The following is a 271,045-nucleotide window of genomic DNA, read 5'->3' on the forward strand; positions in this document are numbered from 1 at the left end:
CTTTCATCTCCTCAGCCTTTCAGAGGATGTATCAGATTAGAAGCTGTAACTTATCTTTGCTGTAAAACCATTGAAGTGGCTCAGGCTTCCTTGGAGATCAGTTTGTTCAGCTACTTGTACTAGCCTTAAGAAAGGGAACAGACTCCTGGAACTAAAAATGTTCTGCATCTTGGAATACACTTATACATAGGTATTTAAAAATGTATGTCTTCATTGTCAGGTAGGACAATGAAGTAACTGTTAAGTTAAAGTCCATTGTTACTGCTTTCTGCTTACTATCATTAATAATAAAATGTCAAATCAACCCTAAAATTCAAAACAGAGGTGCTGGATTTAATGTGAACAACAAGCAAAGAACAAGTCAGACTATTTTGGAGGGCAGCTCAAATCAGAGGTCTTGCTACATGATGAGGAGAAAGGAATTTGTTACTTGACATGACAATGCTTTTATGTTTGTTATGTATACTGACCTACAAGATTTACTGTGAGGCTTGCAGTCTTTAAGTATTAGTTTCCTTGCTTTTAAGTCTTGTTTTGTAAATGCTGTGATAATTATCTGTAGTCATTTCACAAATGTGCCTTTTGTAAAGTTGTCTATTTTCTACATTTTCTGGTTTTTCAGATGTATTTTTCAGATTTTACTTTTCTGATAGCTAGCTAGACAAAATAATAAAATAAACGGAGTCACCAAGGTCACTAGATAATTAAAAAGAGCAAAGGCAGCAGTGGCTGAAACTGGATATTGATGTCCCATTGTAATTATACCTGGAATGCATCAGAATATGAGTTGTCAATATGCTTGGAAAGGCATGGGGCTCCACAGCTGCTGGGTAGGACACTGGGTGCCAGCAGCACCCCAGCCAGGCTCTCCACTTCTCTTGTGAACAGCATGGACCACAAGGACACCCCGTGCTGTGCAATGCATGCTCTGTTTTGCCCTCAGCTCTGCTATGGAGGTGTGCTCCCGGTTCTCAAATAAAGGCTTTTCCATTGTACTGTTTCTCACCTTGAATACTGTGTGATTTAGTATCAAAAGCCTATCTACCTATTGGTATCTCTAAAGCACTTATCTCTATGGTACGATATCTTAGCATTATACACAGAGTGAAATAATTAAGAGTAAGATTACCTATGGGCAGATTGTAACGATGCAAATATTTTCATTTATGCTACTATTTCTATAGGTAGTTTTGAAAGAAACAATGTGTACTTGCTCAGCTTCCTGTGAAACGGTTTGTTACGTTTTTTGCATTTCCATTTTTCTGTTTCTCCTGAGTTTCTTCATTTTTCTCCTCCTGTACTTGGATTTCCTCTCTTACTTCTTTCAGATTGCCCCTAAAAGAGATGAGAATAAAAAAGAGAACATTTTAAAAGAACATTTCCAAAAGGTTTTCTAATGAAAATGATTGTGCTGGCTAAAAGAATATGCATTGCATCTGCTGTTGCTTGACTCGGTATCTACTTTAATTTGTAGCAAAGCATAGGACTGGATAAGGCTAAATAAATACGAGATCTCTTTTGTTGTTTGAGCTTATATTGTCTAAGGTTTAGTTCCATCAGTTAATAAACAAACCTGGTTTTACTGCTGCTATTTCTGGCGACAAGATCAAACAAATGCCCAGATACAATTGGGTCTATTTAAAATAATGATTGGAAAATAGATGGTTATACCTAAATTCTGATATAAACCTGAGAAAACTATGAGTTCTCATCCTTAGACAAATGAGACATAAGACCCCCTCTTTGAGGGACAGCACTCAGAACAGAAAGGAGACTCAGACACAGTTATGCAAAAGGGACAATTCACTAAAATGATAAAAATCTAATTAGAAAAATGCTTAAATTATTTGAATTATTTGCAATGAGTTCCTGTTCTCATGCAGCTTATTTCATAAAAATATGAAGTGTCTTTCCTTCTATTTGTATGCTTTCTATAGACCTTAGGTGGAATTAATTTGCCCCTTAGAATCAGGTATAAATCCATCCTTTTACCATATCATTTAGTAATCCCCCCAAACCTGCCGGGGTTCTTAAAAGACCTTTACAAACCTTCAGCAGATTAATAAGTATCATGTAAATAACAGTTTACATATTGTTATTTACAACTGAGTAACAGCCAAAACTGCCAGCCACTTGCCTTCTCCAAGAAAAAAAATAATCACCAGTGAGACTGGGTGAAAAGAGGAAACTTGTAACTTACTCTGAATTCAACAAGAGCAAAAAAGGATTCTTAACAAATGATTGCACATCTTTATGTACATTGGCAGAAAAGTTTGCTGGGAAGCCTCCTCAGCTTGGGGGCACCAGACAGGGCCACAGGGAGGGCCCTGGGGGACATCAGGGGGCTGGCAGCAGGAAGCAGACCCAGAACTGTGGGGATCCAGGGAGCAGCAGGCTTCCCCAGGAGGCTGGGAGAGCTTCATGGGTTTGCTCAGCCTAAAAAGCCACTGAGAATGACAGGATGTGAAAGCCAGGCTTGAGGGAAAGATGTACCCTGCGGGGAGATGGGGGCAGGGGGGAGGCTGGTTTCCAAACCTTGTGCTCCATTTTTGGCTAGAAAGCTGAGTTTATCCATTGAAAAATGTTATCCTGGTTCAGTTTAATATTATAGCATATAAGTAAGACGAAGGTCTAAGGACTGGACAGTGCTGGTGTCTTTTCACATGCTCACTTCAAAGAAAGAGAGGGATGTGCTGGCTCAGTGTTCCATCATGGTTTCCAGCATTAGTTTCCAACATGCTACTCTGAATGGAGAGGAGAGACTCAGGCTTCTGGTGAACAGAAATGCAAAGCAGACACAACTGGATAAAATTTACTTTTCTTCTTTTTTTCTTCATACTTCATGTTGTTACATTCTTAATGTATGTAGCATTCTGGAACAATTCCGTCTTTAACAGAGGGAAATTTCAGATTCTCAGCCACTGATAAAAACCAAGGACAGGTCTCTGTCTTTGAGCAAGCATTATTCTTTTTGTAATCATGAAAAATGGTAAAGCATTTCCAGGGATCCAGAGATCAGCTCAGTCTATCAGAATTCTGCCCTATGAGTGAGATAAGGTACCACGTGCCACTTCCCAGGGCCCAGTAGCTAGATATGTTTGTAACTGGCAGCATCTTGGCAAATTCTGCTCAATGTCTTACGCAAAAAGTGGGTAGAAGAAGGTTTCTGAATAGCAGGTGCTTTCAGAAAGCTGGGGGCACAGGGGAGAGCAGTCCGTGGGTTTCCATCAGCTCAGCAGCACAACAAACAAGAGCAGCATCGCATCCGCCTCACGTCCATCTGGTTCCAGGGAGCAGTAGAGCACTATCAAGGCAGTCAGACATCTACCTCCTTCACCAAGCACCTCACTTTAAACAGCAAAATTTTCAAAATGCTGAGAAGCCTCAGCTCCCACTGAGATCGTTGAGGGTTGTAGCAGCTTAGCATGTGCAAAAGATTGGGGGATCTTAATCTCCACATTTAAATATCAACTTTGGTATCTAACTTCAGGTGTCCAACGCTTACAATAAGAGCCAAAGCAAATAAGCATGTCTGCTCCTGACTAGTACTTTTTGGAAAACTGAGCACATCAGAAAATAATCCTGGAAATCAAGGCTTCACATAAAGATTACTGGAAAAAAGCAATTTTTTTTTTTTTTTTCATTTAAGTATTTCTTAATGTATTTACTCATACAAATTAACAGTCATTTCTAACATAGGACCATGGGTGCAGAGCAAATAATAGAGTGGACCAGAGCTTTCTCCAGCATGTCTTTTCATAACCTCACTTCTGCTTCTGATTAGGTTGGAAGCACAGTGCTGGGATGGAGTAATGAACATCTACCCAGTAATTTATGTGACAAGAAACTGAGCAACTACTATTTCTGTGAACTTCTCAAGCTGTAAATGCATCAAACAGAAACAGAAAAACATAAATTCTGTTAATCAGAAGGTCTCATTTTTCTAGGTATGTCTACAGGCTTTATGGGAAAAAAACCCCTCCATAATTAACCTGTTGACAGAAAACCTGTAAGACCAAATGTTTACTCACTTGATAATGAATTACCATGGTGGCCTAAATTGTCTGAAAACATTAATGATTTTAGATGCCCTGTAATATGGGATCCTAAAATCTGAAAAAAGATGCCACACCTTCACCCAAACTTCAGACTTTTTACACAATGTTTTAAACTGGGAGTCCAAACTGTTGGACACCGGAAACAGCTCAGTATTTTTACCCAAATGTTAGCTGGTAGACTTGGAAATGGAGAAATGGGAGGTTCTTGGTGAGGAACATTACTCTGACAAGTCCACAACTAGATGCTGAAGTGCCATCTTCCAGATGTCCTACAGATATAGGACTTGATTTTACTTAACCAAAATTAGGATTAATACCACTAGGAGTTTAGGGAATTACTTTTCAAAAACTGGAGATAATGACTAACTTTGTGAACCTGCCAGCCATAAATTTATAAACTGATAAAATATATTTGAAGAAGGAAAACTCTGGTTCCTTAGTAACCAAAACTTCAGTGAAGTATAATTCCTACGTGTGTTTAAATTATCTGAAATATACTACATCAAAACCCTCAGCAGCAGCAAAGAGCAAGGTGCCTGTGCCCATTGAGTAGTACAAGTATAAAATTCAATTCTATTTTTTCACTTTGACTGCCAATTTTATGGCACTTCATTTAAGCCTGAATCTCCAAAGAATCAATTCAAATTAGCTTTATAATTTTCCCCAAAGAATCTGCTTCAAAATAAATTGAATAGGAACATAAGACTTACTAAATGAGAATAAAATTCAAGTGAACTTCTCTGAAGGAAAACCTCTTTTAATCAGAAGACAAATAAAGCTCAGGTGCAATAATATATGACAGCTCTAAAAATAGTTTGTCCTTGCTGGTGGTTTAACATTGGACAAACCACATCATGTAGTTTCATGCCATGTTACTGGGAATATGAGTTGTTATATAAGATTGTGTTTTAAGGCAGACACAAAAATACCTTTTATTCTTTTTTCAAAAACTGTCATTTCATCAAACCTTACTGATGATGTGGCAGAGCACCAGTGTTTTTTGACATGTTTTTGTACAGTTGTGGTTCAGAGGGAAATTCATGCAGTTTTCTACCACTGACAGTGGCATTATTTGTTGTGACTTCGGATGTTTTCTGACACAGGTGTTAAAGTTTATCCTCACTAAGCAGCACATAGGAAGTCAGGAGACTACCTATGACCAGGTAGCTTGACCACTGACAGTGGGCACGGGCTACTGGGGACAGAGCAAGGAGTTGGGAGAGTTGCAGCAGTCATCTGCCAATGTTCAGCCTTCTCCCCAGGGAGGAGGAGAAGAGCATGCCTGGCACTGGGCTGGAAACGAAGGTACAAGCGCATAGCTAGCAGTCAGTGGAGCTGTCAGGGAAAAGCTAAGGGTGCTCACATAACGTGGTATTGACAGATTTTGACCAACAATGGGGTGTTCAGCAGAGCACTGACCCCAGATGTCAACGGCCCTTCTGAGTCCTACCCCCATCATTAATTTTCACTATGGCTCCTTGGCAATTCATTTAGCTTTCCTTTGCAGTTCTGAATAGCAAATACTGAGAAGGTGCTAAGTTTAATTATCATATCACATATGCATAAAAATCACTTTACATTCTACTTATATGCAGCTACGTTCAAGGTGGAAAGCTGAGATTGAGATAATATTAATTCCAGCCACAGCTTCCAGCTGCCCTAGTGTCAGGTGTACCTGGTAATCTACCTAAAGAAGAACAATCAAGAGATGGGGATGTTCTCTTGTGGACTCCTGTGGCTCTTGCCCCATTATAGTCTTCAGAAATTTCACTTGAAATCCAGCTGAGGGAGGTGTTCCTGGTTGCCTCAGCACAGTGGCAGAAATCCAGGTCTCAGCTTGCTCAGCGCTAATCACAAGCATGTTAATAAAGTGTCAAAGGAAAAAAAAATAATCATGCTTTCACTTTGTCTGATGCCACACATTTATAGAGGTACCAATCACTCACTCGTGTGGTCACCTTATTTTCTCTGTAAAAGCAAGTGAAAGCAACAAATCAGATTACTTCCAATTTATTTCTTAAAAAATGCAAGGAAGAGATAAAACAAGCAGTTGTCTGGCAATGGCTGAGGCGTCTCCATGGCTGAACCCAGCACCTCCTGCCCCTCGTTCTGTCCTTAACTGCTGTGTGGACTGTGAGAAGAGCTGTCCTTCAAGCCACTGACATACCAGTGATCTGAACATTTCCTACCACCATCCGCGGCACAATGGTTACATATGGAAGACGGCATCTATATCCAACATGCTGCCAAGCCTTGGGAGCTTTCGGGAGGAGCTGATTCCCTCATTGATTCCCTCAATGGCAGCATTACTTCATGGGTCCTAAAAATGTGAAGATGGGGACTTGAACTTTTCTGCCATGGAGGAGGTCTGACGTTGCTTCAGGTGGCACGGCAGGACCGTGCGGCCACCCAGCGCTGTGCATGGTGACCAGTGCAGGAGACCTCCTCCATCCAGGGGGTGGACAAACCCTTGGGTCTGTCCCCATGGCAAGAAAGCCAAAATACCCCATCTATTCATGGAACTCAGTTTTGTGTCAGGAGAGACCGTACAACACCTCCCATGCATCCCTTCTGAACTCAAAGATGCCAACCCACGCCGTGGTGAGGCAGCAGGGCCGGGGGCTCGTGATGGGCTGCGGGAGCTCCCTGAGTGGTGGGCAGGGTGGGCTGAGGCACAGGGGCAGCCCTAGCCATGGGCATCAGGCACCTCCCTGAGGACAAGGACTGGCCGAGGCTGGGATGGGAGATGGGCCTGCAGGTGAGCCCAGCCTGACGGAGCCCATGGCCAGGCCTGGCTGTGGGGAGCTGGAGACTCGTCCTACTGCCAGGGCAGGGGCTGGTGGCCCCGGGGGGTGACGTGGGGCCCTGGGCCAGGTGGAGAGCCCTGTGGGAAGCCAGGCAGGAGCAGTCCAGCCTGTCAGCATCCTCAGGGACAAATTCTACTATTCTTATGTTCTACCTGCTTGTACAGATACAGTCCTGAAGAGCAAAAGCCCCTCTGCATATCTGATAACCTTCATCAATATTATTTCTGGTTTCTGCTTGAAAAAATACATTGCTAATATCCATATCAGCAATGTGATGCCCAAGATGCCCAACAGACAACAAACAACAGGAGTACAAATATTCCATAGGTGCAGTCAGAGAAGTCTTCATTCAGGACATCTCATTATTCACTTAATTATTAATTTTGTTTATTTACAGTAGAGACATTACACATAATATGGTGTAAATCCCTAGCATCCTCAAACACCAGATGCTGTTTTTTCTCTCCAGTCCCAAAAGGAAAAGCCAAAGCATCACTGTGAGAATTAACAAAAAACTCCAATTAAATTCCTTGCCAGAATGTTAATTTCCCAAAGATTAAAAGCAGCAAATTAATAATAAGCTTCTAGTCACCTCCCTTATCACTTTTGCACACATTTGAAATGACAATAATCTGTGTTTAAAATGGACATTATCAGGTAGACAAGCAAATTTTAAAACCGATTTAAGAAAACCAAATATATAATGCTTCACTGGTTTATCATCTCAAATATGGGTCAAAGGGAAGAACTGCTAAGGGCATTGCTCTTTTGAATGACAAGTTATGTACAAATGTTGGTATAAAGGCATGGGAGATGAGAAGTCTTCACGCAGAACACAGAGGACCACAGCAGGGTCTGGAAGGATCTCAGAGGTCACCCTTTCATCTCTCTGCCCCATAGCAGAATGGACTATACCTAAGCTTTTCTTGGCAGGTGTATGTTCAGCCTGTTCTTAGAGCCTCCCTGTTAATGGGCATTTGACAACTGCTCCAGGCAATAGATCCCTGCCAGTCACTCCCTGATCATTAAAGAGTTTTTCCTTCTTTAAAGTAAATCTTACTTGCTGCAGTTTAATCACATTACTTTTTGTACTATCAATGGACAAGAAGAAAGGGATTATTTTTTTCCTCATATCTGCAAGTTTTTTGCACATTTGAATGATGTTACCACGTCCTTGCTCAGTTTTCACTTCTTCTTGGGATTTTTTCCAATTATTCTGACACCACCCCCTGCTTTGGGGGGACAAGGGCAATGCCATACACACTTAAGTCAAAGGGAGTTTTGCCATTTACTGCAGTGGACACTGGCCTGAGACCCAGTCATCTCTGAACCCCGCTTTTCCCTGCCATTTCCTTTGTGCCAGGGTAGCCCTAGCAGTGTGTGATGAAAAGGGCTGAAGGCTTCACACTGCCACTCCATGCTCATAGTAAAAAATAAATATTTAAATCCCCAAACTGTCAGGTATTTCAGCCATATTTTCATTCCATTTAGAAAAATCATTATCAAATGCACATTTTTTAAAAGGTTTTGACAAGGCATTGCTCTTTTTTTATATCAGGGTCCTACAAAATCATGTGGGCTTATATTAAACACACTTCTACTTCATGTGTGGGACCAAATCAGCACTTTCATTATCAATGAGCAACACATCTTAAGTTGCAACCAGATGGCACTTGAGCAATTATGCACATATATTATCTCACACAGGGAAGAGAAACATCAAACATAGCTTGCCAATCTACTGTTGCCCACGTGTTTTTTATAATACCAGAAACTATTTCACAGAGGTGAAATATTTAGGTTTTCTGTTGATTCAGGAAGGATCATTAATTGGGGGTTGCAAAACATGCAAAAAATGCAGTATTCACATAGCTGAAGATAAGTAAAATCAGTCAGAAAACAGTGGAGTATGGTTGTCATCTCAGCAGGAAGAAAGATGAACTATCATACCCTGTTCTTAGAGGCACAGAGACCTTTAGACATGTTTGTGGAGTACTTTGCCTGCTGGGATCCTGTGCAAGGGTAGATGCTGCTGCAGTAAATATTCCTGAAATAGTGATCAAGGGCAGTTTCCAGCATTGAGGCTTTAAAAGTCATAAAAATACAAAGTTTAAGATAACCATAGCCCTATATTGCAGGTAAGTGAACATCACATGTATTTTGTAATATACAGTAACTTTGTAACTGTAGAGTTAGATTAACTGCTATGCTCTGAAATGTGACTATAAAATGATATCGTGGTGTTTTTTGTTTATTGGGCAGCAATGATTTTTGAATCAAATATAAGTTGCAAGTAAAAAGATGCTTCATGTAGTTGCAAATCTTCCAACAAAACTTTCAAAAGAAGTTGACATGTAACTAGATTACTGTTCTCATGCACTATCATCAGAATTCAAGATTCTGCCAACAAAATAAAGTCTTCACTGACACCTCTGATTCCACTGAGTATGGATGGGATATTAAAAAATGTTCAGGGGTATTTCTCTGCTGTGGAGCACAATATGGAGACATCTGCAGTTATCACTAGCTCAGATATTGGAAACAGCTTAACTTCAGCTACTTTTCACTAACATAAATTAGCTCATGCATATCTTTATGTCCCAAGTCAAGCCCTAAGGTATTCAGCCATGTGTTGTATGTAACCTCAGCGAGGCATACCACTAATTTTCACAGACACTTTTGAAAATCCCTCTTTTACCTCCACTGGTGCCTATGTAGTCCTGTCAGTGTTGGATTTGTGTTGGGTGAACTGGATTACAAACCAGCAGAAACAATTAATATTGCTACTGCAATCATGCCTGTGGAATAACAGTATATCAAAAAAATTACATTAATATAACTGCTTTTGTATGAAAACCACAATTTCATTTGTTTGTGTATCTCCCTCAGTACTTTACATGCATTTCTAGTGTAATTTTCCAAGGTTTTCTCAGTTCTCCTGAGATGCTCTGGTCAGTCTGACGTGACACTGACAGGCTTGATCTAGTTTATTTCTGGACCCTTTTCAGCTCAATTCTTCAAAATGCTGTCCTTAGTAAGTCTCTGTCAGAATTTCTGCTATATAACCATCAGGGCTGTTTGAAGGCAGTATCAAATTTAAACTTTCTCTTTGTGCATAACAATTTTATCAACAAAAGTCTAGATTTTGTTTCGTGTAAACTGAATACACGTTGTTGGAAAGTAAATAGAAAAGAAAGTAGAAAGAAATTTGAAGTCATTCATGTTAGAACATGAAGATTCAGGCTACGTCTGGAAAACATCAAAATACAATCTGTTTAACATTTGTCTTGGCTTCAGATTCTCCTTCAGAAGAATTTTCAGGTAGACTTCCCAGGGATATATGCTCAAAGGGTCTTTGCGTTAATTGAGATTTTATCACCTGGAAATCTCCACTTTTTCATGTAACAACAGTATGTCATGTCCATAACCATTGTGTAACAGAAAGAGTGAAGAAAACCTCTAAAGTGAGAGATGGAAGATAGGTACTTCAATTATAGCCCTTCACTTGGGAAGATGTAATAATTCCTGGAATCCGAGGTACTCTGTACAACCTTTCAGAAAGCTCGCAACTTGAAACACATACAAAGTTACACAAAAATAACCATGCCTATGATCTTCATTTCTTCATTTTATACCATTTTAGGAATATAAATGGATGTTCAAAAGAGTATAAACTACATTTACACTCATTCTAACATCCCTTCACAGTGCGAGAATGACACAAAAAGCCCTATATATAAATAAGAATTGCAGATAATGCATGAGAAAATACAATACCCAGTCAATAAGAAATCACGGGATGGTATTATACCAGTCAACACATTTTTAAAAATCCGATCCTGTTAAATAAACTTGATATGATTTTTCTGTGAAATTACAAGTCTGGTGTATTAATGTTTTTCTGATATGACAGCCTCTCTGAGGCATTTGACTCAGTACTAAACAACATTTGGATTTTTAAATTACCGTATAAAACCAACACAGAATCCATTAAAGGGATTCAAGTTTCCAAAAATGCCCTCATTTATGAGTTTATAAGGAATCTTTTCTGAATTATTTTCTAGAAGACTCATTTTGTGATCTTTCTTTATTAGTGTGTTGTTCTTTAAAGGTTGTGTTAGTTTATAGATTAATGAAGACATGCAAATAATCAAGTGGACAGATAATATTTTACCACATTTAAACACCTGAAGCAGTACACAAACCACATCGGGCACTTCTTTGTGAAATACAGGCATATGCCACCAGGAAAGAATAATTTTCTTCTTTTCAGCCCGAATAGCTAGAGGTTTTGAAGTAAAATATAACTGAAGGATTTTCCACCTCTTCTATGTGCAAGTCCACCTTTGGATCCTTGCATCTTTGATACCAAGGTCTCTGTTAAGAACTATAACTTTGCTGAAAGCACAATAGAAGTCATTCAAGAGAAAGTAGGTGTAACGAAAAGCAAAGCTGCCACTGAAGAATTTCCTCTGTTGTCAGAAGGCTATGGAACACTACTAATTAGCAGTTAAAATCTTACCTCATTTGTATGCTTCCTAGAAAAAAGAAGCATGCTGTAAAAGAGCAGTGAGTAGCTTATCTATATAAAAGATCATAAATGTACTTAGAAAACCTTTGACTGTGTACATTTTCCTATGCCAGAGTCTAGGTTTTGTTTTTTCAATGATGCTTGGAAGGGCCCAAGCCATTTCAAGTTTAGCTTAGCTTGTGTTTAGCAGTTCTTGCAAGAGTAAATTATATTTTTTCCCTCATAAGTCTTTAAGACTAGCAGTGTGCCCTCCAGCTTTCTTAATCTGGTGACTGTGGATGCTGTGGCAGTATGAGGGAACTGAAGCGCAGGTAGCGTCCAAGCTTGTGTGCTCTTTCTAAACAGTATTTCCCATGGGCACAGTTGGATACAGGCTATTGAAAGAGATGGACCATGGACCTGACCCCACAGGGCATTTCTAACATTCTTATGATTTCAGTAGGACAAAGGTGCCTGAACTTCTTTATGTCCCTTGGTCTATGTACACCATTTCTAAATTTTTTTGTTCCATACTATAGTTAAAGAACTGCCACAGAGAACAGAGAACTGCAATGATGAATCACTGCAATGGAGAACCAGTACAAATCAGAAAGCTACAAATATTTTCTTTACAATCCTACTGGTTTTTTTGCCATGACTGGCTCTCAACCAGAGATCTAACATGATTTCTCACCCTTGACTTACAGTCCTCAGTTCTATATGATTAAAAATTGGACTTTTCCTGGTCTAAATTTTCATACATCATACCAACTTGCAGATTGTGACACCCTTCACAATTAGGAGTAAAATATTATAATCATGGCAACAATGTAATCAAAGTTTCTGACCAGTCTTTGACAAAGGCATCTAATAAGTTTCAGTATTTAATGATTTTTCAATAAATCTCTATGTCTCACTATTCTTAAGCTCTATTAAATTTAAGTGATTTTCTAAGTTTAGAAATCCACAGCTGTTCTCGTGCACCCCTGTGAACAGAGAAAATCTCTCTATGAAGTAGTCTCTGTCTGATCATAATACATGAAGGTTGTGGCACCGCATGAAGATTTGAATGCTGCTTGCCTGATAAGGCAGATCAAGCACGGGAGAGCACTGCAGAGGTTCTCAGCAGACGCTGAGGAGCGTGCCACTGTTTGGACCAGCACATCTGTGTCAGCACAGCAAAGTACAGGACCCAAACCTTGCTTCTAGGCAGCATTTTGCATGATACTGCCCTGCAGTGTATAAACACAACAGTGGCCAAGTCTGAATTTGAGGATCTACCTTATGTTTTCAGTGAACTGCAGGAGGGGCTGTCTATGATATGTTTCTGATTTTTAGAAGTCTTCTTTTTCCTATTTTTTCATATGAAATGTCCAATTTTAAAAATCTAAAAAAGCAGGCTGATTGTGTTATAAATTCCTGCAGGATTTTCAAATCTGTGTACTTAGTGCATGAACTACTCGGTTCAGTAGAAGCTAGCCCACAGCTGCCTCAACCATTTTGCAGATTACAAGAGCCATCTCCTTATTTATTTAGGTGCTTAAATATTTCAGATAATCTGTCTTCTAATTTTTATTTCTAATTTTTATATATATATGTACATATATATGCATTTCTATTTGTGGTAGTGAAGTTATATAATGTATGAATGAAGATCATGGCAAAAATAAAGAGAAATCTAACTGCTTCCTAATGCAATTTCTCAGTTAACTATACATCCATTTCACTACTGAATCTTCAGATTATTATTATGAAAGCTATAGAACATAAAATGGGAAACATTATTATGCTGCTATATAAAGCCACAGTTATTTCTACAATTTCAGTAGTGAGCAGAGTTCTAGTCATCTCAAACAGACTGTAGTAGGACTGAAAAACACCCAGAGAAACAAGCAAATGTGATTCAAGACAGAATCACTTCTATAGTATGGGCCACAGTGGAAGGGAGCTATAAACCTCTGGCTGCTGGACACACAGAGCGTGCTAGGGAAGCATCACTTTTCTGTGTCTCTACTGCTATATGGCTAATCACTTCTGCCAACTGCTGGAGACCGGACTTTGGAAGAGGTGGATCTTAGGTCTGTTCCTGTAAAACAGTTACAATTATCTGGCATTTAGCTTAAGTTTCAGGATTCTGCTTTTCATCTTTTATGTTTTGAAATTCTATCTCTGTCCAGACGGGGCTTTTGGGCTCCATCATCTGCCCTATTCTGCAATTGTCCCTGTAGGTCGGACTACATGGCAGTATTAAAATCTCCAGCAAAATATGTTCATTGCACAAAGCTAACTATGAAAAAACCAAACAAAAATCCCCAAAACAATTAAACATATTAATGCAGATCAAGAGCCTCTCAGAAAAAAGAAAGCTTAAAACATGTTGCTAATAAATTTGCTAGCTTATCAGACAGTGACCTGGTTTCCAAATGGGGACTTGGAAAATCTAGGATGCTTGGGGTCCTTCTTCAGGGCTGCTGTCTTTGGGCACAGCATATTGGTTCTTGGAATAGGGCTTTCCTCTTCCAAAATAATACTGTCAAAAGTCTGAATTTCATGTAATTAATCTTCTGAGGCCTTTTGAGACAGTTAAATGTGCCTGTGTGCTGCTTTCCCAACAGAGTGGGTAAGTAGAACTTCAAATGACTTGTTTTTTGCACTCTTTTATCACTGGAATTTCATATTACTGACTCTCAAGATTGCCCTTAGCCAGAAATAGGAACGCTAACAAATATATGACACTTACAAAATTAGTACAATGTTTGACTATGACTTGATTCCATAACATCTGTTACATCTCAATATGTCACTGAATATTTCACAATTATTTAACATCTATCACAGCTTTCTTCTCCAAGAAAGATTAAGTATTTCAAAATTCTTTCTAGCGTAAATGTTCTGCAGCTACTAGGGTTTTCTCAGCAGACCACTCTCAGGTTACAGCAACTCATCCTAAGATGAGATGTACTACTATAGGTGTCTTATTCTTCATAACTAGTTTGTAAGCCATCTTTATCTACATTCTTCAATATTTTCTTGTATTTGGTAAAGTCAATGGTAAAAGAAATAAAATGTTCACATTGCATATTAAATTTATTTAAATTAGAATGACTAACAGAATTATATATCTAAATGCAAACTTGACTAGTGTGCATAGAAATACTCCTCCTTGGTGTCAGTGAGAGATTTCATCCGACTAAGGCTGAGATTTTCACCATAGCATAAGTATCAAAGCAATTCTAAACACCACACTCCATGGATAACTCTACATTAGCAAATACTTCACTGCAAAAGCAGTAGGTATTACGATGCCATTGGTGCTCAGTCACTAGATGAAATATTCTCACCACACATTTTGTTTGAAGTTCTCTGAACAGAAGCTATGCCACAGAACTGTGCCTTTCTGGTCCACAGGATCCTCCACCCTAGGAAACTCCATGCCATCCTTTTGTCTGTCTCATGCAAAGACGGTAGCATGTCACTGCCCTGTCTGCTTATGGTCTCAAATTTAAAAACAGCTTTATTTCTGTTCATGCTTATTTCTGGCTAACACCATGATACTGTTTGCCAAACTCTGTTGCTACTCTAAGTTTGATCAACATCCAAAGGTCTCATTGAAAGGACTAATGAAGGCCTGGAGCCATACAAACAAATCCAAGAGGACACTGCGGTGGCAGTGAGACTGGCTTTTCCTTGAAAAGAAAAATCAGGTGTGGAGAATGGGATGCCTTGCTGCTGTGACAGTTTTGCTGATGGTCAGATAGACTGCTTGGTATATGCTGGAGGACTTTGAGACCTTCATGGTGGTACAAACTAGTCATCATTCAGACACATGTCTCCTTAGGTACTGAAGCACATTTCATGTGTACCCAGAGTGGTCTTCTAGTTTATCTTTCTCCAAATTGATTCTTGATTTGCATGCACCATAATGGCTCTGCAAGCTGAACCAATACACAGAAAGTGAAAAAGATCAGGGGATTCACTTCAGAACCACACTACGTTTTGAGCCAAAATGTTAATGCATGTGCAACCTCCAGGCTTTTTAAAAATTCATCACTGATTTTTTATTTCTTGCAAATAAGAGGCTCAGATCTGGATCCTTTAATAACTATGATGAAAATCCCACTTGTTATTCTTGTTTCTTATAGACAATGGTGCACTGTATTTTCTCAAATTTTTACCGGCAATCTCTACACAAAAAGTTATACCAACAGGTCGGAATCATTTTTACATTTGGGCAGCCTTCCCGAAGAACATGCTAAGGAATCAAAGCAGGGATGCAGCTGTAATTCATCCTAATTTTAAGACTGCATTTCATTGCCAGATGTCCTGGTTTCATCTGGGATAGAGTTGATTTTCTTCTTAGTAGCTGGTGCAGTGCTGTGTTTTGGATTTGGCGTGACAACAATGTTGATAGCACACTGATGGTTTTAGTTGTTGCTAGGCAGTATTTATACTAAGCCAAGGACTTTCGGGTTCCTTGGGCCCTGCCAGCAAGAGGGCTGGGAGGGGCATGGGAAAATGGGAGGGGACACAGCCAGGACAACTGACCTGAACTAGCCAAAAGGATATTCCATACCATATGATGTCATGCCGAGTATATATAAGCTGGGGGAAGAAGGAGGGAGGGACATTCAGCGTTATGTCATTTGTCTTCCCAAGTAACCAGGTACGCATGATGGAGCCCTGCTTTCTGGAGATGGCTGAACACCTGCCTGCCCATGTGAAGAAATGAGTGAACTCTTAGTTTTGATTTGCTTGCATGCGTGGCTTTTGCTTTACTTATTAAATTGTTCTTATCTCAGCCCTCGAGTTTTACATTCCTTTTGGATTCTCCTCCCCATCCCTCTGGGTGAGCAGGGAGTCAGCGAGCGGCTGTGTGGTACTTAGTTACCGGCTGGGGTTAAACCACAACACCAGAGGAATGTAAAAATGGTACATTACAGTAAATGAGAGTCATGCCAAAGCTTTTCTTTGAACTATGACATTTTGTGTGTCAGCTGGTTACTGGGTTTGACTTGTCAGCCACCACCCGCTCAGCTGATTAAAGAAAGAAGACACAGCAACACTGTCACAAACCTAATGTACTATCTTTACATGAAGTTTTAATTTGGGAACCTTTTAAGGATATATTGCATATTCTATGATGTATTGCACGTAATTTTTTTATTATTCTGATTACTGAATAAAGAGATGATATTATTTCCCTCATTATTTGATACATGAGGGAAAAAAGTAAACAAAATATTTCAATGAGGACAATCTTGATATTGGGCTTAGTTGTCTGAAATCTTCTTTAGTCAAAGCTCTCTGAGATTTCAGCATGCTGCACTGTGCAGTCTACCAGGAATATTATGCTTCTCAAAGACCATCGTTCAACAACTGTTCATTCAATGGATAAAACAATAGAATCATAGAATGGTTTGGGTTGGAACAGACCTTTAAAGGTCAACTAGTCCAATCCCCCTGCCATGGGCAGGGACACCTTCCACTAGACCAGGTTGCTCAAAGCCCCATCCAGCCTGGCCTTGAACACTGCCAGGGATGGGGCATCCACAGCTGCTCTGGGCAATTTGTCCAACCTAAATCTACCCTCTTTCTGTTTAAAACCGTTCTCTTGTCCTGTCACTACAGACCTTGGTAAAAATTCTAAATCATCCACATTCTTTGGAAATCACAGATTACTGGCTTTCAACAGCCAAACTGAATTACAGAAGCCCCAGGGGAACAAAACAAATATAGTTTGATAGTAATTATGGTTACATAATCTATCTGTTTGCTATAAAATGGTAGCAATAAGCTTGTGTATAAAGAATCCATTTGCAAATAATTTAGACAGATGATTCCTCACTTGAAAACTTGAGAGAAGTAAATAATCTTTTTATGGATATTTTTAACAAGGAAATCCTACTTGTTAAGTAACTGAGGTATAAGAAAACCACAAATTGTCTACATTATAAGAAAGCAAATGTGCTCATAAACTTGGAAAAGACAGTATGATATTCGGTAAGTAAATTCTGAAGATCCCCCTCTGTGCTGTTCCATAGGTACATGAATAATTATTTGTTAAAGAGCTATGACTTCAGCTACTGTAACTCACTTTTTCCAGTGCTGGAGGTTCAGCCACAATTCATTTCCCAGGGTTGTACCAACAAATGAAACTTATCTGGGCTCTTATCATTCATATAATTGATGTCCTTACAGGCTTCGAAATGTTGCAGATAAGAATGTAACCTGCTAATGAGTGTACAGACTCATTTTATGTCACTCTAGACTTAACATGAGTTGTCAGAGTTGCAGTTTGTAAGCTAAGGCTGATCATAGCTCTTAGCTCTGCTGATCCTTTCATGCTGACCTTTCATGTTGAGCTGTTACATCAGCAATAGAAAACACACAAAAATAAAAAGCATGTGGTCTCTTTCATCTGATAGCTGGGTAGCGATTACTTTTAGTATTTCCCAAGCCATTACTGAGAATAGGCCACCACCTAACCCACCTAATAAATGTCATTCCTAATTTTATCAATTTGTAGTGATAGCTGAAGTGTTTCTGCAGTTTGCTAGCCAAAACCCAGATAAGCACTAGCTAGTAATTAATTTTTATTCAACTACTCAGTAGAAAGAGTGTCACCAGGGCCTACTCAGTTCCACTCCGCTGTGGTCATCTGCAGTTTCTTTCTGTCAGTCCCCACGGGAGGAGAAATGAGAACACTTACAATCCTTTAATACCATTCTGTTCTTTTATAAAAAAAAATTCCAGCATGGTAGAATAATTTCATTGGCCTCTCCTGGAGTTTCTATTCTCAGTAATTCAAGTTCATAGAAACTTTTCAAGTCCTTGAGAAAATTAGGATTGACAGCATATGGAAATAAAGGAGACAGAGAGCACTTTCCTCTCCAGAGTTCCTTGCCATACATACAAGACATACATATTTCTTAAAATGAAAAGCACCCAAAGACATTTCTGTCTGTTATAGTATTTAACAGAAGACTACCCTTGCACAATATAGCAGATATATTGTCAGATGTTTAGTCAACAAACCACAGCTGGACTAGAAATATAAACAAGAGGCCATAGATTTTTCAGTGCTCCTTATTAACTAAATATTTTTTTAAATAGGTAAAATAATACATAATAATAAAATAATATAGTATAATAAAATAATACTGCATAGATTCAGTGTTTAGGAAGGATACAGGGTCTAGGCACCATAAAACCTGAAGTCTACTGACAAAAAAATACAACATAAGTAATACCACAGCAAACTGTCATACATTTTTTCATTAATGTGTCTAGATGTCGTAGCAACTGTCCTTGTGGGATAATAATTCAATGTCCTGCATCTCAGAAGAGGCTGTGATGATATTGCTAATTAACATCCATGGTGATGATTCTCTTATGGAAACATTCATCTATTGGGAATTGGTATTTCTAAGGCAAAACCTCCAATCTACTACCATGTCTTGCCATCACCTTTCAAAGTTAATACCAGTTTGCTCCCACTGATTAGCACATAAAGCATGCTATTTGAGTTAACAGCTCATTTAATCTAATGGATATCTGATTCTTAAATACAGAATCAGATATATCTACTGATATATTCACCGTCTGCAACTCCCTCCCATCATTTATATACATCATCTGTCTTGGAATTAAAAATAAGAAAGATTTCACTTTGCCTGTACCTAGTGAGATACATAGATGATGGGAACAGAAAACATAGACATCATTTTATAAATACATCACCTGTAAACTGTACTCTGGAATGCCTCACTAAAACTTGAAAGAAACTGGAGACTCTCTTGACTTTAGAGTAGAATTGATACTTTCTTCCTCTCACTGATCATTATTATTTGTTACTTTATTTACACCAGTATTAAGTACGTGCTACCATCTGTAAGCTCACTTGAGGAGGGAACTGCTTCTAGACAGTTTCAAAAGAAATATCTAATCTGCGCAATTTAGCAACTGCCAGGTAAACAGAAATGAAGCAATAGAGTGGACCATAGGATCAGAGACAGTGCCCATAATGAAATCTCTATTATCTGTTACTATTAATATGAACACACAAAGGCAGTAGGAAGTAAGTGATCACAGATAAAATAAATTGAATAAGAAAGATTTATCTCACTGTAGCACAGCCTGGATGGATGTATATAAAGTTACAGCAGGCAAGAACACCTCCCAGTTACTGGATAAGAGAGAGAGAGAGAGAAGGGAAGATAGCTTTGCAGACAATGACAGATACTACCTTATACTTCCCCTCAACTCTTGGGTAATTCTCTGATGTTGCTGAAGTATATATATACAAATTCTTCCCTAAAGTCAGCTGAAGGTTTGAATACATAGAATTTTCAGCCTGCAAGACTGAGGTCCATGATGTACACTTCAAAGATTTATTCTTATCTCCATTTATAAAATTGTTTTTTAAAAATAATCTAAGTATTTATGCTTACTTTACTTCCTTACATACACAGTTCTTGATAATTGTTCAGAATTAAATAATGTAGCTAATTAATCAATACATGTGAAATGAAAAATAATGTGTAATATATAAAAAAGAACAATATCTGAAAGCAAAACAATAAAGGAACAACAAACATACTACTGATTTCTAAAAAACAGGCATTATCAGCCATAAATTTAATCAGTTTTATACATGTGAGATATTTTGGTTTGTCAACAAAGGGCTGTTGGAAAAACTGAACAAATACATTTCACAGTAACTGGAAATCAGAGTTGCTCCTTTTTCATACGTTAAGTCAAAAAGGAAAATTAGAGTTGCAGTTCCTAACTAGGGTGATTGGGAATCAATTGAGATTTCAAATATTTTAAGTATTCTACACACACAAACACATGTAAATTAATACACCCAACTTGTCAACAGTAAAGCTTCAAAGGCTGTTCTTCAGAGCTACACTTCTAGCCAAAGTTCTTGAAATGCTGGCTGAAACAAATGAAGTTTCATTGATTTTTAAATATCTTGAGATCTGAAGTTTTCACTTTGTCTTTTCACCAGAGAATATTCTTTAGGCCAAGTACACTGGTGATACTTCATCTTGTCCGTACTACATTGCAGATTCAAACTCTTTGAAGTTGATGCAGCCGTCAGAATCCTGATAGACTCCTTTGTAGGAGAAAAGTGATTTGGTATTTAAAACCCAAAAGACATTGTGTAAAACAGACGTTATACTTAGCTGTAGATATCCAACGCCAATATTGTTTTTGTAAAGCTCAAGAGTCCTATCACTGAAATTCTATACAAAAAATTAATGAACTAAAAAATGCTTTTTGTGTAGTACACCTATATGAGTATCTCAAAACTATTTAAAAAGAAAAACAAGTATTGCTATGTGTATCCAGCAGGAGGTAAAAGTTCATTACAATATAACTTCTGCAAATTTAGCACTTTCAGCACAGATTTAGTTCTTACACCTCATCGAGATCCTCAAAGTTCCATAACATGACATGCAACCCAAGACTTCTAGGTCTGAAGATACTGCAAACTTACATTTAAAATTTCTCAAATTGCTCCATGGCCTTCCACATGCTGAAAGCAACTTATTTTGAAACAAAGACCATGTTAACAGAAGAACTACTCCTTGTGGTTGTAAGGAAAAAAAAGCAAATTTGTATGTTAGTATATGCTAAAGTGGATATTCCAATAGTAAAAAAAAAGTCTCTGAAAAGTAAGAGCTGTTAATATTTATTTCCATGATATAAGCTGATAGAAGATGGCAATTCAATTAATGCCATTAACATACACAGCTAAGTTTTATCAAATACACTTTGCAAAATTATTTGATGCAGTTACAAATTAGGCTGACAAAATAGTATTCTGTAAACTATTTGTCTACTGCCTAGGCTTCTTACTAGAAATATGACACTTATACAAAAGTTAAAAGTAAAAAACCTGCTTAATTGCTGGATCTCAACATTTGCTCATCATCTAGGAAAATCTGTGACTGGTTTACACCAATGCACATTTCACAATTTTATTCATAATCTGGAATAAAATTTATGATTATTACTGATAAAATTTACAGATGACACAAAGATTGCTAGAATTATAGTGCTGCAAACTTTGCCATCACCATTAGTGTTCAATGGTAACATTCCTACCACCTTGCAGCATGCAAAATGGGATGTATTTTCTACATAGATAAAATTGAAAATTCCAAAATAATCAATGCTGTTTAGCAGTGACACATTTTATCATCATTTGAATGGCTTGGACATTTCAAAGAGGTTCTATACCCTTAAAAAATTCAGTTTTAGAGAAAGCCTCACAAAAGGGATAGGATGTCCGGTTTGACACTTATTCTAAACACAGTCTTGAGAAAAGTGTGGTAAAGGTAAAAGAAAATAATTTATTTACAACATCTTCAAATACAGAAACACAGTTACAAAGGTTACAAAGACAAAAGAAAACAGAAAACTGCTTGTATCTGCCTCTCTTTACCTCACGTGCAAGCAGTTTCTCTAGATTATCCAGCTTTCAAGACATCAATGACTATCAAATCATGGGACTAAAGAAAGATTTCTTCTGAAAAACGCACAACATCTTTAATTTTGTCTTCACAGAAGAGGGTCTCAATTTGGAATATATGCTTCCCCTTTCCTTGAAGAAGTACTATTTGGATTAAAATGTTATTAGTCCCCTCTTCAATAAAAATTATTAAACTTTGTCCTTTTCAAGAATCCTTCAAACTACCAACTTCCCACCTCTTTGAAACTTTTAACATCATTTGGTAAGATTCCTCTTATCTCTTGGCAGTAAACAATCTGTACCAGTGCATAAATTTTCTATCGATGAACTATTAACCTCTTGTGAGGAAGGCTTGGTCAGACAGAATTCAAGCCTTGTGGTGCAATGATGAACCTTACAGGGCCATAAATGTATGAAATGATGCTATCGTTATGGAAATATTTAAATGAAATTAATTCCTTCAGCTCATTGTTGGCTCTAGATTAAGACAAAGTCATGACGATATTCTATTGCTTTTCAAATAAGGACAAGTTTGAGATGATGATCACCCTTAATCAAGTCCTTGGGGACAACATGATAGCTGGAGATGGACAAGTCATGCAGTTTCTTTGTGAAAGGAAACCTTTCAAACACCACATGTATAACACAAAGATATGCAAACTTATTCACCAGTGAAGGATGAAAAAATGCAGGTCATAATTACAAAATGGAGATGCTGTCCTGGAAAGCAGTGACTGAAAAGGACTGAGGAGTCATAGAAAGTAATCAAATGAAGATTATCTCCTACTGTGATGCTTTACATAAGAGGGTGAATATGATCCTTGAATGTATAAGCAGGATAATACCTAAAACAAATACAAGACTGATTTTATTTCAGAATGCAGCGTTAGGAAAATTATGAGGGAAATACTGTGTCTACTTTCTGGTGCCCACACTTCAAAAAGGATACTGGGGAACTTACAAGAATTGAGAAAATAGCTACAGTAATTACACGAGTTCTGGAAAACATGCCTCATAACAAGACATTAAAATACTCTGTTCAAAAAAAGCTTGGAGAACTGATCCAATCAAATCAAGACCATATAAGTATATCTCTAGGGAAAATATTTTAGATAGTAAATATCTTTTTAAGATTACAAGGAAAAACATGATGATAGGTTGAAGGTGAAGTCAAAGCTAGAAAAATTTCTAACTTAAGTAAGGTGCGGGGTTTTTTTGGGGGTTTTTTGTTTTTTTTTTTTTAAATAAGGTTGTTGAGCTATTGAGGTGACATATCCAGGGATATGGGAAGTGATACTACCTTGGTTTACCTTCCCTTGGTGTATTCTCTGTATGTTCAGGAGTTTCCTAAACCACACACATATGTCTGCATGTAATTATTCATGATGTATATTTATTACACAGATTTGTCTAACAGCCTTTTGAACCAATGTGAAGTCCATGGCTAAAACACCTGCTCTGTGATTAAGTACCGCCTCTTATTTGTTTTGAACCTGCAAGTCATTTAATACTCCTGATAATTTAAGTACCCTTCTCAGAGACTCTATGTATCAAAGGGTACATAAAAGGGATCTGCATAAAAAGGGTGCATAAAAGGATCAACCACTGAAGCATTTTTAACAAAAAGCCTATTTTAATGACAGTAATAATCATTATAACCTGTGCTACTTGCAAGTAAATTAGTTCATTCAAAGAAAATGCACAGATTTAAGTACCTGAGAGAATGTATAATAATCAAATAGAAAAAAATCTATTTTTTTAATATTATGATGTATTCTCAGAATTTATTTCTGGAAGACCATTTCATGAGTGTTTTAGAAGTCGGTGCTGACAATCTGGCTAAACTGAAGTTAATGGGAGTTTTGCCATTAATTTTCAGGAGGCAAAGATTTCACCCAAAGTAACTGAGTTATGGGCATAAATCATATCTTTAATGTTTATATTCACTACGATTGGAAGCTACTCTTGAAAAATGGCCCTCAACTTTACACAGTGTTTGTTCAACACCCTGAAAGCCACTAAATGACTCTTTGAATTAAGAATCACTTTCTGAACCTTTCAGCAGAGATTAGCAAATTATGTTGGGTGATAAATAAATGACAAATAATCTAGTAAGTAGTTAGCTGTTGTAATCTGAAGAAACACAACATTTATTTAAATGTTATGGATTTTTGGAATTTTGCCAAAAGTAATCTGAAAGTCAGAATCACCTTGGACTGTTAAATTCTCATTTTCATCTAGCTGAAGCAAATGATATATTCATCCTTGTGATTATCAAAATACTATGTCACAGCATATTGATCTCTATTTCACAGGTGACTATTCATTTAACACTCTTAGTAAAATACATATACATATGTATTTCAAGGTATGTAGTGCCTCAAGTAGATTGCCTGATCTTTCACTGAAAATTGAGTAATAATCAGCATCACAAGTTACTGACTGTGAGATATAAATTATTCTCTTATACAATTAGGTAATTGAAGACTCCCAAAACCACCTAAGTGTATTTTCATAGGAAACTGGATTAGATAAATGGTACTTTCTTTCTGACAGGAGTATTTTACCATAAATCTGACTAGAGTAAATGAATAACCTAAAGGACTAATGTTTAATATAAGTTGCCTCTTTAAGTTTCATGTTTATTAATTCACTGAAATGAGTATTATCAAAAAAGTATCCAAATGCAAATACAGCCTAGCCTATTTTTTTATAAATAGCTGTATGTATTAATCAGTCACTTGAGCTTTTTCCCAACTAACCCCACAACAATTTACATACAGTCAGATCTTGTAGTTCCTGAGACAAAAACACAAATACTTTGGTCATATTTCTCTTTTTGTATTGAAAGACTGTTACATAAGCATTTCCTTTTAAAGCAGGCACACAATTTGAAATATACTGTATCTGTCTGATTTATACATCATTTTTCCATTAATCCATCATATCTGTCCAAAACATAAAAAATATAGATCAAAGATTTTGATTCTACCCTGTATTTCTCTAGATAATTCAATATCTGTCCTGAGTGGTAAATCAGAGAATTAAGTAATCATTTCCATTTAAAAAAAAAAAAAAAAAAAAAAAAAAAAGAGTAGTGAATGCACTGCAGAGCCAGCAGAAACTGATGTTGAGTTGGGTTTCAACTGGTTAGCTCAGTAGGACAAACCCTAGAAGTCACATGAGAGCCAGGATAAATTAACCTCTGCTCAGATCTCTGATATCATGGCTGTACATCAGATGTATACAAGTGAACAAGATGGCTTAAAACTAGCTTAGATTTCTCCACTATGTAAATAACTTTAGAGGTCATTAATTATACTGCTAAAGATGAATGGTCCTCAGTTTGACTTTGAGAGAACTGAAGTTAAGCCTTGGGAAGGAAGTTTTCATTTAATCTGTTTTATGCATGCAGAAGTTTTCCTAGAGATTAGTGAGAAGAAAATGCCAGATATATTACATCAGTCAAATGCAGGAAGAGAAATATAAATATGGCATATACCACTGAGAATGAAAACTTCAGGGTTCCTTCTCACAGCATTCTACATAAATAGGGGTTCACTTTGGTCCCTGCCCTCCACCCCCCCCCAAAAAAAAAAAAAAAGAGTATTTCTTTACAGTGATAGAAATGGTTACTTGACTTTTCAAATAATTTATTGTCTAATATATGAATTAAAAACTTTAATGATACATTTAAGTTTGGGTAAAACAGCATTAACAGTTACCATAACTCATAAAATATAAAAAGACTACTTTCTGTTTACAAATAAAGTTAGAAATTTGAGCTATTTTAAATACTTGTTCCCAAACAATTTTAGTTCCCAGTTAACAAAGGCATTATGAGAAACAACAAGTTACAGAGGCCCCAGCCTTCTATACAAAGTTGCAATTTATCAAATGCCTACATGTGGAGGCATAATACATGGCCTTTTATGTATTGCAATCTAACCACGATTTTCTCAGAACAGATGAAACCATAATTTCATTATAGTCCATGAACTAGAGTGATTTTCTTAATTGTCCACATTTTTTCTTCCACATTGAAAGACTTAGCAATATTATATATTAGTCTTCCTGAATCAGAGACAAAAGCATGCCAGGCACACAAGGCTGGGTCTTCAAATCCTGATTTCTCTGCAATTTACATTTCCCTGGTTTTAGGACATACCAAGAACAGCAGTGGGCTTTCCCTGTTTATTCTAGCCATACAAATGAGATTAAGCATTCATACACATTTCTATCATAAATCTCTGAAATCTACATATATCAAGTTCCCTGCTATCTCATTATTCAGGTGTATACTGTGAGTAAAGAGAAGTGCATTTTCTTTAAATGATTTCAGAAAAGTGCTAAGAACTGCAGTTTCCTGAATTGCCATGCTAGATTGTATCCAAACTGCTTTTAAGTACTGTGCGCCATTCAGCTATACTGCCTTGCAACTCTCACAATACATTTACTGTCTCATTAAATATTTTCTACATTTCAATTTCTGTATCTTACCTAGACACCAGAGGCCAGCAGGACTGCTGGCTATGAATGACTCCGGCCTGGAGTCCTTGTTGCAAATATTTCTGGGTGTAGTTTTATGCTTAAGTTCCTGGCACCATTCAGGTCTGACATCTGCCTTACCTTCCCTCTTCCAATCTGGCTGTGTCAATCCAAAGCCCATTTTCTGTTAAAATAAATTTTCTCATGGTATTATTTATGGAAATCTAATATGAACGTCATAGGGAGCCAGCCTATGCTAGAAACTTGTGGTGATTCCATGAGGAGAAGGCATCTAAGAACCCCACTGCTTTTTTCACTAATACAAAATGATAAATTTTGATCTAACTTGTATTTTCAAGGAAGCAGAAGTACTGAAGAAATGCAACTTACCCTGTGATGCAGGGATCTTCCTTTACTGCTCCTTTACTATTTCTGACACTATCTTTCCTCTGCCTCAGTCAGAAAATCGTGATTCAATTTCCAAGGGAACTATCTTTCCTGTTTTTTATCATCCATTGTATGTACCCCAGTGATAAAATTTTCCAAATTATGTTTCTCTACTGTATGCAGATTCTTTTTAACCCTATTACTGACATCTTTTCCTTCCACATTCTTTTGCTTTATAGAGCCACTTGTTACAATGTTCTCCCAACCTTCCTTGACGCACTGAGCTTCAAAGCAATATGGGTAAATGATACTTGGCTCTCAGACCGCTGGCCCTTGTTTTAACTTATTCCTTGTGACTTGAACAATGTCGAAAGATCTGTAGGGTAATATGTTGCCTGCCAGCCATGAGTCAGAGATGACTGCTTTACTGCCTTTTCCCCCAGATTAAATGTTAAGAACATGGGACTCCAAATTTGTTCTTAGGTCTTCCCTATCTGACCAAGACCTTCAATCCTGACTTCTTTCTTTGGGAATTACAGTTCAAATTATAATAACACCACCCCCGCCTCCGCCCCCCCCCCCCAAAAAAAAAAAAAAAAAATTACAAATACCGGTGTGTTTAAGATGTTTTCCTAATATTTGGTCACAGTTTTATAAATTAATATTGGCTCCAATAGGCCAATAGGCAATAATAAAAAAAAATGTAAGCTAGAAAAAGAATGTAAGCTAGAAAAGGAAGTCATATTAACTGGAAAAAGCCCTTTTATTTTCTGCTATGTAAACTGCTTATTGAAACAGCAGTGAAAAGAACAGAACATTTGTTAGAATTTTCAAAGTACCAGTCTGTGAAACAAACACATTCATAAAAATATTCCATATGGTTACAATGTAATTCCAGAGAATAAGCAGCAATATCGCTTGAATATGCATTAAACTTTACAATGATCATACAAACTTGTGGGTCTACAACAGCTGAAATTTCGTATTTCACACTTTGAATTGCTCTGAGCAAGAAACTCACTACTTTATTCAGTATTCACACAATTATTCAGGAAAAAACTACCACCACCAAATAACCTAAAAATAATTGCTACAAACTGCAGAAATTGATCACATGTATATAATCTCAACAGTTTAAGAGTAAAGTTTTCACATACTGAGCTTAAGTTGATTAAATTGATTATATCGAAATTTTATTAATGTTACATTTATTTGATATTTTTAAATAAACCATCGGGGAATAATTTAAATCAGAGACAAGACTTTCCCTGCATTTAGAACCAAAGCTGTCATACTGATTGAGCAGTGAGAGTAAAAATTAGACTTCACGCAATGAGTCCCTGCTGAGGACAAAATGACCCACCAATTGAAGATTCAAGGATGACAGCTTCTTCAACAAGCTGCCTTCTCTTCTGATTAACCAGCTGGTTCTTTTTACTCATCCTGCTTGCTTCCTTGTTGATGGGATTCCTGCAGAGCTCCACAGCTGCTTTGTTACTAATGTGTATATTAATTTCACTTCTTTAGAAACCTATGTGTTGAGAAAAGCCATTCTGATCTTTAGTGAACATGGAAGATTTATGAAGACACTCCTGCTTTTGCTTCCTGAAATAGGACATGCTATTGGAGTACTAGCAGTCAGAAGTTTTGGTCAGGTAGGAGAGCTTAAGGAAGCATTTAAATTGTCACAGAATTGTATTACTACTAAGGTAGAAATGCACTTCACCTTACCTTCAATGCTGTTTAGTTTTTAAAACTTATTTTTAGAAGTAGAAAACAAATTCATTACTGAGGGGAGAACTCCACCAACAATGTACTACCTTCAGCTGTTTCTTCCTTGGGATAAACACTGTCCTTTTTTTCTGAGTTTTTTTGCTGCCTGAGTACTGCTCTCAATAACTGAAATATACTTTCTTCTTGATGCCCAATTTTCTACCTGCAGTATTCCTTATCCACTGATGTATGCTTTCCCTGGTTTTCTCTCTGAACAATGGAAATAGACTTGGACACCCTAGTCCTTTTTGTCCCTTCTTTTTTAACTGGTTCTGTCTTCTGAAGTCTTTATCATTCGTGCCATGGTTGATCACATCAGGTTAGTAGTGGTACTTGGGTAGAGTAACTCTTCAGTTTATTTCTCTGAATGCTTCTCAGTGAGCAAACTGTGCCAGTCCCTCTCCTCTCAATCACTTCTGCCTTTTTCTGTTGATCAGGACAACTCCACAGAAGAACTTCTGAGCCTCTACTTCTCTGAGTATATTTTCTAGCTCATCTTGATTTTTTTTTTGGTGTGCAACTGTCAACTGTCATGTGTCTTCTCACTCTCTTTCACTTAGGAAAAATAACGTACCCTTCAAATATAAATGATCCTTGCTTATGTCAGTGTTTTTTACTGCTTGTTCTTAAGCTTCTGCCTGTTAGAAAAGATCTACCGAAATCTACAAGGATCTCTAGGTTTATAAGTGAGTTAAGAAATGCTTTGCAGAGCTCAAGAAAGAACTGCCATTTGGAATCACTACCAAATGTATGTGTTTCTGGTGGATTTATTTAATGAGCAGTTCTAGGAACAACATCATTAATAAATATTTTCATTCCTGACTTGGAATTAAGTAGAATTTATAATATATTATATGTATCATAATAGTATCTAGTAATATAATTATATATAGCACCTAATATATTATATGTGATATAATACTTAATAGGTAGTATTTAGTAATATAATCATTATATAACTATATAATGTTCTATAATATAATTATAAATAATACATAATGGATGGATGATTCAGAGAATGATGCAACAGCATGTAATGTGGAAGGCATGGTAGTTGGACACAACAGTCTGAATTGTGCATTAAGTTTGCTTGTTCAAACAAAATTGCTTTTTGCAGAGTCAAAACTAGAAGCCTAGGAAAAAGAAATGCAGATTATATCCCAGCCGGGAGGTTTATCATAGAAAGATGATCATGAAGAGCTCTGGATCCTTGGTGGAAAAGCAACCTAGTGTGAGCTTTTAAGGAGCAGTCAAGCCATGTACTGAACCCATCCTTAGTTACACAAATAAGGGAAAAGTGTTATATATGCTGCAGATGCAAAATGCCATGGATAACACCAATACTGGAATACTACATTCAACCTGGGTGTCTGTTTTTTCGAAAAGAAGACTTAAAACATTACGTGATGCAGAAATCTAACCTGCCAAAAAATCTGAGAAACAGAAATTGCCCAAAGGAATTCAGTTACTCCGTTTCCACCAGACACTGTTGACATGACCACAGCATACCTCTACAGAGATGATACTTAATATCAAAGGCTAGTGAACATGAACCGGTGGCAAAGGCTAAGAAGAGGCAAAATGAAGAATAAACCAAAAAAGTTTAGGAAAAAATTAGCCAAATTATACAGCCTGCAATGTACAAATATTCAAGCTAGTATCTTTAAAAAACCTTAATCACTATACTCAAGTAAAAAGTTCAGCTAATTCCTCATTTCTTATTTTACTAAGTGCAACTGCTTTAAAATCATCATCCTAGCTGATGACTAGACACCTAACTTTAGAGTTACTAATTCTGCCTTTAATTACTCAGTAAAAGCACTGAGGTTGACTCAGAGATTATTTTCTCCATAGTACTAACTCATCAGATGAGGAAAAAAGGGAGTTTAAAAATGATTGGGTTTAGATATATCTGATGTCTTCAAAATTTTCATCCTTTTGCCTCCTCTGAATAGACTTATTTGAAAACATGAAATACCTTACCTAGTGGTAAGGTATTCTTGTTATTAATATGCACCTTCTGCTGTTGCCTAAAAGCCCCAGTCAGGCTTGAGGTCTCATTTAACAAGGAACTATAAAGTACAAAAGACAAAACCTGGAAAAAATGAGCTTATACCTAAAAAAGAAGACATGGAAAAAACAAATCAGTGTAGAGGAGTCCTAGTTCATTCAAGTGCTATCTCAACTGGAACTTTGGTTAAAACTTCCTTTAACTCCAAGTGGCAAGCAGTCACCCTGCTTTCCAGAGCTGCCGAATCTTTGAGGTGCCTTGTTAGACATCTCTGCTTAGTTAGACATCTTGCCCGTGTGCCAACTGTTTACCCTCGGTCACTCAGGTTTGGTAGAAACAGAGGAGGGCACATACCCACCTAAAGCTCCAGTCTGAGCAGATGGTCACCTGCACTTTCCCTGTGTTCCCTGGAAAACTTAAAACAATTAAACACCATTAAGCAACTCAATTAAATGTAACTAAATAGTATCCAGGGTTTTTCTCCATTATATTTTAATATTTTTTATTCTAATCCTGAAAAAGAAGAATATTATTCTCTAGCTAACTTGCAGACTTCAGAAAAAAATATATGACATGTTTTTTCTTATTATTTAAAGCTGCACTCTGAAATCTTCCATGGTAGGTAGGATCAGATCTGAAAAGCTTCAAATAAAATTCATATGTTGGAAAAGAATGAAGTAATACTAGTGTTCCAATACTCATTCCCCTAAGTCATTCCTGAAACGATGTTCTAGCATGGACAAAGCAGATGCTCTGTGACATAGGATGCTGTCTTTCTAAAAAGATTTAAAAGTTGAGTATTGAAGGTCATAGGCACATGAATAGGCTGAGAGGTGGTGAGCTGAGCTCTCCTATTTGTCCAAAGCTGCAAACCCACGATGCAAACTTTGAATGAAGTGACAAATGCCCTCCTTGATGAATGATGCAATTTCCTCACACTCTTAATGTCTTAAATCCTTTCATGGACAGCCTGCTTGTTTCTCATGCTTTCAAATGCACATCTGCTCATCCCTTTGCAGCTGCCATGTTGCAGCAAAGTTTATGCTTAGTTTCGCAAGTTAAGACAGCACCTTGACATGGTAGCACTGCAAATACACATCTGAATCCAACGACACATTCAAAAGATATTCCTGCTAGAGCTTGATTATTGTATTCTTGTTGCCTATACTTTCAACTGGATACTACCAATCATCTGTCATGATCTGAATTTATTGCAGGACATGGGATTGAAAGACCATTACTGCCACTGCCAGACAATCCACACTATGAATACCGCAGTCATCCCTGCTCCTTTTTTCCACCCTTTCTACAGCATCTGACATAGCTAATGAACTATGAACTGTATGTAAGAGAGGCCGACTGTTTTGAAACAGTTTATTTCAAGAGAGCCATAACCAGAGAGGAGCAGCAGAAAAATGTACCTCACAGTTCCCTTTTTCTTCAACCTTATTTCAAATACAGACACAGAGGCAGAAAGACCTGGAAAGCTGTCATGAACTCCAGTGAAAACACTATGTAGGCATTACAGAATTCCACCCTTTTATCATATTGTATTGCTAACAGTAACACAATGTCACCAAACTGCCTCAATACTTCAGCCAATGGATAAAAAGCAGAAGGTGGAAGCAGAAACTGAGAAAAAGGTAAGTCACACTTGGTGGCAGGAAGAAACACTTAAAGGAGCTTGTGGCACAGTGAAGTACCTACTGGCTGGTCTTACACAACCCCATTTAGGCAAGTCAGTCTATAATTTAGAACTATGCCAGACTTCTCTCTCTGACAGTAACTCTGAAACAGTCACAAGAATTCATCCTGTCTTTGCTGTGGATGATTTGGCCTCTGTCATACATGCTTTTGTCACCTTTCAGCTGGACTACAGCAATGCAATATCCTGGGCAAGAAGCCATTAGCCCTTAGGAAACTCAATATAGTACAGAACACATTTCCGCAGCAACCCGGGGTACTATAAGCACATCAAACCTGCTTTCATCTTACACACTAGCTCCTCTAAAATACTGAGCCAAGTTTTATGTCTTTGTCATTATCTTTAAGGTATCCAGTAGTCTGGGAACAGAATACCTAAAGGATCAACTGAGAACCTGCAGCTCTGTCCCATTAAGGACAAAGCTTATTATGTACTGTAGATAGAGCTTTGACAGAGAATAGTCTAAAACAGTTGAAAAAATGCTCGTAATGTCTAAAGCATCATCACTTGCTATCGAGTACAAGATGTACTTTTTGGATCTTAATCTCAGTAACTAGTTCTTTTGTAATAACAATACAGCAATTTGAAACAAATTCACCAAAACATCTAACAAGTTTTTGTTTGCTGTAATAGCAGGCAATGAAGGAAAACACAATCACACTTAAGTGCTACCCATATTTATTCTAGAAATGACTCAGCTACAAAGATAATAAAGCACATATAAATATCTGAGTAGAAGAGCATTTTCTGTTTCTTCCAACTGTAGTGACACTACATATCTTACATGAACCAGGATATTCTATGTCAGTGATGATTAATGTAATTGTTAAAAAACAAAATACATCAGAGCAATGTGTTTTAGAAACCTGTTGTGAAATTGCTTGGAGCGGGGAAATACAGATCTAATATTATAATTTAGGAAAAAAGCAAAATATTAAGAGGCTATGTAAAAAATTCAAAAACGCTTAAAAAGTTTGAGGACCAAAGTTTAATTTATTTTCAGTGAGACAGAATTGTAGATGCCTAACAGACCCAGAAAGTAATGTGTCTTGTTAGTCACTTTTAATAATTCCATTTAAATTTTATTAGACAGTACTATATTTAAGGTGATATAAAAAACTGAACTTCTCATGCCTCATCTCAAATGCAAAGATTAAATTAAAAAAAGGACTGGAAATCCAGAAACACTCTATTCAGCAAAGGACAAATATAAATGAAATTTTCTTCAGGGGCATACTAATCTTAGTGTCTCTGTACAAATCATCAAAATGGATGACATACAATATTAACTAAAATATTATAGGTTTATCAACAGAAACTGTTCTATAATCAATTCACCTTAGGAATACTAACAATTATATAATAATGATGCAATAAAAGCTTTTGAAAACTGATGATTACTCAAGTGAAAGATCCTGTCTCCCATTAAGCCTTCTCTAAGGCATCAAGCTCCCATTCTCTACGCCCAGTTCAGGTACAGAAACATTTCTTAATTCCTTAATTGTACTTATTAGTATCAATGTAAATAAGAGAGTTTGAAATCTTACCTTTAGCATATCAGTTCCTGTTAGATTTATGCTCTAAATGTCACTCAGGTCTTCAGGTAAGGGGACAGTTACAAGGAACCATAAATATATTAAAATTAATGGCAAGAAATCCATCTGTCTGAAACACTGTGATACCAAAAAGGAGATCAAATAATTTCTATTTCAAATATATAATTACTTCAACTGAGCTATCCAATACCATCTAGGCATTGATTATAAGATGAAAGAAATGGGACAGAGATGATAATCATTTAATCCCTTAAGAACAGTCATTCTGAAGAGCTTTTCACTTTGTGCTCAACAGTATTCTAGTATGCTATGATCCAGCTAGAAAAGAAACATAATGATGAGGAAAATTATGTTTCCAGTAACAGAGAATTTTCACAGTAACAGGAAGTCCTACAAAAGGAACAATATAGGAAAACTGGCCACTTCAACAGCTGGTGTCATAGACGAGCGTGTCGATGCAGTCTTTGACAGTGACGAGTTCATATCATTAGATGTGGTGAGGATTTGTAACTTCAGAGCTAATGTAGCAGAGATTAATACATATTTGCTAATCCTGGATGCTGAAGATATATGCACATGGGACGGGATGGGATGAGAGACAGCACAGTTCTACTGTACGTTCACTGATACAGTCACATGAAATTTTAGTCGTGACTCCCAAACTGAAGGTGCAGGCAGAATTCCCAAGCAGCTTCAATGTGGACTGTGGGAAAAGGAAGTGCCGTTGCTCAAAAGGGAGTTTCAAGGACCCCTTAAGGATGTCTGACCAAGTACAACCTATCTGCCAAGTTGCTGGAGCTCTTTGCTGCTAACAGACGATATAGCTCGAGAAAGGCATGCCTGCAATGTCCTGAGGTCTACAGGGACTGTTAGTGCTGTTCCCATGGAACATCGCCAGCACCTTCCTCAGGGTGAGCAGCAGAACATCACTTCAGAAACAACTCACTGCAGAGAGCTCCCTTTCTACAATGTATTTAAAAGAGCATGAAAATGACTGTAACCTTCCTATCAGGTAATTTTTGCTAAGACTGCTTTTACCTTTTCAATTCCAATTTTTAAATACTTTGGAGAAGCTTGTCTATTACTGCAAAATGTTTTAACATGTTTTAACCACATGCTACTTAGTGACTGAGTAAACACAGAACTATCATCATGGTGTGATTCAAATCAAACTTGCATACAGTCTAAAGGACTAGTTTGAAGAAGAAAACTAGTAAAAATACCACTAAAGCAACTAGCACAGCAATATGTGATTAAACTTGATTCCCAAGATCTGTTTTGCATACAGGTTACCAAATATTTCTGACTAATTTAAATTCTTCTTATACTATCATATGTGGTCTAGGCAGGACAGCATTCAACATACATTATCCTTTTCAAACCACAACACAATTTCCTCAAAGAACAAAATGAAACAAACCCAATGGAAAACAGGAACTAATTTCACTTATTGTGCTACATGAAGGGAACAGTATACATCATAAAGCTCTGGTTCTTAATATTGCCACAGGTTAACAGCAGCTGGAATTAGTACCTACCATTGACTTACTGAAGCACAGAGATACAGTTATAATAGTCTGCTATTAGTACCTCACTTGGTAGACATAGCACACTGCATCTTCTACCTTCACATTTACAGAATTAATTTCTTAAACTATGCATGAACTATAATATTATTGTAAAGATTCAGTTTTTGAGGTCAACTTCAGATACACAGCTTTTCCATAATATTTTATAGAAAAAGAAAGAATGTGACCATTTTTCACATGCAGTACTGGAAAAAGCAAAATGTCATCAAGACCCCTTTTTAAAACATTGGCATTCCTATGAGATTTTGTAAGCTTTAATAAGAATGTTTTCTAAAACATTTCTACACTTAGTGAAATATTAATATCTCTCAATTCATTTTATTTGCATCAGAAAGTCTCCTTGCAATCAGCTATTGATACTACAAAGTAACCAGAACAGACTTCTTGGTCTTCTATGTACTTTCAGAACTATAGGCACTATGGTTTCTGTGACTAGCATTACCTGAAATATAACCCCCCCATGAGATAAGTAAGAATTACTGAAGCACGCAGTCAACCTTATACCTTTGGTTACTACATTCTGCCTACCTAAACAACTCTCTGTAATTGCATACGGTAGGCCTTACGTATTGATTCCAACTTGATTCTTGCATTACCATACATTTCTGCCACGTGTCTCCTCAGAGGTGCCTTTATTCCAGTGATGGATTAATGAGTTTGCGTATATGATTGTGAAATGTAAAGTAATGCAAAAGTGCAAGTTTCTAAGAGTATTTGTATTCTACTCTGCAAGTCATAAATTTTCTTCCTATGGGCCAGATTATATCATTTGTTTTGAGGCATAAATCTCAAGGAACATCAGTCAGGAAGTAATACTGATTTCTGAAAATTGTATCAGGAATTTACACTTTTCACTGATGCTGTCTGCCCTCTAGTAAGAGCACATTACATGACAGACACCTTAAAATAAAAACTTTTACTCAAAGATTTAATATTTTAGTGTTTCTGTTCTCCCACATATTTCCTATGCACCTTCATCTCAATTTGAGAACCCAGCAAGTAAATTTTTCTAGATATTAATAGAGGGCTTAGGAAATTATTTTAGGAAACTATTTTAAAAAAGAGTGCCTGAAAAAAAATGTAGTTACAATGAATCTGAAATCACTTTTGTGCTTCTTTTTTTTCTACTTACTAAATAATATTGGAAAAAAAAATTGTATAAGAGGTAAAAATAGCATTAACTGTGTGTCAATTTTTTTTACTTCGAGGTTTTCAGATATTTATGACTTCTGATTAATTCTTCTCTTTTTTCTCCCTGCTTATCAACTGAATTCACCATCTGTTTCAGTATGAAGCATCACATAAGGGTAGCATAGAGCTGGATAACGTAAACTGCTTCAAAAGCTGCTTTGATAAAAACAGATGGACTCATACAAACATAATCTTTAAATGCACATACTTTTTCTTTATAAAAAGGAAGTTTTAGTATTTATTTAAAGAAAACCAGGCCAGTTATCTAGACTATTTCATTAATATATATGTTACTATATACTTTAAACACTGAACTAAACTATCATTAAACCTGCATGCTTCATTAGGTGTGCTGCTATATAGCAGTATTGTATTCAACAAGAAATACAGATACACATCAAAGCACAAAAATACAAATGCATGCTAAAAGCAGGTTTAAGGAGAAAACAGCAGAGGTAAACAAATCTCTTTTCAGATTTATAGAAACCATAAATTCAGTAGAAATCCTAGTTTTACTAAACTTACTAAATAAATATATTTTATAGAATCCATTATTCTACACTGGCCAAACCGTATTTTCATTAAACTGACTTTATGTTAAAAAAAGACTTTATAGATGTACTAAATAAGAATAATACTGGTTTTACTAATATCTTATTAAAGTAATTTCAAGATGCACAATAAGAGCATATGCTATGCCTCAGAAAGAGAAGCAATACATCTATATTCACAATTCTTTACAGAAAAAAAGGCTCTTTACCAGTCTATGGAGCTAAAGTATTCTGTTTCTGCAAATCCCCACTACTGGGAAGTGCAGGCTTTCATTGTTGAAAGCAGAGGTCTGTGAACCAGGTGTGTGCTACATCATGAATACAATACTCTATACTGAGTTTCATTAAAAGCTATGTTCCTTGCTGCCATAGGGGATCACACATGAATTAATTTTAAAAAAGCCCTAAAGAAGTGAGAAAATCAGAGAATTTACACTAAAATTCTTCCACCCACTGGTAAAATTCCTTTTTCTTTCATGAACCAGTTCTGTAGTTTTTTCTCTGCTATTGAGATATGACTGCCATAGGTAAGAAAATTAATAGGAAAAAGTAAAAATAACAAAATGATGTTTTCAAAACAAGAATCTGATTAGACTCAGAGAGTATAATTTTTCACCGGCACTTCACATTTTTCCAAAATTCGTACATTCCTACAGCAATCTATAGAAAGCTACTTCACATATTATGGATAAATGCTCTGGTACAAGTGTACCCTCTAACACCATAACAGGATTTAATGCAAAACCTAATCATTTGCATAGCATCTGAAATTAACTAGCTTTACCTTGAAATCTCAAATCTTCACATTAGAAATAAAGACTACAAACACAAAAATTGCCACAGTAGATCAAATAATCGGTTTTATCTTGTACCCAGCCTTTAAGATTTATCAATAGGAGATACTTCAGGAAAATATACTAGTACTTGCCAACAGTCCTAAGTATTGAAACAGGCATTCACAGAGGAATGTTCTTCCCAGTGCTCATTGATATTTGGATGCCTTATACTCTAAGTGTTTGTATTTTCTCACCTAAATAAAAGTCTATTAATGAAACTTTCTGTGGTTTTACTCCTCATAGGAGTAAAAGGATTATTAAGCCTTTTCTGAATACTGTTGAATATTAGGATTTATATAACGTGTTCTGTGTTCATGCAAGCCTCATTGCACTTTTTTGACATGGTGTTTGTACTTCCGTTAAAATAAAAGATAAGTACTAGTTCGGAGTTCCTTGTCTTTTTTAACATCCTTTTTTATGTTTCTTTCAGTCATGCATGTTCTTATTAGTCTCTTATCTAAGCTAACTGATCCCGGTCTTTCCAATTTCTTCTGACATGCAAGTTTGCACTTATCTGTAATACTTTTTGCCATTTCTGGAATTTTTCCAATAGAAACAAAGCCCTCCTCAGCCAGAAGGTAGAATTTATTTGGTCTAACTTGTCATCAAAAAGTTCAGTCTAGTTGAAACTAGTTATCTTGGTTTCATCTGCATGCTGGAGACGGGGAGAGGCACTTTCTGAGAGGAAGGCATCCCATCCTACCACAGGCATCTAAGACAGGTGGGATGAATCATCCCCTGTAAATAATCCTTTAAAGAAGATGAGAGATGAGACTTCCCACTGAATCACATGGAGCAATGAAAGGAAAGGAATAACAGCAGTTTACACCAGTATGTTACAATATTACAATATTGCTTTTTTTTTCTTGTTCCCTTTACTTCCCAAAACCATCCCCATATGTTTTTGATATTGCTGAATACAAGCAGAGATATGCAGTGACATGGCTATGACAGTAGGCAGGCCATTTCCTTGAGCAGTCGCTGAGTTAATTTGGAACTGAGAATGCACATAACTATTGCAAACCATTCCTTTGGCTATATATATCATTAATTCCTTAGGTAATGGTGTTCACCTCCTGTTGGGCTACAGATTTACTTTTCATTGAAGGTTCCATTAGATGTCTTGATAAACTCACACAATCTCAACCAACATAAATAATGAGACACTCTTTATCAACAGTAACTTCAGTATTCACCTCCTTTTTAAAAAAATTCAATTCAATTCAATTTTAAAAAATAAAAAAAAGGTATTTTAAAAAATGATTTAATCAGATGCCACCCCACTTTTCAAGTCTCATGTTCACAGTTTACTCTTTATTTTATGCGTGTACTTTTCTGCTTTTCAGATATAGGCATAGTGCTAATCCTGAAAGTGCCCAAAGCTCTGATCAGCATGGAGGTTTGTATGGAACAAAAAGTGTCCACAGAGGATCTGTAGTCTTTGTGGAAAGAAACACATTTTCCCCCACCCTAAACTCTCTTTCTGCAAGTAAGCATGCTTTTTCTCCTACTTCAACACCTGCCAAGGCTAGGTAAAAAAAGATTTAAATTAAATACATAAAAGCAGTTAAGTACACTGGGTCCCCTGTATCCGTAAGTCCCAAGGAAAGTTAAGAGATGCCATTATTTAGCAGTGTGGATTATGCAAAAAGATCATGTGAAAGAAAGAGACAGCCAACCTGCAATGGTAAATGTTTTAGAAAATGTAGCAAATCTTCTACCACATGATATTATTGATCTACATGTAAATTTACTTACAATTATCTTTATTAGAATTTGGTTTTCTCAATGACATAAAATCTCTGTGTTCAGATGCAACTGTTTATTTTATGCTGAAATACTGCAAACAAACTGTCAACAGCTCTATAAGCAAAACAGAAAAACAAATGGAAGCAGAGTAGCAAGTCATGTCTATTTTACTATTTAGATATAAATACTGTATTGTCTCCCATGAAGGCTTGCAGTTGCTCTGTACATAAGTTACATATCCGTTTCTAAAAGTAAATCATATACAACTGAAAAGGCACTGCATAAACACTGCAATGTGACATTCCACTTAAAAAACTGATATATGAATTTAATAACCAATCACAGACAGAATCATGAAGAAGAAATATGGCTGGCAGACAGATGGTCTAGAACTGGTGGCCTGTGTTCAGTTACTGGTGTTTCTATTCGTTCCATGTGTGACACCAGCCAAGCCGTTTCATCTACTCTGTGCTTCAACATTCCTGTTTACAACGCAGAGAGAATGCAACACTTCATTCCAAAAATCTCTTATTATTCACTTTAAAAGTGGCTGTAAGATACTCAGATCCTAGTCTGAGGACATAAAAGCTCTGAAGTAATTTACTACACTCATCACTAAGGTAATTCATAATATTATTGTGATATCCAGCATAAGACCTTTTTTTCCCCATTTTGTCCAACATATAGATAAAATCACAGCTGCTTAGTAGTTTAACCATGAGCCAGCTACAGTTAAGGGGTTGTTTTCCTCCTTGCATACCTACCAGTGCATCTTTTTCTCTGTTTTAATTCTTTTTTTGCTGGTTTTTCATTGGAGCTATGAAAAAGAGTTGAAGTGAGGAATTTGTATTTTGGTCCTGAAGACAAGACTAGGTCAACTTTTTCTCTTCTTGTAAGAGCTTTAAAGCATCTTCCCTTGCATTGACGAAACTCAGCTTTGTAGTTCATGATGGATTTAAGAGTTGAAAAGTCATCATTGGAATTTGGGAAGCCCTACCTCCAGCACCTTTTATCAAGGCGTCTTTAATACAAACACTAAACCACCAAGTTCAGCTAAGTACAACAGAAAACTTTATTGCTGGGTAGGTAACATCAGACTGAAGGTCTTAAACAGCTTATCTGAGCACAAGGATTGCTACAGCAAAGGCTAACAGATTGGGGTTGCAGTGAATATCTTCATTAGTTCATGAAGGCAAGCATCACTGTAGCACAGACCACCTGCTGCAAGACAGAATGCAGTCTTCTATTTATTTGCATATGTTCAAAACACAAGAGATTTTTGCATATTTATAGCTCACCCAGCAACTCCGTGGATTCTGAAGGGTATCAATTGCAGTCTGTAAGGTGACTTGGCAGCTTGGAGAAAAAGTTCTTCTAATCCACCCTTGAAGTAGAACAAATGTTACTAAGTTAAAGTACTTCTTCCTACTAATACTATTTGTGTACCCTTTCTTTTCAGAGGTGTTTTAGGTTTAGTCTCATCCAGGCAGATGAAGAATTGGAAGGCAGCACTATCTGTGACAAGTGTGAAGGAGATGTAGAGCTAGATGACGACCGCATAGAGCTGACATTAAGGACTGCCGTGTCTCAACAGACAATATTAGCCTAATCTTAGCATTGAAAATGAAAGAAAAACTGACTTTCTGAATTCCATAGGTAATTTTTTTGTGATTACAGAGAAGCTGCTCATCATTATTTTCAATGACAAAAGGAAAGATATTTATAGAAAATTAATGCAGCTTTTCTGTATTCTAATTTTTTCCTTCATTGTTGATCAGTTGCTAAAAAGGCAGAAAATGTAAATAAGGCATGGCCAGACTGCTCAATTCTCTTACTTTGGAAAGTAAAAGGCATGTTATGAAGGGAATTTCATGTCTCTGAATAAGAACAGTTCTCAATGTGTTTCCAAATGAGTAGACAGTTCTTTAATTTGGAACTCAAACATCCAGTTTTTGTAAGACAAAAAGCTTTTAGTTTCAGATTATCAGTTATGATAAAATCAATGTCATGTTGTCACAACTGAGATAGTCTAAGAAATTTGTGGGAAGAAGTAATATATTTCATTAGACAGCTGGATAAATCAGGCAAATTTCAAGCATACAGATTCTTCAGATCTTGTTTCTTTTAAATGAATTGTTGGGGGTTTTTTAACAGAAACAATACATTAAATGCTATACTATAATTTAAATGGAAGTAAGATAAGGGCAGTTTTAAGAAAACCAAGAATTTTTAAAAACAAAACCAGCACATGCTAGATTTTAGCACATTTGGAGGCCACCACTGAAATCTCTTTTATGTATGACATCTAAACTGCTAAGGTACATGAAGTTCTTACTACTCTGAAAAACAATGAGAAATAAAGGTCTAAATATTAAAAGATTGGCTATATCTGATTTATTCAACTCTTACTAGAGTTATTGAAGATATTAATTCTCAATTAAGCTTGAATAAATTACATTTGAAGAAATTACACTTGAATATTTATTTTGTCAATATCTGACAATAGTGGTAGGATTATGGAAGGAAAATATTTGCTGACCATCATTCTCCAAAAGTAATTTTCTTCACTGTGTCTGACCAGCTTCATCCATTTGTGCAGAACATAGTGCATTTAGTGTTTTAGAAATTACACTTTCAACCAATATCAGTCCAATAGAACAAAATATTAAAGTTAAGTGCTGAAAAGTGTATAGCTGTCTATGAATTCTGGTGGGTAATTATGCAAGACAAACACTATACATTTGTAGTAAGTGGTATTTATCTTCCTTCCATCCAACCATTTTTCTGTTATAGAGCAGAGTCATGGTTTTAATTTGTAGCTCCTCACATTTTTACTATGCAAACCAATGAAGCAATAAATTTGTTTGTAATGAAGGAATATTTCTGCCTACTGAAATTTTAATGATAGTGGCATCACAATACAGATTTAACCTCATAACTATGAAAGAGAACAATAAAACCAAATTCATATACACTCTAACATATCCAGAAAGAAAATACATTTCTGAAAGGTACAAAATACTGTGAAACCTTTACTACGCCTTTACCAATTAGAGCATTGTTCACAGGTCATGTTGACCATATTTTCCAATAGATTACTTATTAAATACTTCTGTGTAGACAACATTGTTTTAATACTAACTTTTTTGTATGATCTGTTTTAGAGAAAGAAAAAGAAACTTTCTCACATGTAAATGGGTCAGAAAGCAGAAATGTAAACTAACAAAAAAAAGAAAAAATCGGTGTAATGTCTCAACATAGTTTGAATCTATATGCCATCTGCTTCTCCTCTGTTAACACAGTGGCATTTACAACCTAATTCCCCTGTTATCATTCTTGAATTTTTTCCTTTCTGTAAATTCATATTTCTAAATTCATATTCATGTTTTCAGACTACCTTAGCTTTCCTTGTAGGTCTCAAATCTTCAATACTGTCAAAGAAAATATATTCCCCTTTATTACTCTTTCTTACCAGCTCCTTCCTAAATTCCTAATAAAATGTAAGAGTTGTATTCAGGAGCAGTAGCACCTACATGCACTTTTCCTTGCTACTCCAGCTGAAAACATATTAGAAACTTATGATGTTGTAAAATTTGTCATGTACTGGTTGGAAAATAATTATTGCTAAATGGTCTAAGTCAAATGATTAATATTTTGGATGTATAGCAACAGGTGTTTAATCATTGTCTTCAGAGGGGGTAAGAAATTGCCCAAGTTTAGATGGGTTGATAAGAATACTATTCCAAGTAAAGTGCTATAGGAGCAATCCAAACTAGTGTATCAGAAGATTCTGATGAAGGATATTTTTGTAAGGATTTTAATACTGGGAAAATTAGCAGTTACTAATGCAATTCATAGCAATCATTAATACACACTGAACACTCACTACACAGTATTATGTGTAAGCCTTGGCAAGAACCAGAGAACAATGTTATAATATTTCAGTGTAGGACATGTGCTATGCCAAAACTGGAGGTCCTAACACTCACAGACAGGACCATCAAGCAGATTATAGAGAAACTGACAATAGAACTGAGACTTACAACTAGGAGGCATAAGGAATCATGTATAAGGTTCAGATATGAAACTGAGCAACTAAGTAATCCAGCCTCTCTACTTCCCTACTAAAGAAATTCTCTAAATTCTAGCTGATTTGATATTGAACCTTTCAGCAAGTGGTTTGGTTTCTTTATTTTTCAGCTGTTGCCCTATCTGCTTACCATTGTGGACAGGCCATTTAGAAAGTCCTTACTTTCTAACATCTCATTTTGACACAGTGAAAATTTCTAGAGAGAGAAAGCAAAGTGATAAATATCTAGCATTAAACAATAAAATTATTCACACACAATATCAGACTGAAAAAGAAGGTCCAAAGATGGCTCTGTTGTCTCTCAAAATAGGACCCACTTCTGGAACAGTTTCACTATTTAGATTACCAAGTATTGAAACACATTTTGAAAAGTTAATTAAGAGCATTATTTCATATAGGTATAATGGTTTCCAGGTAGCAAAAAAACAATTTAGTAAATTTAGAGTGTTACCTTAGATATAGCTAAAACTGCTTTGTTTTCAACAGGCTTTGAAGAAATAAGAGCTGCTTTCTATGGGACAGGTATCTATATATTCATTAAATGTTTCAATGAGCTGATTTAGATAAATGGATGAAAGGCAACAGCTTTGATCATAAAATACTGTTTCATACTTGGAAACCATCTCCTTCACTATAACCTTGAATTATATAGTTAAGGGATATCACTTTATAACATTTTATACTGTTAAGTTATAACTGTATCATTTTATATTGTTTATGTCTGAAATATTTGCACAACATCAAAACATTGCATGAAATAAAACATTTAAAAACCTAAATTTTGGTTTAGTAGACTCAATCATTAGAGTGTTTTATGACAAAGATAAAAAATTAGCTTAATTTACAAAAATCCACTCCTGGAGCACATACTGTGATGTGCAGCATTAACATTCTGTGGGAGAGCCTAAATGATACCTCTCATATCTCCTTGGATCTCAGCTGCACTAAGGTCTAATTTTCACCTCTCTGAAGAAACAAGAAATCTGACGCTCCTGTCCATGCACCTCAACTATACCATTTAGGAATGCTTTAATTTTTATGAATATTAGGCCTGGTGAAGGCAGTGGAAAAAAACCTCTGTTTTTTTACATCAGCCTGAACAAACCATAATAGAGTATATAATGTTAGTAAAGGACTTATTAAACATATACTGAATGCTTTCCATCACTCACAGACCTTTGCCCCTTGGATCTAAGGAATCTAAAGTTAACAGAAGGGCTAGCTACAAAAAGTAACATTTTCTTTTCTCATACATTTTTAACATTCCATTTTCATAGATGAAGAGCTGAAGATACAATTGCTATCCAAAATCTTTATGAACCGTGTAGAAATAAAAAAGCCCTAGCATTACATATCAATCTGTGCAGTGCTTGACTACAAAACTTGCGATCTGGAGAAAAGTTAGCAGGAATCATCGGACTAGATTCTGGTTGCATACAAAACATTACATATGAAACAAAATATTTTATTTGACAGGTCCCCTCACCAATCTTACATGCCTATAGCCATGGAAGTGAAGTCTATGACAGAAAGACGCAAATTTTGCTATTGATTTCAGTCAGCATGGAGTGATGCTTCTTGCATTGTATTTCTCATACGATAAATTGAAGTAAAAGTTAAATCTTTTGCCTGATGAACAAAGAAAATGGAATAAACCATAAATACAAGAAAAAGTTTAAATTGCAAAAAAAGTATCACTGAGATTATCAACGATTTGGCATGGTCCCAGATCATCCCAAGAATGGAACTAAATGTGTACAAAGCCAACACATACAAAGCAAACGATTCCTAGAATAGCAGAAACTCACTAATCAAAGGATTTGCATAATAATCATCCATCTGTATGAAGCACCATATGGCAAACAAGACTGTAATTTCACTAAATATGTTTTCTAGGAGAAACATGTTGCTTGTGTTTTCAACTAAGTAAAAAAAAAAAAAAGAAACAACCTAGTCATAAATGGCTGATACACCCAAGTGAGGGGAAACTTTTGATGTAAATATGAGGAAGGCATGGAAAGCAGCATGCTGCAATAACCACACATCTGAAAACTACATTTCATGTGTGTAACAGAATATGAAAAAAAAAGCTGCAAGAGGAAGAAAAGCAGTGGGGTACTGACAATGAATTACACTATCAAACCTTCATAAGATGTTTTAACATAAATAATTTCAAGTCACTGACATATCAAAAAGTGAATTCCAGCTTAGCTTTTAAGAGTTATATCTGTACAAATAAAATGAGCACTTCAATATTACTTTCTTATACACATTTGAAATAACAGAAAAGATAATCAAGATTACACATACAGGGGTAAGATCTAGAGCTTTTGTATCTGTTTATGTAAATTCTGAGGATATTAATATTGACAGGTTCTTCAGGAGCAGAACTAAATTGTAGCATATCTATGTAAACCACATACTAGCCTGTCTCTATTTGGATAGCTGTGCTTCAGCAGGAACATGAGTTCACTGATTTTATAGTAAACAACAATTTTTAGCAAAGCAATACTTTCCATAAGGATTTTAGGAATGCTGCGGAACTGCATGTGCACTGAGAGGTTCCCTGGTTTTAGCCATTGATGAGGCAGCTGTTTAGGAAAAGCATTTAAATAGACTACCCTAGCCATTACAATATATAAATCCGTTGCTTGCCTTTTACAAATTCAGGGGCACAGAGAAATGTCAAATCAAGGAAGAAACAGAACTCAGCAAAGCTGAATGGGCCTGTTTTGTGGATATCTTTTTATAAACGTGTGTTGAGGAATCTCTTGACTTTGAAGAGGAGGATAAGCAAATCTATTTTTGTAGGCGTATGTTCTTAGCTCTTTGGTGCTAGGTTCATTGACAGAAGAGCACTCAGAAGATACAATGACAGGATGAATTTTCAAGGAAGAAACCTGTTAAATCTCAAGCAATCTGTGGGACTAAGTAAATAAAAGTAAGTAATAGAACAGGAAGGAACTAAAAGGTGGCAGAAACTAGACCAACTGATTGGAACTATATAGTAGAAATATGTAAGGTTCTTTTATTAATCCAGACTTACATAATGAAACGTCTAACTAGAACTTGCTCCAAAAGGAAGTACCTTACAAAACGTCATTTTCTTTTTTGGGAAGAGAAAGTCCAAAAACCCCACCTGAGAGGTTCTGTTGAGAATACACTAATTTTGCCTTCACTAAACATGATTTAGCAATTGGAGAAAGTTCTGCCTGCATGAAAGACCCTCTTCTCAGCTGACCTCTGAAGCACTAGAAACTGCCACAGAAATTACAACAAAAATAAACTGGAGAGATCTTTCCAAGTTAATCTAAAGAGATGCTACTGAGAGCACAAGTGACCAAATTAGAACTCCATTTCATCTCTTTGGATGAAATCCTGTCCCACAAAGCCAATAGGAATTCATAACTGGATGGAATTAATTATTTAACTGAGTGTGTATGTAGATGGTGATGATTCAGCCTGCTGGGCAGAAATGCTACAGGCGGGCATCTCCCTGGTATATTTATGTTTGGAGCTGATATTTTTGGTGAACTAAGAGAAGCAATGCTGAACAGCTCCTATTATTTATTCTTACTATTAGCCAAGGTTAGCCAGGAATAGAGATTCTAACAAACACATTAAAGAACTTGGTATCTTAGAGAAAAAAAGAATAAGCCTCAGACTGCTACTAACCTTGTCCAGTAATAATGTTTACTATTTACATAAAATTCAAGATTTTTGATTAATATTATAGGTTACATGAGGAAAGCATTAGTCTGAAAATTGCTGTGGTTTTCTTAAGTTGAAGAACTGAACTGATTCATAGAGTAACCCACCTACTATGTTGATCTCAGTTTCTGTAGATGTTGCTTGGGGTGGGGAGTAGATTAAAAATAGTAAAATATTTTGAATATAATAATGTTTCAAGACAAGTATCCACATATATTCTTAAAAAACAATATTTACAGTCTCCTGAAGTATTCATGTGATTAATTCAAAACGCAAACATTGTGCAACTTCAATCATTTTCTTTACTGTTTTAATTTTGCATTTATTTGTGATAAGGTGAAACAGTATAAAATATAAAACACTTCATTGCAATCACTTCAGAAAACATAATACAAGCTGAAAGAGAACATCCACACATTTCTTCACACGTAACAACTATCACGTGATCATGTTAAAATAGAATCTATTCCAGAAGCAAAAACTTCTCAAATTCCTGTGTACAATAATGCCATTATCCTCAAAAAACTTCAAAAATGCAACGAGGCATGGAATTTCTATCTTTTTTTCCACTCTTCATACTAGTAAGTACTTTGAATAATTGTGTATTTTGTGGAACTGGGCTGACTTGGAAGAGATTTATAACTGGACAGAGAACTCCACCATCAATTTACCAAAACATATCTAAGTTCTTTAAAATTCTTAAAACTGTTAAAACCAATGACTACCCAGTGATAGTGTTAAGTCTAGTTCCCTACAAGCTATTGCCTCTGCCAAACAACTCTGCAACAACTTCGCTGGCAGCCTCAGCAAAGAAACTAGGGGTTGAAAGCTACAAAACCACAGGAATCAAGTGGTAAAACTGGGATATTTTCTTACTGTTACAGTGGGCTCCTCCAGCCTAGGCTTAAAGCACAAGAAATGGGCAGTGTAGAATAGCAGTGGAACTGTACCTATAAATACATCATTCAGTTAAATCAAACATGTTTTCATCTAATTTTATATGCAGTCTTTCTATATGTTCATGTAAGCACGGTCTCGCTATATTCATGCAAAATCTTGAATATCCAAGATAAGGAGATCTCTTGGTTTGAATAATTTGAGATTATGGAATTATTTCAGACTATTTAGTTTGATTACAAAGAAACAAGAGCTGTGAATTATTTTTGCTTCATTTGTATAACACATTAATACAATAAAATATTACTCAATTTAAACTATTACCCAGTAAACTTTTGCATATAACTAGTAAGGAAAAGTATACTGGTAGCATGGTTTTGAAACATTGGTATTCTTTTGATCTTTAACAACATTATGTTTTTAGTTTTCATAACCAGAGCACAGATTTTCAAGTTATTGGAGCCTGCAGATTCCATACAATTTCTTCAGTTTTAACCATGTAAAGATTTCAAATGTAATGCTTCTGGGGAACCTTAACATTCACAGTATTTATTTTACAGAAAAAAAAAAAGCATAAAAGCAAGATATTAATGAGCTTATGTGGACTAGAAATTTCACATATTAAACTTAATATCCGCAGTCATATCCAGCACACATAAAAGAAACTGCTTCAGGCCTCATGTTTTTCTCCAGGTATCTTGCAGAACTGCTACTACTGCTTATATATGTTTATTGAAGAGAAGAGGTGGGTAAGATAATTACTACTGGCTGGTAATCATAAAAAAGTACACATGTAGGGCAGGTAGGGGCTTCTATTTAAAGCAAGTCTCTTTACTGACAGTCTTCCAAACTTCTTATATAGTTGCACATATCTATCATGTTCATTTTAATGAGCTCTACAAAAAGGTCACATTTTTGACCTCTGGAGCTCAAAGATCAAATTATCACAGTTTTACTTCTTGTTAAAAACTCTGGAATCTATTCATATCATGGGCATTATATGACCAATTGTTTTAATGAAAATTGGGCAAATACTGAAGTACAAGTCAAAATTGTGTGTTGCCTACGGCCCCAGTGTCCATAATTGATTCATCTTTAAATAATTACCATATCACCTATAACCCTGCCAAAGCATGTTTTAAGACTCAAGACTCCCTGGAGAGAACCATGTTTTATTACTAATTGGTGTTGAGAAGAGAAGATGGAAGGAGAAGGAGGCTAGTTTCAACTGTACTTCAATATTAGCATAACAAGCAGGTAATTATTTCTTTTTATGCTGGTCTTTGGTGTTTCTATGTTTGTTCAGTGCTCACCTTTTTGTAACCAGGTAGCAAGACTAACTGCAGGCAAGTATCAGGACTCCAATGACAAAACTGCAAACTTTGCCTAGTTTTAGCAACTATGGTGCAGTAATTTTGGTTGGCACTTTACTCTGCTTTCTGAGCAGAGTTAATGAAGGTGAGGCACACACAAAACCTGAGGCAAAATATAAAACCCAGGTAATTATTTCAGAAAGATGGCAGTAGCCATGCAGTAGCTCTGAATTTGTCTTTTGCTAAAGTACATAGACCCATGCACATTCAGTAACAGTACTATGATATTGAATGTCTTCTTTACAGCATTAGACAATGGAAGTTGAAATGGTTGGTAAAATAGTTGCAACACGGAAGAGTGGGGGAAAAGAGACCTGTCCAAGGAAAGGAGAATGACTTTGGGGTCACTGTATCTCCCTACACTCATAAATTCTGTGTTTAGTTTCTGTTTCACCTACAGATTTAGTGTGTTATCTTCTGTATGTCTCATTTCTATGACTCATTTTTTTATCTGTTAAATAAGAATTAAACCCCATATCTATTTAACTTCCCATTTCCCTCAGCTCTGGCATAATTCCATTTGAGAATATAGCAGTGTGAAGAGCCTGGATATATTGTCTGATAGTTCAGATTGCCTCTAAATGGTAGCTGCAAAAAGTAGACTCTTTACTGTAACTTACAAAGAAACCCTAATAGCACTTTGTAATGTTTTAGAAAGCTCAGTTCTGAGCCAAACAAAAATACCAGACACTTCAGAAACTCATTAACCAAACAATATTATTAAAACTATAATTAAATTTCACTCCTTTTGTCCAGGCTAGATGAGATGTGAACTCTCTGGCAGTTACGCCTCATTGTTGGTATGGGACCTTGAATTTAAAGCAGGTGGTTGGTTTTGACCCAGATCTAGAAATGATACATTCTGCATCTCACTAGACTGACTCGCTAACATCATTTACGGTGCTGCTGCTAGTAGATGGCTTGGCTATGTCTGTCTACATCATCCTGTGCACCTGCAACAGTGGCCTTAGGAGTAGCCTGAAGACATTCTCTGAGAATGGTGGTCCATGCATATGGATGTACTTAGTAGCTGGGTACATTATTATGCATACCCATATAGGCTGTCTGAGTGTTATCACAGAGATTAATATGCTAATCTGACTGATCACAACTGTTCCTAAAAGCAATACAAACAGAATTATTTGTCTCCTGATACTAGAACAGGCAATATGACTACTGGCTATTAAGACAGTTTTTCACAGATTAATAAATTTTAAATTTAAAAGGAATCATTAGCAAATCTAGTGTGACTTCTGGTACTGCAATGCCTCAGTTTCTTTTGTTAACAGGCTGCATTCAGTCAACTTCTATGTAGATAAAGTAACCAACATTTATTTTAAAATAACAGTTCACTATTTCTCCTAATAATTTGTTCCAATGGTCACTCTCAAACTGCCTTTTCACCATTGTTCTTTGCTATGTTGCCTATCTTAGTGTCATTGACATACTCTACCAGCACTGACAAATCACGAAAATATTTAATAAAATTAAGCCTTCTATTAATAACTGAAAAACCAAAAAGCAAACACCTCTATTCAATGATAATTTTCCAATGACTTTCTGAAATCTATTCAATCAATTCTTGTTCCATATATCATTTAGGTTGGAAAAAACCCTTAAGATTTCCTTACGTCTTCTGAAAATTGAAATTGGCCTAATTCTTCTTACTTTTTTATTCTCATTCACTGATGTACAGAAAAACATCTTAACTGATAGCTAACACTGCTTAAGTTTCTCCAAAAGGTTATTCTAAAAAGCCTTCAAACATCGGTTAATGTTCTTTGGAACCATAATCTTTCTTGAGAAAAGACATACCTACCTTTTAATTCAATGCCACCACAGAATTACTAAGGTTGGAAGGGACCTCTTGAGATCATCTAGTCCAACCCCCTTGCCAGCTAGGTTGTCCAGGATTGTCGCAAGTTGGTTCTTTAATATCTCTGCAGTTGGAGACTCCACAAACTTTCTTGGCAACCCACTCCAGTGTTTGATTGAAAGTATTATGGAACCTACTGGATCTAATTCTTCTGTTTTCTAAGCATTCTCATCCAGTTACTCTACGAGCTTGAGCTGTCTCCTCTGGGAGACTTATTGTTGCTATGTTTGTATACAGAGCTCATTGTATCAAGTGCTCTGCAAGTCAGATTAATTAAAGTATTCTTTTTTTTAATTATTATTTCACTGCTGCTGAATCAAGGCAGACCTACATCTTATAAGAATATAAGTACTTTTATTTTAGAGCATGTTCCACACAAAGCAGTTGATTTTCCTCATAGGGACCAATTATATAATATGAAGGGAACTGTCATTTACTGATAGTGCACCTTTAAAAAGGCCAGCACAAACAGTAACAGAGGAAGGGTACTTACTGCTTTTTTTTGGCTCCTTGCATAAGTTGATAATGATATACATATTCATGACGGTTTTGTTAGAACACCGATACACCTTGGAGAACTTCAGTAAGCTTTAAACATTCATTTAAATCTCTTTCTTTTCTCTCTGTAAACTACCTGTGAACTGTGAACAGAGAGTCTTAGATCTTTTTCAGCTGGTTGGTTTTCCATTCTTTACTCTCTTGCCTTCATGGCTCAAAAGAGGAACAATGGCCCTTCTGTTGCTGAGCTGCTCCTGTTTCTGATTTAGGCTTAGGAACAGTGTTCCATGGGCAAAGAGGTAGCAAAGAGATTTGCAGGTATTTACAAACAGGATTGCTGGAACTGCCCTTAATCACAGAACTGGAATCAGCAATAGCTATGCAAACGTATCAAGGCTGAGGAAGGAAAGCCAGCACTATTACAACCGACAAAGGATTTTCTTTTGGGTTTAGGTAATGTTGTGTTCTCGAGAACAGGAATAATTTGGTTTTTTTCATTGATGTTTTGGGGATATTCATTTTTACAGAGAGTACTTGAAGACCAGTGGCCAACTTAGTTTGGCACTGTATTACATAGTTTATCACTGATTTTAAAGCAGATTTCTGTTGCAGTGCTATTAACACAGAACATTGTTATATCCAATAAAATAAAAAAAATAATATAACTGTTCTGCTTAAATAAATGCCATCTTCACACTTAAATTTGTGATATCCTAACAGTCCTGAGACTTGCTTGTACCTCAGTACTCTGGAAAACTGTATTTAGGTTGCTCACTGTGTCCCAGCTAAGTGGAAGACAGACAATGAGGCAAACACTGGAATGAAGAAACCACTGGAACAGCCACCCGAATCTATCAAGTAAATAAATTCTATATGCAACCTGGGACTAAGCTTTTAAAGGGCCTAGTTAACAACGGGATTTTCTTGCAAATTTAGTCCTGAATACTGTTCTTTTACAAACCTTCAAAGATAGATATTAATCCTCCTATCTTGTCACAAAGAAGCTTCTGTCACCTAACTGGGTTTTTTTAGAGAAGGTTACTCTTTCAAGAATGACAGTCTGTGACTCTGGAAGTCTCAATATTTACTGGTGGTGCAGTACCCAGGGATACAGTAACATGAAAATGGCTTTACAGTTTGATTAATCACACGTGAATTAACCTTGCAGAGTTTGAATGGTATGGATTAAACTAGGCACAAGGCCACGCACTCAGCAATAACATTGAGCAGATGCTCATTAATTGAACAATTTCACTTGATGACTCCGAGTGAAACAATTAAACGAGAACTCTTTCTTTAGAAAAGACAGCATTATGTAGTCACATAACTGAAGACCCTTATAAAATGCATAATCTCCAAATAGCTCAAATAAAACCATGCAGCAAATCCATCCTTGATTGCTTGATTCTGCAAGTTTAATATCCTTTTAAAACAAACTTTTAAAACACAGTTTTTCCAGGTTTTCAAAAAATCAGACACGGGTAGAATAGTATCCAGAGAGTTTATGATTAGAGTTGGAATCTATCCTACAATTGAGCCAACCGAATATACATATATATATATATATTTATATATATTAGCAACATTTATCCTTGTATGTGGAGTTGAAACACTGTAATGATGTCACAAATACCTGCTGAGTAGGGGAATACAGAATCTCAAGAGTCTGGGGATTCCAGATTGTCTCATATTTTTGGGTGCAAATTTCCAAATGCCTACTGTAGAGTCCTTCCTACCAATTTTAGATTTCAGCCCCTTGTTACAACATGGCTTTATTCAAATCCCCATTCAAATTATTGTAGCCATAACTTATATTAAAAAACTACATCTGAACAACAGAGTAGAATTTAATTTAGATTGACCTCTATTGTTAAGTAGCCTGGTTTTCAGTCATTCTTACTGATCATGTACATTATGAAAGTAAGTTTCTTGTAATAACAGGCATACCTTACAATAATATTATGCAGTCCTCGATTATGACGTGATCACTGTATGAACAGTCAAACAGTCAAAGCGTTTATGTTTATGATATTAATGTGTTCACTGTGGCTGGTGAGTAACATCATTTTGTGATGAGGAAACTGAGGCACAAACAGTACAGCAACTCACAGAAGAGTATGTAATAACTTTTGGCAGATATAGAAACCACAGATCTTCTCACTCCTCTTACAAGACAATAATTCTAAACACATTCATTGATCTGTGTATGTTAGGTGCCCCTTCTGTAATCTTCTAATTCAACGGTGCAGAAAAAAAAGCCCAATATGCATTTTGGTAGAATTTTATAAAAAAAATATTTTATATATAAATTTATTTTTATAATAAATTCCAACCCATATCTTAAGACAGTTAAATGAAAGACTCCACTATAAGGATTTTTATTTAAGCATTAGAAAATGAAGCTGTAAAAGGAACCTCACAAACATACTCTTTCAAGAAGTGATTCAGAGGCTGAAACTGTGAGCAAATTGGATTCTTGCTAAAAGAGAACAGTATTATTTCAAATGCTGATTAGTTAACTGAAATAATTAAAAATCTGTGTTAATTTTCTGTTGCAAAATAAACTTTTATCATATTTAAAATTTATTACTTTGTGGAGGTTTAAAATATTTTTCTTTATAGTCAGTTCACGTTTTAAAATTCTTGTTTCCTTAGGGTAAGCTGTATTATATTAAGGCATTATTATAGAGGAAGTTGCTGCCTATTTTTTTCTAGCTAATGGTACAGGGAAAAAATCAGTCTACAAAGAATAAAAAGAGTTTCAATATTTCTCTTAACATTCTTTCAAGCTGTTTTTTCTCCATTTTGACTTTTCTCATCTTTTTTGTATTCCTGGTTATTATACTGTACCATGTCATGCACATGCCTCTTTCCTTTAATTACTTTCTGTACTTACTGGTTCATCCACACTTTTACTGCCTGTTGCTAAGCAACATGCATAACATTAGGAGATACATTCATTTATCTTTGAACACATTCTACTTCCTATTTGTGTCATTCTTTTCCAATACTTTATCCCATTCAACATTGCTGTTGATTTCCAGATTTTTTACACCTTGTTCAAAGTTGCTTATCTATACAATTTTTAAAATAATTCCTCAACAGCCGATACAGTTTTAACACTCAATGTTGATGCTCTTTTTTCATTTCTGTTTCTATTCTATTAACAACAAAAAAGATGATACAGAAAATATTCTGTATGAAGAAATGCATCTGTTTATTTGGGCAGAGCGATGAAGTCAAGAATAAAAGAGAGAAAAAGGCTACCAAAAATGGACCTGCAGGAAGGGCAAAAGACAACATGAGTTAGCATCTGGAGATGGACCTTGTTTCATAAATATGGTGGGGTCTTGGTGGTAAAGAAAAGTGTAAACTTGATGTCATGAAGACACAGGAGCAAATGTAGGATTTAAACTCAGAATTTCTTGGATAAACTGATTACTTCAGCAATTAGGAAATCGAAAGCTTTGGTCCTGTATGTTTCCTGAAAGCTACACAGAATAGCAAACAGGTTAACTTTAGTAAGCTTTCTCTGAACCATTTTTAAGACTTACTATATAGGCATCACAGGTGTCTACTTTTAAGGGTCCATATTAACACTAAAAATTGAAAATGCTTGGTTATAAACTATTGTAGAAAATGAAGAAAATTGAAAACCACCCCCGCCATCCTTCAGCCTCCCTTAACTCTATTCAATTTTGTTCTCTTACATTCTTTCGGAGTCATGGAATATTTCAATAAATTCTCTTCAAAAAGCCACACAGAGTTATGACAGGGTAGAAAGGGGTTAATAACGTCCTGAGGAATTAGCCTTGCCAAATAGCAGATGCTGTCAGCATCAATCCAATTTTCTCTTTCAGAAAAAAAAAATTACTTAGAGGAGCAGAAACAAGACATTTAATCAGTAGAGAAATAATGAATCTAGCCTTGTACAGATTTCCTTCATCTACCTACCACAATAACCTGATTCCTCAGTGACTTCTCACTTTACAATACTCTTCATGCTTCTCACCTTTTTCCTTTCCCTTGTTGTTTGGGTGAGTAAGAGGCAGTATATGTCTCAACTGACTGAATCTTTATATATGTAAAAACTGCAAAGCTGACCCTGCATATACTGGCCAACAAACTCTTCCCAGACCATCAGGAACCATTGGCAGCATCAGCCTCAGCAAACAAACCAACCAGACCAGAGACCCCGTATTTCTCTAGTCACCGAAGACAAATCATGGTTGTTGCTGGTTGTGGCTGGACATCTGCCACCATGCTGGATTTTCCCGAAGTTTAAGAAGATTAAACCAATTTAACCTGAATGACCATAAAGACTATCAAGAATGCTTAATGATTCCCCATTAAAGCTGCAGTAGTAGATAATACTCCTTTAACATGTAAAAGGCCTCCTACTATCAAGACACAGGACCATGAAAGAATTCATGAGACCAGGAGGCTATACATGGTACCTTATTACATTGCAAGGTCATGAAGATTTTAAAATGGAATAACATCATATGCACTAAATATGAAGCCAATGTATATATGTTCCTCTTCACTATACATTCAGTTCGGCAAGACAGGATCATTCCAATTCATGCCAGTGAAAAAAGCCTTACCATGTTTCATAAACAGATTTAAAACTTTTTATAGATTTTTATGAGATTGTCAACAGATTTCTTGACATTATTAATTGAGCTCTGGACTTAAATTAGCAATTGCCTCTACCAAAAACTGTATTAAGTAAAGAACAGAAAGAAGTTATTTCCAATTTCTGTGTCAGTACTTAGGTTTTCCACCCCTAAAAGTGAACGTATAAAACAATACAAAAGACCAAAATGTCCGAACTATTACAAGCCGTTACTATGGAGAACAGTTAATGTGTAAGAACAGTATTTTCCAAATCCATTAAATTTTAACTACTGACACTGCATGGGGGAAATCAATGATCTCTGAACACCAGTAATATTTGTCACTTGACTTCAGAAGCTATAGTCACTAAAATTCATACCCTCCTCAGTTATCTTTAGGCATATGTGAGGCATGACCATTGTTTACTTTGTTCTAAATGATGGATATCAGCAAATGCAAAAGGAAATTCACTAAGGAGCCAGCTATTAAAAGCTCCCAGTCCTGAACAGTCAGGATTTTAAAAGTATGAAAAGCAGAAGAATGAGTCTGTAAAAGAGAATGGCTGTGCTATATACATACATGAAAATAAGCATAACACACATTTACTAAAATCAATCTTCAGAAAAAAGAATGACATTAAGGTGAGGGCCAGAGAACAAGTTAGTTAATTACAGTCTTGTTAATTAAATGCATCAGTGACTCCTTACTGACCTTTTTCACTAGATGACTCCAGACAAAACTCCATTTGAAATGCTTATGAAGCACGTTTGTCAGCACAAAAAAGTTCGGCTGAAGAACTTATAAACCTTCCAGCACAGGAAGCCAAGAGGAAAAGACTAAACAGTTGACATAATTCTTTCAAATAAAACTTGATATGCCCTTTAAAATTACACAAAAATGTTTAATTTTTTTCAGAATTATTACTTTTCACTCTAGAATTAATATAAGGAAAAAACTATTAGGTCCTTAAATTGGAGTAACACTCATGCTCAAAAATTCTACTCACAGAATATTATGTATATCTATAAGCAGAAGACAATGTCACTATGTATTTATATTCACTAACTTAAGTAAAGGATTAACATTGCATTTGGCATTGTAGTCCCTACACCATATTAATGTTACTCATGGGAGAAAAACACAGCAGATAAAGACCAATAGAGGAAGAAGAGAATTTTCTGCCAACTTTGCAATTTCAACGTATAAGATACTACAGTTTAGTATTTATTAGGTGAAGGACAAGACACTGTCGTTACAGTACACAAGATGAATCAAAATTATCTGTCAAGAAAACAAGGGTTGTTCATTCACTCATTTCCTAAAATTATTTCATTCTGAAAGAGATTAACAGTACAGAAGTTTATAATTAGAGGACAAAGACACACACGTAATATACAGTAGACAGGCTGACTAGGAATATACTAAAAAAACCCCACAACAAATCAACCAAAAAACGCAGCTCCTTAATACAAGATAGTTTTAAAAGGATCATTATTTTTGCTTTGCTAAATATACTTAGCAGTTAAATTACAGAGATGATTGATCAATTTCTCAACAGTAAACCTGCATTTTAATTATGGAATTTGGCTTACTTTCAGCAAAGACCCACAACTACCTTGGAGAATAAAACTTCAAATCATTAGAGACTTGAAACCATTTCTTTACCTGTTTCTGCAGGCTGTTTGGCTATATGGATCAATGGGTTACCTTGATAGAAAGATCCAAACTTGTTTCCCTGTGCTTTTGTTGAGTGTAAAAAATATGACCTCTGCATGTGTCTGAGCAACCCCAGGAATGTACTCTAGTGTTTGTAAAGTGAACATGTATACTGATGCCTTCTACTTAACATAATTCCAACAATAATTTCAATAGGCAGTCGATCAAGTAATTGATTGAAACATCATAATCCAGCAAAAGTTTGGTTTTGTTCAAATTGCTTTGCAGTTCCCAAACCAATTCTTTCATAATTCCTTTAAGATTCAAATATTTAATCAAACTCAGTAAAGAAAACACTTTAACTGGTATAAGAGACTCCACAGTGGGGAAAAACCACAACCCTGTCTGGCTAGGAAGTCTTGGTGAATTCTAGATTATTAGCAGAAATTTGGAATTGGGGAAGGAAAAGAGGAGGGGAACCCCTGCTTTGAGCTAAGCAACAGTCTGGACATCAGCAATGTGCTTTAAAGCTCTAAAGCCTATCAGTACTTGATCATTAACTTGGAGGAAAACATCCTGAAAGAGAAGAAACCATGATCCAAATTGCTGAACAAATTTCTTAGACCTTTAGTGTCTGTTAAACACATGTAAGAATTGGAAGTAGATTGAATACATCTGCCATACTCATACAGCATATACATGGCATTTCCCATATCAAGATAGAAAGATGATGTCCTGCCAAGTAGCCCTAATAGAGGACATAGAGCATTGGTAGTACATCAGCTTTTGGCAAAAGGCTCCTCAGCTCATTTTGCCTTGTTGATTTCCGTCTGGATCACAATATAAGTAATATTGAGAAGAGGTCACATCAGGTTACTCAGATGCCATATCACATGATAGAATTGTTAACTTAAACCTTCAACAACTTTGGCTGTGAAAATAAACACATAAAAAGTATTTAGAATGGTCTATGTTCAAGGCAGAGATTGAAATTACAGCTGTTGCACAATTCTAGGATACAGCACCTAGACACGGACAGTTCCTGGTTGAAATGGAACTACAAGTTTCATATGGGAAAGTAACAGTTTGAATTATTTAAAAGTTTTTGAAAAGTATGACATGCTTGCTAGGAAAAAGAATGTTGTTCTACAGAAATACGGGAATAACAACAGAGTATCTGACAAATGAACAGCTTCCTCACCCATTACCTGTCTACCACAGTGGGCATCATCAGATGTTCCAAATTAAGAATAATTACTGAGCACTTCACTCACTAACAAGTTTTTTTCCTATTCCTAGTTAATAACCAACATAGACAAAGAAAGAAAATTAGGGGGAAAAAAAGCTGTGAATTCATAGGGATGGGGTGGGACAGGATGAAAGGATTTGAAATTGTAAGCCTTTAAGAGTCTAAAAAACAAAGACAAATGGAGTGAGAAATTTTGATGAAGGATCTTTTTTTCAAAGGAAAAGATAATTTAGTGTGAATCAATTACCTTTCCTACAACTGCTACAGTACACAAACACAAAGTGAAGAAATCTGAAGCCATAATTTCTGGTCATGTCTGAGAGAAGCAAGCCTAGAGTGGGGCAATTAAGGCCTTTCACGGAAAGCTCTTTTCAAACAAAATAATAACACAGGAGGGTATATTTCTCCAGAATATGTAGCAGTTAAGTACTGCAAGTGCTCAAGGATGATATTAACAAAGGATCCTAAATGGCCAGCATTTTATTTGGAATATCTGAAAACTGTTCACAATGACAGGAAATGGAATCCTCTTGACTCCCCTGAATCAGTGATTGAATAGAGCTTTCTCTGTACTAGCTGAAGTTCTGTGAGAAAGCCACATATGTTCTTTCTTACATTAGAATTTGTAAAAGAAAAAAGCAAGCAAAGGCATACCGACCACAAATCCACAGTTTGTTAAAAGAACTCCTTATGAAGTTAAAAAAATCCGTTGACTCAAATTACCAACAATTCAACACTGAAATTTTATCCAGAGCACATCAGTGAAGCACTCTTAATCACTCTTTTATCTATAATATCTATCACCAAACGCTCATACTAGACAATCTTTTTGGGAATAAAAACCCACCATTTATTGCTATCTTTTTGGCAGAAGACACATCTTACCTAACATAGCTTCAGGCCCGATGCAGACTACTGACCCACGTAATGACAGTAATTCAACTCTATCTAATGCAGGAGAATCTTTTGCTTTGGCACACTGACTTCTCTTTTACCATTCCAGTTTGTGTTCTGTGACAGGTGCATATGTTTCTGAGTCTTAAGATCATTTTCCAAAAACATTAAGGATAATCAGTCTGTCTAACTGAGCTATATGGAACAGGTCAAAACTGTGGAGGTACTGCATTTGCAAAATGTCCTCAGCTCCCAGAGAACCATAGCTCATTTCTCTAAGAAGAAGAGAAGAACTTGGGTTCTGGAATCTACTGCCTCTCATATGTATTACCACATGTTGAGTGGTAAGTCACAAGATCTTTGGGAAAGAAATGGTATTTTGCTGAGTATTTTTCTATTGCCTAGTGTAATGTGTGACCCTAGTCCTTAGTTAAGTTTCTCAAGTGCTACTGAATATACTTTAACTTCTGAGGTTCTTGTGCTGCAACAGAAATCACAGAAGCACAGAATCATACAATTGGGTTGGAAGGGATCTCTGGGCATGACCTGGTTATATTGAAAGAAGGGCCTCAGATTAGCTTACACAGGGTCCTGTCTATTCCAGGAAGGAGATTCCACCACTTCTTTGGGTAACCTATTGCAATGATAATTCCCCTCAACAATGAAGACTTTTTTCGCATATGCAGATAGAATTTCCCATGCCAGAACTTGTATACATTGCCTCTTGCCATGGTACATCATTGTGCTGTGCGGGGGCCTTTTTCATGATCATGTGAATTTGTGTACTGATGACTCCTCTTCTGTAGTATTGTTGTGGTTTAACCCTGGCCAGCAACTTACACACCACAGAACCACTCACTCACTCCCCCCGTGTCAGGATGGGGGACAGAACTGGGAGACTAAAAGTGAGAAAACTCCTGGGTTGAGATTAAGACAGTTTAATGGGTAAAGCAAAATTTGGGCACACAAGCACAAGGAATTTATTCACCACTTCCCATTGGCAGGCAGGTGTTCAGCCATCTCCAGGGAAGCAGGTGAATGGTTACTTGGCAAGACAAATGCCATTACCCCAAACGTCCTCCCCTTCCTTCTTTGTCCCCCAACGTTATATACTGAGCATGACAGTCTATGGTATGGAATATCTCTTTGGCTAGTTCAGGTCAGCTGTCCCAGTCATGTTGCCTCCCAGCTTCTGGTGCACGTGCTCACTGGCAGAGCAGAATAAGCACTACTTAGCAACAACTAAAACATCAGTGTATTAACAACATTATTCTCATACCAAATCCAAAACACAGCAGTGTACCAGCTACTGAGAAGAAAATTAACTCTGTCCCAGCCGAAACCAGGACAAGTATCATCAATGTACCATAACACAAGATCCAGCATATGCTCAAGGGTATCTGTAAACTTATTTTTTTAGGATTCCATGATTAAAAATGAATCTTCTCACCATTAAATTCATTTTAAGAAAATTTGCACAATTTACAAAATTTGGAGGAAAAATTCAATGGATACATTTTAAAAATTCAGAAATCATCTTAGATTATTATCTTTCAGGATTTATGGCATTGTACTTCTCAAACTTCTAAGGGAAATATTACAACAGAAGAATACATCAGTTATAAATCATATGAAACAAATAATTCTGTGAATAGTTGAGCTAACAATGCCTGATTTCCTGTAGATTTCCACCCTATGATTGACTGACTTCAGAGTCTACGATAAAATCTTTGTCTGAAGCTTCTCTGCAGTTGGGCCTTTATGAGGTCTTGCTTCCATGTAGACTCTGTGATGACTGTTAAGATTCATTAACTCACATAACAGCCTTTTCCTCTGTTGGAGGTACTTACAGCATCTCTCTCTTCTTCTTTGTTCACCTATTTTTAGGAAATTTCCAGAAATTCAATTATTTATTTGATCTCAGCTCTTTGTGATATTTCGCTGAAACCAGTCTCTAAGTTCCAAAGGTATCAGCGAGGGGACACCCATTATCTTACAAGCCTTATAAGAAGTCAGTTAAAAAACTCACAGAAATTCCTGTAAAGCTGAAACATGAACACTTTTATAAACTTCGTCCAATTAAGGAATATAAGTATTGGTAAGAGCACATACATAATTTAAATGCTATCAATAATATTTCATCCTTAATTCAAACAAAATACTAAAGATGAAGTAAATGGACACTGTGCAGCTATGTAATAAACAGTACATGCTGCCAATTAACTCAAAAGCATTTATTAAATCAAGTAATAACTTAGTCTGTCATGTTAAAAACAAGTGCTGTCATCAGGTATTTCTTTAAACTAGCTATTAATTTTTGTTAGGATGTAATATGACAATATCTCTTTTTCAATTGTGTTGCAATTCTGATGATGATTAGTTTTCTCAAAATGCAGCAGAAATTGTAAGAAAAAAAGAACAAAATCTAAACCCAAAGAAAACTGGCTAACAATTTGACAGAAGCCTTTTCTTTTATTATGCTGTAAACTGGCTCTTTTTTATTTTGTCACGGTTTTATTCTACTATAAAGGGACCCTAGGCTTTGCAAACCTCCTTTGCTCTTGCAAAGAGTTATTGCTATTTATATTATCTACTACTCATACTATATTATTCTACTATATTCAATGCATTTTTTTGCCTCAGTCTTTAATAGTAATGATAGACTTTGGGCTGCCCAGTTCCCTAAGCTAGAGGACCACTACTGTGGGAACAGCGATTTTCCCTTTGCAGACACTGAAATTGTAAGGGATCAGCTGTTTCACCTTAATGTTCACAAGTCCATGGGGCCTGATGTGATTCACCCCAGACTACTGAAGGAACTAGCAGATGTTATATCAGGACCCCTCTCTATCATCTACCAAAGGTCTTGAGAGTCTGGGGAGGTCCCTGCTGACTGGAAGCCAGCCAGTGTTATTCCACTTCCACAAAAAGGGTGTGAGGGAAGACCCAGGGAACTACAGACCTGTTTGTCTAACCTCAGTTCCTAGAAAAATTATGTAGTATTGAATGGCATTTAAATAGTGCAATCATCAGGTAGTCAACATGGGTTCAAAAAGGGAAAGTCCTGTTTAACTGCTTTGATATACTTCTATGGTATGATATGGATGAAAGGAAGGTGGTGGATGTAGTTCTTCTGGATTTTAGAAAGGCTTTTTATACTGTCCCTCACATCTTCCTTCTGGAAAAATTATCCAGCTGTGGGATGAGTGGGTTTATGGTGTGCTGGGTGAAGAACTGGCTGAAGGGCAGAGCTCAAAGTGTTGTAGTGAAAGCTACGTGTGGCTGGTGACCAGTCACCAGTGGCATTCCTCAGGGTTCAGTTCTAGGGCCAGTTGTGTTCAATAGATTTTTCAATGACCTGGATGCCAGAGTTGAATGCACCATTAACAAGCTTGCTGATGGCACCAAACTGGGAGGTGCTGTTGACTCTTGAGGGACAGGAAGCCTTGCAGAAGGATCTAGATAGATTGGAGCATTGGCCAATGATTAATATGATTGAACTATTTAGAAGGAATGGGCATATAAATGTGCATGTACTGTATAACACTTGCGTGCTAGGTTTTGCTCTCAAACATGCAAAAATTCATATGTGTACTTATATCAATTATTTTAGCAGTCCCTTTCTCTTCAGATAAAGTGATACACAAAAAACTTCAACATTTTAAATTAATTTTCTGTAGGTTTGGAAAAACAAAAAGACCAGGGTCATATCTGCTAGAAATTCTATTTAAAATTTTTGTTGGGATGATTTGGTGTCAGATTTTTTTTTAATATGAAAGCTCTGTGCTTTCACTAGATATGAAATAGATGTATAACAGCTTACTGATCCATAGGAACAGTATGCCCAGTTCCTGCAGTATTTAGCTAGCGATGGTTTTTATTAGACGAGTGTTAGAACGAATTAATAATTTGAATTTACAGTAGTATACTAGGCCTGGCTGGGATGGAGTTAATTTTGCTTACAGTAGCACCAATGGTGCTGTGTTTTGGATCTGTGAGTAGAACCATGTTGACCACACACCAATGTTTTGGCTATTGCTGAGCAGTGCTTGCACAACCTCCAGGCTTTCTTTTTCCCCACTCTGTTCCCCTAGTGAGTAGGCTGGAGGAGGGCAAGAAGTTAGGAGGGGACACAGCTAGGACAGCTTACCTAAACTGACAAAACAAATGTTCCATACTATATGAAATTTGTTGCTCATGCTGTAAAGAGACCTACATCACCTATTGTTGCAATAAAAGAAAGGCTGAAAGAGTTGAGGCTGTTCAGCCTGGAGAAGTCTCTCCAGGGAGACCCTTTTGCAGCCTTGCAATATATAAAGGGGGCTTATAAGTAAACCATAGAAAGACTTTTCACCAAGGCCTGTATTGACAGGACAGAGGCAATAGCTTTAAAATGAAAGAGGGTAGATTTGGATTGGCTATCAGGAAGAAACTTTTTACAGTGATGATGATGAGACACTGCAACATATTGCCCAGAGAAGCTGTGGATGCCCCATCACTGGGAAGTATTGAAGGTCAGGTTGAATGAGGCTTTGAGCAGCCTGGTCTACTGAAAGATGTTCCTGCCTGTGGCAGAGGCGGTGGACTAAATGATCTTTAAAGGTCCCTTCCAACCCAAAACATTCTATGACTCTATGACATGCTCATTAATAAAAGCTTGGGGAAAGGATGAGGAAGGAGGGCACATTTGTTGTTACGGTGTTTATCTTCTCAAGTAACTATTAGGCATGCTGCTTCCAGGAAGCAGCTGAATCTCTGCCTGCCAATGAGAAGTAGTGAATAAATTCTATATTCGGGTTTTTTTGCAGGTACAACTTTGCTTCACTTGTTGAAGTGTCCTTATCTCAACCCACGAGTTTTCTTGCTCTTACTCTTCTGATTCTCTCCTCCATCCCACTGTGGGGGCAGTTAGTGAGTGACTGGGCGGGTGCTTAATTGCTGCCCAGGGTCAACCCACCATCAGTAGCAAAGTACGTCGTTAAGTAATTGGATTACAAAATTGGTTACAGGGTTCTAGATACAAAAAAACAACGCAGACCTCATTATTAGTATTACCCAAAAGATACATCTATCTTTAGGTGTTAACTCAGAATTCTCTAGAAAATGTTTTCAACCATGTGTGTTTTCTCTCCAAGTATCGCCCCACTTAGGCAGTACCTGGGATACATACAGCCTTAATTGTGTATTGGTTCCCTGTGCAATGCATCATGAAATAGGTACTGCCTTGAAAAAGAACTTGTGTTAGGGTACAGCTTCTCAATATAAAAACCATTCAGTTTGACTCTTTTCCTCCTGAACACTTAGTACTTTCTTAGATTAATTTGTGATCTCCTTTTCCCCTTTCCAGTTCCTCTCATCTCACAAGCATGAAACACAGTGGGTATTATAAGAAAGCTGTTGGATTTTTGTCCAACTCACAAATGCCAGCTAAGGAGAGCTAGGAGCTGTTGGATTATTTGTACTTGTTGTCTTCCTGGAGTGAGATACCAGTTACAGAAAGACATTCTCAACTCCAGTCCCTGATAGGAGAGAGTAAATAAAGATGCTGAGCCACGTCCTTTACACTTTGATGTTCAGACTGGTTTACCATCTTCTTTTACCAGTTTTAGGGCAATGGTATATTATTTGTGGGCACAGGACAAGCTTTTAACCCATGATTTGAAAAAAGAAAAGGTACATACACTTAGCTGCATGAGTAGACAAAAAAAATGGATCTTTTCTATTAGAGATGGTTCTCAAGAGATAAGGAAAAGGACTTGTATAGGTGATGAAGTGTGATAACATGAAAGGCTGCAAGACAGTTGCTTAAGAAACAAGAATAACAAAGGAATAAACTACTGCAGGCATCACTAGAGCTGGAATGACATTGTACTGTGTACTATGTTTCCATGGCAACTAGCCATAGGAAGAATAATGTCTCATATTCACTGTGCTCTGCAGTACATGTCTATAAATCAAACTTGCATAAAGGAGCATAAGATTTCTTCCATGGGGTGGCTCTGAAAAACAGGTTATTTTCTCATTACTAGATAATTACATGAAAGAAATACGAGACAATTAGGTCATCTTTTTGTATGGAAAGTACCAATACATACAAAAGTACTAATATACCTCTTGTGTGTGATCCTATCAATCTAAAGGCACAGCAGCATAAAATGCAGATCATGAACGTCTTCTTTTCTTCCTTAAGATCTGATTTATGCTTGCTAGCTTTAAAAACTGTATGAGACTTTTCTGTCTACTTTTGGTTTGTAAGACATTTTTCATCATTTATAGGTTCACTCACATTCATATGTGATTGGTTTTCAGCTTACTTCTGTCACTATTTCCATTATCATGGTCTCAGGATTTAGCATACAAATAACCTATTTTTTCTAAACAAATGGTACAGCTAAGACAAATATTTTCTCAGCAGCAGTAATTAATAATATTGTATAATTCAAATATGACATTCATATTCTCAACAAAAAAGGAAAACAGTACTTGAAATATTTTTTTTAAGAATTTGAATCCCACTTTAAAAGACATCATGTTCACTTACAGACAGCCATTTATCACAAATTATTACTGCAGAGGACTTGTCACATTTCATATCCATGTAGCTACAAGCAGAACAGCAGCATTATAGAAATTCTTGTGTGTGTTACCCATTACAAAGGGCCCCACCATGAAAGAACATATCACATCATTTACCTTAGCAGGTATTTCTGCAACTCCTGTGAGAAGAATGTTGACTTTTTACGGTATGACGGCATTTTAATCAGGTGCATGATAAGTACTTGAGCATTTTGTTCAATATAACTGCAATATTAGCTCAGAAATAATAAATGTTACGCTATGGTTCAGGCAAGATTATGGACAGTTGATACAATCAAATATAAACTGAAAACTTACCCACATTTTGCAAAATTTAGCGACAGCTCAGTGCAGTATATTACTGACATTTTTAAGAAAACAATCCCTCAGGAGAAAGAATGTCTACATTAAATATCATTTTGTCAATATAAGATGAAAATATGTTTGTGTTTGGTCCTATTCCCATGGAATTTAAAAAAAAAACACAAAACAAAACACACCAAAACCTAAATCACTCACTCACTACACTTAGAAACACTACTGAATGAGGTATCTTTTTTCTCTCATAAAACTGAGCATTTAACACAACCACTCCATCCTGAAGCTCTATTACCAATTCAGATTAACTCACTACATCTTTACTCATTTATAATGGAATATACAATGTTAATGTACAGTAGAGATAGTAACTGTATGTTTCATAGCCCTGTATTCCAGTAAATACAGTACAGCCATTGCTAATAATAGACCACAAACTCTGTACTGAGTTTGCAAGGTCTGAGGACTGAGGCTGGTCAGACTTTGTCTGAACTTGCTTGACCTGCCTGGAGATTTTACTCGCTTTACCTTTAACAGCAGTTCTTTTAAGGACCAGGTGGCTATGCCTAATTTGTTCTTCTTACCTTTATACAGTATAAACACCTTTATACAAACAGTAGTAACAAGAATTTTTTCTATGTAAAATGAAATATTTATGAGTTTAAGATAATGATGTAGAGAAATATGGACCGGGCATGATAGCAGCGGCCTTCAGAAGTAAAGACACGGCATATAGAGTAAAGGAGTACAGGGACAGGATGTTAAGATACAGGGCACAGGCTGACATTGGAGGACCAAGACTATAAACAACTCGCCAATTGTCAGTTAAAGAAATGCAGACACAGGAGCTGGACAGAAGTAGTTTTATGGATAACAAAGAGAGCAAAGAACAAGTTATCTAAAATACATAAAATGATGCAATGTGGGCTTGTAGTCCAACAAAAAAGAGGAAGGTGTAAATTGTGTTGGAAAACATATAATAGTGACCCAAAGCAGATGCTAGAGTGAGAGAGAAGAAAACATCAATATGAATATCATACTCCTTCTGGTGAAGAACTCAGGATAATGGCAATTCACCCTACCATGCCTGTCTTGAACTTGTCAGCCTCAGGACTGAGGGACAGTGGAAAGCTGAGAATAACCACAGGAAGAGGGGTATATGATAGGAGATGTATAATATTTTTAACCACATTGAGACTTTTTTTAGCATAGTATCCTTTTATTAGTATGTTATTTTCCTTCTTTTTTTTTTCAATTATTAAATCTGTACTAACAATAATTCTTTGACTAGACTTCTAAGATTTCACTATATAGTAAAAACAAATACTGGCTTTATGTATCAGTTGTGTCTCCTTTGTAGTCACAAAAAGGTTTTGAGCATAACAGCTGTTTACCGGTAGGTTAGAAAAATAATCTGTTATTCTTTAGCTTCTTACTATATTATATTAAATATTTTAAGACTATTTTAATATTAATAAAATACATGAATGAAAGATGCAATTCCATTACCAAGGCTCAAGTTTCTTAAAATCAGTTCAACATGTATGGATGCCTTATTATGAGCATTTTGAACACCTACAAATCAAGCCTGTTTTATCTGAAAGCCGAATTACTTTGGTGGGGCCCTTCATTCTTAAGTAAATCAATTACTGATATTTCTACAAGTGTAGAATTACACTTTTTTTCATTTTTACGTGTAAGAATATGTTGAGAATTACACTCTGTAGCAGAAAATAATTCTCTGCTCTCTATGGTAAGTAGAGAAGCTAAGTATTATGTACTTGCCTTTAACTTTTTTCCTACTTCCCTTTCCTTTCGATTCCTTCTAGTCTTTCTGGCACTAACCAGAGACCTAGCTTGCGCTGTAACATTTTTATTCATTCTAAGTATAAGAAAATAATACATGCAAACTTCCAAATTAAAGGATCCCACCAATACCTGACTTGGTTTGGAGAAAGCATTTCCACCAAAGTGAAAATTTTATAAACATTAAAAACCCTTTTCATATAACAATTTCAAAAAGCTCTGAAATACACCAATTAAGCTTTCTTGTTTTCTTCATCTCCATATGTCACTATGTTTTACTTAAGATTTGGAATGCTCTTTTTGAACATTGAAGACTCCCAGTCTTCCCCACTGATTGTACTACGGTTAACATCACAGTGATCACAGTATATAAACTGCACCCCTTCCAGATGAAATTACACTGAAAGACGTGCTCCCGGCATGCATCCGAAGCACTCAAACTTCTAGTGATCATTCAGTCTGTTGACCAGGCTAGAATTAGTCCAAGTAACTCCCTCAACAAATGTCATACAGATACTGGGTCCCCAGCATAAACTTCTTGCTCAACAGACATGATCTCTGTGTGCTCTATATGCAGTTTTATAACTCACACTTGATCAGAGTCATCACACCTAAAGATGCTAAACATCTCAAATGTATATGAATTGCAAATTATTTCACTTAATGCAAAAATATATTTCAAAACTATGTTCAGTTGCAAAACTTAATTTTGATCTCTGTACTAAAAAGAGGGAAGAACAAGAAACATAGCTATAAATATGAAATTATATATCTTCTGTTTGTTTTAGTAATCCATTGTGATGTGGATTTTGTGCTACAAATACATTGAAGCTTCTGACAAATACCTAATATCCAAAGTATTTCCTCTGGCTTTCTTTTCATACAGTTTTAATCATATAATTCAATTTAGGACAAAAGTCTTCACTCTGTTTCCCTACATAAATTTCAACATATACACCAACAGTTAAAAGAACTGTCCAAAAAGGGTGTGTACCTAAAAGAGTATTGAGGACTCTAATTTCAAATTACAATTCTGAAGAGATCCATGCAGATTTGGCCTGTTCAGTCATAAAGAGATCTGTATTACACCACACTATTGTGAAATTTTTTTCAAGAGTAGCTGAAAAAACATGCAAAGTTCTTGAAAAAGAATTTTTTGTGTGTTTCTCTTCAGGTTCCATACCTTGTTCATAAATATGCAATCACAAGTTTCATTTGCTGGACTGGGTTATTTACAGACTAATATGCTAGCATTAAGAGCTATTGTTGATCATGGGATGTCATCTTTAATAGATACATAGTATACCATAATATTTGATTGAACTTTCCTTAATTTATTAAATTTATCATGATTAGGATTTAAAATTGAAATTGGGGAGTTTCATTGACAGAAAAATGGGCCACAAATTTTCAGAACTATTTGACAATATGAAGCTAAGTCTGAATTTATTTGACAATTTTTCAAATGAGAAAGCTAATGAAAAAATATATGTAAAAATGCAAAATAAAACAATACGAATAGCAACTACATATGCTTTTCTGACCTAAAAAGCATTAATATTCAAGAAAAACATTTTACTCACAGGGCAGAAAAATTGGACATTAGGGTCTTCATAGAAGTCCTTAAAATAAAGTATTTTTAAAAGGTAAAACCTACAGCTATTCTGTCTACATTTTCCTGCTTATTTATTGACAATATACCAAAAAGTGATAGTAAAATCTCTTGGACATCAAGAAAAACACACCATACAACTTTGCAAACTTTCTTAAAATAATTACTTTCCCCAAAATGTGTTACATCTTTAGTGCAAAACCGCAAGATTACCATCTAAGACATTCATGAGTCATGCTACACTTTGATTTTATGACTGTATGTCAGTGGCTTGACATATGTACAGACCAATTCTTGTCCTGCTACAATGCTTTGTACCATGGCTCCAGATACTGCAAAATGAAGAACAACCTAAAATCTAACCCCGCCTTCTAAAGATGGTTCTGAGCAAGCTATCTGACACCATGTCTACAAAAGTGAAGGACTTCTTTCAATAACTCAGTTACTTCCAAACAAACCATTGACATCACAAAAAGAAATTTCTACCCTTTGCAATACAGTGTTTTCCAAAACATTTTTAAAATAATGTTTACTAGCAACTGCAGAAGATCAATTTTTTATGAGCTGCAAATTAGCCTCAAAATTTTATCCTTTCACTTGGAGCCAATCTCACCTTGCAAGAAATCTCATCACTACTGTCTTGCAATATGCACTACAGTTTAACTGAATTTTTCAAGAGACAGCTCTTGAATGCTGATTTCCTGATTACAGGAGGAAAATGTAAAATCAAATAATTTTAGGCTTCTTAGGAAACAGTACAGGCAACAAATTACTTTATGTATCAGGTAATATTTATTATTTTAATTATAGCTATTATTTTTATTATTTCTATTTATATAATTTATATTAATTATTTACACATTACTTAAATTTATAGTATTTATCATTAAAGGCATTGAAACAGTAAAGTGGTGAAGCTTATATCTTCAGCTGCATGATAGAATCAAATAATTTCAATTAACTGAAACGCATACAACAAAAAGCCTGCTATCCAGGAATAAGGATCTCTCTGTTAATCTTACCTGAAGGCTTCAACTATGATTTTTTCAGACAGCTTAGGAGAAAAAGAATTGCAGGCTCTCTTGAAGTCCTCAAAAGTAGAAAATCCTCCATCTTTTAAATCAAAATTAGAGAAGAGAAAAATAATATAAATTAAGTTTTTTTAAAAAAAATACTTAATACAATTATGTTTGCACGTGAGCTATCGATTCACATTTCTGAAATGGTTATATACTTTTTAAGTTACTGTAGTCACAAAATATTTTAGGATAGCTACATTATATAGACGAACAGTCTAAGGAAGATTAATCCTTTTTGCCACTGTGAACCCGTTTCAGAAGTACTGTGCCTACAACATCTACAACTCTCTTATTTTAACTTTAGAAGCAGACATTTTGATTTGCAAAGTTCAGATTTGTAAAACTTTGAAAATACAGACTCTAAAATATGCAAAATTACATTTCAAGTCTATCATTTTTACTGACATAATTACTCTGAGCAAAATGTGTGTCAAATTTTTTCTGTCATAAAAAATGTCTTATTCAGTTTAATCCTGCTGCAGACTTAAGATCCTGAATACATTGTATTGTATCAGAATAATACCAACTGATCAATCACTTAGGTTATGAATTCACTTCCAGATACAACTGGAAAATAAAGCATCTCAAACAGGGCTATCACAGATTGTGTACAGCAGAGAGTGAGACAAACAAAAGCACAGTGCTTGAAGCACTCAGGTCCTTTGAAATAATTCACTAAAAATAACACTTCAAAAGTCACTTTTAGCTCATGCAAAAAGCTCAGTTCATGCTTATCTGATCATCCCAACATCAGATCTGCCGTATGTTTCGCTTTCCCTCTTTTCAAGGACCATAGACCTATCCTCAGGTCAGGAAGCAAAATTAAAAGGATCATCTGAATGTCCATCAGTTCACAGGCTCCTGATGAACTTTTCCATTTTTCAGTTTGTGATGGGAGATCCTCTGCTGCCTAGCAGGCATGAATAAGAATCACCACATATGCTTCCCAACAAGAACAAGAGAAAAAAATCCTTGTTGCTTTGCTTTCCCTTCCTTGGTCTATCATAAGAAGTAAGATATATCTGTAGCCATCACCAGGGACCGAAATCTGTAAAATATGTAGCCCAAATAAGCAAGTGGAGATGTATGAGTAATAGAGAAACAATGAGAGATAGTAACAGCAAGTAGATAGAGTGAATGGCTAGATATTTCTTTCTTTCCACAGCTGGAGGAGCTCACAGAACAAAAGACAATCCAGTGCTACCATCAAATGCTGCAGCCTACTAACCCTGACTTTATTTATAGCAATATCATCATGATTTTTTGTTAGTCTGGTACTATTATACTTAACTTTGTAGCATCCAGGACATCTCATCTTAATGTCTCTTTCATTTCCTTCATATGTTCTGTTTTGCCTAATTGTTTTAGAATTAAATTAATACTCAAAATAGGAGAAAAAACTTACCTTGCACATCAAAAGCTATAAAACTTTGTCTTGTTTCATTACTGTATAACTGTGCATCCTTCTTCTCACTCATGAGATTTAAAAACTTTCCAAATAATAGACCTAGAAAAATTTAAAATATAAATAAATCTCCCTTCAATAAAGTCAGATTTATTTTTCTCCTTAAAAATATGTATAACTGTGGTCTACTAATTATGAATTCTAACTATATAAATAAACAGAAAACCAAAACTGAAATAATAGCCTTCAAAGTTAGCTCATGATCATGCAAACAATATCATTTAAATTTTCTCACATATTTTCTATACTTAAATATAATGCTTCTGTTTACTACTACTACTACTTGTTACCTGTCATCTCATGTTTCTTTACACTGGAGAGAAACATGGACTTTTTTATGTCAATAGCACTTGCATGCTATGGATAAAGATTCATGCTGCATAAACAATCTATCTGACATCATTCCCAGCAGTGAGAGAACTCTGATATAATCTATAACCTCAGATATAGATTCCTATGAAATTCATAATAAAACTGAATGTAAAACTGGATTGTTTTTTTTCCCCTGCATACTATATGAAAGTCTTTACTTGAACATTTACCTTATGCTTTTAATTAATTAAAAATGAAAAAAATTGAAATGCAAACATAGTTTGTAAGTTCTTCATTGACCATTTCTTCTAAATCAAAGTAAATCATAAAAATTAAGAAACAAAAATCTGCCCCACAGATCTTCAGACCTCCCCATGAAACATGCAAAGGTCTTGAAATAAAAATTCTGCAGGGGCATTTTTTTTTTTTTTTGAGGGGGGTGGGTGGGTGGGAATCCTACTTCAGCTTGGTATTTAAACACAGACAAATACTCTTTTCCCATAACTTTCTAATATATGCTTTACGCTTATTTTAAACAATTTAATTTCCTTTAGAAGGCAACATGACTGTATCCTGCTGGAATTTTCCTTTATCAAATACATTAACAAAAGCTCTGCACTTCTATTTCTTGTGATTCATTCACATCTTATTCTTTCTGCAGTGGTTCAAAAGCACAACTCCTCCAGCTCCACCTGCTGTCTCAATGTAAGTGTTAAACGACAAGCTTACGGATTTCTGGGGTTATTTTCTTCATTTCTTCTTGAAAAATCATGTATTAAGAACTGTTATAGTCTCGGTTTCCAGGATTATGAAGTCTTGCTGCTTTCAACTGCTAGGTTCTGTACATGCACAATTTCTTTAATAACAGAGGTTGCCTAAACATACTGAACTTGCCTGCATGAACAGCTTTCCATTGAATTGGATAACTATGGAACTGAAACCATAAAAAGCAATATAAGCTGTCCATCCATTTATTTTTTCTTTCAGAGTAACATACGAGCCCAGAAAATTATAGTATACATTTTTTCTTTTACAAAATGACTCCTATAATAAAGTGCCGCCTATTCATTGATCTGGAGAGTTGGCAATTCATGTTCTACTAGAACAGGCTGTAAAGCTATCTCAACACACAAAAAGGTCATCTTAAAAAACTGTTCAAGCCAATTAGGTATTAATAAGCCCATAATCTATCTCTACATCTTAGTTCGCTATTTTTGGTTCAGGCATTCATAGGTGGCTGTTCTCTGAAAAAAAAAAATCTGAGTAAATTCTTTGTTCTGTATTTCTTGCCTAAATTAAAGATTTAAAAGTGAGGGTGTGGTTTAATAAACATGGGGTTGGGCATCAATGCTAGATCAAACAGTACCAACCTCCACAATACCCTTCAAATGTATTGATACAGGTACTTGTGGGGCCACATGGCAAAAGGGATGAGGGAATTTATTGATAAAAGCAACTATATTTTTTGCCACTTCATTGTTTTTATATGAATCGTTTTTTCAATAAGACTTGCCACATGACCCCAAAAACAGATGTATGGGCATAATTGATAAGGTCAAGGACAAGAAGGAAAAAAAAGGCAGCGCTACATAAATGGGAGGGTAGTTACAAAAAGAGATTTATTGAACTGGGGTGTAAGACTCCGCTATTTGCACAAGTAAACAGTGGAACAGGATAAAAAAAACCTGACAGAACCTTTTTCATCACTTCCAACCTGAACACTAAAAATTACTAATTCTTTTTCTCAATCCCTAATCTATATAATGTTGCTATTAAGAAATATCACTTTGAGAAGCAAGAGTAAGTTCAACCTAAATGTAACATATGAGCACTAAAAACATTACAAAACTAAATGAAATCATATGATCCTCTTTAATAGCCATGGTCAACTCATTTACAGAATCACAGAATAGAATCATGGAATCATTTATGTTGGAAAAGACCCTTAAGATCATCGAGTCCAACTGTTAACCTAACACTGCTGAATCTACCACTAAGCTATGTCCCTAAGCATCACATCTATATGCCTTTTAAACACCTCATGAAGACTCAACCACCTCCCCGGGCAGCCCGTTCCAATGACTGACAACCCTTTTGCAGTGAAGAAATTTTTCATAATCTCCAATCTAAACCACCCTTGGTGCAACTTGAGGCCATTTCCTCTTGTCCTGTTGCTTGTTACTTGGGAGAAAAGATCAACACCCACTTCACTACAAACTCCTTGCAGGGAGTTGTAAACAGTGATAAACTCTCCCCTCAGTCTCCTTTTCTCCAGGCTAAACAGCCCCAGGTCCCTCAGCTGCTCCTCATAGGACTTGTGCTCCAGACCCTTCACCAGCCTCATTACCTTTCTCTGGAAACACTCCAGCACCTCTACATCCCTCTTGCAGTGAGAGGCCAAAACTGGACACAGTGTTCAAGGTACGGCCTCACCAGTGCCAAGTACAGGGGGACCATCACTTCCCTAGTCCTGCTGGCCACACAGTTTTGGACACAAGCCAGGATGCTGTTCGCCTCCTTGGCCACCTGGGCACACTGCTGGCTCATGTTCAGCCACCCATCAACCAGCACCCCCAGGCCCTTTTCCACCAGGCAGCTTTCCAGCAGGTCTTCCCACAGCCCGTAGCGCTGTGTGGGGCTGGTGTGACCCAAGGGCAGGACCCAGCACTGAGCCTTGTTGAACCTCATACAATTGGATACGTTATCATCAATATACATCGGGTTCTTGAGAATTATTGAGTCTAAGCTTTAAAATTTTAAAATTTATGAATGAAAATGAATAGAAATCATTGATAGCTGTTTGCATATTAACTGAATTTTGCAGTATCACAGAAGACATCACCAAATCCACCTCTACCTGGAACACAGAAGATATGCCACAGTAGTTTTCTACAGAAATGATAAATCTGAATTCCTGTAGGATTTCCATTTGATATCAATAGTATGCAATTTCACAAAATACTGATCTCATAATAATACATATTACATAACAGTGTCACCTATGGCATTTAAGTAAGAAAAAAATTTGTTCTAATTAAAACCACCTCTCTTGCATCCAGTTAACTAAGTATATATGTAGTCCTAACAGAATCTTAGTCAATCCAAATCTTAAACTAGGTACGCTTAAACAAACATGTTTAACTTTACACAGATTAGAGTTCAGATACACACACAGGAACACACAGCCTCCAAATTTATTTCCTTTAAACAATGAAAGAAATTTCTCTTTCAATATATAAATTGGAGACCAAGTATTTCCTGAAACCTACTTTGATCAAAATTCATTTGGTAAATCTGTCTAAAATAAAAACTTTAACAAAAAGGCAGAGAATAAGCAACTGAGAAGAAAATCAGAAGGAAAAAAAATCTGTTTGCATCATCCAGCTCCTACAATTACCCTGAAAACTATATCATTTTATGTACTACGTATCTCCTTTACTGTCCTTCAATAGCATCTTAACTCACAATTTTATTTAATAGGAACATGAGTGACACTTGCATGTTGATTAGTGCATTACCAAGATTCACTAAAACTCACTAATATTAGTGTGTTACCAAGATTCATTAGTAGTACGAAAGCAAAAAACTAAATGACATGATGAAAAAAAAAAAATTGACTATTCAGAACTGAATTAGGAGGTGACCAAGAGATCACCGGAAAAGATAGTTGAACGATATAAGAACAGAAAGGGAGCGTATAGCCAAGAAAGCACAGAGGTCTGCTTTGGGTAATATTTAATCTGCTTTTTATCATGACTGAGCGCTCATGAGTCCAAACTCTCACATCTGTGCTATTAGAATATAAGACTGCACATAGCTGCAGCACTGAGACAACTCACAGGGGAGGAGATGACACATTAGCAGCTTCGAGTGCAACCGAAGTGTACTCCATTCTGGGGAATGGACAAGCCAAACATAACTGTGACTGGTTAACCGACGACTGCGCATTCCATTTGGCCTGCAACACTTTTCACATAGACTGTGTCAGGCATACAAATAGATTAGGGAGTCCTTTTCAGAAAGTTTTGATAAGATGTGCCAGGAGAGCAGCTGGAAGTTGCAAGCAGCTCTGAGCTCAGACAGCCCGTCGGTACTCTGGATGACAGGATGCCCTGCTGCTGGCATCTTGTTCAGCAGCACATGCCAACCTACCAGTGTCCTGATGTGACAGGGTCAGGGAAAACACTGGACATTTTGGGGGACTTGGCCTCCTAGGCAATGTAGAATGCTTTTAGTTAGATCTAAATGTAACAGTACTGGAAATGAAACTTCAGCTGGGGAAACTACATATTTTCATGACTACTATTCCTGCAGTACCCTTTTCATTTGAAACACATAACACCTGAATGTGCAGTTAGCCAGCTGAATGGTTGTTGACTTATGAGAGCATTTTGGATAAGTTCAAATAATTCTGGGGAAAAGAGGATCATTGAACCAAACTTTCAGAGAAAAAAAAAAAGGATAAATCTCAGACATTATTCCCACAATATTGCTAGTTCCCAGAAATGATGATTTTTATATGCTGATAAATACATCAAATATACATACAGATCAGTGCAACAATCAGGTTAATCTCTTTCTACTTTCATGTTTCCCCAAGTACTTGTCTCAGAAGGCTTAATTTTAAACAGTAGTAAGTTCAGAATCTCTATGAATAACCACATAAAAACAATATTTTATGAAAAATAACATAGAAGTGTTTTAACAAATTATTTTGAAAAAACAGTAGAAATGAGATTCAAATTATTGTCGCTTCTCCAGTAAAAGAGTTCGTTAGTGCCATCTAGTGGGTAAGTTAGTATTACTTTTAATTTACAGAATAAATGAAAACATGACCAAAAAACAGATGCAGCAACAATTTACTAAAAATGCAGTTGCTTGATTGCAGTTGATGATGCTAAGTAATTGCCATTTCTACTAAAAAATTTATGTTAGTGTGTAGTGTAGCTGAGGAAACGGTTTCACCTTAACTAAGTAGTAACGTGTGCACACCATTCTCTATTTCTTGGGAAAGCTCTTGAAAGTACTCTCCTTCCCAGGGCTGTTCTTAGTGACTTCTGAAGAAATAAAATTATCTGATTGTAATAATTTTGACAACAAAGTAAAATGCACAGTAATATGCTCAAGAACAGGATCCTAAAAAGCAGCTTTTAGGACTGTAACTACCACTTTTCGTTCCTATCTGGTGCACAGAGAAAGGTGTGTTTCTCAGAACCAGATTAAAAAGTACCCAGATGTTGAAAGGAACACTTACAAAGCCTAGCCATCAGCAAAAGGAAAAGGTGTGGCTGTGCCACAAGCCATCCTTAATGCACATTAGCAAAAGCCACAAAGAAAAATTGTGCCTACTTAAGGAGCTAGCAAAACTACTAGACATCGGAATCAGCCCTGGAACAACCGTTTTTAATTAATTTTTGTGCAGCTGCACAGACAAAATGGTCTACAGCCAGGTGGTCGTGGCACTGCCTAGAGACACAGCACGTGTGACTTGGCACCTTCTCAGGAAGAAATAACTAAACCTGCACCTCCTTTATTCACAGGAGTCCTTCATTTCTAGTCTCTTTCCAAGAAGGAGGCATCAGTGACTTACACACAGAACCTGCTCTTGTTTGAATGCCTTAAGCATGTTTTGAGTACTCTTACTGGAAGAAACATTCGTGGAATTTAACAAAATAGCTAATTTTTGCATGAAGGTAAAAATAGACAGTAGATATATAAGGGAGAAACTGAGCATTTTCAGATTCATAATTCTGCAGTTAAGACTTGCTTTAGAAGTCTAAATTGTTTTTAGATCTGACCCTAGTTTACTGAGAAAATGTTTACCAGCTGGAGTGTAGAGATGACTATTTTCACAGTTTAATAAAAAAATTCTGTGGTTTTTACTTTAAACGATCATAGACAAAATTTTATTTATGACCTTGTTAAGACTATTTTCCTAGAAGATGTATTTAAGTAAAAAAAAATAAAAATTAAATTAGTCACAAGTGGTCCTTGAGGAAGAAGATTGCTCAGACTGCAGAAGAAAGATGAATCATAATTTCTATGCTAAATATACTTTATAGCATATTGGTCAAGCTTGTATCAACATGCCATGAGAAAGACAAACTCACAGACAAACAAATGTGTATTTATTCTGAAATCTTGCATGTGTCTTCTTCATACTCCTTTTGCAGTTGCTTGCAGCACTACAGTAGGAACAACTTTCAGACCTACATTAAGCCATACAATTTATTCTGTATCTTCCTGTGAGCATGCAACACAGGATTTCTCTCAGTAGACCTTTCTTTTGTTAAGATTTTTGTACAGCTGTAGATTTATATTAGAAAAGTCAAGACTAAAAATGCCCAGCTATTACTTGAAACCAGAAATAGCTATATTTTTGAGAACACATGTTTATTATTAGGACATGCAGTAGTTTCACATCTACCGAAACCACTGAGTAAAGAAATGGAGTGTACCACTAATAAAACCCAGTAACTGATCCATAACAAGCTCAGTAAGTCACTTTTCATAACCTCGTACACATTTGAAATACCACACGCATCCTTCTGCTCATCATAGTCTGTAATAGGAAAGGTAGAGGTTTGATTATTTTCTTTTGAAATAAATACCCCCAGATAAGAAAATTACTTTAAGAATTGGTAGGTATTTTTGTTTACCAAACATACAGTAATCCAATTAGTGCAGACCAGTCAATACAGAGATACATCAATAGTGAGACATCTACATAAGCTGGATCTTCAGAATATAAATCAAAAAATAAATACCTTTGAGGGTTTATAACCAAACATCACTACAGCAACTTTCAAGTCTTCTCTGCTTAAACAGCCTTTGTTATCTTCATCACATGCTTCAAAAACCTACAGAAAGTGATTTGCATTAAAAACCAATAAACCTGACCTAATATTTCTTACTTTGAATAACTGTTATGGGAAGAATAAAATAGACACTTGCTGAAGAAACTGTGCTAGTTATAAACTGCTGAAGTTTAGTCGCATCTCTGGCAGAGCCCTGTTCATCTACTCTGTTACAGTAGCTGAAAATGGACTGAGTCCATTTAATTTTGAATTTTTGTTGGGTTAAACTAAAGATTTCCTACTTCTACATTTCACGTGCTTATTACTAGAAAGCTGTTTGCAAACTATATATAGTACAGACTTCTAGAAACTGAACTTGTTTCTGCAAGACCTTGAATTTTTTTCCTGAAAAATACCAGGCATCTCTAATTCTCAGTTAAGTCGCTATATAGACAGGAACTACAAGGAGAGACTGCCATGCGAGCATCATCACAAGCCATCAGATTTTCCTGAAGTACTTTTAGAAAACAAATACTCTTTCCAGAGCTATACTTAGACAAGAGATTACACACATAACATACAAAACCATGCAGCTTTCCTAACAGCTTTTTACCCACAGACCACCTTCAGCAAGGGCTGATAATAAAACGTTTAACCCCGTAGTACTGAAGAGTATATCCCCAGGCTGCTTCAGGAGGCACCACACGCAACTCTGCAGAAAAGTACTAATAAAATTACACCACCAAGCTGAAATTTTATTAACGTATTTCTTGGCATAGCTTGCTGATTTTATCACATGCTGATATAAGACACTCACGTTATTTGTTAACTGCAGTCACAAGCTTGAGGTGAATCAGGAGTAACAAGCCCCAAACCTGAGGCAGTTCGTGTTGGCAGAGGGAGGAAGCTTTGATGTCCCCTGTGCTCTTACCCTGATTAATTTTACACCTGTTTTCCTCCCGCTCCCTTCTTGTAGCCGTCAGGCAGTTACCTCATTAGCGGGACACTTCAGACACAGTCATTAACACCGAGCTCAATGAGCGATTATGCAAATACCGCACTTTCCCTAAACTAATATTAAGGTCAAGTACAAATTTATTAGATTAATTCGGGTCACTAAGGCGGGGCTGTTTCTGCCGGTTTAGCAGCCTTAGAGATACCAGAGCTGCCCGAGTGCCCCCTGACGCCCGTGCGCCCCCGGGAGGGCGGGAAACCCCTCAGGCATCACCGGGCGCCCCACAGCTCCTCTCCCACGCCGCCGCGCCAGGGGGCGCCCCGCGGCATCGGGGGCGCGCAGCGTGCGCGTGCCCGCGCCCGCGCCCGCGCCCGGGCCCGGGCCCCGCGCCTCACCGCTGGGCCGCCACCACCTCCCGCGTGGCAGGCGCCGCGCCGGTGCCGATTGGCTGAAATGAGCCGCGTGCCATTGGCTCGGGAGTAGGGGCGGGGCGGGGCAGGCCGAAGGCGGGCTCTGGCCTTCCGCGGCTCTCGGCGGGCGTGGGGCGCGCTGCCGGGCGCCGCGCCGGGCGGTAAGGCGCGCTCCTCCCGTGGCGGGGCGGGTGGCGGGGTCCCGGGGCGGGGGGAGCTGCCCCTGGCGCCGCGGCCTGCGCGCTGGTTCGCCCTCTCTCAGCCGGCGGCAGCTGGAGGCGGGCGGGATGGCGGCCGCCGTTCGCCCCGCTGCGGTGCCTCCCTCGGCCGCGGGCTCCGCCTCCCCCGCGGGGCGGTGTCGCAGCCGGCGGGAGCAGCGGTGCCGTCCACATGGGCGGCGGCGGACGGCGTTCCTGCCGCACTCGGCCGAAGGGGGGAAGCGCGGCTGTGGGCCTGGCAGGGGCGGGGGGGCGGCGGCGGGGGTCTGTGGCTCCAGGCCGTGGTCCCGGAGAGAGCGGCGCTGGCTCGGCTCCGTGCTCCCGTGTCCTCCGCGCGCCGGAGCCCGGAGCGGTGGGGTCGCTGTGAGAAAGATCTGCGTCGGGCAAACTATTCATTTGACTTTCGAAGTTCTTTCTTGTACGTGCCCCTCTCCTAGCCCGTTTTCCATGTGCAGATTTCCACTTTAGCTGCTTCCCGCTTGATGGTTGCTCCCATGGCGCGTGTTTCTTTGTTTCCTGGGCACTGACACAAATAACCCTTGAACACTATGAAATATTCCCGAGTCAGAAGTTGCATGGAGATTCTGCTAAATATAAGATTCCATGGTAATCAGCAAATGGAAACTGCGAAGGGAAATAGGCTTAAGCGTAGGAAAAATGCACAACTTTTGTTCGGGGTTTTCTTTTTGTAATCCCTAGGAACATGCTTCAGGAAGGTGCACATGGAAAGTGGACAGTATCTAGCAGTGATGAAAGTACTGAGGAGAATTCAGACAGTGAAAAACCATCTACATCTTCACTGTTGGGTGCCGCATGTGGCAATGCAAGTGGGCCGCAATATCCATGCTCCGAAGCTCGGAAGGCTGCTCATAAGAGAAAAGCTTCTCCCCTGAAGCCCAGTGATAAAAGTTTTTCTACAGAAATACCTCCAGCAGGAAAACAGAGAATTAGCCAAGAAGGCTTAGGTTGGTGTCTTTCTAGTAGTGATGAAGAGCCTGAAGATCGAGAAAACCATGCCCACAAAGAAACAGTGAAAGAAGAAAAATGTGATGCACCCAAAGAGCATCCTCAGAATCTTTGCAAAGATGATGAACTCTTAGAGGATGAGAAAGCAGAGGAGTATAATGAAACACCCGATGAAGCCCAAGATACCTGGGATTTGTTGAATGGAGGGAACCCTTTCAGGTTTTTTCTCACGAAAGTCAAAGGAATTGAACAGAGCTATAATTCTGGAGCCCTGCACATAAAAGGTGAACAAGTGGCTTCTACTGAAGTGGGCTTTTGGGAGACTTGTTTGCAAGAGAGTGCTTATTTTTAGCTTGTGGCTATTTTTAGGTGCATGTATTCCTTGTTGTAGCTGAAGCTTCATATTCTAAATGTCCAAGTTGTAGGAACTGGTTCCGTTATCTTTGTCTGTCTCTTTTAGATGTATAATGTATAAAGCATTAATTTGCTGATACAGAGTCTGTTGTGAGTTCGGAACTGTGCTCTAGAAATCTCTTGTGCGCTTAGCAAAGGCAAATCATATGGTGCTGCTTATTGCTGCTTTCTCTGTCAGTTAATCTGGGGAAGACCATATGCCTTTGGTTCTTAAAGGGGTGCTTTTCTTGGGTGCCTAACCATCTCTGAGTAGTTGTACTTGTCTTTATGCTGCTGAGTGGTTTGGACCTAGTAGTTCACTATTATATGGTGCAGTACAAGACAGTACAGCTGAAGTTCTGTGGCTTGGATTCGTAGGCCCATTTCAATGTAATTAGAAGTGAGCACAAGTCAAGATGAAGTCTTTGGTGTACAGTACTGATGCTTCAGGAATGCTGTGTAGTTGTAGTAAAAAAAAAGTAGTTCTCTGAAGGAGAACAAATGACTGAAGACCTATACAAGTAGGTTATAACTCTTCCTTGACCTCATGTGCTCCCTATGAGCATTGATTATTGATGGCAGCCTTGTGTCAGAGACCTCAGTTGCTTTACTACTGTGTGTATCCGCTTTGTGAATTCATTGTGGCTTTTGACTTGTTCTATCTTAGCAGTAGTTGTCCCACTAGGTGATTAATTGAGCTGGTGAAGGGGCTGAGAAGTTTAACCTGCAAAACCTGATTTCTGTAGAGATAGGGTATGAGATATTTTGTCTATCCTAGAACATATTTGTAATTTGTTCTCAACTTGCTGTTGTGCTTCTGTTACTGGGGTTATAAATCCTCAGTTGGATTAGTTTTCTGTGTTACCATGATTGAGCTAATGATACACATATCCTAAGAATAGTCTGCAACAAGTCTTTTAAGTATTACCTGTGCCCCTATTGCTCTACTCTGCCACAGTTGTACAAGCTCTCTCTATAGGGGAGAGAGTAGTTTGATGTCCTTTTTTCCATATGATCTTGGTCTCCATCTTCTTAAAATTTGTTTTCTACTTTGAGAGGATTAATACTTTTTATAAACATAAGACCATAAGAGTTTCACAGGAGAATTCTGTGTGTTCAGAATAGTGAACTTAAGTGTGAATGTCTCTGTTAGACCAAGTCTGTGAACCGTCTGGCACTTGTGGTAGTTATCAAATTGTTTGAGATGTGAAGTTTACTTGAACTTTTTTTTTTTGACTCAATTATGTTTTAATGTTTTTAATAGATATTTTGTCTCCTCTTTTTGGGACTCTGGTATCTTCTGCCCAGGTGAGTTTTCTGTTTGCCAAATTGATCTCACTTTCTTACTTCACTTTAAACTTCATAATCCATGTTCACACAAGATACCCAGGATTGTTAAATTGAGGGAATGTTTTCATGTCTTCTCACTTGTTTGTAACTGGTATTAGCAGGGAACCTGGTTAAAATACAGAGGAAACTATAAATCTTTTCAGCTGTACAATTTATTGAAATACAAAAATCATTCCATGTTCTACTTAAAATTAAGGCAATTGTAAGATGGCATTCTCCCCTTTATTGGGGGAGTGTGCAACTGAAAAATGCATATTTAAATGCACGTAAATATGTTTTCTAAAGAGAATAACCTTGTGATCTAGGAGTGATGTTTTTGTTATTGCATAGAAGCTTTTGCTATCATTCATGATATAAGTATGTGGCAAAGAGATGGTTCTTCTGCAAGTTAAATAATATATATTTTTTAATAACTTAAATTTATTCCTGAATTAAGAGACATGAAAGAAAGCATGTCAAATTCAAAAATACACCTGTTCTGAAAACATGCTATGTATGATACGTAATATTGACTGATGACTCTGTGTAGGAAGCTTTTTTTGCTGTAGTTCATTGTTCTGGCAAAGTCTGCTTTTTCTTTTTTAATAAGTCTGCTTTCTTTTCCTTATGTACAAGTTTAACTACTGTATAGATGTGGGATGGCTTGTGAGACAGTATCCGCAGGAATTCAGGTATTTTTATGAAGATGAAATGATACAGTTTCCAAATCATTCTGTTCATGCAAGTTCCTGTTATAAGTGAATGATAAACACTTGTTTGCATTTGCAAATTGTTACTAGCTGTGTATGTGTAGACTCTTGGTTTTCCTTGAAAGTTTATTCCACAGTTGTAGTTCTCTATTGATTTCTTGACTCTTTTCAAGACTGTTAAATCAGAAACTAGCCATATTGAACTCTGACCATTTTATTAATTAACACCTAGGAGTTCCCATTGTGGGCCATGATAACAATGCAGTAGATGACCAATAAAGACAGAATAACAAACTTTTTTGCCATACGGTTTACTGAGCCAAGAGCAAGGTAATGCAGGAGAAAGGAGGGAATGTGGGAAGGGCACAAGAAAACTGTGAAAGTGATCGGAGTAATATATCACGGGTATGATATTGTTGTGAACGCAGGTTTTATGTTTGCTTGAAATTCCTTTCTGGTATTTGCAACCTACTGCAGATGAAGTAAGTGTATGATGTACAGTTTTCTCTCTATCTTTTTTTTTTTTACTGGAAATGCAGTATAATGGAGCATTAGGAAGTGAACATGAAACTATTGCCGCAGTAGACCTAGCCCTTTCCTTTTCCCTCTTCCTTCCCACCTTCTCTGTAAGATAACAATTACTACATTGTCTTAGATCCACAGTGTGTGTATCAGTACTTCTGAGAACTTTAATTTGTTTGTTTCCCTCCATATAGGCAGGAGTTCCTTACAAGATCTTGTATTATTAGTTTCTTTTGTGATGTTTAATTTACTGTGTTCCCTGTTTTCCTTTTTTTCCCCATTAAAGTTTTCTAGTATCTTTCTCTTACAGGTTCTATTGTAGTTAACTGCCCTTTTGAGTTAGTTAATAAGGCATATAGATTTTTAGTGCTATCTTCCTGCTGGGCTATCAGATTTAGGGGCCACAAATCATAGCTACATTAAGGAGTGGTTTAGACTGATTACTAATTCACTTATGTTTTAACAGTAATCTCCTTTTATTTAAGGAAGAAGCCATTGTTGATAGTTCATGGTGAAAAGAGAGAATCCAAAGCTGAACTGCTTGCACAGGCTCGCCCTTATGAGAACATTAGCTTTTGTCAGGTAATTGAAATTTGTATCATCCTTTAGCTGAAATTAAGCCATCTGTTGCACTCAGTCTTATTAAGGAAGAAGGGGGAAATGGCATTTGTGATGGTATTCTCAGACAGGAAAACTCCTTCAGATTCTTCTGGTAGACTTACATGTGTTCCTTCATGCTAGTACCCCAAAACGAACAATGTTGAAGCTGTCACTGGCTAAAAGTACTTTCTTAACATCTGTAACTCATGTTTTGTTCTCTCCCTAGAAATTGTGCTGTAAATACTCTTTAATAAGAGCAAAGCACTAATAAAAAAGCATTTCTGTCTGGCTTCTATGCTTTTCTTTGTAATGTTAGCCATTAAGCTGCTTGTAACAGCCATCGTATACTTCAGAATCACAGAATGCTTGAGGGTGGAAGGGACCTCTGGAGGTCATCTGGTTAACCTCTCTTGCTCAAGCAGGGTCACTCAGATCCATTTGTCCAGATAGGTCTGGAATATGAACAAGGATGGGGATTCCACAACCTCCCTGTGCAACCTGTGCCAGTGGTCAGTCACCCTCACAGTAAAAAAGTGTTTCCTGATGTTTAGGGGGAGCCTCCTGTGTTTCAGTTTGTGCCCCGTGTCTCTGGTTCTGATACTGGGCACAACTGAAAAGAGCCTGGCTCCTTCCTTGCACGCTCCCTTCAGGTATTACACACACTGGTCAGATCCTCTCTGAGCCTTCTGCAGGCTGAATAGGCCCAGCTCTCTTAAGCTCTCTTCATTGGAGACATGCTCCAGTCCCTTAATTACCTTGGTGGCCCTTCATTGGACCCTGCAGTGTGCCCATGTCTTCCCTGTACTGAGGAGCCCAGAAGTGGACGCAGCACTGAATGTATGGCCTCACCAGTGCTGAACAGTGGGGAAGGATCACCTGCCGTGACCTGCTGGCAATGATCCTCCTGATGCAGCCCAGGACATTGTTAGTCATCTTTGCTGTAAGAGCACCTTGCTGGCTTCTGTCAGCTTGGCATCCAGCAGGAACCTCAGGTCCTTCTCTGCAAAGCTGACTGTTTCTGAAAATACTGCTGGTAAGAGACCAGAAATTCTGCTGGAGCAGTTCCAGCAAAGAGTTGCGTGGCTGTTTAAAGTCTAACTTCTAGAAATTAGGGAATATGTTTAAAGGTGTTGGGGGGGCGGGGGGGGGGGAAGAAATGTATTTTGTGATCTGTCCGCTAGAGAGCAGTGAAGTGAAACAAAATGAAGAAACGCCTCTCCTTTAACATTCTTGCATATAGGAATGCACAATAGGAATTTTTAATGATCAACTTCTTAATTTTATAGGCGAAGCTGGATATAGCATTTGGAACTCATCATACGTAAGTAACAGCTATGAAGCAGAAAACTGGCCATCTTTAGAAGTGGAGCTGGTACATGCAGTTACTGTGATTAAGACGCTAGACTAATTAGTAGTCCACAGTATTTATAGCATAGCAAGATAGATTATTGTTTGTGAAAACATAATTCTGAAAGCCTGATATATATTAATGAAACTTAAAAGTAGTACCTTTCATGTTCTATATGTATCAGTTTCATTTATCTGCAAATTACTGTAAAGCCATAAAACTGGCCTTCATAGAAATTGCTGAGTCTTGAAGAAAAATTTCCATAATTATTTTGTATTTATAAATTATAGGTTTGCTCTAGTTTGAGAAAGCAAATCAGTTTATTTGGTATATATGAGATGTACAAGTTAGAAAATTGAAGTCAGTGAAGTGCAGGTCCTGGCTCTTAACTCGTGCCTTAATACCAAAACGGTAATGCAGAGTTGATCAGTCATTGGCAGGTCAGACATAACACTGATTTACTCAGTTTTTGCAATTAATGTGGAGGATCTGGGAAGAGTGAATTCTGAGGTCTTCTCAAAAAAACTTAAATTTGGTATTGTAGAAGTGTCACAAAGGGGATTTTGTAGATTGCAAGCTATCGATAAGAACAAATTTAATCTTACAGCAAAGATCTTTGGATTCAGGACACTGCAGTATTTTTTTAATCAATCCTTTCATAAACTCACTTTATAAAACATAATATTATGCTAAAACATTGATCTTAAAGAGCCATTTGTGGTGTGTTTCTGGTAGAAAGCAAACTGACCTCATTGCCTACTTGGAGAAGAATATGCAAATAAGGGAAAAATCAGCATTTGAAAAATGAATGTTGCTTCTCGGGTTTAGTGAGGTATATGGATGGAATTGAGGTGGTTTTTCAAATTGATTGTTTTTAAAGCTTTAGGTTATTTTCACTTAAGCAGTTTAAGCAGCAGCTCTCATTCTTGTATGCCCAACTTTAAACTTTTTCTTCTACCACGCTTTGGGATAAGTAATGGATAGTGATGTGTAATGCTACAGTTCTTTAGCTCTATATTTTAAAGGGTTGTTCTGGGTAGTATTTCTGAATGCATGTTCTACTGCAGGTGGAAAACATCAGGTGTGTAGCAGACCAGTAAATCTGGATATTGTTGGGTAATGAAACAATTTTGTTTGAAGAGAAGCTTGACAGTTTCCACCCCATCAAATATAAAGACTTAAATTCACATCATTCCTGTTGTATGATGTAAAACTTAAATTACAAGTTGGTGACCTTTTTGAGGTAGTGATGTTTTAATCAGTTATCACTTATATACCTTAATCTTTATTTTGCTGTAAAATACTTATTTTACTGTCAACTCTATTTGTGCTTAGATCAAGGCATAACACGTGGGGAACTACTTTATAGTTAGGAAGTCTTGCATATTGCATAAACTATGCAGGAAGCACAGGAAAAATGTGCAGGTACTTGAATACTAGTTTGCTGAGCTCTTAACATCAAAAGCAGAAATTACTGAATAAATCATTGTCTAAACTTGAGCCTGATATGATTTGCATAGCATTATCTTGCTATGGGACAGCAATGAAAATAAGTGTGTTTCCTTACAGCTTTCATTTTTGAGCATTGGTTTCTATGAAAACCATCTCATCCTTCAGGGTCACATGGATATGCTGTATTTACACAACTATTGAAAACTTGTATGTGAAAATTTGAACATTTATGTTACCAAAACTACAGATGTTTATTTTTAACTCTATTACTAATTTTAAAATGCCTTTGTGCTGTAGCTTGAGTTTAGATTTACGATAGATAGCCTTTTTTGCTATCCCAATGGTTAGTTACCTATATACCTTCTTTTATTTTGAAAGTTCTCAGTTTGAGAAAAGAACTAGGTTTTAATTCAGCTATAAGCACAGGCCATTTAGTGTTCCTTAATTTTTTAACTATCTGCAAAGGAATAATTTTATCTAAAGAACATAGCAAATATAGAAAGTGTTCTGCAAGTATTAATTTTTTGTTTGGGGAAATCAGTTGCATGAGATATTAAGCTGTACTCCAGAATATATTGTAAGATGCTGCTGACAAAAGTACTTGGGGGTGGTCTAATAATTGCCATGAGTTTGGCATGCACGTGGATTGAAGTCTTACTGTTTTCACTGTGCAGAACAAGGTTTTGATAATAACTAACTTGGAGCATTTTAATGAATTGTTAATTTATCTCCTACACTCAATACACTTGAAATAGACTGAGTATTATGTATCCTTTTCTTTTAAAAGGAAAATGATGTTGTTGTTATATGAAGAAGGTCTTCGAGTTGTGATACATACATCCAATCTTATTGCTGAAGACTGGCACCAGAAAACTCAGGGGTAAGCAACAATCTCTAGCAGGTGTATGTTTACTTGAATACTTTCAGTAGGTATCTGCTACTGCTGGAGACAAGATGCTAGGTTGGATTATCCAGTGCTACAAGTCTTACACTCCTAAGATACAGCTATCTTGGAAAACCAAAAATCAAGCCTAAAATTGTGGTAGGTGTCTAAGCCTGAACTCTACTTGCTTTCTACTGTAAACAAAGTTATGTCCTGAGCTGGCTGTTACCTTAAACTTGTTCTGGCTGATTTAAGATCTTCTATTATGCCATGCTGTCCCTTTGTGAAAAAATTGCCTAGCTATGAAGTACTCTTCATACAAATCTGAAGCAGCTATTTAGACTCTATGCTGGGTTAAAAGCTGCCTGGATGGCCAAGCCCAGCTAGTGGTAGTAAGTGGAGTGACACCTGGCTGGTGGCCAGTCACAAGTGGTGCTCCCCAGGGCTCAGTGTTGGGGCCAGTCCTCTTTGATGTGTTTGTTGATGATCTGGAGGAGGGGATCTAATGCACCCTCAGTAAGTTTGCAGGCAACACCAAGTTGGTAGGGAGTGTTGATCTGCTGGAGGGCAGGAAGGCTCTGCAGAGGGATCTGGACAGGTGGATTGACTGGCTGAGGCCAAGTTGTATGAGGTTCAGCAAGGCTATGTGCCAGGTCACAACCCCACGCAATGCCACAGGCTTAGGGAAGAGTGGCTGGAGATCTGCCTGGCGGAAAAGGACCTGGGGTTGTTGGTCAACAGCCAGCTGGATATGAGCCAGCAGTGTGCCCAGGCAGCCAAGGCAGCCAACAGCATCCTGGCTTGTATCAGACACAGTGTGGCTGGCAGGACTAGGACAGTGATCGTCCCCCTGTACTGGGCACTGGTGAGGCTGCACCTCAAATCCTGTTTTGGTCCCTCACTGCAAGACAGACCCTGAGGTGCTGGAGCGTGTCCAGGGAAGGGCAATGAGGCTGGTGAAGGGTCTGGAGCACAAGTCCCATGAGGTGCAGCTGAGGGACCTGGGGCTGTTTAGCCTGGAGAACAGGAGACTTGGGGGGACCTTATCACTCTACTAACACCTGAAAAGAGGATGTAGGCAGGTGGGGGTCGGTCTTTTCTCCCAGATTACAAGCAACAGGCCAAGAGGAAATGGCCTCAAGTTATGCCAAGGGAGGTTTAGATTGAGTACTAGGAAAAAAGTTTCTTACTGAGAAGAGGTGGTCAAGCATTGGAACCGGCTGCCCAGGGAAGTGGTTGGATGGCCATCCTTGGAGGCGTTTAAAAAAACATGTAGATGAGGTGCTTAGAGACATGGTTTAGTGATGGACTTGTCAGTCCTGGGTTAACAGGTGGACTTGATGATCCAAAGGTCTTTTCCAGCCTAAATGAATCTGTGATTGAAAATGGCTTTTCAGAAACTACTCTCACCTTGACTTCCATTTTGCTGCCATTAAATGTGGCAAGGTTTTGATGCTTCTCACTTGTCTGGGGGAAGGTCTCAAGGGTTTTGAGTGGCAAAATAAAACCACTGATTTTTTTGCCTTCAGATCTTTTACTTAAGGATGGCTTTAGTATCTTTTGGTAGTTAGCTTTTCAGAAAGTGAAGAAGGCATGAAAATACCTACTTGGGATGATTAAGAAGTTGCCCTACTTGTCAAAAATGAAAACCATTTTTCTTTTTAGCTTTTGCACCCTGCAATAATATGCAGTATCACGAATGTGATGGTTCATTGGCTTCTTATTTTTATAGGCTTCTGAATTACAGAGGATAATATCAATGTGTTGTAAAGTTGATAATGCAGAACCTTTGGTTTCCATGGCTACAATAATGTGTGACTAGAAAGAAATGCTAGATGTTTTCCCTGCATAATGCCCACCCTATTTTATTCTGTTGGAAGTTCTGGAGAAGCGAGTTATCACTGTGGGTTACTCTTCAAACTGTGCAGAACTTTGAAATGCTGTAATTGGTCATTTTTTCTATATCATTATGGAAGCCAATACCTCGGAAGAATTCATTACAGTGTTCTAATCGTACAGAAAATCTTTGAAAGGACTGTTCGTTGGTAAGTCTGAGCCTGGCCTGTTTAACAGTGGTGAAAGCTGTAAACAGGTGCATGGATAAGTGTGAGATTGTCTTCATTTGGAAGTATTAGCTCTATGGTATTGAGTATAAGACCTGGTGATTCTGTAATTGTAAAATAAAGGCAAGTCACTTTGTAGTTAGTATCACAATAGATCTGTCTAGTACTCATTTGGGACCTTCAGGTGTGCTTTGATCACTTACTAAAGCCATGTGTTAATGTGTGGTGTCCTTATTTTTGTGGCTTTGTTTTTAGAATATGGCTAAGCCCTTTATATCCAAGGCTACCTCAGGGAACAACTGGTTCTGCTGGTGAATCTGAAACTAATTTTAAATCCGACCTAATAAGTTACTTGATGGCTTACAATTCTCCTACGCTCAAGGAATGGATAGATCTGATTCAAGAACATGATTTATCAGAAACAAGGTATAAGTTATCTTGTGTTTATAATAACTTGCACGCTGCTTTTCCAAAAAATTTAAACATCTCTGTTAGGATCTATTAGACCATGGGTTTGGTTTGTAAGCTTACCTTTTTACAGACTTAAGTCTTCAAACATGAGTCTAACTTTAGGCAGTTTTTTAAATCTTATGTAAGTTATGTTGAACTGACCAGCTTTTAGTTTTATAAACATATGTTTTAAAGGAATGAAAAAAGGTGCATCAGCAATAACTTGACACAAGGTAGATATACGTAATAGATACTCGGTTTCATTTAAGTCAGTCTAGCTTAAATATTTGCTCCAATAAAATTATCAGTAGACAAAACTGCATTGTATTTAGTTTGTTGTGCAAGAGGGATCATACAAGCCAAGGTTACTGTAATGGGGATTTTATTAAGAATAGGTTTCTGAACTTTACCATATAAGTACAGTCTGTATACATATGTATAGATATTTGTCCATTACAGGCATGGATTTGTCTGGTAGGCAATGTTATGTTAAATAATAACTCTGTCTTGAAATGGTCTTCTCTAATATTGCATTGCTGATATAACTTAAAATAATTCAGGATGCTTAATTTACTTCTAATAGATACATCCCACATTTCTACTGAAATGTGGCATTTGCTTCAGAGAGTGTAAATCTCCTTGGCTGCTTAATAGTAGTTTTATAAGCTGGCAAAAAATTTGGTGGAAATAGAGACTGAAATCCTGTCTAGTTTAATACATAAAAAAAAGTCCTTTTTTCTTTATGTGGATTCTTAGAAGATTGGAAGGGGTAAAAAATAAAAATAATTGTCTTAATCAAGTGAGCTAACACCCTGAGCTGCTGTTCTTATTCACTTTGTCATCTACATGAGCTTGGAGAGGTTGGTAGAGCCCTAACTGATGTGCGTTTATGCATGGGTTAGGGAAGAGTCAGTTGTTAAGATAAGGATCAGTTCCTTGCCATATAAAATATGTAGGGGACATTCATTTATGGATAAAACTAGGCATGAGTACAGTAAAGAACAGCTGCTTAAAGCATTGTTTTGAATCTGAGCAGGTCTGTTCTCAGGGTAAAGTCAAACAGGATACTAAACCATTACTAGGAAGACAGTTGAAGAAGGTGTACTTTGCATCTGAACTATTAGGTGACCAAATGAAATCTCATACTGAATGAATCTTCCAATTTAGATGTAGCAATAGATTGGCTTTACTCAAAATTACATATTTATTTCTTTGCCAAATAAGAGCTCTTTGCATTTATGCTAACATGATCTGTCTTCTGCATTTTTGTACACAGGAATAGATGCAGTTCTTGTGTAGGCTATAGAATAGCCTGGTGGTGCATGACAGCTGTATAGGATGCTAATAATAAATTACACAGCTGAAAATCCACTTTATATTATAAAGCTTAAATGTGAAAGATTAACTATTTCTAGTTGTACTTCTATGTTCAGCCTTGCTGATAGGTTTTACATAAATACCCTAATACTTTGCAAACCAAAACACTTCAGAGTTGCAAATAACTTTGCGTTGTGTTTTTCCTTTCTGTAGAGTATATCTGCTTGGTTCTACCCCTGGACGATATCAAGGTAGTGACAAAGAGAAGTGGGGTCATCTTAGGCTCAGGAAGGTACTAAAACTATAATCTTTTTTGTTAATATAATTTTAACTGTAAATATAATTTTGGGGAGCATTCTTTAGTTCAATTTTTCCAGCTATGATCAGCAATCTTTTAATACATTGGTACGGTTTGCTAGCAATAACGTAAGCTTCCAACTTATCACAGCGTAGACTTTGCACGTAATATTCCTGGGAATTACTACCATGCTCAGCTTGTGGTCTGAATGTACTAACGGATATCTGAGGCGTCACCATGACTCAAATGTCTTTGTCTGCTGTTGGTTTTTCTAACAGGTATGACACCATAAAAACTTTGTGACTGGGAAACAAATACAGCCTTTTTCAAAGGCACTCACTGAGTGAAGATGTGTTGATACGGACTTGCTTGCACATAGGGAACAGGCTTATTTTGTTTACTGAAATGCAGAGGGCTATTACAATTTCTTCTTTCCTATTGACCTGACAAAAAATCACATTAACACCAAATTTGCATGTAGGTGATGCCATCAGTTCAGTCAGGTCTTTAGTTTTGTTCTGTTATCTTTCTAAGATCTTGATTTTTTAAATTATTTTTTTTAAATCAACTGAATAATTAGGAACATAGATTTATTTGTTTTTTTTAAACACCACCATCCCCCCCATTTGTTTTTTTGGAAGAATTTTGGGTATTTTGATCATGAATCAGTTCACATGATAGCAGGTCTGTTGGCAACAGATGGGGTACACCTGTCTCAAAGTGGTAAAAGGATCTAGGATCACTAGGGCAGTGATCGTCCCCCTGTACTGGGCACTGGTGAGGCTGCACCTCAAATCCTGTTTTGGCCCCTCACTGCAAGACAGACCCTGAGGTGCTGGAGCGTGTCCAGGGAAGGGCAATGAGGCTGGTGAAGGGTCTGGAGCACAGGTCCCATGAGGAGCAGCTGAGGGACCTGGGGCTGCTTAGCCTGGAGAACAGGAGACTCAGGGGAGAGCTTGGTGTGCTCTATAACTTCCTGCAAGGAGGTTGTAGCGAGGTGGGTGTGGGTTTCTTCTCCCAAGTAACAAGCGATAGAGCCTGAACTGGTGCCAGGAGAGATTTAGTTCAGCTATTAAGTGAAATTTCTTTACTGAGAAAAGGTGGTCAAGCATTGGAACAGGCTGCCCAGGGAAGTGGTTGAGTTACTATCCCTGGAGGTGTTTAAAAGACTTATAGATGGGGTGCATATAGGGGTGCGATTTAGTGTTAGACTTGGCAGTCCTAGGTTAATGTTTGGACTTGATAATTTTAAAGGCATTTTCCCAACCTAAACAATTGTATGTTTATTTAGGCAAGCCATAATGCTTAATTTTCATACAAGACTGTATTTCTCAGGTTTATGGGGCTCCTTTTCTGTATTTGTTTAGAATGAGGTAAGGTATTTCATATCATCTGTTAAGTGCCTCAGAACTGGGGAAATTTCAACCTCCACCTCCTGCTGAAGTGGCATTATTTGAAATTCCCTCATGAATTTTATGTGACATTCTAATTCTGTCCATGCCAAATTTCAGTGACAAAAAATACCTATATATCGTAGTGCTTTCCAAAACAAGTCTACTCTTTTAGACCTCCCCTTGCTCATAAAGTGCTTGCCCATTCTCATGTGTTGTTGGCATGGGTTTTTTTGCCTAGCAAGACACTAAATGATAGCAAAATAAACCAGAAAAATCCTGTAAAGGATAAAGATGGTCTTGTGGCAGATGCTTAAGTGATTGAAAAGATTGTGTTTTTAGTGACTGAGGTCACTCAATTTTGTATCCTCTCTGCAGAGGGAAAAGGTAGCCACTGTATCCAATTTAATATATGCCTATATCCATCTGGTTTTAATGTGACTTTAAATTTCATTCACAGCTAAAGAACTCCTCTAAAAGGATTATTTCAGTTTTCTCTCCAACTGTTCTTTTTCCCATCTTATTGTAGGCTTCTATTGTAGTTGGGGCTTTAGGATATGAGAGGAATTTTATGGCCTGCAACCACCAAATATAAAAAGTTTTAGTTGTTTAATTTACTGTGATTCCAAAGCTAATGTTTCATGTTTTTAGGAAGAGCTGCTAGTATTCTTTTTACTCATTATTTAATGGTGGGCTTCAGTGCTTTTGGATAAAACTTCCAATGTTTGACCTTCTCTTGAAGGAAAAGTGGGTTTATTTGGAGAGCCTTATGACTTCTCTGTTGCAAAGTTAGATAGTTTGAATGTTAATTTTTTTGTTGTCAGAAGTGAGTTATAGGGGCTTTATTATATCAGAAGCAATGTCAAACCACTAATTAAGGTTTTCTTTGCCTGTTGAAGTCTAACAATGTTTTGATTTCCCTCACTAGCTTTTGAAAGAGCATGCTTTGTCAATACCAGCACAAGAATCCTGGCCTGTCGTTGGACAGTTCTCAAGCATTGGTTCAATGGGAGCCGATGGGTCCAAATGGCTGTGCTCAGAGTTCCAGGAGAGCCTGGTGGCTGCAGGCAGCAGTATGACAGCTCTCCTTAAATGTGATGTTCCACTCCGTTTGGTATGTCTTTTAGATGCTAGTGACCTTTACTTAACACTTGTTCATTTGTTGTTTAAATCTTGGTCATTGGTTTGCTTTTACCTTTTGGAAGGCATTGATGTACTTTCCATTGTGAAGTCATAAGGATGCCACTTCAGTGTTTTAGTTTACATACTAACTTGTATATGGAATACTATAGAAACGTACTGTAATTTCCATCTCTATGACATTAGAGTGTTACATTATCATTATATTATCTTTGTCTTCCGTTGAGTCTTGTATCTGCTACTGAGATGTAACTGAAGCCTGAGTGATTAATACCTAAGCCAAATTATTTTCTAACCTGGTTATTTGGTTATTAGCACAATTAAGGGCATGTGCAGAAACAAGTTTGTAGCAGGAGCCTGTTAAATCAAGGAGAAAATGTTGTCAAACTACGACCTTACCATACGCTAATTGCCCCTGCATACTGATATTTAAGAGATGAGTCTAAAATCTCATAAAATAATGTTAAGGGCTTACTTTGACACTGTGGAAGTGGTTGAAGCAGGATTGTTTGAGTCTTGCTAGCTAATTTTGGTAAGCTGTGCAAAAGCAGTAAAGATATTACAGACTTCCTGTGTTACTGGCACACAACTTCTTTTAGGCTGCATTGTCATTTTATTCTGAAAAATGAAGCTTTTAATGTTTTCCTCAAGGTATTTTTTTTGTTTGAAAATTGAGAGCTGTGTCATCAAAACTATTCTTTCTCACCCCCCCCCCCCCCACCCCCCCCCCCACCCCTCTCCAAGGTTTATCCTACCGTGAACAATGTGAGGCAAAGTCTGGAAGGCTATCCCGGTAAGCAGATGAACCCCCATTTATTAGCATTTTGTGGTCATAATGTCCTGCAAAATCACTTCAGTGGTTGATTTTGAATGAACCTGAAGTTGTCATCTTGCTGAGAAGCTGGTAGAATAGGTGGCAGTAGAATCATTTTATTACTGTTGCTGGAGCTCTGGCTCTAGCTCTCCTATTGTGATTGAATAGAAAAAGCTTTATGGGCATTGTTGTAAAATGTTTGTCTGTATAACCATGTTCATATGTCACTGTAAGGAAAAAATCAGCTCTTGCCTACTGTTCTAACTTAATCATACTTTCATTTTGACAGAAAATTCAGGTTTGAGTGTGCCAAGTTCTCCTTGTGATGTCTTTGCAGTGCCATCCCGCACATCAGATACAATAGAGAATAAGATGTTTCACTACTCATTAGTAATTTTTTTAATATTGCAGTATGCAGTTGTTCAGTCCTCTCATGTTTGTGTTAATAAAGTCAATAGTTTGTATAGAAAGCATAGCCCCAGCCAGCCTGAAAGAGGAAGAAGTACTGTAGTATTCTGATGCAGCAAAGCTTTTGTTTCTCAAAAGCAAGCACCCTTGCATCCTAAGGGACCTGGCTGATGTCAGTGCGAAGCTGTCTTTGATTAGTCTGCAAAAGGTCAAAGCAATTGGAAGAGGTTCATGAGGATTAGTGATTGGGATTAGTCAGCATGCGTTTATATAGGAGAAATCATGCTTGATTAACCTGATGTCCTTCTATGACAAGGTGACTGGCTTGATGAATGACAGGAGTGTCCAGTATGTTGTTTGTCTTAACTTTAAGGCTTTTGACACAGTCTCCTAACACATTACAGACAACCTGATGAAGTACAGGCTGGATGAGTAGATGGTGAGGTGGTTTGGAAACTGGCTGAACTGCCAGGCCTCAATGGTTGTGATCAGTGGCACAAAGGCTAGCTAGCTGGAGGCCAGCCAGTAGTGGTGGTGTGTGCTAGGCATTGATATTGGGGCATTTAATATCTTCATTAATGACCTGGATGGTGGGGCAGAGTATACACTGTAGTTTGCAAATGATAGAAACTCAGGAGGAGCGGTTGATGTATCAGATGACTGTGCTGCCATTCAGAGGGGCTGTACATGCTAGAGAAATGGGCCAACAAGAATGTTGAGCAGTTCAAAGAGAGCAATGCAAAGTACTGTGTTGGGGCAAGAATAACTCCAGGTACACGCTGAGGGGTGACTGGGGAAAGACCTGAGAGCGCTGCTGGTCACATAGCTGAAGATGAGCCAGCAATTCTCTCCTGTGGCAAGAAGGCCAACAGCATCCTGGGCTGCGTTAGGAAGCACTTTGCTGTGGGGTGACCCATCCCCTCTATTTAGTACTGGTGAGGTCACATCTGGAGTGCTGTGTCCAGTTGTTGCCTTCCCAGTACAAGACAGACATGGACATACTGAACCAAACCCAACAAAAGGCCACGAAGATGAATAAGGGATTGGAGCATCAAGGGAAGGCTGAGAGAGCTGGGTAATTCTTCAGCCTGGAGAAAAGAACTTTCCTGGGAGATCTGATAATGTGTATAAATACCTGATAGGAAGATGCAAAGTAGAGGCAGATTCTTCACATGCTGACTGGTGAAAGAACAAGAGGCAGTAGACATCAATTGAGATAAAGGAGATTCCAGTGTAATCTTATAGCAAAAATGTTTTCTGATGTTTAAAGTTGCTGGGAGAGAGAGGTTGTAGAGTCTCCATTCTCGGAGATATTCAAAACCTGACAAGACACTGTACTGAGCAATATGCTCTGTTTGACCCTGCTTTGAGCAGGGAGTTAATCTAGGTGATCTCCAGCGGGTGCTTCCAGCTTCAACAATTCAGTGATTCTTTGGCATTGGTGAATTCATAAACACGTGCTCCTGTTCCAAGCTGAATACCTGTACTCCTGTGTAGTATGAAGTAGAGTAGGTGTTGAACTCTTCTAACAATTGGTAGAATTTGAACACAGGGCTAGCAGGCATGCTTTCAGCTCTCTTTTTCATCTGAATTGAGTGGTGGTTGGACAAATGTAGAAACTGCAGCCAGTGCATTTATAGGTTAGTTAGGGTCTTTTGAAATACTTTTGCTTGTCTCAGCATCTGTTTAGCAAACTTTTAGGAAAAAAAAATGGTAAGAAGTGCAATGACTTCTTACTGTAATTTCTTTCACATTGTGAAATAACTTGGTGAGTTACTTAACTCTGTATTTGTACACATGAACAGCTCCATGGACTCGTGCAGTTAGTGCATTCCTGAGAGTCGTAAAGCTTTTGTAACAGGTCTCAATGGTATCTTCTAGGACAGGTTGAATGCAGTAGGTTTTGCATCATGTTTGTAATAAACAATACTAATATAACTCAGTATGCCATGGCTGACTTTTCTTTAAATCCATTTGGAGAAATCACAACGTGCCTTAGCCAAAGACCAAATCAATACAAATATAATTTCATCAGAGAAGTTCTTGCTTTTTAAAATGTTTTTTGGTGGTCTACTTTGTTTTGGGGTTTTTCTGAAAGTTGCCTGTTTTATTCCCTCTAGCTTGTATGAGTAATGATTCTGATTTGTTGATATCAAGTGGTATTGTAACAAAAAATTACCCATAAATATCTGTCTTATAAAAGTACTTAATTCTATAGCTTGTATATTGTTTTTCTTAGTGTAAATCTGCTGTGTAGTGTTTAGAAACTTCTTAAACTACAAGAATGAGGAAAAAATCCCCATCCAACTACATACTAGTTTATATTACTTGAGCATTTAACCATTTTCTGAAAATAAGCAATGAAGATAATATAGATAGCAAGCATCTGGAGGAATAAGCTGCTTCTAGTATGTCTTTCAAAAAACAAATGTACATGTTCTATTTCTTCCTTAAGCTGGTGGCTCGCTTCCATACAGTATACAGACAGCACAGAAACAGCTGTGGCTACATTCCTATTTTCAGTAAGTAGAGCTCAATGCTTTGTTGTTTGTTTTTCTTTTTTTCCTTAGACTGTATGTTTAAACTTACAATGCTGTAATGTTTGAGTTTCAAAAGCAAATTAAGGGGAAGCATTCAGGAGTATGATATTCTTCAACTCCTTAAAAGAAAAGCTGTTAGTTTTTTATCTGCTGGTTTTATCTCTAAAACAGTCAAAACATGCTATTTACCTGTTGCTAATGGAGACCACTACCAGACTTTGGATTCTGTATTTAAGCTTTCCTTCTCTGAACTGGAATAATGTTACTCTTCTTTCTTTCTTTTTTTTTTTTTTTTTACAGTTGTATTTCACTTTCCCACTTATGCATCAGTATTAACAGGATTTCAAGTGAGCCACGACAGGGTTAGGAAGGCTTTTGTGTTTGGGTTCTTTTTAAGTGCAAAAATTCTCAGTCTCTCATGGTAATATCTTCTCTTAAAGGTGCCTGACGTTTTCCATTAAGAATTCTGTTTTCACATGCTACTAATTTTGCCAAATTCTAAATCTAGCACATTCCATGCCAGATGTCTCCCTGAGGCTGAATTTTTAAAAACTTAAGCATGTTTTGAGAACAATGGGAAAAGTTGTTTTGCACAGATCAAAAAAAAATAATAATTTGGTAACCTCTTATAAGACCACAGCTCCCCATTCCTTTCAGCAGAAACTTTTAATTTTTCCAGGTGGGAGTTGCTCTGGTAAGATACTTTCCCCATATCTAAGTAATAGCATGTAAAGTTGTGTATATATTCAGAGGGCTGAGAATACAATTGCTAGTGGCAGAGAGCATTCTCCATTCTGGACTGAACGTGATTGCTGCTGTGAGCCTTGCTGATCCATGTCCAAGGAATGGAACTGGAACAGAAAGCATGTGAGGCTTTGTTTCTCCTGCCTTTGAAGTGTGCTCTATGAGCACATTCGGCAAGGAAGAAAGCTACAAAGATGTTCAAGACTTCAAGATTGTTCAGTTACGATTAAAAAAGTGAGGAGACAGTAAAACTGGGGGTGTTCATACAGTTTTAATTCAGTTTCTATATATACTTCATGAGAATCTTGTTGGAAGAAAAATACAGCTTTTTTCAGTTAGTCTCTTATTTAGTGTACAGAATGTTACTTGATGAGATCATTCATTGATTTATTCCTGTTTAATGAGAAAACACCCACATACCTGTCTCATTGGGCATACTAGGGTCCTGCTCTGGCAACAAAAGGGCTGTTTTAAATAGAAGGAATAGCTCCTTGTTACAAGCAGGGAGAGAGTAATGGAGTTGGAAAGTGGTGTCCTGTAGTCTCACCCAAAGAGGTAGAACCTCTGCCCCAGGCAAACAGTTTTTGTAATGTGTGTGGGCTGCTTGTCTGTCTCTTCTGCTGGCTGAGTCTATTTAACCTATAATGCAGCTCTGAACTGTAATTTCTCAGAAGAATTAGGTAACTAAACATAATGTTGATTTTACTTTTCTGATTGTAGCAAATGATTACTAGATCGCTTTGTTAGATTAGCTACTGTGTAAATGGTGCAATTTGTTCAGTTTTCTCTCTGATAGGGTTGCTGTTTTTTCCTTTCAGTATTGCTAATTGATAAGGAGAGATTTGCAGTGCGTAATGATTTGTTAATTGCTGCTTTTGTTAGTTCCTTTTCCTTACCCCACACTTGAGCTTTTAGTTTACATGGTACCATGACCTCTAACTGTCAAAAAAACCCTAAACCAACAAACCAACATACCTCAAGCTGTAGTTTTGCTCCGTAAGATTTGTCAAAGCTAGTTTCATTTAATTAACGGTATTTATCTTGAGACTGAACATGCCTGAGGTTTACTGCAACATGAGATCAGTCCTGTGTACATCATCTGCCAGCTGCATTCTGATGAAAAGTTTACTGCTTAAAATGTGTTAAGTCAGTTTGGCTAGAAGTAGCCTGAAATTGTTATATTGACATATGCTCTGCAACTTCTTGAATTTTACTTTAGGGTTTTTGTAATCTGTTTTGGCTTTTTTTTTTTTTCCTAAAATATGCCAGGAAAGCTCCATGGTGAAATTGAAATTTAGCTGTATTAAGAATAAATCAAATGTGATATTGTACCCATCTGAAACCCCTTCCAGTTCTTTTGGTTTATAATGTCATTATGTAGTCTGGAGATAAGCTTTTAGGCTGAAGAGAAAACATTTCTTAAATACTTCTTTGTTAATAATGCTTTTACTAAAAGCATCTGAGTTTCTCAATGGGGTAATGACTTAAAAAAAAAAACCAACTAACCAAATGAAAAAATAAACCCAAACACAGTTGGAGAACATAGTCACTTTCTTTTCCCTTCTTGTCTTTATGTATTTGTGCTGTCCTACAAAGAAAATATGGCCGAAATAGATGCTCCCTTTTCTGATTTTAACTTTCTGGAATACCAGTTTCAATCAGTTTATAATTGAAACTAACTGCAATTAGATTACTGTAGCTAGTAAATGGAAGAGAAGTGGTGGTACTCTTGCTAAAACACAGTACTTAATTGTATCTGTCAAAGATAAGGAGGCAGAAAGGCAGTAGACAGGGACAGTAGCTCAAAATTATTGCAGTTAATAGTGGGAGGAGTTTTATCCCTCAGTAAGGCAGCAAGATAGATCTAAAGAAAGTCTGTGTTCGGTTCCCAATTCTACTGTTTTTCCTGGCTTTCATTTTTACAATGTTGCTGGAGTTACCCAGGGGTTTTTGTGCTTTAAACTCGTAGATAACGTTTGCCTCAAATGTCAGTTGTGAGATAAAAGCTGTTAACAAGAATTCTTGAGTTATGGTATAGCCCTATACTCTGTATGTATGGGAAGTGTGGAGTTCTGTAGGGGAACACAAGTTTAGTTTACAGGTTTCTGTATCATGTATATCTTAGTCTGTTCTTCAGAAACAGACTTCAGTGTGGCTTGCAACAAAATATAAAAATGTCTTGTTTGCTCCAAACATGCATACAGTGTTTCCTCTCTTGCCATTTAGGAATACAGGACCAGTTCTCAGCAACAGTTTTCTTTCCTTCATCACAGGATGGGGTTCTTGAAGTAGGTCTTGACCCCTGAACGGCAAAGCTTCTTGGCTTAGCTATGTGCAAGTTAGTCCTGAAAGTCAACTTAGGTAAATAATTCCAGCCCTTCCACTTCAGTCATCTTAAGCTTTTAAATGAACGCAGTTCACTTAGGAGGGCTTTTCAGAGCTGATTGATTCTTTTTTGATTTGCTTTTTAGAGGAGAACGCTGAATTAGAGAAACGCAGAACCAGAGCCTATTATATTCCAAACTGAGGAAAGAAGTCTCTAGGTGGAGGAAGGTGTATTTAAAAGCCTCCTTCCTGACTGAGTCAGACCTAAGAGCTGCGAATGGAAAATGCTTCTAAATACTACCATGATTATGTACCCTTCAGTTATGTGCATATATTTACTGCTTGCTTACAGTTTAGATCTGTAACACTGATGCTGAACTACCCCAGCAATGGCTTGCTGTTTTAAACTAGTTTTATATATACATATAGATACAAGCTCTATTCTCTTAAGCCCCCAAATTTCTCAGTGGCTTAGGGGCATAGAAAAGGGAAGAAGGGCAGTATCAAGAATTCATTCGTTGCTCCCTGCCTTTACTTCATGTGTAACAAATTTTAATAAGCTTGAGGAGTTTTGTGAGATTTAATTTGTTCCTAAGCTCTTTTGTTTAAATGCATAACCATTGGTAGTCTTCAAAGAAGAAATACTGGCTGGAAGTTTGGACTCAGTTTCTTGAGTACTAGCTGGAGTGGAGGAGTGGAAAACCTTGTTAGGAGAGCTGGTACCCTGAGGAAAATGGTTGCTTTGTCAAGAAAAAATAAATCCTGCCCTGTGACTACTATTGAGATCAGATTTCAGGATAAAAATTCAGTTAAAGCATTTTCAGCCTTTCTGTAGGGGAAATGAGACTAAATGCAACAAGTGTAGGGTAATATCACTGAAAACATGGCACTGTAGTATGGTAATTTTAAGGCCTTAAAATAAAACTATATATGAAAACAATTCCTTTTCTTTTTCTAGTAAATGGTCAGCAGAAGTCTCGGGTCGAAGTCATGCTATGCCTCACATTAAGACATACATGAGACTCTCTCCTGACTTCCAGAAGATTGCATGGTTCTTAGTTACAAGGTAAACAACTAACCATACACCTCTCACAAAAAAAAAAAGTCATATATAAGGTTCTTGTCAATTGCAGGTCCAGGTGAATTACTGCCATAATCCTCATAATATTATTACAAGTAGTGACAAGAATTTTTGTCCATATTTAATGTTTCTTCATTTTATTGCCCCTTTGAGGGCTGCAGGTTGAAATGATTAAGTCAGGAACTGTTGGCAGTAGTCACCAAAATCTTGTCTGGGCTGGTTCAGCGTCAACTGAAGTGATAAGTATTTTTAAACCTTGGGTTAAATTTCTTTAACACATGCTGCACTTGAATGTGCTAGTTTGTACGAAACAGATGCGTATTAAGCCAAAGTTTATACTTGTGCTGCCTTATTATGAAACATGTAGATACCTAGTATTTGGAATATGACCTTTTGTTAGACTGAGCTGTTCAGCTGTCTAGCTTGAAGTCTAGCTTTGTACTTCTGTTGTTGTTTTTTAAAGCCAAAAGAGGGAGCAAGAAATTTCTTGACATGAGGGGAGAATGTCTTACTGTGAATGAAAAATACAGATGTTTCAGTTCTGCCAAAACTGATTTTTGTGCAAACCTGTATGCTATAGGTGATGGTCTTGCATCCTTACTCTTATATTCTGTCTTTCCGAATTTCATTGCTGATCAATACAGTTGCCTGCAATGATAGTAGTGATTAAGGTGCTTTTAAAGGTTTTAAGTTATTCAGATGCGATGCTGAGTCCACCTAATTCAGAAATTCACTTTTATTTTTTTCTCATGTTTCTTCTATTCCATCATTTGATACTATCAAAGAAGCATGCAGTATTTCTCTCAGTTTAAATGTAGTGTTTAAGCTTTGTGCTTTGCTGTAGAAGTAGGTCTTGACAACAGAATTGCAGGGGTTTTTTGACTCCCAAATTGATACACTTCATAGCAGATACTGATGAAGGATTATCTACAACATGGTACTGAATAACACATTAAAACGAGAATACCTCTAATATTTGTTTTCATAAATATCTCAAAGAACAAAATGCCAGGAGCAAAAGATACTGTTTAACCCTTGCAAAAATGCTTTGTACTAAATGTATTATAATGTAGGTAGTCGTAATTGAGCTAGCCTTTAATCTTCCAAAGTCATCAAACAAGCTATTTACCAGTATCAACCTCCTTTTTTGAAATGTGCAGGGAAGATTCAAAAGGCTGAATTTGTCTTGTAGATCTGTATGGCATAGACTTCTATAATTATCCATGTGGTGTACGAATACCCTTCTACATATTGTCTCTGCTGTTCCCACTGTGCTATAAAAATAGCAATAAGGAATAACACCCAGATCACTTTTCATGAAAAAACTGTTCTAGCAGTAAAGCTTCACTTCAATCAGAAGTGCATTGGTACAACTGCGGTATTTAAACATATTATGCCTCACTGAAATGCTTTGTTTCTCTTTGCAGTGCCAATCTATCTAAGGCAGCTTGGGGAGCGCTGGAGAAAAACGGCACTCAGTTGATGATCCGTTCTTACGAACTCGGAGTCCTTTTCTTGCCTTCAGCATTTGTGAGTTCATAGTTGAAGTATAAATCCTGGAGTGTACTGAGAATATGCAAATATTGATGAGTACAAATATGACTGAATAATCTAATTATTAGGTTCTGTATTTCTGGGTTAGAAAGCTGATAGCAAGTGGAGTTTATACAAGGTTTTCTTTAAAATAGAAGCAGTCTTTTTTCCTACGCAGCAAATATGGATTTGGTATTGATCTGACTCTGTGTTACTGAAATTACAAAAATATTTTGAAATTGTAACATATACTAAACGTTGCTGAAAAGGATGATCAAATCTCTTCTGTGCTTCTTAAAACTAGGCTGAGTGCATATTCATATTGAAGTGATGTGTCTGGGTTGTAATTTGAAAAACAATTCTTAATGTTGCACTGATTGCTGTTCTTGCTCTTTCCCTGAAATGCATTTGCAAAGCCATGTGACTTTTCTCAAACTTTTTGCTTTGAGTTCTCAAATGTGTCTTCTAAAACCTCTGATACAACTCCAAGAACATCTTCATAAAAGGCTATTTAAAAGCTGAAGGACTGTATCTTCCAGGCCTATGACAGCAGTCTCAGTATGTAGAAGACAAGTATGACCCAAAGTAACTATTATTCTAGTGTGAAGCAGAGGACTGGGAGACGTGAAAGGTTTTCATGGTAACTAAGGTCCATCTACCTTGTAGTCTAGTCTTAGTGCAGTTGTGGCAGGTGCCATGGGGTTTGGTATAACAGTATGTATGTAATATCTCTTAGTATATGTTCCCTATGATTTACTTTAAAGGCTTTCTAGGATAAAAATTATATCCAGACCATGATGGCTAGTACCTACAACACTGTTTATTCTCTTAACACATCAAGTTCCTTATTAAACTACTCTTGCTGGTTTTTAGCCCTCTACAGAATCCTGTGCTAGTGAGTCCTGTGACTTAATTGTGCATTGTATTGAAAACAAAAAGCTTCCTTCTCTTGTTTAGATTGTTTTTGTCGTACTTGGATCTACTGCCCGATAGTGGGGATGTGAGCTTCTTGTTCCTGTTGTTGATACCTCCTTCTCTCTGGTGAACCTGTTAGTACCAAAATGTTACCAACAGCAGTTAATCTATGATGACAAACCATTCAAACTCGTTCCTGTGGAATTTCTTCTTTTCCAGAGGAGAAATTGGAAGTTTCTCTGAAATGTTAGTATGCTATAAGTCCTTAAAAATATTTTTTATGAATACATCTTTCCTAGATAATATTCATAGATATTCACATAACGTTTCGCTTCTGTTGACTAGTGATGTACTCCCAAATGAAAATTTACTAATATTATGATATTAAAAGTTACCTACCGTAACTGTATAACTGTAGTCTCCTAAGATCACGATATTATGATTGATGGTTTCTGGCTGTATCTAAAAGAACTCATTACTTCTGTAAACAACTCCTTTAACATTTATTAAGGAGTTGATGTAGTAGTGTGGTCTCTGATGCTCTGAACATTAGAGACAATTTCAGACATTGTTCTCCAGCATGGTTTTTATGCGGAAGAAAACTTAGAGAAAATGCATTGATCAGAGACTGAAACAAGAAAAAAATCCAACAACTTCCTATAGTAGAAAGCATTGGTTTTGATATCGCTGTGCTCTGAAAAAAAGCAAACATCACTTGTGTAAACAGCTATTAATAACAGAATAATGAAGCACTGAGGAAAAAATTTGTGCAAAAAGACTTTACTTTTAACAGCAGCTGACATCAAGGGGTAAAATAATGCTCTAAGCTGGCTACTGTTATTTCTGGATGCTGTCAAGCAAAGATTTTACATACAGTACTGATGTGATTGTGCTTAATGAATGAAGTTTTTTGTATTAACATAACTGATCACCAGATTGTACAGTAATTTTAAATAATTTCAATATTCCTGTTTTGACCCTGGACTTCCCATGCATTGCTAGTTCTGGAAAACACATGTCAAATAGACAGAAAATCAGGAATAATTGAGTTAGTCTTTTTGCCAAGAGTTGACCGTATGTGTTTCAGATCTGAGCAATCTGCCAAACTTTCGCTTTAAGGAAAAAAAAAACCCACCAAACAGGAAAAAAGGCCGCCCCTCAAAAAAACCCCAACAAACCCGAACTGAAACCTTGTGAGAATGTTTGGCTTGCATTCCACTCTGAATCTTGCTTGCATTCTACACAAGATTTCTTGCACGTGGAGCAGGGGAGGGGGCATCACCAGAATAATTTTCAGAGGGCCAAAACCTATGTAAAAAGATCTTGATTTTTCTTCCCTGTGCCTAAAACTGTAAGTCTTAATGCCTTTGATCTCATTGTTGTGAGTTTTTCTATAACTCAGTTTCATTCTAATATCATTTTGATGAACAGAATTATTTGTTCAGGAGCATTTAACTTATCAGAAATATAAAAGATTCTGAAACACTTGAACCTTAGAAAATTTCAGCAATCTGAAGCCTTTACCCTATTTGCAAACTAGTTAACCTTTCTGCTCTTAATGACTTTTTTATCATTCTAGGTGTGTTAGACCAAAATTGTTTCTGCTTGTAGTTCAGTCTTAGCAGTTGGAGTAAAATCCACCTAGTCATTTAAGAGATAGAGAATTATTAAAAATAGAAGTGTATTTTTATTCTTGTTGCATCAAAATAACCAAAACTTAAATGCAGTGTCTAAGCTAAGTTTACTGATGATTGAGAACACATTGGATACTTATTAAGCATCTGCTCCAGCTTTTAGCAGAAGTCTGCAGGCTGGTTTATGCAAGAAAATTTAGAGATACGTTCTGCTATAAGTCCAATACGAGTACTCTAATAGTAATGAGAACTGTAAGAACGGTTTGGTAAATACTTTTGGGTAAACAGTTCCTAATGAAGCTTATGCCTTGTGGTCATCAGGGTGAGAGGCAAAAAAGACATTGGCTGGGTCTGCTGTAACAAGAGAAAAAGTTCCACTGAAACACTGCAAAATTTTAACCTCTTTTCTCCCTCCTTTGCCAAACCTCTGTTTAGGGACTAGAGATAATTCTTGGTGTGGGAGGGTGGTTGCATTGCTTTGAATCTTAAAGGCTTTTCAGCAGTTTTTACTGCATTCTAGTCATACGCTCACTCTAAATCTGTTCATGAAATGAACCACAGAGAACGTGGGTTTTAAATGTGTGAGAATCCTCGACTTCTGACATTCTGGTTTTTCCTTTTAATCAGTGTTTTGGCAAAGATAGTCAGGGGTGGTCCTGTTCTAATCCCTGCTATGTTCAGGTAAAGATCAAATTAACCTATCACTATATAGCTTTATATTATTTAGTTGAAACAGCAAGTAGTGTGAAAACTTCCTGCAGTGTGAAGGGCCGCTGCTGAAAACTTGACTATTAAGTAAGCAGATGAAAAAATGTTTATTTTGGCTTTATTGTTTGTAGTAGCGAAAAGGAGGAAGAATTAATAATTTCATACACTGGGAGCAGGAACTGTAATCTTGTACAGTGTGCCTGTAAGGTAGAATCGTATTAATTACAGGAGTAGGATTTGTCTGTTCTCAGTTTATTCCACTGCTCCCTACTGTCTGATTGTTGTGATTTTCCCATAGAAAAAGATTTCAGGCTTTAAGACTCTTTAATAGTGTTATTGTGCTCTTATGTAACACTTGTGTAGCCGTCAACCTTACAGCAATAATGAAGTTCTAGTTTTCATCTTGAGAGTGTCCACCTTTTTCATGACAATTTTCTTCTTGAGAAAATACAGTTTCTGTGCTGCTTTGTAATTTCTTTTTAAAGTTGAAAATAAACACAACATATTAAATATAGTCAGTGTCAAATGCAAAAGCTAGGGGCCGCTATTCTCAAAACTGAACTTCCACTTGTACCCTTAACATAGTTACAGAAGTGTAAATAAGCAGCATTGGAGGGGGTAGAGTGGGGCTGTTTGGGACCCAAACAGCTTTTCAGAGTGCAAGAAACATACATATTGGCAAGATCAATCACCAGCACCAAGTGATTTAAGTACTGCTGGAAACAAATTAACTGTTGGCATCAAGAATTTGAATGGCTGGTGTTTTATTGCACTGTAAACTTACCTTTATGATGCATGCATAACAATCTTTTATCTGAAAACCAGAAATAGCTTAATGCACCCAAGATATTTCTTTCTTGAGAATTGCCAGTTGATTGTTATAGCAATGGAGTTCAGAAAAAAATTGGCAAAACTGTCCAAGAAATGGAGCTACTAGAGAGCCAAGGTAAGTATTATGTTATGTACTAGTGGTGTGCCCATGGTAGATAAGAGTTCCTGAGGTATATCTATACAAACCGCTGTCATTAGTGACATGCCTTCCATTAATTAAATACATTTGTAATGTTTTAGTAGACACCAATACCTCTGGCAGTTTTTCCTTTATGCAGCTTTAGGAGCCAGCATTTAAAGAAGGTGGTTCCAAATATCTTTAGGTGACAGTTAATTTAGCTTCCATAACTTGAGATAACCTGTTCTAAGGCTGTGTTTCAGTCTAATGATACTCTGCATTAGACTTTATAGTGATAGGATCTGACCTTTGAGAAGTCTAACTGTCAAAAATCATTCTTTCAAAGGTGTCATTAACTGCTAGAGATGAAGATTTTGTCTACTGGGCCATCCTTTGTCATCAAAGGCTGTGGAAATTTTGTAACAATATCCAGTACAGAAGGAGCCTTCAGCAGGATTGTAGTTAGTTACTCATAAGAGTAAAATAATCTCATTTCTATACGTACAGCAGATCAAAACACAAAAGTTACTCATACAAACCTAGCCAAGATCTTGATCTTGCTGAGTAGTTGTAGGGCAAGTTCAGATTTGCAGAAAGGATGCTGACAAGACTGGGATTGTGGCAATCATTTTTGTTTGTTCGAGGCCTCTCTTAAACCTACAACTGCTGCAGGCTTAGACTCTCAGCCTAGGAAGAATACATATATAGTGAAGCTTTGCTGCAACTCAAGATCACATTCTGGTGACAGGTAGGTTGCTGTACCTGTTTCACTCAGCAGATCAGTCTGTTAGAGAATTAAACGCCTAAGCTAGTCTGTTCCTTTGAGACGTTTGAGAAGCCAGATTCCAACCTACCTTATCACATGGAACTGCATCAACAGTTGGCTGTACCATGACACCAGCCTGTGCATGGCTGTCTTCATTGCCTTAGTTGTACTGGCACTGGTGCTTATTGGCATTTCTTGTGCTTTAAACCAGCTTGGATTGGACTGGCCAAAACCAAATGGCACAAGTTTTCAGGTGTTGTTCCATGAACCAGCACAAAATGATGAGTTGATTGCTAATGCAAGGAAGCAATAGGAAGGGCAGGTTCAAGGGGGCAGAGAGCAGGGAGGTGAGTGTAGGATCACATTGAGATAGCATGCATTTGGCCAGGTTATGGAACCAGAGCCTATGGAGACGGCCAGTCGGTGAAGTTTTGAATTAAAATGGGCATAAATGGCTAGGACCTGGCTGAGGAAAATACATTGCGCATTATAAATGGTAGAGCCAAGCCCCCAGATCTTTCCCTTTTTGTCACAGTGGTTACTTTAAAATATCCATTGTTGGGGAAGAAGAAAGCTTAACTTTGTCATATCAAAGGAACATCTCAAAACTCTGACCAAAAGCAGATGCTTATAGAAAAGTACAGTGGTCAGCCATGTATGCAGTAGTTTATCCCTGAAGACTTCCTGACTTAGAAGCCTCCTTTGCAAGCATCTCGTCTATTCTCTTAAATGCCTGTAAGCTTTTAGCATTCGCAACGTGTGGAACTCGGCTAGAACAACTTAATGTCACATGAAGCAGAGTGTTGTGAGAATTGGTTTCATTTGATGGTTTTTCCTTTTCGCATTGAAAGACAGTAACAATGTGGTCTGTGATCACCTTTTCCACACCACTCTTTCTGCAGACTTTAGCTGTTTCTAGGCTGAAGAGTCCTTAGCCTGTTGCTCCTAGGGTAGAGATTGTTTGATCATTCTTACTGCTGTTCTCTATTTTTCTTCTGTATCATTTGGGTTGAGAGGGTAGTGAGTGGAGGGACAAAAGCACACATGAGATGCAAGTATAAATATGGAGAAACAGATCCAGATGTAAACCTGTGACAAATGATGTTCTCACCTACTGAGTCTGGCGTGCTGGTTTGGTGGTTTTGTTTTTTGGGTTTTTTTAACAAAGCGGTACGTAATAGGTTAGGTTGTTTTTCAACAAGTGAATGAGGAAGTTGTTCATTCAGAATTGACAGAAGTGTATAGCATGAGAAACAATTCTAATGTTGCAAGTTGTGATAATTTAGTTTGATTTTTGTCAAATGGCATAATGACAATGTATGCAATATAAAGATACTTTCTGTAAGTACAGTGCTTTCTCTACAGACCTCACAACTTTTGTCTTATGTAAATTTATAGAAAGCATGTAAATACGTGCTCATATACAGGTGGGTGTAGTAAAATATGCCAGTGTGTATGAGACAGTCTTATGTTTGAGCTTCAGACCTCTTGGAACACAACTTAATTGAAGCTCATCTAAAACTTGCATGAATAATGTGTAGCAATACATATTTTTGAAGAGAGTACTCAGTTCTTTTCCTCTCTGTTTCCTTAATATTGATGCTTAATTGTACAGGCTGGCAACCAGAAAAAAAAAGTCACCTGTCAGTAGTCACATGATATGGTGTATATAGGAGCAAAGTGGGGAAAGGGACTGTGTCTGTCTTTCATTACACTGCAAAGTGACTGCAGGGACACCTGATAACTAGGTGGTAGTCAGAGACACAAATATTAGTACTTATATGCACGCAGTCATCTGATATTTTGCAGTGCTTATCTTGTGTATATGCCCTGCAGTTAATTCTGCGTTAAAATTACTTTTTTGATAACTTGGTCCAGTTGTCAGGGGTTTTGTTGGTTCAGTGTGGTTTTAACATCCTATGTGGCATATTAGTCTTACATGAAAATAATGGAGGACTGGGAATAGACTTAACATTTTTAGAAACCGAATTTTCTGAAGTTTGTTTGCAATTAAAAATAGACTACAAACTAGATAGTGCTTTGAAACATAACTGAGCATTCTTAGACTTCGAGAGACAGCATGCTCTAGCTATTGGCCGGACAATTTAATGCTGCCAATTTCTTATAGTTCTGTTTCTTCAGGTTGTTTCATACATTTTGATCACAAAGTTAATGACACTCTGGTAGAAGTTAAGGCTTTGAATCATAGGATCGTTCAGGTTGGAAAAGACCTTGAATAGAGTTGGACAGTGAAAACATTTCTGGCAGCGGTGGGATTCGAACCCACGCCCCCGGAGAGACTGGAGCCTTAATCCAGCGCCTTAGACCGCTCGGCCACGCTACCCTGTTGCACTGCTATTGCACACACTTAATATTCCTAAACTTAAAAATGCCACTAGCTCTGCAGTTTGTGCATTCTGTTTTCTGTGGAATACAAATTCAGGAGTTAATTGTTCTTCACTTGCCATCTGTTGACTGCCAAGTTTTTTGTCTGGTTTTTAAAATGCTTCCAGTACTTGTGCTTTGTGGTTGGGTCTTGGCCTGATGTGCTGATGCAGACTCTCAGGAATGTGTTGAATGGTTGTTCTCAACATAGCAGCAGCTGTTATCATTTACAGTTTTAGTGTTTAGGGAGAAATTAGCTGATGCTGACAGATCACAAGCTTCCCTTGATTAAAAAATAATGTTTATAAAAAAAATTGTGTCCTGTGTTTGAACTGCATTTCCCTTTCTATCTCCAGTTCTATTTCTCACCTCCTACATCTTCACTCTTACTCATGTTCAGCTTGTTCAGCTGCTGGGGATTCCTTTCCAGAGGCTGAAATAAGTTACATCTTTAACATGTAAAACACCTAACATAATGAACTTCTGGGAAGCATGTTGCAGTAATTACTTTGAAAAAGCCTGGGAGTGTTTAATGAAAAGATTTTTAAACAAATAGTTCCTCCTCACAGCCCTTGTCTGATGAAGCTGTAACAAACTCAACTTGACCTGTAAAACAACATAAAAGCTTGTGGAATTCTTAAATCTTTTTAAAGATCTGTTGAAGAATACGGTACTAGCCAGTCACCTTTTGGTAACATAAACTCAGAGAAATACAGTAGCTGCTATTAAACTGAGAACTTACCCATGCTTGCCTACCTAGTGCTATCAGTGCTACAATTATATCTAGATAATCAGTCACAGACAACTAATAGTATTTAAAGTTCTGAAATGCTGTATTTGATGGTGTATACTCACTGGTAATGAGTAAAATACTCATGTACTTGCCTGTGGGGGTGGTGTATGGGCTGAATCTTGTTCAGAGAACAGCTAGCTGTAATGTATATGTGTGTGATCATTAGAACTGAACTGCTTAATTTTTTGCTGAGTTCAAACAACTGAACTGAGTACCTTCAGTCATAGCTCAACTCTGACCAGAACCGAAATAAATAGGTTAAGCTCTTTGTAACATTAATTTTTTTCTTTGTACCACTTTCTTCAGTTTCTCTGGTTTCAGGTGAAGTCTTCTATCCTGTATGAGATGGAGTGTGGGTGGGAAAATAAATACAGTGTAGGCAAACCAAGAGTTTATGTATGGACTTTAGGACGTTAAACCTTGCTTTTAGTGTTCACAGAACGGCCACAAGGTTTCCAAACTCCAGTGGTAGAGACACCCAGAGACACATTTTCCATGCCAAGGAACTTCGGCTTTAGATACCTGAATTTGGCACTGTGGGCTGCTTGCAGAAAAAAATTTTTAAAAAATGCTCTGATAAAATTGAGTAAAACTGTTCTGAATAAATGCGCCTCAATGTTGAGGAAGGATTTCATTGTATACTCTCCTGGCCAGAAGAGCATGGTCACTGCAAAGTTTGTGTGCATCCTTAATTCTTTACTGCCTAAACTACTAAGTTTTTAAATAGTTTTGCTGAAGAGCAGGCTTTTTTATGTTTACTAGCATGGGAAAGGATAGTCCCATAATCATCCAGTGGAATTATTGGCTGCTTCCTATAGGAGTTACTTCAGTAGTAACAAAATACTGTAGTGATATCAGTATTAATTCCCACTGATGTAGGGATAGCCATTCTTGCCTCTCTTGTGTGATGCTTTCCTATAGTCTGCAGTGTGCCTTGGTTTGGGGCAAAAATGGTTGGAAAGCAGAATTTTAAAAGCTGTTCTACTTTTTCTATTCATCCTCCCAGTGCCTGCTTTTACAATGTGTGATGCTAAGGCACTAATAGAACCCACAACAGCATCTGAAGTTTCATAAGTACAAAAAAAAATATACTTTCCCAACTGAGAAATTTGTATCGACATTTCAAAACGTATTGCTGTGAGCAGCAGTTAAAGAACAAAATATAGCTGCAGAGGGAAAAATTCTGAAAGAATAGAATAAGGCTGAGGAAAATTTGAGGCAGGCAGAATTTTTTTTTTTTTTTTTTTTTTTTTTTTTAGGCAAGAGCCTGCTGGTTTGCTTTTGGAAACAGCAATGAGAGCTGTGAACACTTAGGAAATGCTCAAAACAGGCAAAATGTGTGACTTGTAATTTCTGTGTGCAGATAGAGACATGAGTTATTTTTAAAAGCATGTGAATCTCCTTGGAGGGCCTTATTAAAGAACGTATTTCATAACCTAGACTCTCACTCCAGGATGTTTTAAGGAAAACTAAGTATCTTAGAATAGCATTTCCTGAATGGAAGATCTCTACAGGTTAAATTCTGACAGACAAATAAAACAGTTTAGGGATCAATTGATGAGACAAGTGGGGTTGGAGGACAGCATCAGAAAAGAAATAATATGCTCAGAGAAGAGGAAAATATAACTAGTGGCTACTGAGGAAGAACAAGGAAGAGGAAGGCAAGAGAAGGAAGCAAAATGCCTGCAAAGAAATACACTGAAGTAGTAACAGGGGACAGAAGAAGTGAAGCAGAAATGAAAACATCATGGATCTGGAAAAAAGATGGATAACAGGGAGGAAAATAAGATGGAAAATGTCTACAAGTGGTGGGGATTTTCTTTTTGTCTTGTGTGGAAAATCAGCCACTGCCATGAACTTCAGAACGGCATGCATGTTCTTGATACTTAAACTGAGATTACTATGTATGTATGTAGAGGCCTGAGTAGGTGGTGTTCTACACTATGTGTTTTGATAGCAATGATTATACAAATTTCACTCAGATTGTGCCAGGTAACAGCTGTGTAGCTTTGGTGGTCTTGATCAGGCATGCATATGAAGTTCATAATGGAATAAGAACCAACTCAATACAGCAGAGAAGCCTTCTTTACCATTCCACATTTCTCTCATAGCAGCATGTGGAAAACAAGGGAAAAGCTCACAGGTGCTTGGGGCTATCAAACCTCATACAAGCCACTTTATCTGCAACATAAAAATGACCTTATGAGTAGTATCTAGGACTGCACACCACCCAGATGTTCCACCAGCTGAAACCTGACTACTATGAGTTGCAAAGAAAGTTCTTACCACCACTTACACAGTTTCAGTTCTTTCTGAGCTGTAGTATCCTTGGCATATTTCATGTTCTTTCCACTACAGACATAAGTGTGGTTATTTGCATTTTTACATGAAATTTCTATCAGTGGTTCAAATTAATTGGAAGTAAAGCTGTACAACTAGATTGTTCCATTTTTCCCTGAAGTTATTAATTTTTTATCTTTCTATTCAGTCAATTTCAAACCCATAGATATTTATGAGCTTTTAAAAATAATCTTATCTTTGCATTGGTTTGTTTTGAAGATGTTGCTTGTTACTTAAAGGCTAAGCTCTACAGAAGATTGTAGCCTGATTTGATTTTAATAAATTAATCAAAATTCCACTGACTTTAATGGCATAAGAAGGGGAAGTTTAAAATGGCTTTTAATTCATACAGTCCTTTAGCATGGACCTTGTTTGTTTCCCCTATTCTTTCATTTAAAAGGCAGTGGCTTTTACCTAGTCTTTGATATAATACACATTTTTTCGTAGATCATAACCAGTAGCTTCCCATTACTTTGGGTCATGAGACAAAAGAAGCATCTATATTCTAAAGGAGTTTCTTGAACTGACTTGCTAGTACTGCTGTAATACAGCTTGATGTTGTCTTTGGCAGCTCTGCCTATTTTCTGTTACTGTGCTTCTTGGGCATGAAAGAAGAGGGTGTAAGTGTAAGGCTGCTTTGTAACCTGTGCTTTTTGTGGTCATATGAATGTTGCTTCCTCTAGCTTACAGTGTTAGCATTTGATGAAGTAAAACTTCAATAAAGAAGAATTTACAGTATGGTAAAAGTACCATATATAGATGTGACTATCAATTCAGCCAGTGTGTATCCCGTTTTATTCAAATGGGATTATTTAGTGGTGAATAAGAAGCTTGCTTGTGCTACAGTAATCCAGTAAAATTTGGACTGATGGATCGTACAGCTGGGATAAAGTATAAGTTAATATTTGGGTATGAGCCAGCAATGTGCGCTCACAGCCCAGAAGGCCAAAAGAAGTGTGGCCAGCAGGCTGACAGAGGTGATTCTGCCCCTCTGCTCTGGTGAGACCCCATCTGGACTACTGTGTCCAGCTCTGGGGACCTCAGTACGACAAAGACGCGGAGCTGTTGGAGTGGGTCCAGAGCAGGGCTGCAAAAAATGATTGGAGGGCTGGAGCACCGCTTCTATGAGGACAGGCTGAGAGAGGTGGGGTTGTTCAGCCTGGGGAAGAGAGGGTTCCAGGGAGACCTTAGAGCAGCCTTTCAAGACTTCAGGGGGCCTTACAAAAAAGATGGGAACAAGACTTCTTAGCAGAGCCTGTTACCAACAGGACAAGGGGTCATGGCCTTAAACTAAAAGAGGTAGACTCAGACTAGATATAAGGAAGAATTTTTTTATGATGAGGGTGGTGAAACACTGCCACAGGTTGTCCAGAGAGGTGGCAGCTGCTCCATCCCTGGAGAGGTTCAAGGTCAGGTTGGATGGGGCTCTGAGCAACCTGATGTAGTTGAAGATGTCCCTGCTCATTGCAGGGGGTTTGTACTAGATGACCTTTAAGGGTCCCTTCCAACCCAAACTATTGTATGATTCTATGAATTTAGAAAGAAAAGTATGGTTGTTCAGTAATGTCTTAGAAATAAATAATAAAAGCTTGATAGCCTTTAAACTTTCAGTTTATTCTAATCTAATTGTACTTGATTGACAATAGGCCATTGGAAATCTCAGTGTTAGAGATTTGCTTTTATATAGCTCATTACAACTGATGAATGGGATCCAATTTCTCTGGAGAAGTGGCTAAGCAATATCGTCTGCCAAAGTTATTTTAATAGCTTTAAGTCTATCTTCCCTTGTATTGCCTTGCATTACAGCTTTTTTTTGGTAGTTCTTAACCTTGTTTGAAGTTCACTGTCATTCCAATATGAGCGTAGTCTTTGAAACCTTTACTCAAGCAGTGTCAAATCCTCATTAAATTTTTTTAGTGTACATGGATGGTGTTGTCCAAGTTATCTAAAAAGCTTAAGTCTGAAGTCATGTGTCTGTATCACAAGTTGAGTTTTAATTCAGTTCATGAAAGATGCAGAATATCTAACTAATATGGTCAGGATGAAACTGAACAACAAAGAGAATTTTTTTAAAGCTTTTCCCTTTAGTGAAATATTAAACACCAAAGGTATTAATGTTTTGTTTAATAATTAAAATTTGATTCCAACATCCATAAGAGTTTATGCAAAAGAAGCAACATCTTGTTGTATCGAGATATGCTGCCCATACTGTACTAGCAAAGACTTGTGCAGCTTATATAGAATTGCTTACACAAAGTCACAAGTGTGTTTACCTATTGAACATGTAAATAGATAGATATATGCGTAAGGGACAGAGAAAACGAAGTATATCCAGTGGGACTGTGGGGCCACACACATGAATGTAAAAGAAAGAGAAGAGCCTAAAATAGTAGCACTAATAGAAGCTGAGTTCTTAGGACAGGAAGATGCTAAAGTATCTAATCTAAGTAACAGAGCCAAAACATTTTGTTTACTAAAGTAAGTCTTACTGAGAAAGAATCTATTGTGGATTAAGTTTGTCTTTTTCCTCAAAAACTAATAAGTCTGTCTTCTGTATGTTTCACTTCCTTCATAGGGATTGGACAAAGGTTACTTTCATGTGAGAGGGAAAATGCATTCAGAAAGTAATGATTCAGCAAAATATTTTCCTGTACCTTATGACCTGCCACCAGAACAGTATGGAAGCAAAGGTAAGGCATGACTTCAGAAGAAAAGTAGGTGTGTTATATATGGAGTAAAGTAATTTGAGTAACTCTTGAGTCATTTGAACACTGTGATGTTCCAAAGCTTTAACATTTTTGTGGCATGACTCCATTTGAGATTATATCAGTCCCACGTTCTGCTTGTGACTTCAAAGCAAGCAACTACAGAGTCTTGTGGTTCAAATTTTTTCTGTATTGTTGTTTAAGGTTTGAGTCAGCAACCTAAATATTTTTTCATTCCTCTTCTGGGATTCTTGTATGCATTAGGAAAATAGATATTCTTTATGGAATCAAAATATTCTTCAGCAGAACTAATGGGGGAAGGAGTGTTGAAAGAGGAATGTTTAGAAAAGAGCAGGTGTCAGGAAAAAATGGGGTGTGAAAGAAATACTGTAGAGCAAATGTAAAAGAATTGCTGCAAATCAGAAGAAAGAAGAGTTCTATTTGTTCTATTCTGTATTTCATAGTTTCAGACTTCCATTTTCTTGAAGATCTGTGTTAGAATCCTCCTTGGAGGGCCAGAGGGGATATATTTCATAACACTTGCTGAGATGGTAAAAATTTCAACCTTCTCAGCTTCTGAGACTCTAGAACATTCAGATCAGGAAAGTGATAAGTAAGTGCTGCTATGAGGTAATGAAAACCTAAGGCTTGAAAACCTAAAAATACACTGAGTAATGCTAAAAGATTGTAACTAACTTCTTCGAGAAGCCATGATCTAGAAAAGTTGTCATCTGCAGCAGAGTTTGAAATAATAGAGAGTAACAAAGAGTTCAGGAAAGATGGTGTTTATTGCAATTTAAATCTTTCTGTAGATTTTTGAACTAACGAATGATGTGGGGAGAAAGAATTTTTAAAAGCTGTGAAGTAAATAGACTATTTATAGAGTCTTATATAGTAAATAAAAGTAAAGACACATCATTTCAGGGTGACTGAAGTCCCCCAGCACGATCAGAGTCTGCAAGCATGGTGCTTCCTGTAGTTGAAGTAAGAATGTTTCAGTAGCATCCTCTTTAGTCAGGCGACCTGTAGTAAATAATGATGTGTTTTTCTTTGTTGGCTTGTCCTATGATTTTTTTACCCATAAGCTGTCAACCCAGCGCTGTTTTTCAAACACAGCTCTGTGCAGTCAGTTTACTTTTTTCTACACTGAGAGCAAGCCCCCTCCCTTTCTTCCTTGCCTGTCCCTTCTGAACAGTTTATAGCCATTGATTGCAGTGCTCCAGTCATGTGATTCATCCCACCAAGTTTCAGTGATATTGATTACATTGCAGCTTTCTAGCTGCACAGTGGCTTCCAGCTCCTGTTCGTTATCCATGCTGTGGCATTCATATAGAGGCCCTTCAGCTGGGCTGTTGACTGTGTCACCCTTTTAGAGGAACAAGCCATAATCCCTTTGCAGCATTTCACAGGTGTTTCCCTGTTGTTTCCTAAGGCATCAGCAGTCCCCTGGCCCTTCTGTGTTGCTTAAAACTCCATCCCCTTCCACCACTGAGGAGTCTAGATTAAACCTTTACTTACAAGTCTGACCAGCTTGTTGGCAAAGAGGCTCTTGCCCCAGTTGGTGTCAGGTGAATCCCACCAGCTCCCAAGAAACCTGGCTTGTCACAGGTAGATCCATGATTATAGAAGCCAGACCTTGAGTATAGCACCGGCTGCATACAGACATTCACTTGTTCAATATGTTAAATGTTACTTTTGTAACTTGCAAAGATGATTTTTCTGCTTTAAGACCTTGCTACTTACCTAAAGAATTCTTAACTGCTATTTCAGTTTTCCCAGAGAAAAAATACTGGCTCAATATAGGAATGATAATACAATCAAATGTATCGTATGGTTGGATGGGGCTTTGAGCAACAGCATCTAGTGAAACACGTTCCTGCCCATGGCGGGGGGTTGGGAGTAGATGATCTTTAAGGTCCCTTCCAACCCAAAACATTCTATGATTCTGTGATCTATTAAACTGTTTTATTTAGTATAAAACACACTGCCCATTGAAGTACTGTTTATGTTTGGGGGAGTGGTGGCAGGGGTTGTGCCAGGGTTGCTAGCTAACTAAAGGGGAAGGATACATTGCAACTAACAATTGTGCTCTGGGACACGTATGCACTGTCTGCTTGTTAACTAATGTTGACTGATGATTTTTGGAAGGCTCTTCTAAAAGTTCATACGTAAATTTGTTGAAAATTTAAAACAATGATTAAAAAGTAGAATCCATGTGCACTCTCAAATGTGTTACATACGTTGTCTTCCATTTAACCTACTGTGGCAGTGAGTTTTATGCATGTTTCAACTAAATGTTAAGATTTTTTTCCAAATAAGTTTTTTCACTATTTGCATGGAAAACTTACTTCTGTAGAGAACTCATTTGTCTGTAGTTCAGCTTTTGGATCTCAGCTTTCTCCCATGATAGGAACAAATGTCAGAATTCAAGTTGTTTAGGCTTTGGCAATGGAAGCAAAGACAGCTGCCCTGTGCCTTTTCACATCTCGTTCCTGAATATTCTGCTTCAGTTCCTCAGTCTCCTGGTGGAAAAGCTGTTTAAAGAATTTCCATGTTATGGGATGGACTCATAAAATAATCTGTAATCTGTCTTTATTAAAATAAACCTATTTATATCACTCCAGAGACTTTGGTAGTTGATAACTGTATTTTTAAAGTCTTGAGAAGCAGAAATGCAAGTAATTATCTTTTCCCTAAAGAAACCATATTGACTGATCCCTATAATTGAAGGAGAAAAGGCTCGGGGGGATTTTCCATGAACTTAGATCCTCTAACCATGGGAAAACAAAGTACACATCACTTTCATATAATCAGAAAAATCCTATTAGGAGCAGGAGGGAAGAGAAGCAAGTGGAACGGTGAATAGATGGTCAGGTGCAGGGCCATATATTTGCCATGTTGAAGTTCTAAGTAGAACTGAGGTATACCAAAATACGCTGTTTTTTCCTGTACACATGCAAATTCAAATCTTGGACCAGACACACTTAATGTTACAGAATTGTATAATGTAACAAAGTGAAAGAAAAACAGTTCCTTAGTGTGTGGAAATAATTTAATTGCAAAGATCAAAAACCTGATCCTCTCATGAAAGCACAGTATTTTTTTTAGAGTGTTTGGAGAACTGATTCCCCCTATCATTTTTGTTTCAACCTATTGAGAAGTTTCTTAGAACAGACTTACATTACACAAAGAGATACAGCCCCAGGGTTTTGGGTTTTTTTTGCACCTTTGCATAGGAAGAGGTGCAAGCTGCTTGCTGTAGTCATGGATTATCACTTAAATTGTGGTTTAAATATTACACAGTTTACTGACTGTAAAGGAAATCATCTGCTTTGTACGCTCCCATACAGAAGTCATCTATATGGGAGGAACTTGAAACTTAAAAAATCCCTTTGATGTACTAATGTATTATAGAACAGCTTGAGAAAGGCATCAGAAAAGTGCAAAGGTCTTTGTGTGTGTGTGTGTGTGTTTGTCATCATATCAACGCTTTGAGAAACAAAGCAAATGCTGCTTTTAAATTGTAGTACTGGGTTTTGTTTTCTTTTTTTTTTTTCCCCAATAAGTGGTCGTTGTCCTGACCTTGTTTGTGAATATTATTATAGACCCTACATTTACACCCTGTCTGCCTTTCCCCTTTCTTTGAGATCTTTCAAGTATGATTTTTGCATTGAGAGGAACAAGATGAGTTCCTTTCTATATGCCATGCTTATCCAAAGGGAGGGGAGAAAAGAGACTGAAGTATGGTGTGCACCTTCTGCAAGTGCTGAAAGGGAGAGCTTTCCAGCCTCATGCAGCAGGCAGCAAGTTTGCTGCATTACAATGTATATGTAGAATGACTTGAAGAACTCCAGTTATTCATGAGTAACCTTTCTATATAGGTGAACACTTTTTACTTCAAAGCTGTTTTTCATTTGGGAGACTCATGAAATATTGTGAAAGATGATGTAAGACTCCAGTGTCCGTGTTTAGAAATCAGCCAGGAATAGCTCTCATCCAGATCTCCACTCACAATGCAAAAGACACTTGCATTTTAAACTGTAGGAAGAGGATCACGGAGATGCTTTAATTGTGTTTTATACTTTACTATTCAGTGGCATGTTCCTGTAATTCATAGCCTTTTCAGGTTTTGGCTGTACATACCATACTGCCATCTGTCATACTTACGAGAACATGAAATTTTGAGATAGCTTGCTAGGGTGTTTTTGACCTACACAATATACTGCATTTATAAAATACTATTGTTAAAATTTGCAAAATAACCTTCTTGTACCATTGTCAGCTCATGATTTCATATTCTGTAACATGATCTCCAAATGTGGGGCATTCTTTGAGTGATTAATCAGGTGTACTTGAAAAATAACTTGTCTTGTTCTTCAGGGCTTCTTTATCTTTATATGAAATGTGATAGTCTATTCGGTTGTGGAAGAATCTTCAAAAGTCTGCCAGAGTATAACTGAAACAGTGCTTTGTCTGAGATTTCAGATAAACTTAAAGTAGCAATGGGGTAGGAATGGCCCCGTTCATTTTACTGTGTGCTAACTAGTGCTAGAGTTCTGCTGCTTATGAGGCAAGAAGGAAGCAGTGGTACTGGGTCACTAGATACCCACATTTTGTCTCAACTGCATCTTCTTGGCATTAGCATTATCAGAAATGAGGAGCTGAATTTGAAATGTGTAGAGGATAGGTACATTGAGGATGCTTTACAAATACATATAGCAGGGTTCTAAATAGGGAAGTTACCCCCCCCCCCCCCAAGGATTTAATTTTCAAATGTTTGGCTATCATTTTAGTGTGCAACAGTAAGTAGCTGTGCTCATACAGTATTTTTACACAGTCATTGTCTTTCTTTTGCTGATATAGCTCCTATTAAAAGTGATAAATAATTTTTAAATGCATCTGACACTTTAAAAATGACTGAATTATAATTTGTTTCAGCAATAGTTTTACACATCTTATTAAAATAATATCCACTGTTTCACAAAAACAATAGCATTTCCATTAATAGAACAAAGTTCCAAGTATGTTAATAGCTACCTTAAAAAATTTTATTAAGATAGCCACAATAAAAAAGAACTAAAGTAAGTATTGAAGCCTCTCAGAGTGCTTTAAGGGTTGACTGAAATAATTCCTGTACATCCAAGTCTTCCTCTGCCTGTATGTATGTTTTGCTGAATTAAACGGTTACTGCAGATGGTAACAAAGATGGATAGGTCCAAGCTGCATAATGTACTCCAAGCGACAGATTCCAGTGCTTCAGTGGGACTGGATTTATTCAGATGTCATAGATGGAGGTCAATGATCAAATCTCAATGTGTGCTCGAAATCCTCAATGCTTTTTCCAGCACTTGCTCTATTCTTTACCCATTCTTATAACTGTTAATGTTTACTATGCAGTAAGGTATCCACCTAAAATAAAAAAAAACCCCACATGGCTGTCAAGCAGGAGACTGATAGGAGCAGCTTAGGAAAATAATGGTGCTACTCATTTTTTTGTTTTGGTTTGGGTTTTAAGAGATCATTCATGCAATTGACCCAGAAACCTAGAGACTTTTTTTGGCAGTACACTGAGTTAAGTGCTATAGTTTCTTCCAGTTTCTGATGCCTTTTATTGTTTTGCGCTTGGAGGTCACCAATTCACTGTAACCAAAGGCTAGCCAACTACTTGTTCCACCTAGAAGCTGATGATTTTAGATCAGGGGAAAGCACAGATGTTTATTTTTATTGTCCTCTTACAATAACATTATATGAAAGATGGCATTTGTGGCACAGGCTGTTCTTTCTCTGGTGATCACATTCCTGTGACTTGTAAAATCCCTATCAGCCTTCATAAACTCTAAACTGAAAGTCTTTCTTCAAGTCAAGCAGATTCACTTTTGTTGTAATTTAAAGCATTTTCCTATTACCCTCTTACTACTGTGAACAGACACTTTTGTACAACTTTTGCATAGTTGGGATATGTTTCAGTACAACATATGGAACTACAGTACTAGAATTAAACGTACTCTGTTAGCAAGTTAATAGGACTTGGTAGGAATGCTTTCCCTGCCCCATGTTTAATTGGCGGTACTTGTAGTGCGCTGTTGTGTAATTTGTGTGTACATCCCTTCACTACTGCTTCTGTCACTTTCTTACTCTCCTCTTCTTGCTACAGTAATTCTCACTTCATATACTGTGAGAGCTGGCATTGGATCCTGTAAACTTAAAATTGGACAACAGTAATCATCAGTAGCTTATCTAAAATTTCGATTGACAAGCATGTAGCAAATCTTCTTTAGCAAGTGTATCATGTATACATAGTGTCATGTATACATGTATACATGTATCATGTAGATGAGTAGCTTGGTTTTGATAAATGAACAACTCATCATCCTCAGTACATTCGGTTTAATCTCTGCATCGTACAGATTAATGTCACTGTCTTCCTTCAGGGCTCATTTTGTAGATGGAGAAAAGAAGCAAGGCTAGATTTATATAAACTTATTGGAGAAAAATCACTGAAAGAATTTAAGGAGTTTTCTCTGTATTCCAGTAGGAATAGCCTGAGAGAATCACAGAATCATAGAATGTTTGGGTTGGAAGAATAATAGTTTGGCTTCATAGACCAGCTGCTTTTCTGCAAGATGTACATGGTAGGAAGAGCCTAGAGCAGGTTGCAGAGCAAGCAGTTGTCTCGTGCTGCATTGCCTTTTCTCCTTCCCAAAAGTGGGAATAGTTTCTGTATTCTGAGAAGTGGAGGGAGGGAAATGTCAGCTGCAAACGTGTTATTCATCTAAAGATGTAATGTTTGAAGAAGTGAGGTGTGAATTTGAACATTTCAGAGTTCAGACAATGTCATTCTTAGATACTGAATTCTTGCTGTCCGTGTGAGAAATATTAATACGTTACAGCACTTATTTATAATTGCATTTGGTTAAGAGATACGTAGTCAAAACTTGCTGCCTGTGGGCCAAACCAAATGTGGCTGCATTACTGTTCTTTGTATACCGTCTGAAATACCGTTCTTTTATAGCTGGTATGTGGCTGCATTACTGTTCTTTGTATACCGTCTGAAATACCATTCTTTTATAGCTGGTGGGGGAGTATGTTGGGTTATGAAAATTATATTTAAAATAATACTTGGGGGGGAAGCAAAGCCCTCTGAAAACTGTAACCTTTTAAAAAATAGCTGAATAAGAATTTCAGTAAACTGAAATTGCACGTGGGGTTATGTGAAAATCACTGGGAATTTTGACCTTCCTCTTCCTCCAAAGGGAGTGGGGGAGGAAGAGGATCAAAATTTTACATTTAATAACTGAATTTATCGTGAGCATGTTTTTGTTTTGGTTTACAGATCAGCCATGGATTTGGAATATTCCTTACACTAATGCCCCTGATACGCATGGAAATATGTGGGTTCCATCATGAATGTTTCCAGTATTCTGTGACATTTCACTTACTGACACTGACCCTGCCAAGCTACTTGCAAGACTGCTTATTTCTGTTTTTTAAGCTATATTGTCTGCTATAATGGGTAATTTGTAGTTGAAAGAAGCATAAAAATGTTGATAATGGGAGGATTTTTGGAGAATCTGTAACCACATTATTACAGATGAGCCCATGTTTTAAAATACCTTTTTATATGCTTCTACCTTACTGTGGTTCCTAATACACTTTTCAAGGTTAACAGGTGTAGACTGTTCTCAGAGATTCTCTCTGCATTTTTAGCTGTAATGAATTAAAAATGTTCTGTTCTGCAAGACTTATTTGGCCCCAGTAGCTGGAATAGAAGCTATTGTATGTAAAATTTAAATAAAAATAAAGTCAATCTTGTTTATATATCCTTTGTTCCATCTTCTTCTAAGTGTGTGCATTTCAAATTGGATTGAAACTTTGCTTTGTAATTATCACTTCTAATGCAAACTCTGATATTTGTTTTTTTGGCTTTTTGCAGCATTTGGCTTCTTGTCAGTTATTTCCTAATCTCTTTTTTTCCCCCCCGACGCCACTTTGCAGACATCCAAGTACTGTCAAAAACACTAATTTGCAGTGGATGGGCTTGGGTACTGAAGAGTAGTCTTAAGTAGTGCTGTGGAATGTATGAACAACTGGTCCTGCAGCCTGGAAATCTTGTAATATAGTGTGATGCTTTGTTCAGAATTCCCTCTGGATCCCAAATAATCTGACAGGGAAGCTGTTCCCGTACTATCTCATTCATTTTGCAGTGTCATTCCCCAGGATGGTTTAGAGTACGCTGGGAGTGCGCTACTTCCTAATGTTTATCTAGTGTTTATCCCTGTTTCATTCAAAAATCACCATAGAAATGGTGTGTGTTTAGGAATGGTCATGGCATCTGTCTGCCTACCAAGGAGAAGTTCTCTTTTTCCTACACTGTCACAGAACAATCCATAGAGAAACTCCAAGTTCTGCTACTTTTCCATCTTTCATATCCTTTCCCTGTTTTCTACCCTCTAGTTACATTCAAGTTCTCTGGTGCAGTTAGCAGATGGTCTTTCAAATCGGAAAGGTTACAGCTTTGAGTTATTTTTGGGGAATTTATTGTACAGTCTCTTACTCAAAGAGTAAATGGAACTACAGAGCGAAATAGCCTTGCGTATAACACAGAGAAATTTTACACTTGCTCCTCACAGCAAATACCAGGAACTTAGGTATTTAGGTCGCTCATTTCTTAGTTCATGTTGGCAATTTAGAAGGCCAGTAGTCCTTGTTATTGCTTCACCTGGTTTTGAGAACTTTGCAAGTAATGTTAGCTGAGTGTGGGTCAGAGTGCTGCTGGGATGTCCACGGAACAGACAGGAAGATTGCTTCCTGTTTTCACCTTCCCTTGATTCTGTATGCAGAATCTGTACTGTTTGTGCTACACACAAAAACTTTTTGATTCTGCCCCTGATGAGCCTGAAGAGACAGGGATCAGGGAAGGTAACATGAAAATGGAGCAGTGAGCTCTAAAAACTGAGTTACCAACTTCACAGCCATTGTTGTACTTTCTTGTTAACAGAGTATTATCACTTTAATTATTTTGACTCTATGAGAATTAGAAGTTCTAAGTAGTAAAATATCTTCATAGGAGGAAAGCTTTAAGAGTCCCAGAAGGTGAGCTAACAATTAATGGACATGTATCTTTAAATTATGAAGAATGTGATTTATTAGTGTTCCATATATGAGTGTTTCTGATTTTGCCACAGAGTGGTTTGACTAGCTCTGAGGCATTACTGCTTAAATTCCAGCTGGAATTTTTCAGTTTCCAGGAACTTGGCATGATTTAACTTCAGCTTTCCAGGGCTCAGATGAATGTAGTGTCAGAAGGTCCTTCCAAAGCCCATTGGTGGGAACCAATAAACCAAGTGATCAGTTCTGCTAGGAAAATTCAGGAAATCTTTCCGACACAGCTATGACCCAAGGCAACTCGGACTGTGGTATAAGCGTGGAAGTGGAGCACTGCTGGTGGCAGAGGTGGAGGTAAGAGTGAAGGGTGGGGGTTTGGTTTGCCGGACAATATGTGGTGTTGGGCAAACTAATGGTTCAAATCAAGGTCGAGTTTGGTTGAAACAGATAACGTGTGTAGTTCTAACTGTCTAAGCAATGCTCTTCCAGAACTGCAAGGAAAACTTGTTTTGAAGAAACTGAAGACAACTAAAACTCCAGGGTGGCAACAGTCTTTTGCAGTCAGTCCTGTGCAACCCAAACACAGCTGGGCTTCATGACATACTTGAGCTGGACAGAAGGGTCTTGAAAAACCTTTGGCCAGGAAATGCTATTTAATAACAATTTTCTAGATGTGCAGCCTCTTGGGTGCCAGGACAGACCTAAGAATACTTCTTAACTGTCCAAATAAAATTTTAAATTTTTTCTTGTGCAGAATATTTTGAAATTCCATTTTTCATGCCACCCTAATATTTATTTTTTATTATTTCATGTCAGGGTCCCTAGCATTTAGAAGTGAAACTGAATAAAGAGAAGGAGAAAACAGAGTAGTCCAAGCCACAGCAGAATGTCTGACATGTAACTGAATTTGACTCTGGGATCTTTGGTTAAAGTGATATTTAGGTGTGAGACCTGTGTGCTTCTTTATTTTTAAAAGGTAGTTAAAATTTAAAAAAAATAGGAAAAAAGCAATAGCATTATACAAGTAATTGTTATTCAGTACAACATCTTTTTTACTCAATAAATTGCTGATTAATTTTTCTTGTTGTTGCTGAGAATGAATCTGTTCTGGTTCCCCTTCAAAAATAAGTGCTTTTCAGAATTTATTGTTAATATATATTAGTATGTGCTGGTGCAAACAATGTGCATGCATTTCTGCAGTGCTGCTAATTAGGTTGTAAAGAAGGAAGTTGTGCATTTTTCTGTGCCTAAATCGTTCAAACAATTTGATCAAGCCCTAGCCAATTTTAAGGGCTAATATAATTGCTTACGTTTTGTAAAAGCTCAGCTGACTCCTAAGCCCCAGCTGTACAAGGTCCCATACTGGGGTTATAAACCATGCGTCACAAACATCACAACCTGGAAGGGAAGTGAACTCTGCAGAGCTGCCATACACCCTGTAGGAGAGATCAAGGTGGACGACTAGAAATGTGGTTACACAATGGCACTTCAATATTGGACTGCTTTGCTGTAGCCATTAACATAATAGGATAATAAAAGTTTACTCCCTCCTGGAAAAAGGAAGGAAACTTGGTTGTTGCTTATGATTCTGAAAAGGTTAAATCTTCTGTCAAGGGCAGTGTAGCATTTGCAGTTTCTTATTGGAGTCACATAGTAAAACAATGATCTCATTTTGGTTTGCTCAAGACCATGATACAGTGATCTATTTAGAGTCTTTTCACCATACTTGAGATTAAATCCAGCATCACAGAAGGTAAAAAGGCATAGAAGGTACCATGCATTTTGTTCCATGTTAGGTGTGCAAATGTGCTACGATATTATAACTGTGTCATTTGGTGACCTTCCCAAACGTTTCAACATGCTTTTTTCAGCAGTTACTGATATGTTAATTCCTTGTACTTTCTTCTGCTAAGGCTTACTATGGTTTTGATATTCCAGACTGTCTTCCAGTAAACAAATATGAATACAGTAACAGAAATAATTGCACAAAAAATCCAGGTAAATTATAATTACTAGAGAGATGTGATACCAAGAACTGAATATTGAAATCGGTAGATCAATGTCATATATAGATATTCAGTGTGACATGCTCTGGCTACCCAACGTGTGTATTTGAAAAAGCTAGAATGGAGATGTAATGTTCTTTATAATGCTAGATGCTACCTAATCCCATAGGTATTTTTACTGACATCGGTAAAGTTGCTGACATTTTACAGCTGCAGAATTAATCACTGTGACCCAGGATGTCAGAAATTTAGCAGAACACTGACAGTAGTCACACCATTCCCTTTCTCTTACCTCCGAGCTTCTTTTAATCTGAGCAACTGTAACTGGCATCCTAAAGGGCAAAAGAAAGAAACACAGCAAAAAGCACTGGAGACTGAAGGGAGATGTGAAAGTTCAGACAAATAAGTTCCTATGTTAATCAACAGTCTCTATATCCTTGGCTTTTTTTCTTTTTGTAATATACTCTTTTCTGCTTCTCCACTTATCAAGATTTTATCTCTGTTCAGACTATTTCCCAGTACTGCTTTCTAAATGTTGCTGCAGTGCTTTCAAGGTATTGTGACCCCATTGTATTAATCAGAATAAAAAGTTCATCCTTTAGTTGAAAGTATTTTCCATTGCTTAGAACGGAGGACTGCAAGCGGGCTCCTGGATTCTTTTACTAACTCTGTTCTGACTTCACACTAGTTGATTCGTGTGTCTCTGATTCTCGCTTAACATGCAAATCACTACCGGACACAGTTCTAGCATGAATAAACAACTTTGCTCTGAATTGTGGTTGGTTGGTATGCAGTCTGGAAAACTAAGCTATCAACTCGACCAGGTTTTTCTTACCTGCTGAAATGCTGAAAGATAAACAGCATGCAAATGCAAAGTGGCTTCCAAAAGTGGAAGTTGTTCTTAAGGACAGCTCTCGAGCAGTCCCTTGTAGGGGCTTTTAAGCCCTGTCTATCTGCCTCACTCTCCCAATTGTAAAATTTAATTTCCAAATATATTTTAAAAAAACCCCACCTATAGGGTATTCTCTAAGTATAAATGAAATATTGTCTTCCTCAGGTAGACTGGAATACAATTATCTTTATCAGCCACGCTTTAGTAACTGATGTGAAAGATATGGAAAAAGTTTTCACATTTCTCATTCCTGAGAATCTCTTTTATACAGCAAGGCTCAGTTGTCTTTACTGCTAAGTGTCTTCTGCTTTGGGAGGGATGTGCACACTAGATAAAGGCAAGAAGCAACATTCTGGCTGAACATGAGCCAGCGGTGTGCCCATGTGGCCAAGAAGGCCAACAGCGTCCTGGCTTGTGTCCGAAACAGTGTGGCCAGCAGGACTAGGGAAGTGATGGTCCCCCTGTGCTCGGCACTGGCGAGGCCGCACCTTGAGTCCTGTGTCCAGGTTTGGCCCCTCACTGCAGGAGGATGTAGAGGTGCTGGAGCGTGTCCAGGGAAGGGCAATGAGGCTGGTGAAGGGTCTGGAGCACAAGTCCCATGAGGAGCAGCTGAGGGACCTGGGGCTGTTTAGCCTGGAGAAAAGGAAACTCAGGGGAGACTTTATCGCTCTCTACAGCTCCCTGCAAGGAGGTTGCAGCGAGGTGGGTGTGGGTCTCTTCTCCCAAGTAGCAAGTGATAGGACAAGATGAAATGGCCTCAATTTGCACCAGGGGAGATATTAGGAAATATTTCTTCAGTGAAAGGGTTGTCAAGCATTGGAACAGGCTGCCCAGGGGCACGGTGGAATCGCCATGCCTAGAGGCATTTAAAAAAAAATAAATGTGTAGATGTGGCACTTAGGGACATGTTTAGTGGTGGACTTGGCAGTGTTATGTGAACAGTTGGACTCGATGATCTTAAAGGTCTTTTCCAACCTAGATGATTCTATGATTTTTTACTTCACATTCAGTAGGACTCCCCCAGAGATACAATCTCTTTGAAACTCCTAGCAAAGCAATGGGGATGTTGAAAAGTTTAGCGTATTCTAGATGCCCCAAGTGTTACACATTCATGAGGTTTTGGAATTTTTTTCCAAATTAGTTTGTTAACATCAAGGTTATTAAGTTCCAGAAGAAGATTTGTTCAGCATCAAAGGTAACAGAAAGCTGCTTCCTTTGCCTCTCTAGCAATATGTTTTATTATGTATAAAATTTGCTCAGGAGTAAATTGCAGCTCTCCTATAGCAGCTCATAGATAAGCAGTGTATTTTATTTAAGTGTACCACCTTATCACTTCCAAAGGAGATGTTTAATCAAAAAGTACCAACACTATCAACAAACGAGAGTAAATCTCTGTGTGATGCTTCCAAGTAATTTGCTGATGCATTAATAATAACTCTGTTCTGACCAGACATTTGTTGGTAATCGTTACTAGGGTGCTCAGTGACTGTAGTTTTGTTACAGAATCCCAGAATCATGGAATTGTGAGGGTTGCAAGGGACCTCTGGAGATCATCTAGTCCAGCCCCCTGCTAAAGCAGGTTGTCCTAGAGCAGGCTGCACATAGTTGCATCCAGGTGGGTTTTGAATGCCTCCAGAGAAGGAGGCTCCACAGACTCTCTGGGCAGCCTCAGAGTAAAGTTCTTCTGCACACTGAGATGGAACTTCTTGTGTGGCAGTTTGTGCCCGTTGCCCCTTGTCCTGTCACTGGGCACCACTGAAATGAGACTGGCCCCATGCTCTTGGCACCCGCCCTTAAGATATTTGTAAATATGTTAATTACAGGGTTCTCATTTACCATTATCAACAGAACTAGTAAAGACACTGATTTTTTTTCCTATTATTTACAATCACGCTAAGCCTCACCACCACCAGTCTCTTTGTCACGAAATACCTGCACACATAGACACTAGGGAGCTGTGTGCTGCTGGTGCTGAGGGGTAGGTAGGGCACATGTAGCAGGTTTCGTGATAACGATGCCACCAGGGACTGTACTGAGGTTAATGGCAATGCAGTGTTTGTGCTCACAAGGTGTTAACTTTGGTTTGGAGTTAAACATCAGCAACAGGTTTAACCATTTTTTTTTACCTGAAATGAAAAGCTATTTTTTTTTCCTAATGCCAGTGAATACATTGCTTTTCTTTATTCAGCCTTGCTTAAATGCTCTTAATGGGTGACTGCATCATTACACTGTCTGTGCTTTCCACACACTCCAGTTTTTCCAGCTACCTACCCAACAACAATGGAATTAATGACCTTTTATACAAGAAAGTATTCTTTAGAATAAGTACCTTAATTAAAACAGAGGAAGTAAAGGAAGAAAAGGAGCTTAAAACAATAAAAGGTGCCACACCTGTGATATTTGACAGCCACCTTCTCATTTTCCACTTCAGGATTCCAGTCAATATCAGCTCACACTTTCTTGATCCCTTAACAGTAAGCATGTCCTTAAAAAGCTGCTTTCTCAAGAGGTTAAATCACAGCACATCCTTCAGTGTTTTAGTTTGGTGAAGATCAGGTTTGACAAATTAAGGGAAGTTGCCATTTTTGATATCCAGTGACACTAGTACACTTCATTGTCATTCAAAACCATGCCAGATGTTCTTATCTGCATTAATTCTTACCTGCTCCCCCTACACCCAAGACCAACACAAGAATAACTTTTCCTCACTAACAAAATAGTATGTAAATAATAGGAGGAGCTCAATAGCCTTGAATAATTTTCCCGGGAAAATTCTTGGGATAATGTGATCGTTGTTCACATTCCTTTGGGCAATCACATTGATGTCATGGTTTTTAAATGATAGAAGTAGACTGCCAACCTTTTTGATGTATCCTTCTCCAAAACAGGCATCCAACACTAGCCAAAGATGATACACCTCAGATACACCTCAAACACACCTCAAAAAGCAGATCAATAATCACATGTTGTAATGGCAGTTAAAGTTCCTGTTCCCACCGCGCTATTCCAAGCCACCCAAGGACAACTTTGATGGATGAAGACCTCAGTGTGGACTGAGGGTGCTCAGTCAGTTCTGCCTCTGCTGGCTGCGAGAGCACTCACTGAGAGCCATCTTTCTGGCAAAGCAGGGAAATACAGGGGTGTGGTTTTTTTCCTCTAATAGTAACTATCAATAGTTTTTAAGATACACCAGCATTTTTTATGGAAGCATGTGGTTACCTTTAGCACTTGGCACAGAGTGTGGTTAGTTTGACTGGCATCTTGTCTTCCTCTTTTTTTTTTGGCTGTGTAATGTCTTCCAGTGTTGCTGCTAATTTTAATTGCCATATGTCAGTCTATGCTGCAGACTAATGAAAAAGGAATAAAATCCTGCAACATGATGTGTTCTGTATTACCTACGAATAAAACAAATAAAACCAATGGGAATAAACAAAGGGGAAGCGTGAGTCTCATTCATCCTCGGCTGTTGCTTTGCTGTGCGATGTGAGGAAGTGACTTAGCTTTCCTCTGTGCCTGGTGCCCAAGCAGATGCGCTGCCACGCAGCTGGTGATCCTCCCTCGAGCACTGGCACAGAGTTGCCCGCAGCCCCCTCCCAGGGCTCTGACCCGATACCTGAATACGCCTCAGGCTGAGAGACCACCAGTGACTCTTACACTGAGCGTGTATGATTGTGCACCGCAAAGGGAGATTTCTAACTGCTAAGACCTTAGTGTTAGCTCCCATTGCTTTTTAACTGCATTTAACTGGGGGGGAAGAAAAAAAAAAAAAGGTAGTTGTTGTAGTAATACCTCATTAACCTGCTTTCTAAAATTAAAAGTTGTCTTTCACTAGAAAGAAAGAGTGTTTATATACTGATATGTTTTACAGAGCTGAATTCTAGCTCTGAATGATTTTAAAGTAGAATTCATCACTGTAGTAATTGCCAGATATTGCAGAGTTTAGCTTTTTTTCCTTATAGTAACACGGATTTTTCCAGAAGGTTTGGATCGCGAGCTCTTTGCCCCTGAGAACGATGCGTTTTGAAGCCACACCGCAGCTGGAGAGCTGCCTCTGCCTTCCGCGGCCCTCCGACTGCCCGATTCTGGAGGACGGAGACGCCACAACCTGTCGCGACAGCAAGCGGTGGCCAGCCCTGCCGAGCGAGAGGTGCCCTCTTTTGGCAGAGGGGGGGTCATTTGTGTAGCTTCGATAGCAGGGGCACCTCATCGGCCGCAGGTGTTTACTCCGGGGTCTGTGAGAGGCCCCGTGCCCGCGGCGACCCCAGCGGACGGGGCGGACGGCAGCCCCGACGGGCGGGAAGGCGGCGGCCGCTGGCGGGGCACCCCCCGCCCCTCGGAGAGGCGGAGGCCGCGGGGCAGCCGTCCTCCGTGGGCCCGCCCCGCCAGGTGCCGGCCCGGCCCGCCCTGCCCGCAGCGCCGGCGAGACCCTCGAGGCGGCGGCCGCGCCTCTGCTGAGGGGAGCGTCCCTCCGGGGCGCGGCGCGGCGCGGCCACGGCGCGGCCAGCCCGGAGCTGGGGGCCGCCGCCTCCGTCGGACCGGGGCGGAGGAGCCCCGCGCCGGCGAGGGAGGGCGGCGGGGCGAGCTGCCCCCCGGCGACCTGCCGCCGGTCCCGCCTCGCCCCCCCCCGCGGCAGGCAGGAGGCGCCTGGCGGTGCCTGTCCCTGCGCCCCGCTCCGACGTGCTTGGGGCGGGGAAGGAAGGGGATATGAAACCGGCGGGGCCGGGAGCCCGGCGCGGGGCGCGGCGGGGCTGAGGGGCTCTGCGCGACGCGACGGGACGGGACGGGACGGGGCGGGACGGGACGGGACGGGCGGCTCCCTCGCCCGCAGGATGCGCCGCAGCCCGCAGCCCGTCCGCCGCGGGGCCGTGCCGTGCGCGGTGGGGCAGTGCCCTGCCCCCGGGGCGGAGGTGCCGGACGGCTCCCGGGAGCGCCACTCGCCGCCGCCGCCGCCGGGCACCGCGGCACCCTGAGCTTGCGGCCGCGGCCCTGCGCACGCCTGGCGGGCGGCGCCGTGATGCCCGGCGGCGGCGGCGGCAGCGGCGGCGGCGGCGGGAGGGCCCCGACGTAGCGTGGCGGCGAGGCAGCCCGGTCCCGCGGGGCGGAGGATGGCGTGTCGCGGCGGCTGCTGCTCCAGCGCGGGTCGCCTGAACGCGGACAACGCGCGGTTCCTCCTGCTGGCGGTGCTGATCGTGCTGTACATGCTGTGCGGCGCCGCCGTCTTCTCGGCCATCGAGCTGCCCACGGAGCGGGAGGCCAAGGAGCGCTGGGAGGAGCGGCTGGAGAACTTCACCCGGCGCCACAACCTCAGCCGCGCCGAGCTCCGGCACTTCCTTCGGGAGTACGAGGAGGCCAGCGTGGCCGGCATCCGCGTCGATGACATCCGGCCCCGGTGGGATTTCACCGGCGCTTTCTACTTCGTGGGTACCGTCGTTTCCACTATCGGTGAGCGGCGGCGGGGCGAGGGCGGGCGGGGATGCGCAGCCCCCTCTCCCCTTCCCCGGGCTTCAGCGGGCTTCGTGCCCGTGCCGGGCAGGGTCCTGTCCCCTCGCTGCTCCTTTGTTCCCTCCGCCCACCGAAGAGACGCTGCGGGGGGAAGCACCGCGCCGCGGAGATGAGACGCGCCCCGGGCAACGGCCCCCGGAGCGTGCGGCGGCCGGCTGCCCTCCCCGCTCCCCGGCCAGCTGCCCCCCACCCCGGCCGGCTGTCCCCCCTCCCCTGCCGGCTGTACCCTCGCTCCCCGGCCAGCTGTCCCCCACCCCGGCTGGCTGTCCCCCCCCCGCTCCGGCCGGTTGTCCGCCCTCCCCTCCCGGCTGCACCCCCGCTCCCCGGCCGGCAGCCCCCCTCCCCGGGGCTCGCTTGCCTAGCAGAGCAACTTGGCCTTGGCATGCGGTGGCAGATTTTGTGGGAGAACAGTCGCGCCCAGAGCCGAAAGCTTTAAACAAATGCTGTATGTCTTTAAATGCTGGGAAATCTTATTATAGCGAATCTCAGATCGGGAGGTAGGTGGCTTCGTAGGTTGTGAGCTCGGAAGGGACCTTTCTGAGGATCTAGTTAGTTCTTAATGAGAACCATAAAATAGGGTTTGTAGCGTCCAGCTACAAAGCATGCAACTTGGAAATGTTGGGTTCCAAACCACTCGGCTTTTTGCTCTTCTGGCTTTCAGAGACAAAATCAACCAGTGGGTGGGCGCTGCTTATTTCGTTTGGGAATAAACCCGAGTTTATTCAGGTTGAAGGAGCCTTCGGGAGGAAGGCGATACTGAATAGAAATTCCGAGGGGGCTTACGAGAGTACATCAAGATGCAGAGGGACAGCACCAGGCACTGACATACGCACCCCAGGGAGTCCATGGGTGTCAACAGAAAGGCTTCCTTCGGGCAGCTGCGGGCAGCTGAAAGCCTGGAGAAACAGACCTTTAGCTAAAGACAGGCGATGTTGTGTGTGTTTACCACTAGGGCAAATGGAGTCACTGAATCTTGGTAATGCTATCTCCAATGCACATCAGTCTTCCTCCACGTTTGAAATGCACACTGAGGAATGGTTGGTTAATTACCGACAGCAATTCTTCAGGAAATCTCCGTTAACACTCGTTCCCTGACAGAGTTTTGAGATGCCTTGCTTTATGCAGGACATGTGAGAGTTTGTGCTGCAGGTTGTAGAATACCTGATGCTTTCCGGTGGTTCTGCTCAGCCTGTCCCTAACACTGAGTTTCTTAGGTCTGCAGTTAATTTTATCGTGAAAGATGCCATCACACTAGTTTTATATTTCCTCGGGGCATCAAGATTTGGGTGTTTGTGTCCTTAGACCTTGTCTGTAAGGCCAAGAACTATGCTTGAATGTTCTGCTGAACTGGTAATTTAAAATAACTTCTAACGTTGTTAAACCCATTTTTGCAAACTGTTGTAGCCGTTTGGCATTGTAACATCTCCTGTAAGGTGTGCTTCTTGTATGAGCAAAATACATGTTGATACTAACCTTTGCTACAGTCACAGAATCGTAGTAAAGAGAACTGGGACCAGGTCTCCAAAGTGCACCTGGTCCACCTCTGTTACCAGAGGAGGACAATTATATGTGACTTCTTTTTACCTAATAGAAGTTTGGCCAAGCTGCCATTTTGAACCTGCACTGTTGGAGATCCCACAACTTCCACAAGGAATCCAGCCTTGTGCATTATTATCCTCACTAGAAAAAAAGGTTTTCCTGATGCCTACCTTACTGCAGTTCAGTGACTTGCATTTCTGTCTTACCATCCTTCATACCCAGAGAATGGCCTCTTAGGTACTCAAAGATCATTGTCATGTGTCCTTTCAGTCTTCTCATTCAGAAAACCCCAATGTTGTAACCCCGCTTTGCAGTGATACAGTTACTTCTCATATATTAACTGATGCCGGTAGTTCTTAACATTCATATTTATCATATATAAATGAGATTGTAGAGGAGAGAGGGGTATCTGTGGTCTTACTAACTGTAGCTGCTTGCAAACACAAGCATCCACTTACCCACTCACACTTTCTGGTAGTTTCTCAGGCTTGCTGATTTCCATAGCCCACAATTTAGAGCTCCATCAATGTTTCTGAAGAAAATATCCTTGAGACCCCTTTTGCTTCAGATTGTGTCTGCTCTATAGACGTTGGCAATTTACATCCTGTCCCTTCTTTTGAACTGGCATGGCTTTTTCTCAGTCTTATCAATGGTGTCACTTTCTGGGTGTGTTTTATCAATTGCATCATTTTTTCTTAATCCCGTCAGTGGCATTGCACTCTTTCAGTCATATCAGTGGCATCCCTCTTTCTTAATCTTCTCAGTAGCATTGCTACTTTGTGAGACTGTGGGTTTCAGCTCTTGATCTTAGCTTGTGCTGCAGGCTGGGCTCTCCAGACGTACACAAGACTTGTGCTTTGGCCAGATCCCCTCAGCTGTGCCATGCAGGAGGGTTCTCCTGCAGGCTCTGCAACCACACGCTCATTTTTATGAACTGTATTGGGGTCCTAACAATAGGGTTTGTTTTATGCATCTCAAATCAAGATTTTTGCTGTCTTGTCAGCCCTTCCCAAATGGTCCACATCTTTCATGCCCCAGTATAGTGCCCCAAAGTTTATGTATTACTCCATCTTGTGACCTTGCTAGTTCTGAGGAAAGTGGAAGGATTATTCCATGTGGTTTTCAGTCTATACTTCTGGTGGCTTTTCTACATTTCTACAGCTAAATAGAATTTTGTGACTTCAGCTAAAAGCACTTTTTCAGGAATGGGTGCTTTTATGGCATATTACTAGTATCAGCTAACTTTCTACACTCAGCACTATGTGCTGGTATAGGAGCTTTTGATTTAGCAGGTAAATTATTGTAAAAGCAGTCATCTTTTATTTCTTTCGTAAATTTCTTTTTTTCTCTTTGGCATAGAGGAAATTATTTTGCTACTCCACCAGCATAAATATATTTTTTCTGCAGTCAATAATGCAAACCTAGACACTTTGATATACCGCTAAAGAATCACTCAAAAGTTACCTGTAGCATCTACTGCTTCCTGTACTTTAGCTAGAAATACCATCATGTATTTTTGCGTTTCAGAGGAAAGAAGAGAGTTTTGCGATATCCAAGGGAATAACACTGTCTTTTTAATTAAGATTCACATGAAATGTTTTTCACATAGGTATCAGAGCATGGTGTCAGTGCTTCAAGTCAAGAGGTCAAAACTAAATATAACCAGCCTAATTTTATTTGTCAAGAAAATAACAAAGCTAAACAGAGCTGAACTAATAAGAAATAAATAGTTTGTCTTTTCTTAGTTTACTAATTTAGAGTTCATTCCATAAAAGGGTTTATTCCTATCAGTACTCAGCCTGTAACTCCAAATTTTAATATGTCTTTTGGACTCTGTGTAAGCCATTATGGAATAAACGCCACATGTTTGTCATGGTCAGACCAGGCTGGATGGGGCTTTGAGCAGCCTTGTCTAGAGGAGGGTGTTGGAACTAGATGATCTTTAAGGTCCCTTCCAACCCAAAACATTCTATGATCCTGTGATCTATTATTCTGTTTTATTTAGTATAAAACACACTGCCCATGTAATTACTATTAATGTTGTTTTGAGGAGTGGTGGCAGGGGTTGTGCCAGGGTTGCTAGCTAACTAAAGGGGAAGAATACATTGCAACTAACGATTGTGCTCTGGGACACGTATGCACTGTCTGCTTATTAACTAATGCTCAAATTGATGATTTTTGGAAGGTGTGACCCAGCACTAATGCTACTATTAGAAATGTAGGAAGGTAGCGACAAATACCTGCCCTACTGGGACACTGTAGACCAGCCAGGAGGTGATCCCAAGGAAAAAGATGGGGTTGAAGCCTCTCCATCCCATGAAGGCAGATGCCTAAGTCTAACCTGCAGAAGGAGACCACAGGTGTGTATTGGGCTCCTCCATAAGCCCACTTTGGTTTCTGATCAGCCCTTTGTCACATAGTGTAGTGTCCCTTTTGCTTAGAAATTGGGTGGTAGTAGTGCTGTCTCAGGACGCGAGAGATCAAAGCAACTTCTTTCTCAGCAAGGACTTGAAGCAACATCCTCGTGTCTCAGCAGAGTGCCCTTACCACCGGTCTGGGGAATATTTTTAAGCCAGGATTCTCGGTGTTTTCTGTTGAAACTCATTTACTTTGCAGAGACTGATAAAATATTCTGCAGACTAGAAAGTACAAGCTAAGTCCCGATTTGCACTTCAGTGAATGTTTATTTGGTTTATAGAGGCGGGTACAGCATTTGGTAGGCTCTGGGTGTTCAGCAGCATTAGACTGTAGGGTTGCAGTCATCAGCAGGCACTCTTGATACTGAAGGACCTCTGTGGTACCTTGTGACAGTAGTGCCTCCAAGAGGTAGGGAGCTGCTGCCCAGGTGTCTGAAGATCAGTGCATTGGATCGCTGCCTACCTTTTGTGACAGACACCTGGGCACCCTCAGTTCCACTGGAAATAGGTGGACACTGGGATATTTGCAGCATCTAGATCCTCCTCTGCTCTTTGAAACCATTGGAAAAAACCTGTTACTGACTTCAGTTGCGTCAAATGAATGATTTGTCAATGCCTCAAGACACCCTTATCTCATGAGCAGCTATTTTTCTTTGAATAACTTAAGAACGTTGAAAGGACTGTGTTTCCTTTTTCTTTTAAAAAAACCCCACCTATGCTCACCCCAGCCCATATTATGATCTTGATTAAAACCTGTTTATTTTAACTGTAAATGGCACAAAATGTATCTTGTCATAAAGGCACAGCCTGAAGCAACTCCTCAAACTGGCGTATGATACAGCTGCCCTTTTCACGGGGTGATGGAGGTTGGAGAGGGTCTCTGCAGATCCTCTGCAGATGCTCTAGTCCAGCCTGCGCTCCAGGCGGGGTCAGCTGCAGCCAGCTGTGCAGGGATGTGTCCTCCTGGGGTCTGGGTATCTCCATGGACAGTCCATAAGCTCTCAGGACAACCTGTGCCGGTGTTCAACCACCCTCGCAGTAAAAGAGGGGTTTTTTCTCCTGTTAAATGGAATTGCCTGTATTTTCAATTTGTGCCTGTTGCCTCTTGTGTTTTTTCTGTGTGAACTGTTCACGAGCAGTGAGGTGAAGGAGGAAGTTGCATCATCCTCACAAAACAAGGCACATTTTCTGGAGAAATTGTCAAAATTTGCATCCTTCTTCTCTGCAAGAAGCTGCAGCATGTTGGGCCAGAGGTGTAAAGTCTTCTTGCAAGGTGAGAAAAGAGATTTCTCCACTGATGCATTACCTGAGGCCAAAGAGGTAAAATCTCCTGGAGTGACAGGTGAGGTGTTTACCACAGAGTGACAAGCAACAACAGAGCCTATTGTACAGAAGGGGTAGAAGGAGTCACAGCATCTTCTTCAAGCAGCTTAGAGAGGGTTGCTGACAAGAGCATTGTTTGCTGACAGGGATATCTGCATGGTGTGAGGCAGCTGCACTGGCCCTGTTAGAGCAGTCTGTAATGGCATGAAGGAGGGAGTGCTGACCAATGTCGGAGTAAGTACCTGTTTCCTCATTTTCACCTGCGTAACTGCAGTACTTACTACTGAGTGGAGTTACAGCTGTGCAAGAGAAAAGTGTGCATGGGGATAATGCCCAGCAAACCACCAAGGTCATTAAAACCAGAGAGCTGGGCTACTGCTTGTAGCCTTGAGATTACCCTGTCTTTACCATGTGTAGAGTGAACACAACTGCACTGAACGATCCACCTGAGGCCAAGGACCAGGCTTGCTCCTGGAGTCACAGAGACCAAAGGATGTGCCATTGCCTAACCATACTGAGCTATTTGAACTTGTACAGCACAAGGTACTTTGTTCTCCTAGCTAACGTTTTTCTTCTTTAAGTATTGTTTACGCGCAAGCAGACCTAATGATTCCAAGTGACCTGCTTCAGCCACTGAGCCATAACCACAGCTCCGTAATCCCAGGTGGGACAAAGAGATAAGCTTACAGGAGCTAGTGTTCCCTTTTTTGTAGATTCATTCAGTTTCTGGGTTTTTCTAATCATAGACTCTGGTCTTCTCTTGCTTCTTGGTGAGCTGATGCTTCAAGGAAGTTGTGCATGTGCAGAAAGCGTGTCCTGCCATTTAGAGGAAAGCAATACAAGTAGAATCTTTTAGTTGTGCTTGAAGCTGTACCCCTCATTCATTAATAAAGTGTGTCATCTCGCTGCTTCACTTTATCCAGGCCAGCAGTGAGAACAGAACTATTCTTTGACTGAGAGAGGCTAAGCTCATTGTTACGCCCATAAAGTCTATTGTCATTCTTGTCCTTGAATGTCAGTTGCCTAGCTGCGAACTTTGGAAGACAGCATCAGACCCTGAATCCTGTCCTGAATGCAACCCCCTATAGATTTGATTTTAAAGAGATCCATCTTTTCCTTAAAAACAGTGGCATGCAGCTGTTGAATAAAAGCATAGTGATTAAAGTTCTGCCACAAGAAGGGGAGTTTGGGTTTCAGGTCCCTGCTTTGACCACAGCTCTCACATTCTGCCTATTCTTGATAGAGGCTACATTTAGTGGAGGGCAATGTGTACATAATTTTAAGTTTTATGGATCCTTTACTGATTCCAGGATGCTTTTCACCAAGGCTGCTGTCGGTGATGGAGACATTCCTATGAGGAAGAACTTGTTCATCATGGGGGCTGTTTCAGACACCCTGCTGAGCTGCCTGCCTTTCCCTGGTACCACGTACAGTACCAGAGCATGCAAGGACTGGATTACATTCCTCGAGCCACTAAGCCTCTGAGTCCTTTCCTGGATATAAAGTAGTTTCTGTCATCTTGCCATACTCACCAGCAGAAGTGCAAAGATTGCACCACGCTGTTCAGATTCTCTTTAAGATAACCACTTACAAATAAAAGATTTAGTTCCAACGAGCTCTGATGAAGGTAATGTATTGATGGTTTCCCTGCTTTCTCCTATTGTGGAGTGACCAGGAGGATAGGAATACTCCAAATATCAGTGCAGGTCATGATTGCTTAAGTTAGTGTGACACATATTCTCTTTTTTCCTTTGAATCTACCACATCCTGCAGTCTCTGACTTGACAGGCGTGGTCCACTTACACCCTGAAAAGATGGGGTACAGGTTACCGAATGTCACGTCTGCTGTCCTTTCCTTTTTGGCATACTTTAAAAATGATAATTTTTTTCCAGGATGAAAAAATATTCAAAGATCTCATAGTTTCAGTGCAGAAAACTAGAAACTCTGATGAGCATAAACATTATGCAAGAAACAGCTTCTTAAAAACGTAATTGTGCTAATTAATGTATCAACAACTTCATTGTGATAATTTAAAAGTGAAAAGTGCATTTGGCTGAGTAACTAACATTGAACAAGGAGATGAAGTTTAGAAGAGAAGATCTTGCTTTGAAATATTTCAGAGATGTATGAGAAACAAAATGAAAAATAGTTACACTGATTGCTTTGGAGGCTGTTTTTTTCAGAAGGTATTGAAACAATCCTGCTGGCCTACATTGAGTAAACAGGGTTTGGGTTTTTTTTCAAAATAGTGTAGCATTTGCATTAAGAGGACTGCAAAGGGGATTTTAATTAAAGATAAAAAGTGTCTCACCCAATATATGTCTTAAAATTGGAGCTACAAAAGAAAGAGGAACAACAAGACTTGCCTGATGCCAACAAGAGGACACAGCAGCCATAAACAATGAAATTAGAGGCAGCGAAGAACAAAATTTATTTGACATGCAGGGAGCTGGCAGTGAAGAAAAAAACCCCACCAAACAAATTGGGCAAAAATGTTCCTCTCTCGTTTTGATATTTGGAGAAGAAAGTTTTGTCTAGTGTATATTAAAAAGTCTTTCATTAATTATAGGTCATCTTTAAAATGCATTCTAATACTCCTGCATTGACAGCCCTGAGAGCCTGAAAGATATATATGCTGTGGGAGGAGGATGGGACTGTTTCCCTTCCCTTGGCTTGGGAGGGTGCCTCAGCAGAGGCTTCTCTAGAGCAGAAGGCGCCTCACTTCTGATTCCCATCCTTCATCGCCACCCCCTGCCCTGCTTTGTTCTGTGTTTGCCAATAAAGGCTGCTTAGGCTGATGCTTGAGGGAAGTTGCAGGTAAACTGAGGCCATTTACTTGCTTTACAGAGACTACCAAGTAGTTGTCAACTCACTTTAACTTGTAATTGCTACCAACCTAGGACTGCATCTGTTAATAAACTAGAACATTCCCCACCTTTGAAAGACTTACATGCTCAAGTAAATGGGTCACTGTAACTTTTACTGAAAGCTTTCTGTAATATATGACAGATCTGTATAAAGCAAAGATGTAGGAAAAAATGTGAAAAGGATGACAGTGGTTATAATGACAGGATGGCCACCAGCCTCTGCTATCTGCAGAACAAAGTTGAAATATTCAAAGAAAGCAAACCATGTCATAGAAAGGAAGTATAAAATTAAATCAGCCTGGAACTTCTTTTACAAGCAAGATCTAAAAAGGTACAAGTGTGATAGCCTAGCATGTTCTGTCTTGGATACTGGTTAAAACACAAGGAAAACCATGTGGCTGTAACACACAAGGTTAGGGGAAGGGCCAGGTCAGTTCTCCTCCGTAAATTTTCTTGTTAGTGCCAGAGTCTTCAAGTTATCCAATTTTACAGAAGATAACTAATACAGGTCAGATAAATTAATATGCCCTAACGTGTCTGTTCCTCTTCCCTGCCTGGAAAAAAAACAGCTGAGATGCTGAGTGCAAAGGTAGATACTAATACTATTGGAGTTGAAATTTAGGTCTTCTAAATCCCACCCTAGCAATCTAAAGATGGGAACCCAGGCAGTAGCAGAACCAAATCAGCACACCAGATTTGATTTTAGCCTAGTTTCAATGAAAGTGTAGAAGACAACTGTGACTGCAGAGTGGCAGAGCTCATTATTCTTTAAAGGAGAATGAGGAAGAACAGAAAACCAGGGGATTTCAAGAGCAAAACTTGTAATAAACTCAGAGATCTGCAGTGTGCAATCTCAGAGGAACCAAAACTAAAGAAAAAATTACTTAAGGCAGGCTAGCAGTTTCTCGGACAAAAGGTATGAGTGATACTGACTTAAGTGATCCAAATGTAGGAGGAGGACAGGTACTGTAATAAAAGACCAGTATGTCCAAAATTTAAGTTAGTTACTGGTTTCAGTCGCAAGAATGAAGACAAATAAAAGGAATAATGTGGAAATTCAAGAATAGAAAGGAAGTCCAGCTCTCAAAACATGATGCTATTAGCAAGGGGTGTCAAGGGTGATGTGAACTCATTCATCAGCGCAATACTGTTGAGAAAACGACGTGTCTGCCTTGAAAAGAGGAAGAGATCTCAACAAATGATGCAAGAGGGCTGATGTTTTTTGCCTTTTTCTGCATCAGTCTCCTGAAAAGGTCAACTCTGAACTGATGTGTGGTACAACTAATACTTGTAGTAAAGGGGAAAGTATAAGAATGGGTTAGAATCCCTAAAATTGTCAAATCTTTTCAAATCATTTAGCCAACTCAACTGCATTCTATAGTCAAATTACTAAAGCTATAAGGAGCCCTTCGGCAATTCATGGAAGGGGCTGAAATTCCAGGCAACTTAAAATAGCAAATATTTTGCTAGTCTTTAAAAAAGATGATGACAGGAAGGAATTAAAAAACAAAATTATAGCCCAAACAACCTTAATTCACTGAACATTGCTTGAGTAGGTAATCAGATCAACTATTTGTAAACATTAAAATGGAAACAAGGAGTCAAGTAATGATCAACATGAAATTGCCAAATGTAGATCCCATAAAAGTCAGTCTATTTTGTTGTATGATAAGGTAGCTAACCCTGTGGATAAGAAACAAGCAACCGATATCAGATAGCTTGACTTTAGCATGATTTTTGACATTGCCTCACGTTGGATAAGCAACCTGAGGAAATGTGGTTCCAATGAATTAGCAATGGGACCAGCTGGAAATTGTATTTATTGACCAGTTTTCACCAGATCATTGTCGGAACAGAAGGGTGTCTCAGATGGGGTTCTGCAGGGGCCTGCCACCTGTCTCCGGTCCAGAACTGTTGCTATGCCTTTGTAAAAAAAATTCTTTTAAGATCACATTTAAATATAGGAGGAAGACTGCAGCGTAATATTTCCGCTGTGTGCTGCACTGGGAAGCATTGCCTGGAATACAGTTTTCAGATCTTGGCTGCTTCGCCTCTGGAAGCAGAGTCTAGAAGGAACTGATTGGTATGATGAGGCATTTAGAAAACAGAACTTGCGCAAAAATTTGAAAAAATTAAGGAAGTTGCACAGCTGAAAGAACGGAATTAGTGAAGGAGAGTATGATGTATGAAAATACAATGCAGGAAGGATTAAACACACTGTTCTTTAAGTGCATGGCAGCTAGGATCAATGATCAATGGGCTTAAATTGCAACAAAGAAGATTCAGGTCGTACATGAGAAAAAGTTTCCTAACACTGAGTAAAGTGAAGCAGTTGTGCAGCCTCCCTAGGAATGCCATAGACACTTCATCACCTTTACACTCAGCTTAACCAGACATCCCGGAAGAATGACGCTGGAATCTTTAATTCCATCATTGGGCAGTGAATGGACTAGATGACCTTTTGATGCCTCTGCCAGAGCTTTTTTCCCCAGGTTCTCTCATAGTATGTATTCATTATCCCTGTTATCCTTAAATAAATAAATAAAAAAAAAAGGCAAGTTGTTCAGCACACTGCATATAGAATCTTGTTCTTTGGTAATTTTTCACTTGTATTTTTCAAGTATCGATAAAAAGAATTTTGTGACAAGTTTACGTGGGACTTCATAGATTTTTTTTTTAAACCTTCAGGAAATGAAAGCAACATTTTAGTATTAGGATGAAGCTTTAACATGTGCACTTATGTTACCCTGCTTAGTATAAATCTCAAATTAAATAAACTTTAAAAAAACCCTAAAATAGAACTGATCACGGACTAAGAAGCACTTAATTAAAACCAGTGAAATCAGACATAACAATGTCTTTACTGCTGCTGGAATAAAAAAAAAAAACCTGAATGGAAAAAGACTCATCAAAAGACAGCTAAAAATAAACAGACCCTTTACTTTCAAGAACTTGGTCCTGTAAGGAGCCAAGTACTTTGCTGGAAGTCTCTGTTTTGGCAGCTGTAATTAATTGTTACATGTACTGGTGTGACTTCGAGACAAAAGAGCATGAGGAAAGCAGTTACCCATATTCAACAGGGGAAGAATGAAGGCAATGAAATTCCATTTAAACTGAGTGGTGGATGTTCTCCACTGTGCCCTCCACTGCTCTCTTCATCTCCCACATGTTGAAAAGAGAGACCTAGCAAAAGAAACCATTGCTCATTTTTGGGGCAATATGGTTTTGTTGTTTTCCTGCAGACACCAGGGGATGAGTGGAAATGAAGGGTGGCTGGGCATGCCCAGACCTTGCTGACACGTACAGGCATGGCTGGGGCCACTGTGTGGGATGCCACTTTTCAATCACAGGCAGATAAGTCCTAGAATATGACATTGTTGGAAGGCCTAAATGATTTGGATGGCCAGATCCTATATTCAGGAGTTATTTAACACAATTAAAGCTTCTAGAAGTCCGTATACTCCCAAGCTAAGGCATTTTTTGCACAAAACACTGCTGAAAATGGAACGTAGTCCTTCAGGTGACGTGCAGCAGGACCTTCGCAGGAGGTCTGTGTGTCTGAAGGGAACTCTGCGCGTTCGCGAGGTGAAGGTGGAGGGAACGCTGCAGGCAGAGCCGGAGTGTCCCCCGCTTACGCTGCAGCCCGTTGCAGAAAGGTGAGCAGGTTGGGAAAGGCACCGTGGTCACGGCTGCTTTAGCATCTCCCTGGCAAAGGCTGAGCATACAAGTACCAGCCAAGGAAAGCTCAGGTAGATGTTGGCTTTCTCCAGATGGGCCAGCTGAAGGATAGCTCCGTTCTCCAGACAGGCCGCTCTCCAGCCTACTCACCTTGTGAAAAGATCTCCCCGCTATCGTTCTACCACTTCTGCCTAATACTTACTTCTAAGGCACCTATAATTTTCCAAGCCAGACGTTTCCTGAGGAGCATGGTGCAGGCTGAGCTAGAGGTTAATTCAATGTACTGGAGCACACAGCAAATGAGAGTTTTCTGACTGGAGTGGTAACATGCAGTACTAAGTTCTCCTGTTTCCTGGAGGGAAAATTACTTTTTTAATTGAAAGCAAAAGCCTAATCAGGGCTGAGAACATTAGACATGCCACAAAGTGGGATAAATTGGACAAAGCAAAGAAAAATACTAATTTAAACAAATTAATCGCTGGTTGTGGGAGCAGTCTGAATTTGTCCAGTGAATGACTTCTAGGAATGAAGGGGGCTGATCCCAAATAGTGGGATCATTAAAAAAAAAAAAGACTATATTGACTTAAGTGATTAAAAACTAGTCAGTTCAAATAATGATTTATATTTTAGCTATTAATATAAAATAATTATTTTGACTTGGATTAGCCCACATATAAAACAAATGGGAAAGTTGTGCTAATTAAATCATAAATGCAGGGGGGAAGGGTTGCAAACTTAAATCCCAATATTAGCTGACTGTCTTAACTGAATGTTAGAATAGTTTAGTCAAGATATAAAGTACTGAAAATAAAGGCTTTGGTTACCATTTATGTTTATTTACATGGCTAGAACTGTTTATTCACTGTAATTATTTCAGCTGTTAAGATGAAGCATTTGTTCAGGTGATTGATGCACCAACAGTTAATACATTAAACCTTTTTTTAGCACAGTAAAAAATACTTCAGAATTGTTTCAATATTGAAAATGAAAAAAAATGGGTTTATACATGAATGGTATTCTTTGTAATATTCTTATATAATTCAGATGCCAAGAAAAATATTTAGGGTTATAATATTGGGATTTTTATAGCATTCATGTGGCTAAAGAGTTCCATTGATTTCACACTTCCATCCCTGAAGGAAGAATATAGCTTGTGGAAGTGTTTCAGTCTTCTTGACATGTGAAAATTCAATATATCAGAAGTTTCTGTTGATTGCAAATATAGCCTAGGCTTTTTGTAGCCTCAAACCAATTTTGAGTTCGAGGTGGTTTTGTTCTCATAGTAAGAATGTTAGTAAGACACTAAATGTGATTTTATTCACACGGAAGAAACGGCAAGTATTTTAAGCATAACACTTTTTAATAGGAAGCAGTTCTGCTGAAAATCTGGTAGTCTTCAGTTACCAAAAAAACTAAAAAAGTGGAAAGTGCATATTACTTCAGTGTAAAACTGTAACATTGTAAAAAAAGAAGTAGCAAAAGTGATTTTAAATGTACTGAGGATGCAGACTAAAAGAAGTTTTCTATTTTAAGCATGTATTTGTATCCATTTTGTACTTTTCTGCAATGGTATTTTGCAGTAATTAGAACTTCACAGCAACAGCTGTCCAGCCTTCTTGCTAAAATAGACTGTTCCTTGTGTACGTCTGTTTTTCTGATTCTCTTATTCATGCCAGTGTTGTAGATGTAGCCTGTACAGACAGATGAGCTTTGCTGGTTCTGTCTGGTAGAGGATAATGCTTACCAAATAGGCATGGTACTGAATTCCGTGTTCTTACGCACACGCATAAAGTTGTTTATGTAGTCGAGCTCAAAAATCTTAAAGGTAGTTACCAAAACCACCATGGTCCATTAATTATTTTGAGAATAAGGAAATGTTATAGTCCAGTTAGAAGCAGAAACTGGATTTTTTCTGAAGTTATTTCTATAAAAATATAAATAGGATAATGCTGTTACAGTAGAAACTTCTCTTTAAATGCAACTTTTCTTTCATATTGCAGATTAATTCCTTTTTTTTTTTAATTCCTTCCGTTTGTCTTCTTCCTACATCACACCTTTTTTCCATTCCCTGTGCTCTGCACTGGTGCTGTGGTGCTGTTTATTGTAAGAAAAAGATTTTGTACTGGACAGTTTCTCTCGTTTTTCTAAGTAGGAGTTAATTTTGTTATACAGGCTGCCCTTCTTCCTTTCATCTTTTATGTGTAATGCTTTAAATGGGAATTTTCATCTGCCCAAAGAACTGGAGTCTGCACTGTCCGTCTCAGGATGCAATATTCCTAGTTCACTGAGTAAGCAGGTGCAAGCTGGGTTTGTGGTTTAATGAGAAAATTCTTAAGACTGTCCTACATGCTTTAGGGAGCAGTACTGACTATTCCTTTCTCTGAAGTGCTACTTCACCAGAAATTTAAACATCCTAGTGCTGAAAGAGACACTGCCTTTCAGATGAGCTGTAAACCAAAGCCCCTTATCATTACAACTGTCTTGGCACTCTCTGTAAGAGTAAGACTTTAGCTTTGCCCGTATTTTAATTGGGATGTTCCTGGTACAGGTACATAAAAGGAATTCTGCCCACATTTTCAGCTGGACAGTGTATTCTGACACCATTCTCTGATACCTCGTGGGGTTATGTTCCCTGTTACATTACAGCCTTGTTTCCTGGCAGGACTGCTATAGTTCAGTGCCAGTGACAAGACACCCCTATACAGTCCTAAAAATATAATTTTGGAAGGAAATGTGTTTCACAAGTTGCTAGTATTGAAGTATTGCAAAGAAATAAAACATTTACTCTTGAGCACCCTCATTTACTCTTGAAGGCCATTAGTGACAATTTCAAGGTTCTCTACATTTGTTCCTTCTAAATTTTTTTTGTCTGGAATTGGCAAGAGGAGAGCAATAGAAGGTAGCAAGTAACAGGCTTGTCACAACTAGGTGCTAAATATTTTGTGATTTATGCAGCAAGAGCTGGTTACTGCTTTGCAAATTGTCCTTTTATAAGGAGAAATCCTCCTGTTAGCAATGTTTTTCCTCAGACACTCCCCCAGAATGAATTATGTCCTGCTTCAAGGTCTGGTTCAGGAGGGTGCTGGAAAAGAAATGAACTGAATGAGATTTTATTGCAGAAACTTTGGAATTGTTTTCTGAGGTATTTAAAGTTGAGCATGTAAATAACAAGGTATGTGAGTTTGCAATTAGTTTAAAAGCCATCTTTTGTAGTGTACTTCTACACAGATTGTAAAGTGTTTTGCTACTCAAATCAAGGACAAAATACTTCTTTTTGAAATACCATTTTATTTAGTCTAAAAGTTTGTGTTGTATCTTGGAGAGGCTGTTGCACTGAAGGGCAGATAATTTTAAGATTAATTTTTTATCTTACCAGCATTCAAGGGGCTAAATTCAATGTCTTATACAACCTGTCTGCAGGTTGTCTTATACAACCTTCTAAAGAAAACAGTGGCATGACTCAAAATGACAATCTCACTCTATGCATTGCATCCCTCTGTCTCAGATTCAGCCTGGCAGTCCTGCTCAGAACCCTCTCACATGCTGTCCCAGCGTGCTGGGAACCTTCCTAAGGATTTAAAAAAAAAATTACTCAAAAAAAAGTACACAGGTACTCACTACCGCTTGCTCAAACTGAACTGATACAGCTGTCTTTGGTGCCACTGAATATTATCCAGGCTAAATGCCTTTGTCCCTCACTCACAGGTATTCCAGATGTTTTGAAGACACAGATCCAGCAAAAGAACATTATAAATATAGGCAGTTGCCTTTCAACAGCAAAGCTATGCTCAAAATCTTTTGACTTGTGTATTCTGGACTGCTTACTTTAATGAATCCTAAGAGAGATTTCATCCCTTACACATGATAATTACAGCATTGTACGGGTGCTTGTTCCTACAACATTTCATTTCTTCGTTAAGGACTTAGAGCTTGAGGCTTTGCTGCTAACTGGCATATCTGTAATTCCTGAAGAGGAAAGACCTTTAACATAATGAAAGGGTCCGTTCATTAATGGTGCCTGTCCATTTATTTCACACAGGGAATGCCTGTTTTTCTTCTCACCACTTCAGTGGGAAGCATTTTAATCATTTAGAGCATTTGTAGAAAATATAGTTACTTGGGGTGGGTATGTTGGTGTGTTCTTTTATTTGTGGGAAAGGTTAAAAATTTGCACAATCTCATCCTAATCAAGAGCACAGAAGTTTAAACTTCATCTATGTGTATGGATAGGGATGGGATCTAGCCTGTGACCATTGTAAGAATTTCCTGAATAAGGAAGTAACATGAACCAGGAACCTAATTAGAGTAAAAACAATCTCACTCTATGCATTGCATCCCTCTATCTCAGATTCAGCCTGGCAGTTCTGCTCAGAACCCTCTCACATGCTGTCCCAGTGTGCTGGGAACCTTCCTAAGGATTTAAAGACTTGTGCAGATTTCTGCACATTCCTTGCTGCAGAGAGCTAGATCATACTGCTATAGATGCTCCATGAGTGCTGCTGACAGACACTGCCTTGGTGGCAGAAAATTCTCCTGCAGCACAAGGAGTCATGTTGCTCTGATGCAGTCAGATTGGTATTTAAGCAGTCGCTGAAGCTGATGAGGAAAGGGCACAAGTGTGTCAACTGCCACTGATTCTGCATACTTTCAGGGCATCCTTTCTCAGAGTCTATTGTGCAATCCTAGCTGAAATTCAAGACTACTCCAATTCAGTGGGGTCCCTGGAGTGATCCTGCAAGGGTAAATCAAGTGCTGACTAGAAAAAATGACTTAAAGTTGTGTTTCTTCATCTATTTTTTTTCCCTTAGAGCAGTGCATTATATCAGCAGCACTTTCAATTGCAAACAGATCATTATTTTCCATGACAGAACAAGTTGCGCAAGAAGGAAGTAATAGGGAATAGCCCAGATCTAGCATGAAAATGAGCAGCTCGTAAGAATACAAAAATACCAGCTCAGTTTCCGATGTGTTTATTTGCTGCTAGAGCTGTGAGATACAACAGTCTCATACCCAGAATTGCCTCCCTGACAGATTAAAGGGGGAGCATTGGCAAGTGTTTGCAATCCTGACAAAATCATGTCAACTCCTGACATAATGAGTAATCGGGGAAAAAAAAAGTGTGAAACACATTTAAGTATTAGTTTAAGATATTTTAGAGTTGACAGAGAATCCGCACCTGATCAGCATAGAGAAAAATCAAAGCAAGAAGTACGGGTGAGAAGAAGCACTGCTCTGACTTCCACAAGCACTTCCCAGCACTTGCTCCCAGCGCAGGCCGGCACTCCGAGGTGCAGCTGTCTGCAGCAAGAAGGCTGCGGGCATCTAGAAGCCGGCTTTTGCCTTGCTGTGATATCAGAAATGTCGAGTGACTAAGCTCTAAGTTCAGACAGCTGTGGAAGAAAGGAATAAGTGTAAAAGGCTATGAATTTACGGGAAAACAGTTAAGCATCCACAGCAGGGGAGACTTGTCTGATTGCGCTGAAACATTCTAATCACATCATTTATTTACATTTCATCTTAAATAGTGTCTTGGTTGCAAATGCAGTCTGCTTTTCTCCCCCCCATGCTGTTTTGGCTGTTTTTCTATCTATTCACTGGAGCCATGCCCAAATTATGGAACTGGAAAAACTGGACCCTGGTGCTTTGATTGATGCCCGTGATTTGTGAGAAGGAAGGTGCTCCCAGCAAAGCAGTGTGTAGAAGCGTTTATCCAGTGCTGGCTGCTGTAGGAGTCTCCTGTAACCAGGGATGCGGGATGTGTCTTACTGGCCCACAGTATCCAGCCCACTATTCCCCAGCTGCCGGGGGATTATGCTTCTTGTAGCTGAGGAAGGACTTGCTTTCGGCAAAAATATTTTCATCCTCATTCTTCCATTCTGTTCTGCAAGTCTTATTTTCTGTGTAATGTCTAGTGGGCCCTGGCCCTGTATTCTGCTGTAAGGTGAAAGTCATGATGTGCAGATAACCAGCTACCAAGAGATGGGTATTAAGGGGGCAGTCTCCTCCTGACTGTGTCTGAATTTCATGGTATGACCTGGAATAATGAGTATTCCTCTTTCTGAGCTGTTGTAAATCCAAACAGTTCGTCATCATTTTATATACCCTTTAATGGTAAGTTGGGCTGCAGAGTATCTGTGATTCCATTTCTGCGGCGCTACCGCATAATTCAGAATTACAGACCAAGTTATAAAATGAAAACGTGTTTCTTAGCAGAACTGTTTTACAAAACAGCTGCTCAGCTTTATTAAGAAAGGAGATAGGTAGTAACTGGCCCACCGAACCCTTGACCTCTGGAACTGTCCCAGGACACAGGTTAGTGCTCAGTCTGGCTGCTAGAGGACAGCTTGCAACAGCAGCACGCTCAGGGGAGTGAGTGAGTTAGGGGAAGCAGGTGACCTGGTGGACCTAGTTCAGGCTCAAGATACCATTTGGACAGAGACTCCAAAAGTTTCTACAGATCATACACAAAAAGTTGTCTGCAGGAATACTTTTTTTTTTCTCCTTCAAAGCTATGTGGAGCAGCCAGATATGTAATGTCAAGGATTCTGCAGGCTGCCAAGTGCGCCAAGGACTCCACTTGCTGAATATAAAAAGGAGAGTGGTTTCTGGAAAGTTTCTGGTATTGGGACAGTTGGAGATCTTTTCCTGGAATAATGGTAGTTTCTCCCATGCTGAAGGGAGCCTGAGGAGCGCTGTGCATCCGAGAGCCGCCAGTGTGGCTGGGCTGTCATGAACCTTTGGCTCTGCGACAGGCTGTTTTGGGGTTACTAGTTACTTGCCACTGGGCAAGCCACAGAGTGGAGCTGTCTCTCAGCCACATGCAAGGAAGCCGGGCCTCTAAGCAGACCACTGAGGAAGAGGCTTCTTAATTGTCAGAATCTTGTTTCTGTTTTGGGAAAAATATGTCAAAACCAAAATGTTTCAGTGAACCACTTGGGTTTGATGCTTTGTTATTTCCCCATGAAAAAATGTTTTGTTAGAAAATTCCTACTTAATTCCACTACACAGAAACAATTAGAATATAAGTAACTTTCTTTCTTTGTTCCCTTTACTTTTAATTTAATTGGCTTTAATTTTTTAAAAAAATATATTCTATTTTTAAAATTAGAAATGAATCAAACATCTGGCACCATGGGCTTTTCTTCACGTCAAGTAACTATTATGGGACTTGGTAAGAAGCCAGTTTGTTCTACCCAGTGAAGAATCATCTATGGTGGCCAACAGAGTTTTACTTGAATCCAAAGAAAACAAACAAACATTTTTGTTCCATAGAGGATGTCAGAAACCTCTGCCTTAGCCACAGAGACAAATTCAAATTCTCCTTTACAAAAAACCCAACGGTGCTTATGGATGTGAACATTAGAAAGTGAAGTTGGCCTTCCCCACCTATTCTGAGGCTCGTGCTCTTGCAAGGCTCTGACTCAGAGAACAGATAACTCAGATCAGTGATAAAACTTAGATTTAGCCCTGCAGAGAGGTGTGTAGCTCCCTTTCATGGCTTTAATGAGGCTTTGTCCATAGCAAAACAACAACATCCTAATGCATTTTAAGTCTTTTGTAGGCTTTGCTTGGAAGAAGCATCCTGAGAGACGAGTTACGCAGACATTTGAGCTCTTTGCATTTAATTGCCACTTAATTAAAATGTTAAAATGGAATAACTTTACTGAGTAATGCTCCCAGCAGCAGTAAGGCAGAAAGACAGAAAATGTTAAGGTTACAACATAGTGTCAGCATGCAAGAAAGGAATGTGAAGTGGGTATGACAAACTTTAACGATATGTTTTGTGTTAGATGTAAATATCATTGGTTGTTATTACTTCATTAATTAGGAGGTGATCAAAAACCTGTAGATAGAAGCAAAAGCCTCAATTACAACAAATACAACTTTAAAGTACTTAGAATAACAGCCATTTCAAAAGAAAGGGCAAAGATTTTTTAACAATACGAATACTGATTTTCTAGCAATGTACTTTCTTTAGCACTTGCCCTTTCAGGACATCCAAAGAAGTAAATCTATGCAAGATCCCACAAAACTAAGCAATGTAGAAGAAAAAGATGCTCAGCAGAGTAGATGCATAATTAAACACTGCACAATTAGTGCTACAAGATGGGTCAGACCCTGAAATACCATGAACTGGTTAGGTTTTGTTTTCTAAAATCATGAATTCAGTTTGGTTAAATAGAAGTGCTAGCAGTAGGACTTTTAATTTCAGAAGTTTATTTCTAAAATGTAGAATGTAGTGTTTACAACTGGTCCATTCAGTGAAGTATATCCCCCTCAGAGCCTCTCTGGGTCTTGTTTTTTGTTTCAGGACTCTGTAAAGCTGTGGGGTATGATGACAGCAGAGGTCCAACAGACACTGCTATGAATGGTTTCATTCAGATGTTTTTTCCACTCTATATAAATCTTTTTCAACAACCACAGGCTTTGCACCTGATTTTTCTTTTTTCCCTCCCTCTTTTCCTTATTGTCTACTTGTTCATTTGTTCCTGACCGTTGCCTTGCCCCTGATGACAACACAGGCGTGACTGAGGCTTTCAGGCTGTGTTGGACTGGATCTTGTCTTTCTTGAAGAGTTGTCTTCTAGGACACAGCTCTGGAGAAGCCCCTGGGGCCCTTAACCTGAGCCAGCTGCCAGGTGTGATAAGCTAAGGGGCTGCCAGGAGCAGTTTTTCCGGCTGCAGATTCCTCTGAAGAATCTTATTTCCTAGGGCAAGGATGAAAGATGACCTCTTAACAGCATCTGTAAGAGGTGACAGTCAGTGTCAGGACTTTGCTATACTGGTAAAATAAAAAAGCAGAGGTAACATGGTCATTATCTTCCCTAGCAGCATTACATCCCTGCTCCATTTCTCCTCCTGTTATCGTTGGCACTGTGGCACAGGTTCCCTAAGAAGGGACAGAAGAGGCTCTGTCCCAGCCTTGTGTTCAAGTTGGTGGTTTAGATACTGCTCCAGGGGAGCGAGAGCAATGCTTGAAACCTCCCTGTGGCCAAGTAGGACTTAGATTTGAAGCTGCTGACTTCCCAGATGATTGGTTACTTCAGTCATTGCCCGCTCATTATATGCAATACAATTAGGCACCACCACTAGTGACTTTGGACAGAATTCATAATTGCCAGTGCCTAGGAAAGTTAACAAATGTAAGTCAAGAGATGCAGAGTTTAGACATCTCTTTGCCTGACTCCTCAAGCGCAAGGTTTGGATAGTCAGGCTCTGTAGAGTATTCATGGCACTTTGGGAGGAAACTTTGGGTACTTTGTGGAGGAACAATGAGGCTCTAGGAATTTTGCAAGTCAGGTATCTGCAGAGGGGAAATATTCTGAATAGTACTCAAATTTCTGTGTTGAAAATGTGCCTAAAATAGATGGTACTGTAGACAGTATCTGAAAAACAACCCAGATTTGTGTGGCTGCTTAATCTTACACATCCTCAGTAATCACCCTGAAGTGATGAAACTACTTACTTTCTTATTCTGGGCAAGTAATATGTATAAGCAGGTCTCTGCAGAAATGAGTTTAAAATTTTCCTTCTGCAATTACATTAAAAACATATAATTAATGTAGCTGAAATTTCTTTTTTTGCTTTTTTTCCTCCATTTGTTTCATCACAGGACAGTGAAATACAGCTAGTTTTCTTCATACTGGCATTTCTTACAGCAAGGTGAAACAGAAGAGCACGTGAAGTCTTCTGTAAAGCCACAAACAATCTCAGAAAGATAAAAAGATAGCTATTTTTTAGATCAATTAGTTTTCAAGTTTTTAGTATTCATTTAATTTTACATTTACAATTATCTTTTTAAGGTATTATGATGAAAATATGTAGGCTTGAAGCTCTGATGTGTGAAGTAAAAGAATAAACCCAATACTTGCTATTGAATAAATCCTCCTGCTGTTGATCTGAGGACTGCAGAATCTGCCAAAACTTCTACCAGCAGCACCATGGGAACCTCTGGAAACATCAAGGGGTTCAGTGATTACTGTCAAAACACGCACAAATTACCAATAAAAAATAACAACCCTGCAGTACCTGAGAGATGCTTATCTCCTTTGAACCTTTCTGGATTGTAATTGATACCAGTTTAGTTTCACTAAATTAAGAGCATTTTGTTGGAAAAACAGTTACTGTCCCCTTAGACATAACATAGTGAACCATGGCGATAAAAGTTTTGTGGCCGTTAGTCAACTGGATGCATGAAGGGTGAAGCCTAAACTGCGTGGCTTGCTTTCTGCCCTGATGTCACTGGGTCTGGGCATGAGCTGCTGCGCTGCCAAGAACTGCCTTGATGTGCCACCAGGAGCCTGACTGCCAGGGCCATCGTGCTGATGAACTGTGCTAATCTGTGAGTGCAGGGCTCCGATATTAGCTTAGGCTTGGGTAGAAATTACTTTTTTTCAGTGCATCAGCACTTAGATGTGAAGATTTCTAATCTTGCAGAATCTTCCTTGCAGAAGTTACAGAGTAAGGCTGCCCAGGCTGTTGGGACACCTCTGTGTGAAGGTGTATTTGATACATGCCACACCACAGAAGACCTGTATTCATTTACACACCTAGACACAAACAAGTGAAGTAGTAAATAGAAATGAAACAAACCTGCAAAGTTCTCCTGAAATTTATCAGCGTTTGATATGGGATTTTCCTGTTTTCAGAAAGCATGTTTTCATATAGAAACCATATATATCTTTAGGCTGACTTCTGTATTTGGCAAGCAATTGGAATGCAGGAGTAATACTGCTGTACTGAACACCAAGATGTGTGTATCTGATCGAAGTCATGGGGAGACCAGTGGTGATTGTGAAATCCACACAGAGGAACTGAGCTTAGGGATGGTTTTGGAGATGGTTCTGTCTGTACCTGATGCACTCACACATCTGGACATCTGATAATAACCTCAGAAACAAAGCTGAGGTTATAACTTAGGTTTCAGCTGAACTGGGAGTGTATAGCATCCCAAGTGGCCCAGATGCTTGTGAGGATATATTGAAACTTAATTTGATTTTTTTTAATTTTAAATTTTTACTTGAACTCAGTTTCCTTCAATTTATTCCTTTTATTCCCTCAGGCAACCCACTCTACAGTAACTGTTAAATGTCTTCTGTTCTTCTTAAAGCACATGCACATACTATGTCTTATCAAGAGCTACACTGCTAAATGCTGGGCAATGCAGATATGCTAGTTGCTGTCAAAGAGAATATGTAGAAGGTTTTTCAGACTGCTTTTCTTTTAGAATAACATGAATTAGCATCTCTGTCTGTTATCCAAACTCTTGTCAGAAAACCTGTAGGATTGTAATTATCTTGGAGACTTCTAGCCCTGTTTCAGATTTGACAGAGACTTGTCAATGGCTCCAAAAATCACTCAAGCAGAATATCACTCACAGGTAATCAGAGATGGGCAGGTGGGTATGTAAGCTCCATTTTATTGCAAAGCCCTAAACTAGCCCTAAAACGATATATATGCTTATTTTTACTGTTGCTATCACTACTGGACTGTCCTATGCCAAGCTTTTCTTCAGATTTCTAAAAGGTTTGAGCTTCACAACATATCTGTGGGTGTAAGTGCTTTTTTGTTAATTCCTGGCTAGGCACAGTAAGAATGTTTTTGCATGTACATGTTTTATGTGTACATAACATAGGTTCAACACAGGTATGGCGGGCTTCTCATAGCAGAATTAGGCAGGGAACCTGTGAGTTCTAATCTTTACAAAGTAATGTAATCTTTGCCTAAGAGTATTTTTGCTTTGTAAATAATCTCTAAATAAACTAGAATGTAAAGGATAAGCAGGAAAGACATGGATTGTGGACGTTCACACACACTTGGATTAAAACTTCAGAAACTCCTGAGCAGCATATGAAAATATGTAAGACAAAACTTTAATCTTTCAGACAGTATCATCTGCCATCATTACTGTTACCTCCACCTTTTTTTCTGCTGAAAAATTCCATTTCTCCTCATTGCTATGGGACTATGAAAGAATTTGCTGGGTAAAAATGTAACAGCTGTGATTTCCCTGCCTAAAATCCAGTGAATCATTTTTGACTCTTACACATTGCTCATGATTGCATTTAATGAAAATCAAGATCACGATGGATCTTCTTCAGCAGCCATAAGAAAAGAGTTACTGGAGAAAGCAGCCTTTGAGTCAGTTGAGGAAAATTCTGCAGGGGAGATTTTCACTCTTCCATCCGCCAGTATAATCCTGGGGCTCATAAATTATCAGACTTCTCAGCACCCAATAGGCAAAATCCAGGACAAATAATCAGCCTTGAAATGTAAAGAATGGAAACAATTCAGTGATTCACCCAGGTATTTAAAACTTTTAAAATAGGATACCATCATTTAGAACCAACGTACAGTGCCAGCTAGAAAGAATAGTATTGCAGGCATAGGCAAGAAAGCCTGTTGTTCTTATAATGTTTGTTAGTTTCTAGGAAAATGCCACTGCTAGTGCAGTCCTGTACCCATGGAAATATGAGTTTATGAGGCTGGCTCTCAAGTTCTTCTGTGTTCCATATTGAAATGCAAATCATCCTAAGACTTCTGTCCTCACTTCAGGAGCAATACAGCAAGGAAATGAGTAGCTCTGCCATTAGGAAAAAAATGGTGATTGCACATTTTACAATGCTAATGTTCTTGCTTAGGACACTAGGATATGAAACTCACTGTTAATGGTTATTTTAGTTTCTCACTGATAGAGGCAGTGCCACTGATTATTGCTGGGAACTGAATGTGCTTTGAGCCACAGGTCTACTGTTTTAGATTAGAGCCTAGAGATTAGAGGTAATTGCCTAAGTCTAGAAAGTCCTGAATTTGCAAAGTCAGCATCACTTTTATTTCTTGGTAGTCAATTCATAATAAAGAAGGAAGAAAAGGAAATTATATCAATTTCTCACCTATGCAAGTTTGGTTTACATATTTTTTTCTTTATTGTAAACTCTATATTACTGGATATATTCCTTGAGAGGTGGTGCTTTGTTCTTAAAAATAAGTATGTCATCTGGAAGGAAAGAAATGTCTTTAAGGAATGGATAATTTCATGTTTTCATGGTGATGCATCCAGTTGTGTTAGTTGCAGTGATTTGTATTTAATCCTGGATTATTGTAAGATTGGCTGAGTGCTTTGGAATGGGACATGTGCCAACAAATCCACAAGCTATGCTTGCCAGGTAGTGCTCAAAGGTATGAACTGACAGAGATCTTTACGATACTGTAAGCAGTGTCATCTTGCAAAGGTGCCTCCCTTGACAAGGTATTTTAAGTAGAAAATTAGAATAAAATTGTCCTTTTGGACCATATGGTCTTGGTTATCTCAGTGGAAGAAACTAGACCCTGAAATCAGTTTTCACACTTGGACAGATGTGGCAGCCAAGGTGTTGCTGTCAATCTGTTACTGATGGTCTTGAACATTAAAATTAAGGTGGACTATGCTATGATCTCAATTTCCGATACCTTTATGTATAAAAAAAAAAGAGTTCCCCTTTATATAAAGTCAGGTGTGATTTGCAAGGTGTTGAAAGTTAGTGTTTAGTTAGCTCTAAGTGATGTTTTCCAGCAGATCTTTCTGTCTTTCCAAATTTGATCTCATACCGTGGTGATATTCAGGGCTTCCCCTTTTCAGAGTGAAAGTGATCGGTGCCTCAGCAGATGGAAAGACGGGCGTGTGGTTGGGGCTGCAGGACTTCCCCATGCTTTTTAAATACTGTAGGATCTTCACACCCCACCTCCACAGCAACCACACATGAATAGAAGAAACATTGGCTTAATATCTCAGCTCGAGGAGAAGTATTTGTTGCCTTCTGGCCTTACATAAGTGCTGCTCATCTTTCCTTGCAGGAATATTTCGAAATAGAAACAGAAATAGAGGCTGACTGACTTCACCGGAAGACCACATCTTGTTTGCCTAAAGATTTCTTTGCAAAGAACCAAGCCCTGTGTATACCTACATCACATAGGAAAGTTGTGCTAGTGCTTCTCCAAACCAAGATTTTCTGATGTCTTTCTCTTCCTATATGTCAGCTGAACAGCAGTTAAATTCTGCAAGAGAAACTTGTACTCACTGTCACAGACATCGCACTACACTGTACTTTGCATTGCTGCCTCATTTAAAGCTTGCTAGAGTATGTCCTTGTTAATAAGAGTATATGTATTTGGTGTTATTTCAACAGTATGTTGTTAACTGTATCACCTACAAAGGAGAGCCTGTCACATGGTGCAGCTCAGAAATTGCTGTCCTTGCTACTATATAATGTCAACTGGCCATACCATACCATCTTGCATGCTGCACCATACGATCAGTCCTCACATATGTGAGCAGGAGAAGGGAAGAAAATTGAATTTGTGCCATGCAATATTATAATTGAAAAGAAAAGGGCTAAGCTTAGCTCATATTTTGTGGGCTGATGTGCAACTGAACAAATCTGAGTTTAATATCAAAACAATCCTTCAATTATAAATTTTGAGAGTACCAAAATATTCAGTAATTATATCCTGTTTATACTGCCAAAACGAAATTTTCAATGTAAAATTTGGCTACCGTGGGATTCCAAAGGGTTAAATAGACTAAGGAGAAGAAAGTGCTGAAGTCCACTGTCAGTGGGAGGCAAATATGAGTATGACAAAGAAAATGCTATAGAAATTTAAGCAGGCATCGCAGGGTGTTTTGCTAGAAGTGAGAAGCAGGAACTATTCTCAGATTGGTTTGTTCCCTGCATCCCCCTTGCCCCATATCTCTGCTAAAAATGAAGAGAGTACCTGCCTTTATGGTCTTGATGCGGCCCATCATCACCACAGTACTGCAGTGGCCACCTGAACCGGGGGACTGTGTCAGTCTCCCAGAGGAGATGGGACAGCTGTGGCTGGGCTGCGCACCAGGCGGAGATTCCCGTTCATGGCTCTGGGTCTGGCTCTGCACTGGGGAAAAACCTGAGTGCACCTGAGATGGTACTCCAAACATTCAGGGATTGTCAGAGAATATATTTTATGAATCAGCCAGGTACATAATGCAAATAAAAAGAAAAAATGCTTACATGCTTTTAAGGCATGATATATGTATATGTTTATCATACGAGATACATAAGATATGTGTACATATATATTTTTGCTGGAGGTCTTTTCATGAAAAAGGAGATAATTTACTTATTGAAATCACAGCTGTCGTAATGGTAGAATGGGTGCAAGCCTTTTGAATGGCAGGATGAGAACACAAATGAGAGGTAAGATGTGCAAGAATGGGGTGAGATCTGATAACATGGGACTGCAAAATCCTGCACTGGAGAATGACCAAGTGTGCAAGTATGGGAGCTGGACAACAGGTCATGTAGAAATTTTTCAGTAAAAACACCTGGGTGTTACAGAGGATCATGAACTGAACATGAAAAGGTATCTTGCTGGAAAAAAAGGAAGGTCTCCCTCTGTGGTATGTGAGCAAGAACATTGCTTGTGAGGTGTGCAAAGCAAGTGCTGCCGTCTGTTTGGACCCTGTTTGCTGTTGCTGGAGTATTCCTCAGGTCTGGGCGCTGCACCCTCAGAAAGAAGTGGAACTAAGTTGGAGAGAGTCCTGAGGAGATGGCTGAGAATGATCAGAGCCTTGAAACGTCATCTGTTAGCAAAAAGTGAAGATTTAAGACTGTGCTGAAGAAAGGAGGAAGGAAAATGGGGTAAGAATCTCCCACTACATGAAAGGAGCCTGCAAAGGCAGAGGGAGCAGTCTGCTCTCTGTCCAGTGAGCAGGACCAGGTGGGCTAGGGGGACTGAGAAGAATTCAGGCTAGGTGTCCGCAGAAATATATTTCAGTGCCTTTTTGGATCTTACTAAGCAATTAGACAACCTTACTTAGGCTTGCTCTGGATGGGGTAATAGATGAGATGACCTTTTGGGTTTATTCATATTTCAATTGCAGTAGTACATAGAGTTCTCATACCCACTTCTGGGCTGCTTTCTGCAAGTGTGTGGTAAAGTCCAACCCCTGTCTCTGGTGATTTGTATAATGTGAAAATATTTTCTCTTCTTCAGCAGTATTGGTATTTAAAGAAACAACCTCTTGTTCTTGGATTAGAAAACATAAGCAAGTATGTTTCATTTTCCTTACACCATGAAGTATCTTAATGTTTGTCTTAGTATATCTTCTCTTCACATTTAACAGCCAGAGCCTTTTCAATCTCTTTTCGTTCAGCAGTTTTCCTGTGCTTTTCATCATTATTGTTAATACCCCGAATCCTCTTTCTCCTACGCTGAGAGAAGTCCACAGCTTGAAAGTAGTAACCATGATGAGATCGCTCCAGTGATGTGGACTAGTGCTTTGCAGTGCTGCACGCTCGTGACACCCAACTCTAGCAATTTACATTAAGTGCTTAACTTTAATTATATATATGGTACCTTAGCCTGTACTGTATTTTAAATTAATCTCCTGTTCTTTATGTTCTAGCATTTGTTAGCTATTTTGATTGTTACTCGGCTCTACATCTTTTTAATTATAAAAGTTGGTGTGGCAAATCAGCATCTCTTTTCATTGTGGAAGGCTGTGTCCTCTCATCATTCATTCCAGAGGCGTGTGTTTGACTAGTATTAGACAGGTTTGTATTAGACTGATTTAGTTCATTAACCATTCTTTTTTTCTATTTTAGTTTATGCCTCTTCTTCCGTATATATTTTCCTATTTTTTCCACAGTCTGATGATGTTTTCTGTTTCTTTGGGGGGGTTCTTTACTGAGCTACTCCCTCAGCAAAATTCAAGGCCCAGTTGAGGTCATTCTGGCTGAGGATGAAATCAGAAGGAGAGCCAGTAATGCACAGAGTTTTAGACAGGATCAGATCCAGATGCTGTGTTGAAGCTGTCATGAAAGCCTCAGAGGTGCAACCGACATATGAGGACATGGGCTGGCAATGTTTTTCCACAAGGGAAAAGCCAGAGGTAGATGTAGAAGTGATTCATATATGAAAAAGGGGTTTAAGTATCTCTGGGATGGTTTGTTCTTACAGAACTGGGAGGATAACAGCATGAGGACTTACAGCACTGCAAAATCCTGCCTTAAATAACGGGAATGCTTTCACACTTACCATAGTAACAGCGAAATTGCTAGTGGTAAAATTAACTTAGCCTCTATATACTTTGTAATATTGCTATTTTAGCACTTAGGATGTCTTCTAACTTTGCTTGTGGCCAGGCTATGTGATGAAATCAGAAAGTCTGCAATCTATTAAAGTAGCCCTTAATAGTGGTTGTAGTGCATACCTGTCAATGGTGGTTTTAAATCAATGCTTGGAAATAAAGATTTTATTCAGAGCCTGTCTTCTTCAGAGAAAAACTGAAAAAATGCCACTTAATCTAAAGCACAGGACACCTGGAGGGATAAATTTACTGCTGAATGTACATTTTATCACTGATGCTGTGTTTGCATTTTGAAGTCACCACAGGCTTTAACAGGGACCTACGTACAGACTTTTCTCCTATGTGGTAGTTAGAGCTGCCCTGAATTACTTTGCTAGTGGATCATTGTTCAGAACACGAACATCAGTGGAAACTGAGTTTTAGAGCAAACGATGGTATTAGGCTGCAGACAGCATGAATTTTCTAGTAAATATATTCATGCAATTGTTGTAGGTATGAATATTTCACACATTTCAGTAATTCTGAAAGAGCTTTGAGGAATCTGACTTTTACAGAATTTTTAAAATAAACCCTCCCTGTACTAAGAAAGTATTCCAGGAAGTATTTTCTTTAAAAAACAACCCAAGTTCCCTTCCCTGTCTGAGTCACCAACACTAAAATCAGTAATACCACGTCCTCATGATAAATGCTTTTAATGGCAAGGAAAATACAATTGTTTTTTGCAACTTTTTTCCATTGTACTTCTAGAAACTAGAAAACTCAGTTACTGCTTGGTCAATTCATTGGGTTTTGTGGACGTGACAAGGAGCTAGAGGAAAGATGTCCTTCATGCTCTGCAGATGCCTGCAGCCGGGAGCTCTGCCTAGAGCACCTCTTACCCTCCGTTATTTCAGTAGCAAGGTAGTGCCAGCTCTCGTACTGTCTGTCTAGCGCTGAGCCTCTCTAGAAAACCCTCAGGCCGATGCCTCTTGATGCCTCCCAGAAACTCATTTTGGTGTTGGTGGGCTGCACACCTGCCACCATCCTTGTCCATGGCCAGGCAGTGGAGAGGCAAACAGCGCTGGATGGTGGACACCGAGCTGTGGCAGCTCCTCAACTGAACCAGTCCCCCCACATGCCTGGCCAAAGCGGAGGAGGCTTTCGGGGCTCCAAAGTGTTTACTCACAACTTTGTCTGGGTAAACATACATAGCTTTTTTGACCTTTGAGATAATTTTTTTTTTTTTCTACTTTGAGCAAAATTTTTACAGAACAAAGGGAGTCTAGGGGAGAGCCACACAGATTTCCAGCAGGTCAAGGTGTGGATAGATGAGAGAGGATTTTAAAAAGCAAATATTAATTGCACAGTAAGAGGCAGTTACGTAACATCCTGTAAATATTTGACAGTACAGGATAAACTGATGGCAATTAAAATATTTAGAAATGTAAACATATGTTTTTTGGTACTATGGGAGGAGTACATTTACTTAGCATGAAAAATAATATGATTAATAGTAATGGGCTAAAATTAAGCAAGAAAAAGTTTAAGATGAATATTAGGGAAAAATTGGAAGTTTTATTTGGCATTATCTCTCAGGTTGTGGTTTTGAATCAGCAGTGGTCTAGAAGATGCTTGCTGTTAGATGTTCTAGTTATTTCATTTGTTGTGTTTGAAGCAATTGTCTTGCGAATCTTTTCTTATTCTTTCCTTCTAAGTTTGCAATTGTGCCAAGCTGGGCATGGGGATAGACCATGACTGCAAACGCTGAGGGAAAGGACATGTTCAGTCACAGGTAGAAGAGGCAGCTATGAAACATCTCTTCTAGTAAGATGTGGTTCTTGTACAGGAAAAGATTTTCAAACATGTTATGAGCTGATGAGGAACATTTTATTAGAAGTTATGCAGGTCCTACTACAAGATATATTTTAGCTCATTTAATAATTTCAGTGGGCTGGAGGTTTTGATTTAATAAGGATCCCACTTTAAACTTGGGAATACCATGTAACTTTATTTTAATGGAAAAGCTATGCCCAACAAGTAGCTTTCAGAATCCTAAATCTTTTCAGTTTTTTTCTGTGTAACAGAAAAGTAATGTAGCTGAAATATTATGTAACTTATTACTCAACTAGGCTATTAAAATTATTTAGGGGTTTTGATGGCTTTTCCCCCCAGTCTTTGTCATCCCTATCAGATAGTATTTATTTTGTTTGCTAGATACTGAGTCATTTGTGCAAAGTTTTACATCTGCTGTTCACACCACATTTATATGTCACTGAATTTGCTATCTTGGTGTCTGACTCATCATTGTGTTTCCCCAGTGTAAACAGATTTTTTTTCTAATGGAGTTACAAAGGCATAAGAAAGGAGTAACATAGCACTAGACAAAAAGCTTTGGCTAGTGTAAAATTTTTCTATGTGAATATCTGTGCATGGCTAATGAGAATATACACACATAGCAACAATTTTTCAGGGCTGTGTTTTTTTTTTTATGAGCTGTGTACATAGGTATGCTTTGAGGTGTTAACTGCTTTCTATCTGACATAGACAGAAGGAAACCTTCTGTGACTGATTTGTTTTATAGTCATACAGTAAGAGTCTTACAGTCCTTCCGTTTCTGAAGACTAACTACCTGGTTATTTTCAGAGGCAGGATACACTGTTTTGGGCATGCAGACACCATGATGCCATATCTATATTCCTCAGGAAACCGAACAGTAGTACAGGAGTGGTGAAGCAAATGCAATTTTAAAAACATGCTCTTGCCTTTATTTAATGCCATTTGCAATCTTTTCCAGCTTGTGATGACCCAGTGCAGGGCTCCCATGCTAAGCATATTGCCTCGCACTGTGTAACTGGCAGAGTATCTTAACATCGATGTCTGAGTCTCTTTGAAAACTGCAGGTGTAATTGGGTGATGCCAGCATGGGGGAACAGCACACAAGGGTGAAGGCAGCTGCTAAGACTGGTCTCCACACCTGGACAGGACAGGTAGAAATCTGGACTGTGCTGCAGAGTTAACACGCTGCCTTGTTGGGGAGCAGATGTATGAATACAGACCAGAAAGATGTGAGGCTGTTGCTGTTTGTGGCCTTTTGCAGTTCATCCTTTATGCCACAGCAGCCATGTACTGAAGTTTTAACAATGGAAGTGTACATGGAGTCAAATGCAGAATAACTTGTCCATGGGAAGTCAGAGGTCAGCTGTGCACTACCGTGAGATGCCTTGCACTACTGTGATTAATCTGTTAGATGAAATTAGTTGTGCAGTCTTTTTGTTTCATTCAGTACCTTATTATGTTTTCTTGATAAGCATTCATTTTACACTCATGGGGAAGCTGCTTAGTGCTGCAAGTTCTACAAAGAAATAGAAGTCAAAAGGTTTTAGCATCTATTTGAAGTTTTGCCACTAACTAATAGACAGGCTTTGCCTCTCCTCTGCCTCAGTTTAAACATCTGCCAAATTAGGCAAAAATGCTTTATTATCTAACACAACTTCAGCGAGATTCAGTTTAATCACATACATAACGGAATGTAATATTTGAGTTTATGAGTTACAAAAAGTACAAATAAATGCCAGTGTTAAAGCCTTGTTAATCATAATTTTCAGTAGCTTCTTCAGTTTTCAAGGTGATGCTTTGCCATTGACTTCAGCCAAGCCGAGATTTTACACTGTGCAGGAGTTTTTTGTACATTTAACGCAACAGAAGGATTCCTTTAACTTACCCCATACACGTTTACAATTATAGAGAAATATTTTGCAAATTCTGTGCCTATTGCCTCACCTTATTTGAGACTAAGTAATGTTGAGGCACTGATAGTCATTTATTATGACAGACTCTTTTTAATATCCTGCTTCGGTGCTTGGGGTTTTGAACTTATTTTTTGTCCACAGGACACCTGAGATATATTAGTAAATTCTTCTCCAGGTTTCTGTCCTTTGGTCAAGGCTATGCTTTATCTTTCTTGCTTCAAACTACATACAAAGACTCGGGAGAGAAGATATTAGGAAAGAGTCGCGGGAACAGTGGAGTATGAAGAGACTTGTTTTCTAAAGAAAGTCTTGACTTCATTCTAATTTATGACAAAGGAAGGGGTGTGTGTGGTGCTTTTGTGACCACATGAGGAACAGAAAACCTATTTTAGAAATAGCCAATCCAGCAGGTTGGTTTGTAAGGTTTGGCCAGCCCAGGCTTTCAGTGTTTGATTTTAGCTACTGGAGTTATGGCAGAATTCATCCATCAGCATTTACAGTTAGGGGTTCTTTCATTCAGAATTTATGAAGAAGGATTTTTTTGCTTGTTGAAGATTTTATTACCTTCCCATGTCAATAAGAATTGCCAGCAAGAATATTGATATAACTGAAAGTAAATGACTATGTGTTATTTTTCTTAATCTAAATAATTTTATTGTCTTAAACATAATCTTCAATCTTACATAATATGTTCCCTTTGAGGCAGGAACAGTTTTTCCTTTTTTTATTTGGCATGTTTTCCAAACTTTGTGTCATACATGGGAAAAAAAGTGACTCCCCCATATTTCTCTGCATTCTATCAAAATACAAGAGAAGACGTTCTATGGAAGGTATTTGTCTCCAGGGACAGTCTAAATCCTAGAAAGAAAGCTAATTTAATGTTTTCTTCTAGCCTTTAATCCCCATATGCTGATGAATACTTTATTGTGGCAGGCATGGTGATTATTTAATAGAAATTTTTTAAAAATAATAATTTTCTGTAGTGTCTGCAGCCAAAATATTATGGCATTGTATATTGCTGCCTGAGAATCTGCCCAGATATAAAAGCAGAACTCATACCTGTTTTCACTAACTGCAAAATCACTGAAAAACCCCTCAGAAGGGCCACAGAGGACAATTACTGAAATGCTTTGTTGCTGTTGTTGTTGTTCTCACTTTCAGTAGTCTATGGCTGTCTTACATTGAAGAAGAAAAAGAAATACTTGACTTTTGAGTTGGTTTTGATTTGAATTGTAGAAACAAAATTTATCTCTGGGAGAACAAATAATGATTTTATCAGGATCAGCTTAAACCATTAAAAAAAAAAAGAAGCACAGACCATCAGATTTCTGTATCACTGAAAGAAAATTGCAGACCCATTCATTGTAACTGAAAGCACACTAAAAAATCTTCAGTGGGATTGAATGGCCATCTATCAGTTTATTCGTCTGTCTTTCAAAGACAGACCCCTGCACTTCAAGTTTTTGAAAGCAGTGACAATATTTTCAGTCATTCACCCTTCGGTGAGGAACTCAAGGAGAGGTCTGTGTGTTTGAGACTCAGCGTCACTGCACACGTTGCATGCTCACTTAATCTGCATGTGACATCAACAACTGTTTTTCTTTTTGAAAGAGTTGAAGTTCCTGTTTCCTGTCACCAATTCACTTTTTTCAAGTCATAAGCCCCATGCCATCTGTGCACATTTCATTGCAAGGCTCTAATTTCTATCTGTCAAGCTAAAAGGAAGCATCCTTTCATAGCAGTTCAATATTGCTCATTGACATTCAGTAGGATTCATCCTGGAAGGCAAGAAAAGACTTTGTCAGAAAAAGAGAAGTTTTAGCATATGGGAACAAGACTCGAAAGTGTCCATCACCCATGGAGATATGCTTAACTTCCCAGTAAAAGCAAATATGGCAGTTTTCTGCATCTTGTTACTTTAAATTGGCAAGACTCAGTTTGTATTAATGGAATTGTTCACTTGTCCTACAGTGGGAAACATTAGAAATTACTTGTTAATTATTGGTGTCAACAATTGCATCTTATCTAGTGTGCTAAAACACAGTGCTTCATCTGTGGATGCGCATGTGCTGTACATCTCCTTTAAAGTGAAATCTTGTCCTCATCTGTATTTCCTATATGAAGCTCTAATTCTCTTTTGCAATGTTCCAGTTAGTTTACAAGTACATAAATAGCAGGGAAGGTGAGCTTGAAAAGAATGTGAGATTGTTCATTTCTAGCAGACTATGCCTGTATCAAATGTGAGATGAGAGGAAAAACAGGGTCAGGAAAGCTGGAGGTTGTGTTCAGGTAGAATCACACCTAATTAGAAGAAGTCTCATTTTTGTCCATGAGGTTCTAGCAGACTTCTTAACATACCTGTTTAATGATGCTCGAAAATAATTGTAGATGTGAAGATGTGACAGTTCCTGATATGATTTATTTCATTTTATTAAAGTTGGGCTTGGATAAAATCATTGTTCATTGGAAAAAATGGCAATGAAATATAATCTGGCAATGGCTATTTCACTATCACTTCTTCACAGAGGTTACTTTTATCCTCTTGGAAATAGAAGACTAAAATAAATTATATGAAATTAAAAAGCTGCTTGCAAATTTCAGGATAAGTTCTTGTATATCTGCAATTGATTTCTTGCCTTAGAAACAAATGTCATAATGTGTGAAACTCAAAGCTGGGCATGAATAATGTTTGGCTGAATGAGAGCCGAGGAGACTTTAGTTTTACTTGGCCTGTGTTAAAAAGTGAGTAATTTGCTGTGTTTGAAAAAAAGGTTGATTTAGCCGAACCGCTTTCATATAAAACAGAGTTCGATGGAGTCTAATCTGGATGAGTGTCCCCCAAAGGAGCCTAGTTGTGTGTGTCATGGTGCAGCCCCCTCCTCTGAGCCGGATGGACCTCCATCAGCGAAGCGCCTAAGGAAAAGTAAAACAGGCAGGCAAGGTAATACTTTATCTTGGATCTGGGAAGAGAAAGGCAACAGCAACAGGATGCACTATTAAATTAAGCAAAATCAATTACTTGATTGTCCAGGTGGCCTTTGAGATGGCAGCTGCAGTACTGCACTCCTGGCTCCCCTGGGCTGGTATCTGAGGATGAGACCAGGGAAGCAGAGAACGGTGAACTGGAGGATGCAGAGGAAAAAAAGTTCTGTTGCTGGTTTCCAGTAGTAGCACTGACGTACCTGATAGCCTGTTTCCACAGTGCTTTCTGGCCTCGTGCTATACAGTTATATGGGAAAGTTACCAAAGCTGTAGCACACATGGAGTTGTCCACCTTAGACCCGGAAATGCAATGGCAAAGCAACTGAAGGTGAAAGTCAGCTTTAAAACTAAGGTGTATCATAGCTGTTTCTGCTCCTTTCTGTGTTAATGGAAGGAACTAATGTTTTTCTTCAGCGGAGGGTTGCACAGAAGGTTATCTGCTCTTTTCCTGGGCAGCTAAACTGCTCACTTCAAACTGACTTGTACAAGTGACTGTCAGATGCTCTGTAAGTGTCTTTAGAGAAACTAAACACTAGTTTTCCTAATGGATCCAAAATAATACTAAGAAAACCCCACAGCTGTGCCCAGCTAGATGTGAGGAAGGTAGTAAATTGATCACGATGGACAACACTCCCTACACAGATGTCAGCTCCTCCTCATCGTTCGTGAGAGGAGGGAAGACAGCAGAGGAAGGCGCAGGGCTTGCTGCTCTGCAGAGCCTCTGCACCGCTCCATCTGCTCCCCATCCCCAGAGGAACAGGCACCTCTGCACCCTCATTTTAGGAAGCACAAAAACTCACATCTGCTGCCAGCAGGGATGACTTTCAGCCTGCTGGTGCATTGGTGGTGATTTTTTGCAATGGCTGGCAGACTGCTTGAGTTGCCATTTTATCAGCATTTATACCCACTCTGAGAACTGATCCTGCTGGGCTGTTGTTTCTGCTGCATCCCCCTAGCTTTCTCTGCCTCTGCCTACGTTCTCCTATATACAGTTGCCCGTAGCAACATCCATTTGAAAAGGCCCCCAGTGCTATCTCTCCAGTCCTCTGGAGGAGCAGCACTGGAAGAGCTTAGCTTTCTGAGCCTCCCCTGGTGAGCAGGGATCAAAGGAAACATACCTCCAGAAAACAACGGTTTCCAGGAATGAAAGGACAGCATGTCCAAACCCAAAAGCATTTGATGAATCGCTCACTCACTAGGAGCTGGTCTGGTGAAAAGACCATATTCCTAATGCTGCGCATCTTGCTTCAGAGGCAGTGCTGCACCCCGTAGCCCTGGAGCCCTTCCACACCCAACACCCAGAACCACGTCCTCTCTCCCACCTACCTGCTTCTCATGGGGCTGTGCAATTAGCTGGGTCAAAGAACTCATCGGGTTAAAAGTACTCTGACAAAAGTGTTATTTTTTACCTTCTCCTCTGGATCAATGTGCAGCCACAGACAATTGCACTGGCATGACAGGAAAGCCAACGCCAGGGCTAAGTGGGCAAGAGCTGCCTCTGCTGCTGTTGCCACTGACATAAATGCTTATCAAACTTCAGTGTAAATTGAGAAAGCTACGTTTTTTCAGTATAGCTGACAACCGTATTTATGCTGCCAATGTTGGTGTAACTGCAGCAACAGGGCTCAGACAGAACTTGGCAGGTGGGACTCACTTCTCCTGGAGTCCTGCACCCAAATTTGCCATCACCTGAGAATATAAAGGATTTGGTAAAAGGTGCCCAATGCTGATAAGGAGCCAGCATCTGTCAAGTCTGTGTTTCTGGACATCCAAGTCCCAGACTTTTTCAACCTTAAAGTTGGGATGTTTGGACCCAGATCTAAGCTCTCAACAGGTCATTCATCCTTACGCCAAGGTCCTTCTGCATCCTTTTTCTTTATTGCTTCCCCAACATATGCCACCACCTGCCAGTTACGTGAAACCATGGATCTGTACCTTTTAATCCATCAGATTAAACACGTTCCATTTACTGAAATAGCAAAACTGCAGCAGCATTTAACAAGGCCAGATGCAGTGAGGTCTCTGAGTAAGAACTGCTGAAGTTAGTATGTTGTAACTCAGAATAGTGGTACAGCTCAGAACTGGGCACTGGGGCTCCAAAGTCCTTGAGCCTGCCTCTCATCAATGCTAATGATGCCTTCATTTTCTTATTTGGTGTGCATTACACTGAAATTATCTTAATAGGAGGGAGTTTATTATTTCTGTTCTTGCAGATATGGCTCTTCTTATGTCCAAATACAAATACAAAATGAAGTCTATGTAGCAGATCTCCAATAAACATGGCAAAATAGAAGCGTATTATAGTTTTTTCAGACTGAAAGTGAATTTCTATTTGTTATGTAAAGCATGTCTTTTAGAGACACTTAGAAAATACGCAGTAGGTGTGTACATTCTGGAGGAGAAGCTTATGGCAGTGGGAACCTAGATTTTCCTTAGCCAGTGCAGTGGGTAGAAAAGCTCAGATACTTACAGATACCTTCCTACTCAAAGTAGTCAACTCATGTTTTAAGTGTTTAAATTAGTTCAGCCTGCAAAATTGTTTGTATGCCTGATGCAGCTCTCGGGGGATCAGTACAGGCAGTGCTGTATGCCTTGTCTCATTCCAGAGAGACCATTGCTGCAAAAAAAGGCTGTGTAAAATGGGGAATTCAGAGGTTTTTAAATTATATACTAGCATCTTACAAGCCAAAGCGGTAAATGATGTGTCATTTTTAAGATGTCCATACCCTGTCGGTCAGTATCGTTATACTGTGGAAGACCTGATCCTCGAGCAGGCTGCTCTAGCATGCGCCTACTCATACAGCGCTGGAATAACTCCATAATTTCCTCACACCTGCTCACATCACTAAGTTGTGACTATGCTGAATTACTGCTCTCAGACTGCTGAGTTTAAAAACAGTCACTTCAGCCTATTTAAAATAGCATTACTTGGAGGATGCTATAATAGAGACTCAGAATTTACTAATCTGAGTAGAAAAGTAAAGCAATACTTATTTGTAGTATAAGACCTATAACTCTACAGTCTCCTTAAAAGGATGAACTCAGATTTTTATCATTAGCTTTTCATGGGGATATATAAAACATGGCAGTTTGGGGTTTTTAATTTGCTTTTTGTCATGTACCAAAGTAAGAGAGTATCATATGCATCAATGCCTTCAATAAACCTGCAGTGGGCAAAGTCCTTGAAAAAAGAAAGTAGTTACCATTCCTCATGCTGAATGGGCTGCAAAGCAAATGGTGTCTTTGCCTGAATCATCAGAGATCTCCTCAGATTCAATTGTTCCAAGGTGAAACTAGCAAAGTTTTCAACTGAAGCTGTGAACATTCTGTGGAAAGACAGAGTGCAAGAACTGCACATCCTCTTCCTCACAAGCATCAAAGCCTCAGATGTGGCAAGAGACGTAGGAGGTAATCTGCACAGCACTGTGTACTTTCATAACTGAGTTGTGAACAGAACTGAAATATGTGTAGTCATGATTATTCTGTGTTGAAGGGAAATACGTACCTTAATAATGTATGGAGATGCTACAGTGATTTACAGTTCAAACTATATGTCTTTAGCCATAGAATCTTGTACTCAAATTTAAATTGACATGCAGTAAAGTAATCCTGGTTTGCTAATATCCCTTAATAATTTTGTGAAAACAGATTAGTTCTCACATCAAAACCTGCTTGGGAGGAGGTACCCAAAATTTAATCATGTGCATGATGTCAGTCACCCAGCCTCTCTTGTCTCAGTGTTGGGTTTTATTGTGTCAGTCAGTATATCATGTTTGATCTCTATGAATTGCTGGAAGCTGGTTAATTAGGTGTTTTTAAGGTGTTTTCATAGTATCTATTTTCTAAGATATGTGCTTTATTAAGTAATGACAAAAGATAAAAAGGATTTCCTGAACCTGAGTTAATACTTTTGCCAAGGAACACTGTAAGGGCCCTTGCTGAAAAAAGGCTTTGTTCATTGTCTGGGTGCCAGGCTACAGTGATTATGCCTTACAATGTAGTGAGGAAACAGCTAACACTAAATCTGGCTTTCTGAACTCACCTGTAAATGAATTCTGTGCACACCTGTCTGCAATGAGGGGGTGCCCAAAGCCTCCCATGGCTTAAGTTCGGGGAAGAAGAGACCTCCTCAGATGAGCATGGAGGGAGTGTGGACTAGTTGCAAAAGTGTTTTGCTGCATGTAGGCATATTCCAGGGCAGAACTTGAGTGGATAAGCAATTGTTTATAACCAGCACTTATGTCTTCAATAAAGGATCTCACCTGGGGTCTGTGCCTTCATATGCCACAAATGATGCCTGAACAGGGACTTCAGGAAAAAGGGGAAAAAAAAACCCAACAAAAAACCCCAACAAAATGGTGGCATAGCCCAGCTGAGCCAGGGAAGATGGATATGTGAAGATGGACATGTGAACACTCTCATCACCACTGCAGGATGGTAGGTGAGCAGCTGGGAGCCATGGGACAATCATTAATATTGGAATAGAAAAATTGAACAGAAAAATCATAAGGATGTTTTGGACCAAAACAGCTGAAATCACCCCCACCCACAGATTCTGCATTTTGGGCAAAGCCAACTGGGTTATCACATTCTGGTGAGTTGTCTGAGATTAGTCTTTTGAAACAAACATTCCCTTGGTAATCATGTTTACCCTCTTGCAACAGTAAGATATCATGTCCAGTAGAGGCTGTATGAATTTCATTCATGTGTTTGCAGCAAGGAGTAAGAGAAAAACCTGAATCTTTTCTGTGTTGTTTTGCAAGTGTGACTAGATCTGTAGATTTAAATTGTACTATGAGTTTTATTGACAAAGACCTGAAGAGAGACTTGAGCTGAAGCAGTTCTGAAAGCAAGAGAGAGTATACTACAGTGCCTTAGATCAGTGCAGAAAGGAGGCTATGCAAAAGGGAGATGTGGAGTTATTCAGTGCATTCCCTGTCTGATACCAGGCAGTGACCAGCTGTGTGAGAACAGCTCCCATATGAAGCTGTAAAAGAACTCAGATGCTGAGTTAAAGATTTTCTGGACTCAAATCAGCATTTACCATGAGCTTGTACACTGCCATTGCAGAAGGATATGTAATGACCCAATATGACTGCAAAGGGCTGTGTCATATGACTCAACTTTATGCAGTGTACAGTTTGGATAATGGTGTACTGGGACTGAGCTACTGTGCAGACAATGGATAATTTAATGAACATGAAAGATCTAGATCGAGGGCTTTGGTGGATCCCTGTTCAGCTTGTTTGACTAGCTGGTCATAGACCTCTTACCAACGATGAGCCAAAGAACAAGTCAGAATAATGTGGATTTTCCTGTTTCTTTCCTTGCACTTGACATCACTGACAAGCTTTAACCATGTTGAATAAGTTAGGATGTGATACAAAAAATATTGATGTGTGGGTTTGTTATATTGCTAGGGGGTTTGGCCACTGTTATGTCTACTGTGTTTGATGAACCTGGTATGAGCCGTGATACAGAGGGCTATCCATCAAGCTATGATGGTTCAAATTCACACAGTCTTAATTTATTCAATTTAACAAACAGAAAGGGGGGAATTGTAAGGGCCCTTTCTGAGAAAAGGCTCTGTTTATTGTATGGGTGCCAGGCTGCACTGCAGAGTGGTTATGCCTTAAAATGTAGTGAGGAAACAACTAACTAAATCTGGTTCTCTGAGCTCACCTGCAAATCCATTCTGTGCACACCTGTCTGCAATGAGGGGGGTGCCCAAAGTACCAGGGAAGAAGAGAAATCCTCAGATGAGCATGGAGGGAGAAAACAGTTTGGTGGAGTGTGAACTGGCTGCAAAGGTGCTTTGCTGCACATAGGCATATTCCAGGGCAGAACCTGGGTGGATAAGTGATTGTATGTAACCAGCACTTGTGTGCAATAAAGGATCTCACTTGGGGTCCATGTCTTCATATGCCACAGAACACAATAGAAATGTGACAACTAATCCAAAACTAAAGGACAAGGTGGGAGGAAGGACAGAAGGAACCTTCCTCTCAAATTTTCAGCAGAGTTGGAGTAACATGCAATCCCTGACTGGGCAAGCAGGGAAGCAAGGCTCCTGTAAAACCACAAGAAATTCCCAACAAAGCGAGACCAACGGTCCCTTTAGTCCTGTGTCATGTTCTGACACCAACAGGACGTGATGCCATTTGGGGATGTGAGCCTGGCCAGTCACAGGTCTGTTCCCCTTGTACTCCCTCAGCATCTATAATCATTGGATGTGGATGTTAGAATATATGTTCTGACCCTATCCAATTACTCTCTCCTCACGGACCCTTCCCCTATGAATTTGTCAAATTCCTTTCTGAGTTTGCTCACGCTGTCTGCCTGTATGGTCTCCATTGGAGGCAAATTCCAGACATTCAGAACTCTTTGTGTAAAAAAGAACTTTAAGATTTAAAGCCGTTTCTTATTTGTTCCATTAAATGGTGTGCTAGTTCTGGTATTTCAGAATCTGGAAAATACCATACCCCGACCCAGCTTAGAATTTTGCAACCCTTAATCATACCCAGCCTCAGCTCATTAGTCTCTAAATGGAGAAGTTCTTTCCTCGTAAAAAAAGCTATCCATTCCCTTAATCACTTTAGTCATCCTTCTTTATATCTTCTTTAACTCCACTCTCCTTCTTGAGACCAGAACTGAATGCAGTTCAAGATGTTTACAGCAAGATTCTTCTATAGCAGCCAAATGATGCACTATTTTTAGTGCTTTTTCCTGAGTTTTTTTCCTCTGAGTGCTGCTGCACATTGAGCCGGTAATTTCACAGAAATGGCAATGGTGACTCCAAGATCATCTTCCCATGGTGAAATGTCCAGGTGTGTGTTCAGCACTGTATAGGCATGGTTTAGGTTATTTTTCCCTTGCTAAGTTTCCCTACATTACTACACTGAAGTTCATCTGCTACCTTTCTGCAGACTCACTGTGTTCTGTGAAATCCTTCCTTGCTATCAGTGGCATTTGATTACCCAAACAAACTTAGTGTCACCCGCAAACCTGGGGAATCTCGGAGTGCACTGTCTTCTCCCGGTCATTGGTGAAGATGGTAAATAGAACTGGCTCCAATACCGATCCCTGGGGAATCGGTGCATTCAGAAGGTCTCCTGTCTATATCAGTGTACAGAATCTCTCTTTTATATTTTTGCTGACACTGATGTAATGATAAAAATAAAAATAAAGAACTAAGCCAGCTTCACTTTGAAAGTTCAGGTGGACTCACTGATATCTAGTAAAGAAGGAATATAGGAAGAAAAAATGTTACTCTTAGAGAAGGATGTTTATGAGGCTCTGTCCATAGTCCTGACACCTAAAGTGAAAACTTGAGTCTGAGCAGAGACATTTCCAAGTAAATATTTGATGATTGATTTTTTTTTTTTTTGGTAATATTTTTCTGGTCCTCTAATCAGGTGTGCAACCTCATACTTTGTTAAAACAATTGTGATTTATTCCTTTCCCTATTCTTGGTTTGTGCTAAAGTCCCTGGAGATACCTGGCATGCTACTCTTCACGAAAGCTATCTAGTTGGTGTGTAGGTATATCTGATGGCACCTTCTACTCAAGACATGTTCAGAGGATGTCGGGAGCCTGACACATTTCATATAGTGCTGTAAAGGTCAGTTTAAATGTGGGTAACACGAGGGGCCAAGTTCCTCTAAAGAAGTCTCCGCTGCCAGCATTCACTCACCAGCAACACCCGTGGAATTTGATTACCGGTTGCTGGCAACACACAGGAGGAATGTTCCGGTTTGCCTGCAGCAGCTACTCCACAAATCCTTTTCTGAGCATCATGAGTAGGGGTTCCCTGTATGTGTGTGCTCTGAGATGACATGCAGGCAGAGGAAGAAGTTGCTGCAGCTGTGCATCAGCTGCTTTGGCTGTGAGGTGCTAAAAGTAGCTGTGTTGGGAAGCAGCTGGACTGGGACGCCGTGCCTCCTAACACTGGCTTCACTCCTCCCAGCATAGTGGGGCATCCCGTTCCATGTTTTACACAAGGTCCGTGTACACTGCTTCCACCCTGGTGCTTTGCACGAGCAAACAATGTCAAGAGGACTGAATCCAAATCTCAAGCTTCTGTAACAGGCAGACATCGCCAGCCAGGTTTTTAAGTGGAAGTGGCAATAGCTGTTGTGTGTTGTGCTAAAACCAGTCCTGCCGCTGCACATTAGCCATGGTTAGTACAGCCAGTGGTTTAAGCACTGCAGGGTGCTTAACAGGACGACTACCTCGCCTGTGCATCCAGGAATGCTCAGGCTAGTGGAGGCAGCAGCATCTATAGTCACATGGCAAAACGAAGCATCTAGAGAAGTTTTGAGGAAGGGAGGATAATTACCTGCAGACTTTCAATACCTGGAGTTCTGTGCATCTCTTTCTTAAACTTTGTCACCTAGATTTTTCATGAAGCACACTTTAGGTGCTGATGTACTATTTTTGCTTTGGTCTTCAGTAAGTATTTAAAGATGCACTTTACAGTCAATATATCCTCTTGTCTTCTGCCAATAGTTCTTCGACATACATCCAACTGCAAGGTGCTCTTCACGGTGCAGGAGTATTTACTTCAGCAAGTAAATTTCCAGCTGTGTTTATTTCCAGAGAATGTTAATGAAAAAGTTGTGTGCTTTTTTTTATTTGGTTTTGGGTTTGATGGTTTTTTAATCAAGAAAAATCATCAGTTTGTACAGTCTATCTTTATGTGACCTCCTTTGCATTCTCACCAAATCTCTTTGATTGCACCCAACTTCCTGGGCATTCCCGAGTTTGAATTTAAAACCTTTTTGGCCTGTCTAGCATGTTTTGAGGAGAGGACTCATTTTTTTCTGTTTCATGGATCTCAGTGTATGGCTTCCAGGGCTGACACTGATCCTATAAGACAACCTGTCAGCGTGAGCGCACGCCCTTCCCAGAGCTCTGGCCCCAGGGAGCTCTGATACGTGGTTTACCTCTCCAGGACCACACAGTGAAGCACATCCCACATAAATTCTTCAAATGTTCAAAATCAACCACAGCCTTCTCTGAAGAGAGGAAGAAATACTCAAACTGAGATAAAGTATCTGTTTGCTAAGATGAACTGGCCCACAATCTTTCCAGTATCCCCCCCCCCCCTTTTGATTTAGACTTTTCTTCCTTGTGGAGTCTCCTCTAGAGAAACATGTCTCCTTCTGCTCCCCAGAAATTCCTGCTCTCTGGGGACTTAAAGACCTTTCTTCTGCTGACAGCCTTTGACTTTTTTTCTTTAAAAAAGTTCTGTTTGTTCCTTTGCAAGATGTGCGATAATATATTGTTCTTTCCCTGAGAAGGAAAGGAATTAAATAATTATTTTCTGGCTTTAGACTCTTCTTGGCATCTTCATCAGCTACCCAGAATTTGGTTATTGAAGTCAAGTTCTTCTTTGTTTTATTCTGTTTCTTTATTTACTCCAGAGAGGAGGTTGGTATCGGTCAGCCGTGAGCTGAGTTGCTACATACTGAGACAGATAATTTTATACAATTGGAAATTTACCCTTGAACTTACTTAACCTTGCTTTATGCAGAGTCCTTGAATCATCATTGGATGTCATGTAGGTTTTTTGTTGACTCCTCAGAATCAGCTGTCAGGTTTTAAGAAGCTGAATGATCTTGGGCAAGCTTATATAAACCTAGGGAAAGGCAAGAACAGCAAGCACACAACATCAGTATATATGGTTCTTGCTGTGCATTATTCCTTCGCTTTCCAGTTTGTTTTTGCAATATACTTGCTCGCATCACAAAAATTAATGGCAAAACTTCACTTTGTAAGATGTGAGTAGCAAATTCCAGGAATTTCACATCAATAGCAGCAGGCAACCCCCCAAATTCTAGACAAGATAAAATGCTGCCCGAAGTAACCATTCTATTTTTAGCATTTATGCTTCTATCTGCAAAGATATTTTTATTATAAATAGGTAGCTCCCAACAAATCCCAGGGCTGTGGATCAAATTTTACCTCACTTATTGCTGCAAAACTACTGTAATTACATTAATCTTAATAGATTTATGTCTAATTTGTAGAATATGGTTTGTATCAAGGCCAAAATCTGATTGCCCAGTGAATTTATCTGATACTGTGTCATGTGCTAAGGGTACGGAAATCTGACTAGAACTACTCTGTAATTACTGCTTTGTCAACTGGATTTTCCTGCCTACTGGAAATAAAAGCAATAAGCAACAAAATTCAAGCATTTAACATGATTTTAAGAAACATTTTCAGCCTCAACTGATTATATCCATTTTGATTAACTCCCTCTGAATTTCATCCTACTGAAACGGAAGGGTGTTTCTTGCAAGGTTGGGATGGAGATGGCAAGGACAATTTATATGGAAGTGCTTTACTAAGGAAGGTGCTGCAAATGTGAAAATAATGACTAGTAGTTCAGAATTCTCCTTGATGTTTGGATTAACACAGGGCAAATATTTGCTAATGCCAAAGCTTCTTGTTGAAATGAAAGACTTAACTAGCTTCTCTTACTGCCAGTTAGTTTTTGGGGAAGGGTTTGCATATGCATATAGTTGTATTGACCCATGCTCTGTCTTCCTATTTAATTCATTTATCTTTCCCATCACACTGATGTTTCTGTTACATTAAATCTGGGAAGCATGTACCTATCACATTGTTCTTTATCTAGAATATAAGAACTCTTTGGGTGTGAGACCTTACAAGCAGTGATAAGAAATGATGTAGGAATACAAAGTGTGTTGTTCTGTCTTCGTACAGTCTTTTAGCTAAGAATAAGGACTAGGAATAAGGATGAGGAAATGCATTTTTGTAAGTTGTGGAAAAGAACATAAACATTTTGCAATTGGCAAACTTTCCCTTCCTTCTGTGGTCACTTGGAACAGAAAGTGGCAATGAGCTGCTCGGGCTGGGGCTGTGCTCCAAAGCAACAGTTTTCAAACAGAAGGACAGATTTTCCTCCCCAGGAGTTGGAATGGGATATGGAAATATGGATGTCTATAAAGCAGCTCTTAAAAAAAATAATAATTCATCACTTTACCTCCAATGATCAGTGACAGCATTCCAGGCAGCAAGGGGAAAGACCACTCTTGGCCTGAACTTTTGTTGGAGAAATGTTTCAGTGAATCCATATAATGGTTTGAACCAAGGAGCAAATTTGCATGGGCAAATAGATAACAAACAGCAAAAGGGGCTAGAAATGAAAGGCAGCGTGCAGTCAGGAGAGCCACTGATCAGCTACACCAAATGCAGAAGCTGTGATGAATTGTTGTTTCTTCTCTTCGTTCTTAATAGCTGGATGATGACTTTTAAAGCCTTTCACAAATAACACGCTGGCAGTCCTGCAGAAGTCGACATATTGTTCACCCTCCATGGCTGGTCATGCCTGACAGAGTATGAAATAAATGATGTGAAAATAATCTCAAACACCATATTAAAATAGTTTGGGAAAGAGTAGCTTTTATCAAACAGCTGTAAACCACTATATAGTATCACCTCATTAAAGATTTTTTTTGTATTTAATATTTTTGTAATCTATGTAATCAATATGTCTTCACTAGTCAACAACATTTCAGATCCAGATACATTTATACAGAAAGCATTTTTAAAGATAATGTATCATTCCTCAGATGGAGTAGGAATTTTGAAGTAGTGAATGTTTTTTACAAGCAGCCAAAAAGCACTTACTAAAACAGCAGGCAGATAACAGCTTGGTTTCCAAGCCAGGAGGTAACCACCAGCTTAAACACACTTAAAAAGAGAAGCGTTTCAGGCAAGGAGGTTCAGTGACAAGCATCTGTGGTGGCAGGTCATCAAGCACAGTTTGAAATTTTGAGTGAAATTTTAAATGTTTTCTCTAAGTAACTCAGTCCTTAGGTCTGAAAGATAAGCGTTGCTGAAGAACCCCAGTTCTTCAGAGCCTTTTCAGAAGATGATACAGGTCAAAAATTTTAAACAGAGAGGGGATATTTTTCATAACTTGTGAAGCAATTTGTTAAAAGCTTTTGCATCATCAATCACAGAAACAAAACAAAGATTAATATCTAGGATGTAGAAGCATTTCCTGATCCACAGCAGCATTTGTGAAGAAGAGTTTTGTTGGAGTTTCAAGATTTTTAACACAATATTTGTCCAATGTCTGTCACAGATGTACTGACATTTTCCTACACATTTTCTGAGCATGGAAAGGGCCTATGGGGACAGTTTGCCCTGTCTATAACCCCCCATTTGTGAAAGCAGATCATTTGAGCCCGCTTCCATAATCAAAGGTGGCTTTGAAAGGGTTGTGAACAGGTGTTTACTGCTGAACTGTTCATCATGAATGGTGTCTTAAGCAAGAGATTGAGACTTGAATACAGGTATAAATATTGTAAAACAGTTCTTGTTTCTGACTAAAGGATTACTTAGCCCCCAAATAGGCAGGGATTAAAATGTTCCAGCTGAGAAGAAAAGGCCATTTAAAAGTGCATCTTCATTAATTACTTTGGATGATTAATTATTTTGGATGATCCAATAGATGCAACAGTTGTGGGGAAGCCTTTCAACACTGCATTATTATATATAAAAGGAAGCCCAGGGATTATAAAGTTAGATGCCAATCCTGTGATGATTCCTATAAAGTGGATTATTAGCTAATAGTTTAGTATTATCTGTAGATTTTATCCATTGGGATTATCCAGCATCTTCAGTAAAAATTACTACAGATTTAAACTGTTGTTTCTGTACACAATCAAGTAACAACCACTTATAGAGGATTTTTTTGTATATATATCCTACTGCATTGCCTACCCTCTAAAGAACAAATAATAAATACATTACCAGGCTGCATGCAGACTCTTATGGCAAACTGCATTGCATCTGTAAATAAATGTGACCCTGACCTGATGATCATTCAGAAAAGAGCAGAAGTGACACATCCCCATTTGCTTTAGCAAAGTTGCTGCAGTGTGCTAGGACTTCAAAACCTCGACTCCAGATCCTAGAAATGAAGAGCTAATGCAAAGCAAAGGCTGAGCACATCCTCCATCTGTGCTGCCTGAAATCAGTGTGTTTGGTGGGAATATCCAATGCCTCCTGCCAGCGTTATAGCTCTTTTGAAAGTGGCAGCCATGTAAAAATCAGCATCTCCAAAATAGCTGAGGATTTAGTGCATCACTTTGCCCAGGTTTTTTTTTTTTGACTGGGAAGGATGAAGGATCTGGGCTGAGAGGATGCTGACACCCCTGATTTTCTCAATTCTTTAAGCTGTCATACCTGCCATTAAGGAAAGTCTAAGAGGATGCCTGGGCAAAAGAGGGAACTTCCTGGATGAAAGAAAAACCTTTAGCACCTGTGTAGTTTTGCCCCGTGACTCTATGGGTTGTGCCAGTTTGCTGCCTGGCAGGCCAGCATCAAGTATAAGTAGATAATTTCCCTTCTAACACTACAGATGTTCATCAGGAATCCTTTTTGACATTTTTATTCCTGGGAATTACATAAATTATATGGTTTTAAATAGAATATTGCTATTCCATTTCTGAAATTTTCTGTGGCCTCTACTGCTCATGCCAAGACTGATGCTTAACTTCAGCATCAGCATTTCACCTAACAATTTTCTGTTTGTCTATTTTATAAATATATCTGGTGACACATAACAGCAGAAGTGGACAATAGGAAACAGGACTTAAGAAATACATAAAACTCATTGCCAGAGTGGGAAAAATAGTTTTCAAGTTACCTGAGCCACCAGGTCTTTTTCAAGAAAAGTTTACTAATAACATAGAAGGGGAAATTATTATGACTTTCAATAAACTCATCTGCTTGCTTAGTGAGGATCTAACCAAACATGGTAAATTACAGACTGCACCCACACCAGGATTTGGGAAGGAGGTGAAAGTATTGCTAGGCCTCCTCACTAGTAAATATTGCATGGGTTGTACAGTAAAGATGCGCAGATGTTCGAGCAGCTGGACCAGTTACCAGCAATACAAATCTTGAGGTAGTTGTCTAAGCTAGGTGTCAGTTTTTTTGGAAGTTATGTCTTCAGCAGAAAGTCTGCTAAGACATCTTCAGCTTTAAATGTTACTCTGTCAGTTGTGAGACTGATAAGTGGGTGTTGAAAAGATCCTGATATTCAAAACCATAATATGAGGTCAGAAGATACAAGGACGAGAACATGAATCAGCTATAACATGCATATGAAGCAGCTGCCATTGCTAGCCAATGGTTACATGAATGTATCAAATCTTCTGCGTGATGACACCTTACCATTGCTGGTGCATGGGCAACTACCGGATCTTACACAAACGAAAATTTCTTTGGGGTGGCAGGGTGTCTTAAACTTCATCCGTCAATGCACATTCACAGAGATGGATGGAGTTTAGTTTGCTGTTTACTTGTCAGGATGTCTTCATTCCTCTTTCCCTGAACTGTATATACTGTCCCAGAATAGTCATTAAATCTTCAAGTAAGAGTGCATTTTATGTTATATTTTGCTCTGGATACTTAAAACACCTCTTAGTCATGGACAGCATTGGATGCTTTTTTTCTTACCTCAACCAGGAGGATTTATCATTTGAATATACTTAAAGCTTGTTATTCCAGTGCTTCTGTAAAGAGGACTTCTAGTGGTGCATTTTGTAAAAGATAAATCATAAAGCCATGAGCATGTTAAGATTATCTAAAAACATGTTTTAGCAAGCCCAGACATGCATCTGGTAAAGAACGTCACTGTCATGCCTCTAAGTAAAACATTGCTCTTGGGACTGCAGCAATACTCAGTGCACAGCAAAATGCAGCATCACTAGGTCAGCCATAGTTTTCCTTAAAGCATCCGCACCCCAGGACCTCTAATAGTTTCAGTGAAGCAGAGTGCACTGGAATAATTACTAATTTTTGGTCTACAGCTCCCTTTTGTTAGTTCACAAAATATTTTTGTACTGGACCAGCCAATTTTGTCGTTCAGCATTTTAATGTTATTACATACTCAAATCATACTATACTCCTAGCAACATCCTGTTGTAGTTTTGGGATTTTTTTGCCTTGTTTTGCACTTGTGGGATTTCAGCAGTTATGGTCTGCCTATTCTGTTGCAACACGGTTAATTTTTCTGTCTACATCATTCTGCATCATATGTGTTGAGACTTTTGAAAACACAAAAACGTAAAAGCTTAATTTTTTCCCATTCATCTGAAACTGTCCTTTGGAGAGCATCACTTATTTTTCTACCTGTCAAGAAAGTTGCTGTGACTTTGAAACCATTAATTTCTTCAGCTCCTGTCTGGGTGGAAAAAAGGTATTATTTTTTTTCTCCTATGCAGTTCACAAGCCTTGTTTTCAGAAGAAAATGATCCTCTAATGGAAGTCTGATAAAGTCCCTCTCTCCAACTACTCCACTGACAGGCTTCCTATTTTAAAAGACATTCCTTTGTGACACAGGCTTTTGCACCTATTTTTCAGCATGTACATTATATGCTGTATCAAAGCACTATTTCCTTTTCATGGCAAACGGGTTTGGACATGGCTTCCAGGAAGCCATTATAGAGAGACAAAAGACTGCAGAATCCTTTTATTGCAGAAAGGACTTGGTAAATGGCCTCTAAAACTTTCAGATTTATTTTCACACAGTTAGCCATGGCATTGGTCACTTAGAGTCCTGAGAAATGCTGTCATTTAATTATTTGCTTCTTTTTCCAAAGTAGAACTTGCTGTTCAGCTGGGGAATCAGCTCTGTGAGTGATGTGGTTAGAAGCATTTAAACCAATTACCAGCACAGGTGACATCTTCAAAACTTCTAGAAAGATTCAGGACTTGACTTTGTCATTTTTTCAAGGGTTTTTAAATGAACCAGGTATATTGTATTTCAAGTTATTCATGTATTTCTTCTTCCCCTGGCAGAATGCTTTATGAACTAAATAGGTGACACCAGTTCCTGGGATAAACATATGTAGCAAAAGTTTTCTCAGCTTCACGGTTTTCATAAGCAGAATGTGAAAAATAATTTTCATTAAACATAGTTATCTAACTGATCAGCACGAACAGGATCATCTGTGAAAAAGGTATTTACAAAGCAGGGTGCTGTACACAAACTGCCAACAGCCAAACCTCTCTGCTTCCAGGCTTAACCGCTTCCAGAAGACTAGGAAAAGCTATCTTCCAAAATAACCTGAAATCTCTAGGATGATTCTCTGTGCCTTTTAAAATGTCTTTCCTTTATTTAACACTGTTTGAAATGATGGGCATTTCTTAAGTGACTGTTTCTTAGCACGAAGGCCAGGACATAGCCCTAGGTTAGATCTTTCAGGCTTCGAGAAAGTGAGTTGGTATGTTGCACTGCAAATTCCATGGAATGTCTTGTAAGTTCAGCCAGGCGTTCCCCCCCTCAAGTTTTTATTCTTATATTTTTCGGCATTATGATTTCAACTCAGTGATTGTCGTTCTTCAAGTAATGGCTCAGAGAAGAGCTTCCCTCTCCTGGAGGCTCACAGGTACTGAATTCGGGTAGGAATCTCCTTTGCTGAGCCAGGTAGCTGGTGCTACCTGTGGGCAGAGGTCAGAGCCCCCTGGAACAGGTTGCATGTCCAACAGAAGCGCGTTTTTTGCTCACAAACAACAGCTGTTGATTCAGTTAACAAACTTGCAGACGGAAGCCTCGCAAAGCAGAGGGAAAGCAAATAAAGAATCTGTGGGTCTCTCAAAGGCTGCTCTTGGGCTTTAATCCTTTTATCAAAAGTGTTTCAGAAAGTTTCACAATTTTACTCCTGAAAGGACTCACTACAGTTTTATCTTTGCATATATGAGTGTCTCTGTTTCCAGGCATCATTACAGTATGATTTTATTTTCACAAATTTATAAATAACTGACTGGAAAGCCTGGCATCCCTTTTATCCTCGAAGTGAATTCCGATCTGACTGGACACCTGCTGTGCATGGGAGCCCCCCCGCCCCGCCCCCCCCCCCAAAAAAAAAAAAAAAAAGTTAAAAAAATCTTTGAGCAGGAGGCTGCTCTGGCTATCTCCAGAGGCCCCTTCCAGTCTCAGCCATCCTCTGATTTGGGGATGACCTTAGTACATTGCTTGTCCAGTTATATTGGAAAATGCCCAGCTTTGTAGCTTTTGACCACTCTTTAACATATTGTTACAATCTCATTCAGTTCTACCCTGCTCTGCATGCTTGTCGTCTTCTTGTTGAATTGTTTGTGTGGGTAAGGCATCTGATGCTGAGATTTTGAGTATGCCTGATGCACAGAGAGCAGGAATGGTCATGATCCAGATAGTCAAGAAGGGTTATCAGTCCTTGCAGTAGGTATTCTGTTGTGGGTTAGTTTAGTATTTGCAATGGCACAATACTTTGACAACAAGCCAAACTTGCTATGGAAGATTTGGAGTAGTGCAGTGTGAACCTTCCCGTCCTATTTTTACATATAGATCATTTCTACATAAATGTTTGGAGCTGTAAAATCATTTGAGTAGGCTGGGTCACTGAACTTAGGTTTTTCTTACAGACATGCCACTTAGACCTGTCACTAAAGGAGCATCTCTGGCTTCACAAGGAAGGGACACATGCATTACAGTTAGGACATCCATGAGCAAGGGACTTAGCAAGTCCTCGCCTTTTGAAAAAGCCAGGCATTTTGAAAACAAAGTTATACATCTTGTCATTGTGCACATAGAAGCCAGCACACTGTTTAAGCAAAACTTATTCTTTCCTCCAAACCCAAAATCACTGTGCTTTCTATTGCTTTTATATTTTTTGATTTGTTTGGTTTTTTTTTTTTAGTTCTCTATGATGTTCTAAGTTTTTCTTGACATTTTTGCACCTGGTGGCAATAATATTTCTTTTGTAAGTGATGTGTTCTTTGGAGTAGCCTGACATGATTCAGGCTGAGCAACCTGATCAAGTGAAAGATGTCCCTGTCCATGGCAGGGGAGCTGGACAAGATGATCTTTAAAGGTTCCTTCCAACCCCAACTGTTCAGTGATTCCATGATTACTTCACAAACTCAGGTTTTATTCCCAAGTGTCCATCTATAATTGCCCCCAGCATAAATTTTTGCTTTCAAAATATCAAAAAAGGGTGAGAAGTAGCTTTTTTCCCCTTCATGAGACACAGATTAATGGGTAATAAATTCAAAGTTGATAAAACAGGTCTTAAGGTCGTCATCATGTGCTCGTTGCAAGTGCTCCCAGAATTTTCAGTTCTGTCACCAGTTCTCCAGTGATAAATATTCACTGAAATCTCTCATAATGTTTGCTGTCAGCATTGTCTGCCAGTTTTTATTTTAATCACAATATTAATTTCTGCTTTTATACAGAATATTTACATGTACCATGCCAGCAGCCTTTTCTATATGGTGTGAGCTCACGGCCCTTGCTTTACATTTGCAGTCCCTGCAGCACCTGCTTGGGAACTGTGGATTTTTCGTCTTTATTCTTAGCTTTTGGGGGCTCTCTGTCAGTCTCTAAGGAACTAAAGCAGTGTTTTTATGTTATGCTCCTTTGATCTGTCCTTTAGTTTGATGTATCCAAGCATCAGGCTAACCTACTTTTCTAGGTGATGTTTGCTTCTCCTTGGAGCCAATGCTGAGGCACTGGCACGTGGTGGTTCTGGTAGCAATGGCTCCCAACCTCCCTCTCCATCATCAAGATAAGGCTTGAAAGGTTAGGAAAATGTAATCACACACAAGCACACACGCACATATACTCTTCCTTCATGTTACCAAAAGTTAGTTTTCCATATCTGTGTCCAGATTCCTTCCAGACTCTAATGCTGGAGATTTTTTTTCTTCTCCTTACTTTTTTTCAGCTTAACGCTCACAGCCAAGGTCTTTCTGCTTTAGTTGAACTAAAAGTGATGCAGTTGCATAAAATTGCTCTGATTGTGTTGGTATTTAAAGCCAAGGAAGAGCTTTAATTTTACCAAATCTCCTTCAGCAGTATGCCACTAACAGTGTTTCCCCAGGGTCATGTTGCCAAAAGGATTCAAATAGACATCACAGTTGCTCACATTTTTCCATTGGGGGAAACCAAAAAACCTGCCTTAGTTCCCATAGTTTTACCCCTAAATGAGAAGAAACACTAAAGCTTTACTCCAGAGCAAAGTTGTGTATGCCAAGAATAAAATTCACAATAAGCAATTTTAAGCTAACCTTTGAAAACTTAAAATACAGACAGATTTGTACTATTTAAAAGGAAAGATTTAGTGTAGATGAACCTATAGCTTAATTAGTACACAACATTATGTTCGTGTTCCTTAATAGCTGAAGTTACTATGTTTACACTGACTGAAAACAAAACCTCGAAACAGTGTTAATTACATTCACAATTCAAAGTATTATCCTGCCAAAATGAATTATGACTTGAAGTTACTGCATATCGTTAGTAAGATAAATTATTAAACAGAAAAGAGGTTTCTATACATGTATATGTATTCATCACATAGAAACATGCTTCTCTGAGACTTACATATATTTTTGAGTTTTGCGTATATATAAATATATTTGTGTTAAGTTCCTTTTGCTGTAAAGAACTGAGAGAAAGAAATATTTTTTTATTCTTGTTTCAGTCACACTTTAAGATCTTTAGGTCTGGTTTTGATTCTTCAACACATCACAGACACCTCATATATACAGAGTAAATAATATATATACTTGTCTTCTGAACATAGTCTTCTGGGATCAGTAAGAGAAGGCCAATATTTTAAAGCATTTTCTCCTATTAAAGCATTTACAGGGACTTCTTTTAGTGCTAAATGTTAACCAAACATACATCTCAAATCAGACTGCTAATGCATTTCTCAATGACCTTCAATCCAAAAGTGTATGCCTTTGGCTTTCAAATTGAATATATTTCTGTTGTGATTAAAATTTTATTTGCTTTTATTCTTACGGTGTTTTTTAACAGGAATGGAACTGGTGATACTGCTGGTTTTTGCTGTACTATATAAACTGCCTGGTCAGCCATGACATTTTTTAACCAGGGAAAGTATTGGTTCATTCTGTCATATTTCCTTATTGTTCCTTCCATAAATTTGTGCGTAATTTTGAGTTTAGGATATTGTGGCTATTATAATTTTAAGGAAAACCAGTTAGTGTTAAACAATCTGCTGACCCACTGCGGGGGGTCTAACACTTTGCTATAGTTTGAATTTGAGACACTTATTTACTGCAGGTTTGCCAAACTCTGTGAGGTGTGTTGGCACCCACCCCGGGGAGAGGACTTCTAGGATGCATTGGTGTAGTGACAGGGTCAGATGAGTCCCCTGGGTTTGGTGCAGTCGGGCTGGACAAACAGGCACATTCTCCCCTCAAGGCACAGGCTGAGCATCCTTCCAGCACATAGCAATCTAATTATTTTTAATTTATTTATTTTGAATGAGAGAAATGCTACTGCTTTAGCATCCTGCTTTTATGGAGGCATCAAACAGAACTTTTTTTTTTTTTTTTCATTGTAAAACGCAGGGCTTTCATTTCTCCAAAAAGAAGTAGCAAAACACTGGTTCCCAATAGACTCCGCCAGCAGCCTTAGGGCTGCAGCCTCTGCCAGGGGCTGAGACGGGGCAGGAGTGCTAAAGAGCTCCACTCGCTGAATTGTAGTTGATGCTACTTGTCCCCAGAACTAACCCTTGTCGTTATTACCCATACCAAGGGAACAGCTGCTGCGCACATTTCAGCACAGTTTCCCACCATCTTGGGGTCACGCAGGTGCAGGTTTGTACCCAAAGAGGTGTCTGAGCCCTGCTGCACTGGGCTTGGTGTCACCTTTGGGGCAGGTTGCTTTTGTGGAGGAGAGAGGTGGAAGCTGGTGTCTGCAGTGCATTTGCAAACAGCTGTGGGCACTGAACCTTTACTGCCTTCCCAGGGGCTGGGAAGTGGTGCTATAGATGTGATAGAGTGCTCGAACGCTCCTGCAGCCCTGGCAGGGTTACCGATATTATTCTGCCTTTTCAAGCCTGCTGAACTATTGATGGCTGCCTTTGAGGGGTGTGCAGGCTGGACCAGAAATGGTGTTGCACCTATATGTAGGGCTTAAGGACCTTTTCAGATGACATAATAAAATTAGTATTAAATATTAAATACAAACTTGTTAATGAAATTTAGAATATTTCATTAGATAAATGTTCCTATGTTTTAAGACTAAACAAAACGCACACAAATGTTTAAATGACTGTTCAATTCACAAAGCAGAATATATTTCCAAATCTAAGCCCTGTTTTCTATCCCTATAGTAATACAGAAGGTGTATAGACTTACAATTCTGTCTAGGGTTGATGGAAAGGCACTGGGCATAGCACCTCAGGTTTCAAAAACTATGTAAAAATTGTAAAGGGAAACCAGAAGATAGGTGTAAAATATTTGTACATGGAATATTAATACAAGGAGCTGTATCAAGGCTGTGTACATTTCTCACACAAGACCTGGAATGAACCTTAAATAAAATATAACCTTAATTATACAAAGCATAATGGCAAGGTTTCCATAAATTATCTTACCTGAAAAACTTTTAATAATGAAAATTACAGAGGCTCTCTCTCCCGAAGAGTCATGTATTATTTAAAGACTAGGTAGATATTATAACAGAGGTATATCTCTATGGACCCATATCTCTATGGGTCCATAGAGATGTCTATTAAAATTGAATTTTTGTTATATTTTTCATCAAACGTTGTCCCTTTAGCATTCTTTTTACTTATGTCTTTTAGATTTCTTAACATTGGAAGCTTTTCTTATGCTAGGTTTCTGCTCAAGGCAGAATGTGTGGTTTATATATGTGAAATGAGAGAGACAGGTTTTAACAGTGACTCACTGTGAGCTGAACTTTGCTGTGTTAAATACAGACATTGCCTTACATACGTTAACAAAAAACCCCCATTTTTTTATTATGCTATAAAAAAAAATAATCTGTGAAAGCCCAGGATTTTGCTATTTCTACCCTCAAAGTCCCATTCAGGCACTTGGTGTGACACTAACCTACATCCGCATTATGAGATCAGGTTTTCAGAAGGCTTTTCTCAGAGGCAAAGAAGCATTATGCACAATCACTTACACAGTCTTTTATATTCCCATGGTGGCACAGACTGAGCAGGGGACTCGTGCAGTCCTTGAAGCAGTATCTCCCTCCTGTCTTTAAGCATCATTGAAACAGTGGTGAGAGTGCTGTCTGCCAACGCTCCGAGCAAGTCAGAGGAAAAATATCTCAATATATGTGGGGATGTATAGATTGTACGTGGGTACCTGTTATTATTATCATGATTATTTTTTATTTATGTATTTACTTATTTATTTTATTATTTATACTTATTAACTTAATCAAAGCATCTTATACCAGCAATTTCAACATCAATAGTGCCCTTTAGGGATGGACTTAACCCCGCTAGGAGCTCTGCAGATAGTTGCATCTCTCTCAGCCTGCCTAAGCGTAACATTGCAGGTGCAGACGGGCACAGAAGGAAGCAGGAGCAATGGCACTCCAGGCAGGGTCCCAGGTCATCAAGGAGCCATCACTTGGCATAGCAGTATATCTGTAGATATGACTCAGCTCTTAATAGCCCTGGAGACATTTCCAGCTTTTACAGCTCCAGAATGCTCAGCATGCCCAGGTGGGAGGCACAGAGCTCACTCAGGCAGGAAGATCTGGAAACAGAAGAGCATATAGCATGAAGGAATGCTGTTACAGCTGTATATCCTTGCCTTCCTGGGCAGGCTAAGCCCTTCACCACATAGCCATCTGCACAAGCAAATAGCATTGCCGATGGAATAAATGCTACCACACACCAGGCTGTCCCCGATAAAATATTATTTGTCAAATAATTGTTGCAGTAGAGGAGAGTTTGAGGACATGGATGGCTCATTTTCCCCTCCTCGTCAGAGAGAAGGTCAAGATGTTGAAATGAATGGTCGTGACAACATGTACAGACACACCTCGCCAGCCAGCCACACAGTTCAGATGCCGAGCTTCCACTGATGGGAAATCAGAGATGTGTACATGCATGTGTGTGTGATTTTCTGCACACACTTAGCAACGTGAACCATGCTAGACATTTTTTTTCATCAGAAATCAGATCCAAGTCCAAGTTTACTGCTGTCAGGTAGCTGTGACAGCACCGTGTCTGCTTCCATAGATGTGTCCGCTCACACAGTGAAAGTCTTCACAGAAATGTCATCTTTTTCTCTTCCTGGGATGAAGCACTTAATGCCCTCATTCCTTTCTAGAACAGGACTCTGTTACAAGCTTGCTGACCTCGGAGTCCTAATGGGACTGATGTGACATGATTTGAGAGTGCCTTAGCTGTTCCAACAAGAGTTCCTACAGGTGACAATCACTCCAGCAGAACTAGAGGTTTTCTAGAACTACTTATTCTGCTCGGAGAGCAAAAATATCGCGGCAGAATTGAATTTTGCCCAATTATTGGTGTCTGCACACCGTAGGAACAGTGCGCAGCACAGGACATTTTCTCAATAAAGTCTCTGAAGTACAGCTTCTCTTATAGTTGTTTCTTGTGCCTCTTTTTAGAAGCACAAATTATCTTTATGTAGACAGTTTGGAATGTGTCTGAGGGAAGCAGGATCAGAATCTTTGCAGGTATCTAAGACTTTCTATATTCCTCTTTCCTAATTACTATTTTACTGATGATCTTTTCACTGCAGTTGGAAGTCTTCACCCTGTTTAGCTTGATTCACACCTGTCATGATATCCTCAATCATTTTCCAGTGACTGTTCCACTGATGAAATTCATAATTTCCCCAGTGAGTCATGACCAAAGTAGAACTGATAGAGAAAAACAAGGAAAAGAGTTAATCAAATAAATAGAAAATGCATTAGGAGTACAACCACAATATCACAGACAAAGAGCACTGATCGTAGGCTAAACTGGAAAGCTGTTACATGATGATATTTATATTTCTAACATCACAATGATTCATTGTTGTTGCTACAGTGTTACCCCCTCTTTCTACCCACTTCCTCTTTGTGGGAAAGGCAGGAGCAGCGAACTGCACACGTTCAAAAAGGAAATGAAACCTCTCAGAAAAGAGACCCCATCTCGCGATCCAAAATTAACTGTAAAATCAATATGTCTGTCCTAGTCTTCCTACACACACATTATATTCAGCGCTCCAGGCTTCATTCATGAGGGATTAGGACTGATGTACTGTTTCTCATATACTTTCACAGCATCAATCATACCAGGAAATGAAAACTGAAGGTTTAATTAATGTAACCTGTGAATGTCAGGACATCCAGAATTAAAACACATGCCAAACCATGTATCACCAGGCAGAGGGAGATAAGCGTGGGTAATGATCCAGGAGAAACACCTATAGCAACTGGTAGTGCTGGAGTAGTTTACAACAGAAAAGATGAAATGACCTAGTGCTGGCCTGGAGCAAGCAGCTGGATTCCCTGAGGCTGTGTGTCATGTGTGACATGCCAGGACATGGGTGGCGGAGTCCCCTGGGCTGTGCCCATTTGACTGTCTGAGGAACAGGGTGTGATCAGGCTGGGGGACCTGGGCAGAGCAAGAACAGCTGGGCAGGACTGATGCACAGCCTTGTCCCAGGGGTCTGGCTTTTGGAGGCTGGCACGTTTTAATTCAGCTTTTCTAGATTTTCAGAGGTTGATAAATCAAGGTATTGAGGAAAGAAAATAAACTAGACTGTTTTTGTAGAGGTTATTAGTTATAGAAAGTTGATGCCTGTTTCCACTTCTTAGATTTCAATATAAGCATGCTACTGTTAGACTGAGATCGTTATTTGCTTAATTTCATTCAATATTTACCTTCTGTCAGAGGATTCTGCTTTAGGATAACTTCTTGTTGGACCTCAGTCATTCTTATCAAACTGACTATTGATAAGAATTACAGGTGCTTGCTTTTCTTTGGTTATACCCAGTACTTGCTTCAGGAAATCTTGAAGGACTATTATAATATGCTATCAATGTGTTTACACTTTTGAATTGTTCTTTTTTATAAGAAACCTTTATCTTCTTGGAATATGCACACTATACAGCCTGAACACACAGGTGGCTTTTAGACCACTTTGCATTAACAGTCTTCATAACAGAAGTTTTGCTGCCAAGACAAAATCTGCAAAATTGCTTTGCGTAGGAGGTGTGCAGTGCTTTAGAAAACTTTTACTGACTTAACTTAGAGTTTAAATTCCTTCCAACTTCTGAAAATATAGCTTTTCCACAGATAAATTCAGAATTAGTATGAATAGTCAGCAAACAAATCTGAATTCTTGCTTAAGCACTATGTGAAAGAAACCAAACCACAATAGTTGAACGAAAATTGAAGCTACAAATAGTAACTACAAGTAGTACAATGTAGTTGCTCAGTTCAGCTGAACATTAGAAAAGGTAACACGAGTTTACAGTAGTCAATGGATCATGGGACACAGGCAAGTCGGTATCATACACATCTCGGAACAGAAATCTGAAATTTTTACTAAGAAGTCCTTCAGTGCTGGGCTGGCAAAGTTAGGATTTTTCATGCATATCTATCAGTGGTGACAATATAGTGCCATATCTGCAGACATATCTAACAAATCAATTGAAACACTTTTCAGTACCTTAAAAACATTCAATTTTCCCAACTCAGAAATTTCCACTTGATTAACTATAATCTCTATTTCTTGAAGTAACTATTTTTCAAGAAATGTCACCCAACTTGTAACATAAAGTTCACTAAATTTCATCAGCGTTCTCTCATACTGTAAAAAAAAAAAATCACTAGCATTGTTTTTCTGCAGTTTCCTGGTTTTGCTTCTTCATCACAAGAAGCTATCTTGTATTTTCAAATAATCTCAGTGTCAGCAACTGCTTTTATTTCCTCTTTCATGTGATTTCATAATTTCATTCTGTATTTGCTTGCCGGTCTGCAATTTAACTTCTTGCTCTTTCAGAGTTATGCTGTATGGATCATACTGCTGCTCTAATTGCTCGCTAAGTCATTTCCCTTCTATATATTAGACTGTTGGTTTATCCCCTGTTTCTCATATTTGACAAATCTCTTTCAAACTGCCAGGATTGAAGTTTTCCACGCAGGACTTACAAAAGAGCTCAAACATGAGACTGCTGCTTAACTAAGTGTGGTTTATAGCCTAAAATCAGGTTTGCTGCAAGGAGAAGAAAAAACAGCAAATTTAATGATTTGTAGAAAAGGCTGCAGAGATATTCCTGGAAACCATAGGCCAGTAAGTCTGTCTTCCATAGAGGCATATTAGTAAAGTGTAAACAGGAGTACAATTAGTCAGGACTTAAAAAAAGGCAATAGAGCTTTTGCAGAGGAAAGTAATGTCTCACAAAAATTACAGTGTATCTTGACATTCCAAAGGCTTTTTCACAAACATCTTCACCAAAGCCTCTAAAGAAATAAAACTCTAATGGGCTGAACAGTGGAGTCTTACCATTGATAAATAACTGTTTAAAAATAACAGAAAAAAAAAAGTCTAGGTATCAATATTCAGTTTTAAAGATGGAAGCAGGTTAATAACAGGGTCTCTGAGGGTCTTTGCTGACACCTGCACATTTCAACCGTCATAAACAATGTAAGAAAAGAGATAAATAAAAAGATAATAACATTTCTTAGGACAGAGGAGCATTCAGCATAGTCAACTATAAACTTGACTGTAATGAACTGTAGACTAATCTCATATTACTGAATAACTAAGTAAAAAATTTAGATGAGATTCAGTGGTGACAAATGCAAAGTAATGCATAGCTCCTGCCAGACACTGAAGAGCTCCAAGACAGCCATCACTTGTTGAGCAAGGGAGCTAAGATCCGCTGTGGATAGGTTGCTGAAAATATCAGTTCAGTGGTCAATAGCAACTAAAAAGACAAATAGGAATTCCTTTGAAAAAGAGAGCAAAGCCCAACACATAAGTATGTCCTGCATGAATTCAAAGTACTTTTGTATTGCAAGTGTTGTATATAGTTCTGGTCCTGCTCCTTTACCTCTGAAAGACTGTACTACGGTAGAAAAGAAACAAGAAAGACAACAGGGCTGGTCAGGAGTATGTCTTGGCAGACTGAAAACTAGATACTAAATGCTATAGATCTCCTTATACTGGGGAAGAAATTAGAAAGAAGGAAATAATAGAGGTCTATAAAATTCAGAAGAGGGAAGGTGAAGTAAGAAAGTGCATAGAGAATGATGAGTGCTACAGCTATCTGCAAAAAGTGGGAAGCCTGAAATGAATTGTCAGGCAGCAGGTTAGACTAAGACTTTTCCACAAATTATAATTACATTGTGCAACTTACTGCCTCAGGTTTAATGGAAACCAACAGTATAAATGATTTGAAAAATTATTTGACGAGACTGATGATAGAGTTATTAAATATGATGTCCTCAAAGCCTCTAAAATGCCGATTTCCACAAGCTGGGAGGATGTCCCAGGGAAAGACCACTCTGTTCATATTTTCTTCACGCTTTCTTGTATTCTTTCACTGTCAAGGGCAGCAGTCTGACCCACTATGGTGATACTGTGTCCTTGCAGCTTGGTCCTGCTGAAGTCTCTAATCCCAGGGCAGCTGACACCCCTCAGCTGGCACACAGAACATGGATGCCTACCTCCTGCAGTAGGTGGCAAGCAAAAATATGGCAATTTCTTCTAAACCCATTATTCTTTGTTGTAATAAAAGCCAAGCACCTGGGAAGGCTTAGTTGCACAACTCTAGTATGTATTTGGATGGTTGATTTGACAATGACAATACCAATAGCTACATTTTCAGATAAACATGCAGCTATAAAAGATACGTAGATCCAGTTTGTGAATAAACCTGATCTTGTAATTATGGTGGAGAAATACTTGCATGTGACACTGTCAGCTACCTCAAGGTGACAGCAAAAATGAACCAGTACATCTGTATGCACACTCTTTCTCTAGCGTCTCCAGGAATCATTGAAGTTATAAGGACTTTGCCTTTGGTTAACATTTTAAGGGATTGGAAAGAAAGCGTCTGCTGGTTTTAAGGCTGTACTCAGTTACGAAGAGAGGATGGTTCAGGGGCAGTTCTGCTTGTACAGGTCATGGGCATGGAAATGGGGACTGCTGGCCCAGTTCTAGGGTATCCCACCAGGAAACAGGGGAAGTGTAATTCTCCTGGGATGCTGCAAGGACTGGAGAGAGACACCAGGCTGAGCAACAGGTGTCCTACCATTCTGCCAAGACTTGAAACTGACATCTTTCAGCTGCAAAATTAAGTATTTTGGATTAAAAATTCTGCCTTAATCAAACACATCAATAGTAATTCAGATACACTCCATCCTGTTCGTCTCTGGTTCAGTTTGTCAGGTAGGTAGCATCTCATGTGGCATGTCAGAGAAAGCCTCAGCTGCTATGCAGAGACCTGCTAGGCATTTGTTCATATTATATTTTTGCAAAAAAAATAAATAATCTGCAATCTTTCAGGGTTTAAATCCTGTAGTGGCACCCCAGAGTCCATTTTCCTTTTCTATAATGGAAGGAAAAAAAGGCATTTTACAAGCAAAGGAGGAAATCCACATTTTTTAGTCCCTTGCCTGCTAGAGTACCTGAAGCAGAAGAGAAGGGATAAATACTGCTTTTGCTTGTGAGCCATAACTGTATTTCTCGTGTCAGGGCATTTGCTTTATGCCATGAGTGATGCATGCCAGTCTCTCATGCCATTCACCCAGTGCCAGAGGCTCCTCACCTTTCCATCTCTGCCCAGCCTGCAGCTGCTTCTCTTCTTCAATGAGCAAGGTGGGCCAGGGATGTGGCAGCCCCCCGTCTCCCACCCCACCAGCTGCTTTGGGCAGATCCCACAAGCTGCAAAGGTTCCTCTTGTCCATGGGTCTTTATGTGTCTGTCCACAGGGTGGAAGTCATGACTTGCATATAAGCCAGCCTGCACAGAAAATGAGCATCAAAACTAGGATTATGGGGGGATCAGGTCATGGAGCAGAAGGGGAAGGAAGAAAGCAAGTGGAAATATTTGTGTGCCAAGGGGCACAACAGCAAAACAATTCTTGTCACAAAGAACGTTTGTCTCTTGTCATGCTGTTCCCCACAACACAGGGCTGCAGCCCAGCTCTCTCTATCACAGAAATGTCATGGGGAGGCTTGAGCCTCCTGTAGGTCCCCTAGACACCGCGGTTTGGCTCTGGCTGCAGGCACAGATGCAGTGACCCGCGAGAGCCCGTTCTTGGGTCTGCAGTTCAGAGTGGGTTGTGCCGGCAGGGTGAGGGCGAGGGCTGTCACTGAGCTGTGTGAGGCAGGAGCAGTCTTAGGGAGGAACCTGCACTGGTAGCAGGTTACCGGGGAAGGGATGAGTGTGGTTCAGGCTGTTGGAAACGTGGTCTCTTCACACTGCAGTTGTGTGTGTCCCAAGCACAAGTGTATCATGCTGAATAGGATTCCTTTATCTCCCAGAGCCTAATGTCTTGATTTCATAATTAGCATCTCACAGTTACAAAGAGAAGGAAACAAATAACTGTGTCTCTTGTCCAACATGATTTTTCTGTCCTCTCAGCCAGTGTTTTGGCTTAATTGATCGTTTATGTAATCCCTTATTAATCCTAATAAAACAGTGGCAAAGTCATTTATCTGTATGTATGTATGAGTATTAATTACTCCGGTTTCCTCAATGATGTTCTGGACACGCTTTTTATTCTTTAGTAATATCTTATTAAAGCAAGATTGTCTTATGAGTAGTTTTAACCAAAACAAAATTACTATTTGCCGGCTTTAGGAAGGGAGGGACTTGAGACAAGACTGAAGCACCTCTGGCCTGAGAAATCCCATGATAGGAAATGAGACCAGAGGAGACTTTTGTTAAGACTCACATACAGTCTTGAGCTGTGGAGTGGGACACAGAGAAATTGGAAAACTTCAACAATGCTGATTTTAAAAGGCCTGATAATGTGTGACAGACACCAGGGTCAGATGCTGGGCAGCTCAAATGCCTGCTGGGGACCCTTGTAAGGGGCTGCTGACCTTGCCAGGGGCTGTACCCTCTAGTGTGCGCTCCCAGACTGGGCTTCCCTGGCTGGGCTGGGGTGGGTGTTGGTGCTGGCTGATATGCCACCTGCACTTACAGCAGGAGCTAAGTGATGGTCAGAAAAATTTCACCTTGCATTAAAAAAACATGGTGGGAATGGACCCCTGCAAGGCCAGGGCCACCTCTGGGTCAGACCCATGGTGCAGAACAGCACCAGAGAGAAGGAAGTGGATGTGATAACATCAAAGCCTGGATGTGATCCAAGGCACAAAGAGGGATGCAGTAAGCCTAGCAATCAGACCAAAATTCAGACCTCCACTAAATGTTTTCTTTGAAAACACTTTTCTGTGTTTTCTTCTGCTTTTTGTTTCATTCTGATTCTGGAGGAGATGCTGACATGAATTTCCTTCCCCTTAGTGCTGGGACATAGTCAAGCACAAGTGGGTAACAGCTGTGGAGAGTGTCTGCTTTTTCCCAGAGCTGAGCTGTACTACAGGGATTTGCTGCCAGTTCGTTGGTCTTGCATGTGACAAAACTCCTGACACGATAACTACAGGTTTATTTTTTTCAACTGTTCTGTTTTGTCTTCCAGGGTTTGGCATGACCACCCCAGCCACCGTTGGAGGCAAAATTTTTCTGATATTTTACGGCCTTATAGGATGTGCAGGGACCATTTTGTTCTTTAACCTGTTCCTGGAGCGCTTGATCACTGTCATAGCCTATGTCATGAAGTCCTGCCATGAAAGACAGCTGAGGAGGAAAGGGGTTCTCCCTCACAACAGCCGGCGGGGCTCAGGGACATCTGAGGTGGACAGCCTGGCAGGCTGGAAGCCCTCCGTGTACTATGTCATGCTGATTTTATGTGTAGCATCACTCATCATTTCCTGCTGTGCCTCTGCAATGTACACACCGATAGAAGGGTGGAGTTACTTTGACTCACTTTACTTCTGCTTCGTGGCCTTCAGCACCATCGGTTTCGGTGATCTGGTCAGTAGCCAGAACATCAACTATGAGAGCCAAGGTCTTTATCGCTTTGGCAATTTTGTCTTCATACTCATGGGGGTGTGCTGCATCTATTCCTTATTTAATGTGATCTCTATTGTCATCAAACAATCCATAAACTGGATATTAAAGAAGCTGGACTGCAGGTGCTGCCACAGATGCCAAAGAAAATTATTTCGTTCACGGAGGAATGTGGTAATGCCGGGAAATGTGCGCAGCCGGAGAAACATCTCTATCGAGACTGATGTTGTCAATGAGAGTGACACAGACGGACGCCGGCTGTCAGGCGAGATGATCTCCATGAAAGACTTCCTGGCCTCCAATAAAGTCTCACTGGCCATCATGCAGAAACAGCTGTCGGAAACTGCTAATGGCTATCCGAGGCAAATGAGCTCTAATTCAAAGCAAAATGGATTCTCTGGTGGGGTTGGAGCCCTAGCAATTATGAATAACAGACTGGCAGAGACAAGTGTGGATAGGTAAAAGAATTACAGTGATAGTGAAACAGTGTGAACCATTTCAACAAGCATAGAAACAACATGAATCAAGTGGAATTAGCTAGGGAAAGAGTGTCACAAGAGGGTGGGATGGATATGAATGGCATACCTCCTGCTGGAAGACCTCTGACACTTTTTTGGGGCTGTCAATGTCTTTTTGAATTGCACAGTCTCAGCCCTCCTTCTTCTCCTTCCTTCTGTTCCTCAAGCAGATCATTGCAAAAGAAATCTAATTTAGCCTTCAGATCAATTTTCCATGTCCTGTTCTCCCCAATTTATGTGAAATACAGATTTCAGGATAAGAAATCTGTGCTATGGGAAGAAACCAAGTGTGTCTACTGAACACATTCTTAATTCAAAGATTGTTCTGAGCTTTCTGTCTTATTCTCGTCATACCTGTTTTCTGAAAGTAGCTTACCTGAGACCAAAAGAGGAATCAGCCTTTCTCTGTGATATTGTAGATCTAATTTAATGGAAAATAATATGAAAGTTGGTAGGACTATTCTGGAGCTATTGTGATGTGAGTGAGAAGAGGCCTTGGCCTTTAGAATTTAATGTAGTCTTCATTTTCCCTGTCACAATTTATCCTACTTTTGTTTTCTTCTCTGCATTTGCAAAACAAATGATTTTTTTTCTAGGCTACTTTTTCTTCTAGAACTAAATCACTGTGGCTTTCTGTTTCAAAAATATTAAATGACATTGAAAACTGCCACACTGATGAGTTGTATGAATTGTTCCACAAGAATAATCAGAAACTTCCAAATTCCAGTTCATATTTTGCTCAATTGTGACTGAAGCAATTGAAAATCAGCATTATGAAATGCAAGTAGTAACTGAGTTTACACAACAATCTTTAGTACGCAATTAGATTGCCATGCCAACATTCAATGTATTATTATAAGTTACTGTGATCACAAAATCACTTTGGCAGTGTCCTTTTTACCTTTTATGTAATTCTGTCCTTCTTCAGCTGCTTTTCTGGTTTTCAGTGATGGTAATGGCAGGGTCTTGATTAGGGACATAGAAAATATTTAACTCCTCATTTTTCTCAATGAAATGCTCCAAGCGTTCATTATGACTAGAAAGGAGATTTCAATGAGAAGAATAATAACAAGAGCATGAAAACAGGAAAAGAGCTGATCTTTAATGACCATGAGATCATCCGTTCTATTAGGTAACTGGAGAAATGAGGGATTAAATTAACAAAGTCTGGCAAGAATTTAAGGAAGACTGGACTGGATTCCTGATTCTTCTTTAACCATGCAATTCATTAAAGCTAAACAGTATATGAGGGTGTAAATAAGCAGAACTGGTCATGAAAGACCTGACCCAGTTCCCCCTGAAAAGAATACTGCGTGCCTCAGGACCAAGTGTTTTCTCACAGCTAGAAAATATTGCAGAATACTACAGGTTTAGGGAATTTAAAACACCATTATGCAGTTCTTAATTTCTCTCATATGGAACGATGGAGACAGCCTCTTCAGCTTAATTGTATTAGGAACTAATATCATATCCTTGTTCTTCATTCTGGCCAAAAAGTTATTTTATTTAGGTTCCAAATGCTTTAGAATAACATTTTAGTACTTATTTTAAGCAATATATGAATTTGAAAACAAAAACATACCTCTTGGAATCCTTTCATATGATAAAGTAAAACCAGATATTACTTAACTAGTGAAAAGAATTGCAAGCTCTTTTGACATATTACAGCTAAAATGTCCTGATTAAAAGTCTAATCCTGCTGTCCGTCCTTACAAGGAGAGCTTCAAGCTGAAGCCATTAGTCCAGATTTTGATATCAACTCAGCTGTGTAGCAGTGGAATACCCCTAAGAGCATCCCTTCACATTTGCATCCGTGTAAAATCTGAATTGGCTCCCAAACCCCAACTTTGGTGAGAAAAGCAGTCTGACTTGTTTTTTTGAGGAGGGGGGTTATGTATTAGCAAAAATTGCCACTAAGTTATTTTAGGTGATATTATAGTACCCAAGATCTATTCTATTGTTACACCTTTTTTCTTCTCCCAAGACCTTGTCTCAACCTCACTGAATAAAAATACTTGGATATAAAAAAAGTACCGCTCTGAAGCCTTCTTTCCAAATTCATTCAGCAATACCTTTGTTCACTGCCTGCAAACCTAAGATACCTTTGTTACAGAAGTATTCCTCATGCTGCCAACTAGCAGAAATTGTTTAGTACTTTACCTGTTGCTTAAGCAGGGCTCTCATCCCAGGCAGAACAGCCACAGTCTTGAAAAGTGCAACTTCTCCATTTATGCCGATCATTAACTCTTAAGTTATAATCATCAGATTCTGCTGACCACTAAAGGCAGAAGTTACTCAACACTGCTACCTTTTCCAGATGATTGAGGCAATACACATTTTCATTTTAGACAAACAAAACATGCAAGTTTCTTTATTATATAGTTCTGTATCATTGTTAATGAAGGATTTGGCTTCCATATAGGATTTTCACTCAAATCCTTCCATATGTAATTAGCTTTCAAAATTTGGTTCTGGAAGTCTAAACACAGAGCAAAATTCATAGCAAAAAGGTGAGAAAGCAAATAGAAGGAGAGAAAATCGTATACATTGAGGGAAAGAGATAAACATCCTGTATAGTCAATTCAACAGGGATTATTTAACTTATAGAATATGACACATTCTAGTAGCAAATCATTAGGACAGTCTTCAGACGATTTCAGCTGCTCCCAAGACATAAGGAAGTTACGTTGCTCCTTTCCATTCTTTGTGATACCAAGCCTCAGTTATTCGTCACCACAGAGGAATCTTTTATCACCTATTTTCAACAGATCTGAAAACATCTGTGGTTATGAAATCAAGGGACTAATATGTAGTCTTGATCAAATAGATTGGGCAAGGCTGTATGAGACCTTTGGTGTTTGCTAGCTCTGCCTTCATTGATCAGTCCTGATCTCAAGCACTGGCTTCCCCATGACCCGAGTCTGCCAGTTGTAAATCTCTCTGCAGTGGTCTGATTTCATGTCCACTGAAGATAAAGAGGGAATAAGTGCACTAATTTCATCTCATCGTCTCTATTCAGATGTGAATTGCTATTCCAGAGATGGACCAGTACATTCTGTGACTGTGCCATCTTGTATTATGGTGTCATCCTGTCCCCAGAAGACCTCTGACTTTGTCATTGAGTTCCCTCTGTAGCAGCCACACTGAATGCTGAGTGAGGTGGCTTTACCTAGGAGACCATTAGAATTCGTAGAGAACATCTGGAGATAAATAAGAAGACATTTAAGATTGGAAAGAGACATTCTGACTCCAGTCCAATGGTGCTACTACAGTGGGTTTTGTTAAAGGCATTGGACAGAGAAATCCCAAAAAGCTCACTTCATAATTTAGCATCATGTTAGTTACAATAAAAATACAGACAACATCACATTTCTTGCATTACTTTTTAAAGTAGTGATCAGGAATTAAAGGAAATGGTGTCAAATAGCCAGGGATCTATTTTCAAAGCTGTGCAATCTAAATTTTAATGCTGTATTGCTTAGCACTAAAATCTCACTCAACAAGACAGAAGCCTGCTTTCAAAAGTACTGAGTTTCCCTATTGCCTGCTATGAATTTGCATGATGGCTAATGAGATATGGGTATGGGGTTTTTATTGAAAAAATGTTTTAAGGAAAACCCTGGATGTACTGATGCTCTGAATCTGCACTTAACAGGTCAGGAGTACCACTAAAATCAGTGGGTTAAACTGCAAGTTGCAGCCTGGCAGACTGAAACTGAAAGTCCTTAATGGAGTAATCTGGAAGTTGGGCTTATAGTTATGCCACACCTTAATAATATTATTATTGTACAAAACAATTATTGCACATTGAAAGGAAATATTTAGTGCTAACCAAAATACCATCAAATGAGTAAAGGTAGTCCTTAGGGTTTTCTGGCTAGTCAGGTTTTGCAGATGCTTTGCTGGCTATGTAGCTGTAAAGAAAGCTACATTCATCTCCATGAAGGACACGGTCCTCTCTTTACAAGGACACAAACAGGCTTTTTGAAGGCATCTAATTCCTGCTGAAATTCAATTCACCTTGACTTTCAGTAGAAACCAAGTACCTAATTCCCTTAGGCAATTTCAGAGTCCCGACTGTGTATTAGGTTTTGAATTTAAGCTGACCTGACAGTGTCCCTGAAAAGTTCAAACACTTGCAGCAAGGTTTCAGTGCTGCTGGACAGTAATAGCTGAATTCATTTATTTAAAAGCCTTTTATGGTAAACTCTTTGCATCAACCAAATAGCACAAGCAATGTTTACAGTTTGTTTGACTTAATCTTGGCCTCTGCCAGTTTTAATTATATTTGACACATTTACAAATTGAATAAAAAAGAGAAGGTTGGGCTGGACATGAAAACCAAACTAGCTTCATTTCTCAGATGGAATTAATCAAGAGAAAGAGATCAGGTTGGGGAAAGAGCTTTCTGATTAACATTATATTTGAATAAAGTTCCTCAGGAGGTGGAGGGTATTAAGTGGTTTGGATGACTCCTCTCCCAACAGCTGCGGAAATGGAGCCATTTGATATGACCCACTGATGTCCCCACTCTGGGAACAGCAGCTCAGCAAGCCTTAGCTGAGAGAAGGGTCAGCATTTCAATCAATAAAGTTTGCATCTTTTGTTGTTTTGATTTCAGTTGCTAACATTTGGATAATACCATAATTTCTTGCGCTCTTTAAGAACTAGCAAAGTTATTTTGTTCCAATTTAATTTACAAGCTGTGGAACCAAGTGTTGTCTTTGCCCTGGGCAGAAAATACTGCCAAATATACGAGTACAATCTGTCTATTTGAGAACTTTCACAGCAGTTTTTTGCTTAACCTAGGAAGTAAGAATACAATCCCTTCCCTCTTCCCTATCTTCCAAACATATCTTGGCAACAATGCCCACACAGTACTCTGTGCTTACCGTTTAAAAGGTCACATTTCACTAGGAAAATTAAAGCCATTTCTTATCAAGGTGGACTAACACAATCCTATTCTTTATTAGATTTAAGAGAAACACAGTGTGAACACAAAGAATGACGCTTCAGGTCCAAGTAGTCAGAAGCTTTTTGATATGGCCCATGTTTATAAAGCTGTTTCATGTCAGACCAGAGAAAAACTCCAACACTGCAGCTTTTTAAAGTCATTAGTAAATGTAAGGACAACCTTTTGGGATGGATACATTAATGTATATTTTGGTTTTCTACAGTTCCACTCTAATATTTGCCTTCCGTTTTCATTATTTGAAATTATTTGTGATAATAGAATAAAGAATATAAATTTGCAAAGATTTTGAGAGCACAATTGTGAGACTTGTTTAAAATTAAATATCCTTTTCCTCAGGTCACTTAGCTTTTTAGAAAGGGAAAGTTTAAATAAAAGTAGAATCAACGAGCTTCCTTTCCAAGCAAGTGTGCCAGTTTCTGGATTCCAAATGGGTTTTCTATTAGGTGTTCACGCAGAAGCTCCCAGAGAGAGGAAAGATGGCCTAATTTTCAATTATCTTTTTAAATATCTTTCAGATCTATTTCCCCTTTCAAAGCATTAGAACACTGTCAGTGTTTTCTGTTTGTGGTCTTACCTGAGAAAACATAACCTTGCTTTTTGATACCTTTAGAAGAAAAAGATGCACATGAATAAAAATGAAAATAACCTTACATAACCTTTACATGTACTGCTTGAGGCTGCAGAAATCCTCCTTTTTTTGCTAACTAGGTTTGCATCCAGCTCACTGAAGTGGTTTGGTCTTATTAGTGAATAGTCACAGTTCAAATTGCAGAATCATAAAATCATTTAATTAGAAAAGACCTTTAAAATCATCAAGTCCAACCGTTAGAATCACAGAATGGCTGGGGTTGGAAGGGACCTCTGGAGATCATCTAGTTCAACCTCCTGCTAAAGCAGGTTCACCCAGAGCTGGTTGCACAGGATCACATCCAGGTGGGTTTGTAAAGTCTCCAGAGAAGGAGGCTCCACAACTGCTCTGGGCAGCCTGTTGCGGTGCTCTGGCACCCTCAGAGTAAAGTTCTTCCTCACACTGAGATGAAACTTCTTGTGTTGCAGTTTGTGCCCATTGCCCCTTGTCCTGTCACTGGGCACCACTGAAAAGAGCCTGGCCCCATCCTCTTGGCACCCACCCTTAAGATGTTTGTAGACACTGATAAGATCCCTCTCAGTGTTCTCTTCTCCAGGCTAAAGAGGCCCAGCTCTCTCAGCCTTTCCTCACAAGGGACATGCTCCAGTCCCCAAGTCATCTTCATAGCCCTCCACTGGACCCTCCCCAGTACTTTGCCATCTCTCTGGAACTGGGGAGCCCAGCACTGGACACAGCACTCCAGGTGTGGCCTCACCAGGGCAGAATAGAGGGGGGAGGATCACCTCCCTCGACCTGCTGGCCACGCTCCTCCTAATGCCCCCCAGGATCCCACTGGCCTTCTTGGCCACCAGGGCACACTGCTGGCTCATGGACAACTTGCTGTCCACCAGCACTTCCAGGTCCTTCTCTGCAGAGCTGCCTTCCAGCAGGCCAGCCCCCAGCCTGTACTGGTGCGTGGGGTTGTTCCTCCCTTGGTGCAGGACCCTGCACTCGCCTTTCCTGAACTTCATTGGGTTCCTCTCTGCCCAGCTCTCCAGCCTGCCCAGGTCTCGCTGAATGGCAGCGCAGCCTGCTGGTGAATCAGCCACTCTTCCCAGTTTGTGTCATCAGCAAACTGGCTGAGGGTACCCTCAGTCCCTTCATCCAGGTCACTGATGAACAAATACAATCAAAGAACCTTAAAGTTGCATTTGTTCATCTGTTCTACATGCTAGAAATGAGCTGATGGTCTGAATAGTGGGTATTGTGCTAAGTCTGTTAGACTTAAAAAGGCTGGAATCACCATTGCTGTCATCTCTGCAATGGTCAGGGAGATGCTGTGTGACCAGTAAAGTCCATACTGCTGCTGCAGCAGCAATTGCTGGCTATTAACCTCTGGGCGTCGTATTGTCTGCATCTAGTGTACTGGGCCAGAAGTAAACAAGAGATAATGCTTTCCAGAACCACCAGTTCAGAAATTCACAGAATAATTTACTCTGGAAGAGGCCTCTGGATGCCATCTAGTCTCCAAACCATTTTCCAAAGCAGGTCCAGCTAGTTCCTGCCCATGAGTGCAAATATCTGTAATTTGCTGGGTGCTGCTGCTGCTGTGTGTAGCACTCTTGCGGTGTGCTGGGAGTGCCCTTCTCTCATGAAATACTGGCCAGCCCCCCATACCAAGAGAAAATGCCTTTCCTCTGCAGCTATTGCATTTGGGCAAATACTTAGCTTACACATTTCTTTGTAAATAGCATCTAGGCAGCTGCTTTTCTCAGCCTAATACATAGCAGATGGGTATTTTGATCCTTAGATATCATTATGGTTGGTGGTGTTATTACAGATGGCACTATATGAAAAGGCCAGTTAGTCTATCAGCCCCAGGCTTCTAGGCAGGGTATTACCCTTTGGCAAGAAAGCCATGGCATCTTGGCTTAGCTCTGCATGTTGGATTTTGCTCCGTTCTTGGCTCAGGAACTGATTCTTCTCCACTGAAATCAATGGAGACTTTGCTACTGGGCTCTTTATCTGACATTTTTCACAAGAATTAATTTCACTTTACAAAATAATCCAAAGAAATGTTGATTAGCCTTTAGCTTTGCTTTTACCTCCAGCTGTGCAAATACTATTTCTACTCATGCAATACTGAGTTCTGCACCAGCTTATTACCCAGGGACCATTATTTGGTCTACAAAATAATAATCTACTTATAAGGAAGACTTACTTATAATTGAAAGTATCCAGATTATTATATCTAAGAATTGTTTAGTAGTCACTCATTTCCTCAGCTGGAGAACTCTGACAAATTTCTCATTTTCCCTGAAACTTCCTTCAGTTCTGCAAGGACAGGTCTCGCTCTGTGCTTACTGCCTGTATCACCTTGTTCTTTCCCTCAGCTTTCTTCCCTCAGTCCACACCTGCAAGAACCTCTTGCCTTCTCCCCCCCCCCCCCCCCTTCATCTTTCTGTCAGTTCATCAAATCCTTCTCCCAGCCAAATATACGATGGGGTTTGCCTCTGTTGAACATTGCACTTGGAAGTGGACTCATTGTCAAAAAAAGATTGTCATAAAACAAACACCTCTTTATTCAATGTAGATTCAGAGCCCTACCTCATCCATTAAATGTAATCATAAAGATGTGTTTTTATTATTTTTCATTCCTGCTTTCACTGAGAGTAGTAAGACAGTTTTTAGGGAGTTGGAATACAAGTATCACATGCAGGTACTTGGGATGGAGAGGAGCAGAAGTCACTTTGATGCCATGGCAGCTGGAAGGGATATTCTGCTTCTTTTTGTACATCCATTTGGCCTGCAATTTGCACACACTTATATACTATCGAATGATGCCTTCAGTAGAGGCTGAGTTGATTGGTAGAGTCATTATTACTTTCGGCTTACCACATTTTAATAAACGAATGGGTCTGTGTTGCTCATTGAGCACAGCAACAATCAGTAACACTCCAGACTTCCCCACGTATTAGGGAAGCAATAGTCTTGACTTTAACTTTCTTCCCTGAGGACTAATCTTCATGGCTGCTATAAAACACAACCATGGCATAGAGGCTAAAGACTTTCATCTCATCATCTTCTCAGCCATGACTTCACTGGCATTTGAGTGCAATTTCTTGCACCAGTACCAGAGGCAGTAATAAGATGTTCTTAAAGCATTTTTGCGTGAAACCTCATGGAAACAAATTGCATGTGATCAGACTGTGCATATGTGTCTGTGTGCCTCCGCTCTGTTTTAAACATGGACCAATTTAAAAAAAAAAAATGCCAAAGGGGGAGAAGTCTCACACAGAATTGACATCCTGGAAGTTTTCATAAATGTTAGCACCTCACCTGAGAAAAAGTCTGAGAAGCAGGCTCGCAACCTGTCAGATACAAGAAAAGCCACACAAAACAGGTCAGGAGGGAAAAACAGTGAGATGCACAAAGAGAATGATGTTCTGAATATCCTGTCAGCCGAGAAGGTGTCAAAGAGAGCTTACACCTCCTCAGACATGCAGCACAGATCCCAAGGGAGAACAGTGAGTGTTGCGATACTTTAGCATCACTAAAAAAAAGATCTCTTTAATCTGCCAAGATTTTAACTTTTTTATTTATAGCTCAGTCCCTACCCTGAGCTCTGTTACCTTCCTTGGATGCCCTGTGCTTAAACCACTGAAACTACAGAAATGTGTCACCTTATCTGCAAAAGATTTGGTCCATGTTTGACACCATGCACGGATCTGTGCAACAGCAAGTAGTATCCACAGACCACAGTTCATGACAACAAGAAATCAGAGAACTTTGTTGTGCTTTTCATGCATTTCCAGTGTTAGAGATTCTACAGTTGTCCCAGGCAACCTATTGCAAATTTTTAAAAAAAAAAAATTTCTAAATGCTTAATTTCACTTTCCCTAGCTACAGCCAAAGTGCATCGGTTGCATTCTAGCCATGCTGAATACGGAGATTAGAATATTCCCTTCCTTTTCCAAAAGAAGTGATTTTTCACAATATCTCCATTCAGTCTTCACTATCTCTGACTAGAAAAATCCCCTTCCACGTGTGACATCTCCTATAGTTGCTCTACTGTACTCCAGACTATCTGCTAGATCCACTTTTTTCCCCTTTGACATATGGTGCTCAAAATCAGATACAGTGACTCAGAAAATATTTTATTAACGGAACATGGAGCAGCATGATTATTTTCCACATCTTTCTTACAACAACCTGTTCATTTAGGTTCTGGGCTGTTGCTTGCTATTTTAAAGTACTGTTGATTGATCTTCAATTTGTCATATGCTATTAGCATCAAATTATTTTTGGCAAAACTGTTACCTACACTGTAGTGCCTCTAGTCTACATAGGTGATTATTCCTGTGTACCATCTTACATTATTGTTGAATTGCTTCTAGTTTTTCAGATCACTTTTCCATAGCCATTTGGGTTCGAATTCTAGTCCTCAGCATCTTTGACAGCCCTGACTGTCACAGCACTCTCAAAGCTAGCCAGCTGCAATAAGGTCTTTTACCATCTCATACCAGCATACTCTTTATGCCAGCCCCTCTGCTGCCTTCTCCTAGTCTCTTCTCATCCAGGGTACATGTTCTTTCTCTTCTCTCTGCTTCTTCCTCCTCTCTCTTCCTCAGCTTCTCTCTCTTCATTGGCTGCCCCACCACTGAACAGAACCAGCCACAGCAGCACCTTATCTACATCAGCCAACCCACCACCCCTGAAGCCAGCCCACAGCTTTATGTTATCAATATTAATAAACCCAGCTTCATTCCTCTATATATGACTGTCTGAGATCATCTTCAGACTTAAAAATTGTGTTCTCTATTCCATCATCCAAGTTATTAATAAAAATATTGACCCAGGGAAAGTTTTGCAAAACCCAGCAGATACCTTCCTCCAGTTTGAAACTAAACTATCACTCTGCAAATGCTGCTGTTCAAATAATGTTTCCCAATCAATTTTGCACTCATCTCATGCTAGTTTCATCAAACGTAAATGACAGTAAGCTGCAGTTGCAATATTTTTATTCCAGGTTGTGAAATATGAGCCAGAAATAGCTTTCAGATCCCTGAATGAATTTGCACAAGTGTTTAGTAGGGGAATGAATAGTTAAAATTTAAAATCAAACAAAAGTAAATATTGATTTGCCAAGCCTCCAGCATAAACCCCTGCTCTGTCCTTTTACAGTCACATCTTATAAAAAAATTGTGTTCCCAGAGCTACAGAAGTGGGTGAAACTACTTGAAAGACTACCTGGAAGAATTCAGTCTGAAAAATACAAAAGTACTTTGGCAATAACACAGTAGGACTTGGGTTGGGTTTTTCCCTCCATGTCATGTATTTCTGTTTTACTGATTAAAATCCATTTAAAAAATCAAACATCACCACGGAATATTATTCTATAAATATGAGTTCAATTTTAATTTAAGTTTGTACATCAAATCCTATTTTAGGTGATATTATGCTAGAAATATTCATCCTGAGTGGCTAAAAGTGAAAGGTTTTTCAAGAACAATTTTCCCTTGATGTGTGAGGCTGTTGATTATCTTTTTGAAACAGCAGGAGGAGAGCAGGAATAGAGCTGTGTGACCAGCATATCACAGAAACTTTCTTGCTTCAATCCCCAAAACAAACCTTGTGGATTGATAATGAATAGGCTGAATGTGAGGGAGTTAATTATTTGTTTGCCTAAGGCATCTTGGCTTATGGTCCACTGGCAATGCTTGTCTGACAGCAAAAAAACCAAAAAAGGTGTAAAATGTACTTTGTGTTCCCATCAGATACTCATTGTAAGGAAATCTTCCTTGCAGGGAAGCTGGTCTGAGCTAAGGTTTGCTGGAGAGAAGTCATGCTGCTCCCTTTCTGAACTCTGGAGAGTTATATATTAAATATACAAAATCCGCTTTGTGGGAAGTAGGTCAATACAGTAAAGACATCACTCTCTTGATTTTGATAAACTTTGAATGGGCTCATGAGAGGAGTTGTATCACAACTGTTTGGCAACATGAGAGGAGTTGTATCACAATTGTTTGGCAACAGTCATAACTGCAATTTCCAGCACAGAACAGCACAGGGCCTCTGGGAGCAAATATAAGTTAATAGTATTAGTAAACAACAGAGACAGTGTAGAACAGCACCACAGAGAAGAAAGTGAGGAGAACTCACTAAAAGTGACATTGGATGTTGATGAGGACTAGATGTAAGCTGGGACTTTTAAACAGGAAGCACTGGTCTCCTTTCAGGTGGACGGTAGTGTGGGAGATTTTTAGGGCTGCTTTTTCCAGAAGTTGTCCTTAAGTGTGTAAGCAAATGAGCCTGCTGCATGCAGTATCCTGATAATTCTGGTGCTGTAGTAAGCTGCAGCAGGAGGATACGTGATAATCAAAGCATGTCTGAGTTGTTATTACAGGAACAGAGTATTCTTCCGAAGGACTGAAGTATCTTCATAGACTGGGTTCCTCCCAAATAAAATCTCCAAAAGATCTAAATTATTTAGGTGCCTGAACCTGAAATTAGAGTTATTTTCAGTCACGTTCTAAGGGCGACTTTAAAACAGTGTCTATGTTTCCAACACCAGCCTGCTGCACAGTGTGGTCATGTCACCCCAAACACCTTTGACATGAACACAGCCACCACCTGCTTCCCACTCACTGTGCTGGGGACCCTCTGCGACTTGCAGGGGTGAAGGTACACACAGCCCCATACCACAAAGGCTGCTGTGATTGCAGTAGCAAGGGATTTCCCCACTCTTGCTGTTTGTTTTCACAGTTATCCAGCGGTGATTTTCCCAGGGAGCGGGCTTGCCAGCCAGGTAACCTCCCAGGCACCACGTTCCAGGGCACCCACCTGCAGCCCTGCGTCCATGCACTGCTGTGGCAGAAAATGCTGCACCTCAGCTGGCTGCCCGGCCTCCGATGGAGGTTTCGCTGCCCAGCCAGCAGGTCAAGTGCCCTGACCCCCTGCACATTGCTGGGGCAGGTGCTCACAGGGATGGGCAGTTTTGGAAGAGCTTAAGGATGAAATTGTAAGATTCTGCTCAGGTGTTCCTTTACTTTAAAAGCCTCTCCACTAATATAGCTATTAAAGATCACCATAAACAAGTTTTTTAAGTGAGCAGCAGAACTAATAATGCCTGTGTCATACAAATTTATGTCACCCATACTTGTTCCCTGTAAAGACTGTAACATCCTCGTATTCCCTATATCATCAGCAAACAAATCCAGCCCCTTTCCTTCTATTCCCAATGACACCCTAATCCAATACTCCACTGGATATCAAATATTCAGATAGTCTCAGCTCCCTCCTGTAGCCATAGCAAGCCCACCATGTTATCCTGTTTTCCACATGTTTAATACCCGTCTCCTGTGTTGCCCCCTGCTCCCTGGCCAGCTCATCCTAAGCTGGCAGTGCCTGGGCAGGCTGCTAACAGGCCAGGTAGCAGCTTGCCCTGCCCTTCCCTCAGGCACACTTCTCTTCTAGGCATTACCTTCACAAAATTTGTAGAAATTTAATATATTTCATATTTCTACCCCTGTATCAAATGTGGTCAAAAATAACCGAGAGGTTCAAATGCTTTCAAAGAGTCCCAACAGTTGCGTTACCAGCTCATTACCATCAAAAACTGTGAGCAGGAGGCTGTAGCCATGACACAGCTCTAATATTAAATAGGTATTGTGATGGGGGAAAGGAATCTGCATCTGACTTAGTCCAACTGCCAGCACAAATGCTCTAATAACTAATTAGAACTAGGGTATTCCAGGAACAATATCAGAATATTTCAGGGACAGTGGAAAACCTGAAGAATAATACTTCACATTCATAGAGCTAGAAATAACTCGGAGGCACTCCAGCAACATTGTGTTATTACCAGATGTAATACCACAAAGTACTTGAGTATATTCTGTTTTAAAGAGAAAACATTAAAGTGCACGAGATGGGTTCTAAGCAATATTTATAGAAGCAAGTAAAAAAGCTACTGCCTGTATCTCCAAAGGCAGCTCAATGATGACATCTGCTCAAGGTACAAAGCAACTGAAAAAGAAGTAGCATGTTAAACCGTATTAAGATGTGTTATTGTACTATATAGATTAGATGTCCTCATCCTGGTTTTATTGTAATAGCTTGACAACAAGATGATTAGTAAAAGTAAAAAATAAAAAAAAAAGCTCAAGGAAAAGCAATTAAAAAAATCCAAATTAGAGGTCCCCAAATGCTTACTTCTGAGGCACACACATAGGAAAACAAAAAGTCAGGACTAGTTGCAGATGAATCATGAAATAATTGTGAGTCTTGCTTACACCGTGGCTGGAGAGAAGAGGGAACCCAAGGGGCACAGGGCGTGACTGAGAAAAGCCAGTCCTTCAGCATGAGCTTCACCAGGTGCTCAGGAGGGCAACTGTTCCCTTGTGTGCAGGTACAACAGGAGCAAGGCTCACACGTCTAACTCAAGTCCCAGGGTGGCCAGCAGAATGACCACTTGCAGAATAAAAGGAACAGAACAGATAAATATTGGGACCCTTCTGGTTATCTTCACTGAAAGCATTAAAAAGGATTGAATTGGAATAAAATGCCAAAAAAGGGCAAGTAAAAGGGAAAAAAGTGCACTTTTAAGATTGTGTTTAGTTAAAGCAGAACAATAATAATGTAAAAATGCAGTAGAATTTAAAAAATGGATGTCTACATAAATAATAATTGTGCTATCTGATATAAAGTAATGCTTCAGAATTATCATCCTTCCAGGCAGATAATGTTAAGAAAAAATTTCCCTCTCCTGGAAAACATAAATTTTTCTAAGAAGTGTAGGTGAAAGTTTTCTCTTTAGCAGTTTGCATTAAGGACTGGTAACCAGACCAATAAGCCTCTGCAGTTCCCATGTAACTAAACTGCTCAGGAAGTACTTGAACAAAGTGAATTTACTTTGAAAATATATCCGTGCTAATAGCAGCATGGATCCCATAAAAAAATAATTATTGAAAAAGCAAAATGTATGTTTTTATACACTGCAACCATATCATAACATTTAAAGATTTTCTTCTCCACTGCCAAATGCTCAGGAAATCAACAAGTTTGTTACAAATTGATGTAAACTACCAAGTTCCTTTCCAGCTTTGGTAAATGCTGAGGACTGTTTAAGGGCAAAGCAGTTATACAAACAGATTTTCAGGTGGGGGTAAACTGATGGATTTACACCAAAGAAGGATTTAGCCTTCGGTACTGTGGGGCCTAAATATTCACCCAGCTCCTTCCCACTAAAATAATGGACTGCTCTGTTCAAAGCCTTCTGGAGTGCCCACATTTCTGATTTTTGCAGCAATTAGATATTAGAATAATTTACATTAAAAGACCTGTAAGGAAATGACTACTAGTGTGGCTAATATATGTAGCTGTATGAATCTTTTAGCTTGTATTTTAAGTGTTGTATTTCATCATCTTATTCTACTTTAACAGCTATTTGCTTTTTGCATATATTGGTACATAAGCTTAGCATCAGGGATTAGGGTAATGTTCCATGAAGATAGGCAACAGTGATAATGTATCATTCAAAACTCACATTTTATGAGATTCAAGTCTTTCAAAGTGATTTTCCCACTATTTTTTTAATTAGGTATTCATTTGTTGACACTTTCTCATTGAGAGATATTCAATTATTGACCAGCTATTATGAAGATTGGTAGAGCCTGCTGAAAGCAATAAGTAGAAAATCCGTCCCTAAAAAAGCACTGTCGTCACCAAGTTTGGCTCCTGCAAATGAGAAGCTATGAGAATATTAATAGCATGCAATCCATTTATTTTCATGTCCAGAAATGGTTTGCAAGTTATTTGAAAATTAAGATACTGGTATTTTTCTATTCAATAAAAGACAGCAATGTTACCATATGTGCGTGGATTAATTTTTTTTCAGGTAGCATTGACCAAAATGACTACTTGCTTAACACTACAAAGCAGCAGACATCAGGAAACATGCTGGGTTTTTTCCAAACACTTGTTCAGAGTGTGTAAGGGCAGGATGAGCGGCCCTGCTACAAGGCACAGAAATGTACGGCTGGTGGTTTGTGGCGAGAGTAGGATTTGGCACCACACAAAAAGTGTTTGCACAAGTCAGAAAGCTGCTGTATGAGCACAGATTACAAGATGTCCAAGTGAGAGGCCTTTTTGTTGCTCCCACCCTATGATGGGGATGCAGCCTGGCCCCCACAGCAGCCCCCAAAGCAGGCCCTGGTGTGTCCCCCAGCTTCCAGGTGCTTTGGGGTGGCACCAGGCAACCCCCTGATGCTCTGGAGCAAAGCCAGCGGTTAGTCAGTCCCTCAGGGGAACAGTATGCCTTGGCCTGTCCCCCACAGGGCTACGCTCAGTGAGGAGGGCTGGGGAGAAGCACAAGTGCGAGGCACTGCGACAGACCTGCCCGAGACCTGCCGAGGGTGAGGTGGGTCTGGGTGAGACCCTGCTGAAGGGAGCCGGGATCAGACACGGCCCTGGGATGGCTGGGCAGTGCTGTGGGGATGGGGACAGGCCAAGGCGAGGCCGGGATGTGGGCAGGGCAGGGGGAGCCGGCGACCAGCCCGCTGCAGGCCTCTGGGCCATGGGCAGGGTGCGAGAGGCCGGGCAGGGCCGGCGGGGCCCTCAGCGCCCTGACTCATGCGCGGTTTGCTCTGGTGAGGGTGAGAGCTCCAGCTCAGGTGGCCATGGCTGCCCCCAAGCATGGGTCTGTCAGCTGGCAGAGGTAAGAAGCAGCCATTTTAGGCAGGAACTTCTCAAAGGGCAGCAAGATCATGACAGGGTTTGTGGTTTGCTTCAGCTCAGTTTCGGTTCCCCAGATAAACCCTACCAGTGATCCCCCAGACCGCAGCAGCCATTTGCTTGGCAGGAGCTGGCTGCTGCCTTGCAGCGCTGTGAGGCCCCGCCATGTCCCGTGACAGGAGAAACAGTCAGCGCTCACTGCCGAGGCGAGAGTCTGTCAGTTAAATGCTCTCTAATTTAATTTGCCCGTCACGGACTTGGGCCATTTTGTGCAAAAGTGTCTCGAACCCAGTCTATTAGTATGTTAGCACAGCTTGTCAAAATGCTCTCATGGTCTCAGCAAACAGCTAAATTAGACACTTGTCCCTCCTAATGTGATGTATCAAATCAGCGCCGACAGCTCCTGGGCATGCTGTCTGCCAAAAGGCAGATGTTTCTGTTCATTGAAACTCAGTTGCTATAATTAAGATGATTTTTATGTCTTCAATTCTATTTTTTCTGAAAGCTATTCTTGTGGCTGAGTTTGTGCTCTGTCAAATACAGTATCAGTGGTGAGTGAGAACTCAGTTCTCATATGGGAAGTAAATGATGTTATTCTCAGAGCATAACCTAGGGTTTGTGTTTTACAGATTCCTGAAGGCCTCTCCTCCTGCTTTGCTTGGTATAAGATAACAAATGCTGCAGGAAGATGCATTGGCTTTGTCTAAGTGGAGGAAAAACATTCATGTTGAAATCCCTGCTGGAAATAAATGAACAGACCTGATTTTTATTCTTCTAAAGACCAGACTCCTATATCTCAGGTTAGTGTCTCAGTCACAGGATCATGGATTACTTTCTTTGGGTTATATCTGTTCTAGCAAAATGTTACTGCAAGCCTGAAAAGTTCTCCAATTAGTAAGTGACAAAAATTTTAAAATTATTTCAAAGGAGAATTAGGCAAACTGGTGAGGAAAAGGTCTGTGAAGGAAGGGTGCTTCCAGGTACTTATGTGAAAACTAACCTCTGTGATACTGCTGTGATCCTTGTTGAGGCTGAGTCTACATGGTGGGACAAGAGCTCTCCCTAGTATGTCCCACTGTTCAGGTTGCCCTTTCCTCCACACCAAGCTTTGCTGGAGGCTTGTTGGAGAGCAGCTCAAATCACCCCCTTCACTTGTGCCACTGCTTCCTTTTAAAGGAAACTTGGAGGTAAGTGTAGGACTCAAACCCAGTCTCTGGATGTGAAACAGATGCACAGCCAGGGAAAGCTAGGGGCCCAGAGCTACCAGAGCTGCAGCACAGGTTTTGGGAGAACTCAGTCCTGTAGACTGTGGTTGGCATGTTTCACATCCTCAATTTCTCTATCTTCCTAGCACAATTATAGAGAGGAAAGGCAATAACTAATGTCACAGTAGACATTACTCCACTGTCTTTTTTTTTTTTTTTTTTTTTTTTTTTTACCAAGACAGAGTTTGTCCTAAGGCATAAAATTCTGTGTGATCTATTTTAGTGAATAGCTGGGGTGGTGAAGGACTCTGCTATGCTAGCTGAGAAAAAAAAAACAACCCACCATTTTCATCTTGACTGTAGCACATTGTCTATGGCACAATGGACTGGTGATGGAGCAGGCCTGATAAGTACTTCCCAAGCTGAGACAGGACAAACACATATAAATGTCGGTGTGAATCTGGTTGTTCTTTATTCATTGGCTGTCACTACCTTTGAACTTAATATTATTTTCATTTCCTCTCCCTGTTTCTCATTTCCAGTGCAATTGATACCAACCAACAAGTACTCTGTTAGAAATGCGTTGTGCTTTACACTGTGAACAGCAGACTTGTTTGATGTTAATAGCTTTGAGTACGTGACACCAGCTTGTCATTACCTGATATAACCCTTCCTTCATATCAGTGCTAATGAGATGAGGAACTTCTGGGAAGCTAAGCTATTGAAGATTCCTGCTCTGCCCCTTTAATCTTTTTGGTACGTTCAAATCCCAAGTGTAGGATCCTGCCTTCCAGGCACTGAATCTTCATCAATTCCAGTGAACTTTAGAGTCGGTATTGAAAGCCTGTCCAAAAGATTAGATCTTTGGACAGGGCCAGTGAACTAGCATGATAATGGAAGATAATAGAAGAGGCTATGAAATGGGGTTTGTACTCTTTGTTTGCATTCTAACTTGTATTCCTTTAGTGAGTAACCTCTTTTGTTGTTTGGGTTTTTTTCCCAGTTTTTGAGTTCTAAGAATCTCAGTCTTCAGATGAAATAAACACAGGTTCTGCCATTTGTTTCCAATTAAAAGTGTTACTTCTGACATTTATTGGGTGACTGGTTTCTCTTAGTGCTTATTAGTATAGTCCTAATGAAGTAGTAAGGCAGATTTTGGATTGCTTTTTTCACTTTGTATGTCTTCTGCTCTGTCTCATCATGTCTGAAAGCCTTGTTCTTACTCTAAGAGGTCTAAGGGGTAGCCAGGTAGATTAACTTTTGACAATGCATTTGTCCTTACCAATACTGAGCACAGCTGAGGGGACAGTTGTCCTTCATGTCAAGTTTCATGGACTTTCCTGCTAAACTTGTCCTCTTTTTTACTTTTAAGACTCCCACAATTTACTGATTACTTCCTGTTACTTCCTGATTGACTCAGAAGTTTTCATACCATGCCAGTGTCACTGTGATAATTTAAAACCACTTGATGCTGATGAAAATAAATGTAAGAGGTCTCATTTACCTCTCTTGACTTATTTTTTATCTGAATGTCAGAAGCTGTGTGCAGAGGAAGTCTACATATGCAGATTGATAGAAATCTGTGGACACTCATGGAAATTTGCTACTTAGTACGCTGGCAGTTTACTCTGCATTTATGCCACTCCCTCTTCCCCCCGCATATAGCAGATGTAGCAGCCTTATGAATTAATTATCTGATATGCCAGAGCAGAACGAGTTTCCATATCTTCCTGCACTGCAGTCTTCTGCTTCTAAATTAAAATGTTTGATTGAAAAGGAGATGATTGAAGGTTCCATTTCTCCCTGATTATTATACCAGGGTTCTTGTAGCCTGTTTAAATAGAATTTGTGATAGGACAGATAACCTCAAAAGAACAAGGAAACATGTTTCTCTTTTCCATTCTTTATTTGCAGAAAATACAGAATACTTCATTCTGTCTTCTCCAGGAACAGCCACAGGAAAAAATTATATTGAGTCATGTCATTTTACCTAAAGTCTTTTGCCTTAGACAAAAGTCTAGTATTTTTCTCCAGAGTTGCCAGTTTTATGAGTGAGGATGTCTATGCAGTTCTGGAGCGCACATCTTTGCAAGTCTATAAGCACACAGTTCAAAACCATGGATATTTTTCCTATGGCAGTTTTATAGTGACTTCCAAGAGGAAGTCACTGTAAAAGTAACAACACTGAGGAGATCTCAAGTGTGTTCAGATAAGAAGTTTCAGGCATGACTGCAGTAGGGAAAACAACAGAGTAAAGATCTGGCAGTCTGGGGTTTATTGTGAGCTGAGAACTAGAGCACAATGCACCCAGGGATTCTGCCAATGCAATTGCCGTATGCACAGGCAATCTGCTAATGTGTTTAAGGGTTAATGTGTTTTCATTGCCATTGTTGTCCAGATAGATGATTTAATTAAAAACTAGCAGTGGATTTATTTGCACATGCTACTGTCATACCTACAGTAAAAAATCAGCTTGTTCCTAATGTTAAAGTTGCTTGAATTTATGGAAGTGGATTTTCTAAGATTCCTGCAGAAAAAAATACAGTTTCGCTTTTTGAATTAAGTCCTCCAAGGTTTCTCCTTCATTTTGCAAATGTTTCCCTTATCTATGTGCTTTTTCTGGGATGTTAGCCAAATGTTAAGAGAATGATAATACTAAATATATTAAACAGCAGTGCTATGCGAGGTAATGCTTTTTCATATCATATCTGTAGCAGTTTAAGAAATGAGGCTGAACTGAAATTCCTGTATAAGATCATAGCTCAGACTGTGCAAGAGGAATGACTGAGATGCATCAATGATCTTAAAGATGTTTTCCAACCTAAATGATTCTATGATCCCAGAGGCATATTCAGCCAAACTTCTTCTGAAAATTGCATGATTCTTCTCTTGTATGTATGTTTGTGCCTTATATTAGCTCTAAACAAATCTTCATATGTTCACATTGCATAATCCTTTTTCACGTGTTCACTGTTCTTACTGCTCTGCAGCTCTCCTCTCAACTTTCAGAATTGTTTGCCTCTTAACAATTTGGTAGCCAACAAGTTTTATGGTAAAAATACTTAAAGTTACTTAGTCTACCATTTCATCTCCTGGAGATAGAAGTAACAGAACTATCTGTAGTAGGAAAAGGGATGACAATTTCATTTAACTGTAAGCCTTTTAACAAATCTAAGTCCACCTAGCACTTTGTGGTTATCACCATGCAGCATGTCACGGTCATCTGAAATTTCTCAGTGACAGCAAACAAAAATCTGATCATCCTATTTCGAAAGTGGTTACATTTTGTTCAAGCAATAGGAGTATAACTTTGCTCCAGCTTTAGCAATATAGCACAAAGTTGAGCAATTCCACTTGCAGCAAAAATGTAAAAGCAAGCCAAATACGCTTTCCAATATTAAAAGAATACCTGTATCTGGCCATTAAGTATATAACCGGACACTTATTGTACTTGCACAATTAACCCTAAAGTAGCACTACTTTAAGCACACATTTTGTTAAAATAGCCTTGATCTATAATAGCTCTAAGATTCTGAGAATATATCACAAAGCTGCAAGGTAATTTATAGATATTCTGCCTCTTGATGAGTTGGTTTAGACACCTTATTAGCACTTGCTTTAATAAAGTACCACAGTGCAGGTGGTTCCCTGCTGTATTTAAGAAACCTCTCTTTTGTTGTCACTAGCGATTATCTTGATGAATCTATTCAGAGAACATTGGCTTCCAGTGCACTTTTCCTCACTCATCTCAGGAAGGAGAATTAAATTTAGCCATGCACAGTAATGGGTTACATCCATACACAAATAAAGTATATTAAGTGTTTTGCATTTACATCATACTTATTGGTGTTTCTCTGGAGTGGCCTGTGCTTGTATTTGGTAGGGAGTCATTCAAGACAACAAACTGGTCCTTCTGAAGAGAAGTTAGATCAAACTCAGGTCTAACAGACATACTGAACATAGACTATAGGTAGGGATGCTAGACAAGTTTCTAGATGTTGGGTTGTGGAGAAGAAAGAGGAATATCCTAACACATTAAATGTAAAGGTCATGTCATCAAGGATCAGAACTTGAAACAGTCAAGTGGCTCTGTGCTAATCATTACACCAGTGCAAATGTTGTTGCAAAGACAGGAGCTGGTTAAACATCCTCAGGCCTTGCCAAGCCATCTCTTCTGTATGTGAAACAAGTTACATTCAAAACTGTATTTATTAATGAAGTGTTGTGAAGCCAATGAGATGGAAGTTACATTTTTTTCCCCAGAAGCCTGGACCATCTTTGTTTATCAAAGTAAGACCCTGCAATTTCTGTTCACCAAGTATAGCAGGTACATCTCTTCCTGACAAGACTCAGAAATCTCATCAATCTCAAGTGACTCAGCTGAATATTTTCTTGGCTAGAATTATTTGAGTCTAGCGAGAAAGACACAATGGTACATTCAGCCTTCAGAGAGCAGTTTGGCTGTGATGATTATAAAATGGGGCCTATAAGGGGAGAAGGTACTTCCATCTCTTACAAAATCATTCATTTGCTTCTCAGATAAACATTTTAGAAGGAGAGTGTTGCTTCTCTCTTCCTCTTGCTTATGGATATCCATTAATTAATTGGACTCTTCAAATGTGCATTCATATAGAGGCAGCTGAAGTATGGTGGTGAGTGCTACACTGCCTATGGTTAACACAGGCTACTTGGAACTGTGAGTTTGAAAATCTCTTTCACTGCGCAACAACATTTCTTCTGTGATGTCACTTGGAGACACCTTTTTCTGCTAACTGTGGTGAAACAGCAGCAGCTGTCTGCTTCGGTGCCATTTTGCTCCAATTGATGGATGTGCCAACACCTTCTCTCCTTCAAATTCTCTACATTTGTGCCTACATTTCATAACGGATGTGGAAACCCTTCCACAACATTTGGACTTACTGAGATAGGGATTATGCAAAACTACTAAAGAAACCTTCCCTGGCCTTGCCAACTACAGACTAGATCTGCAACAGCCCTTTTGCACAGCTCTGTTCTCACCATCTAACTTCCAAACCTTTCTCTATCCCTCCCTGTATGGACTAGGAAGATGCTATGCCAGACTTAAATGTTATGTTTCCATCTGTAAATTATACTGCAATGCCGCCATCTGCCATATGCAGCCTCCAGCCCCACCAGCTTCATTGCCCATTTGGGCACTTCTGCAGCTGCATTTGTCTTCTCCCTGCACAGCTCCGTCTGGGTGGGAATGCTCTTCCTGAGCCTGTCTTTTCTCAGCCAGCTCCTGGTATCATGGTGATCTGTTGCTTGGTACTTCACTTTTTTCCTTAATTATCTTCCCAGGTAATGGGAATTTAACAGAGCAGTACATTGACAAGAAAAAAATACCCATTTTAATTGTCTTAGTCATAAAATTCAGGTGTTGGCCAAATGGTCACAGCTGAGCAATAAAAAAGCCCTCTCTTATGGCTAGCCTTGATAGTAATCTTATAGTTTCTATGGTTGCAGTATATGCTTAGCTTTAAAGAGTCTGCTACCAATGCTGTCATTGCAGTCACTGTAGTGACCCCCTTTCCCCTCAGTCCACTGAGTCTGAATAACAATTTTGATATAAACATTGTGGTATGCCCTAGATGTAGGAGTTAACATCAAAGTTTTCTGGCAGGCTTGTGCAGCTAGTGCTGGTGCCTGTCATAGCTCTGGCTCTGTTGCAACTCAATTAAGCCGTATAAAGGCATCCTGGGTGTGATGATCCCATCCAATTCCAACATAAGTGTGTCTGGATCCAAAATCTGTTGTCATGTCAGACTCTCTTTTAAAATAATGCCTTTCAGAATCCATATTTTAAAGTATGTCAAGACTTGCGTAGGGAAAATGTTATCACAATGTAATAATTTTCTTTTCTTTTGCTGTACCTAAATTCCAAATTCCAATACTTTTAAGGGTGGAAATGCTTTGGACTTGCTGATTATTTTCTCTTTTTTTTCCCCTGCAGTGCAGTTAAACTATTTCTATTATAAATGTAATGCATTTGAAGTTAAGAGGTGGTATGGAGCATCTTGAGGTAAAATCTTCAAAACCATAAATCCTCCAACTCCTTGTCTCATTCCACACACCCACCCTCCAAAAAAATCCCAGAATATACAACTAGGATTTTCATTTGTCTTTATGGGGAGAAAAGAAGATAATGCTGGACCAGATGAATGATGTATTCAGATCTGTATCTGGGAGCAACTGGTGCAAGATGGCTTAGAGAAGACTGCCTGAATAACTGAAATAATCTGCTTATGTTGGAAACTTCTCTTTCAAGTCTTTCACTTAGAATGCAGCTTATGTCCAGAAACAGTACAGTTTATATTGCTTAGAAAGTTGTCACGTCTTATATTGAATTGCCCTGTTCAGATGGATGTTCCTGTCTTACTTTGTTCTGTGTAAAAGAAATGCACTGGAGTTTCATGGGTGGACTGTAACATTTTAAACATCTACACAAAGTGCATAAAGAGAAAAGCAATGGAGAACAAGGCCAGTGCTACTAAAACTGGGATGTTTTCATGGAAAATGTTCCTGATAAAGATATCCAAGACCTTAAGCCCTGGACCATCTTCACCATCTTCACTCTAATCATAGAATATTCTAGCAGGCCTAGAAAGATCTCACTCATTTTCCTGTTTCCCTGTCTTTCCAAATTCACAGGGAAAACAGATTTTTAATTATAATAAATTATTTTCTATTACACCTATGTAAACACCTGTATATCTTTCGGCTACACGCTTTGCAAAGCTGGTGTCAAAGCACTCATTTTTCTTATAAGGCAAGATGACATATGATACTACTTCAATAAGGTGATAACAGGAGTATTAAAAAGAACAAAGATATTTTATTGTCTTCTGATAAATCATCCTTCATATGAAAAAACACCTAAGTTTTATGAACTCACTAAATTACCAGTCATTTCATTTTAAAGTGTCTGACTGTACTGTGGATTTCTGGTTTTGCTTTCTGATTTCTCGTAGTATAATAGATGCACATCCTTCATCTGAAGGCTAGTTTTATTGCTTTGAAACAGTAATTTGTGCATGTTTGCATTCTGTCCCAGCTCAGCTCATTTAGAGCTGCTAGCAGGACTAAAGTTAATAATATGGTGGGCATGAAACCATTAGATTCAAGTGTAAGAGGAAGCAGTAATATACTGATTTATGTAGACTTGCAAGTGACTAGGGAGAGCTGGAACTTCATTTTGATGTTTATACACTTTCCCTCTGGTTTGTTTTTTGGTGACAGTTGCCACCATAGCATTTCAGAGGGGAAAGAAGCATCTTCCCCTATGGCTGTGAACAGGGCCTTCAGCACACTGATGAGCTGCCCAGAGTGACATCAGTCTGAGGCTATTGGAACTTGAACCCACAAAATGTTGAACTTAAAAACTGTTCTTTGCATTGCAAAGCTGTATGGCAAAGCCACACGTTAAGTAGCAGTAGGACATTGCTCCACACATAGGGAAAGGGAGCAGGTGGCCCATTCGGAGGGATGTGAAAGTATCTATTGCTCCCAGAGGAACCCATACATAACCTGCTACAGAACAAAATCCAAGGTCTTTTTGTCCTCCCCAGTGTTACCCTGGTGTAGTAAAAACACAAAATAGGTAGCTTCTGAGCACTGCCAAGAAGTACAGAAATGTGTACACACGTGAACATTGTATGGATAATTTTGGGGCTGAAAGGCTGACGCTGTTGTGTGAGACACTCCAAGGCAGTACAATATTGCTGGCACAGACACTCGCAATGTTGATGTGCTCATCAGTCTGCCGTCAGTACTTGGTTTCAAGCGAGTTTTCTCAGCTTTGGCTCTTGTTCTAAAAAGTTCTTGGTAAAAATACTTGTAGTTCAATACTGCATTATTTGTTCTGTGCTATAAAATCTCCTTATATTACTGCTCTAGCTGCAAGCACAATTCCAGGTTTTGCTTATGGGTAATGAAATCAGCAGATGACTAATGTTAAGTCAAACAAGGAGAATTTAAGCTCATGTGACAGTCCCTGGGAAAGACATACTGTTATCTATTTCCCTGAGCTCCAGCAGCTATACACTCATTGCTTACCACTTCAGCTTTCCAGTTTTAACATGTGGGAAGGGGGAGGTTTTGGCACTTGTTCATTAAAATTTAATCCCCTGTTCGCAGTATGTCATAGTTTACTGTAGGCAAAATGATGAGTGAGAAGTGTTAATGAGCATTGTTAGTGTTACAGGCTGTTACTCTGGACTTCTACTCCTTAATTTTACACCAGGGGTTCCCAAACTGTCTTTGCTATGTACTATCACAAACAGGAGCTCTGCAATGTAGGGCAAGCTATGTACCAACGTGAAGTGTTCTGCACACTATTTATGTTACATGCACAGCTCTTTGTGCAGTATAAACTTGGCACTCCAAAACCGTACTAGGATACTGTTAGATAATCTCATCTAATTTAAAGATATTTGGCTAGGTTCCAAACCCCTAAGTTTAAGGAATTTAGTTACATAAAATATTGGCTATGTTTTTGAAGCTGAAGGGAGGAAAATTAGGTTGAAACTTTATTCCATTTAATGAGAAAGCTTCTGTGAGGCTTTGCAATCATTGATCTGACCTAATCATTCATCTAATTACCATAATCACTCCTGACATCTGATGCACACATTTTCTTGTATTCAAGGAAAAGTATAAAATAACCACCTTAGAGTTATTTCTGCAGTGCAGGTCCGTCCTGTTTGAGTAACTGCTGCCTTTACTCTCAACAAGACAGTATGCCTCATGATGCTGCTTCCAGAGAACTTGGGGTGAGGGAGCCACAGTCTGACCCCTCTCAATGCTTCTGCCCTCAGCTCCTCACTGCTTCTGCCATGTGCTATTCAGAAAAATCCCAAGACATCTGTAGTGCTCATCCCAGAAAAGGGAGTATTAACTCTGATCTCTTCACTGGTGAAAATGTGGAATTATAGCAAGCCCGTTTTCGTGCATTTTGATGGTGAACTATATCTCTGACAGTTTGCAGTTAGTTCTGATTCACCTTTAAGCAGTCTCACTTGGGCCATATTTCCCCAGATTGCTTATGAAAATATTGTGGAAAGGTGGCATCAGAGACCTGTGAAGATGTATGGTCTCTGCCTCTTCTCCCTCAGCTAGAATGTCCTCTCTTGCAGAAAGGAATTACACTGATTTTCCATGATTTGTTGTTGCCCTACCCATGTAGGTATGCCTCATCTGCTTGGGGCTGAGGAGCAGGCCTGCTCTTTGCTTGTTTTCATAAGCACCTGTAGACAGTTTGGATGTTTCTTTGCGGAGACAGGACTCTGACTGGGGCTACTGAACTCTTCCAAAACTGATATAAAATAAAAAATTGTAGCCTAATGCACCTGAATAAGGAGAGGAAATCATGATCAGATAACCTAGCATTTCTAACAGTTCTGTGCTGGTTTAGCAGCTTCAGTAGGTATTCAGTTAGGTATTGTAAAATGGAACTTGCATTAGACATTATCCTTTAAAAGATACTCCAAGGCACAAAAACTGGGAAAATTTTCTTAGAATTTACAGTGTGATGCCCCTTCTGTGATTTTTTTTTAATTTGCCTCAAGAAAATTATAAGAATATTAGGACAAAGGTATGTTCTCTTCTCCAAGTTCTTTCATAGGTTGCCTAATAAAAATAATTTCAAGTTCTATTAAAAGTGTTATTTTCTCTGAACGGGGTATTAGCCCAGACTTTCCTATTTACAATTAAACCAAGCAGCCTATGTGAGATGAAGCTTATGCTAGTAAAAGCATTAACAAATCAAGCCAAAATGAGACTGACTACTGACACAAGTGTTTTATAAACTGAGCTTACAGTGAAGAATGTGAAAGTAGAATCTTCTGTTGACACTTCATATCCAGATCTTTACCAGTGAGGTAGCTTAGTACAGAGCTTTGAAAGACTGTCTTAAAGTGAGTGCTGTTAAGATTAGTTGGAAAATTAGTTAAATCTCTGTTATCTTTGTGGTTATGAGCAACTCTTCAGATTTTGGTGGGCTCAGTTTTAGGGCCAATGCTCTTTAATATTTTTATAAATGATCTAGAAACAGGAATTGAACGTACATTAAGTAAGTATGCTGATGATGCTAATCTAGGGGGAGCCGTGGACTCCCTTGAGGATGGAGAGGCCTTACAGAGAGATCTGGACAGGCTGGAGAACAGGGCTATTACCAGCCATACAAAATCTAGCTGGATTCTGCAACTGGGATGGGGTAATCCTGTTTATGCATACAAACTGGGGGATGGGAGGCTGAAGAGCAGTCTTGCAGAAAGAGACCTAGGGGCTTGGGTTGACAACAAGTTAAATACGAGTCAACAGTGTGCCCTGGCAGCCAAAAGGGCCAACCACGTCCTAAACTGCATCTAGCACAGCATAGCTAGCTGGTCAAGGGAGGTGACTGTCCCACTCTACACTGCGCTGGTGCAGCCCCACCTCAGGTACTGTGGGCACCTCAATATAAGAATGACATCAAACGATTAGAGTGTGTCCAGAGGAGGACAACCAAGATGGTGAAAGATCTTGAGGGCAACACTTATGAGGAGAGGCTGAGGTCACTGGGTGTGTTCATCTTGCAGAAGAGAAGGCTGAGGGGTGACCTCATGGTACTCTACAACTTCATCAGGGGGGGCAGAAGAATGAGAGGCACTGATCTCCTCTCTAGTGACCAGTGATAGGACACAAGGAAATGGAATGAAGCTGCTTCAAGGGAAGTTCAGATTGTACATTAGGAAAAGGTTCTTCATTGGGAAGGTGGCCAGCCACTGAAGCAGGCTCCCCAGGGAAATGGTCATGGCACCAAGCCTGTCAGATTTCAAGGAGCATCTGGATGACACTCAGTCATATGGTTTAGTTTTAGGTAACCTTGTGAGGAACAGGGAGTTGGACTTGATGATCCTTATGGGTCTCTTCCAACTTGAGATATTCTGATTCTGTGATTTTCCCTGTGTGTAAAGGGACCTGGCTCCTGCTCCAGAACAAGGCTTCTTCTCTCCTGATTCTTGGCAGACAGATGTCCCTCCTGCCCCCTTTGATATATTTTTCTTATGATTTGTACTTTTGGTTTGGAAAGAGAAAAGCGTTTTGGAAGAAAACAGTAAAGGAAAACCATGATGCAAACAATGTTACACTGAGTGCTACCCATTTCTGTCCTGTAGGCTAAGAAATTCTGAATTGTTCAGATGACCATCCTAGCCTTTAGGGGATATTGAAAGCTGTCCCCAGCCTCACTTCATAAGATAGTGTTTGGTTTGTGAACACCTCCAAGAGATGGAATGGACGCTGCCAGCTCTGACAAGTAAGACAAACCTGTTCCTCTGCTCCATGGCTTCAGGAAGGATCCTTTCTCATTCTGCTGCATCCAGCCCCTGCTGCACCAACACCCTGTCCCAGCAGCAGACAACCCATGGAGGAGGTAGGGCAAAAAGTATCTTGGCTGGGGCCATACAACAGGCAAATTACTGCAAGCAGCACCTGACTCTCCTGGCTCATGGACCACAGCTCTGTCTGCTGTGCCCCTGCCAGAAACCCTTCAGCTGTCTTGGCCATGCTGTGACTCAGAAAAACATAGACAGGGAAGACTTTCAGAGAGCCCTGGGGCAGCTTTGTCCAGCTGCAGATGATGCTTACAATGATTTCCTTTAGAGTCCAGTGAGTGACCTATTCACCCTGTTAGTTGTGAATAAACAGGACAGGTGGTTTTTACACTGGGAAGTATTTTGATTGGAGATGAGAAGCGGTTAATTTAAGGAAGGCAAGTTCCAGAAGCAGAAAATCACTTTACTTGTTTGTTGGATAGTTATCCAATAAAATTATTTCTCCTTGTGGTAACTTTAACATCCTTGAACTAGGACTTAATAAATAAATCAATAAATACTTCTACCCTAGGGATAACTGTGAAAGAACCATATTTAAGAAAGAGCACACCATTCCCCTGCAGCCCAATAATACCTGCCCTTCCTGGGAGGGGGGCCAGAAAACAGATTTTCACCTTTTGCTAGCAATCATCAGGCTCCTATGGTGGCTGCTTGCCTGGATATAGCTGTGGTTGAATTGGATTTTGAATAAAACACTATCAAACAATGTAGAACAGAAAAAATCCCTAACTGAAGGTGTTAAAAAAATAATTTATCCAAATTCAGGGTTACTTTCTGCTCTGTTTCATCATCCTGCACAAATTTGATATTAATTATGATTCAATTAGTAATGTAAACAGTTTTAAAGCATCTTCTTCCTATGTATTTCAAATACAATAATGAAATTTAAGAAAAGGTGCAGGAAAGAAGTCAGAGTCTGTGGCAAGCAAGCCACTAAACAGGCAATTGGTGGCCAAATCCTCTAAAAAATGTATGCAGGTGTTTATACAACTCAGCAGCTGTGTACATCAGTGGTCACTTGTGCCATAAAACTTATGTGACTCTCAGGATGCACATCCTGCTATTTAGTCATCCTATTGACTTTTTTGTCCTCTGTGACATTGACTCTTGAGGATGAAATTGTGTGTGTTGCCCTCTGAGCAAAGGACAGCCTCATGCCTGGGTTCTCATAGGTGATTTGGGCAGGCACAGATGCGAATAGCAGCTTGCCAGTTCCCCCTGGCACACCCAGCCCTAACACATATTTGTCAGCCATGCTTTAAAAGTTAGATTTGGTGGGGTCAGAAAGCTGTGCAGGAGCAGCCCCAAGTTCAGAGCATGGCCCTATGTGGGGCTGACACTTTTGTGCAGCTGGTGAGGAGAGCAGGAATGACCAGAAACACCACACAATGCCTCAGGAGTGCTCAACAGTTTTGGTGCTGATGTTCCTGTATGCTTTATAGCTTGTGTTAACTACACTTTCATAGGATGTTGAAAAACTTCATGGAGACTGCTGTAAGTATTGGCCAAAAAGGATGGCATTACCTTTTCCCAAATGTGTGGTGTTTTGACATTGTAACACTCTTAGCTTGTTGGATGAAGGTTCTGCAAGCAGTGTGGGTTGGGGAACACTCAGTGTACCATCAGTTTGTAGGCTTGAAGGGGCTGGATGCCACTCAGATCTTGGTTGTTGTCCACATGCCCATAGGCTGTATGTTTACTGGATCTGGTTTGTGTATCCTCAAGAGCTGCTTAGTAGCAGGAGATTAATTTTGAGAATCTAAATTTTTTTATATAGTTATCTAAAACTAACAATAACTACTTTGTGAATCTACTCTGAAGTCCATAATTTGATTTTGCAATTCTTTTTAATGGTTCTGAGGCTTTCTAAGGATAACTTTAAAAAATACCCCAATTTTGGAAATCTCAGTTACTCATTGTATCTGACAATGTTTGTAACTACTAAACTAACTTCATTGCTCACACACAATGTGTCATAAATCTTGTCTGCTGTTCAAGCATTTTACAGTCTAGTGAAATGATTCTGCCTCTTAACAACACTGTTTGGAGAGTAGGCTGCCATCGGGATAATTATAAATCAACTACAGGGTCTCCCACAATCTACTCACTGATTTAGTGTCTCTGAGGCTGTAAGGAATGTACCATGCATGGCCCTCCATGAAGCTCCCAGCCATACTACTTTATTACAAGATGCCTCACAGCGGTGATACCATGGGTGAAGAAAATGACCCACACAGACCCCTCTGCTCCTTTCTCACTGACATCAAGGGCTATCAGTGGCACTAGAGTACATAGCCTTCATTATATTACCAATAAACATGGACTGGCCCTTCTGCATCAGGGATCAGCTAGTTTAGACGTTATCTCTTCATGTCACATAAAATGGCTAAGACCAGCTGAGACATTTGTGCTGTCAATACAGAGAACTAAACCTCCCAGTATCAGCTGCTGGAAGTTGTCAACTGAAAGATTAATCACCACCTGTAAAATCTGGCCCAGTCTCTCAGGATTTGGGTCTTGTCAGTCTGCTGACTTTTAAACTGGTGATGAGGTGCTTGGGTGCCTTGGCAATGGGCAGCCTGCCATACAAGCAACTGAAGCAGCTAAATAAGTGGTGAGTCAAAGATTCTCAATAAAAATGAAACATAATGGCTTAAATAAAATTTAACATCCAAATGCTTCCTGCAAACTGAGACAATTGAAGCATGGCGTAGAAACAGGAATGGCCTTGTCAGATGTGGGATCTATCAGGTTCTGAAACACCACAGACTGGATTGTAGGAAGCTAATTATGCAATACAGGTGACAGCTATGTGTGCTTGTCAAGAAGCAAGCCGCCTCCTCAATAAAGCCTCCAAAACCCCTTGGTTTGTGTAGGCAATTAGTTCTATGGCAATTTGAAAATGGGTAAGTCTTGTCCTCAGACAAACAGACCAAACTGCCCTACACTGGTGACAGCAGTGACCCCATTCCCTTCAGTGAGGTGTTTTGACCAGTACCTCTAATACCTGCAGGTCCTTTAGTTTGCCATATGTGCACCTGTGCTTGCCCGCTCAGGCCTTTCCCTGCAACAGCCCTTCTGCCACTCTGGCAGCGTGCTGCGAGGCACAACTTCCTCAGTGTGACACAGCAAAAGGTGAGTTTGCTTTGCCTCTTACTCTCTTCCTTCATTGTCCTGAGAGGCGAAGGAGTGACAGCAGCAGCAGCATGGTGACCTCATCTGCTGTGGTCTTTGTGTTGAGACATGAGCAGGGTGACCTGCACTGAAAGGCATGGTGCCGGGAGGGAAAAATGCACCACTCTCATAGGTTCTTCCTGGCACAACCAGTTCCTAGCAGGAACCTATGTGTACTACAGGCTCTGTGTCATAAGCAAATGCCACAGTCCCTTTTGGCTCTTAGCTGGGGAAGATGTCTCCTAAAATGTACCATGAGAACAAAAGAGAGGCTGATGGTCCAAAAAGTACACAAACTGCTGTGTTGTGTGAGATGGGAAACACAGGCATTCTAGGGCATGGGGGCAGATTTTGCACAGCAAAGTGCAGAAAGGGAGGCAGCAGAGGCAGGAACTGAACAAGTTGGATGGTATAGCACTGGTGAAGGGTGTGAGAACAGCAGCTCTTGTGTGGGTTCAGGCAAGAGGCAACAGTGCAGCAGCTGCGTTCTGTTTGGGTGGAAAACTTCCTTGATACAAAAAGCAAGCATACCTGAGCTTGTGAGAAATGAGACAACAAGGCTTGCTGGTAGCATGTATGATAGGAGAAGGGAGACTTTTGAAAGAGCTTATTATATACAGGTAGCTTTGATCAGGATGGGGGGGGGGGGGGGGGGAAGACTATAGCCAGTGTTTAAATATAGAATAATGACAGAACATACCTAGTGATATAATGGCTGTTGCATTGATCCAAACCACTAGGCCTGTCTGGGCAATTATTTCTTACAACAAGAATAATACTGGATGTTCTTTAAAAAGAAATGTTTGATTTTTTTTCTAAGAAATACACAAATCAGTCACCTGTTGGGTCCTATTTTATAAGCCTTAGAATCCTCTTCTCAGAGTCTATGTTTGAGCGTATTTGTGGCTGAATCAAGATTTTATTGTGATTGACAGAGTTAACCTTTCCTTGTAAAAACAAGTGTTGCCCAACAAGATGTCTCTGATCAAGTCAATATCCTTGGAATTGGCATCTTACTTTTGTAGCTAAAACATATTTATCACATTAACTCTCTCTGTACCTCCATCCTCCACATGCACCACAGGGGAAAGGAGAGAGATGCATGGCCAGCAGCTGCGGGTGGCTGTCTTGCCATAAGCACACACTCCAGCTTGGTTGGTTGGTTGCCTGTGCAGGAAAACAACTGTAGTCACTTTTCAATCGCTGTTACTCTTCGCAATGGTTTGCTGTAACTGAGGGATTCTTGACCTTCCACCATCACAGCAACATTCAGAAGCAAAAATTCCTGCCATCTGTTCAAGAGCGAGCCATATGCAGTAAGCGAATTCAAACATAAATACTCGAGTATTATCACAGCATTTCAATATCTTAAGATCACAGCTAATATTTCCCTTCAGTAATTTAAAGCTTCTGTGGTTTGTTTGAAAAACAAGAATAATAACATAATTTAATTCCTCATTAGTCACCAAAGAATATGATCATGATTAATTATAGCTTTGCTGACTGACAACGGCCTTTACACCTCCCTTGAAGTACACTGACTCTTTTTCAGTCTATAGCTTGCTACGAGCTGTGAATAGACTTAAAATGAGGTTTGTTGTGCTTGAGGTATAAAAGCAGAAGAGTTTATCATCCCACCATACAGTGAATAAATCAGTGTACATGTTTTGGCTATGTGGCTTTTTCCATGGTTCTCTTTTGTGAGTTGAGTCCTGTCCTCAGTGAGGGTGCAGGAGTCTGTTACGTTTTTTGTGGTTGTCTGAGTTCAGATAACCACGGGAAATAAATTCCCCTAGTTTAACAGGTTAGCTGTTGAATGTCCTTCTTTACTGAGAAGCTGGAAGGGACTGAAGGAATTATTCTCGTGATCAGACCCACTGTCACGGTCTGTGATTGTTAACAGCAGAAGCATATACCACAAAATAATACCACAGCCCCAACACATACATGCAACTGCATTTTTATTATATTAGCCAGGGCACAGAACAAGGAGTTTATACCAGCTTCCTGCCTTCATGGAGATGAAAATACAAGGTTGGCAAGCTTGCCAGTGCAAATATTTTGAAGGAACTTCAGTTGCTTGGGTGAATTCTTACCAGATCAGTAATTTGCTTCATGATTGGGTTTGCATTATGAGACAATAGATCCAGCTCTAGAGACCCTCAAACCACAGTCAGCCAAAGTGCAAGCTGTCTCAGGACACAGCTTGACAAGGCCACTCAGACCAGAACAGCATGCTGCCAGAGGAAGGGAGGGCTCTTGTCCATGATCCAAGCATTGGGGAAAAGAAAGGTCTATTCACTAGAGCAGCAGAAATCTCAGCTGACCCTCACCAGAAGATCCTGTAGGAGCCAAAGCCTTGGTGAAGGAGGGAGGAGTGGTGAACTTTGATGTATCTTCTGATCCCAGCTCATTTTCAGTTCAGATGAAGCTCAAGTCCTGTGGGTGCTTTAGATAATAATTTTGAGATGTGCAGACCCAAATTAGGGCTCAGGCTACCTGTTTCACTCTTATTTTCCCTTGGACCTTGGAAAAATTGGACTTTGGCACTTAAGCTGCTTTGCATTTTGCATTTAGTGGCTTTCAGCTGGGAACTTCCAGCACACCTGCCCCTATGAAAACACCAGTGCACCCAAGGTTTGGAAAACGGGTAGGCTGGGCTCCAAGCTGAGATGTGAAATCTGTGGCTTAGAACACAACTCCACTGCTTTTCTATTTGTGGTTACTATTTCATGCACTATGGTACATCAGATAGGGAATTATGAAGCCTGGAGTTTGCCTGTATGATGTTGGTTCAGAGCATTGGTCTGGAAAAGTAACTTAAGCTCCCTATAATTAATTTTCCCCACCTGTAGTATGGTTTGCAGTAGCTTACTTCTGTAGGATGCATTGAGAACTACGCAAGAAAAGCACTGGCAATAAACAGCACATATGCACTGCAGTTGTGCATTAAATGCTTTTGATTTGTCTTTATGGACCTTAAACTAATTACAAATTGTCTTTCCAAATTAATATAATTGTTCAGACAGTATTTGAACTTCTACTCCGTTCCAGTGTGTTCTTGTGCCTCTGCCTATCAATTTGAAGACTTTGAGACTTAAGATTAATAAATACAAAAGCTGATGAGAGTAGGAAATGCAGTCTCTTCTGGGAGAAACCCTGATAATACAGACTACATGATTCAACAGCAGAGTACATTTCACTGAGAAATCAATGTGCTTAGTTGTTGAAGCATCAGAGGCAAAAACTCTTCTCACAGTAGCTGTTACTTTAATAGTTAGTTTTGAAAGTCCCTGGATAAAATCAAAAGGCCTCCAGAAGGGGCTGTTCTGAACTGCAGGAGCAGCACACTGACCTGTTGGCTATAACCAAACAGAAGTTGGAGCACTTTGCTCCCAACCAGTTATTCTCAAATACATCCCACTGCTTTGGCAGCAGCACTGTGTCAGGGCTCCTCTCTATGAAGTGGATGCTATGATTCATCCAACAAGGGCAGTTGAGTCAGACCAGTGAGGCCAAGACCTGCAAAAGGCTCACTGGGGAGTCCAGATTATAAGACTTTTTTTTTTTTTTTTTAAATTTGCAGCTATCATATGATTCTATTGAGAGTTTTACAAAATGAGAATCCCAGCAAGCTGTGGGAGCACATGTTGCTCTTGCAGGATCTGGCTTAGGATACACTATGTTATATAAGTATTTTCTGCATCTGACTATAATCTTCAAGGCACAAGTGAACCACATGAGAGCAACAAGCTCCCAAACAAAGCACACTGTTATCCTTGGAGTTGACAGAATTTCACAAGAAAGGTCAAACTGAGGTCCATAGGGATGAAATCACTGATTGGCCCATGTCTTAATACAGATTAGATGTTTAAATAGGTCTTCATACCAGTAGAGTGGTCTTCTTTTACACCCATGGTAAGTCATATCACTAATAAGTGAAAGGGGAAAAAGTATTGTTTCCTTTCTTGATAGAACATTTACCCGTGGTCTGAAGAACTGAGACATCAAATACAAGCTGATTTCATAATGCTATACCGATACAGTACATCCTGGCAAGGTTGAGTGAGGAGCTCCCTGGGGAAAAAAAGAGTTAGAAATTTGCATTTTCAACAGAAAAAAGCCACAAACAAAGCAAAAAACATTTTTCTCATCCTCTCAGAAGAAAATTTTTTATATCTGCCCTCTTTTATCCAAAGGGGAGAGTTGCAGGGTTGGGTAGGAGATCTGTTAGCCCATTGCCAGGTTTGCTCCTATTGTATGAGCATCACAGTTATTCCTTCACAGCTCAGCCAGTGCAGAGCAGGCAGATTAGCAGGGTGTATGCTGGGGTACAAACATTTGGCCATGTGACTTTCCACCCCAGATGCCCAGCCAGCAGGGACTGCAAGGTTGTTCGACCCCTGCCATTCAACCCCAATACTTCCACACAAGAAACTCACATGGTATTTTGCTTGCAGTAACTTGTCCATGCAGTAGAAAAAGAATGTGGGAATTTAAATTTGATTACAGCTTTTTAGTCTACTAACTGCAAAGTACTGAATGAGTTCCAAGGATAATAATCATTAATAAAACAATTAGTTAATTTGGGTGGCATCCTTTGTGTCTTTTACAGGTTGCCACAGTCAGGTGTAGGTTTTTAATGGCATTTGGTACCTTTTTGCACAGATAAATTTTCACAGCCTTTGCCAGCCAGCAGATCTCCTGTACCCCAGACCCACATCAGCAGTTGCCATGGTACAACTAATGGGTAAAATGGTGCTGTGGAGGGTACATGCAAAGCAGCTTTTAATGGCTGTCCCTTCTTCCTTTGAACAGAAGCTAGCAAAGAGACAAATATTTTTCTGAAAAAAAGGTGTTAAGATTGTCAGTCTTAGAGTAGGAGTGAGCCACGACAGGGCTCCAGTAGCTCCCACCGAATTGTACAGCAAAGCAAGCATGCAACCCTGCAGGATTGCAGTGGAAGGCAGCAATACCAGCTAGTGTGTACCTTCACGTCAGCATGGATTTCAGCCCAGTTATCTGCAGCAGCATTTACACATGCATTCTTACTATACTGATCTGGGGCCAAGAAGCTCAGAAACATGAATCAGCTGAAAATGCTGCTGCTGACTCTACCAACACCCCATACCTCCTGCAGAAAACATCTGTGTAATACTTGTAGGATAAGCCGTTTTGCTGAAGGTGCATTGCAGCTCTCCTGTGTAGTGTGTGCTGTAAGGGCTAGATACATCATTTTCATACAGCTGAGCTCTTTCAGGTCCTTTCCTGACACAGCAATGCATCACTCATCTGCTGAAACACCTGCTGAGTCCTGGTGACCTCCTAGCCCATAAGCATGGGCTTAAATGCTCTGTTGAACTGGGAACGAAATGATTTAATTTAAATACAGAATGCTTTCTTTTCCTGCTGGTTATTGAAATGATTGAACCTCAAGTGATAAATGCAACACAGTGACGCAGAGCTGATCTATAATAATCAGACCTTATGGGAATTCTGTACTGTAAAACTAATTGAGTGGTTTGCCACTCTGATAAATGCAGAAATTGAAAATGTGATTTGTAATTTGGAAAATAATGGGATTAATTAAATCGTCATGTAAAACCAAAGATTTCTTGAGTAATAAGGAAGTGAACAGAAGCCCATAATTATAGCAGAAAAGAGGGTGAAAAAGCTGACTGGCAGTCACATTATCATCTATTGTTCCAAAATTTACTTGAATGGTACAGTAAAAAAATGCACTGAGGAAAGAGTGATTGCAGTGAGCCATGGTACAAAGCCAGGTGGTAGCTGCATTATTTCCTCCAAAAATGGTCCGAATCATGTGGTTTTGTTCTAGCTACCCAAGTCTGGGTAGGAAGGAAGGAAGATGACCAGAGGCTAATGTCCATTTTGCATTTAGTTTGGGATGTTTCCTGTCCTGTACCAACGCTGTTACTGACCTCCCCATGTATGTGGCACTAAAAGCAAGGCCACAATTGCTAATTGGGCTATGAATTGGACTTTGATCTAGGGGGGTAGCAGCTATCTATAATCTGCAGACCATAAACACTAGGATTTTGGGTAACTTTTATGAAAGACTGTTTTTAGCTGCTCTTACCCTGCCATCTCCTCTATGAGTACAGATTTGTTTATGCTTTTGGGGTAGGCAGAAAAAGGCATGTCTGTTTGACGTCCAAGGCAAACCAGTGTTAACAGCATGTGTTCAGAGTGCTACAGGTACTGCCACGTTTGGAAGAAAGGGTAGCTGGGAGATCCCGTTGCTCCCAGGTCCACTCTATCCCAAGCCAAATCAGGTATGCTCCAAAAACATCTGCAGATAAAACAGCTGGAGCATCTGAATTCCCCACAGTTTAAACCAGGTGCTCAGCCAAAATGCAGCTGCTTACGGACCCACTTTGAGGATATAATAATGGAAATAACTCCAGGCACCTCCAGGGCTGTGCAGCAACTGTGTTTACAGTTTAGCAACTCAGACTTTCTGTATTGTCATGTCATGGCCATTTGTGTGAATTGAGGCACAAATCCTTTGCAGATCTAACTGTTACTCATGCCAGCAAGTCTTGCCCTGTGAAGAAGAGCTGAGAGAAAAAACTGGGAGCAGAGGGTCAGTGTTAGATAGATACCCTTCAGTGGGGAACAGTAAGAGTTAAACCTTACTTTACTGTAAGATCCTGTGTGGGGCCAGAGAATGAGACCCTGACCATGCATTAAGGGGAAGGAGGAAAGTTTCTCTCTGCTTCCATTTTTCCACCGTGCATTAGTCCAATATAGACTGTGTATGGGAATGGAGAAGGAGAATTCATACTTGCATCTCTGACCAGAGAGTCCAAACAACAATTTTTTAACCTATTTATTTTAAAAATTCTGAAATGTTAGGAGAGAAGCTGTTTAGTCTTTTGTGAAAGTCACTTTTACCAAGCCCTTATCATGGTAATAAGGGTTCTGTAACAGCATGACATTAGAAGCAAAGAGAAATTACAAAGGAGAGAATACAGAGCCAGAGATGTGTGTGCCTGTTGGGCCATACTGGTGGGGAAGCCAGTCACTCCACCTGTGCTCAGCTCTCCTAGGGAATTTATGTAAATATCAATCTCCTGTTCACTTTTGCAATGAGCAAAATAACCACAGTTCTGTGATTAAGCTCACAGCGTCATCTTGATCTCCTTCCCATGAGGCTGCTACAATGTAGAATGTGTCTCTCTCTCCTAGCACTGCTGTAAGACTATTTTATTTCAGCAGAAGTCTCACATTCAGCTCCATTAAATGTAATGGCATCAGATTGATGTGACTACTCTTTTTAGTTATCCAAGTGACTGCTTTTGCCTTTGAGTAGGGAAATCCTCTCTCTGAAAGCCTCCATTCTCCACATTGTGCCAATGGATGGCACCATTAGCTACCAATTGCAATATAGCTACACTTTTTGGGGTGGTTGCACCCTGCTGGTACCTTTCTGGCATTCTTGTCCACACCCCAGCTCCAGAGCTCTGTACCAGTATGTAAAATTTCCTCAAATTTTTAAGAAGAAGATCTACAGACTTGATAAAACTATACAAAACAGAACTGTCTTTCTAGCATCAGTCACCTGTTCTTCAAGCTGTTTATTCCTGTAAAAACAAAGCAATAAAAATCGATGCCATAGCATGTTGTGAGAATTAACAGATGTTGCAGAGCAGCTGAGGATCTGGGGTGCAAGATGTTCACAGCATGGCTGTCCCAGTTTTGTGAGGCAGTTCAGTCCTTCCTAGATATTTCAAATCTAAATGCTCTCCCCAGCTGGCATCACAAGCAGTAGTGGCACATACGCCTGCTAGGATGTACTTGTGCTAACTTCTCAGAGAGGTTTCTACAGGTATGAGAAAGACATAAGGTGGTTCACTGCAGTTAACCCCAAAGCGCTCTCACATCTCCCATGGACAGGCAGGTGCACTGACATCTTGTACTACAAAATCCTGGTAGCTGCTCTGCTGTGGCATGCTCCTTCCTTCATGCCTCACTTCACACTGAAGGCTTGGAGGTTGCTGCTGGGGGAGTGAGTTATTCCTTCAGCTTGCATCTCTAGCTCTGAGTTTGCACCTCAGTGCTAGGACAGTAGCAGCAGCTTCTGCAAAGTTAGGGGTCAACAGTGCTTTCCATCCTAGTGAGAAGACGACAACCAGCCACTGCAGAGAGACAGGTGGCTGCCCTGACCTCAGCTGTGGGAAAAGGCGTGTTCCCAGGGAAGCTCAGGCTGATCTCTGTAGGACTGGCATACAAAGCAGAAAGGCAACTGAAAGGTTGGGAGTGTCAGCACTGCCTTTGTTGTGCTTCATCACTATCTTATAGTTTCCTCTGGGTGAGCATTTGTATAGACACTTCTGTTGTGACAGGCTCTCTGCCCTCCGCCGCATGTGCCTTCTAGCACAGCTTCTGCCAGAAGACCAGCGTTAGCTGCCTGGGTGAGGGGTGCCCCTGCGGTTTGCTTGCAGTGCTGGGGAACACTGGGGCTTATGCTCATCTGCTCATCATTTTGTCTTTCCACAGATCAGTTTCCTCCTGACAGACTTCAGATTCACTCTGTGCTGTGGCTTAGGCATGCTTCATGCCTTCTAGATGAATCAATAGGAATAATGTATTCTAAGTGTGACAAAGGGCCTCAGAGCATCTTTGACATTTGTTTTAATTTTCCATTTTTTGGAAAAGAACCACTGGAGTTTTCATTTGATCTCTTGGGCAAATTTTAGAGCAGTGTAACATGTGGCCACTTGTGCCGGGAGATTAGGCTTTGTAAAATATGATAAATTGGCAGGGCGCTAATTAGCAACACAGCCCTGTTCTCTCATTTGTGGACATGGTTTCTGGCTGTGGCTTTCTGTGAGAAACCAAATCAAAAGCAAGTAAACAATCTGAAATCTGCAATCAGAAGTGCTTGAGTAAGAAACTGTTTGACAGTTTCTAACCAGAGGCACAAAGATGGCAACAGACACAGTAACAAAACTACCCATGCAATTTACAGGGAGAAAACAGTCACTGAAATTACTTGTCCCCAAGTGACAAAAGAAAGAATCTGTAGATTAAAACCCAAACTGAAGGGTAGATGAGCTGCCATCAGTTTCTAGACCAGATTGGTGTGTTCACCCAATTAAAGCCCCACTGCTGCAGGGACCTCAGGTTGTGGTGACTCTATCTCCTGTGCCTTTTTGCCATGGCATGTTACAGTCCTGCGGACTTTTGGTGGTGTACAAAAGAGGTTATACTTATCCCAGGGTATGGGAAATGTGTCCAGGCCAGAGCTATGGCACAGAGGGGATGCTCTGAAGAATGTGGTGAATTAAATGCCTATTGTGTGGCTGGCTGGGATTATAGGGTCTGGCTTTCATGACCCAAGTAGCCCCTTCTGGCTTCTTGAACTTGTTGGAATATGTTATGTGTTTGGTAGCTTTTTGATTCTGACTTGGTAATTAGATAGGACATTTATAACTGAGCTAAAGGCAGAGTTCAGACAATGAACTGACATATGCTTCAAGGAGGATTTTTCTATTAAGGCTAATGGCAACAATAGCTGTTCAATAACATAATCCTCAAGCAGCATGAAATTCTTCTGGTCTCATGCACCTAGGTTTAGCTGAAAGAATTTACAGGCCTGTAATAGACTTCCACTTTTTTAGTGAGAAAATATTTGTATTAGTGCTGCTTCTGGACTTTTCATCTGAGCTCTTAGCCTTGGCCACTGCTTCCTGCAGGCAGGCTCTTAGTCAGACCTGGCGTAAACTTACTTTCAGCAAGTTGAATTAGCCTAATGACCAAAACCAGTTCTGGTCCCGAGTGTTGCATTCATGCTCAGACAGTGGTAGTTTATTTTCAATTACCTGGGTAGATAAAGGACTTGAGAGCTTCTCCACAGTGCCAGCGATAATGTGGAGGTGGCCAAAAAGGCAACAAGCAGCTCATATGTTCCAAACAGGTATTGCATTTAAATATAAAAAAAGATGTTAATATGACATTTTCCATGGTCTCACAGTGAGTTGCTACAATAATCATTTGCGACAAGCCGCATGGGAGGAAAGTTTCGTCTCTTCTTTTTCTCCACAGTGAAAAGTAAATCAATGAGCTAGTGCCTTGGTGTGGCAAATGGCCCAGCTGCCTATGTCTATGGTTGAACATCATGTGCAGGGAGTTTCCCGGCATGCTGTGGGTGATACTGTGTATGTTTCCATTCCTCCTTATTGCTTGTCTGTTCTGCATCTGTTCTGGAGGACTGGGAGCACAAGAGTAACAACCAGTGATTTTCCCTCTGGGCTGGTCACTACAGGTTTCCATGTGTCTGCTGGGTCTGAGTGCTTTCAGTAGCTGGTTGTTCCTCATCAGCCATTCTGAGAAGTGAGTTGTCTGTGCCCAGTTCCTCTGGGGCTGATGCTCCTACCTCAGGGTATTTTGCAGTTGGGATGTCTGGCCACCACATGAGCTGAGGGGAAAGGATGAAAAGAGATAGGGTCATGAAAGCTGAACTTCTCTGCCTGTTTCAAAGTGTATCCTTCCCTCCAGGTCACACAAGTAGGGAGGAAATCCAGACTGTCTTTGGCATGTATAGAAATCCTCAGTCATCAGGTTGTCAGTGAGTATGTTCAGCCATGATGCACAGAGAATGGAAAGGAGAAGGAAAAAAGAAGCCCTCCTGGTCCTTCTGAACACTTGGACACTCATGTTTCTGTGTGATACTGTCTTTTAGTTGCCAGCAGCAAGTGCAGGAGTTCTCTAGTAGCCCCAAGTCTCTGGGAAGCCTGGCTAGGGTGGCTCCAGAGGACATATCTCACCCCAGCTCCAAAACTCTCAGGGCTGTTTTCCTTCCTTGCATCTCTTTTACCATGGGAGGAAGAGAATTGTTTACAAACTCAGAATATTAATGCAAATAAAAGGTTAAGGATTCCTCCAGCAATTTTTGTCTCTTCCAAGGAGTCTGACAGCACAGACAAAGATGTCATATTCCTGCTGGTTTTGTTTTAATTGAGGACCTTTGTTTTAATTGTCAGACCTCTGCCTGCCCAATGCTCCTTTTTTATTCAGGGTATATGTAAACAGTGAGTTACCCATGTTTCTACCACAAGCTAATGATGAAAAGGAAACAATGGTCTCATTGTTTTTCTATTTGCTGTTACACATCTTCAGACACTTTCCTCTTCTGGAAAAACCTTCTCCGGCTATAGGTGACAGGAATCATCTGAAATCCCTTCATGCTTCAGCCAGCAGCCAGGCAGCACCTCTCCTTTCGTTGCTTCAGCTATTGTTGCTCTGTCTAGCCAACCAGTTCTAACTGTTTTATCATTGCTTTGCAAAGTCTTCACTTCACTCCTGGAGTGGCCATCAATAATCATGGTTTTTGTCAGCACCATTTATTTTATTGGTATATTGAGGATACTGAACACTTTCCTTGGAACTCCCAGCCACTGCATTACTGTGATCCAGGAGCATCTCAGCTTTCTTTTATAAAAGAAAGTCCTCTCTCATGGTCACAGAGTAAACCTTGAACGTAAGGTTCTGGTGCACTCTGTAAGGTCATAAAGCTGAGGACAGAGGGGCCATTAAAATGTGTTTCTAAAAATCATGGAGAAGATTGTGATTCTCATTTCGGTGTTTTACAGCATGGCTTTGAGATCTGGGGTTGGCAGTGCTGTGAATGTTACGTATAAGCACTGCAGCCAGCAGTTGTTAACATGGGGTTGGATTGTCAGTAGCCTCCACAGAAAAGTCATCAGGAGGAGACAGCAGGAAGCTCTGAGAAGAGCCTCTTAAAAGGGATTTAGCATCCCTGAAGGAGGGGGAAGAATGTTCTGACTCTGCAAACCGGCAGGAGCAGAAGGTACCCAGCGCTACGAACATGCAGACTCCAAGGCAAGTGGTGCTGGCTGCCTCCCCAGGGGTTGCACTGCCTTCAGCCAAAACCTTTGCGTGCTTAGCATGGACAGTGGTGACTTCTGACACTGCAATTCAAACCTGGCTGCTCCCTGAACAGCCCATGCGCCAGCCTGCTTGTCCAGTACCCATGCGAGTTGCCTTACTCCAGATTCAGATGAGATACCTCACCCAGCAGTGATCTAGCTCTGCTGCCTTCCGTGCCACGTCTGGATCACTCATCAAACCTGGCTCCCATTCCACAATGCATGAGTGGGCTACAGAACAAACTGACAGGAGTGTCAGGCATTGACCTATTCAGAGGAAGAAAAATAGATGAAATGATAGTTTTCTTGGAACTGCTATTTCAGGATGTCTTGTAGCCTTTTTGTTTGACAAGCTTAGTAAAGAATGCTTATGTCGTACAGGAAATTTGGTTAGTCTGCATGAGAGGACTCCTCAATTGTTAATCTCATTTCTGCCAGAGACTAAAATCTGGCTACCATGATTATTGTCAGCCTGTTGATCTAATATTCATAATCATATCAGTAATCACTTTTCAACTGGCAGTAGGTTCTCTTACAAATACATCTGTTTGGGGTAGTGAATCCACCTGCTGTAGTGATTCCTCCTCCTAGTTTGTCTTGCTTATGATATTGAACAATTTGCAGACTTTCAATGAAGTCCACACAGGCCATAATTGGCAGTGCTGCTGTTCACTGTACAAATGCATCATTTGTGTACCGTTTATTTTGATGCCATTTTTCCTGTTATGATATAGCCAATAACCCAGTCAGGAGGTGAAAGACAGATCAACTGCTCCAAATACTTTGAGGAGACACAGACTGCAGTTATTTAATAAAAAGAGAGACTGTCTCCTTACAAGGCAATGAGTCATATTACATTCTTTTTAAATGCCCTTATATTTTAAAGACAGCTTATTAATAGTTCAGAATCTAGCATAAGTGAAAAAGACCACGGCTATGAAGGCTACTGATTTTTCTGGCTAAAGAACAGATATTCAATTTTATGAGTTTTACATAGGTATCAAAATTACTTACAGTAACATGCCTGCTTCTTCTCTGCCTGGGTATGGTTCATACTGGTACAGGGCAGTTTGTAGTTACTATAGGCTACAAATCTATATCCTCAAATGGGTAAATGCCAAGTTGGGCTTCAGATACCCACCAAAATCCTCTGGAATCACATTACTCTAAATTCTTTCTCATCCCCTCTTAGAAATCATGACCTTGACTTGGATGTGTGGGCTCCCCTGGGAAATGCATAGGAAAAAGTCAGGACCTCCAGAATGAGATTCACAGGTGTTGTGCTACGTTTAAGACATGCTGTGTACTATCTGCTATAGAAGAAGTGTGGCCTCTTTAAAGAATAGACCAGGATAAAAAATGGAGAAGTTTTCACGCTCCACGATCACGGCTGATTTCTGAGACTTACTGGCTTTCTGGGAACACACAATTGCTGTCTAGGTTTCGAAGGAGTGCCCTGCTTCTCTGTTGTGAAAACAGTTTGTAGAGAGTACGGTCTGCATTTACCCAAGCCCTGGCATTTGCCTTTGTTGGGATGCTTACTTCAAGGACTCAGGGGTTGCTCCAGAGGAATGATACTTCTGTTAGGAAAAAAAGGCAAATAGTGTTTCATTATCAAGACTATGTAATGAAGAGACAAATAAATATTGTCACCCATACTGTAGTGAAGAAAACTATTTCATCTCCATACAAAGTCCCAACATCAGAGCAGACTGGAGGTAGAGCAACAGTGGAAATCAAAAACAGTGGGAGAGGGCTCTTGTCTAGCTTCCAGGGAAATGGTGATAGCTCCCATTTAATTGCTATAACACCAACTTGGAAGTCCTTCTAATTTATGAAGTAGTAACTATGCTCCAATCTGAAAAGCCAAAAGCCTGGATTTATTGGGAAAATGCCCTGAAGTCCTTCCTAATACTCTGAAACTTCAAAGCTTAAATTGGACAGAGGAATGAAGTATGAAACAGGTTGACAGTACTGCTAAAGAAAAAATAGCAAATTTGGTAGGCTTGGCAGGCTCCCCTTGGCTGTTTTCTTTAACGTTTTCTGTAATCCTGCCTTACAGAAGCCAGCAAGGCTTTTCCCCCTGCAGAGCTGCTGCATGGCCAGGGCCAACTCCAACCAGCTGGGCAGGGACCCTTCAGTGTGGCCACAGCCCCACACCTGCGGGTCCAGCAGGCTGGCTGTGAGAGAGGAGGACAGAGGGAGAGTGCCTTGAGGGGCACTTCTGAGATTTGTGTAAACGAAGTAACACCACTCCCTGAAAAGCTCCATTTTTGACAGTTCTTCCTTTGTGCACTTTTGCATCACGTGAGAACCTGAAATGATGTTTGGAGTCAGTCAGAGCTGAGGGACCACACAGGCAACATGAGGATAGATTTGCATGTTTGGAGGACACTTCCTGAGAAAACTCCACAAACATTATGTAAATAGCTGTACTCAGAGTCATTAATAATTTTTTTCATGGAGTTTATAGAGCCATAGGGAATAGTTGCCCAGAATAACAATACAGTAGCAACAGTTTCCAGCAGTCTTCTAAATGCAGAAAAGGGGGGAGAACTCTGGGACTGTGTACCTTAAACTGCAGTTTTCCCTGCTGTTGGAGGCTGAACTGGATTTATTTTACTGCAACGGTGCTATGTTCACTCTCAATTACATGTGCTCAAGAGATCCATTTGCGGATGTTATTCATACTGTCTGACCAATTCTTCATTTACAAAAGGAGTATCCTAAGCTGTAAAAAAGAACACAATGTGAGTAATTCCTGTTGACAGGGAAGTCCCAAGAAAGCAGGTTTCGGCAGAAGGAAACGATGTACCACATACTGCTGGGAAGAAGAAAGTCACTGCTGTACCCAGAGCCACTCACAGCCACAGCTGGACATTGCCAGCGGTGTGTGCCTAAACATTTGGCTCATTGTCCTTTTAAATGTCTTTATTCCAATGCTCTGTTTAGAAGAATACTTGACAGACTCATCTCTGGGCAGCTTTGTCTGTGCAGTAACATCATGTTCTGCTTCTTTCTGTCATCCTGGTATTCCTATTCACATACTACCTCTCACTTCTTAGTGCTTATATTCTTCTATTATTCTGTTCTTCCCAACCCTTGCCATGTATATACCCTGACATACATGTAAATACTCCTTAGATCTTTTTTGTTTTCTATTATTGATTTTGCAATGTTAAATATTTCCTCCTTGGTGATTTCTATTATCACATCCCATTCTGTCATTGTTTAGTCTCTCACTTTATTATGTATCTAGGATTGAGCTAAACCGGCCTATAAGTATCTCACTTTTTTCTGCAGCTGTGACCTTTCTGTGTAGGAAGACAGTTTACTTAGATTGTATGACCGCTGCATAGGTGTGCACTGTCAGTAAGAGCAACAGCAAACAATAAATGACTAATGGGGAAAACCAGGATAACCTAGAGCAAAAAGTGCATCTCTTCGTGAAAACAGCAGCACACATACACATGAAGATCTCGGCTGGCAAGTTCTAAGCTCTATTTGAGAATCACTGAGATGAAAATGAGAGTCAAATTATTACACTGTTTAATGAATTTTACTTCTAACCATAAAGTATCACTTGCGTATTTGTGGAGGAATATTGTCATGGCACTTTTTCTTACAATGCATGATCTATTCTTAATGTGTATTTTCTACCAAATATACTACTAATGTAGTTTGAAAGGTCCAGACATTCCTGTGTAATTATTGCCAATGGTGTGCTGTGTTTAACATATCATTTTAGCTGGAATTCTTTTAGTTTTGCAAAGAAACATTGTTTCTCTGAGCAGGCATCTGCCTTTTTCATTCTCAGGCTGGGGAGGTTTGTTTTACCATGACCTAAGATGTCTCCTTTTAAGAGCTGACAGCAGAATACATTGATATTGTTTTAACTACTGTCCCTGTTTCATATTTAATTAACTGGAACACTTCCATGAGGTTCCTGCAGCCACGATTGTGCCACAATGAAATCACATTTCATGTATAAATATGCGTGGGCTGGACCATTATTTGGATGTGAGACCTGCCAGCAATATACTGCTGCTACAGAAAGTTGTCTTTAGGTGTTAAGAGTGATGAAAGCAGGATAAGGGACTAGAGAATTTTGCATCTTGATGTTGAGTCACATGTAGCCTGTGTCAGATAGGTCACTTCAGACTGAGCTTGGGGGTACTCTCATAGGTTACATCAGGGTTTTTTTTCCAGACTGAAAAACATATTCTGAAAAAAAGTAATGTCTCTTCTACCTCTAGCCTGTATAAATCTATGTATCTTTGGTTGAAGACTTTCTCTTTTGTTAGAGGGGATACAAACAAATCCTACCAAATAATCACAGCACAGACAGTTGCAGTCCTCACACTGATGCAGTGCTTTTGACACAAAGAACTGTGTGCATCAGCCTGTCACCAAAGCATTACAATCTCCTCGTGTTGCCATTCAAGAAGTCACTAATATAACAGGTGATTTTACATGTTTCAAATGCAGTTAAGAGTAAATAGCATAGCTTCTAAACCAAAAGGTTATGAAAGATGTGACGCCCAAAATGTCATAGTATGACCCCAGTGCAGTTTGGTGTTATTGAAAAACAATATAATCCTACGAATCAAACTCATACACTCTCTAAAGACTAGATTATGAAGTATATTATCCTGACAGATATAACATCTGAATGATACAGTACAAAAGAAACTGCTGTGAATGAAACCCAAGGAAACTGAAATAGCGAGCTATTTTTAAAGCAGGGAATATGGAAATTTTCACTAACTATAAACTTGTATCTGAAAACCTTTGCTAAGGCTGACTTTATATGGGATTGGGGGGGAAAGAATCTGTATCAGGGAGGGACAAAGTTTTTTTTCAATAGATTTCTTTGTAGAATTGTAGAAGACAGAATACAGCACATGCATGGCTCCTGTGCTTTTCCAGAGGAGACTGGCATCTCCAAATACTCCTGAATTCATCATCCTGCCCATTATTTGAAAACCCCATGTGAAGCAATACCGAAAGCAAACAGAAATTCATGCATTTCTCATTTCTCACTCTGCATGCCACTACCACACTCATTCCACTGAATTCAGGGCCTTTTCCAGCTGTTTTGAATAGACAAGATTTCTGCACACTCTCAATAGTAAGTACTGGAACTTCCATGATGAGGCTTTGGTTCTTATTTTCGAAGTTTTCTTTCAATAAGAATATCTTTTGTGTAAATGAGCAAAGTGGAACTAGAAAAAACAGTCCCTCAGCAGCTGAAGAAATAATCTGTAGAAACTACTGCTTGCAAGTGACGATGACTGATTTGACTAACTCAACAGATTCAATTTGCATTATTAACAGTAAACATAATTACATAGGTATATCAACCATACCTCCAGATAGCTCTGCAATTACAGGCTGATTGAACAGACTATGCATCATGAAACTGAAGCCACAATTACTCAATAGAGGATGTGAACACGGTGGGACGCTTGAGCAGTATTAGATTACAGTGCTGCAGGAAATGACAGAAAGGAGTGATTACGTTATAGCCAACAGATTAATGTAGAACCAGTACTTCAGTGAGGAGCAATTAAAACCAGCATATCTTTATCTCAACTCCAGTGGCAAGGTGGTGAAGCTAGTGACCCCTAGGTTACTAGGGACATTAAGATTTTTCCACTTGTTTTCTGATGTCTCAGATAATGACTTCCCATTCTCTTACACTGATGATAGCTCTCTCCCTTCTCTCCACTTTCTGCTTCCCTTTAATACTCCGGTGCATTATGTCCACTCACACTATTCATTGTTATACCGAGCCTTTCCTTCTATCTAATTCAGTGGGCTTTGCGACTGTCCCTAAATGCTTTCTGACTTCTCAAAACTACTGTCTTTAACAAACCCTTCACTAGTGCATCTGCACTGATCTGTTCTGCCCTCTGGCCTCCTTCCTGCACTGCACTGTGCGGAGAAGCCCCATGGAGCAGGCATAATGCCTTTCTTGGGTTTTGCAAAGCATGAGGATCTGCAGCATTAGGTAAGTAATTATAACAACTCTGCCTTTTCATGAGAAAAAAAAATACAAATCATTAACAGTTAATAATTCCATGGAGTGCACAGGCTTGACAAACATCTATTGTTGTCTAAGGATTTCAGGATCACAGCCTAAGTAGTAGTCAGTATAACATCTAGAAAGCATTCATAAGTGTCTTTAGAAACATTACTTTCTGTATAATGAGGGGGTAAGTCTATTTCTTTCCATGAAAATTATTTCAGTATTTCTCCTTCAATTGAATGAGTCCTGCAAAGTGGCTCTGGAACAAACTAAGTTTATGTGCAGGCTGATGTAACTGATGATGAAGTATTCAGTTTGTTAAAACTATTCCAGGCTCTTAGTATATTGATAGGTCGACCCTGAGGAGTGCTGGGTGATGGCACCTTTTCAACATCAGCAACTATTAATCGGCCAGGTGAAGAACTCTGTATTCTGTTTAGATGGCATCTCTGTATTTTATCACTTCTCTTTTTCTCTTTCCCCCAAATTTAGTAGTATTCTCATCAGGCAGTCTTTTGTATCAGCTTTCATAAAGCTACCAAAAGCCCTACAAAATACAGACTAGGTAGTATGTTAGACCTCACAAACAAATCAGCTGATTATTACATTTGCCTGCCACGCAACAAAAAGTCACCATAGCAACATCATTCTTTGTTCACTGCTGAAGTACTATAAATTCTTTTCTTACAGAAATACAAGAACTAATAAGCCACACCACCTAGTATTTTGCCAACCACTGTTTCAAAAACAGGAAAAAAAGACATTTTCTTCTTACACTCACTTTCAGTTGGGTTTAGGATGCACCTTTCCTCTTGTGCTGCTTTCACTCATCGGAACCCTTTGGGCCAAACTTTGCCATCACTTATGGGAATGCATTTGCCACCAGGTGAATGAGGAGAATCTGATACTGCTTATACTAAGGAAGACACAATTTCACTTTAGGACTGAAACAGTCTCCTTCACCTACCTGCCTCTGCCTGCCTACAAGACGATGAGGTTTAACTTAGGGGAATTGTGTGTTGCTTTGAGACTTCCAAATGAGACCATATGAAGACACAGCATATTACAAGCATAGCTTTTAATATAATGACTTGTTCTGCAGTATTCTAAAAACATGTGTGAGTCAGTCTTCAAGGTGTCAGACTTTGCTACAGCACTGAAAGATTCCCAATAATTTTATTATCAACATTTTTAAAAGTGTCCATTCACTCTGGATGTTTTGAATTCTGCTTGTCCAGTTCTAAATAACTCCTGCTCCAAGGAGTCTACTTCTTAGTGGTACTCAGATTTCACAACACCAACATGTATCAGTGGGAGCTGCTGGGCAGAGGAACAAATACTTGAAGATAAAGTGATGCAGGTGAGTCAGTAGCTGGAAACTCAGGTGAGCAATCCAAAGACACTTATTTGAGCAGCTTAGTTAAAAAAAGTCCTGTCCCTAGTTCCCTGGGTGGGCAATGTAAAGTGAAAGACTCTCCCAGAAGGTGATGAGCCTTGTTCTGAATTGGGGGAGAAACTTCTCTTAACTGACTCTGTGGGGAGCCTGCATGGAGTAAATACCCTGCAGATAACTACCCTCCACATAGTTACATGCCAGTTAGTAGGTGGTGGGAATAGCTTCCATTACTAAAATGTTTGAACAACTTGTAAGCAGCACAGAAACTTAAAGGTTAATTGGGTACTCAGACACACACAGACTCAAAAAAAATATATATTTCCAAATGGTCCTTAATAACTTGCAGTTTTATTCATTTATTGAAGGGGATGTAAGTTCATAACCCACTTACAAGGGGAGCCAAATTGCAACTTTTGAAAATATAACCCACTATATTAGCTACAATAGCAAGATTAATATTCCTCTTATCTGTAGGTTTGTTTATTTAAACTTTTGGAAACATAAAAAGCTCTAGGCGCCTAGACATAAATTAAGAAAGACAAATTAATATGAGCAATCCTAGTAATTTCCTCTGTGTGCAAAGGGAAAATAAACCTCTTTGCTATGTACTAATCCCAACCCCAATATTCCCCCAGCCCTCAGCTGCCCTCTTCCTCCTCAAAAGCCTGGGAACAGAGGTGGGGGTTTGCAATATGCCTAAAAGATAAGCCTACTTCAGAATAAAGAAAAGGGTATAGAAAACAGCAAGAAAAACAAAGCACAAAAAAACCCCACCTTCCCTGAACAACTTTTAGTATTTTTTGATATGAAGAGAAGCTTTTTGATGCCCCCAAGGCTATGTTTGTCTTTAGCAAACAAAGACTGTGTGTTATTTCCTGTTACTCCTCTTTGCTTGCTGTTTTGTTTTTTTCTAGCGAGGATAACACACACAAAAAATCAGAGGTGCTTGGATCATTAAACATATTTATTGTTTAAACTTTCTAATTTGATATTATCCATACTCTGCAGCTAAACCAAAAATCTGGATGTGGAAAGTTAAGACAAGCAGCCAGGTTACAGAACCGCATTTCTGTAATGCTTACAGTTAGCCAGTATTACTGACCCCAAGAGCTGAAAGCCGTTAACCAGATCGCCCCAAATCAGGAAGCTGGTTCAAAACCCACAGCATTTCCCTTCTGTGATTCATGTTTTCTGCCACAGCATGTATTTAAGCAAATGAGCTGGGAGACAATGTTGACAGCATCCTTTTACTGTTGGTCCCATATATAATTTCCTAATTTTTATAAAGGCTATAAAACCAGATATGCTGGCGCAGATGTGTCTTACAAGCCCACAAATGCGAAGCTGAGCTTTTAGATTCACCCAACACCCCTACTGTTTAGGTCAGCTTATGAAATAATTCTCCCACTTCAAATGACTGCAAAGCTACAAGCCACTAAATCCGGGTTTTATAAGAAAAAAGTGACGACAAATTTGAATCATACTGACCGTTACCAATTACAGGTATAATTCTAAATAAATATGGGTATGTCTGAATCTAATGTGAAGTTGAAGAGAGGAAATTATATTTGAGGGAAAGGATGTTCTAGCATCTGTGCACTGTAAGGTTAAAAGAAATACAGATGCAATCCTATAAGACAGTAAATTCCATAAAGTGTATGTTATTAAAGCAAAGAACATCTGTTTTCATTTCATTTCATTCCAAGTGTCCATAGAAGTTACAGAACAGCTGATAGCATAACAAAAATGCAGCTAATTCACAAAAAAATAAAAATAATAGAGAAGTCAGATTAAATCCACAGTGCAAAACAGTAACCCTTGTGAACAAACAGAACCAAACCAAACCCAAATAAATTATCAAAATCTCACCTTTTTACACAGCCCCGCCAGTTACATTAATATTTAATAAATAAAATTCCCTACTCAGACATGGATTTAGAGAAAGCATGAAAGAAGAAACAACATCAAAGCAAACAGCAAATCATACTTCACACCCTACTGACTGCTCTATAGTGAAGGCGTTTTTCATGAACACTGATCTTTACATTGAGAACAGTGATGGATGTAAATACAATCTCTATGCTGGTTGATTTATACAGAATACAAGTATTTTTAGACTACATCCTCATTGTGATTGTAACTTTTGTGCTGATAGTGACGCTGACAAAAGGCCCTGTCCTTCCATATTGATTCCCCACACAAACTTGCAATAACTTCAGGCCAAAGAAGAGGAAGTATCTGAAGATCCCCCAAGTTCATCACCGACACAGCCAGGGTTCCCAGAGGCAGCAGGCACTTCGGTTCTGCAGCAAGCTGCCACGGAGCAGCCGCTGCAGGCCCCCAGCAAGGATGGGGCCTCTGGTGCAAGGACACAGGGGAAAACACACTTGACCCAAAACCGGCATTTGGTCCCAAACTGATCACATGCTTGTGTTCAGTCTGTGCTTTACCTCTGGGAATGTCAAAAGCTGGCACCAAAAGTTTCCCCAGGAGTATTACAGATTGGTAGAGCTCACTGTAAGTAGAAATGTTATGTTTATCTGGAGGGAGGGATTTCCTGAACTTCACCGGTGTTCCTACAGTGCTACCCATAAGCAAAGCAAGTCTTACACACAAAAAATTTACATTTTTATATTGACTAGCCAATGCAAGAGATGAAAGGAAGCATCAGGCCTAGGAAAAAAATCCCATAACTTTAAATATAGGCCATGAAGAATATTTACCACTCTTCCTCCTCTGCTTCTACACTCCCACACAGGTCAGATTACAGCAGGAAGTCCAAAGAGAAAGGTCACAGCGTCTCTTCTTGCTTGGCATTTAAGACTCCTGAAACTTAGATTTCATTCCTAGACATAAAAAACCCCACACCAACTCTCACTTTCTTTGATTTGTATTTCCATTTTTTAATTACTGAGAAGCTTATCTGGTTGCTCCCTCTGCAAATAACTTTAAAACAAGGTTGGATGTCTTCACTTATTTTGAAAACACAGGTGGGAAAACGTTACAGGAAAACAAACTTTTGGAATAAGAGTTACGGGCATTTTATACACAGAATGAATGTGTGTTTATATTGCTGGAACAGTCAAAACACATGGCAGCTCACACTACAGGTGGAGAACCACCAGCACCAGTAGCACTCTGAAAACAAGCAGTACTCAGTACCAGACACAGTCTCAGTAAAAGATCCTTCCATCGGTGTTGTAAAACACGAGCTGGTTTTGTTCCTTTCCATACTTCATGCTACTCTCCTGAGCTTTAAAATTCTGTCCTCTTCAGTGTTCACATACCTTCTTCCACAGCACCAGGCTACACATTAAAAGCAGAGTCTGCAGCATGTGCAAGGCTGTGTTGTGACTGATGAATTCTTCCTGACAGCATATTTTAAAGAACCTCCCACGGTACCTGATGGGACCAGGACCTCGGCCCAGGCAGGCGTACAAAGCAGGCAAGAGCTGCAAACTCTAACGTTCCCACTTGTGGCACAACACAGCCAGAGTGCTTTGGGTTTTCCAGGAAGACCCATCTCTCTGTGGTGAAGTAGCAGTGCTTAAGGGACATAAGCGAAACCACCAGGATTAAGGCATACTTTCCCAGCATATTCAGAGGTTTTAACACCATTTTTATGAATTTTAACCTTGCGGCAACTGGCCATTATGAGCTTTAATACGTATCATAAGCTTCTTGTATTGATGTGAACTGTAAAAATACCTGAGAAACATCTCACAGGGAACGAACTGCTTTCCTCTAGGTCTCGGTGGTGGGGCAGTGCCATGCTTTCGAAGCAAGTCCCGCTGTTGGCAGGCTGTTGGACATGCCTCCACCACTTAGTCGCTATGAAATGCTTCTTCTGTTAAGAAAAGTGTTATTAATCTGAAATTGTACTCAGAAGGTATTGCAGCTGAAGTAGTAGCTGAAATGTGACCACGAAGTGGCCCCCAGCGGGGCAGAAGTCGCTTTTTCTCCACCAAGCGGTTCACTGCGGCCAGGAGGACGCCCGCGCATCCGACTGGACCGGCTGCAGGCGGGGGACAGCCGGGCCGCCGGGGTGGCCGAACGCCAAAGCCCCGCGGCCGACGGGCACCGGCGGGGAGCGCGGCGCGCCCAGGCGGCGGCAGGGAGCCCCCTGCTGCCCGGGGCCGGCGTGACAGCCCGAGCGGCGGCCCCAGCGCCCGGGAGGCTCCGCGCGGGGTCACGTGACCCACGCCGCTTACGCGGGCGTCGCGCCCTTCGCCCCGCCCGTCTTGTCTGTCCCTTGCCGGAGCCCGTAGCGGCGGCACCGCCTCCGTCGCCGGGCGCGGGCGGGGCAGCACTTCCGGCGCGGCGCGATGGTGAGCGGGCGGCACGGGCCCGGCCCGGGGCACCGGGGGCGCGGCCGCGCGCGGGAGGGGAGGGGGCCGCGCCGGCGCCGCGGAGCGGAGCGGAGCGGGGGGCAGGCTCGGCACGGCACGGCTCGGCGCGGCCTCCTCAGGCATCCCGCTGCCGTCGGCCGGGGTTTTGCGGAGTCACCGCCCGCGCTGGGCCTCCAGGCCGCCCCCGGCGGGGCAGCAGCGGGGGCCGCGCGGCCGGTGGCGCTGGGGCCGGGCAGGGCGGCGCGCCGGGGCCCGGTGCCGCTGCAGGCTCTCGCGGCCTGGCTCGCCGCGGTGGGAGGCCGGGGGGCCGGGGGGCGGGCGGCCTCCTGCGGGGAGCGGCGCTGCGGGGCGCGGCTGGCGGGGGGCGCAGGTGAGTGGGCCGGCGGGAGCGCGCAGGAGAGCTGCCTTGCGCTGCACGGCGGTTAGTGGCGCTCGTTAATTTAAGGGAGCAGGGAATGAACTCAAACTACGATGTAGCAAAGCAGTGCAGTGCTACGTGAGTCAGAACCACACGGGTGAACATCTCCTGCCCTGCCTCATAAGTCCACACTTTAATTCACTGGCTTTTGACATTTAATTGGTATATGTTAGTACTTAGTTTAGGTAGGAGAAGCCTTATTATGGCATTTCTTTACGTGGAACTGTCCATAGGCGTTGAGGTTCATAGCAATGTACTTACATTTGGCTGGTTTGTGGTTTTTCTTTTTACACAGGGTCAAAGCCAAAGTGGTGGGCATGGTCCTGGTGGTGGCAAGAAGGATGACAAGGTAATTGAAACCAAAACAAATGCTTTTACTGATAGGGCGAGGTACAAGTGTGCTACAGAGGCTGGTTGCAGTAGGTTTTATTTTACTTATTTTTTTCTCCTGCTGTTGTACTTGGAACTGCATAAGAATATGCTTTTGCTAGCTTGGATGAAATGTCATCTCTTTTGGATGTACATTGGAGAAAATAGCTTGCTGTTCAAAACCAGAAAGTTGTACTTAACTATAAAGGAAAATGAAATTATTTCAGTAATAATTTATTCTTAAGAAGAATAAGACTATAAATCTGTCTGGGCTAGGAAAGACTAGTTGCCTTCAAACTGTCACTTAAGTAACTGGCTTTGATTTGAAAGTGGCATCATGCTGTCATCTCCACAAGATCTGTACTTCATGTGGTGGACTATTAGAGACCTTTCCAGATTCCTTTTTGGATGGAAGTGTAATGCACATGGCAAACTATGTCTAAGCTGGCAAACTGAATGCGTGTTATGTGTTTATTAAAATGCAACAGCAATGTTCAGGCTCAATATTTTCCTTATCCTTTCACGTATGATTTTTTTTGGTGTGATTTACTTCAGGCTTTAGCCTTGTAAGTTCTATATTCACTGAAAATTGACAGAAATCTAAATTAAAGAGAGGAATGTAAAATAAGCAGGAGAAGAAATTTTTGCACTTCCTTTAAAAACTAGGAATAATATTTATTTTGTATTTCTTGCTATATATCATAATTAGACCCTTAAGCTGAGCTCTCAGTCTGTGCGCCTAACATCTGTGTGTGTTTTTCGATTGTTAATATCCTGATTTTTTTTTTCCCCGGAATGCTCTTTATGAATAAGGATAAGAAGAAGAAATATGAACCTCCTGTTCCAACCAGAGTGGGGAAAAAGAAGAAGAAAACAAAGGGTCCAGACGCTGCCAGCAAACTCCCCCTGGGTAAGGATTCTGCCTGCCCCAGCAGTGCTGTGGGCTGGCCCCTCACTGAGAAGTACAGAGCCGTCCTCTCCCCTAGATCTGGCTGTATGTAGGTCATAACTGATTAAACAGAAGGCCAAATGTAGGTTTTTTCTAACTAACATAAAAACACAAACTAAGGTTGTTGTTATGCAAGATGCAGCCTATGGATTACTGGGTAAGAGAGAGAGAGAGAAATTGAAATGAGGAGAAATGCAGAGGAACATTGTCTTTTAACCTAGAATTACAGTGGGACAAGTAAAATACTGCTGCTTGTATAGAAGTTCCTGTCAGAAAACAAAAGCAGAATTTCTGGTAAAGAATTAGTGAATAATAGGTACCATGTCAAACTTGGTGTAAAATACTGTGATTGTACTTTGATTACAGTGACTCCTCACACACAGTGCAGACTCAAATTGTTAAAGTTGGAGAGAATTAAAGATTACCTCTTAATGGAGGAAGAATTTATCAGAAATCAAGAGCAGATGAAACCTTTGGAAGAGAAGCAAGAGGTGAGGTTTGAGTGAACTGTTACTTCTAATATTACAGTAAGTGCTCTAATCTAAACTGCTTCATACAAAAGCAATCGAAATAAGGTGCTATGAATGTGTAAAGTCAGTACAAATACCATGTATATTAATATTCTTCATTAAATCACAACTACTGTCCAGAGAACAGAGGATTTTTTTTCTAGTGGTGTAACGGTTGTGGCCCAAGCATGAGGCCACAGTGGTTTTTTGTTTCTTCTGTTTTGTTAGTGGTTTGTTGAAGTGCAGCTCCCAGATATCCATCAGTAGAGAAAGAAAGTCTGTTCTAGCTATGTACATCTATATAGTGACATCCACAGGTAGAACTAAACCAACAATGCATTTGTTACTGACCTGTGCTTTTATGCCTTTTGGGGAAAGACCGTTTCTGTTATGTTTGCTGTGAACTGTTGAGCCGGTGTTGTACAAGAATGTTTTGCCTGTGTTCTTGAGGGTTTTTTCTTGGATTCTTCTTGACAACAGGAAGAAAGGTCAAAGGTGGATGATCTGAGGGGAACACCCATGTCTGTGGGTACCTTGGAGGAGATCATTGATGACAACCATGCTATCGTGTCCACGTCGGTAGGATCAGAGCACTATGTCAGTATTCTGTCTTTTGTGGACAAGGATCTGCTAGAGCCAGGCTGTTCTGTTTTGCTAAATCATAAGGTGAGTTGTTTTTATAAAATGAAGCACAAAGTTCTTGTACCGTTTTTAACTAGCCTTTCTTTCTGAGAATCACAGTAGAGCCAATGCTGTTTGTTTCACACAGCTAAACAGATGGCATTGGGTTTAGGCTTCAGCTTGTATTAATAATGCTGCGTGCTTTCTTTGACAACTCTTAATGTTTGGATTAGGTTCATGCTGTGATAGGAGTTCTGATGGATGACACAGACCCTTTAGTTACTGTGATGAAAGTAGAGAAAGCTCCTCAAGAAACATACGCTGACATTGGTGGCCTTGACAACCAGATTCAAGAAATCAAGGTATTCAGCTGTACTAATTTACTGTGTTAAGCCAGCAACGTAGCTGTTGTGCTGGGAGCTCGAAAGTGTAAGAGCAGGACCAGCTGCTGTTCGTGGAGTGCTCTTTTGTGTCTTGCACTTCTTCGTTTGACTTGGCTAGGCAGACGCCTGGACCTAAATCTTTTCAGTGGGTAGAGTACCCATTCACAAACCGTACGCGCAAAACTTTTCAGTTGCTGTGGAACCTGGAGAGCCCTGAGCTCATAACAATCCCTGCAATACCTTACTATTTTGCAAATTGTAAAGTTATTGATTGTTGCAAGATGAGAGTTAAATTGTAAAAAGTGCTGAGGTTGTTTTGAGTGTCTGATGCCATGCAATCTAAGGATTTTGTGGGTAGGGCTTTTTTGGCTTGTTCTGTGTTTGCATTTATTGTTTGTAACATTGGGGTTATATTGTTTGTTCATGGGGGGTTTTGGTGGGAGGTTGGGGGATTTTTTTGTTGGTGGGTTTGGGGGGAGCGTAGTTGATTGTTGGGGTTTTTTGTTGGTTTTTTGTTTGGGGTTTTCTGTTTTGGGTTTTTTTTTTTCCCTTACCAGCAGAGCTCTATCTGGTAAAATGAACCCTGGTAAAATGAAACTCTTTTGCTTTGTGTAGGTGTCCAAAATCATAAATGCTCTTGAAAGGAAAGCATCCTTCCATAAAGGGTTCTCCTACGCCAGGGTCCTCCATGAGCATTTGGGAGTCAGGAGGTTGGAGGAAGGGGGAACACTCACTGGTTCTTTTCCACATGTTGAGTGGAAACACTGGGAAGACCTGTTCAGATAGAGTAGCTGTCTGCCTTTAGAACTGGAGGCAGCAGAGACACATGCTTTTCAAGGTCTGTTTAGAAATCAGTTAAGTTTTTTGCCCTGATTACTTTTATTAATGCTGCTCTTGAGATCCCTGCAGAACTTCTGCGGAGAGCACCCGCTCTTCATAAAAACTCAGGTTTGTTTTTCTTGTGCTGCAGGAATCTGTGGAGCTTCCTCTCACTCATCCGGAATACTATGAAGAGATGGGTATAAAGCCACCCAAAGGAGTCATTCTGTATGGCCCACCTGGCACAGGTATCTTACAGTACAGTAACAACTGTGCTGAGCGAACGCAAGTGAAATAAATTACGCTTGGTTAGGATTAAAACACAGTTAAGTCTGTCACAAATTTCGTATTTTGTTAAAGCGCTTCCCTCCCTCCCTCCCTCTGCAAACTAACTACAGTATTTCTTTTCAATTAAAAACAGGTAAAACTTTACTAGCCAAAGCAGTGGCAAACCAGACTTCGGCAACCTTCCTGAGAGTGGTTGGTTCGGAACTTATACAGAAGTACTTGGGCGATGGTCCAAAGCTCGTGCGTGAACTGTTCCGTGTGGCTGAAGAGCACGCGCCCTCAATTGTCTTCATTGATGAAATCGATGCCATTGGTACCAAGAGGTACAGTATTCGAACTCCGGCTTTGTATGCAAGGGTTGCCAGGGGCAATAAAAGGTTTCCTAGAAACACTTCTTATGCAACCATATTGATACTCCGTTTCTTGGCTCTGCTACCGTTTTCCTAATTGTCTTTTTGATATAAGCTTTTTTATCAAGTAAAACTTCAAATAACTTCTTTGAAATTAAAATACATCATAACCTTTTCATACTGAATAGATACCATCAGGGACTTAACCTCTGTTCTCTTGCTACCTAGTAATATCTCTATGATAACGCGTCTTAACAGAGAGAGATGCTGTGTAGAAGTTCGTATGGTATCCTCCAAGTGCAAATCCAAATAGACAGTAATCTGCTTCAGTGATTCGGCAGTAACACAGCGTCTGTGATACAGGATATATCCACTTATCATTTGCCTCTCCAGATAGGTGGCTAAATACTTAGATTCTTAGAATATTATATAGTAAGGTACAGCATGTGATGTCATGGAGAAGCACTGCTTGTGCCACACTAAGCTATTGTTCAGTCTGTATCCAAGTTGTATTACTTCAACAGTTCTGTAGGCTGGGTGGAACTGTCCAATACAAATAGTCTTTAAAGTAGTCAAATGTTTTTAAATAAATAAAAAGGTGCTCTTACATATTACTATAAGGCTGCTAGCCTGAAGCTCTAGTGTAAGGCAGCTTCTGCCCCATGTGTTTCAGTATATGTAGAAAGAAACGTGGAATTCTTCATAAATGTTACGTCACTTCAAACTGTTCCTAAACATGGGTGACCTGTTTGGATATAGATTTTCTAGTCTAGATTTCCTTCACATGACTGCTGTTGCTTTCCCCAGCTACAAGAACAGTTCACTGTCTCTTTAACCTAGACGTCACAATATGATTCGGAAAACTTGTTTTTTGTTGTTTTCTGTAGGTGAAGATTAAATTTAAAAAAAAAAAAAATCTGTTATGGGTGTTTAAAAAAAGCAAAAAAAACCAACCCACAACATACTATTTTGTTTATGCATTTGTGGCAGTTATGTGAAGTATGTTCTTAAATTTGCATAGTGCTTTATCTGACTACCTTGTTTTCTTAAAGGTATGACTCAAATTCAGGTGGTGAGAGAGAGATCCAGCGTACAATGCTGGAGCTGCTGAACCAGCTGGATGGGTTTGACTCTCGGGGGGATGTTAAAGTTATCATGGCTACAAACAGAATAGAAACGCTGGACCCAGCTTTAATTAGGCCAGGTAAGAGTCTTCCTACTGTGTACGTTTAAGTTGCTTTTCTTTGTGAAAGACTTCTCAAGCATGGGCTGGTAAAAAGAACGCAAGTTGCTGGGTAGTCTTCATTCACAGTCTCATCTGTGTTGGTGTGGCTGTTAAAATTGGAACCCCTTCACAAGTTTCCCAACGGCAGAAAAACCTGTGGAAGAGAAGTAGTATGTTGGTTTCCCTTACGTATACATGAACAATTTGAATGTTCTTCCTTTGTATTAAGATGACATAGCTATTTGGAGTAATTGTTAAGGCAGACTGTAATGCAGAGCGTTTCGTTCACTTCTGCAGCAGCTGGGGCAGGTAGGGCAGCACCACTTGTGCTTCATAGGTGAGGACGTAAGCCTTAACAATGGGAGCCTGGGTTTTGGTGGAAGGAAACAAGTCTGCTTCCTTACCAGCCTGCCATACTACTGTGGCTGGGGGTTGAGCGAGGGCGTAGTACCTTGTTTTGACACATGTATTTCATCTTGAGCCAAGAGCTTGGACAGGCACAAGCAGTATTTTTAGATGGCCCCTAACAATGTACCAAAACATTTCTGTAGGTATGTGGGGTCTGTTAAATCGGAAGGTAGGAAGCAACACAGATCAAAGCTAAGCCTCCCACTAGTGTCCTCAAGTAAATCCTGAGTACTGAAGAGGGTGGTAAAGATACTCCTACAGTGGAAGAGGTAAAGATAACTTCAGATGAAATTGCCAAAGAACAATGAAGAGCCACTAGACTGTGTGCACCCAAGCAGTTTAGAAAAACAGACTCCACAGTATGAAGTTGCTGAGGAGTGTGTTCTTTCAAAAAGGTCTGGGTTTGTCACTGTCTTAGCCTTACGCCCTCCAAATCAAAACCAGTGCTGTTTGTGAGAGTACAGAGGAGAGAATACTATACCAGTATTAAGAGACAAGCTAAGATGATCTAAAATTTAGTGGAAGCTTCCTATACCTATTGGGTATTTAAATTACAACCATTGCTTGAGCAACCAAGGCACTTCTGGCAGCTCAGTAGATCGATTTACTGTTGTGTGTGGTAGCCTGGAATATCATATGTGGTGCCATTGACCCTTTTTAGAAAAGATACTGTAAAACTTAAGAAAAACAGGAGTGATCTGGAGATGGAAAATATCTTCAAAAAGATTGCTCACTGAAGTTGGAACAATGAGTACCACAACATCCAAAGTCCCTGCTGACATAAAGGACACATCTGGTAGGGACTTGCAATGGAGCTATTTATGCAGAACCTTCCTTCTTCAGTTAGGGCTTTGGGTTTTGGGGGTGTTCTTTAGGAAATTGGTCATACAGGGAGGAAGGGTTCTTCAAGTTGCCGCAGTGATTTATTCTCTCTGTTGTGTGTATGTACGTGGCAGAAAATTAAAACTTCAGAGCTAACTGTAATCTCCAAGTAGAATAAAATTTATTAACAAGAGCATAAGTATTTGATTATTGCTTTTCTGTGCTGTGACACATCAAGTTTTTTACGTTTATACGTGACTCGGGGAAGGTTTTTCATGTTTCCCAGGTGAGGTGTCTCTTACCACGCTGCTGAAAAAGGTGGTGTCGTTGCAGGTGTCTTTCAGCTCCAGTACCTTCCTGTTCATTGCAGATAGTCTGATCTCACCACCTACTCCAAGACATGATTGACTGTGGTGTGAAGAAACAGTGACTGTCTGTCTACCCTTGAAATGTGCCTCCCGCTCTGTTTCCCATAGCTGCATGCAAAAAACCTAAGACTGAACTTTTCTTCTGCACAGGACGTATTGATAGGAAAATAGAGTTCCCTCTACCCGATGAAAAGACCAAGAAACGGATCTTTCAAATTCACACAAGCAGGATGACATTGGCTGATGATGTGACTTTGGATGAGCTGATCATGGCAAAAGATGATCTCAGTGGTGCGGACATTAAGGTAAGTGTATGTCACTATTGTTTACACTTCAAAACACAAATCAAACCAGTTGGGGTTTTTTTACTGCATGTGGAAGCATGGTCTGTTGAAACTGTTCTCTAATTACCTGTGGTTACATCACTGAGGGACAGTTGGATGGCTGTAAAATACCTTTTATGAGTGCCATGTGCTTGGTTTTACAAGTGGGAAATTTATTGTAATTATGAGGTAGCTAGTAAGAGTATGTACCTGTTACCTGAATATGGAAGTGGACACTAGAAGCGAAGCATGGAGTCTTGCACATTTGTGCAGGATTAATCTTAAACATTACTCAGGATAGTCCCTGAAGATGCTTCTTATCCTGCACTACATGGCAAGCAGATAAAAGTGCAACTGTAGATTAGGAAGCTCCAGACACGCATGTCTGCTTTTCGGAAGCAGACAGAGCTCTTGCTAGAGTTGCCACGCTAATGAGCTTAACCGGACATGACGTTACTCATCAGCTCACTGCAGAAGGGTAAACACAGCCTGCTGTTGACAGAGCTGGATGCATCTGTTCCTTGCAGGAGGGAAATACTGTTGTTACGAAGGTGCCTTCCTGCCGTGGGAGCATTGCTCTGACTACAGAAGGGCATACTCAGTGAGCTTTGGCTAGGTGGTTTCACATGCTTCTGAACAGCATCAAACTTCAGAGTGCACATTTCGTTAACATTCTTCACTTCTGCTACAGTCAGTTGGAGCAGTATGATGATGATGCTGTCTTCTAAGGTATGGCTGGAGGGGTTGCGTAGCCGCTGACCCTTGCTTTCTTTGTTGCAGGCCATTTGTACAGAGGCCGGTTTGATGGCTTTGAGGGAACGGCGAATGAAAGTAACAAATGAAGATTTCAAAAAGTCTAAAGAAAATGTTCTGTATAAGAAGCAGGAGGGAACCCCTGAGGGACTGTATCTTTAAGTCCTCTGTCTCTGCAGACTGTCAGGAACTCTTTCTGTGTTGATGATGGTCTTTGTGTAAAACCATAGTCTAGCTGATTTTCATTCTTGAAGAGGTTAAATCCCAGTGGGTTTTGGGTGAGTGTAACACTTCATTTCCCAATAAAACACTTTCATGAATTGAACTGTTTTGGCAGCAGAGACCTGCTGTGTACATGGACCTGTCTGTTGCTTCAGTCAGACCGACTCTCCAGAAGAAGCACCAGTGCCAGGTGAGTGCTTGCCTCCGTGGTGCACAGCATGCTGCTGACACACCACAGCTGCAGGGGGTGCAGGCACCCCCCGTCAGTCCTTAGGCAGGGCAGTATCCATCTTCGTCTCATTAGTACTCATAGTTTAGGGACTTAAGCACATTTGGGTGAGGTAGTTGTAATGGTGAAGAGTTTACAAGTTTGTTTTCCTAAGAGGGCTACGTTCATTACATGGACCTGTTTGCTTTACTGCAATAGAGAATGTCTTTGAAAGGAACCCACGCAGCAGGAGGCTCCACAGCCCCAGGCCTGATGTGCGTACTGTTCAGGGACATGCGCTGAACAGCCCCCGTGCTGGAGGTGCACAGTTTGTCATACTGCAGACATGCAGAGAGTAAATTCAAACTACAAGTCACACGCTTGACACTTCTGCAGTGTCGTCTTAAAATGAATTCTTCCCTTCCAAACAAATCTATTGCCTGCAGCTCCATCCCCATAGCAAAATAGACATAAACTCCTAAGCTGCAGTGGTGCATATGCTGCTTATTGAGCGTTGTGTAGCATGCGCTTGTTAAGGTCTAAGAACTAAATTTCTACGTGTTGTACATGTGATTTTTAAGGCTTATATAAAGTTCCGGTTTGCAGTTAAGCAATGTGCAGTCTTTGTTCTGGAAACGTTTTGTGGGAACAAATGCTCTGGGCAGTAACAGACATCTGAGAGTTAACACGCAGCGCAGTCCCTCTGACTGCCAGTGCTGAAACAACAATGGCAGCAGCAAGGCCAAGAGATTTTGGTTTTCCATGTAAAAATTATGTGGTTCATTGTTAAAAACAAACCCTACAGATGAATGGAGTCTATTTAATCTGGATGACAGGAACCCTGAAATTGAGTTGTTTTTCATCTGGAGATAGAAAAACAACAAGCAAAGTTTTATTACCCATTCTTATAAACCTTAGATCCATCTCCTTAGAAAGTGCTAAAAAATTGCTGGCTGCTTGTGACCTTTCCAATCATGGCAGTTGATCTCATCATTGCTTGAGGGGCTGAGGAGTTTTATGATGTGTGGCAAGCAAGGCTTTTTTTATTTGGGACACGGCTGCTGATGCTGGCTAGAAGCAACAACCCCAGAGAGGTCCGTTCAGCTGACTGAAGGAAAGCTGCAAGGGATTAAGCTAAACCCAGAACTGTCTGCCACAACGGTTACCAAAAAAGAAACATAGCTGAAAATTAAATTACTTTTTGCAGCAGAACTTACCTTCTGCCGCTTTTTCCAGCATTTCTGAACGTGAGTCACAAAGATCATGACAAAAGGAGAAAGTGAACAGTGAGTACGTTCCCCATAGGGACAGAAAAAGTGACTGGGGTGTGAATTAAAAGGCAGGACAGCCTAGGGGCTCCGGTGTGTGAGCGGCCTCCGCCCACCCCCAGTGAAGGAAGCAGCACTGGGAGAAGCTGTGCGAAGGGAGGGGCCCAGGGGCAGGGATGCATGGAACAGTGACTGAAACGAGTTATTGCTGCCATCACCAGAGGTGTTCCAAGATGCAGCTGAACAGGGTGCTAGATAATCTCACCTAGGCTTGCTGTCCCACAGAAGGTTGGCCCAGATGATCTTTCAAGGTCCCTCGCAACCTGGACTGCTCTGTGATTGTATACTCTGAAGAGAAACAAACAGGAGCACAGCCAAGCTTCTCCTGTTCTCCATGTGCCTTCCAGGTCTTCAGGGGGAAGGGCATTCTGCTTTGATGGAGGAACAAAGCCACACACACACACAAAATTTGCAATGTTACTGTGCAGCACACAGCCCTACCTCCAATTCAGGAGCTCTCTCACTTCTGGAAGAAGCATGGATTTTGAAAAGAAAATATGTATTTTTTTACAAAGACTAATCAATTCTATAGCAAAATCAACATCATTTGCAACCACAGCAATATTCTAAGGCTCCTAAGAAGTTTAATGCCATGTAAAAGTCCACACATTCTGATTATTTTAAATATTGCAGGGAAAGGAATAAATGAGGTGCAGCCCAAACTAAAACATACTGTATCCTGTATTGTGCTACAGGCAAAACTGAGCCATAGGTTGTATAGCTTTCTCCAGCCATAG

At 39.5% G+C, this 271,045-nt stretch overlaps 4 protein-coding genes, 1 long non-coding RNA gene, 1 other non-coding gene and 1 pseudogene across 7 annotated transcripts; 5 read left to right on the forward strand and 2 right to left on the reverse strand.

Annotated features, from left to right (window-relative positions):
* Positions 1-1,149: 1,149 nt before the first annotated feature.
* Positions 1,150-81,779, reverse strand: EFCAB11 (EF-hand calcium binding domain 11). Of its 2 annotated transcripts, XR_008823073.1 has the most exons (6): positions 81,341-81,779; positions 80,494-80,586; positions 73,355-73,456; positions 71,893-71,983; positions 40,993-41,078; positions 39,989-40,176 (listed from the first exon to the last, which is right to left on the reverse strand). XR_008823073.1 is itself a non-coding variant. In XM_056346604.1 (5 exons), the coding sequence occupies exons 3-5, from the start codon at positions 73,425-73,427 to the stop codon at positions 1,215-1,217; spliced, it is 285 nt and encodes a 94-aa protein (XP_056202579.1). In that variant the 5' UTR covers positions 73,428-73,456; positions 80,494-80,586; positions 81,341-81,779; the 3' UTR covers positions 1,150-1,214. The 2 variants fall into 2 exon arrangements, 1 of the variants encoding a protein (XP_056202579.1); XM_056346604.1 differs by lacking the exons at positions 39,989-40,176; positions 40,993-41,078 and adding an exon at positions 1,150-1,335.
* A 187-nt stretch (positions 81,780-81,966) lies between these two features.
* On the forward strand, positions 81,967-127,428 carry TDP1 (tyrosyl-DNA phosphodiesterase 1). Its single transcript, XM_056346778.1, has 16 exons — positions 81,967-82,049; positions 82,806-83,356; positions 84,730-84,773; positions 85,431-85,486; positions 86,512-86,608; positions 87,913-87,947; positions 90,214-90,306; positions 92,628-92,798; positions 94,353-94,431; positions 96,757-96,942; positions 97,713-97,761; positions 100,646-100,712; positions 104,758-104,865; positions 106,308-106,410; positions 119,479-119,593; positions 126,942-127,428. Exons 2-16 carry the CDS (start codon positions 82,810-82,812, stop codon positions 127,013-127,015), a joined length of 1,824 nt encoding a protein of 607 aa, XP_056202753.1. The 5' UTR covers positions 81,967-82,049; positions 82,806-82,809; the 3' UTR covers positions 127,016-127,428.
* Positions 113,648-113,729, reverse strand: TRNAL-AAG (transfer RNA leucine (anticodon AAG)). The gene has a single exon. It is a non-coding gene; the product is annotated as a tRNA-Leu (tRNA).
* A 1,571-nt stretch (positions 127,429-128,999) lies between the features above and the next one.
* On the forward strand, positions 129,000-133,157 carry LOC130152425 (uncharacterized; annotated as a pseudogene).
* A 3,246-nt stretch (positions 133,158-136,403) lies between these two features.
* Positions 136,404-217,904, forward strand: KCNK13 (potassium two pore domain channel subfamily K member 13). The gene is made up of 2 exons (XM_056345848.1): positions 136,404-137,053; positions 203,254-217,904. The coding sequence occupies exons 1-2, from the start codon at positions 136,717-136,719 to the stop codon at positions 204,144-204,146; spliced, it is 1,230 nt and encodes a 409-aa protein (XP_056201823.1). The 5' UTR covers positions 136,404-136,716; the 3' UTR covers positions 204,147-217,904.
* On the forward strand, positions 141,590-144,008 carry LOC130152369 (uncharacterized). The gene is made up of 3 exons (XR_008822964.1): positions 141,590-142,342; positions 142,539-142,626; positions 142,810-144,008. It is a non-coding gene; the product is annotated as an uncharacterized LOC130152369 (long non-coding RNA).
* A 41,907-nt stretch (positions 217,905-259,811) lies between the features above and the next one.
* On the forward strand, positions 259,812-268,875 carry PSMC1 (proteasome 26S subunit, ATPase 1). The gene is made up of 11 exons (XM_056345712.1): positions 259,812-259,924; positions 260,659-260,712; positions 261,546-261,642; positions 262,048-262,172; positions 262,671-262,856; positions 263,045-263,173; positions 264,165-264,261; positions 264,435-264,624; positions 265,704-265,855; positions 267,625-267,779; positions 268,578-268,875. The coding sequence occupies exons 1-11, from the start codon at positions 259,922-259,924 to the stop codon at positions 268,710-268,712; spliced, it is 1,323 nt and encodes a 440-aa protein (XP_056201687.1). The 5' UTR covers positions 259,812-259,921; the 3' UTR covers positions 268,713-268,875.
* The last annotated feature ends 2,170 nt before the right edge of the window (positions 268,876-271,045 follow it).

The sequence above is a fragment of the Falco biarmicus genome, chromosome 7, assembly GCF_023638135.1.
Source record: "Falco biarmicus isolate bFalBia1 chromosome 7, bFalBia1.pri, whole genome shotgun sequence".
NCBI lineage: Eukaryota > Metazoa > Chordata > Aves > Falconiformes > Falconidae > Falco > Falco biarmicus.

Coding starts and splice junctions, on each gene's coding strand:
- EFCAB11 (XM_056346604.1), bottom strand. CDS start 73,427: ATGAGTGAGAAGAAGGATGCACAGTTATACAGTAATGAAACAAGACAA. Junction 71,984..73,354: donor TATAGCTTTTGATGTGCAAG/GTAAGTTTTTTC, acceptor TTGATTTAAAAG/ATGGAGGATTTTCTACTTTT. Junction 1,336..71,892: donor ATCATAGTTGAAGCCTTCAG/GTAAGATTAACA, acceptor CATCTCTTTTAG/GGGCAATCTGAAAGAAGTAA.
- TDP1 (XM_056346778.1), top strand. CDS start 82,810: ATGCTTCAGGAAGGTGCACATGGAAAGTGGACAGTATCTAGCAGTGAT. Junction 84,774..85,430: donor CTCTGGTATCTTCTGCCCAG/GTGAGTTTTCTG, acceptor CTTATGTACAAG/TTTAACTACTGTATAGATGT. Junction 87,948..90,213: donor GCATTTGGAACTCATCATAC/GTAAGTAACAGC, acceptor TTCTTTTAAAAG/GAAAATGATGTTGTTGTTAT.
- KCNK13 (XM_056345848.1), top strand. CDS start 136,717: ATGGCGTGTCGCGGCGGCTGCTGCTCCAGCGCGGGTCGCCTGAACGCG. Junction 137,054..203,253: donor TACCGTCGTTTCCACTATCG/GTGAGCGGCGGC, acceptor TTTGTCTTCCAG/GGTTTGGCATGACCACCCCA.
- PSMC1 (XM_056345712.1), top strand. Junction 260,713..261,545: donor GTGGCAAGAAGGATGACAAG/GTAATTGAAACC, acceptor TTTATGAATAAG/GATAAGAAGAAGAAATATGA. Junction 264,262..264,434: donor GTATGGCCCACCTGGCACAG/GTATCTTACAGT, acceptor AATTAAAAACAG/GTAAAACTTTACTAGCCAAA.